Genomic DNA, 288,358 nt, shown 5'->3' with positions numbered 1-288,358 from the left:
ATGCCTAACGCAATATAATTAAAAGTGAAGGACTTACCCTTGTACAGAGACAGATTTTGCTCTGCAAAAATGAATGAAGTCCTACATGCACTGAAAGGCTCTCGTGCCATACTACACATACTAGGTATTTACACTCCTCCTCACAAAACCTGTAAGATACCCAATTTAATTACCCACAATCCAGATCTTATGAGGTGAACAGTCAGAAAAAGAAATCACCACACCAGAGGTGGATGCACCCACAACATGCAGTGTCCCAACCTTCAGGCTACAGTTTTGAAGGTTTGGTCTAGGGTCTGAATGACTTCCCTACAACTCCATCTTGTATTTAGCCATTGTCTACAGCATTTCCAACAAGCCTGGGAGCACATCACCCAAGACCATTGGGTATTGAAGATAATAAAATCGGGTTATTCCACCTGCTTCTTATTCCCATGCCCTATGCCTCTCCTCATTCTTCAGGGACTCTTGTTACAAGCAGCTTCTCACACTGAAAGTAGAGTGTATACTACAGTTAGGAGTTGTGGAACCCATACCAAAGGAATATAGATGTAAGGAATTTTACTCCCATTATTTTTGATCGAGCGTCAAAAAGTCAATAAATTAATTCACTCCAAAATAGTCAAGATGATCACGTTAGCCATAATACCTATGTTGCAATCGGGGGACTGGTTTTTCAGCCATTGATGTGCAAGACTCATATTGCATTGAGGTGCAAGACTCATGTTTCCACATCGCAGTTCATCAGCCTGCAGTTGACTCCACTAATTAACAAACATCATTGCCATTTAGCCTCTCCAAAGCTCCAGTTCTTAAATGTGTTCCCAAGACCCTAGTGATTGTCATAGCACACTTACATAAAAGTGTAATCTTCCCCTACCTCCATGACTGCCTCCTCAAAGGACACACTTATGTAGAGACTGCAACATTCACCTCAATCATCTGTGATCTCTTCCAGGATCTAAAAGTCCAAATAAGGTCCACACCAATACCAACCCAACAACTAGTGTTCTTTGAGTGTGGCTTGGCTCAGTACAAGGCTGAGTGTTACTTCTAAATGCTAAAGTTCTGACTGTAAAACATCTGCTAGACACTATCTCCTTCTGTTCCCAAATGGAAACAAGAACTTGTCTGCCATTATTATTATGCATGGCTACCACCTCATACATGGTACTTGTGCCAACCTATACTTGCACTTTCCTCAAAGCTGGCTGAACTCAGTTCACCAAACACAACATAGACTAGCCAAACCACCTTCCAAGGTCCCAGGGTTTCTCTCAGATGGCAAACCTAATGATAGATATTCCCTTTTCACAACCCCCAACCTCAGTAACAATCACAATAGATGGGCTGGGAAGCCCTCTTAGACCACCACAAAGCACAAGGCAAGTAGTCACCAACTGAAACACACTTCCACATAAATCTACTAGAACTCAGAGCAACAAGAAACACTAACCTTTGCTTCCTCTTCCTAATAAGGAACAAATCCATCTGAGTTGACAGTCAATGTAGTGTACATGTTCTACATAAAAGACAAGAAAGGTGGCCCAATCCCATTCCCTCTGCACCAAAGCCAGGATATTATGGAACTGGTGCATCTGCTACACTATAAACATCTCAGACTCTTACCTTCCTGGATGCCAAAACACCATTGCTGACATCCTCTGCAGAAATGTCTCCCTGGAACACAAATAAGAAATGAATTCCACAACCCTCCAACAAATATTCAAACTCGGGGGGGTCCCTTCCATTGAGTTATTTGCCATGCCCCATAATTTCAAATGTATCCAGTTCTGTTCTAGAGCTGAATTCTGCCCCTTGTCATTAGGGAATGTCTTTCTAATCCCTGTATCAGAGGGGTAGCTGTATTAGTCTGTGTCGTCAAAAACAACTAGAAATCCTGTGGCACCTTACAGACTAACAGATTTTTTGGAGCATAAGCATTTGTGGGGAAAGACCCACTTCATCAGATTCCATTCCATGCATGTCATGTGATGAAGTGGGTCTTTGCCCACGAAAGCTTATGCTCTAAAATATCTGTTAGTCTGTAAAGTGCCACAGGACTTCCCATTGTTTTTTCTAATCTCTAAATCTTTGTAATCTCACTCATGCACACATTCCCATCAGTGCACATCGTCCTACGCAAAATACAGGAAGACAATGTGGTAGTTATTCGGATTGCCCCAGCATGGCACAGACACGTGGTATCCTTACCTGTTATGTCTATTGATCCATCTGCTGCAGACTGTCCCATTAATGCAAGACCTTCTTTCACAGGACAATGGGCTAGTCCTACATCCATAACTAGACATAGTCCACCTGAAAATGTGATTCCCCCATGGTTCCATGAATGCGAGCTAATCTGATCAGAAAAAGTGAAAAATATTTTGCTAAACAGCAGATGCCGCTCTACATGCACTACTTACCTATAGAAATGGAAGCATCTTTCACATGATGTTCAAACAGCTAGCTACACGTACTGTACCATTACCAGTGGTTCTTAGCCGAATCAAACTGAAGAATTCAGGACAATTGCTAAGCTCTATCAAAGTTCACCCTGTGGTGTGTTATACTTTCCATGACAAAATTGAGGGGCTTTCAGTTTTCATACATCTTTTTACAAAGTGCTTCCTGCTTGTTCTTCTAAACCTCTATTCAGAGATACATTTTCCCACCTCTATGAAGGTCCTGAATTTAATGCTCAAGGGCATCATGAGACCTCCGTGCAAAACACTGCCTCTTAGTTCAGCTTTTCCATGAGGTGGCTTTTCTATTAGTTATTACACCTGCTAGATGAGTTAATTAGACCAGCACACTAATGGCTAATCCACTGCTACCATCTGTTTTAAGGACAGTCACATTATAACCCCATCTGAAATTTTCCTGCAAAGTGTCATCAACCTTCCATATCAACCAACCCCTTCATCCACCCACATTCCATCCCAAACCACACACATGCTCACAGGATGTGGCACTGCACCCTAAATGTCAGATGGGCAATAGCCTTCTACCAGAATAGGATGAGCTCTTTCCAAAAATCACCAAAGCTAGTTGTTGTAACAACAGAATGAACTAAAGGGCCAGCAATATCCAAGCAATGACTTTCAAAGTGGATGAAACAAGGGAAATAGAATGCCATATGAGTACCAGATTCTATTCCACCTGCAACTAGGCATTGGCCATAGCATCAGATCATACCTTTATTATACCATTACACAGCAATCCAGGAATGATGCCATATTAGGCCTTGTATCTCCAAAGTCCCCCTTATCCACAATGGGTTCTGCTCTCCATGGACCTGAAGTGGAGCACCTACAGGGCCAGCATTCAAAGAAGAAAAGGTACTGCACAAGATGAGGAGCTAATTGAGGTTCTGCTGCCTCTTCCCTATAACACTGTCTCCACATGTTTAAACCTTACTTCACACATCTGCTCATCACTGAGTCTAGCTCAGAGGTGGGTAAATACCAGCCTGCAGGCCAGAGCTAATCCACCTATGTTAGTCCCCCACCGGCCCCCACCTCTATATTTATCTGCTCCTGTGCAGGTATTGGGCAATTGCAGCTCTTGTGGGCTGCAGATCACCATTTGTGGCCAATGGAAGCAGTGGGAAGTGCTGTCCCAGTCCACGCTACTTCCCCCTACAAACAGCAATCCAGGGCCAACAAGAGCAGGCCACCACTTTTTTACTGCCCACCCCAATCTAGCTCTAGAATGGGTTCTATCTTTAAACACAGGCGAGGGAAGGGTCAGCTAGTAGGTCTTCAGACAGACTCCACAACTTCTGAGAAACATTTCCTCCCATCTTATCTTCACTAAGATTAGGCTTCCCTACCTCCGGCTTATCAAGTAAAGTCCAGTTTAGAGTAACCCTGTAGCAAGGCAGTGGGGCCTGGCGCTGCCCCTGAAGCAGAGAAAGCTTCCCAGGGGCCTTGGTGGCTGGCCCCAGAGCACCTGTGCCTCCACCCCACCCTGAGAGTGACACCTGAGGCAGGAAGTGCCAGATGCAGGGCCTGAGGCTCATTAAAGGGCAGCCTCTGAGCCAAGCAGGGAGCCCTGGAGACCGAACTGCTGCCCGGACCTGACCCAAGGAGCACATCCGTGCCTTCCGCTCACCCACTGCCCAGAGGCCCCTGATCTACCCGGGCTCTCTAACCTGCCCAGGCCTACAGACCTGCCCACAGCCACCTACCATAAGATCCTGGGCCTGCCTCAGCCTACAGACCTGCTGGCAGCCCACTTCTCAGAGGTCCTGGACCCATCTGAGCCTATGGGCCTGCCTCCAGCCACCTACCCCAAAGGGCAAGTTTCCAGACTTGCCTAGAAGACATGGACTTGCCCAATATCTCAGACAACCCTTAGTAGGACCCACACCAATAGAACTGGTAGTAGGAAGTACCTCAGGGGACACCCCACCACAGCCCAGGTGAGTGTTGTGGCTTGGATCCCCACTGACCAGCAGCTGGTAGAAGCTGCAGCTAGGGCCCTGGGCTGGGGCACAGTGAAGTGGGTGGGCCTGCACCCCTCTTCCCATCCCCCAGGAAGGTAGCCATTGCTGCTCCAAACCTGCACTGCCTTGGTGATGTGCCTGCCACTCTACCTTGCTCTAGAGCAAGTCCTTTATATACTGTTTGCTCAGCCCAGCTACAAGGAGCTGAGCCTCCTATTAATCGCCTCCCCTCCCTGCCCGAGGGTCAGGTCATAGAATCATAGGGCTGGAAGGGACCTCAGGAGGTCATCTAGTCCAGCCCCCTGCTTCAAGCAGGATCGACCCCCAACTAAGTCATCCTAGCCAGGACCTTGTCAAGCCGGGACTTAAGAACCTCGAGGGATGGAGAATCCACCACCTCTCTAGGCAATGCATTCCAGTGCTTTAGGGCCTTATATACTGTTGTTTGATCGGTCCTGTTATAGGGATCCAAGCCTTACATTGACTGCTGCCCAGCCCTACTCCAGGGCCAGGGCTTGTACACTGCCTGCTTGCTCGGTCCAGTGACAGGGAGCAAAGTTTTATATTGACTGCTGCCCTGGTCTGACCCATGCAGCACTGAGACTATAACGAGGTGCTGAGAACTTCCCCTAAAACAGACCTCTACTTTCCATGCCCTGATTGATGGGGCTTGTACAGTTCTGCTGCCCTTTACTTGTGCAATACAGATAACATTTCGTTATCCCTGTGCAACTGCTCAAAGGCCGATGTGAACCTGGGACCTCTGGAGCTTAGTGCAGGCACCTCTACAGTTTGAGCTAAAAGGTGGCTGTCTCTCAGCTTTGGTTAGAGAGGACTTTATTCTTTTTCTGTGGTGGGATCTAAATGCCACTACCTGGGACAGCAACCCACACCCCTAGATGTATGGGTTACACCTCCACTTAATGCTAAAGCAAATTATAACCCAAACCCAACCCAAATGGATTATTTTGGCAAAGCAGTTCTGTCTGCTGAGCACATAGGTGGAGTGGGTGTGCCCATGCAAATACTGTCTGCTTCTCCTTCCCCCAGGTTGTCAGCAATCAAAATAGCAAGAAGAGACATTTTTTCCAGTTCAATAAAAAAACTCAATAATTCAAGAGCTGCAATGCATATGAATACGAGATGGTCCTTAATAAATAACATCAAACCATGCTTTTTGTAACCCTTATTTTAAGAACAGCGCGCACACACAATGATGCGTAATACATGTTTACTGTTCATATGTAATACATATCTATCATGCTTACATGTTTACTGCAGGATGTTTACAAATTTTTTACACTATCTCTCAAGGTTTCATTTTCTGTTGCTGGCAAATTTCTCATTGCAAATGAGACATAAATGGAGCCCAAGTGAACTCGATAAAAATGGAAGGATCGGGTCCATTCAGTTTGAAACTCTCTGGTTTCATCTTTGATTTTCCTTTTTTGAAACCATTCTGACCCCACTTTATGCCAATTTTATTTCACATTTAATTTTTTTTCTTAAAAATGTGTGTTGCCTTTCACAGTAGGAGTGCTGCAAGCTTCCTCTTCAAAAATCAAGACTTCATTAGCAACATGATCAAAACACAGATACAGTAGCAAATCCCACAACACACTGCGCATATTAAAGGAGGATTTATCCAATGTTTTGAACTCGCCTCCTTTGCCCTAGATATGAATTGTTATTTTTTGGTTTTTACACTTTCACCGTTTATTGAAAGTAACCAGAAGGGGTGGTGTTTTTTGTTTTGTTTTGTTTTTTTCAATTTGCAATTATAGCATTGGGAGCCACAAAGAAGGCCTTAGAGACCCACATGTGGCTCTAAAGATGTATGTTGCAGACCCCTGCCCCAGGTCACTAACAAAAGTTGGGAGAACATATTCAGACCTGCATGCACCTATATAACAATTCCAGACGTTTTTCCTTGGGGCACTGTAGAGCTTTTCTCCAACTATGAGTCAGTTTCAGAGCTATGTGTTCCCTTTGTAGAAACTGGTGAACTCACAAGACTCCTGAGGGACTGGGTCAGCATTTATGCATGGTTCCAGCTTAGCAAGTACAAACTGTGGTTCCTAGATGTTACAGCTCAGCCATTGAAATGGGGACCAAACTGGATTAAAGACACATTTTGGCTACGTCTACACGTGCCCCAAACTTCGAAATGGCCACGCAAATGGCCATTTCGAAGTTTACTAATGAAGCGCTGAAATGCATATTCAGCGCTTCATTAGCATGCAGGCGGCTGCGGCGCTTCGAAATTGACGCAGCTTTTCGCCGCGCGTCTCGTCCAGACGGGCTCCTTTTCGAAAGGACCCCACCTACTTCCAAGTCCCCTTATTCCCTTTCTCCTTTCGAAAAGGAGCCCCATCTGGACGAGATGCGTGGCAGGAAGCCACGTCAATTTCGAAGCGCCGCGGCCGCCCGCATGCTAATGAAGCGCTGAATATGCATTTCAGCGCTTCGTTAGTAAGCTTCGAAATGGCCATTTGCGTGGCCATTTCAAAGTTTGGGGCACGTGTAGACACGGTCACGTTTGAACTACATTGGCTGGTGACACCATGGTAGGATCCAAAGCAAATGCAATTTAAGGGGACCCACCAGGGACTAACTCTGGCAAACTGGATCCAGTCCACAGGCCAGTGTTTGCCCATCCTTGAGCTAGATTCAGGATGAGCAGGTCTTTGAGTTAAGGTTTATACGTGTGGGAACAGTGTTATACCGAAGAGGCAGCAGAACCTCAATCACTGCACAAGGTGAGCAGCCCTCTTTTCTTTAGTAAGTTGGTTTAACTGAAACCATGTAAATACAGGCTGACCCTCTTTAATCTGGCACCCTCAAAACCTGACTGGTGCTGGAAAAATTTGCCGGACCATGGGAGGTCAATGCAGTCTAGCAGCATTGCCAACACTTCCTTGTCTCTCAGAGAACACCTAAGGGTAAATTAATGCTAAATAACAGCACTAAGAGCCAGGACTGGTGGCTGGAAATAACCTTTATGGGAAAACAGGATATTTGGCCACACCCATACTAAGTGGTCATCCAGCTAACCTAAGCCATGCCAGATTAAAAATGTTGCCAGACGAGAGAGTTCCAGATTACAGAGGTTCAACCTGTACAATTTCTGAAAAGAGTGCTCAGGCCGGTGTATGGAAGCCAGGTCACATCATCAATCAGTGGGTGGAACCTTCCCTTTGCTTCAGATGTGTGGGATTTAATCAAGCATAACAGGGAATTGGCAAATATACTGTCAGTTGAGTAACTTAATTCATTAATTATGGTTAAGTACTAAAAGACTAGCACCCATTTTTCTAGATTTTTATTGTGACTATCACATGTTGTACAATCATTTCTCTTTAGATGTAAAAAGTTTATGAAAGTGAATGAACAAGTAGCAAAACAGGAAAGGCAAAATGGTGAACAATCACAGTCATAATCATCTGTCACCATCCAGTGTGTAAGCTTCAAAATTAAATACTGGTTTCTTGTTCAAAGCCCAAATCAAGCAGAGATTGCTAGTGTGGTTTTCTTTTGAGACAATCATAGTCTCGCTCCATTCTGTTAATGTAAACAAAAGCTGAAAATTGCTTAAGAACAGGTTCAACTACTATTCTGCAAGGATTTTTCAGACCAAGTAAACTGTTAATATAAGGTAGTCTTTAAAAAAATCCATTAAATTGGTGATAAAACTTCTTTCAGCTAAATACGAAGTTTTCACTCTCTTCTGCCCTAACTTTGGTATACTGTAGTCAGGCTGAATTAAAGAGCGAGGATAGAATAGGATGGATGCAGAAGGTCACCAATGAGGAATTATATAGGAAGATAAAACTGAAAGAGAACCTGCTGCAAGAGGTTATAAAATGGAAGCTACAACTATTTGGACATATTTGCAGAATGAATGACGAATGAAAAATCAAGACCCTAGTATTCAGCATAATGAATGGTTTGAATAGGAGAGGCAGACCCCACAGAGAATGGATAGATGATGTAGTAGATTGGTGCAGAGCTAGTCTACAGAAGCTAAGCCACTCTGCACTGGATAGGGAAAGAGGGAAGGAAATAGTGAGAGAAGCATCAGACACCAACAGGCGCTGAGCCCACGGTTATTGATGATGATGATCATCATCATCATGCATGCCTGGATAATGGGGAGAAGACCCAGTTCTCTTCCTGAACCATAGCCATTATTGGAAACAGAAGGCAAAGCCCCACAGAGAAAGAGGGTGGTCTAGCAGTGGTGGCTACTATTAAGCAATTGTTAGGGCCTAGATAAGGGGTTTTGAAGCAGTAATATTTCATGCCTTTTTTTCTCTTGTAGGCCCAAGAGGCCCACCTCACACACTATCCTTTTTCTGCTTCTTGAGTTTCGGTTCAGTATGGTCTTACAGGATTGTTTAAGATTCCATTCTATAATATAGAACATAATAGAACATTACAGAACATTCAAACATAAGGGGAAATAGGACAGCCAGGGCCAGTAAATCCTCCGTTCCTGTACCGTCTAGACCCACTGATCTCCAGCATTGGTCCCCACAGATAGAGCTGAAGAAATAAGTTATCTTGGGCAATGGGTCCCCTGCCAGCCAGGATACATATCAACTGGATTTGTGATTAATCTGTCACTGTGTGGGGGAAGGTGAGTGTGTGGAAAGTAAAGCAACTCCAGAGAATTTCTCTGAAGTCTTGGAAACCAGTTGCAAGCTGATCTTGGCAGCCCCACTCAAGACAACTGACGTAACAGGAAGTGATGGCATTAAGGACTGGCTGACCTGGAGATGAGACCCTTGTCAGGAATCAGGTGAAAAAAAGTTATATTTCAGAGCAATTAGTCTAGAGGATCCAGGCCTGGGTATTTTAAGCAGTGTTATTTAATGCTTGCTTGTATGCTAAAATGAAGGGACTCCATTATCTGAAAAGAGACTGAAGCTACTTACCTCATAATAACAAGTTTATGAAGGGTTATTTGTCCAAATTGACTCTCCTGTATGTGTGTGTGACTGTTTCTCATGTACACAAGCCCAGATTCTTCAGCCACTAATGCTCACTGGGATTGCATCTGTGCCCTGCAGCAGAGCAGAGCAGAGCATGAGCTAGAGCTGGGAGCAATGATGGGTGACACACTGTCCAGAAGGGGGTGCCCTGCTGATGAGTAGCCTAATTCTCTGACTGATCAACAGGAGTAGCTGCAGTACTGAGTCATGCCCCATGACTAGAGCCTTTGGTGGAGACCTTGTCAAAGTACACTATATTCATTGGATCATCTTTATCCACATGCTAGTCGACTCCCTCTAAGAATTCTGGTAGATTGGTGAGGTATGATTTCCCTTTACAAAAGCTAGGCTAACGCTGCACAAACACACCATGTTCATCCATGTGTTACTACAATTTCAACCAGTGTGCAGCTGGACCACTGCCTGCATTATTTTTCACTCTTTACAAGTTCTTTTAGTATCAGTTCACTTGTTTTTCTGGGGGGAGGATGTTATTGCCCTGAGTTTAAAGTATCTTTGTTATGTGTATCTGCCTCTTCTCACACAGCTACAGCAGCAAAGCAAAGTAAAGAAACCCAGGTTTCACAGAAAGGGTAACACAGCCTCCCCCTCTATGGATTATATTCTGCTGTGTTGCAAATGTTTCACCAAAGAGTGGCACATAACTCTCCAATGAAAGCTTGTATCACACTGGTCGTTATAATCATTGTAGAATGGTTGTATGAGTAATAAGATCATGCTCCCCTTTTAAACTATGTTCCAAAACTCCTGTTTGCTATGTCCTCAGGTCCCACAGGAGTTGGCTTTTTAAAGCTCTGTTTTCCCTGAGTTAGTCCTTCTCCCTTGGCAAGAGATCCTTAAGCTACCAAAAGCTAACGTGGTAAATATATTCACAGCATGTGATAAGTGTAGCACTTCTAATTTTAACATTATATTTGTGTTTCAAGTTTCATATTAAAAAAGACCCAAAGGACAGCAGGCTAGAGCCTTGTTAGTAAAATCTCAGAATGACTATGTCTACACTGGGTCCAAACGCAAAATAAGGTATTCTTATGACACCCACAAAATAGCATGTGCCAAAATAGCATGCCCAATATTTTGAAATAGTTTCCTAGATGCGGAATTACTTTTGGGGATACCAAGGTACCCCGTAATAGCTCCACAAGGTAAATATAGCCAGGATGTCTGCACAGCAAATTAAAACTCATAGGTGAAGAATGCAGCCCCTATATCTTTTGTATAATTTCTTGGGATTAGTATGCAGGTACAAAGGGGTAGCATTGGGTATATCTTAGACTCTTTTTTGTTACTATGTATCAATTACTGAATGTGAATATTAAAGATGATGCAAAACAATTGATGTTTTGATGTTTATAAAGTGATTACAAGACTGGCCTATAGTACAGACTGTGCCTCCCTTATCTGGCACTCTGAGAATGTGAGTGGTCCCAGATGAGGGGATTTGTGGGACCAGTGGAGGTCAGGCCTCCTGGCTGTTCTTGGGGGACTGACAGCCTGCTGGCCAGGCTCCCCTCCTGGCCTTTGACAGCTCCCTGCTACCCGGCTGCCTTGGGGCTCTACTCCTGCTGGGTTCCCTGCCCTGGGCTGCTGACTGGGGCTCCCTGAGGGACTCCCAGCCACAGGAATGCCAGGGGGACTCATGCCCCTGCAGGGCTCCCTGGTGGGGTCTGTGCTCTAGCTAGGATTCCCAGCCGGCTCCCTGCTGTGGGGCTGCAAGGTTCTCCCACTCCCGGATTCCCAGCCGGCTCCCTGCTGCTCAGAGGTTGCCAGGTGGGTCCATGCCCCAGTCAAGCTCCCCTGCTGGCTCCTCACCATGGGGATGTGGCGGGGCTTCCCAACCAGGGCCAGGCTGTCTGCAGTGGGGCATCCAGACCAGGTTTCTAACCCCAGGGATGCCCCTGGGGTTCCTCAGAGTGGGCTGCCAGTGGGACTCCCTAACACAAGGAGGGCTTTGTTGCAGCCACGCAGCTGGAGTTCTCTCATCCAGGTACGTTCTGGTCCTGCTGGACCAGAGATGTTGTCAGATGAGAGAGTTTCAACCTGTATGTAGTGCGTTTCATACAAAAATCTGAAGTCCTCTTATAAACATCAATTAAACTTCGCAACACTTCGTGAGGTAGGCAAGTCCAATATTATTTTAATTGATCTACTAATGGGCAAAATAAGGTGATTTTCCCATGGGAAAGTCTCCAATTGACTTTAATTGTATACCTAAGAGTCATAGATGAAAGATGTATTCTCCTTCAGAATGTAGAGGTCAATATAAAAGAACTATGAAAACGAGGCACCAATTAATTGTAGCAATAGAAACAAAGAAGCAAGACTGACTTCAGTCGGAGTTTTGCCTAATTAAAGACCATAGCATCTGACTAACAAGAACATTTTTGACAGCACAGGAACCTTGCACAGGATAAATGAATTTCCTTTAATGCTGAGGGTACACAATAAAATATGAGTGCCTTACTAAATGGTGAGAGGAGATGTTGCCCAGCGTGTATGGTAGACACAGGAAGCCATTCTACTCTTGACTCAGTCGCATATTTGTTGTATGACTTTGGACAAGTCTTTGAAATAGGTCAGTGCCTCAATTTCTCTATGGTTAAAACAGGAATAATTATGCCAACCTTCCTTTATAGCATCCTGAGAATTACAGATGGAAATTCAAGTCCAGAAGCAAAGGATTGTAATATATTGTTCCATAAAAAGATTATAAAGCTTTATTATTATTTAGAAGGTGCTCCTGGTCCTTCAGATAAGCATGCTATGTTGTTATTAATTATTATGGCCAAACTTCTGAAAGAGTGTAACAGAAATATATCAGGAGATAAAGAAGATATATCAATTCATTCTACCACCAGGGACAACAAGTGAGGGTGAAAGGCTAACTACAAAGGAGAGTTTTGTCTGAATGCGTAATGCAGAATCGGGCCCTTCTCATTTCCTTTTAGTGACACAGTATAAGTAGTGGGAAAAAATGTGTATCTCTATTTTTTCCTGGAGCGTTATTCACATTATTTAAAATGTGTGTTCTTTGTCTCCTTTTTATGGACAGGAGGAGGGGTGTTAACGGAGATTCACTGAAAAGCCATTTGGGGTTTTTCAGTATTTTGAATTCCAAGATTCCATTTTTTACTCCAAAGATGAGGTTACAGCATATGTTTTAATTTGTTTTCCAGGACCACAGGCTTTAACCATTCAAATGGGGCCAGACAGTTACCCTGCAACAACTACCAAGAGTCAGACATTACTTTCAGTTTGGTTGTAAACTGCCATAGGAATGTTTGCATTTGTGTCTCCCAGTCTTAAAGGAACATAGCCTGCTCCCCATATAAGCAGAGAAACAGACTAGTCCCCCATTATAACCTACCAAAGCTAACTTGGTACATATATTCACAGCATTTGATAAGTTTAGAACTTCTACTTTTGGATATTATATTTGTTTCAAGTGTGATAGTAAAAGGAAAATACTTGCTTTGTTTAAATGTAATTCTATGAAAATCTTTCTGTTAATATTGAACCTTTCCTGCAGCCACTGAAATAAATAAAACATACCACTGACAACAATAGCAGTAGCATAAGGTTCTTGCTTTTGTAAAAGCAATCTGAGTACGTTGGTACTGCAACCATTAACCATGCAAGAAGATCCACTAACACACAAGTACAGAATCTTTGATGTAACTTGTTTAAATTGAGTTCATTTCAATGTGAGATTAATCTGCAAAGGTGATTTGTATACAATCCTATCCTGTTCAGAAGAGGCTCACATGATGATTGCTTGTGAAATGAGTGTTTTGTCCAGAACCTTTTACCTTTCACATGCTGCAGTACCTTAAGGAAGCACAGTCGTCAGAAAACCATTAAATCAGTGGCTTTCAGTCTTTCCAGTTGACTGTGTACCTTTCAGGAGTTTGATTTGTCTTGCATACTTGCATTTTTGCCTTAAAAATTACTTGCTTACTGAATCAGACATAAAGACAGAGCAGTGTCACTGTGGCATGTTACTGAAAAACTGCTTAGTTTTCATTTTACCACTAATTATAAAATAAATTGCTTGGAATATAAACACTGTGCTTACATTTCAGTGTGTAGTATGTACAGCTGTATTGACACGTCATTGTCTCTATGAAATTTCAGTTTGAATTGACTTTGCTAGTGCTTTTCAGTTAGCCTCATTGTAAAACTAGGCAAATATCCAGATGAGTTGATGTAGCCGTCTGGAATAGTTCTGCATCCCCAGGGCCATCCTTAGACATAAGCAGATACATGGCTGTGTAGAGCACCAAAAAATCTGGGGCACTAAATTTTGGGTGCCCCTGCACAGGACGGATTGTATCCCTGCAAATGACCCTGACCATCATCTGCTGGTTCCTGTCCAATCCAGCCCCTTCCCCAGCTGCTCTCTCAGCCACCAGCAGCAGGACTGCCTTCTCCCTTCTCCCACTCCCCTTCCCTGCTTATGCACTCCTGTTGGCCTGAGCTAAGGGCTCCTCCCTGCCACACTGGGGGGTGGAGAGGAGTCCTCAGTCTCTGCAGCTTCACACAGACCCCAGGGAAGCACCAAGCCCTGGCGGAAGCTGCACATGGAGGGGAGGTATGAGGGAAGCCCTGGCAGAAGCCACGTGGGCGTGTGTGGGTGTAGGTGCAAGGGAAGCCCAGTTACCTGGCAGAAGATGCAAGGGGCTGGGCCTGGGGCTGGGGTGAGGTGGGCAGCCATAGGTAACTTGCATAGACCATGTAAATTGTAAGGATGGCCTTGACATCCAGGCAGGCATTTGTGTACCTCTGGTTTTGAAACACTTTACTCTCTCAGCGTCCTGCCTTCAGAGTCAGAGGGAATAAACACACTTTGGCTCAAATACAGAAGCAGGTATAGTTTCCACTATGGTCTTGTCTTCTCCAAACTCCAATGAAGACCTTATGTGAGGCTCTACAGGCGTCCACCATGTAAAGTCAGGAGAAAGTAAATTGAGAGTAGGGTTTGGAAGACAGCTGCTCTTCTGGCGAAATCTCATGTCAAATGAACGATGCCTGAGCAGCATTATTTAGGAACTGTCCTCCTCTATGCTTTCGAAGCCCTGAAAATAGGGCACCTGCTGTAGGGTGAGCTCCTGTGGCAGCACATCTCAGTAGCAGCTGTGCTCCCATAAGGACAAGGAAAGGGCTGTAGTGGTAGGAAGCCAGTGTAGAACCATAGGCATTTACTGAGGAGGTTCCTGGCTTCTGGAACTCCTGTGATATGTGCAAGTCTTAGGAGTATCTCTGGGTTGTGGGAGGAGTGGAGAGATGGCAAATCCCCAACTGGTAGCTCAGGTGTCCAAACCCTTCCTCCCCAAGGGAGCAATGCCAGGGAAAGCCTACAAGGTTTCCTGTCCCTACATTGTTTATTCACATGTAAAGGAGAACCTAGCTCTATCGTAAAACATTGCTTGTGAGACTCACAGCATCTTACCATTTTTAAACAGGAGAATGTAATCTTCTAAATGTCTTTGCCTCCATGTATGCAATATATTTATTTATTTCCTTTGCCTTTGATAGCGAAAACAAGCGGGTCATTTCCCATTGCTATTGTTGATGGGTTTCCAAAACCTAGAGGGTTTATTTATTTAAAAGAAAAAGAGGTTCAGTTACAGTTTTTAAAGCCATTAAGACAACTGTAGTAATATGAAGGATCCTAGGCTGCATTCACTGATGCAAAAAAAAGAAATAAGCACGGTACAAGCATGTAGTAAAAGGCATTTCAGGCAGCAGCTCAGATTGGGCCAAGAGCCTGCACATGAACCCAGGCCCAGCTGATTAGCAGAGCACCCAGACTTCCACAGTGGACAGCATGGGTTTCTGTTGGTGATGCACATCCACACACACATATAACAAAATTGATTCCAGCTCATGGATGGAAAAAATTACAGGGGCCACTGGTTCTGGTTAGTGGGTAAAGGCTTTTAGCAACTCAGTGATCCCAGGCTGCTGTGGAATACTTAAAATTATTTTCCCCTTTCCACTCTGGGGTGCTTTCAGGTGACCATCTCTAACTGAAGACTACTTATTGCTCTTCCTATGCTCCTCTCAAATGCTTACACAGGCAGCCCTATAAAGTTGGTGGGATTGCCTAAGTGATCAACTGCTCAGCAGTTGACTGGATGGTAACAGAGAGGTAGCTGTGTTAGTCTGTACTCCAACACAACAAAGCAGAAGAAATGTAGCACTTTAAAGACTAACAAAATGGTTTATTTGGTGATGAGCTTTTGTGGGACAGACCCACTTCTTCAGATCAATTACAAGCATCAAAGGAAGGGAATTTGTGTTCTGAAACACAGAGATTTTACCAACAGATTAGAGGGAGAGATTTGTGAGTTAGAGTGCATATTCAAATTCGACATATTAACACATGGTATGAACAGAGACATCAATCACCTCATGCATTACAAGGACTGCTTGCCTTCCTTCCATGCTCAGAATTATCTCATACAGGACAATTAACATCCCCTCACTTCTCACCCCCTTCCTTCAAGCCTGTTTGTCAGTTTTATTGCAATTATTTTTTTTGGGTCCTCTGTACTTATAAACGTCAGTCTGTATTGGAAAGTAAATTGATCTGATGAAGTGATTCTGTCTCACGAAAGCTCATCACCGAATAAATCATTTTGTTCATCTTTAAAGTGTTCAATTTCTGCTGCTTTGTTTAGCTGACTGGAGAGTTTTTCACATTATTGATGCCGCATTTTGCACTTTGGCTATTGTCCAGCTCATCCCACCTGGTCTTCCCATCTGTGCCACAACATCCAAGGGAACTTGTGGGCCATGTCTCAGCCTACTTTCTCTCCTGACCTAAAGAAAAAGCTCCTGCCTTTAAAAAGGACCACTTCAACTGCTAAAACATGTTTAACTACATAGTAGGAAGCTTAAAGGGAAAAACAGGCACTTTCTCCCAAGCCTCTGATCTTACTCAATTTTGGGCTCCACCAAATTACATTGGTTCCTTTTGGATCCTTACTGCCTCACGCCAGTTTCCAGTAAATTCAAGATCTAAAAACTGTCCAAAGCTTTGTTTAAAAAACTGCCTTTTAAGCCATACCAGCACTCCACCCCCAGACATTGTTGCAACATGCTGGACTGCTGCCTTATTCCTGAACTACATCTCTGTTTAACTAATAATCGGGATCCTGGTTGTTTTCAGAAGAGCTGAACAGAGCAGCAACACAACCAGGAAAGAACGAGGTACAGAGACAGAACTGCCTCTAGGTGGCGCACACTATCTATGTGTAGTTGTAGACCTATCTACAATGGGGCATTTTTGCGGTCCTTACTGTTCAAGATCTGCACCCCGAAAGCCATTTTTTCTCTCATTTCTTGACGTGAGCTGCAAAGAGAGAGAACACAAAGCGTAGGACCGAACAGGCCGTCTTTCCCCTGACATTTATATGGAAAAGTTTCTGGTGCAGGAGACAAAGAGATGGCGCCTATACATTAAGCCCAAAGGAAAAAAAAATTAACAAAATAGTTTCGTGTGAAGACCTAACAGGGAAATCTAAGGCGCCGCACTTCGAAAAATATTTGTATCGTACCCACGACGATTTGCTGTTTGCAAGCTAGTTGTATAAACTGGCAGCTCAGACAAAAAGATTTGTTTTCTGTTGCTGAGGGAAGTCGGGTCCTCTGAAAAACTTCCTGATGGGTTGAGGGAGGTGTGGAAATTGTCATTCGTCTGTTACACTCTGACCTAGCAATGAAACACATTCTAAATCTTTCTTTCTTGCTTACCTTTCCTCTGCCGAGGAGATCTGGACATTTTCCTCTTTCTCGGTCGTTAGCAAAGAGGAAATAGGTCCTGGCCTTTGGGGGAACAGTCCGATCGTGCCTGTGTGAACGAGAAACGCCGCTTGCACGAAGTGATTTCCACCTTCCAGCCGAGCGAGCTCTCTGCAAAGCAGACGGAGAGACGCTGCGAGGGCTCCGCGGCGGGCTGTGCGCGGGGCGGGTGGCTCTTGAAAATCGTTTCCCCGCCGGCGGGTGTTTCACGGGGGCTGTTGTAACCGGTGGGATTTAAACCCACGCCGGGTCAGCGGGCTCCTGGCGCGGCACCGCCCGGCGGAGCTAATGGCAGCAAGGAGCAAGGCGGCGATACAGGAAAAAGGGCCTTCTGGAAGCGAGCTCTCCCCAGGGCTTCCCACTCGGCTGCCGCGGGTGTGTGCGGCCGGGAAGCGACCCATTGCTCCCTCCCCGGGCCAGCCGGGCCGGCTTTCTGCGGCTCCCGCACGGGTCGGTCTGGGGGGCCGGCGTGCGGGGCAGGGGCGCTGCGGGCTGCCTGGGCGACCCCCCCACCCCGGAGCCCGCAGCCCCTTGAAGGCTCGGATCCGAGTCCGGGAGCCCTGCGGCCGCCTGGGGAGTTTGGGCCCCGCCGGCACTTGCGCGGCCAGGCCAGAAAGGAGCCTCGGGCGCGCGGAGGAGCCCGCCCCAGCGGCCGCGGGGTGTCCTGGGCGGCGGCGGCTCAGCAGCCGGGAGCGCGGAGCACCGGGCCTGGGCCAGGCAGCTGGGAGCGGGGCTCCCTCCCCAGCCCCGCACGCTCCGTCTGTTTTCCCCGGCTGCGGGGCCCCCAGCCTGGGCGGGCCAAGCTCGGAGGTGGCCCTTGGACGGCGGCTCCCGGGCGTGTGAACCGGAGCCGCCCCGCGCTCCCTCCCACGCGGCCGGAAAGGCCGGGCCCGGCCGCTGCCTGCCCCCAGCACCCGGCGCTCCGCCGCTCCCGCGCATCGCTCCCGCGGGCCCACCGAGCAGCGCCCGCCCGAGGGCTCTGCTCTGCTGCGCTCGCCGCTCGCCGCTCCTCGGGCCGGGGTGAAGAGCGGCCGGGAGCTCCCGGGGAACGCGGCGGGAGCCTGGGAGTTCCATCCACACCGGCTTCCCTCGCGCCCCGCCGTGGCTCGCCCCCTCCGAGGCCCTGGGGGTCCCGCGCCCCGGCCAGGCCGATGGCTTAGGAGTTGTTTGCACGGGGCTAGTGGCGCATCCATCGGTTCCGGCCCCGCCGCAGCCTGACATCAAACGGGGCCGCCGGTGGGAACCCCGCGAGGCTCTGCCCAGCCGGTGCGCCCAGGTGTCCGCTGCACGCCCAGCCCCTCCGGCTGCTCCTTGTCCCCGGCCGCCTCGCCGGCTCCCACCCCCGGCCGGCGCCTGCCTCCGGTTTGGGCTTCCCTGAGCACCGCGCCCGGCGGGATTTATCGATATTTTCCCAGAGCCCAGCGTGTCCCACTGGGGAAGGGACATAGGAAACGCGGGCCACGCGCGGTGCGTGTTTTCAAACCCCTACCAAGCCCACATGCGGGTTGAGGGAACAATTCCCAGTGTTCCTGCTGACACCGGCATGTTCTCTCCAGCTGTGTCGACACTCGCCTTCTTTCGAAAGATGAAGGCGAGTGTAGACAGAGCCTGCGGCCGCTAGCGATTTCGAAGGGCTGTCTTTAATTGCGGCAACAAAAACGGATTTCCCAAGTTCCGTTGGATTGAGCTAATCGCTGCCAAGAAACCATCCAATTTTAACTGGTCAAAATACTGAGACCCGCACTCCGTCCTAGACAATAGCTGAAGAGTCTGTGAATTCAGCAGAGAATTTCCCCACGATAGAGAGCTAAACAACACGGGCAGTTTTCATTCAGACGCTGTTTGCCAGCCCCCAACAGCCTCGGGAATAAATAACGGGCGAGTGTTTTACAAGAATATCAGCCGGTCCCATTTGGCAGCCTGTGGATCTTCCCGTTGAGGGTTTCAACTTTTAATTAAACCACACGAGTCGCTGCCTCGATTTCTCGCTGGACCCCGCCCGGTGGGGTGGGGAGCGCACCCCGCAACTCTGGGGCAAGGACGATTCGGAGTAAGGCCGTTGCTGTTCCCACGGAGCGGAGGCATTTGATTTCGGGTGGTTTCAAGCGTAGTACGGAAGAGGCGCGATCCCATGTCAGGGGAACATCAGGACAGCCCTGAGAATTATCCCGACTTTAGATGTGTCGGGATAGCGGTTAGTCTATATCTGCAAAAACCACACGAAGTCCTGGGGCACCACAGAGACGAACAGGTCTTTTGGGGCATCAGCTTTCGTGGGCGGTTTCAAGCGTAGCACAGGAGAGGCGCGATCCCATGTCAGAAGAATATCAGGACAGCCCTGCGACCTATCCCGACTTTAGATGTATCGGGATAGCTTTAGTCTGCATCTGCAAAATCCACCAGAAGTCCTGGGACGCCTTACAGACGAACCGATCTTGTGGAGCATCAGCTTTCGTGGGCTTTGCCCACGAAAGCTGATGCTCCACAAGATCGGTTCGTCTATAAGGCGCTCCAGGACTTCTGGTGGTTCTTCCCGAGTTTAGAGCGCAAAGTCACCGGGCTGAGCTCGGTCTCTAAACGCCGCGGGGTTATGCAGCCGCGCGTCTTCTCCGAGCGCGGGTGGGTCGCGCCTGGAGGGCGCCCGGGCCAGGGCGGGCTCTGCAGCCCGGCTGCGGTGACGAAGGGGTTAACCCGCCGGCGTGCCCCTCTCCCGGCTGGCTCCGAAGCCTGACAGCTTCCCGCCGCGGCGCGCCAATCACCTCCCAGGCGGCGCGGGGCGCTGCCCAATGGCCGGCCGCGGCGCTGGGGCTGTCACTCATAGGCGCGGGCTGACAGCGGGGCTGGGAGAAAAGGCCGCAGGAAGGCGCCCGGCGGCAGAGCGAGGCAGGGAGCAGCGCGCGGCAGCGGCGGCGGTGGGAGCAGCAGCAGCAGCAGCAGCAGCAGCAGCAGCAGCAAAGGCGCGAGGGGGGCTCCGGAGCTGCCCGCCTGCGGGCGCTTATGGGCGGGCGGCCCGGCCCCGGCCCCGGCCCCGGCGCGCTCGGGCTCCCCGCCGGCGCTCGCTCTGTCCAGGCCGGGGAGCCGGGGGCGGCCATGGAGTCTCCCAGCTGAAGGAGCGGCGCGGTGCGACTGGGACGGCGATCGCTTGTGGGGCTGCTCCCCCGCTCCGGCCCCCGGGCAGATGGCCGCCCGCGGCGGCGGCGCCCTGACGCCCTTCTCCATCCAGGCCATCCTCAACAAGAAGGAGCAGCGCGCCCAGCCGCCCACCCCCGCCTGCTGCTGGCGGCTCTTCGGCCCGCGGGCGGAGGCGGACCAGGCGCTGCTGCGCTCCCCGGGCGGCGCCCGGGCGGCCCGCGGGCGGACCACGCTGGCCCCGGCGGGCTGGGACTCGGACTCGGCGCTCAGCGACGACCACGAGGGCGAGAGGCGCTCGGAGGAGGAGGGCACCGGGATGCAGCAGGAGCCGCCCGGCAGCAGCGCCCGCTCCGGAGACGCCGTGGGCCGGGGGCGGCCGGCGCCGGAGGCTCAGCCCGGGGGTGCGAAGGAAGAGCCCCCGGGCCTTAGTGACAGCGAGCTGTCGGCCGGCGTTTCAGGTACGGCTGCCCGGAGGCCCGGGCCCGCGGAGGGCCCCCAGCGCCGGGGAGGGCGGAGCTCCGCTCCGGCCCCAGAGGTCCCGGGAACAGCGGGGGGCTCCCGGGCTTTGCGATGCGCCCCGGGAGGCACTGGCCAGCCGTACCCCGGTGCTTCCTGCCTCGCCCGGGGCCCTGCTGCAGCCGGAGAATCGGAGCCGAGTTCGGGGCTACAGGCCCCGCTGGAGGTGCTGCCCCTGGGCCGGAGTATCAGCCACAGACCGGCTTGGCTGGACGCGCTGCGAAGGGAGGACGAGTCGGGGCTGGGGCTGAGAAGCAGCCAGGCTTTGCGGGGGGGATGCTCGCAGCCGGGGGCACAACGTTTTCCCGGGTGTCTGACGGAGATGGAAACCCTCCCGGCCTTGCTTGTGCGCTCCCGCTCCCGCTCCCGCTCCCGGTAGCTCGTGAGACGGGGGATACTTTCCAGCCGGCCCTTTCCCCCCGGGGGCTCAGCCTTCCGGGGGGGGGGGGCGGTGACAAGGAGAACAGATGCCCGAGGAGGGAGCCACCCTCCTGGCCTCGGTGCCGGCCAAGGCCACGCGCCGGGTGCGGAGCAAGGCAGGACCACGGGGCAAAGACAAAGTCCGCAGCAGCCCCGGCCGGCCGCTCTCTGCCCTGCTGGGCTCGCGAGCGAGCAGAGCCGCCCCACTGGCCCGCGCGCGCTCCTTCCCCACCGGTGGGCAACGCCGCGTGGGCGGGAAAGCAGCTGGGAGCCCCCTGGAGCAGGCGCTGCGCCCGGCTGGAGCAGATCCTCGGCTGGGGCGGGCTCGGGGTGGCTCACCCCCGAGCCTGGCTGGGGCTGGGGGCGCTCTGTGACCTCCCTTGCCGAGCTCGGCGGGGCTGGAGGGGGGCCGTGTGGCTGGCTCGCCTCGGGCCGAGGAGGCCGCCTGGCGCGCGGGGAGGGGGTGGTTGCGAGCGTCCCCGGCCCCGCAGTCCCCGGGCTGGGCTGGGCGCGGCGCGGCGCAGCCTCCCCCGTCGCCTGTCTCTGACCCCGGGGCCGTCGCTCTCCCCGCAGATCGCAGCCCACCGGAGGAGGAGGACGGAGGCGGCAAGTGCGAGAAGCTGCTGGCCGGGGAGGAGGAGCCGGCGGCCCCCAAGCCGCGGAAGAAGCGGTCTCGGGCGGCCTTTTCCCACGCGCAGGTCTTCGAGCTGGAGCGGCGCTTCAACCACCAGCGCTACCTCTCGGGCCCGGAGCGCGCCGACCTGGCCGCCTCGCTCAAGCTCACCGAGACCCAGGTGAAGATCTGGTTCCAGAACCGCCGCTACAAGACCAAGCGGCGCCAGATGGCCGCGGACCTGCTGGCCTCGGCCCCCGCTGCCAAGAAGGTGGCGGTGAAAGTGCTGGTGCGGGACGATCAGAGACAGTATCACCCGGGGGAGGTGCTGCGGCCGCCCTCGCTGCTCTCCTTGCAGCCTTCCTACTACTACCCCTACTACTGCCTGCCCGGCTGGGCCCTCTCCACCTGCGCCGCGGCCGCGGGGACCCAGTGAAACTGACCAGCCCGAGCCAGCCTGACTCCCGGCCGCGGGGCTGCGCGCACCGGACAGTATTTATTATTATTATTATTATAATTAATTATTTTATTTGATTATTTTTATTATTGTTATTTGGGTAATTTCCCTGCCCTCTCCCCTTTCCAAACTGACTTGGGCAACCCCTCCGCCGCTCCGCCCCAGCCGAGGAGCCGTGTAATTCGGCGCGACTAGTTCATGGTATCCATGGGGTCGCTCTAGTTCGTGTAGACGCGTTTGCCTGTGCTCTGTTATTGCTCCGGAGTGATAGAGACCCGAATCTGGGGCGAGAGAAGGGAGACGGAAGCCCAGAGCAGAAGATCAAGGACTTCCCCTGCCCCCGGACTGAAGGGAAGATGATGAGGTTTTTTTCTCGTTGCTGGAGTCCTGGGTCTTCCAAACGGTGTGTGCCTTGTGTGGTGCTGAATGTCAGGAAGCCTCTTTCAGCTCGCCCGTGTTCTTGTTGCCCATGTTGCTCCTCTCCTCCATGGTCCGTGGCAAAGGACAAATCTATCACGAAAGGGTGAGACTTGTAGCGAAAAGCCAGACCTCTTTTCTCCCTCCGATCTTTCCTTGGCGGGGACTAAGGGGAGGGAGAAGTAACGCCTTCTTAGCACTTTCCGGTTGTATGAAAGTTATTATTTTTATACTCAATGTGAATATTTCTAGTCAGGCTTTTTAAAATTCGACGGAATGAGGAATTTAGTACCGTTCAGTGCCTCCACTCTCCTTTCTTTCAATTCCTCCCGCCAGCCTGCCTTGAAGGGATGGGGGTTTGTGCTGTAACTGTCTTTCTATCCAGGTAATTCGTGGCTTTTCCCTCTTCTAATGGCACTGTGCACTCAACTTAGAGTATTTACTTTACATGAATTGTGAATGTTTGTACTACCCGCTGTACTTTTTTTTAATTTATAAACTTTAGTTTAAGACATAGGTCTGTGCAACTGCGTCCTTCCTAAGGCTTGCCTAGGCTTCGAAAATGGGCCCGGATATTTTGCGATTAGAAATGATCCCCTCTCCTGCATGGGCAGGACGATGTTATGGCCCAGGCTATAATGTTTCATTCCCTTCGTGCAAGACAGTTTCGATCACTAGACTTGTGGAGGAAGCTGCGGCCCACGGGTGTTAGCTATTGACGCGGATTTGGTCAGATATATTCAGAACGAGGATCGGTCTCTGCTCCATCAGAGAAAGAGGTTTGAAAATTTTATACCCGGATTAAATTACACTTGTAACGCACCGCAGGCCGAATACCCCCTGTACTTACAGCCTTAAAACATAGATTCAGAATGAGTTGAGAGCGCGGCTGAATTTTACGCTGCACACACTAAAATGCAATCTGGCCGGAGAATACACGTTGCTCCTCTGTGTCCTTGCTCCGGCGATGGGCTTTCGTGCGCTGGGTCGCTTAGCAGTCCCGGCGGCTCTGGAGGAGTGAGCGGGGGCGGCTTTACTCTTGTAATGTGTTTATAATTATTTTATCTGTTACGGTTGCTACCCCCTTGAGTCCTTCAGGTATTGGTGCTGGCTGGAGGGCGGGGGGTTAATATTGAGCAAACTGGCGCCAGCCCCCCTTGGTACTTTGAACAAAACCGTTAGTCTAAGTCTATGTAGTTTTCCACGGGCGCGCGGCTTCCCCAGTAACCCGAGCCAGCTCTGCGTCGCCCTTAACGAGGCTTGAGGCTGCAGCCCTGGGCGGGGTGAGGAGACAGTCGCCTTTCTAGCGTCCAGCTCTGAACTGAAGTGCGCCAGCCGCGTGGAAATGAAAGAGCCTCCCGGGGCAGCCGCCGTCGTTTGAGCGCAGCCCCGGCCAGTTCCTCTAACACATCTCTAACGACTCCCCCCCGCTGGCACCATCCTTCGGAACCAGACCGGGGCAGATGAGGGTCAGCGCGGGGGCGGATGACTGCGCGCGTTCCAGCGCAGGGCCGCAGCATTCCAGAGCCTCCAGCGCTACTTAAGCGCCTTCACTCGCGCTAATTCCGCACCGGTCGCTAGTGGCTCCGAGAGTAGTTTCGTGCCCCGACCGCCTCTTAAGGGCGGCGACTCTGGGGGCCGGGGGCCGGGTGAGGGGCGCTTATTCCCGAGGGCTCTTCCCGTTTCCCAGCACTTTCTCCTGCCTCGAAGCCCAGCGAGCCCCTGTGCGAGTGCCCCCCCCTTATTATTATACTCCCAAAATAAGTGCGGGCGCGCCCGGCTAGGAGCCGACCCCGCCCGCGGAATAGACCCAGCTCTGCGCCCTGGCACCCACGGGCGAGGCAGCGCCCTCGGGTAGACTCGCCGAGGAAGGCCGCCGGGCGGGGAAGCGAGGCAGGGAGATCCGCCGGCGGCGGCTCCCCTGCTCGGAGGCGCCTTTCTGCGCCTCAGGGAGGGTTTGGCCCTTCCCAGTGTAGGGCAGTCGGCCCGAGCTCTGGCGCGGCGCTCTCCGGGCGCAGGACGCGCTGCCGGACTCAGAACCTCCTGCAGCGGTTGCGGGGAGCCAAGTGGAACCGGCGTGGGGCGGGTGTTTCCCGCCCGGGGGGGATTTCCTCAGGCCGAGCGCCTTTCCTCCGGCGAAACTGACCAGGACTTGTGGGTGGCAAGTCAGAGGCGCCGCGGTCTTCTCGCCACCCGCCTTCGCGCTTGTTTCCGATTTGCTTTTCCCGGCTCCAGCTTTTTACGGACACGGAGGGGCAAGATTTCCTCTGCCCGCAGCCGCGGGGGATTCCTAACGCTGCCAGCCCCTCCGCTGGAGCAAATGGTCAGTGCGCTTTGACTTCCAGTGAGTGCTGGTCATTTACACCAGGAGAGGACCTGGTCCCAGATCTCTCCCGCAGAGCCTGCAAGGGTGTGTCCGGGCTTGGAGGGGGCGGGGTAGTGGATTTGGTTATGAAGGGGAAGGGTTATTTGAAAGCTTTGTTTTGGTCATAATTGAACCCCTTCTTACGGATGATTGTAGTCCATAAGGCGCGTAGGAGACTAAAACGAAAGCGCCGTGTAGATCGTGAATCTCCACAGCCCTCATATCGGACAAGGGTTTATTTTGGGGGGGTTGTTCCTATCCACACGTATGAGAAAGAATCAGACTGGTTGTCCTCGTGTTCAGTACGCATAGGTCACCGTGCTGGTTCCTACGGGTAAAAATCCCGGGGGTGAGCGACATGACATGATGGAGAAGGCCGGGCTTCCTTTCGCGTCCCGCTCGCGAAGAGTAAAACATCACCAGCAACCTCGCTCTCTGCTCTTTGAGGGAACGTGAGGTTTGACAGGCGGTACCTGTGTTTTAAACCGCAACAGAACGAAACTGAGCAGTGTTAAAATACGCTCCGCATCCCCCCCCTTGCCCCGTGCTAAAGTAGTGACTTTACACTTTCCTACATAGGAACAGTTCTCTGCGTTTTATTTGCCCTCGAAGGCCCAACTCCGCTGTAAATCCAGCGCCATTTCACTCCAGTCAGTAGAATTCCGCCGGATGCCCCGGGGTGTGACCGAGAGCGGGATCTCGACGTAAAAAACCAGCCCCTCGGCTCCAGACGTACTTTTCTTGTTGTCGCCAACATTTCAGTGATTAAAACCCGATGCCATTTTTTTCCGAAAGACGGGCTCAGATTTTTATCCCCAAACCACGAAACTTTGCAAATCCGTATAATAATCAGTGTGAAACAATATCCACCCAGCGGTTGGCAGAAGACGGGTTTCCAATATAACGACCAGTCGTAGTCAGGAAAACAAGGGGAGGCGAGAACCCCAAGTATTGCGTAACCTATTGTTTCATTTGTCTTTGCATCGCTCTCTCCAGCTACTAGTTCTGCATTGCCCACGCCCTCATGCCTACAGGGCCGTGTGTCCCTGGCCATAGGGACGCGTGCAGAAGCAATCGCACCGGGGCCCGTCTGCTCCAGGCTAAAATGTGAGCGAGGGAGCAGCTCTAGCGCCAGGAGAAAAAGCTGCTGACAATTAAGTCGCTGCATCCAAAGGGGTCTTCCACTTGGTTATTGCTCTGACCTGGGTACATCCCCCCCCGCTCTCAATGCCCGGCGTATAATGCAGCGTTGAAAGCCCGGGGGACAAGAGCCCGCACCTGCCCTGCGGCCGGGGGGCGCCACGGGAGCTGTGACAAGGACGTTTGGGGAGCAAAGGGGCTGGAAAGGTTAACGCCAGTAGCGCGGCCTCTGCAGGCGCCCGGCTAAATCCGCAGAGGGGGACTCCGTGGGCTGGGAAGGGCTTTCGCAGGCCAGGCGCAACGCAGGGGGCAGCTTTCCCTCTCCGCCCGGCGGGGGCTGCGGGGCGCACACCCGCGGGGGCGCTGGTAACACCCGGGGGCAAGTAACAGGGGGCTTTGCTCTCCCCTCCCGAGCCCGCGCTGGCTGGTGCCCCCCGGGAGGGCATTTCACCGCCCGCTGGCGCGCTCGGGGCAGCCAGCACCTCCCTTTGGAAGCTCGGTTCCCCGGCGGCAGCACAGCAGAGGCGCCTCTCGCCGGCCCTCCCGGCGTCAGGCTGGGGGCTGCGGGGCGGGATCCCCAAACGCCCCAGTGTGCGCAACCGCCGGCCGGGCAGAACCCACGGGGGCGGACGGGCGCGGAGGGGCAGCGGGGCGTCTGCGGGACGTAGGCGTCAGTGTCGGGAGAAAATCCGCCCCTGGCAAAAGCGCCGCTGTTCAGGGCTGTGGGCGTGCGGGCACTGGGGGTCAGTGATGGCCGGGCCTGGGCCTGGGCCTGGGCCTGGGCTGGTCCCGGCAGCGGAGCGAGCGGCAGGGAGTGGGAGTGAGGCGCCGCTCGGCTGAGGCGGAACCGGCGCGGGCCGCTGTCGCGATGACACCGCAATCGCGAGGGGAGGCCCGGGCACAACCGGCTCCATTGCCCGAGGCTGGCGCGTGGGGCACCAGTTTCAAACCACCGCCAGTGGCGGGGGGGATCTGCGCCAACCCGCCCAGCGGCGCGTCCCCCGGGGCCGCGGGAGTCGACCTGCTGGACCCCTGCGGGCAGCGGGCTCCGGACCGAAGAGCTCTCCGCCTGCGGCGGCCGCCAGACGCCCTCCCCCAAACCAGGACTGGCAGCCGCGGGCTCGGGCCGAGCGCTGGGCCGCGGAGGAAGCAGGGGAAGGGGTCGGGTCGCCAGCCCAGCTCGGCCTGGCCCTGGGCAGTACACGGGCAGCCGGGTGGGGGCTTCCACCGCGATCGCCCCCGGGCAGCCGCAGCCGCAGCCGCATCTCCGGCGGGCGCTCGGGCTGCCGGGGTGGGATCCGAGGCGCTGGGGCTGGACGCGGCGCGGCCGCCTGCCGGGGCTCAGCTGGGCTGGGCGAGGAGAGGCGCGATCTGCCGACCGAGCCAGGGGCAGCTCTTGGCAAAGGAAACGGCGCAAGCGCCATCTAGGGCAGGGGGCCGCGGGGCGCGGGAGACGCACCCCCCCCCCCCCCCCCGTGGGCGAGCCGCCGCCTCCCGCCGACCCCGCGTTCGCTCCCGTTGAGCTGCTTCCCTGCGCGTTTCTGGCTTGGCCGGGCCACAGGCCCGCGCAGCGAGCGGTTCAGCTCGTGGAGAGCGACGCGCACCCCGAGCTAACGAATGGGCGGGTGATGCTGCAGCTCCCGGGGCTTCCTGCTCTCCCCCAGCAGCCTTGGGCCTGCGGGAGGCCGGTGAGGCCCCGGCCAGCGGCGCACAGCTGGCCGCAGCGAGGCGGGGGGCGCAGCCGGCACCATGGGGGATCGCTGAGAGAAACGGCCCCAGAGGGTGGTAATTCTGCTCCGAGCTGTCCCAGGCCCCGGGAAAGTCCTTGAGGGCCGAGGGTGGCGGGGGAGATCGAGTGAGTTCCCAGCAGCCCAGCCGGCAGGCCCCACATTTAACCCCGCTCTTGGGGGGAACCGGGCCCAGCGCTGGTTTATTACCTCCCCCCGCCTGCGGTCCCACTGCGGGGGGCCAGGGAATCCCAAGCCCCTTTCCCAGCACCGCCCTGGGCAGCCAGAGCCCGGCCTGGAAACGCTCGAGATCCCTGCACGTTTCCCAGGGGCGGGACTGCGGCGTCCATAGTCCCCGCAGAACCAGGCGAAGCGACGCGTGCACCGCTGCGGGCTGGAGCGGCCAGGGTTGTGGGGTTCATCGCAAGCCGGGCTCGGGAGCCGCGAGGGCCTGTTCTCCTTCGGGCTCCCGCATAACTCCGCTTGTCTTCTGCCGGGAGATCTCCTGTTAAATGCACCCGCGAGCGCGGGGCCTGGGGCGACGTCCTCCCGCTTCGGGAGCAGGAGCTGAGGTCTGGGAGGAGCGGAGAGGTTCCCAGCAGCTTTCTGCCGTCCCCGGGCCTGCTGCCGACCCGGTCGCTCCCGGCAGAGGCGGAGCGCCCTTGTGCGCACAGCCCGCGAGCGGCTGCGATCTACTCCGTGTGGACAGGTCCGTGCCACGCGTCCGCCAGCGCCCCGGGGGTGCCCAAGCAGCCGTCATTGAGGACAACACACAGCCGGGGCGAAGTCTACAGAGCCAGACCAGGAAATGGAAACAGGCTCCCCACGCGGGTGGTGGCTCTGAGACAAGGGGGCTGGGGCTGGCCCAGGCACACCGGGGGCTTGTCCTGGAGGGCGCAATGCGCCGCCACGGGGCGATTCACGAGGCAGGATTAATGACACCAACCCGCGGCACCGCCGCTACTAGCGGGCGCCTCTTCGGACGCGCAGGCTGAGCCAGGCGGTGGCGCGGGGGCTGCAGCAGCCAGCGGGAAGCGGGCTGGCGCGCAGGGCCCTGCCTCCGTCGGGGCGAAAGCCTAGCAGGGGCGCCGGGTGGGCGGCGCAAGGCGAACGCTGGCACCTGCGCGCAGCGCCGCGCGCCCCCAGTTGCGGACGCCAGGGGCACGAGGCCTCGCCGGCGAAAGCCGCCGCGCTGGGCGCTGGGCAGCGCTGTTCTGAGGGCAGCGAGAGGGGCAATAAAGCGCCGGCACTGGGGGGGGGGGCAGGTTTTGTTCAGCTCCGGGCCCGGTATCTTCCCACGCTCCCACGGGACCCAAGTGGCCTCTCAGCTCCGTCCTGCCGGCGGGGTTTGAACATCGCCCCCAGTGGGGTGGGCCCCAAAGAGCAGCGCCCCTCAGGCTCTGGCGGCCGGCAGCCGATTCCATTGGGCAGGGGAGTCTCTCGCTTGCCCGAGCTCGCGCTGACCCTTCCGACCTCCCCAGGCTGGAGCTGCCGGAGCGCGCGGGCGGGCACCGCCCCGGCCGGCGGGCAGAGCTGGGGAGGCCGTGCCCCGGCAGGGCTAAGGCTATGGCTTGTGGCCTCCCGGGGGAGAACCCGCCTTTGAGAACCGAGAGCATAACCCCCAGGAAGGCGGCTGCCTGCCCCTGGCGTTGCGGGAGCAGCGCGGACTTTAAACGGAGCGGCACCGCGGGGGCGCCTCTCGAGGTGGCCCGAGGCAGTGGCTGCACGAGGGACCGCGCGGAATTCACTGCTGCGAAGGGGGCTGGCTCGTGGGGGCCGCTTTCGCAGCACAGCCCCGGGGTTGTGCGCTCAGTCCCTGAGGGGGCCGTTTAGGGATGGGGCAGATAGAGTTAAATACAGCTAGGCGGTGTCTGGCCCTGGCAGAGGGCAGGGACCGGCCTGGCTGGCCTCCCGAGATCCCTTCCCGCTCTCCGGGGTGCGTGTATCCAATGGAAACAGGGGCCTGAGCGGATCGCCCCGTTGCTATTGCGCAAATGTCGAGGGGTGGGATCGCTGCGCGTCTTTTCCTTCTGTGCAGCCGGGATAAAGGCGGGTCCCGTGCGCCGCCACCCGCCAAGCGCTTCTTTAGTACGGGGCGGAAACCGAAAGAGCCGGCCCTGCATAGGAGCTGTTCCACGCTGCGCAGCCCCGAGGGTGGTTTCTCGTCCCTGCCTTGAACTCAGAACAACGAAGTGGACAGAGCGAGACAGGGAACAATTTCCCGGTAACGCGGGAGGACGAGCCCTCGCCCTGGGCCGCCCGTTAGAAACACGCTGACGTTGGTGTGCGTGGCAAGCCCCTATTCATTTGCAATCCCTTCGAGCGGCTCTGCCAGAAGTCCTGGGGCACCTTACAGGCTCGCACGGCTGCCCCGATCCTTAGCTTGGCCATTTGCAGGCAGGGTTCTCTGCCGGGTCGTTCTTCCGAAAAAAAGAGCGATGGCTCCCCTGGTACTAACCGAAGCCTGCGCTCCTGATTTGATTTCGATGTGAACTTGGGCTCGAAAATCCAGAGGAGAGCAGGGATGGCCCAAGCAGTGGAAAATACACCTACCCCTTTAACGCTTCCACCGCCTACTTAAACAGCAGCTTAATTACAGTGCAAGCGAGCGAACTATGTGCGGTATTTCTAGCATTCAAAGGGCGCGGGAGAGAAACAAAACTAAGGCAATCTCACCCGAAGAATGGCAAGGTTCAAATCAACGAGGGGGGTCTGGCGGCCCCGGCCCAGCGCGCTGCGTGCAAAAGAGATTGTCTGAAAGAGGCGATAATGGGAGTCGCTATTTCGGGCATATTTTTCTAATAAGCGGGAGAGCCTGGCGACTGAGTTTCCGACGGTGGTCACTCTTCTTGCTGGGGATCGAGTTTATGGGGAAAGAGAGGCGCGTGGTTGTGTTGTGTGTGTAAAGGAGGTGCATGGCTAGGTCTCTGTGTGTGTGTGTAAAGAGAGGTGCACTGCTGTGCTGTGTGTGTAAAGCGAGTTGCATGGCTCTGTGCGTGTAACGAGGCGCGTGGTTCTGTGTGTGTAAAGAGAGGTGAACAGTTGTGTCGTCTGTGTTTAAAGAGGCGCATGGCTGTGGTGTGTGTGCAAAGGAGGTGCATGGCTCTGTGTGTGTAATGAGAGGCGCGTGCTTCTGTGTGTGTAAAGAGAGGTGCATGGTCGTGTTGTCCGTGTGTGTGAAGAGGCGCGTGGCTGTGGTGTGCGACAAGAGAGCTGCATGGTTGTGTTGTGTCGTGTGTGTGAGACGAGAGTTGCATAGTCTGTTGTGGGTGTATGTAAAGAGAGGTGCTTGACTGTTGTGTGGTGTGCGTGCGTGCAAAGAGAACTGCGTGGCTCTGTGTGTGCGCGCGCAGAAAGCCGGGCGTCTGGCTGTAATGCAGAGCCCGACCGGACTAGCGCCTCCGGTCCGGGGCACGGCGCGGATCTGAAGCTCCGGCGCCGGGGCGCGGAGGGCTGGAGCTGTGCCCCGAAGCAGACCGACTGAGGGGCCCCCTTGCGGCCCGCGGGGTGCCAGGCCTGCGGGGCCGCCTCCCTTCCACGCTGCGCCCACCCCGGGAGCCGCTGGGCCGCGTGCGGGTCCCGCCCCTCCGGGCGACCCACGGCTGAGGAGCGGAGGCCCGGGGGGACAGGCCGCGGGTGGGGGGGGGGACTGGGGCTGCGCGGGCGCAGTGGGTCCGAGAGGGGCCAGGCCTCGGCTGCTCAGAGCCGGGTGGGTGGCGCTGGACGGGGCGCGGGCGCCGCCGCTCAGCCGCCGGAGCTCGCCCGTCAAGGCTAATGGCTTTGTACAAGTTAATGGCCGCGGCCTGACATGCACAATGAGCGCTAATGACGGGGTGTTGCCGCCGGCCCCAGGCGTGTTCCAGTCGCGGGCCGGATCACGTTTCGCGCCTAATGACGGCCAATTACCCCGCGGCGCGGCGCGGCCCGCCGCCCCCGGCACCCTCAGCCCCCGCCACATGTGGCTGAGGCGCGGCGGGTAATGGGGCCGTTTCAGCCGCCCGCCCCCGGGCTCCTCCGCTCCCCGCCGCTGGCTCGGGGCGCGCCCTGCTCCTGGCACTGAAGGGCGCTCCCACGGCTGCTCGGTGTGTGTGTGAGTGTGAGTGTGCGAGCGTCAGCATGTGTCTGTGTGTGTTAGCGCGCGTGCAAGTGTGTGTGTGCGGACCTGTGAGTGTCTGTCTATGAGTGTGTGTCTACGTCTGTGTGTGCGCGCGCGAGTATCGGTGTGAGTGTGTGTGTCGGTATGTGTGTGAGCGTTTGTGTCTGTGTGAGTGTGAGTGCGCGCGCGCGTGAGTATCGGTGTGAGTGTGTCTGTGAGTGTCAGTATGTGTCTGTGAGTGTGTCTGTCTGTGAGTGTGCGCGCGCGCGCGCGTGTGGGTATCGGTGCGTGTGTGTCGGTGCGTGTGCGCGCGCGTGTGTGCGAGTGCGTGTCTATGTGTGTGTGTGTGTGTGAGACACACAGCGATCTGCCCCCATTGCCCATCACACTGTCCCCCTGCCACGCCGCGGCCGCTCCGGCTTCAGCGGAGCCGCCCGGAGATCTTTAGCGGGGCTCCGGCACCCCCGGCGCTGCTTTGTTTCGCTTGGGTCCCGCCCAGCTCACAGCGCTCAGCGGAGCCTGATGGTGCCCCGTGGGCAGCGAAAGGCCACTGGCAGCCGAGCAGTTCTCCTCTGTCATGTCGCGATCACCCTCAAACCTACAGGCGCCCGCAGAGCAGCCCGGCGCGGGACTGTCCGCCTTCCCTCCAGGCTCCCGACGCGGGGCCAGGCCAGGCTCCGTCCGCTGCCTGATGGACGGGGCTCCATTTGCTGCTGCCCCGGCGATAATCTCAGAGAACGCCCAGGCTGGGGAGCAGCTGGGCAGCGAGATTCTGAGCGCGCCATCATGCGCTAGGCAGAGAACGCGCCGAGCCCGTGTGTGGGTCAGCTGGAGGGGAAACCTTCCAAACCGGCGTCAGACCGGTTCTCTGCCCCTGCTTAGCCATCAGGAAGAGAGGATCCAGACTGTCATTTGCTGGGAAAGAGTTCAATAGTCCCAGGCAGGGCGCAGCCCCGGGTTCTGTCACTCACAGCCGGTTCTCTGCCTGGCCCTTAGTTATTAAGCGTGACCCCTGATTGATGTTAGGAATTGTAGTGCAAGTAGGCCTCCAACAGAGCAAAACTCTGGGTGCTGCCTCCCACAGGTAACAGTCAAAGTAAAGGGAACAAAGAAATAAAGCCACCTCCGCTGCCCTTAGACTTGTGAGTTTTGCTGACAAAACTGCTGGAACCTCCACACACAAAATGCATTTTGGCCTCAGTTTGTTGACAAAACTCAGCACTTTCCCCAGCAGCTTTCTGCCTGTCTCTGCCCTGGACAGATTCTGCCAACAAAAAAGCTGTGTGGAGGCTCTGGGGCCTTCTCTGGACAGACAGGGCTTCCAGAACAATGGGCGGCCCTGTTCCATGTGCTTCTGGGTGACTGTTTTGTGGAAAGAGCAGCCAGGCAGGCTGGCCGCTCTGTCGACAGAGCAGAGTGCTCTTCAGATTGGATTTTGTGTGTCTGCACTCTGTCGAGAGAATTTTTGTCCAGAAATCTTTTCCATCAGTGACTTCTGTTGACCGGGTGCTGCAGTGTAACCATAGCCCTAGACTATGTCTACCTGAGAAGCATATGTCTACAGAAATTACTGTCTGAAGAGATGTTCCTACAAAACTTCCATTGACAGATTGCATCTACACATAAGAGCAGATCGATCTTTTGATCTGCTGTCAACAAAAGGGCACCTGAGCTTCTACACAGCTTTTGGTGTGGACAGCTTCTGTCAACAAAACACATTTTGTGTGCAGAGGCTCTGTGAGCTTTGTGTACAAAACTCTCTAGAGTAGGTGTAGCCCTAGATAGGCTTGGTCCCATTCCCAGTGGCTGTGTCTACCCAGCTGGTCTCTCTCAACAGTACTGTCAGCCAGAAGCTCAGCAAAGAGGGCTGCCGGGTGAACCAGAAGCCTTGTCTGCCAACAAAGGGCCCCCTGGATGTCCGCGTGCCTTCTTTGTAAACATAAACTGTTGAGAAAGGAGTTATTCCTCTTCATGGAGGCTGTGTCTACACTACAGTTTGGTCCACAAATCTGGGCTTTTGTCAACAAAACTCAGGGAGCATCTACACACAAAAGGCGTTGTTGACACAGTCCTGACAAAACAAAGCACTTTTCCTGACAGCGTTATCCCTCTCCCCGTTGAGCAATAGCGCTTCTGTCGACGGAATACTGTTGACAGAAGTTCCATGTAGACTCTCTGGGGACTCTTCTGTGGACAGACAGGACTCCTGGTTTACGAGACAGCCCTGTTTGCAGAGCTTCAATCAGCTGTTCTGTCGAGAGAGGGCCAGGCAGTCTGGCTGCTGCCTGGACAGAGCGGATTGCTCTTTCGATCTGCTTTTAGGTGCAGAGGCAATCTGTCCACAGAAGTTTTGCTGGTAGATCTCTTCTGACAGCGACCTCTGTTGTCAGATCTCTGCAGTGTAGACGCAGCCAGAGAGGCAGAATGCTGTCAGCAGAGGTGCTGAGTTTTGTCCACAGACGGTTGAGAAAATGCATTTCAGGTGCTCAAAAACAACAGGAAGTCCTGGGGAACCTTATAGGCTAACAGATGATTTGGAGCATACGCTTTGGTGGGCAAAGACCCACTTCATCAGATGCATGAGTGGGGGTTTCAGAGGAGGGGTTAAAGAGGGAGTCTCAGTCACGGGGAGGGCCAGAGTAGACAAGGTCTGTTCAGTCAGGGAGGATGCGGCCCATTATCAGCAGTTCGTGTGGAGATGTGAACATCAAGAGTCGCGAAACTGCTTTTGTCACCGGTCGACCACTCCCCGCCCCCGTTCAATGACTTTTGTCGACAAAACTGCCTAGTGTAGACGTAGCCCCTAGCTAGGGAAGAAGCACATGCAGGTACCGCTGCACCGCCGGCTTCCTTGGCAATAACGTGGCTGTGCAGACACAGCCGCGGGGGCCAAACTCGCCCTAGTGCCCGGGCGTTTCTACCCCGGCAGCTGCATTGCAGCAGGAGCCCAGCAGGTCCCGCACCCTGCTGGGGACCGGGTGCGTGAGAGGCTCTCACTTCCCTGCACTCGCCTCCGCCCCTTTGAAGCTGGGGGGGGGCAGAGAAGGGGGCGTCGAAGCTGCTGCCTCACATCCGGCCGCTTTCTTTCCTCGCCTCCCCTTTGCCTGTCGCTCCCCGCGGCCTCTCCTCAGCATCTGGTCAAAACCCCCCCGCCCCGAGCCCCCGCCCCACGGCCGCTCCCAGCGCCTCGGATCCGCCCTGGACTGACAGCGGAGCCCCTGCCCCCCGCCCGCAGGCTGCGCAGCGCCGAGCGCCGGCTCGTCTGTTTCCCCGGCCCGTTCACGGTGTTCCGCGTTCTCCTCCCGTCAGCGGGCCCAGCCAGCGATCGCGCCCATTGCAGTGCACCGCGCGGCGGGCAATGGCTCTGGCCGTTCAAACCGCTGGAGCTGCTCGGGGGTGCACTTGTGGGACTTCTTTTGCCCTCATCCCCCTTGCAAACAGCCCCCCCCCCCCGCTTCGGGGTAGCGGGACGGAGAGCCCGGCGGGGAGAGCCCCAGGCTGCCCCGCGCAGGCCGGCGGATTACAAACGCAGCAAAACCCTCGTGGTGTCGAGACTTTCGCAGTTCCCCAGCGAGCGAGCCGCCTCACACTACAGCCAAGCGCCCCAGGGTGCCCGCTACGAGGAGACCGGCAAGAACTGCAAACGGTCTCGGCTCTTGCGAGTTGCTTGAGACGCGATCTCACCTGCAGCCGGAGCCGCTGCCAGACGGGCGCCTGCCCCCACCCGGTAGCGAAGGGCTAGTCCCTGGTGGGAAATCCCGAACAAGGCCCTGTAGCTATTGTGTAGCGGCTTTAAGGGCTAGAGCGACATCTAAAGCCGCATGGAAACGTTGGGTCTCGCTTGAATGCTTGATCCTGCCTTGTCTACACACTCTCCGCTTGGCCCAGCTGCTGTGCAAGGAAATCCCCCATTAACGTCCCAGGGGAGCAGAGGACGAATGACGATTTCCCAGGTGATTATTGTAACGGGGATCTGCAGAGATCAAACGAACCGCCCCTTGTATCAGGCGCCTTCCCGGGGGGGAATTAGGTTCAGAACCATGGCAATGAACATCACCACTTATATACTTAAGGATTAGGGGAACTGCTTGAGTAAAGTTTCTCGATTCCCGCAGCGCTATTTTGATTAGAAAGTTTACTTCCAGTTAAACTTTCACGGCGTGTCGGAGGTGTTACTGCAATTGCCCCGAGAACTAAGCAAAATACTTTCTCAGCCCTGGAGTTGGATATAAATGCGGTGGAAAATCAGCCCGGTACGTGTTAAAAAATTATGGCACTTCAGGCAATTACCGCGAACTGGCTACCAGGAGCTCTGGCTTGCCGGCTGGGAAAGTCTGCTACGCCTTAGCGCCAAGAGATGGCTCAACGTGACCCTCCCCCAGCCAGCTGCCAGCAAGGAAGCGGTTGAGTCGATTCGCTGGGAGAGAAAGCCCAGGGGTAGAACTGGGCCAGTAACTGATCCCTTGGTTTGCTGGCCAGCCAAACTGGGGAAAAAATCAATTTTGGACTGATAAGAAACCAGTCCTTCTTCTCAGTGGGGACAGGGAATATTCTGGGGGGAATAATGTGTCTTTTTCAACCCAGAACAAAAGGTTGCCATTCAGGTACTTATAACAGCTTTTAGTTATGTCATTAAAATAAAACGAAATGGGAAACACCCTTTCTATAACTGGCTGAAGTGCCTCCTTCTTTTGGACATTCAAGTGGGTCTTCTGCGGTTTCTGATCAGTCCAAAACTCTGCTCCTGCTTGGCTGTTCTCTCGTCAGTAAGGGTTACTCAGTCTCTCCTGGAGAAGCTGTTCCACCACAACAGGGATAAGCAAACTTTTAAAGTTGGGCCCCACTTTTCATCTCTGCAATTAGCAGGGCCCCCCAATCTGTTTTATGCAATCCAAGCTGTCAGAAAGTTCAGTTATGTTCATATGAAAAATAAACACACAAACCTTTCAGCATGTGTAAGAAATAAGAGGAAAACGTGCAAGAAAATATGTGCAACCTAAAAACTTCATTTGTCAGTATATAAATGTGAGTAATATATGTTACATAAACAGTAACATATTTCAACATTTTAATGAGATGGATGAACTTGAGACCCAGCAGCTGATGGTACTGTGCCCCACTTACGAAATGTCATGTCCCACAAAGGGGCCCTCTCCTCTTTGCACAACATTATTCAATATTCATGAATGCAGTGATGAGGATCCAGTGTGTCTCCAAACACCAGGCTCTAGAGTCATCCTTCTTTCCTGACCTGATGACTATTTAATTCAGCAAACACTCCAGGTATGCACAAAACTTAATCTGGTTCTGCCCTGGAGATCTGCCTGGGTCTCACATGTCTATTCTTGCCAATAATAGAGCCTTCTCCATAGTGCAGTGTGAGAGGCAATAACCTAGGTGTTTCCTAAAGTACTAAAGTACCTAATGACTTAGGCACAGTAATCCATTGACTTCCAATGTATTGTATGCCCCTAAAGCTCTTTGGCACTTCTGAAAATACCAACCTCACTGCTAACTCCAAATGAAGCTCTCAGTTATTAAGCTAGTAGAATGTGTATAGTCATCAGCCAAGTCTGCCAAATTCTTCTTAGTCAGAAACACCATTTTTTGACCACAGCCAACAGAATGACTTGCAACTGCACCTCCTGAGATTTGTCCTCCTCCAAAGAGGTCCCCTCCCAATATTGGGAAATCATAGTCCTGTTCCATGAAGGTTGTCCTGAGAAAGGACTGCAGCAGAGAGTGCAGTGAGACTCTTTGTCTGGTACCCTGTTTGCTCCAGTTCATGTCCTCTGGCTTGGCCCTTGGTTCTGGCCCCCGATGAAGGACTCTGGCTCAATTCCTGGCTCTAGTGTCCAATTCCTGCCTTCCAGTTTGATCCTTGGCTCTGGATGCTGACTATAGCACTGAGCCTAGCCACTGGGCTTGTTTCCTGCTCTGACCACCACCTTAAATTACATCCAGTCAGCGGACATAGATGCTTTTGGACACAACAGACAATAACCAGTTACAAAGTTATTTACAAAGGGTTAAAACCCCCCACTCTCCGTCACTTGACTCAAGGTCTCTGCTTCTCTGTGGTTGGTGTCTGCTTCAGTAAACCCTTATCCAGTGAACCTTCCATACTCACAACCGCTCATCTACTGATTTTGGTGGGAAAACTGGTCTAATCACCAATTAAAGGTTTGCGGTATGAGCCTTTGGGCTAAAAGGACCCCTCATTCTTGCACTGATTATTATGAGGAGAGTGTGCATGATGTCGGTGGAGAAGTAGTAGGAATGTCTAGGCAGAGAAATGAATCGTTGGAACAAACTACAACAAAACTCTGCACTTGGCATTCTGAAGAACATGGTGACATGTTTTCTAATAACTTATTTATGCTTAATATAACTGTGCTTCATTACTGTAAAGTTTATATAGTGTGTGTACATCGACTGTGTATTTTAGAGAGTTTGTCTGTCTGATGAAGAGCTCTTCCTAGATCATAAGAGCGAGGACCACTCTTTGGTATACAGCTTCCTCTTAGCATATCAAAACAAAGTAAGGGGTTGGTTGTGCCAGGAAAATGGGATGTGCCTGGAATGGGATTGCTTCACATAAAACCAAACAGAAAAGAGACAGGTTTACCAAATCAAATCCTCAAAACTGACATAACTGAGGGAATATAGAAAGAGTCTAGACCCAGATGAGCCAGAAAAATATGATGAACCTGGGATAGAATTGCTTCTTACAGAAAAGAGATAAAACAGAGAGATTTGGAGTAGTGCTCTGTTTCCAACCACTTAAATCAAAGCTTAAGGTTTGAAAACTAGAAGAAAATGTTATTGGAAATGAAATTGATTATAGACCTTCTTTGTTACAACATAGTGAATGATGAGCATTAATAGGGATGAAGAAAATAATGCACTTGATGGAAATCCCATTTAAAAATATACGAAAAATTAAACAAAAAAATTATCAATCCCTTTTTAAAGAAATCCAAAATAAAATTAACTTTGTATAACAATACTGTATTTTTGAAAAATACAATCATTTAAATAAAGCATGTACATTTTCCTTTTACTTTCTACAAAACCAACACCAAAATCCTTAACTGAGTTAAGGACTCAAGTACTGCTGTGTAAATCTGTTAGCTCTGTATATTACAGAGACACATGAAAATACACTGTACTCCTAGGTCTTCAGGCCCATTAAAGGGATAGAAGGATGATCAAGTGAATCCACATGCTCAAAGAAATGACACTAGTTCATTTCCTTTCTTGTACATAACTTCATAAAACACGGAATAAAACTAAAATATGGTGTTAAAGAATTTGTAATTTTTTTTCCTGGAACATTTTTAAGGGGATTTGGCCCTCAGCTATTGTGCTTATTGTTCCCCTATTCAGCTCATGAAAATAGGTGACTTACATATACGAAGAAAATAATAGTAAAGGTTCCTCTTTCAAACAATTATAGAAGACTAGAGGGAGGATCCACCCAAGGAATATTTTGACACTTCCCCTGTTGGTGGGAGGTGACTGTGGGACTTTGGAAAACACTCTTGGTTGGTAGCTTATGAGAAGGTTTTGTACAACCCTTTGTGATATGGTTGTGCTGCCTGGTATGTCTGAATGAAGAAGAACAAATCCAGAGGAACATCCCTCTGCCTGCATCTGACATTGGGGTTTGCTCTTAGACTCTTAAAATAAAACTGACTAAAGCATGCATGCAAATAACAAAGCATTTGCTGAACCACCAAAAGTTCTAGTTGCTACAGTTGCTACTATAAATGGAACTGCCTTGCCAATATCAAAGTGGGAGTGCTAGTTTTGTCTGGCCAAAGCATGTTACCTTAACTGGGCCAAACCAAACAACAGAGGTTAAAATGCCAGCAGCCACCTATGGCCCGTCCACATTTGTGATTCCCTACTTTGCTTGCAGCAGTCACATTGTACCAATGAGATCATGAAGAAGAATAGTCCTGTTTACACTAGACAAGGCCTGAGTATCAAAACACGTTGTCCTTTATGCTTTATGCTCTTCTCTCAAACTGGTGATGAAAAAGAGTGGCGACTCATTGGATCAGCAGAGGTTGAACTCGACACACATAACAAAGGTAGACTCCTGCCCATGCTGTAATAACAACCATTTTCAACACATCTTCGGGTGAGTGAAGGGAGCTGCAGTGTTTGATAATCAATATCAAATACAGCAGTTTCTATATTGTGGAGCCCAAATGTGTTGGGAACTGCAGAATGTCTACAAAACTGTTACTTTATCTGTATAATTTCACTTTATTTCAAATGCAAGGCCTGGTGGAAGGCAGAGGATGGTGAACCAATGTTTATCTTACATTTCCTGTTGGGTTTTGGGGGTGGGTGGGATGGGGCTGTTACAGCCTCAAGGTTACTTAAACATTGTTTTGTTTTTAATTAAAATAAGTATAGACTGTAATTCATTGTATTCTTTTTTAGAGTAGTCTAAGACTTTGTAATTAGAGTAAGTGATGAAAAATTTCTGGTAGGGATTCCAAAACACATGAGATTGTTAGTGAAAACATGAGGAAAGTGTTGCAAATTGTGTTAATTAAAAGAGCCCATGTGTAGTCCCTTTGAGGGCATGTGAATAAATAATATCTAATAGAATTTCTATAGGGGTCTCCATTCATACTGAAAATGAGGAAGTCCTTATAATACATAACTATTAGGAAGCCTTTATGAATGGCATTTCTCACATTTTGTCCTGGAAACCATTAAATAATCTGTTTTTATTCTACAGAGCCAAACATTAAGTTTAATATTTTGTTTTAGAAAAGACCACAAAATCATAGGGATATTAGCCATCTCATAATTTTTAGGGGTGTCTTAAAAACATATATGTTTATTCCTGGCTTGAGACTTTCCTGAAGTTACAATCTTTGATCCTTGTTTTCCAAAAAACATTACCCAAGATGCACATAAAACAGGCATTAAAGGGGTTTCCTACCCTATGTTTCTTCATTAACCATCTACCTTACCACCCACCAATTCTGCACATTTAAGAGAGTCTACATTATTGAGTCCATAAATTAACAAAAACCCAGACAGCTGCCAAAACGAAGAAATAGATGAAACATTGACTTTAATGTTCTCCTATTAGCACATTAAATAAGCAAAAAGGTTGCTCTTAATTACACCTTACTTTATGGGAATATGATAAATTCCTTTTGGTGACCTTACTGCTAAGTCAATGGATTTTTTGTGTTAGTGTTGAATTAATAGAGATAACAAAAGTGCTTGGGTTGAAGGATTATTTTGAGTATCTGAGAAACATTGTAAGTAGGTAGTAATGAACCTTGAGCACAACCCAAATTGCTGTTCCCCATTCTAAACTACGGGTTATTCAACATTTCAAACTGACAGCTTGTAAACGTACATTTTATTAAATGCACAGCAATAAAAATTTGTAGGTTTCTGTCACTTTGAATTTTAGTGGCTCAAAATGAGGCCTGTAGCCTTTTAAATTGTAGTTTGTATAAATGCAGCCCTGAACCATTCACCATTCTTAAGCTGATGCTTTTTAAAGCTTTATTATTTACATTTGCTCACATAATATCCTTGTCAGAACCCAGGTATGCATGTTTCCTGTCACTGATGGGCTGACTGGCTTGTGTTTCCAGTTGCTTTTATATTGTAGACTACACAGAGTTTTTCTGGCAAAGTTCTAGAAAGTGAAAAAATAAAATAAAGCAGTCAGAGATCTCACACAGTCCAACTTCTCTGCTCCAGAGCCAAGTATAGTTCTGTGGCACCTTATTGACTAACAGATATTTTGGAGCATAAGCTTTCATGGACAAAGACCTGCTTCATCAGATGCATGGGATGGGGGGGTGTCTTTGCCCATGAAAGCTTATGCTCCAAAATATCTGTTAGTCTATAAGGTGTCACAGGACTTATTGTTGTTTTTGAGGATGCAGATTAACACGGCTACCTCTCTGATAAGTACAGTTCTGTTGATCTCGGTGGAACTCCTTTGTTGAGGGAAGTGAGCAGGAGTTGGCGCAAAGACCAACTGACTGAGTTTGATATTGATGGTGAAAGCGACAGGCTGAGGGGAAATTTTGGTAGGTGGAAGTGAATACTACAGCATAGTAGGAAATGTTTTGAAAAGTTCTTATGCAAAGAAATGACAGCAGGTCTCTTCTGACCGCTAATGATGCTGTATTGGGCTTGACGGCAGGAAATGGCCCAAAGAGTGCATACATTTATTTGCCAGATGTTTTGCAAAAGAGCTTAGCTGCCACTTTGGTACCTAAGAAGGGACAAGATTTTCAAAACTGCACAGTGTAGAGTACATTCCACCATTGCCAATGGCAGCTGCTGATCATTGAAGATCAATGAAAATCTAGCAGCTTCACTTAGGTATCTGGATGGGGGCAGTCATAGGTGATTGGTGCCTGTGGGAAAGGGGTATTACAGTTAGCAATTACAATTTTGGAGGGGGTATAGTAAGTACAGGCCCAGTATGAGGCCTTAGGCCTGAACCAAAGTAATGGTCAAGACTTTGCTAACAGAAAGCAAAGTGCAGTTGTAAGCTAAAGGAATGCATTGCTCACAGAAGTTGGCAAGAAGAGGGTTGATGCTGCATAAACATATCTACCTAGCATATTGAAGTAGGAACATGGTACCAGAACACCCTACCCTGGAACATTCCACAGATAAGAAAGAACAGGCCGACCCATCCCAATGACAGGGGCGAAGGGGTAATATAATGGACAGAGTTGTTTTGTTCGAACCAACATGTACAAGGTGAGAGGCGGCACCTGACTACGTAGAAGGGTTGTACCTCAGTACGTCAGGAGTGATGTGTAAATTGTTTGTATCTGTGTATAAGAATGTACTCCTGGGGTGTAGTCTGGGTCTGGCCGAGGGGGCAGTGGAAAGTCCTGCCACTGCCTGAGCCAAGTCCATTGACCGTGGGTGCATATTTATAGTATGCCCTGACTTAGACTAAGAAGTCTACAGGGAACTACTATTGTGTCCAATATGGCAATAAAGCTGGCCGACGTGCCTTCGCACCTTACTGGACTCTGTGGTCACAGGGACAGTACACCTCCCTAGTGTTACCATCAACCAGCTATGTGAGCAGTGCTCTTGCAAATCTAGCCTCTAGTTATTAAATTCATATATGACTGTAGCAACTCCCTGTTCTTTTGACCTATCAGCTATTGAAGGGATATAATTTCTCCACCACATCATAAATACAAGGTTCATAAAAATACAAGGAGGGTGATCTTTCAGACATGCGAGTTTTTGTGAAAATGCTGTTAACTGTATAGTGTTTATATGCAAATACACCATTATTTTAACTCACTGAAAAAATCAGTCATTTAGTTGTGGCGTAAAATCTAGGTCATGCTCATGTGTGGACATTAAAAAGCCTCTGGAAGCTTTTTTGCCAGGGCAGTGGTGTTACCCTTGTACTTTGGATCATTTCTAGTTTGGATAACTACCTTTTGGTCTTAAATTCTCCCTTTAGTTCTAATTCAGGGGCGGGCACTAAGCAGCCCATGGTTCCACAGGCTTAGCCCATGGTGGGCCACTGGATGGCTTTGTTTACACATGCATCTGCAGGCATGATAGCTTGCAAGCTCCCATTGGCTGGGTCTAATCCTCCATCCCACTCTGCCAGTGCACAGTGCGAAGGAAAGGCGATCAAAGCAGAAGGGAAGCATTTTGTATCTATTTCCAATTTACCTTGCAGTAGGGCAAATGACCACACAAGGGAATCAGACCCATAGGGTCTATACTCAATGCATTTTTTTCCTCTCACTGACTGATAGGAAATGCTGCATCCAGTGGAGTTGTTTCAGTTTGAGTTTGTCAGGCAAACAGATGGAAGAATGCTCCATCAATGGTACTCGGGAGGTGGGGGGCATTACTGTCCCACCTTTGGGGGCCCCGTGGAACAGATTTAAGGAGCTATAACCTTGGTAGCAGGTATTTTCCATAAGCTATGGGGTTCAACTTCAGCATACAACGCTACATGGATTTGCTACAGGAAAGCAGCTCCTTGGCCAGAGTCATTTATCCAGTGAATCATGACTCAGAATATTTTCTTACCCCATCTATAAGCTATTTAAACAAAAGTGAGGTGCCTGGGGAGCTAATTAGGATGGAACGACTCTTCAGAGTCTTGACTTTAACAACATTCAGCAAACATAGGAATTACTGGACTCTAGTCAGGACTGAACTCAACAGCATGGCAGCATGCACTAAAGCAGAGATAGATTAGTTATATATATTGGGAGAAAGGAGTGCAAGATCTATATGCTGGGGTGAGTGTTCCCACCTGTGAGATGCACTGTCTAGTTCCCCTGCTACTGTCTCTTTAACTATCCTCACATCAGAATCCCCCAGAGCTCAATGGCTAGAGCACTTTCCTGAGAGCAAGTCCTTTTGCCCAATCAGGCAGAGGTGGGAACTGAATCTGGGTCTCCCACATCCTGGAGGAGTATTTTGCTCACAGGCCAAAAAATGCCAAGGTGGGCAGTGGCACCACCTCTTTCATCCAAATTAGTCTGGTAGTCTGCTTCAGAGCACATCTACCAGATCTGGTCCCGTGGGTGAGATACGTGCTACTTTACCTGTCTTTTCCCAACTTGCGCATGACTCCAGGGCTTAAGTCAGAGACAGGTACTAGGATGCCTTGAGCAAGACAGCAGCATGCATATTCAGAGGCAAAAAACTTATGGACGGAGGGAACACTTACAGTGAAAATTTAGGCAGCAAGAGTGCTCAAGAAACTACAGGGTTAGGAGGTAGTTGAGCAGTGGTTTTGTGGATCATAATGGCTCCAAATATTGAGACTTAGGTGTCTAAGCACTTTTGTGAATCTGGGCCTTTGGCTTAGTAAAAGAGGGATGATGGTATTTTAATCTGTTTCACAAGGTGCTAGGCAAGTCAGTTAATGCCTATTTGTACAGTGCCTTAGACACAGAAATGAAGAATTGCTATTGCTGTTGTGACATATAGCAATTTCCTGCCAGATCCCAGGTGCTAAATTAAGATACGTGTCTTTGGATTCCATTGCATTAAATGAATAGGTGATGCAGCTTGGCTGCAGGTTAACCTATATGACTCTTGTGGTCCCTTCTATCACTATAATTCTATGTATTTTTGTGGGTCAGGATTGCATGTAACCTCTCCAGGGTCTGTGTGTGACACATATGTGACCTAGGAATTCGAAGTACTATGTTGAACAATGTGTCTCGCAAGAATGCACTTTTGGAACAAGGAGTCTTTAGTGGTTTTCCTGGGGGATAATTAATGAGAGATGAATGCAAATTTCCCACCTCTGATTATATAAAAACCTAGCTTTTTGAAGCTATGCCTTGTGCAGAGTGGGTCATTGTTTGCTGATCACCTGTTGCATGAGGACAAGATCAAAGGCACAAATTATATAAAGGAAAGACTGAACTGCCCATTGTTTTTCTGTCTGTGAATCTGACAATTATGACCTTGTAACCATGAGAAAAACCCAGATGTCAATTTTGAAGCAATGACACCTACAAGAGTTTGGCTGACCTCTGCGAAGCTTTCTAGCTTGTGCGCAGGTTCTTTTATTTTTAATGTGTTCCCTGTAATGATTTCACCTTAGGAACAAATGTTCTTGCTTACAAAGAGCTGTCTGGTAGCTTACAATCATGGGTGATTACTCTTCATAACTTCTGTAAAAAAATTAGAATATAGATACAGGCCCTTTAAGCAATTTGGCATGATGGACATATTAAAGTGTAGGCAGGCAACTATCCAGTTTGGGGAAAAGAGTCAGGAGGCAGAAAGACGTGGGTTTCTTCCAAAAAGAGGAACGGCTGGGAGACAGAGAACTTAGAAGTTTGCACCCTTGGTGGACCACAGAGGGGAAACAAAGGTGCAGTTGCCCTGAACTGTGACAGCTGCAAAAGGTGATCACAGAAAAAAATGATTAACCTATGACCCATTATCCTTACAGCTGGGCAAATAATATGTAATGAATAATTCATTCAACTGCTTTTGCTTCGTTTTCTTTTTGTGAAATGTTCACAAACAGATCACTGTTTTCTCAGATTGATTTATTATTAGTAGGGGACATTAGGCTTGTTTATCTATCTATACAACTATACAGCAGGTGTCCAGTGTGGGTTCTTTATGGTATTTCAGATCAGAATTGCCATTTCAGTCCTGACTATTGACCTGGTGATATCTAATGAGCAATCTGCTGTCTTTTGCAGGGTTCTTGGAAGGAAGAAAACAACATTTATATCTGTAACAGGTGATTCTTTTCTACTATTTTACTGAACTGTCAATCTGGCCAATTATATTGATTAAGGTATTAAATCTAACATCCAAGAAATCAAACTGCTTCTCAGAAATATGCACAAATGTAAAACTGATTCAGTAGAGACATTAGAGATTGCAATTTATGAAGCTGAAACAGATTTTTTATACATGTGTCTAATGTAGTGAGAGAGAATGGAGAAAAGGGGCTAGAAAAACACAAAACCTTAAGTGGATTTGTGAACTAAGGGAGATTTTCTAAGGAAGCATCATCCATTTTCTCCAGTCTGGGCTTTGATTCCTTTTTCCAAAGGTGAGAAAATCATTGATGAAACAGATGTAGTGAACATTATATCTGGCAGAAGAGGAATAGATATGGTTCCCAATGGAGCTGGTCAACACTGCACTGAATGTTCACTTCTGGCCCCAGAGTCTTCCATGGGCTAGCTTTAAATCAGTATGTATCTGCAGAGTGAATGAGATAACTGGGGAGCTGTTGGGATTCTTGTTGAAATGTACTAGCTCAGCAGAGGAAACTGGGGAAAAGAGCTCAGGACTGAAATAATGAACCATGGCTACACAGAAGCCTTATTTCAAAATAAGCTATTCTGGAATGTTTTATTTTGAAATAATGCTGCTATACGCAAAATGCATTTTGAAATAGCACTTAGCTATTTCAAAATACAATAGACACCCAACTTATGCAGGGGTTGCATTCTCACAACCCCCATATAAGTTAAATTTTGGGCAACTTGGGGGATCCAAGAAACTGGCCAGGGCAGCAGCCCATGTCACTTTCCTGGCTCCAGTGAGTGGAGGGGAGTCAGGAACTTGGTGGCAGCCTGCCTCCTAGCTCCCCTCCACGTGTAGAGCCGGAAAACTGACCAGGGCTGCTGCAGCCCTGGTTAGTGTCACCATTCCTATCAGTGGTGGCAGCTGAGAGCCTGACTCTTGGCTGCCACCATGGACAGATGCCAGGAAACATCAGCACCGCTCTGCTGATCAGAGTCACATTAATCTGAGATGTGCACAACTTGAGTGTGTATATTTTGGGGGGGGCTATCTACAGTGTCTACACTCATAGAGCCTATTTAGAAACAGAGCCATTTGACGCACTAAGGCTTATAGCAAAACAGACTTTCTTCTCTGTCTAAACAGCCCCTATTTCAAAATTGCTATTTTGAAATAGTTGCTATTCCTCCAGCAATGAGGTTTGCCACTTTTGAAATAAGCAAACCACTATTTCAAAATTAATTCAAAATAGCAGTTGCATTGTGTAGATGCTTGCATAGTTATTTAAAAACAGTGGCTGTTATTTAAATAACTTTGCTGTATAGATCTACCCTGAATTATGGACCAGATCATCACTATTTTGCACTTTCTCAAAGACAGGTTGACTTAAATGCATATCTAAATAGATAGCAAAGATTGAAAATGATGCCTAAATTGAGCAAGCCACAATTATTTTGTATAGGTTATTTAGCATGCAGAAGGAGAGATTAAATATTTAGGAGATTAATATTAGCCCTTCATCCCCTGGGCTATCACTTAAAATCCTTAGAAGCCAGTAGTGACGTTTGAAGGCTATTTGGTGGCCTGAGTGAAATAAGTAGGTATTAATTCAACTGCTAGAAGAAAATGTACAAAATCAGTGATCATACTGGCAAACAAAGCTACAGGTCAAAGACTGAATGGCTGTGTCTACAGTACAGTGATCCTTTGAAAGAAGTTCTGGAAAAGATCTGAAAAAACTTCTTTCAAAGGATTGTGTCCACACACAAAAAAGAGGATTGAAAGATTGATTCACACTTTTGATAGAGAGCATCCATACAGCCCCTGTTCCCTCAAAAGAATGGGCCATGGATGGAAAACTCTGGCACCATGAAGACTGCACTCTTGAAAGAAGGACTCATGGAGCATCTACATGTACTTTTTTTCAAAAGAATCTTTCACAGAAAAGTGCTCTTCCTCATCTGAGGGAGGAAGAGGGCCGTTGGAAAAAGGGCCATGTTCTTTCGATTTCAGATTGAAAGAGTGCATTTTGCGTGTAGACTTTCTGCAGGTACTTTCAGAAACTGTATGTTTTTTTCAGAAGAACTTGCTAGTGTAGATGCAGCCAATGAGAATGGAATCTAAAGTACCGTCTCACAGGAAGAACAGGTCACTCCAGGTTATGGCTAAGGAACATTCATGCCATTTGCACTTGACTTTTGTGTGCACATATAGAGGTTTACAGGATTATCAATGAAGCCCCTTCACAAGTCATATAAAATTTAAACAGAATAAAATAAACTAAAATGGAACATGTATCAAAATTAAGACCGGATTTTACAAAAAACAATACACTTGAAAGTAAAAGCTCCTTTTAAGGTCTCTTCTGCAATTCTTCCCTAGTGCTTGCAAAGATGCACAAAGTGAATTTCAGATTATGAGGATTATGTTTGCCTACCAGATGTGAGAAAGCACTCGTCTTCCAAAATACATACACATGCTCTTAATTCCAATGCTTCTCAGTATGCCATATATTTTCCTTTTTTTTCTACATTTTACTTTAGTGCATGGCCTTTTAAATAGCAGGCGCCTTGGGTTCGAGACTGACTTCAATTTGTGTTTTATACAGCATTCCCGATGCACAGCAAATAATATACAGGACAACACGGTGAAAAAATTATAAAAAACATTGCATTTCCAAAGTTGTCCTGAAAGGGATTCACTGATATTAATGTCACACATTGCAATACTTAATCAGGTGGTACAACTAAGTTTTGTAAGGACTTGGAGCTTGGTTCTCCACTCCATTGCACTAAAGTAAAATGTAGAAAAAAAGTGTCAAATCAGCTTTTGATTTTATTCAGACTTGTTACCACTTTAATATCCTAAGGCAAGTTGGGCATTTATGTCACATATTCTCTCCCTAAGCCACCATTTTTAAAAAAAAATTATGGTCTTATTTTAAAGTGCTATAAGAGGAATTGAGCATGTAACTGTCTTTCACATACCTAGTAAACAGAATGGAGCTGTTGAGATTTGAGATGTGTTCCTCCTGGCTGTCAATTCCAACAGTCTTTAGATTTTATTAGTGAACTATTTTGACTAATATTTTATTTTCCTAGCATTTGCACAATATTGATTTTAATGATGATATTTTATCACACAGCTATTAAGCAAAGCAAAAATATATAATCATGGTGCTATTAAATTAATGAAGGTTGTATGAGTTGGGGCTACATGATATTCCTTTCTCTGCTGTTCACTTTCTTAGAGCAAGAGTAAGTCTTCATACCTTAAAAATACTCAAGCTAAAAGGAAACATTCAAAAAAACCCTGAAAGAAAAGGAATGATTTGCAAAGGAATTGTACATCAGATCTATCTGTAGTGGTATTAAGAACTATGTCATTTCTGGGGGTTTTCAGTACAGGCATTGACCCTTTTTTCCTGTTCCTCCACCCCTTACCTACATATCCACCAGCTCCCACTCACTGTCTCCAGCTGTCAGGGCTACCGCCTAAGAACATTCATCACAGGTTTCTCTGAGTTTCTTTTTATTACAATGATCCTCCTTTATTCTCTTTTTTTTACAGTTATTCCCTTCTTCCTTTGCTTCTGTTGTTGCTTCCCACACCCAGCTTCTACCCTTTGTCCTCTCTCACTGCTTTTCTTGTTTCCCCTTTCTGTTCCTCTTGTTTCCCCTTTCTGCCATCCTTATGCATGGTAGAATATCTTCCCTTCCAACTGGTTTATTCCTTAGTAATGTGCCCTCCTCTTGCTGCTCCATTACTTTTACCCGATTCTTGATTTAAGTAAAGCACCTAAATAAAAATAACTAGCTATTAGCAGGGTAGTGGGAGCACTTCAGTGTTCGTTAACTCCCCCATCCTACTATGGAGAAATACACCAGGAAACGGGTTGACATTAACCGGCTGCAAAGTATTTCCACTATTTTCATAGCTGCTTATCTTAAATTAGCTGTTTTGGTTTGCAGAGGACCAAAAGACAGGAGGCGCACTGTGCAGAGAAGATAGTGATACCATGCACCACCAATATCCTAAGGCAACTTGCACATTTGTGTGACATAAGTCTCTCCCTAAGCCATCAAAATCGGGCCCTTCCATATGTTTGACACACTTGTAGTAGTGCACATTATGATTAAGGCTGAGAAGTATTTCTATTCCAGCACATTTTGTGTGTACATCCTTTGAAATTTCTTCTTTGGGGGTTCAAACCTTCTGTTCTCTAAAGGTGAATTTTTTGAGGAAGTTTGAGCTCCACTGTTTTTCAATGATTTATGAGACAGGGAAAGAAACACCTGTGTCATTCAGTGGGTGCGCACAAGTACACTGAACACAAGATAATTGCCTATTCACACTTGCTAGGACTGTAGTCCTGAAGAAGGAAGAAATATTAAGCTTTATTTATTTATTTATTTATTTTTTGTGTGGAAAAACATTTCAAAAGTAATAAAGATTTGGAAATCTATGGTTATGCATAAACAGCCCGTAGGCCCAGACATTCTTCAATAATAGTTCCAGTAAAAGAAAAATACCCATATGTTACATATGTACATTTATTTTTGCAAGTATTTTTTTTTTTTACTTCCTCTGATCACTAATTTAGAACCAGCGCTCAGAAAAATTTTCTCGTTCCAAAAACATTTGCACTCATCTGAGAGTGTTTCTCGCTTCTGGTGATTCATGAAACACTTGCCATACAATATATCCCCTACTTAGTACATTCATTTTTTCAGCGTTATTTAGCGTTAATTATACAGAACTTCAATAAAGTCACAACGCGTAAAAAAAACAATGCTCGTTTCAGCTGTCTTCCTTTTCCATAAGTTATCTGGGTCCTGTTCAGATACTCAGCTCTCAGAAACTGGACAGTTCAAAGTCACACAGCCCAATTAAGTTCAAGTTGATCAGCAAAGGAAAATAGGAGTATCCCATGTTTTACTTCTTTCTGATGTACGATAAATATCTCATAGATTTTTCTCTGCTTATCTTTTTTTACACTGATATAAAAGTGTTGTCTATCCTTTCCCTCCCCGCTCCTAAGAAAATTCTGGATTATTGGAGAAAGAGTAACTGTTTCTACTTTAATAAGCTTATCAACGTGAATAGTCCCCCTGAACTCTATATAGTGTAGCACAGCTTTCTCTCTGTTACTATTCCCCCTGAACTCATTAGGGTTGTGTGTAAAATTGTATACCTAGAGGGTTGGAACTACCAAAGAAGATAAATCTGATTGAAAGAAGAAGTGATTTTAATTCAGATTTTTAAAAAATTCTGTTTTAAAAAGGACTCTGTCAACCCATCATCTTATCAGTTAAAAAAGGGACAAGTTTCATTTCAGTTATGATGCCTACCCTTGTGTTAGACTGCCAATTGTTGTTATATTACAATATATTCCTGATTTTGGAAAAAAAAAAAGGCTCTTTCCTGTTGCTGCATGAAAGATCAAAACAAACAAGGGAAAATAGCTATAGCCCTGAATCTACTGTCAGATTCCTGAAGTCTTTATGATAGCAGGATTGGGGCTTGACTATACAGTAAGAATGGTGAGACTGTACAAAAAAAGTGCTATCCCATGCACAAAATAAAGATACATTTTCACTAATCCTTCAGATACAGTAATTTTAGGTCCAGTCAGAAGTAAAATAAAACATCAGGAAGACCTGTTATTTTTAAGTTGGCTATGTCCCTTTATCATCTAGTTGGGTTTCTGACTCCTCGCTAAAGTTTGTCAAACACTATTAAGGGCTGAGATATGTACAGTCAACACCTCCGAGTCTTTCAAAGGAACTCACTCAATACGACAGGAAATACTAGACTTCACATTTCCAATACTGAACTCCCCTACCCTAAGGCCTTTTTTTTTTTTTAAATCCACCTATGGCGACATGGATGTAACTGTACCAGCGGAAACCTCTTAACAGACATGGCACAATGGTGGAAGCACTGACTTGTCCTGGTGCTGCTCATATAATATGCTGTACTGATAATAAGGGTTAGGAATTCTGCAGTAACATCTATATGGCTACACCAGTGGCTAATAATCCCATTGTTGACAAGAGACAACATTCACCCAGTTAACTAACTGGACAGCTCTATCTCCTCTTGAACAGCCGAATAACAATTTATGTTTATACCATAGGAGAAGAAATCACCACCCAGGTACAAATATTGATATAAGCAAATTTTACATAACATTCACTAACAAGAAAAGCATCAGGTTAGGGAGAGAATAATTAGCTCATTGTTATACTTGAAAATCAGGTAATTTATGACGACTGGTGAATTTTTACTAATATTTTTATTCATATATGATTTTACCAACCACTATTTTCACAAACTCAGTGTCAGAGCAATGCATAATACCACTTTCAATACAATTTTCAAGATAGTGGCTGCTAAAATAAAGCTGAAATCAAAGATGAGAAAGAAGCAAGAACATAAGCATGATAATGTGATGTTAAAGTCAGTTGTGTCGTAAACTGCCAAAGCTGAAAGACTGACATATTGTTACTTCATATGGCATTACAAACGTGAAATATTATGATTTGCTTTGTGATGACCAACAGTGGTATATACGAATTTGGTATTATTCCCATGAAACTGAGATTCCCAGACATCCTGTTCGGTTTACCATTAGTTTATGTCCTCAGCTACGTGCAGGGTATTGGAACCATGAAGTGGCTATTGCAGACTAGGCCAAACTACGAATTAGGCCATGGAAATTTGTAAACAATCCAGATATTATGGGCCAGTAAACCCACTGAATCCTCATTATTGGTAAAAAGATACAAGAAACCTGGTCAGCTCTCAGATCGCAGCCTCAGGCTGCAGCAGCGGCAGCCAGAGGGGTAAAAAAATCGTCCTGGCAGCTCCAGCCACGCTCTTGTTTGGATTCGCTCCCTCGACAGTAGCAGCCGGGGGCCCAGTTCTCGCCGTCCCCCGGCCCAAGGCTGCTCCTTTTCCCCTGCTTCCTGGGACCGGGCAGCGTGGCAGACCACCTCCAGCCAGAGCCAGGGATGCCTGTTCCCGCAAGGGGCTAAGGGAAGCCACCGAAAGCCCTATAGCTACAGCAGCACGATCAGCGCCAACCACGCGGCCCAGCCGAGGCAAGCTCCTCCCCTCACTCGGCAATGACGTAAATGCCACACCCCTGGGCTGCGGAGGGCGCGGATAATTCTATACCCCGCCTCTCACTGTCGCAGCTGCTGAGGGCAAAGAATCTTGTGATGCTCCGCCCGCTAGGCGGGGAATCCTCATTGACTTCGCCCCTTGGGCACGGGTTGGGGAGGAGTCAATTGCAGCGCCCTCTGCCCTGTGACCTTTCACCCCACGGCCCTTAGTTACCGCGCCAGGCGTCGCGAGGGGACTAAACCATTCAAGCCTTCATAGTTCTGGCCCAAGACATTATCGTGCAGGGGGCGGGAGACTGTAGGTTGCAAGGAGAGAGCCCAGCGAGCTGATTCCTTTGCTGATGAGCGGGCGCTGGCTTCCAGCCCCGCTGTCTCGCTCTCCTCCGGTTCAGCCTCGGGGTGGTCTCGCCCGCACCGGGGCTTAGTGACAGCGGCCGCATCACGGGAAGATGGCGGCGGCGGACCCTGTGCCGGTACCGGCTTCGTGACTGAGGCAGCCGCACCGCGCAGGGACCATGTCGGACTCGGAAGAGGACAGTCCGGACCGGCAGCTTAAGCTAGTGTTGTTGGGGGACGGCACCTCCGGCAAGGTCAGTGCCGGGGCTGCACCCCCGGCTTCCTGGGAGGGTCTCTGCCCCCTCCCGTCACGGGGCGCCCTCCGCCCCGCCCGGCCTCTTCCTTCGGCCCCAGCTGGCTCAGCTCTTTCCGACTGGCCGAATGTGCGGATCGCGTAGCTGAAGCAGCCGAGCCGCAGTCCCTTCCCTGGTGTGACACCTGCCTCGCCGCCACGCGTGGCGGGGCACTGAACCGAGGGCCGGGGGTGGTGGTGGTGGTGGGGAGCTGCCTGTCCCTGGGATTTGAGACCCGCAGAGGGGCGGCGGGAGGTGGAACGATCGCGCCACAAGAGGCTTCTCCGGCCGGGTCTCCCTAGGTGTCTGGGGCAAGCCCCGGAAACAGAGAGCGGGAGGGGAGGCTGCTGTGGCCAACCCCATGTGTCATGTGGGGCGCTGGAGCAGAGGCGCCGAGCAGCCCCCAGAGCTTTGCGCCTGAAGGCGAGGGGCACCCAAACTCCGGAACCAGTCTGGTGCGGCAAACTGTACATTTTAGATTTGCTTTATTTAAAGTATAAAAGCCCTTAATAAAGACAAAAGATAATAATGCGTTATCTACGATCCCCTTCGTGTTGTTTATTTTGACAGTGGACACGTTTGGGATCTGCATAGGCATAGGGAAGAGATTTGGGGTTCTGGCAAGGTATAAGGGACAGAATCTGATCTTCAGGGACAAACATAGTACCTGGATGTTGCTGCTGAAATGAGTTATGTATGTTGATATTGAAGTTGTGTTCTGGAGTCTTGAAAACTACTACGCTACCAACACGAATGACTGGCAATTGTAAATCTGCCAGAGGTATTATTTTGGGATATGTGAAGTCACCAGCATGGTGATTTAATTCTGGTTCACATTTTCAAGGTTTCCTTTTTGTGAAGGATAAGGCTGTAATTAACAGCATGATTACAGAATTGTGGTTTACCCGATATCCATGACTAGTCTAGAGCTAAATAAGGCAAAGCACAGGTCACTGTTCACAAGGGCGGACAGTAACACATGATATTTACTAGCAACAAAAAAATCGGTCACGGTATACATATTGTTACACATACTCGGAATGTGTTCATAAGAGATACCTGAAAATCTCAGTCAGGAATGTGAATGTCAGAAGTGCTTCTTTGCCTTTGTTACTGAATTTCTAGAAGGAAATTAAAAGTTTGGACCCAAAAACTGGTTTACTTATGATTCAAGTGAAAAACCAAGACTTATAATTTCCAGATATTGGAAAATCTTCTTCTCACTGATAAGTACAAAAATTCTCTGTTGTGGGGGAAAAAAACGAAGTGGCTAAATACAGATTTTACTTTTCATTTAAATAAATGAGTTTCTTGCTCTATTGATTGTAAAGAAAACCTTCTGTGCCTTAAATATTATGTTTGAATCAATAGACAGATAACACCAACTGACTGTGTAATGAGTGTATTATAAATGCTCAAGATAGCCCTAGTTTTTGCTCACAGCTTTCCCACATCAAACAAAGAAGTCCTTTACTGTTCAACACCTCAGCAATATCTCTTAATTTATTTGGATATGCAAACATTGGTGCATTTTGGTGTTTTTTCTTGATTGTATCCTACATATGATTCCCTGAATTCTCTCCTGTGTCTGAAAATCCTGTGGTTAACATTCAGCTGCTTTTGCCTTGGTGCAAATTAGGTTGATGGGGTCTACTTTCCCCGCAGAGCCCCTAAATGGGCTTCTTGCAACCATGTTGATCCCTAAAAGCCTCTGTTGCAACTTTGGACCTTGCAGGAAAATCTTCTAAAAATAAAGTCTGACATATTGAATAAAGGGAAAAATAGAGTCATAGAACCAGTTCAGGTAAATTTGGAGATTTTTAAGACCAAATCATTTGAGTTCCTTCTCTTGTGTTGTCACTTTTTCCCTCTGGTCCTTAAAATGATGTGTGTATAAGAATGTTTGTTTGTTTTTTTCACCCTCACCCAGCCTCCCTCTTGGGTACAGCAGAACCCCGAGATATGCCCATTCAAGTTGTTTGCGTCTCAGTTTAACACGGCTCGGGGTGGTGGAGAGTTGGTGCCTGGCTCCGGACTGCTTGCCACTACAGCTCCCACAGGAGTGGGTAAGCTGACAAGCCTGGCTCCCAGCTCCCTGCAGCTCACAGGAAACTGACCAGATCTGCTGCACTGGGCAGTTTTCCTCCTCCTGTAAGAAATGGGGAGCTGGAGCCTGGCTCCCAGCTGTGCCCTGCTCACGGGAGCCAGGTTCCCCGAAGTAAAGCAAAATTTGGCTTACACAGAGTTGCTCAGGAATGCAACCTCTGTGTAATTCCGGGGTCCAGTGCATATTTTTCATCTAGCTTCCTTTGCACGCACACTCAGCCTCCATTCGTTTTGCACATTCCTCTCTCTGCAGGAACTATTGTCTTCAGTCAATGGACAGGAATGAGAATAGTGGTGGAACATATCTTCCCTTATTCCCTCCTGAAATCCAGAGGTGCATATTTTCCTTTTCTTTCCCTTGGACAACAATGGCAATGCTAGTTTCCTGACCCTTGAGGAATGATGATTCAGCTAGCTCATAAGAAGACAGCAAACTTGCATGTGTCTTCTAGTGTCATGCTTGGGAGAGAGGGGAAAGATTCAAACTCTGTGGGACCACTGGCGATAGTTTAAAAAAGAAAACTGCTCAGACAGTTCTGTGGCAGGTCCAGTGCAGGACAGAATTTCCATTTTTTCCTCTCCAGTAGTGACCCCCTTCATAAAGCAGAGAGTAGTGCTTTACTCCTATTCACTTGTATAGCTAAGGCTACTATTTTGGCACAGAACATTTTAGAAAATTTCTTAGTAGAGCTGTGTGTGGGAAAATCATGGAAAGGTTATTATGCATTTTTTTCACATAAACATACACAAGTATGGAGGCTGATGCTGAAAGGTGAGAGCTGGAGCGGAAGGTTGGAAAGAGAGCCCAGCTAGTGCTCAGTGCACAACAGTGGCACTTAGATCTGCCAGAGGGTGTCACGAGGTTACTCAAGTTTTGTCGATGGAGGCACAGGGATATATGGGCTAAATCTGAGTGGTAATGTAGTAGGGTGGCAAGGGAAATGGAAAAAAAACATTGAGGATAGCTTGTAGAGTCTAAAACAGGTTTGCTTGATGGGAAGAAGTAGAAGTACTGCTGGAGGAGGGAAGTCAGGGGAACAGAATTACAGAAATGCAGAAACACAAAGCAGAAGAAAAAATATACAATGGAGGAAAGGTTAACATTTTAAAAATACTAAGAAAATAAAAAAACCCAGAAAACAATGCACCACATGAGGAAAAAACAGTGATAAAAGGGTTGTAATGAGTTAGACAAACAGATTAAACCAGTTGCATGAAAGAAATTTGAAAATAGAAAAGGTTTGAGTTAGGCAAAAATACACAGGTGTATAAGAGAAGAGATTTTTATAACAAGGAAGAGAAGGGAAAGAGAGAAGGGAATAAAACTTAGGAATCGGAGTCTTTTTGTCTAAGCTCTCCCCTCTAGAAACTAAACCAAACTTTAAAAAAATTGACATTAATATAGATTGAAAAGTGGTGTCATCTCTGGATGGTGCTTTCTACATCTTGTTGCACACTCTTTGATTTGCATTTTGAAAAATGTAGCAGAAGTGAAGCTAACAAAAACATGCTAGATCTTTTGCTACTTGGGAACGGTGTCTCTGTGGAAGTAGGTCCTCGAGCTATTCATGGGCAAGGAGGACTTGGAAAAATAAAGGCAACGGAAGAAGGCAGAACAGCAGAAATTCACCCTCTACTTCAATACTGGGAGAGTGGAGGAAGAATGTAATCTCTGGGACTACCCTACAAATTAGGAAGCTTCAGGGCTGGAGATGAGGGACAGTGCCCATTCCCTTTCTGCCTTACAGTTGGGTGTAGAATTTTGTATTTATCAGACATGTGCTTTCAGTAGGTTGATGCAAAAAGTGGAGTACCTGAACTGTGTCATGCTCCTAGTAGAAATCCTAAAAGCCTGTTTCCCTACATCATGTCTGAGATGGGCTTCTCAACTATGTACTGCACTTGCGTCTTTCTGGTGTGTTTATTTTCTCCTTTACCTGCCTACCCCTTGCTTTTTTTTAATTGACCCATGGGTAGTGAGAATTTGTTTTCAAATTCTACAACCTCATTGATAATAATTTCAGACTTCATTATTGTTGATCTTTGAGGAAGTAAATATTGGCTTACTCATCACATGATTATTTTTAGCCAATGTAGAATTTCCTTCTCTATAACATATATATCATTTATCACCTCACTACCCACCTAATAATACTTCTGTAGCACCTTTCATTTTAAAATCTTAGGCATTTATAAACATTAATTAAATTTCACTCAGTTATTATCGTGTAAATACTATTGCAGTCTCTATTTTGCAGATGGAGAAATTATCAAAGAGCAATAATCAGGCGTGCCTGTATAGTGAAAATACTGTAAATAGTTTGGCTATAGACATCTGCCATTTTTTTCTTTTAAGGTATAGTTTTTCACTGTTGGGCTGCAGTGGAGTAGGAAGGCCAAAAAGGCCATATTATAAAATGATGTGCTTTGTAAGCTGTGAATAAGCAAAATTTTAGATCACTGTTTTTTTTTTTTTTATAAACTAGACTTTTTTCAATGAAAACTTTTCACTGTTTGAATTACTCCATAATCAGTTAAAAATTAAAGCATTTCTTGACTTACAGTTCCCTGTCATTTCATACAATCTTGTGCTAGTGCAGAATCTGATTTATTATAAATAGTTGACATGATAAACTGGAAGGGGTAGAGTGAGAGGATGCAGATTAATTTTTGGGTGATGAGTTCTCAAAGGGGATGGTAAAGTGGAAACCTATGATGGAAGATCTTATTGCTGGATCCAGAGATAACAGACAAAATTCCGTTGATTTTTTTCAAAGAGCTTTCCGTTTTTAATCCACATAGACACAGCTGAAAAATTTACCTTCTAGGGAGGGAAAGGTGAAGTAGGGCAGCCTTGGGAAGTTCCCATTCATACTCTACAAATGCCCACACAAGGACTGGTAGGAATGCATGACTGACTTTATCTAGATGACATTGCATAAATCATATGACTTGCCACCTAACACTTGACAGATGATAACTTTTTTCAGACAGTCTGATTTTTCTTTGTGATTTGGTCTTTCTGTTAGTGTACATCTGTCATGTTGTTGCAACTTTGTCTGTCCCAGGACAGAGACAAAGTGTTATCTTGTGAGAGCCAAGCTTTTGAGCTGCAGAGCTCTTTTCGGGACAGTTATGGACAATATGCAACACAGTCTTACAGCCAGTTACTGATTGATCTGAAAAACATAAGCAAGCAGTCTACCCTCTCCTCAGTTTTACTTCTTACAGTAACTATCTTTTACTGTAGGGAACTCTTCTTTGCCCACTCTCTCTCCCCACCCCCACACATTGTTAAAAATACTCCTTTGCTTGTTAAGCTCTTTGTGGTTCTTAAATTATGATTTCAGTATATGAATTGCTAATTCAGCACCTCAAGAAATTGCGCTGGAATGGGAGGGACTGGCCTTAAAAATGTGATCAGGCATATGTGTTCAGACCCAGTTTCAGTTCATTCAGCTATTGCTATTCATCAAAGAAGTTATGTATTGCTTCTACTTAGGCAAATGCTTAAATGCTTTACTGATATGAGGCTGAAATAGAGAGAGAGAGTATATATCAACATAACAGGCATTCTGGTTAGCAGTCCTAATAGAGAGAACATGTAATGAGGCCCAGGCCATTTTACAAAATTGTTCAGCAGATAAATAAAATTTTTGGAAGGGCAAGTCTTGTTTAAAAACTGGTACAGAAGATGCTTTTTTTTTTTTTTTTTTTTAAGCTGAAATGGCTTGAATCAGTCATTGGAATAGAAAATAACTTACCTTGACCATGCAAACCATGGTTGCTGCCAACATTGCTACCCAAAACCCTTTTCAAGAACTACTCGAGAGAAAAATTTTAGGATTGAAGGGATTTTTGCATTGTAGATGGACCTGAGTGGGCCTGGAGACAACTTTTCCACGTGTAGAGGACTTGAACTGCTGCTGTCAATGTTCTTATGGATAAATACTTGTTCTGTGAATGAATAGAGAACTCCAGTCTTTGGGGCTGGCACTCCAACACCTTTCATGAGCACGGACATTCATTAAAAAAAAATTAGAAAAGGAGTTAGTCAATGATTTTCTGCTATAAATTCCTTTGCATTCAGCAGAGTGGAGGAAAGCTATTTAAGAGAACTTTGCCGTGCTGTTGATTACTTGTTGCTCTTATTGGTTGGCTGTTAATTGAATGTGTTGTTTATTTTTATTAACACCCCTAGAAATCTTTTGGGAATATCAAGTGTCACAGAGTGACAAAGTTAATATTTACCGTATCCTTAAAACGGAGGAGGTTTGCTTATTTACTGTGGATCTAAATTAGGGTTTGGGAAAATATAAAATCCTATGATACTGTCAGATTATATTTTGTTCTGCATCCCAGGTGCTAGTTGTTATTCACTAATGAAAGGGGAAATTACAAGAGAAAAGTTCCTATTTTGTAATTAAACGTTCAATTTATAGGAAGAGAGGGCCTGTATAGTGCACTTCTATGCTGTGTTTTTACTTGCCTGCATCTGAGGTGGTGATAGATGGTTTGTTTTTAAAAAAAAGTTTGTGAAATGATTTCATGCTAAGTGTTAGATTACAAAATCAGTGTGAAAGTGTTAGCAGAGCTACAGTCAAAATTTTTATTTTGAATAACTACTTCAACATAATTGTCAGATAGCTTTATAGTGGTAGATGGAGTCTCATAATCTGTGATCCTCAATTTTTTCATTAGCAACTTTGGTACAAATGGGATGAATATGCTTATTTAATTATAATTTGCTTGTTGTAATTTATTTTCTTAATTCTTTATAGGCATGAGTCCACGAAAGTAAATTAAAAGGTCGCCATTGATTTAATTGGTATTTGGATCAGGTCTAAAAATATCTTCTAAATTAAAAACACCTATTAATCTCTAAGAGCTCTGGGAATATGAATGATACAATCAAGCAACTATTAAGTCTTGTATTTCTTTCACACATATCTTTCCAAATCAATATTTCCTTATTCATGCTTATGCTTGATTCCATAACTGTGGAGTACTTCGGTGGTGAGAGTATATAAATGACTTCTCATAAAACAGGGTACATACAAGCTGTTGTAGAAGAATAGGAAGTGTATAGTGCTTCCATTTTTTAACATTGGCAGTGTAATGTCTCTGTTTTCAGTAACAGGACTATATGTATTATTGTACTGGATATGGTCTAATACCCATTTTAATAACATATGATATCATTCTTCAAAGATTTGGTAGATTCCTATTTGTTCGCACAGGGTGTCAGTCTCTGCCAATGCAAGGGCATTGTGAAACTGTTACCTGATTTTTTCCCCCACTTATAGAGGCAGAATGAAATTTGGCTAATTTTCTGCAGATGCTGTGTTTGTGTGTTTTCCAATTTTTACAGGTCATGTTAACAAGAGTCTGATAAATCATTGCCAAGCTTTTGATATAGAACACATTGTTTCAGCAACACTACACTCAATTTTCAGGCATTTTTTTCAGCAGTTCTAGGAGTGCATATAACTGGCATTTCTTATTCTTTTGTATCCTTTCTCATTATATCATGTGTTTTTATTTCCTTGGATTAATGGATTACAACTGGTCATGAAGAAACAGAAAATACACACATGGTTACATTGTGCATATTAAAGTTGCTAGAAGCATGCTCTCTCGGGGGTTCATAGTAAAAAGTAAGAGATCTCTGTTATTCCAAAAGGCCACTCTGTGCATCTGTGTACATTCACGACACAACTTTGTCAAATTTAACATTAGGAAAACAATTTCCAAAGTACGGGTTTACATAGTATGTGCAACATTTCATGTGTGTGGTCTCAAAAGGCATGCAGATGGTTGCAAGATCAGGCACTGGGTTGGTCCACAGACAGGCCATTCACCTGCAAATTTTCTGAAGGAAAACGATTCCCTGAAATTATATGGGAACAATGGTGTGGATATGTATGTTCGTATTTGCCCAGTGTTGGTTTGTTAGTTGTGTTGTGTACAAGGAATGGCCTGATGTAAAAGTCAAGACTTAAAAATTGTGAGCCCTATGGGATCATATCACCTTATGTTTGTATGCAGCAGAGCTCAGTGTGCTATTGGCACTCCATTAAAATGTAATACATTTCTGCTTTTTTAGTATCAGAAAATTTTAAAAAAATGTACAGGAAATATGCTGAATATTTTACTCTTTTGTTTTTTGCTTATGTTACTTGCCGTTATCACTTTTATTGTATTTTAAGCTGGATGGAATTCTTGTCTGCCATTATCAATTATTGTTAGCTTTCATTGATTAAAAAGTTGCTTACCTTTGTTTTATAAGATTTGGGACTGGTTAAAACAGTGTTTGCAGCCTTTCAAATACCAACTAATTTGATATGGTTTTATTTTTAGACATCTTTAGCTACACGTTTTGCCCAAGAAGCTTTTGGGAAACAGTACAAACAGACTGTAGGACTGGACTTCTTTTTGAAAAGAATAACATTACCAGGTAAGAGAATAAAGAGTCTTAGACTGAAACTGGTGGCAAAACAAAATTTGCAGAGACAAGGCCTTGAGAATGAAATACATAAAATAAACTAGTGCTTTTCATGCAGATGTTTTAAATAGACCAGATAATTTGGCCTTTGAGATTAGTTACTCTCAGATTTCTTGTTATGCAGACACCAAGTGAAAAAGTGTTTTGTATTTGCCGTTTATTTCTTTAAAGATAGAATGTTATTTTCTAAAACTGATATTGGCCCTTTCTTGTATACCTCTTAAGACTAACCCCTTCAAGTGGATAGTGTAATACACACCATCAATAAAATATAATTATGTATTAACTGAAAATATCTTTGCATTTTGAAATAAATCTAATTTTTTAGATAAAATACACTGAGTTTGTATTTGAGTTGTGGGAGAGAAGTATAATGTACCTATGGAATTGCTGTGCTCTAATACGTGAATGCTGTTTTATGCAAGGCAGCATGAAATTGCTGGCATTTAATAGACCACTAAAATTTAAGGTCCCTTGGCACTCATAAAAATACAGTTTGAGCATTCAAGATGTTTCAGTTCACGACGGCAAAGAAACTATTTAGATGCCAGTTGCACACATTGCATGGAAAATGCAAAGAAATAATAAAATAGAATGGTTAGTGCTTAAAGTTTGTTTCTGAACAATTGGGGGTATAAAAAGAACCATTCATTCATTGTGGCTGTTCAATTTGTCAGCATAAAAGTATTCCATTAAAAGCAATTTACCATGTTGAGCTTAATAAATAAAAGCTGGATAAAGCCCTTTTGAGTATTAAGTTGCAGTTAGGTATGATACAGTTGATGCAAGTTCTGTCTTTGTTTTGGTAACATACAAGTTGCAAATTAGAAATGGAATGTGCCATCTATGAAAACTTGCAGTGTTCTGAATGTTATGTAATTACAACTACATTGCTAATAATTTCCAAATATTGTGATATCTTTCCAATGGATACAGAATGCTACCGTACATAAAAGGATCCTGTCCTTCAAGCTTTGTTTTATTAGTTATTCCACTGTACTCTTGTTTATGACTTGACACAGATTCCAACTGTGTGCTTACTTCTCTGCAGAATTGATGGAATAATTTTTATAGTCTTGCTTGGTCTTCTAAAAATACAAGTATGCAGAATACTTAAAACAGCACTTGTAAATGGAATGTGTACGCAAATCATGAAGTGTGCTTCCTGAAAACTTGTACTTTTGCAAGGCCTTTTCCAGTGTTTAAGCATACCGAAGCTGTTAGTACATTATTGGGTTTTAAATATTCTTTTTGGGTGGAAAACTTTGAGAGCATCAACCTTTTGTCCCCATTCATTGTTGTCTTGTTACATAATTGTTTTGTTTCAAGAGTGTAATATGTTTTCTTATTTCTGTGGTTGTAAAATAGAAATTTTATATCAGGAAAGAGGCATTTCCCCTTTATTTCTCATTTGCTCTAGAGACAGAGAAATACAATATCAGATGTTTTGGATATATTAGATGTTTTGGGGGAAAAATATTTAGAGTTCAGAAAATAACCATGGAATGCACTTCATCAGTAAATGAATTATTTTAATTGATTACAAAAATTAGATGTGCTCATGCAAAATTATTAATATTTTCCTAAAGCTGAATTCATATAACTGGACAAACGTATTCAAATATCAGTAGAAAAACATGCACTAGTTTATTTTCTTTACTAATAGGACAGGTGACAGATAACTGACTTCAGAATAGCCCTAATCAATGTTTTTGCTGTTAAAGGTAAACAGATTTTTCAAAATTAGAAATTATAGTTTTAAAACAAAACCGAAATATGTATTTTTGTATCCTGATTGCATATTTTGAGGTTTATTTTAAAAACAAATAGTAACTTATTGTTAGATACGAATGAAACCCATCACTATACTTTTATTCTTCTTATTTTTTTTAATAATTGATATAATTTTACAATAAGAAGTAGAATATCATTTTAATAGTTGATGACTCAAAATAACAATATAATATACTTTACAAGTATTTTTGACTAGTTTAATTGATTTTTACTGTTGAGCTACGTATTCTCTGTATGAAATTCTTTCCAGGTAATTACTTACTGAATATTGATCCATTTCAGTATATTTCACGTTCCAATATGCTGTACAGACTGGATGCAATTGCTCTGTAGTATTTTACAGCTTAAAATAGCGTATCTGCTAGCCGAGGGCTCTGCTGATAGAGCTACTTAAGAGCCGTGATCAAAATACTTTCAGAAAGGTTGTGGGAACGTACACTCAAGTAAACAGGATTCTCCTGTGAAAAAGATATAAGTTTTCAGAACAAGAAGTGGGCACACTTGTGTTTTTAGCTTCATCTTGACTTTAAGTATGGTTAACTCATTCACCAAGTGCATTTTTACAAAGGTTACTATTGAATCCAGCCAGTGGCTTCATTTCAGAGCAAAAGCAACGTAGGTATCGAAACACTATATTGTCTTGTTTACTCATTTTTTGTGTCCCAATTTATACAAAATGTTTGTAAAAACAAACAAAAAGCCCTTCACTCAAAATTTTGTGTTTATCACCAATGGACTCTGCAATTTCTCTGGAATTCTTCGTTATAATTATTGACTGGTACATTAGTTTTGGTGCTTAGAGAAAGCACACAACAGCTCAGTTCTTAGAGCTGCAGGCATTTTTCTTCATGAATAACTAACATTTTTATTATTGCCAGTCATGTTTAGATACACTTCCTTTTTATAGTGGTCAGTAGATATAATACCTTTTAAATCTTATGCCAAAAGTAAAAATTATCATTGTCACCATATCTGATGCTTGAATTTTAAATAGTCATATTGTTCAGATTTTTTTCTACTGGCATAGCCATCCAAAAAAAGTTGACCACAAAATACATACTATCGCATGGAACATTCTGGCACAAAACACATGAAACAGTAAAGGGTTTATACAAAATTATCACTCCAGACTATCGGTTTGAATTTCAGTAACTGCTCTCGTTTAATTTAAACCACTTTAACATGAATGAAACAATCAGTCTGTATTGAGACAAACTACATTTTATTTTTTATTTCCTATAATATTGATAGGAAGGGAAAAATTAATATTTTTAAGACTATAAGAGACCTAGATGATCTAGTCTGACCTACTTTGTAACACAGGCCAGTTACTCCTATACTGAGCCCAATAATTTGTTTGTCTCTAACATTGTATAATAATCAGTTTGGAAAGATTTCAACATGCACAAATATGATTGTAAAATCTTTGTTTTTAAAGGTTATATTATTTCTAATTTTTTTTTTCCACGTATGTAGCATGAACAAAATGATGAATTGGCAGAAGAACGAATACAACCTTGTTAGGTTATAGAACACTGCAGAATGACTTTCCAGTGTGTTTAGCTTGGTCACCTCCTGAAGAAGCGTAGTTGCTTCCTAGTGCTGGTTTACTAGTTTGTTCATGCCGCATATGTATTACGGAAGACTTATTCCTGTGTTATTTGTGGTCACTATAGATTTATGTTCTAAGCTTTAAAGGCATCAGTTAATAGTTGGTCAATGCTATATAAAACACATATATTTATTATACAGATGAAATGGTATGTGTTAGTGCTGACCATAAATGCACTGTTTTCCATAAATATTTTTTATTTTTAAAAATGAGATTTTGTATATTTAAAACAGATTGATAACTAAAACTTATTTTAGTGTTATGTACAGATTGACTGTTTTAGCATGTGTGTAAAATATTCATATATTTCTGAGATATATGTAGCAATTTAAAAAAAATTGGCCATGAAGTGTGAACACTTAACCAAAGTAAAACAAGGTGTGTTATAAAAATGTAATAGTTACACTTTGTAGCCCAAGCACAGTAGCTCCAGGTATCTGTTTGTAATTTGCTATCAACTGTCACAAAGCACTAGGATAAAACAGATTTTCACCCATAAATGGGGTATTAATTTGTGTAACTTATTTAATGCTGATGGAAGCTTTTCATGTAAATGGCTCTGTTCCTTTGCAGGTGAATAGATAACATTTTGATCGAGAACATAAAGTTTGTAATGCAAGAATAAAAACCCAATTTAAGGATAAAACTCATATTTAGTTCTCCTCTACAATACATATACTTCTATTGTGAGTTAAGAAATGTTATGCTTACATTTTGTAACTAATGTGGAATTTGCCACATTATTGCATTTTTGTCTAGAAATAAAAAAATTCTACATTTTATACTTTTTCATCAGTAAAATTATTAATATATGTAGTGTAATTTGGTGAAAACTTTTGTTGAACTTCACTGTACTAGAGTCTGATGCTTCCTGACAACCGATTTTGTTCTGTAGAAATTATCATATTATCATAAAAGATGACAGTCAAGTTATATGTGCATTCATTTGTTATAGTTCAGTATAAATACATGTGTATGTATCTTGTGTAAGAATTTGGACAGTTTGCTCATAGAATGTATTCATTTTCATTCCATCTAAAAAAGGGCTCTGTGGACCATTGGGTTCTAGAGGTGTAATGGACGTGAACAATAATGTGAATGACTGATTAATTTGGCGGGTATGCATGGGCTGTAGATGATTTTTTTTAATCTCTCAGCATATCATTAATTTTGTTTGTGTGTGTGCGTTTGTGTTTGTGTTTTAAGGGGTATGTGTGTGAGATAAAACAATCAAGAACTACAATCTACTGTATAATGTCTTCTAAACTGAATTTAAAGCTACTTTGATTAATGTACAAAACGAGTTCATTTGTTGGTTTAAAAAATAACTTGAGGCTTAGAATATGTTAGCCAAATGAAGCTTATGGCTGACTGCCTTTTGGGAGACAACAGGAAATACTTTGTACTCTGAAAATAGAGTTGTGTTAGCATTGTCATTATAATCACCTAACTATGGAGTAGAATTGGGAAGAGCTCTATCAGAATACAGTGTCTCTCTGTATGCCTATGGCTACACTAGCAAGTTTGGCGACAAAACTGGTGGAATGTCCACACACACAATGCGTTTGGTCGACAGTTTGTCAACAAAACTCAGCACTTTCGCCAACAGTGTTATGCCTCATGGCTGAGAGGCAGAATGCTGCTGCTGACAGTTTCTGTCGACAAAAATGTGGGTGCTCTCAGGTGCCTTCTCTGGACACACAGAGCATCCAGAACAATAGACAACTCTGTCTACTGGGCTTCTTAGTGCCTGTTTTGTCAAGAGAGCAGTTGGGCAGTCCAGCCGCTCTGTTGACAGAGCGAAGTGCTCTCCCAGTTGGCATTTGTGTATGGCTGCACTCTGCCGACAGAAGTTTTGTCAGAAAACCTTTTCTGACAGTGACTTCTGTTGACAGATCTCTGTAGTGTCACCATCGCCTGGATGCATTGAAGTTCTAAATGTTTAAGGCAGTTGAACAAGTGCATTGGAGATCAAATATGTGGTTAAATTGATATTGCTAGAAAATAAAGGACAGTGAAACTAGTGCAATATATAGATTGCTTCATTGAAATGCATTAATAAACTTTGACTTAGGAAAACTATCTTACTCCATTCTACTTCTTTTCTTTTGAAACACACAGTGAGATGTGATTCATATCTAACTATGTTTTTACCAGATATTAAGGAGCATAAATTAATAGCAGTTAACTTTTTTCCCATTTGATTTGTAACAGAGAGGTAGCCATGTTAGTCTGTACTCCAACAAAACAAAGCAGCAGAAATGTAGCACTTTAAAGACTAACTAAATAATGTATTCGATGATGAGCTTTCATGGGAAAGACCCACTTCTTCAGATCACAAAAGCTTATCACCGTCTACATCATTTTGTTAAGTCTTTAAAGTGCTACATTTCTGCTGCTTTGTTCCATTTGATTTGTTCATCTCCGTATTTTGTTGTGAGGATATTTAGGTGTACAAGAAACTATTTTTGTAAAAGGTATTTAAATCAGTTAATACGGTTCCAGTATATTATTAATGTTACATTTTGAATTTAGTTGCATCTAACACCATCAAATCATTGTCTTCAAAGAACTCAGCTTCTGTGTGTTTTTTCAGGAAATTTGAATGTTACTCTTCAAGTGTGGGATATAGGAGGGCAAACAATCGGAGGCAAGATGTTGGATAAATATATCTATGGAGCTCAGGTACAGTAAAAAACCAAATTACCAACTTTACTTTCATAATTGTACTCTTTCAGGAAAATTTTAGGTCAGAAAATTAAACACCTGCTTAATTTAAAACTTATTATAGCATTATGTGCAAGTTTTATTTTTTGATATAGTGATGTTTAGCTGGCTTAAAAAAAGATCAGGAAAGGTGCTAGTTTGTAGATCCCTAACAACTCTGAAAAAACAGATGTGTGTTTCCATGCATTGTGGCTTGGGTTGAGGAAAGCAATCACTGTAAACAGTAAGGGCTGTTTGGATATCCGCATGGTATCGTGGATATACTGGCAGCTTTGAGAGCAGATGCCCCCTGGGGGGAAAAGGTAGAAGGAGGAAATTAAGAGCAATCCTACATCATTAAGCTCATGTAAGCGAGTGGGGTTATAAGAGGGCAAACAAAAGGAGGCAACCACATTGCTAAATATTTTTGGGAGAACTTGAATACAATGGAAATTATTTTTTCTCCAAAAGCTGATGAAGTGGTTTCAAGTGAATTCTAGAACTAAACAAAATATTGCAATGATATGTAGATGTAGGGGATATAGTTTTGGAATGATGTGCATATCATTTTATTTTTGGCTTAGTAGTATTAAACTAACTACCACATTATTTAATTTGTCAAATTTAATGGAAACAATAGACAATGTATTTTTTTTAACTTTGATTTGCTGCTTTCTACTTGTCACAGTAAAGGGAAGAATATAACTCTATAACATGAACAAGAGCAGAAGTGTGGCATCACACTAACAAACATAAAGCAAGGACTCTCAGATTTGCTAATTGGTAGGGTTAAAAGAAACCATGACCTTGGTGACTTAAAATTTAGTCAATTTCTAAAAAAAAATGTAGGTAGTTTTACGTATTACATGTGACACTGAGTCATCCTGGTAATGTCTGTGGTATTACAACCACATTACCTTATTTTAAAAAAAAGGCCGGGGGAGGGGGAAAATTAGTTTTTTTTGGGCCTGTGAAGGACCTACCAACTAACAGGTGAAACTGACAATAATGAAATAGGGAAACTAAAAATAAGCAATTTGAAAGGGTGAAATAAGACTAATACTTTTATTTCTTTCACTGATAATTTTTAGGAGTTTCTTTTAACAATAATATGTCCAAAAACTCACACTGAATTGTGATTTTTTTAAAGCTGATTGTGTCCCTCTAGATCATATTCACTGGTAATTTTAGCAGCTTTGAGTGATCTGGTAACATTTCAATTAAAATAATTGAGAACATCAAAATCTATTTTTATTTGATAAACCAACTATGGCTATGTCTGCATTAGAGGGTTTTGTCGCAGTCCCCCATCCACTCCCTGGTCACGCTCTACTGTACATAGGTTTTTATTGCAATCTTTATTGTCAACACATTTATCTTTGTTTCAGTAAACCAGTTATTTGAACACCATCCCCACATCCGTGTTTATTGAGCAGAAGTTGGGGAGGGGTGAGCGGTTGAATGGGTGGATGTTGTGGGGATGAGATAGGCTGTGGACCTGCGGCACTTGCTGGGGGTGTGCTTTGGAGGGTCATTGGGGGCTGTGGGACACGCTTTCCTTCAGGGTCTCACAGGTACGCACCCTGTCCTGATGAGCTTGGTGGATCGGAGCTGTGCCCGGCTGCTCATACCTCTGACTGGCGTCTGCCCCCTACTTTCCCCTCCACAACATGTGGCCAGAAGTTGGGGGATACTGTGTTTCCCCCATGTCCAGGTGGGTGAACAGGCACCGAAAGCATTCCTTTCAGTTGGCTGAAGGCGCACTAGGACTGCATCCAAGGCTGAATGAGTCAGTCATTGAAGATTTCCTGGCTTGGGTCCAGCTGGCTGGTGCATGGCTCCATAAGCCAGGGGGTAGACTGTGTCCCCCACGATGCACAGTGGCATGTGCACATCCCTGAATGCCAGCTCCTGGCAGGGGATGAATGTGCATGCCTCCATCCTCTGGCCCAGGCCAGCATTGCAGAACGCCCAAGCGTTGTGTGCCCAGCCTGACTATCCAACATAAACATCTATGAAGTGTCCACGGTGGTTGACCAGTGCCTTCAGCACCATCAAAAAAAAAATCTCTTTTGGCATATGTACTTGGCTGCACTGTGGTCCAGAGCATGGATTAGGATGTGGGTTCTGTCGATAACCCTGAAGCAGTTCGGGAACCCCAGGGTGGTGATTCTGACCATGACTGTGGCCATGTCTGCCAGACGGACAACCTTCCACAGCAGGATGGTGTTGATGGCCATTATGATCTCCAAAAGGAGGGGATTGAGCACACGTCAGGGACTCAGGGAGGGAATCTCTGGGCCCTGGCACAGGGCCCTGCCCCCTCCCATCTCTTTCCCTGAGCTCTCCAGGAGCCCCCTCTGTGAGTCTGCCACTTCCGCCCCTCCCCCCTCCCCGCAGCAGGGCTGTGTGAGGGTGGGAAGGCATGGTTCTCTGGGTATGGGGTTTCCCACCCCAACCCTGCTTTCTGAGGGTCCCCCTTGGGTGGAACACTTCTTTCCCTCCCCATGCAGGGACTGCAGCCTGAGAGTGCTTTACCTTTATGAGGAGGGCCCCAGCAGCGGACTTCCCCATGCCAAACTGGTTTCCTATGGAGTGGTAGCTGTTGGAGGTGGCAAGCATCCAGAGGGCAACTCTGACCTACTTCTCTACAGGGATAGCGGGCCTCAGCTGGGTGTCCTGTCTCCAGAGGGCGGGGGCAAACCAAGCACAGAGCTCCAGGAAGGTGTCCTTCCACATTTGTAAGTTCTGGAGCCTCTTTTGGTCATCTGACTGCCCCATGACCAGCTGGTCCCACCAGTTGGAAATAAGTGCTTATTTTGAACTTCCCAGTAACCCTCACATGACAAGGATCACCGTGAACAAAATACCATGCTCGAAATAGCCCTGCTTGGCCACGCAGTTACAAACCTGTCCTGACATAGCAACAATAGTGTAGCGCTAGCATTAGTGTCTTGAAATAAGACACTGCTCCATTCTCCTTCTGCTAGAGGCAGATTAAGAAAAATATATGCCTAAGAATGCAAATAGGTATCTTATAGGACAGCAGATCAGATGCCTAATTCCCATTGAAAATAAATTAGATTTCATCTCCTAAATGCTGAAATTATTTTTGAGTATGTGATTTAGGAGCCTAAATTACAATGTTGTTTCCAACATATGGCCCTTAGTCCTTTTAGTCTTTCCTGAATAGTCACCCCCCGTGCATATCCAATCACTCTTACGTGTGAGTTCACATCCCGTATCAGATTTGCAAAGGTATTTCAGAATGTAAAGGCTCTGAGTGCCTTGTTAGCTGTGAAATGAATGTATGATCTAAGCAACCATATACAATGTAAATATCTATCCAGAATATTACTTTGAGATTTTATAACACATACAAAAGGCAATAATTTCAAATCTTAATGCAGGGGATGCTTTGTGTCATGTGTAATTGTTGAATACTGATAGTTTCTTGATGCTTTGCCTGCAAAGAAGATGGTTTGCCCTGGATCCAAGTAACTTAACTATCCAGGGCTCTGATTCTGCTACTTCTTGCACATGAATGGACTGCTGTTCCTGTGCAAGTGAAATGGGCTACACATGGATGCATAGGTATACCAACAGGCATCATTTTGCTCTTTTGGGGCGTATAATAGAGTCTACAGTATACTATAGAGTATAGTACAAGTCATTGTGAACAATATATTCTGTACCTACATCATCTTAGCCTGTGATCTGGTCAGATGACATAATCAGAGAGTTGGGTGTGGTTAGCATTTAAAGGAGGGACATAGAAAAAAACTCCAGGTGCTGCAAAAAATTGCTTTTGTGCCTTACTTCTTTCTGTGTGAAAATAGAATCAGTTCTTCAGGATGAAGTTCTGGGTTATGTTACTGTTAGAGGTGCTGTCCTGTGGCTGAGGCACAGAACAGAGCTCCTGGCTTCCTGTGCCATGTGTTGCAATGGGAGTGGTATTAACCTTGGAATTTCAGGCTTTGTTTACACCTGCAACATTAAAGTGCTGCTGTGGCTGTTCTTCAAGGTGTTCCTGTGGTTGCGGTGCCAGTGCTGCAACAGTGCTCTTTTAGCACTTTAGGAAAACCACCTCCATGAAAGGTATTAGCTCTCAGTGCTGGCAGCTTTTCTACATTGGTAAGTCATTGCAATGAAACTTGCTGCACTCAGGGTAGGAGGTGGAAGGGAAAGGGAATGATTTTTCACACCATTGAGTGAGAAAGTTTCAGTGCAGTAAATTACCAGTGTAGACAAGCCCTCAGTCTACATAATTTCCCACATACTTGCAGCTGAATGAGTTTGTAATTTACTCCTCCTCTTAAAACTGTTTTTGTGGTATTGCTTGCCTAGAATGGTGTGGTGGCTTCATTCTACCCTAGGAGTGGCTCAGTTTCAGTGGTGGCAGAAATGATTCTAGGAGACAATAAAGAGCTTTTTGGGACCTTTCTGAATGAAAGGTGTTAAATATTTAAATAGCCAGGTTGAGGCAACCTTTAAAAGCTAACTTAAATTTTTGTTGTACTGATTGTCAGCATAAGGAATCTTTATATATCTGTATTATCAATAGGAAAATTTATTAAGAGGCTTGCGTAAGAAAATGCGAGTAGATTAAAAGCTATTGACTTCTATTGATTGGCTGCTTTTTGTACATTTGTGAGCTATGTACCTTATGCCTAGCCTTTAGTAGTGATGTGTCCACATCACAGAATTGCCACTTTTGGCAACCTTTTCTTCAGTTTTTCTTGAGAAGCTGATGATAATAGGCATAGAGAGTGAGCTATCGTCTTACCTGTAAGCATTGATACTCTGTACGGCTGCATCTACATGGTAGTGATCTTTCAGAAGATTTTCTTTCGAAAGAGTGCATCTATACACAAAAAAGCAGATGGAAAGATCAGTCCACTCTTTCAATAGAAGGTGTCCACACAGCCCCCACTCTTTCAAAAGAACAGACCAGGGATCAAAAAATCTGGTGCCATGAAAAGTGGTCTTTTGGGAAATAAAGAGCCCATGGAGCATCTACACACTTCCGTCCCCCCCGCCCAAAGAAGCTTTCGAAAGGAGGTTCTCTTCCAGATCTGGGAGTGGAAGAGGGCTTCCGGGAAAAGAGCTGCGTTCTTTCAGTTTCAGATCGAAAGAGCGTATTTTGTATGCGGATGCTCCATGTGTTCTTTCGAAAAAGGGCCTGATTTTCTGAAAGAACTTGCTAATGTGGACGTGGCCTATGCTTGTCAGAAGTTGCCACTTATTGATTTATGCCTATTCTGTAGCTAGGCGACTGCAGTGTATATTACTTTAAATCTTTTTTTTCATGAACATTAAATTTAATGCAGTAATTTCAAATTAAAATTTACTCAGCTCTTGAATAATCAGATAAATCATTTGGATAGGGGTGTAACATTAAACATTAAGAATAAAAGCATTAAAACTAAAAATACTACATTAGCATGTTCTTTAATCTTTTTAATGTATTACTGTTATAAACATTGATACTAAAATGTTCTTTTCTAGTGACATATTGTGCATTATTCTATTATAATATTGTGATTAAATATTCAGAAATGTACACCGCCCATTTAGGCTATGAATATGTTTTAGACCCAATCCCATCTCTGCTACTTCCCTCCTGCATATTTTCAGATTGTATTTTTTAAAAGGATGGGTAGAATAGGAGTGAGGAGATCAGTAACTTGGCGGATGGAGTTAAGGAGCAGGAGATGGACGAGTTACAAGGGAATTGTGGGTGCAGTACATTAGAGTCAATGAGCTAGGTAAAGGAGGAAAGGGTGTTGTATGGGGAAGAGGGTATAAGGGAGGTCATGTTAGTTCTTGTCAATCTCCTTGAAGGAGCTGCTGAAGCTAGAGTCAGAGGAATCAAGCAGGGCTTTTGAAGCGATTAAACTCATTTAGCAAGGAAGATGGTGGTACATAAGGAGAAACCAGAGGATTTGTAGTGGAAGAATACTGCATGGTCTTTGTGATTTTTCAGTAGAGGCACATAGAATGATGAGAACAGGAGTAGAAGAAGCAGATTCTGGATGGGAACCTGGGCTTTGAGATACTGAGTTAGATAGAATAGTGGGAGAGAAGGGAAAACGAGTCAATAATTGAGAAGAGAATGAAAGTGGGAGCTGACCACGGAATCCACGGAGGAAAAAGATAAAAAGGGATACGGTAACGATTGCAGGGTAATAGTCTCAGGCTATGTCTAGACTGCAGGCTTCTGTCTACAAAACCTTTGTTTTGCTTCTTCTGCATCCAGGCTACAGATCTGTCGGCAGAGGTCTGCTGGTTGGGAGTGTTCTGTCGACATCCCCATACACCTTGTGTCATGAGGAAGAAGGGATGTCTTGGTAGTTATTATTGGGCATGTATGGATGGCCCAAATGTCAGAAAATCCTCTTCCAAAAGAACTGTCAGCAAAAGATAAACAAATGCATTGTGCAATTTGCATATCTTTGTTGACAATTCTTGCCAAGCTAGAGGTAGCCTCAGAGGGGTAGCCATGTTAATTTGTAGCATCACAAAACAAAGCAAGCAGTCATGTAGCAGACATGTCAGTAGACTTTTGCTATAAAGTAATGGAATTCATGGGAAACCCGATTAATATCTGTCCTCTGAATATTTCTCACTCAAGGCATGACCTAAAGTCTGTTGAGGTTAATGAACGTGACCTATGCTGAGCTTTTGGTCAACCTTAAAAGTATGTTAAGAGCCTGCCAATGCTATTCTCTTGTCTCCTACAACAGAGAAATAAGGGAGCCAGCTATTTTTTTCCCCCTTCCACGGGGGGGAGACAAGCTGAAGCAGGCATGCAATAAGAAATATGTAAATCAAATTTAAAAAAAAATCAAATGTGGAAACCTGTGGTGAAAATAGCAGCTGTTTTACAACTTAGTTTTTACAATATTAACTTGTATTTTGAAAAGCTTTTCAGTTTTTTTATAACTAAATGTCCATATTAGACAGTGGTATTCTATTATGAGTAGTACACTCCTTGCTGTTTTTCTTTGCTGTTTCCATTGTGTTTCTCTAGCTGTGATACAATTAATATATGAGTAATAAAGTCTGTGTACTGCTATGTGTCTATCTTAAAAAATATTTAACTGAGTTGTTTGAATCCTAATTCTTCTGTTTGGATAATAATAGTAATAATAATAATAAATAATAATAAAATCGTTGTTATTATTATAGCTAGTAATATCTAGTTTCTGAAGAATCTTGAAGCATAAATTTAATATGAATTTAATAGTAACGTATTGCAATTTGCTTTGCGACCGGGTGCTTTGCGACCGGGTGCTGGCAAACAGGGTGCGTGCTAACAGGAGGGAGTTTGGAGAGGCTCTCCTGGAGGAGGAGAAGGAAGGAGCAAACTAAAGCACCTTGGGGTAAGTGGCTGCTTATATTTGGAGGTTTTGGGCTTGTGTGTGTGTTTGGAGTTTGGAGTTTGTTTGTTTGGAGTGCTGAGCTGAGTGTGTGTTTGTTTGTTTGAAAGGCCGTGTGCTCAGGCAGGCAGGCAGGCAGGCAGTTGGAAGCTGATTAGGTTTGAATTGAAACACCGTGTGCTGATTGGCTGAGCTGTAGGCAGAGGGAGGAGCTATCAGGGAGGCTGAGCACTTAAACCCTGCTAGTAAGCGACCAGGGAGCTTTGCGACCGGGTGCTGGCAAACAGGGTGCGTGCTAACAGGAGGGAGTTTGGAGAGGCTCTCCTGGAGGAGGAGAAGGAAGGAGCAAACTAAAGCACCTTGGGGTAAGTGGCTGCTTATATTTGGAGGTTTTGGGCTTGTGTGTGTGTTTGGAGTTTGGAGTTTGTTTGTTTGGAGTGCTGAGCTGAGTGTGTGTTTGTTTGTTTGAAAGGCCGTGTGCTCAGGCAGGCAGGCAGGCAGGCAGTTGGAAGCTGATTAGGTTTGAATTGAAACACCGTGTGCTGATTGGCTGAGCTGTAGGCAGAGGGAGGAGCTATCAGGGAGGCTGAGCACTTAAACCCTGCTAGTAAGCGACCAGGGAGCTTTGCGACCGGGTGCTGGCAAACAGGGTGCGTGCTAACAGGAGGGAGTTTGGAGAGGCTCTCCTGGAGGAGGAGAAGGAAGGAGCAAACTAAAGCACCTTGGGGTAAGTGGCTGCTTATATTTGGAGGTTTTGGGCTTGTGTGTGTGTTTGGAGTTTGGAGTTTGTTTGTTTGGAGTGCTGAGCTGAGTGTGTGTTTGTTTGTTTGAAAGGCCGTGTGCTCAGGCAGGCAGGCAGTTGGAAGCTGATTAGGTTTGAATTGAAACACCGTGTGCTGATTGGCTGAGCTGTAGGCAGAGGGAGGAGCTATCAGGGAGGCTGAGCACTTAAACCCTGCTAGTAAGCGACCAGGGAGCTTTGCGACCGGGTGCTGGCAAACAGGGTGCGTGCTAACAGGAGGGAGTTTGGAGAGGGGAGTTGAGAGGGGGAGCTTGGAGGGAGCCAGTGACTTACTTCTGTTGCCCTTAAACTAAATCCTTTATAACAACCTCTATCTGAAACATTTAATTAACCCTCGTATATAACTAGAGTAGGAAATGGAGGCAGAAGCCCAGCAGCAGAGTGGGGGCTATCCTGTTTATTGTGTCGAGTGCAGTATGTATGACTACCTACCCTGTGGGCGGGTGGCGTATGTGTGCGCTCGATGCAAGGAGCTCCTGGCCCTCAGAGACCGAGTGCGTGCTTTGGAGGCCAGGGTGGCTGAACTGGAGGAGCTAAGGAAGGCAGAGGTGTTTGTGGATGAGACTTTCCGGGACATAGTAGGGCTGTCCCACCTCCAATCTGACAGTCCTGAGGCTGTTACGGAGGATGAAAGGCTCAGGGAAGGAGAGCAGTCAAGGGGAGCAGAGGGAAACCATCCTGTAGTTGGGACCCTCCTTCCAGAGGGTGATGTTGTATCCTCTCGTGCCGAGGATACTTCTCCGGGGGAGGGAGCGCCAGCTGTTAGGAAGAAGCAGGTTTTAGTAGTGGGGGATTCCATCATTAGAAATATAGATAGTTGGGTTTGTGATGACCGGGAGAACTGTATGGTGACTTGCCTGCCTGGTGCGAAGGTTGCGGATCTCTCGAGGCATCTAGACAGACTTATGGGCAGTGCTGGGGAGGAGCCGGTCGTCGTGGTACATGTTGGTACCAATGACATAGGGAAGGGTAGAAGAGATGTTCTGGAGGCCAAATTTAGGTTACTAGGAAGGAGACTGAAATCCAGAACATCTTTGGTGGCATTCTCTGAAATGCTTCCAGTTCCACGCGCAGGGCCAGATAGACAGGCAGAACTTCAGAGTCTCAATGCGTGGATGAGACGATGGTGTAGGGAAGAGGGGTTTAGATTTATTAGGAACTGGGGACACTTTTGGGGTAGGGGGAGCCTATACAGGAAGGATGGGCTCCACCTAAATCAAGGTGGATCCAGACTGCTGGCATTAAACATTAAAAAGGACATAGAGCAGTTTTTAAACTAAGAGGTGGGGGAAAGCCGATTGGTGCGGGGGAGCACCTGGATCGGACGGAGACTTCTCTTACACGAGGCTCCATAGACAGGCATTCCCTAGAAGTTAGTCAGATAGGGAACGTGGGAAATAATATATGGGCAAGATCAGATGTGAAACAATCGTGCATAAAAAAATCCACCACGTCTGTGAAAGGCGGACATATAAATAGTGGTAGTTTTCTAACATGCTTTTACACTAATGCTAGGAGTCTGTCTAATAAGATGGGTGAACTGGAGTACCTCATATCAAAGGAGGAAGTTGACATAATAGGCATCTCAGAAACATGGTGGAATGAGGACAATCAGTGGGACACTATCATACCGGGATATAAATTATATCGGAAAGACAGAACAGGTCGTGCGGGTGGCGGAGTGGTACTATATGTGAAGGATAATATAGAATCAAATGAAGTAAAAATCCTAAAGGAATCAAAATGTTCCATAGAATCATTATGGATAACAATTCATTCCTCTAATATGAATATGGCATTAGGAATATATTACCGACCACCTAACCAGGACAGTGATAGTGATGCTGAAATGATGAGGGAGATTAGAGAGGCTATCAAAATAAAAAACACAGTAATAATAGGAGATTTCAATTATCCCCATATTGATTGGGTGCATGTCACCTCAGGACGGGATTCAGAGATTAAATTTCTTGATGCCTTAAATGACTGCTTCTTGGAGCAGCTAGTACAGGAACCCACAAGGGGAGAGTCGATTCTCGATCTAGTCTTGACTGGAACGCAGGATCTGGTCCAAGAGGTAACTGTTACTGGACCGCTTGGAAATAGTGACCACAATATAATAACTTTTAATATTCCTGTGTTGGGAAGAACACCGCAGCGGTCAAACACTCTGGCATTTAATTTCAAAAAGGGGAATTACACTAAAATGAGGAAGCTAGTTAAACAGAAACTAAAAGGTAGAGTAATTAAACTAAAATCCCTGGAAGCTGCATGGAAACTGTTTAAAGACACCATACTAGAGGCCCAACTTAAATGTATACCCCAAATAAAAAAACACAGTAAGAGACCTAACAAAGAACCACCATGGCTAAACAGCCATGTTAAAAAGGCAGTGAGAGAGAAAAGGGCAGCTTTTAAAAAGTGGAAGTCAAATCCTAGTGAGGAAAATAGAAAGGAACATAAACACTCCCAAATTAACTGTCATAATGTAGTAAGAAAAGCCAAAAAAGAGTTTGAGGAACAGCTAGCCAAAAATTCAAAAAACAATAGTAAAATGTTTTTTAAATACATTAGAAGCAGGAAGCCTGCTAAAAAAGCAGTGGGGCCCTTGGATGATAAAGATATAAAAGGAGCGATCAAGGAAGACAGTGCCATTGCGGAGCGATTAAATGATTTCTTTGCTTCAGTCTTCACGGCTGAAGATGTTACAGAGGTTCCTAAATCTGAGCCAGCCTTTTTAGGCGACAAATCTGAGGAACTCACTCAGATTGAAGTGACATTAGAGGAGGTTTTGGAATTAATTGATAAGCTGAATAGTAACAAGTCTCCAGGACCAGATGGCATTCACCCAAGGGTTCTGAAAGAACTCAAATGTGAAATTGCGGAGTTATTAACAGTGGTTTGTAACCTATCCTTTAAATCCACTTTGGTACCAAATGACTGGAAGACGGCCAATATAACACCAATATTTAAAAAAGGCTCTAGAGGAGATCCTGGCAATTATAGACCGATAAGTTTAACATCAGTACCAGGCAAATTAGTAGAAACACTAGTAAAGAGTAAAATTGCAAGGCACATAGAAGAGCACGAATTGTTGGGCAAAAGTCAGCATGGTTTCTGCAGAGGGAAGTCGTGTCTGTCTAATCTATTAGAATTCTTTGAAGGGGTTAATAAACATGCGGACAAGGGGCACCCAGTGGACATAATATACCTAGATTTCCAGAAAGCCTTTGACACGGTCCCACACCAAAGGCTTTTATGTAAATTAGGTGGTCATGGGATAGGAGGAAAGGTCCTTTCATGGATCGGGAATTGGTTAAAAGACAGAAAACAAAGGGTGGGAATAAATGGTAAATTTTCACAATGGAGGGGGGTAACTAGTGGTGTTCCCCAGGGCTCAGTCCTGGGACCGATCCTGTTCAACTTGTTCATCAATGATCTGGAAAATGAGGTAAGCAGTGAGGTGGCAAAGTTTGCAGATGACACCAAGTTGTTCAGGACAGTCAAAACCAAAAGGGATTGTGAAGAACTACAAAAAGATCTCAGCAAACTGAGTGATTGGGCAGCAAAATGGCAAATGAAATTTAATGTGGGTAAGTGTAAGGTAATGCATATTGGAAAAAATAACCCAAATTACACGTACTACATGATGGGGTCAAATTTAGCTACGACAGATCAGGAAAGGGATCTTGGAGTTATAGTGGATAGTTCTCTGAAGACATCCACGCAGTGTGCAGCGGCAGTTAGTAAGGCAAATAGGATGTTAGGAATTATTAAAAAAGGGATCGATAATAAGACAAAAGATATCATACTTCCCCTATATAAAACTATGGTACGCCCACATCTCGAGTACTGCGTGCAGATGTGGTCTCCTCACCTCAAAAAAGATATATTGGCATTAGAAAAGGTTCAGAAAAGGGCGACTAAGATGATTAGGGGCTTGGAAAGGGTCCCATATGGGGAGAGGCTAGAGAGACTGGGACTTTTCAGTTTGGAAAAGAGGCGATTGAGGGGCGATATGATAGAGGTATATAAACTCATGAATGGTGTGGAGAAAGTGAATATAGAAAAATTATTTACCTTTTCCCATAATACAAGAACTAGGGGACACCAAATGAAATTGATGGGTAGTGGGTTCAAAACTAATAAAAGGAAATTTTTCTTCACACAGCGCACAGTCAACCTGTGGAACTCCTTGCCCGAGGCGGCTGTGAAGGCCAGGACTCTATTAGGGTTTAAAAAAGAGCTTGATAAATTTTTGCAGGTCAGGTCCATAAATGGCTATTAGCCAGGGATAAAGTATGGTGCCCTAGCCTTCATAACAAGGGCAGGAGATGGATGGCAGGAGATAAATCACTTGTCTTCTGTTCTCCTTCTCTGGGGCGCCTGGCATTGGCCACCGTCGGCAGATGGGATGCTGGGCTTGATGGACCTTTGGTCTGACCCAGTATGGCCATTCTTATGTTCTTATGTTAATTTATCATCAGCATATAATAGTTCTTTTTTCCTCAGGGTGTGCTTTTGGTGTATGACGTCACCAATTACCAGAGCTTTGAAAATTTAGAAGATTGGTATAATATGGTAAAGAAAGCAAATGAAGAATCAGAAATTCAGCCACTAGTGGCCTTGGTGGGCAATAAAAGTAAGTTATTAATGCAGCAATACTAGTTAACTGAAGTACTTTGTTTAATATAGAGAAATGCCATAAGACCCATCTTTAGTTACAGTGGCACAAAATGTGTTTCATGTGTTTAGGTCTTCCTAAATTCTTTATCATAAAAGTGATTAGTTTTTTTGCTAGGTGGAAAGTGGTTAATAAAATGATGTACAGGTTCAACCTCTTTAGTCTGGCATAGTCTCATCCAGAAACATCCGTAATCTGGCATGATTTTAGTTAGCTGCGTGACCACATATCATGGGTATGATCAAGTTTCCTGTTGTCTCATAAAGCTTGTTTGCAGTCACCAGTCCTGGATCTCAGTGTTCAGTGCTGTTGTTTAGGTGTAGTTTACCCCTGAATGTCTTCTAAGAGCCCAATAAGCAGCAGAAGTGTTGTTAGTGCTGCTAGACAATATTGACCTCCTGTGGTCCAGCAAATTCTCTAGTTCGGCTCTGGTCAGGTCCTGAGGGTGCCTAATTAGAGAGTTTCAGCCTGTACTTCCATAATTTAAAAAGTATGGAATTGCTTTATGTATAAAATGAAATTTTTTTTCCTGAAGCATTTTTATTTTATTGCATATGGCCTATAATTTAGAGGTGGATTTTTCTCCATAATTCTGTTGGTATTTTCCTTTTGCTATAAACCTGTGTTCTGATGATCAACAAGACCTTTATATTTTTCTTTCTTCTAATTATATAAACACTTTTAAAGAAATCATTTCCCATTCATAAAAACACCAGCTGGATCTTTATTTCCCACTGTTTTTAACTAGTCCATCAGAAATGCCCTAATTAGCAAATCACTGGGTTTGATCCCACACCTCTTAATCTTTTTTTTACCATTAACTTCAAGAGGAGCAAGATATGCCATTTTTTAAAAAAAGCTGTGCAATAGAAAAGTTATAATAATCTTTAGTAATGAACATATATTTGTTTAAGTAACACAAAGGATAAAATAGATTTTTTGTGACTGTCTTGAATAATCATGTTCTTGTCAAAACCAAATTTGATACATTTAATCCAGAAAGGCAATTTTTTGAAACTGTTACAAGCAATTGTAAGTAAAGTTGAGATGATACTGTACTTTCCTTCCTAAAGGTTAGTGCTGTAACTATTTCTGGTGTTCATTATGAAAGACTACTTTTGTTTTTTTGGTAAGAACACAGAGAAACACTTACTACAATATATAAATGACACTCCTGAAAGTATAACATAGAGTTTGTTATGTTGTAGCACACCACAGCCAATAATACAGATTCTGTTGCAAACCAAATGAAAAATATTTTTCACTGATTTATATTCTACCTAGACATTGGACTTCCTACCTGGAGTTATGCAAAGTTTGTAAAGTATTTATGAGAGGATACCCATAAGTGACGTTGTTTTGCTGGAACGACACCATCATAGACAGAAAATCAGACACTGATTTGCCATTTCAGTTAGAGGAGAGAGCTGTATAACTTAAGTCAAATTCTGTTCCCAGTTATGTAGTTGAAACCTCTTTAAACTAGTGGATTTCACTGAGCACAGCTGAAAGTAGAATTTGATTTTATGTGTCTGCATGAATTTTTGAATAGCAGACTGACATTGACCAAGAAAATGGCCTGTACAGTGAGGTCTCAGAGTACGTGAACCCACAGTATGTGACCCCGCTCTAACGTGGCTGACTCCAATTCCTACAGCAAACCTTGGAAATGCACGATTTCCAGTTGCACTTAACTCATTCCCCGCCAGCCCTGGCTCAGCCCTGTCCCCCCCACTCCCATCTCTGCTCACCTCATGCGCATAGCTCCTGCTCACCCGCCATCCCCGTGACCGGCTCTGGCTCACCACACCTCATACACAGCTCCAGTTCATCTTCCCCCCTGCACTCCAGTTCAAACCCCCCACAGCCTGGCTCACCACCCCCACACACAGCTCCAGCTCATCTCCAAGGCTTGCCCCCCCGCAGCCCTAACCCACCATAAGCTTAGCCCCCACCCCGCTGCCTCCCACAGCCCCAACCCACCACCAGGCTTAACCCTCCCCAGCTGCCCCCTCACCCCAGGACTTAGCTTTCTGCTGCTTCCCCAGCTGCAGAACGTGTGTCCCGCTGGGGAGAAAGCTGGACCCCCACTTATGCAAAATCTGGCTTACGTGAAGGTGTGTGGAATGGAACCCTTGTGTAACTCAGGGATCCACTGTAGTTCATAAATATATCAGCTAGACTAGTGGGGCATCTTTTTTGTGTTTTGGAGAGCCTCTAATACATAGCCATTCTTTGGCCAGCTGGTTAGGCAGGTAAAGCAAAATGTAACTTTCTTATGATCCTAAAGAATGTATAGCGCTGTTCGAGAAATCTCTAGATGTATGATATTGCTACAGAGCAAGGGAGAAGGGAATGCTGCATAGATTAGTAATTCTTTTGTATCCAAGCACCTTACTGGTATTGAAGCATGTCAAGAATGAAGAATTTAGAAATTCATTATCTTTCCAAATTTTACAACTGGAATTGGAAACCAAAGAAGGATTCTATCTCAATTATATCTTGAGCACTTTATGGCACTCAATCTCCTGTTGTGACTCAAGCAGGCAGATAACAAGATCATTGCTCACAGAAGTATAATTTTGATGCCTGTGTGTCACAGGGTTGAAGTTAACACCATAGACAACAGTGAAATGCTTCTGAATAAAAGTATTCCATTCAGAATGGCTTAGCTTCTGCAGTCAGTAGATGATGATAGGTCATAGATCCTAACATACTGTCATATTTGGACTATACAAGGTCATAGATTTAAAGGTTCAAAGGGAGCATTACTATGATCGAGTCAGGCCTCCTACGTAGAATCATAGAAAACAAGAACTGGAAGGGACTGGTCATTGAGTCCAGTCCCCTGCCCTCATGGCAGGACCAAGCACCATCCAGACCATCTGTGGTAGATGTCTATCTAACCTGCTCTTAACTGTCTCCAGCAATGGAGATTCCACAACCACTCTAGGCAATACCAAGGGCAAATATCTTACCCCAAAATTTCTATCTCAAGGCCATAATTTGCGTTTGAGCTACACCATATCTTTTAGCTAAAAGATCATGAGTGATGGATACACTACCATATTCCTTGGTAAGTTGCTGCAGGGACTAATTACACTCATCAGATGAAAATTGCAAAAAATACTGAGCGTCAAAGAATTCCCTTTCAGGTCAGTACTTTTGAAAATTAGGTCACTATCTAGGTGACTAAATATTGACTTAGGAGTTCAACTTTAACCATATTTTAAACTCTTGACATATATTTAAAGGTGTCCCTTTTAGGTATCTTAACGTTACTGTACTTTAAACTTCCATTTACCACTATACCACATATTGATACCACTTTTGAAGGAACAGGAACTTTTCTTGATGTCTGTTAAAATTTTCACAAGTACATTAACTGAAATGGGGAAATAATTCTAATTTAGATAATAATTTAAAAAATGGGGAAAGGTTCATATCTTATGTCTACATTTTCCTCCTTCACTCTGAACACTATGTAGTAGTCCCATGGGATATGCAACCCTTGCATATCCTGAACTTCGGGTAAGTCGGGGCGGGACTTGGGCAGTGGATTGAGACTGAGGGGTTAAGTCTGGGTTGGGTTAGGGCTGAAGGGTGTGTGTGTGTGTGGGAATTGGAGCTGGGTCCGTGGAGGTTGGAGCAGGGTCTGTGGGGATGCCGCACTGGGAACTGGAGAGAGAGCCCACGCCCACTGTGCTGTGCCGTGGGTTGGAGCCTGAGCCTGGTGTGCTACGCTGGGGGCTGGAGCCTGAGGCCCATGTGGGGCTGTAGTGCACCAGGGGCTGGGAGCCCTGTGCGCAGGTTTGGGCTGAGCTGGGGCCATAGGGGGTGGGGGGGGCTGATCCTGGGGGTGGGGCACAAGGGGAATTTAGCCCCCCCTACCTGTCTGCAGCAGTGAGCAGCGGGTGGGGGGGGGGCAGCAGGGGCTAAAACCTTTCTCCCTACCTTCCCAGAGTGGGGCTGTTGTCAGCTTGGCAGTAGTGGCGCTCTGGGAAGGGAGGTTTAGCCTGCTTGGGTGCCCGTAGCAGCAGGCAGCTAGGCGAGCTAAAAGTCTTTCCCCTACCCTTCCCAGAGCAGTGCCTAGCATGCTGCATGAAGCTAGGCAGGCTGACAGCCATGCATCTTCAAATTGTGTGAAACTCACATTAAAGCAACCTGAAGACACGGAAAGTGCAGATTTCCTGTACACACTTGCAATAAGGGGGTTGAAAGTAACTTTTCCACATAAATGCAGTTTTCAAATGGTGCAGGTTACCATCAAGTAGTGAAATATATTAATGTAGTTAGTAACTATGCTATCAAAACAAGAGATCAGTCAAGTAGCACTTTAAAGACTATCAACATAATTTATTAGGTGAGCTTTTGTGGGACAGATCCACTTCTTCAGACCATAGCCATACCAGAACAGACTCAATATTTAAGGCATAGAAAACCAAAAATAGTAATCAAGGTTGACAAATCAGAAAAAAAATTATCAAGGTGAGCAAATCAGAGAGTAGACAGGCAGAAGCGGGGTGGTGGTGGAGTCAAGAATTAGATTAAGCCAAGTATGCAAATGAGCCCCTATAATGACCCAGAAACTTCCCATCCCGGTTCAAACCACGTGTTAATGTGTCAAATTTGAATATAAAAGAGAGTTCAACAGGCTCTCTTTCAAGAGTATTGTGAAAATTCCTCTTTAGCAAGACACAAACTTTTAAGTCATTAACAGAATGGCCCACTCCATTAAAATGCTGTCGGACCGCTTTGTGGATCAGGAGTGTTTTTATGTTGGTTTTGTGCCCATTAACTCTTTGTCTAAGAGAGTTTGAAGTCTGTCCAATATACAAAGCATCTGGGCATTGTTGCCACATGATGGCATAGATGATGTTAGTTGAGGAATGTGAGAATGTGCCTATGATTCCGTGACTAACCTGGTTAGGTCCAGTAATGGTATCTCCATAATAGATATGTGGACAAAGCTGGCAGCGGGCTTTATTGCAAGAACAGGTTCCAGGACTTGTGTTCCTGCGGTACAGACTGTAGTTGTGGGTGAGACTCCTCATAAGGTTGGGAGGTTGTCTGTAGGAGAGAACAGGCCTGTCATCTAGGGCCTTCTGGAGTGTGTCATCTTGATTAAGGATAGGTTGTAGGTCTTTAATAATGCATTGCAGTGGTTTGAGTTGGGGGCTGTAAGTAATGATCAGTGGTGTTCTGTTCTTGGCTTTTTTGGGTCTATCTTGGAGTAGCTGGTCTCTGGTATCTGGAACAGACATAAAAACGTTCCTGATCTACAAACCAGACAGCCGACATTTTAATGGAGTGGGCCATTCTGTTAATGACTTAAGAGTTTGAGTCTTACTAAAGAGGGATTTTCATAACACTCTTGAAAGAGAGGCTGTTGAACTCTCTTATATTCAAATTTGACACATTAACGTGGTTTGAACGGGGATGGGAATTTTCTGGGTCATTATAGGGGCTCGTTTGCATACTTGGCTTAATCTAGTTCTTGACTCCCCCTGCCCCGGGCTTCTGCCCCTGCTTGCATCTGACGAAGCGGGTCTTTGGCCATGAAAGCTTATGCTCCAAAATATCTGTCCGTCTATAAGGTGCCACAGGACTTCTTGTTGTGTTTAGAGAGAGAAGGTTCGGAAATGAAAGTCAGGAAGATAGTGATACAAACACACACGTAAAGTGTAAGGTAATAGAATATGTAAAAAGCTTGTGAATGTCCTGCAGTGAACATGTATCACATTAGAAATAATTGTGTGCATGTTGTTCTTAAAATAGTATGGTTTGAAGTTATTTAACCATCTCATAATCACATGCATTGCGGCTCTTGAATCATTCTGTTTTTTACCAGATTTGAAAAAATAGCTCTTCTTGTTTTTTGGTTGTTGACCCCTCGTCTTGGCTGGTATGATCCCTCTCTATAAGGTGTGTTCATCTCTTGTTTTCCTGTGTGGGTTCATTAGGGACTCTAGCGATTGATTGGTTTCACACACATAATCACTATTGGGGGTTTTAGTGTACTATGTTTGCTCATGAACGCTCACAGGAAAATTAATAAAAAGACAAAACCACCTTTAAAATATGTGCTATTTGTGCTAAACAGTCTGTTCTATTTTGTATTTAACTGTCACACTTGAGTGCTTTTCCCAGACCTGAAGAAGAGCTGTGTGCGGCTCAAATGCTTGTTTCTAACAGAAATTGGTCCAATAAAAGATATTACCCCACTTTTGTGCTCATATTTTCTCTATAATCTCCTGGAAAAGGGACGGCTACAACTAATATCTTTTGGAATGGTCAGGAAAGTTAGATTAAACTTCTGTATCAATTGACTTTCATTCCCAGCTTCTTCTGACATGTTTTGTTAGTGCTAAGTTATCCTTACTTCCAGTTGCCTCTTTATTACTCGTCTCCGATACTTTTCACTCTGTTCTTTACATGTCCAATTGTAGTTTTGGAGCTTGTTCTGACTAATCATAGAATCATAGAACAATAGAGCTGGAAGAGACCTAAAAAAGCCATCACGTCCAGCCCCTTGCCCTAAGAAGGACCAAACCCATCAGATCAGCCCAAGTTCATGCTATCATCTCTATTTATCAAGCTTGTGAGGCTCTTCACTGAGGTAACACGTCAGAAACTAACCAGTGATGATTGCTAAATCCATGAAAGTTCAGAGTTTCCATTGGATGTGTAACATCACTGGGATCGTAGTTTTCCATGATTAAAATCTGCTTTATTCCATGGTTAAAATGAAATGCTAAATTTTAGTTTCCATAGCCATTATATATAATGAAATATTGAACACAATGATTTATTGGTACAGTGGAACCCTGTCTATCTGCGCTAAAATTGTAATGGAATGAGGGTCATGCTGGATAATGAAAAATGTGGATTGTTTGAAGAGTTTCAGTCCCATGCTGTGTAGCAGGGCTCCTAATGTCTTGTGTTCTGGAATGGTATCTGTAGCTGGCGGTCCAAGTCCCTCTACGCATCAAACCCAGTTTGGCCAATACAAAGAACCAGATAATGGAAACTCAGATAAACAGGTTTCTACAGTATCTGTTTGCCCCCTCTACCAACCAAATTCTGCATTTTTCTGTCAAATAGATATCTTGGTTTCCTGATGGTTGTTCATCTCATGATAACACAAGTACATACTGGCAGACTAGGTGAGATATGGTAGCCTGCCTATACGTGTAAGGATTTCTGTAAATTGGTATAGGTTTGAATGTTCTGTTGCTGCAATAAGTGTTACAAATAAGGTAATATAACTTTAACTCATTTTAAATGCTTTTTCTTATTTAAAGACCAAATTTTCAAGTGTGGAAGTTTGAATTTTGCCAGCAAAACCTGCATTTTTATGCAAAAACCAGGTGAATTAATAACACAGAATCTGGATCTAACAAAGCACTTTTGGCAACTAGCCGGTGGGATTACTCCTGTTCATAAAATTAGGGATCTATTTTATGTTTCTTTCGTCTGGCCTTTTATGACTTCTTTGGTCAGTGTGCATACAGTGTCCATACTCCTTAGTGACAAATGTAGTTAGTTGCCGTCTTCTGTCTACTTCTAATTGTGTCCTATAGAGTGGTGCATTTTATCATCTGCTTTTTAGCTAGCTTTTGGACATTATTATAGTAATGTTTGTTTCTCTACTTGCAGTAGTGAAATTATGTGAAGATTGCCATTAGACAGTTTCCTCAGTGGTAATTCTATACGTTTAACTGTACTCTTGTTAATTAGAGACTTTGTTTGTGACTCCTGGTGGTGATGAATCTAGCATTTGATCATTTGGATAGGAAAGCCTTAATTTGGCCTGCCCTGTACTTCTTAACCTCTTAGGACCTGTATGTACCTGCATTGTTGCATTTCTGTAATAACACATTTGATGTTTTGGGCATGTTGATAAAGTTACAGTACACATCTTTCTCTTAATTATTTAGTTGCTCTGCATGGTAGAAAATGGGAAGAAACCCAGTGTTCCAGCCACTGAATACTGATAGGTGAATGCTCACTGAGGATTTACTTTAAGGAACTGCATGTATATGGCATTCACACACACATGGAGAAACACATCTCATAGAACTGGAAGAGACCCTGGGAGGTCATTGAGTCCAGTCCCCTGCTCTCTTGGCAGGGCCAAACACCATCCCTCTTGTTTTTATTTATTTATTAAAATCTACTTGCCCCAGATCCCTAAATGGCCCCCTCAAGGACTGATCTCGCAACCCTGGGTTTAGCAGGCCAATGCTTAAACCACTGGAGTAGTTCTGTGTGTGTGTGTGTGTGTGTATGTGTGTGTGTGTATGTAAGTAATGCCCACCCAGTTGTTTGTCATATACACATAGAGTTTATTAGTAAGGCATATCTGACTTACTAATATTTGTAGCATTGCCTCGGAAGCATTGCCTCAATAGTAACATAATTGAAATAATAAAAATATTAAAGTAGCTACTTTAACACAGAAAACTACCAAAAACAGCTTATATAATGCTATTGTTTTTACATCAGTAGTCTGCTAGTCAGAGATTATAGGTAGACATTCAAAACCCAACCACTGAGATGTTAGTGTAAACCCTCTTCCCCCGCAGAAGTTTGTTTTGCCTCTAGGTGGGGATGCAGAATTGTGGTATCCATATCACTGAATAGCATATTAATGTTTTCCTCAGATTTAAAATAACTGCTTTTCCTGTTTGTCACAATTGTGTGTGATGACTTTCACAGTTTCATGTATCTTCCATGGATCAGGTTGCAGAAGTATCTAAATTTCTCTTTTCAGTATTGTGCAAGATTGTTAGTTAACAATCACATGAACTGTTTGTTCTTTTCCACCTATCTGGAATATCTCTACTTTATAATCTAAGATCAAAATTAGACAGAAGAGATTTCTTTAAAAAACTGCTTTAGTCCCTTGATATGATATGCTCCCAGTATAAATAGTTCTTTGAAGCCTTTCAAACGTGTTCAAAAGCAAACCTGCTAGGTAAGTGGGGTAGCCTGACCTTGAGTCCCACTCAAAAGTTTAAACCATCCAGAAGTAGGAGAAACTGAAGTAACCAAAAATTTAAGAGTCAGTCCCTCCCTTCCTTGTCCCTCTTCCTCAGCTCACGTGGACATTTTGAGAGAATTATACTATTTGTTAATTTAGTACTGGCTTTCTTAGGAGTTCTAGAGTGAGTTGAGATTCCTTAAGTTCTCCATATTTTTTCCTCTTCTTGCTCCTGGATTATTTATCTCTTCTCTGGGCATCAGTGAAGAAGGAATTTGCCCTGCAGATTAGATTGTTAGGAGCAGGAGACACAAAAAAAGAAAAAAAAAACCCTAAAAATCCCAAACAAAGCAAAACAAAAATCTCTGTATGTATTGTTTAGGAGATCCATCCTTTTACGAGAAAGCAGTACTATTCTGTTTTGGATATGTGGTATCTTTTCTCTTAGTCTTCTGTTATGGTGAATTTTTTTCCTTACTTCCCTCTTCCCCCTTTGGATCCTTACATTCCATCTCAGTAGTCTAGTGAGGCTCAGTTTGAGGGCATGTCTGTGCTGCAAACTTAAGCTGACCTCTGGTAGGCTGACTTATAGTCACCCCAGTAATTATTGTGGTTATTCATGTCCACACTATTCTTCTAGCAGTGGTGTGCATCCTCACGAGGAGCATTTCCACTGACATAAGATGGGCAGTGTGGGGACCTGAGGACAACCTGGGCTCTCAGCTCTATGCAGTTGCCTGGTTGGAGCTTGTCTGCCTCTTGTAATCCTACACATCAGCTGCCTAGGCTCCCAGTGGGGAGTGCTGTTCCTGGAGCCTTGCTGCAGCCAGGCACCCAGCAGGGAGTAAGGATCTGCACATCTTGGTGCAGCCAGGTGCCTGGGGGAAGTTGGGCTCCCAGGATGAGCTGGGAGTCTCAAGGTATCTGGGCTCCCAGTGGACAGCTGGGTGTGGGGAGCCTGGGTGGCTGTTTAAATGGGAGTGGAGAACCTGGACTCTGGGTAGCAACCAGGTTTGAAGTGGGGAGCTGAGGGCCATTTGGGCTGTAGCCGTAGCTTGCCACCTATCCCTGGCTGACAGCCCAAGCTGTGAGTGGTTTTCTTGTGACTTTTACAGCTTCAGCATGGAGCCATGAAATAGATAAGAATACAGCCAACAGCTGATAAATGTAATCCACAGTGTCAGCATGAAGTCTGCATCCCTCTAGCTACATCCATATGAGCCCCAGGCCTCTTGTCAGTGAACTAGGGCACTTACATCAGTGTGAGCAAGGCTGTAGTATGTACGCTGGTGTAATTAAGCTGATTTAAGCATCTCAAGTAAAGACTGTAAAGGTCCACCCAAATCTTTCTCCTGCACTTGTAGCCCAGCATTAATTAATGCTCAATCTCATCCACACTTCTAAAGTTTGTTTATTCAGTAAGCAATAAAATAAAATTTCACATTTATTTTCTGACAGCAAAATTAAGAATTGAATTGTCAAACCTGCAAGGACTATGATAATAGAGTTTCTAAAGCTGGAATCTAAATAGCAGAAGTAAAGAAATTGCTTAGTTTTGTCATTGACTTTAGCAAAGTTTTATTGTAGTAAATGTTAATCTAGATACTAGGGAATGGTGAGATAAGTTCTGGTTGTCAGCAGAAACTAGAAACAAAAAACTGTGTATGTTGACTCTACACTTTTACAGTAGTACTATATTCTGCAACTATATTAAGTATTATCACAAACTAACTAAGAAGTACGTTTTATGCATTAGGATCTTTGCTTTTTTAACTTTTGTGTGTTCACTTTCTAACAATTCATTAAATCACTGCAGGCCAGCTGCAGCCAAGCTCCCAGCAGGGTGTGGGCATTAGCTTGAGTTAAAGTAGTTCTATTATATGTTATTTCACTGGTGTTTTGTTTTTAATATCCTGACTAGTTCTCTTATGTATTCTGTATCTAATCTATAAACAGACTCCTCAAGTGTCAAACCAACATTCTCTTTGGGTATATGTAAACAAAAATTAACCCAGGTTGCATGGGAGCTACTCTCTTTTTGATTTATAGTTGCCTAGATGGTCTCAGGGCAGTGGTTATCTGTAAATTATATTGGGGGTAGGAATTATCAGGCACTAGTGTATAGTGGATGGATGAATGATTTCTACTCTTAGAGATATTAACCAGATCCTCTCCCCAATAAAGACTAATAACAGATTTTTAAACAGTCTTCATGACAGATGGAGGCATAGAAGAGAGTGCATCAACACTAATTAAGAATGTTGACTCTATGTTCCCCTTAGTCATGATTAATTGATCTTGGAGTGCTATCTCTGAGCAGGAAATGATGTGTTGTTATATTGTGAAGTTTAAAGGTTAGATTTTAGTGTACCCTTTAACATGCATTCACACAGAGCATAATCTTATTACCTATCTTATCTGACCACAAAAAAGGAAACATTTTCCAGTCCACATATGAATGTTTAGCTTTATGGGTTTCTGTATTAGTGCTTTCCTGCTCTGCTTTGAGTCTGGTAATTGCCACAGTTTCTCTTTGGTCCCCAGCTAATTAAACTTCAAAATATGGGTATTCTCTCAATAATCTTCCTTTTCTGGGACTTTGGCTTGTTTAATATGAAGTTCAAGAGAACATAAATTTTCTGCCAACCTTTTGAGCTGGCTCCTGCTCCCTGCAGGATTGCTGCTCTCCAGATCTTCTTCTTGAGAACTAGGGAGGATCTCTGTGTGGAGTGGTTCATACACTCCCCCTGCTCCTTTGAATTTCGCCCAGGTAAACTCAGCCTGGTCTTATACCCCATAGCAGGCCTGTTCTAGACCAGGTCTGCACTGACAAAGTTTTGTCAGAATAACTCTGTGGGTCTGGGATGCCAACAGTCCCACCTCCTCCAGCCGGCTAGACCTAAGCCAGCAAACCCCTCCAGTGCAGAGTGCTTCTGTTGGTGTAACTAATGTTTTTGGGGAGGTGGAATAATTATACTGGTAGGAAAAATTCCTTGCCACAGAGACTTTAACAATCTCAACCCCACCATCAACTTCTGCCTCGACTATTCCACGCGAGAGATACATTTCCTGGACACTGCAGTACTAATCAAGGATGGTCTGATCAGTACCACAGTCTACCAGAAACCCACTGATCACTATACTTACCTACACGCTTCTAGCTTCCACCCTGCACATACAACTAGATACACTGTTACAGTCAAGCCCCTAGGTACAATCGCATTTGCTCTGATCCAACTGACAGAGACCAAAAACTACAAGATCTCCACCAAATATTCATAAACTTGAATTACGCACCAGGAGAAATAAAAAAACAAATCAACAGGGCCAGATGAATACCCAGAGACCAGCTACTCCAAGGTAGGCCCAAAAAAGCCAAGAACAGAATACCACTGGTCATTGCCTACAGCCCCCAACTCAAACCACTGCAACGAATTATTAAAGACCTACAACCTATCCTTAATCAGGATGCCACACTCCAGAAGGCCCTAAGTGAGAAGCCTGTTCTCTCTTACAGACAGCCTCCCAACCTTTTAAGGATTCTCACCAACAACCACAGTCTATACCACAGGAATAGCAATTCTGGAACTTTTCCTTGCAAGAAGGCCCGTTGCCAACTTTGTCCACATATCTATTTTGGAGATACCATCACCGGACCTAACAGACTAACGTGGCTATCTCTCAGATACCTATACCATTAAATGTATCAGCAAAGCGTGAATGATGTAGACAAGCCACCATTCATATGCTTCCGTCATACGACCCCTGGACTGAGAGAGAAACTAGTCAAAAGTGAGGCTGAACCCATGACTACGTTCAAGTGCCAGCTTTTTACCCTATAATACAAGCTGTCTAACAAGTTGTTTGGGCAGATCTAGAACACTTTAAATTGTTTTGAAACACATCCCCACACAAAAGACAGATTAATAGGATAGTTACGTTCCCTGCATGTTTTGTTTTGGAGATGAGTTTGACCTTTACCATCTAAGTGAACTTTCAAGATAATAAAAGAAAAAAAAAGTTTGATGAAAGTAACTATTTATGCAAGGTAATAAATTATTTGGGGCTCAATTCATGAATACATTTTTCATTATGTTAAGGACACAGGCAAATTAACATTTTTTAAACATGAACTTCTTTAGATATGTTACCAAAAATGCATCAGAAGGAATACCTTAGTGGCACGCTCCTGACCCTGAGTTCCACTTGGTGCAGCAAGGGAATCTAGAAGGTGTGGCACTTCTGGCTGACTGCACTGCCAAAGCTGTCATGGGGACTACAACATTTAAATTGCCATTGCTGGCAGGACAACTTTGGGGGTGTTATCGTCAATATATAGCGGCAATAGTTACCCTGACGTGAATCACACCTTTTGGAGTTACTGGATCAAGCGCAGTCTGAACTACAAGTTCATCCCTTCATTACTTAGTCAGGCATACAGTTAGTTGTAGTAAGACAGAAGAATGTGAGGATATTGATGTTTGATCCTGTAATGTACATGTTGAGATACCGATAACACCATCAGCGGTGAAGTGGCAATATGACAGGAAGGGCTGTCTTAATGATACAGCAAAGAACCTGGATGTAAGTACCAAAAGGGTGTAATAGAGTCCTGGATTTAGTACGTGCATGTGTATCTGGCTGGACAAACTTGTCAGGTATATTTGACCTCAGTGGGTAGAGGGGTTCTTTGCGTGACCCCGATGCAGAGTTGCTCTTGAAATTAGATGGGGAGACAGTATCTGCTAGGCCATCTAATTGTTGAACATTGATTTCACTTTCCTTTAGTCCCTTCCAAAGGGACCAAAGATTTATTCCAGGACAGCTTGCTCTGATGGAGGTACGAAGGCAGATCCCAGAGTTTGGCAGCTCTTTGCCTATGGAGGCCCCATGATTTGCCCACAGTCATAACAAGGAACAGAGGAACATAGATATGCATCCTGTCACTATTTATAACAAAAGAGGCTGCCTCAGATCACTGGCCTCTTTATGGGCATTGCCTGGGAAGTCCAAAGCCATTTCTGTTAGGAGCAGGTGGGATGGCTCAGTAGTCGGTGTCCTGTTTGGCTGCATCGGGACTGACGTATTTAAGTTAGTTGGACTCTGGAGCTATAGGTGTAATTCCATTCAGGGCCATGGACTTGTACGCACACCAGGCTGAATCTGATTTATGGAATATAATGTTGTGTAGACTACAAGTGGAAATGAGTGGTCTTCTAAACCTCTACCTATGTTGCTGTCAGACAGCTGGGACACTGGACAATTTTAGGATGATTGACGCCTATTCTTAAGATGAGACCAAAACAAGACTATGGCTACGTCTACACGTGCAGCCAACATCGAAATAGTCTATTTCGATGAATAACGTCTACACGTCCTCCAGGGCCGGCAACGTCGATGTTCAACTTCGACGTTGCTCAGCCCAACATCGAAATAGGCGCAGCGAGGGAACGTCTACACGTCAAAGTAGCACACATCGAAATAGGGATGCCAGGCACAGCTGCAGACAGGGTCACAGGGCGGACTCAACAGCCAGCCGCTCCCTTAAAGGGCCCCTCCCAGACACAGTTGCACTAAACAACACAAGATACACAGAGCTGACAACTGGTTGCAGACCCTGTGCCTGCAGCATAGATCCCCAGCTGCCGCAGAAGCAGCCAGAAGCCCTGGGCTAAGGGCTGCTGCCCACGGTGACCATAGAGCCCCGCAGGGGCTGGAGAGAGAGCATCTCTCAACCCCCCAGCTGATGGCCGCCATGGAGGACCCAGCAATTTCGACGTTGCGGGACGCGGATCGTCTACACGGTCCCTACTTCGACGTTGAACGTCGAAGTAGGGCGCTATTCCTATCTCCTCATGAGGTTAGCGACTTCGACGTCTCGCCGCCTAACGTCGAAGTTAACTTCAAAATAGCGCCCGACGCGTGTAGACGCGACGGGCGCTATTTCGAAGTTGGTGCCGCTACTTCGAAGTAGCGTGCACGTGTAGACGCAGCCAAGAGAACTCACTGCTGAGATTCATTAACAGATTAAAATGAGGAAGCTTGCATACTGCCTGTCTTTTCTAACTCCAGCTAGCATACCACTTTTCCCTTTCATGAGAATTTTAAAAATAAAAATGTAGGTACTAAAAAGAATGGAGTTAAATGATCCCCACTGGCAGTTACTACTATGTTACACTTTCTTTTGCTTATGAGGACAGAAACAACAAACCTGATTTATTTTTTTCTCCATTTAAAATCCTTTGGTCAAAGTTTTTGTGCTGTTTTAGTTGTGCATATATGTCATACCTTCAAAGAACAACAGAAATTAGATAGCCAGGTTAGAAATCTAACAGACTACTGTTATTGTAACTGGACTCTCAGCTAGCTCTTCAGTGAGTGCTACAAAAACACTAATAAATAAAAAGTTACCTTACAATAACTGTTATGCTTAAACTTAGAGAACATTCTATTAAAATAGCAAGTAGGAATAAATTTATTTAAATACAAAGATGACAACAGTACAGGTATCTTGTTTTTGTAATAATACACAAATAAAATGCTGAGTGATCACGTGCTATTTCTACAGATTCTTTCTGTAGTTTATTTAGCAATGTGGACATATGTCTAAGAAAAAAAAAAGATGCTGCATAAGCCATAGTTCAGTCTGAATGTGCTTCTGTTTTTGGTTTAGGTAGAAATGTTTTTTCTGGCTGCGTCCTTCATACTTAGGTCTTCTTACAACAAATGGAAAGCCCTTAATTGTACCTCAGGGAATAGTTAATGTACAGTGGACATATGGTGGACAAAAGCTGAGTCTAGTAACTGAAATAAAATTATAAACAGAAAATGTGTGACTGTCTACAGTCTGACAGGTATGGAAGGTATTGTGCTACATGTTAGATTATTTAAATTAAATTGCAATTATTTCCATGAGTAGGTTAGTTTAACTGCACTTTAAAATTCATCAACATGACTTCTAGAAATTAATTTTATATCTTTTCTATTTGATTAAAAGCTAAATGCCAAGCATTTTTGAAAGGCACAGAGCATATACATTGAACTTTTCTACATTTTGTCTGCTCTACCATGTGACAAAAATAGTGTGATTTCATTAATGGAGATTATACTTCTTGCATTTATGAAAAAAGTTATAACATTTGATTGGGGACAGCTAATCAGCATTAACCCCGAACAGCTCTTGGTCTTTATAGATTAAAGCATTATATGTGGTTGAACTGCTTCAGCAAAAGGTTAAGTATTAATGGAAAATGTTCACAGCTCTTTTACTCAAAGAAAACATGTTACTTGTAAGTTTTCTTTTGATTTTACTTTTACAGTTACATTGAATGTCTTCATTCATTTAGCCATCCATAAAGCAAATATTGTTGCACATGCAGTGGATAATAAGTCTTTTTAGGACTACTTGTGTGGTATGTCACAGATCATTAACTGCAAGTAACCACCTGACTTGAGGGAAGTCTGGAAGCATCATTACAGTGAAATAAGCTTTTATTTCTATATCACTGCAGCACATTGATTTGTAGGAATGTCTCCATTAGCTACTGTGGAAATATATTCTTATATATTATCAGTGAAGAAAGATAATCATAGAGGATAACCAGTGTTTAAGTGTGAAAAAGACATTAATATCAGACTTTTGGACAAAGTAAGAAAAAAGTGCTATTTTTTAATTCAAGAAGTAGGTATCATTAAATGTAATTGTTTTTTGTAATTGTATCTTAAACAGTGGTTAAAATCAAGACTTGTAATAAACTGTGGAAGGAATGGTACAATGTTTATGCACATACTGTAAGTTAATCTGATTTGTGTAAACTAAATGACTGTTTACTATGTGGTGGGCACATGGGGCGGGGTGAAGGGATAATTACCTTCCTACTCAGCAAAGAAAATTTAAACATTCTCCACTTGGCATGCTATTGAAAAAAATTAAGAATTTTATTTGAGCTATTCTTTAAATTTTGAAACAATTCAATGTAGTTGTTAGAAGTTTGGGATTCTGAAGCATCAGTTTGGCTTCTAAAATATTTTAAGAATACTTCTGATCATTGGAGATTTTGTGACAGTAAATGTTAAGGTAGCGCTTTTGTGTGTTACCTTGCTGTATTTAACCACCGTTTTACAAAGTAAAATATAATTAACTGTCAGATCCTTGGGGAGCACAAGACAGCAGAAGGGCAACAAATCTAAAAGAAAATTGGAATTTATTTCTGTCAGCTGGAAAACATGAACTAAGATGTGCAGATACAGGAAGGGGGAGAAAAGGTGGAGGGGTGATTAAAAAATTAAAAGGGTTGGTAATATGAGGCTATCCAAGGGAAACTATCTTGTGTGTGAGTTTTGTTTTTGTTTTTAAGTTCAGAATTATGCGAGACTGGTTACAGTTTAAAGAGGGAGTTGCCATCTCAAACGCTGTATCACATAGTATATATGTCACCACTGAGGTATAGTGTGATTTATTATAAACACTTTTATTCACCTCAGTGTGATATTTGTCCCCAACTACACTACAAATTTTTAAATAGACATGATTTCAGGGAAAAATCAACCTTTATTCAGGGTATATTTTGAACTGTTCAAAATTTTGCTTGATACAGTCAAATGAATTGTAAAGGGGCAAATGACTGCTAAAATTTTAACATTTTCAGTGTGGATGCATACCTGATTCATTTTGTGCTCTCTGTTGCTAAGAGACCAATTGTGTACGCAACTAGTAAATGTAATTTTTTTCATTTCTTTTAAAATTAAAAGTGACAGGTAATTCTTTACAAAAATATATGAACATTGGGACAATAAACTAACAATTAGGATTTTCATGGAGTCCCATTAAGGCTTGAACAGATCCAATTGCAGATAAGGGCCCTTAAATTGCATGTAGACTGAAGCTCTCAATTCAGGAGGTTGCACCATCTTACCTTTATTCCTTATGCGTATCTCTTGCAATCCAGTCTTTGATCCCTCTCATTTCAATGTACAGAGCAGATGCTATATTGCAGGAAAGTGGGGAGGTTTTGGTGGTGTTGATTATTGGTACAGTTCCATGCTCTACTTCATCATGTGGTACACCAAGATGAAACATCACTCTCAGTAGAGCATGCATAACTTCAGAATATGATCATGTGTGCTCTTCTAAACTTTGCTTGATTCCTCCTTGGTGGATGTTGATTAGTAACAGAGAGAAAGCTGTGCCAGTCTATATACTATCAAAACAAAAAAGCAGTAAAGTAGCACTTTAAAGACTAACAAAATAATTTATTAGATGAGCTTTCATGGGACAGACCCACTTCTTCAGACCGTAGCCATACCAGAACAGACTCAATATTTAAGGCATAGAAAATCAAAAATAGTAATCAAGGTTGACAAATCAGAAAAAGAAATTATCAAGGTGAGCACACAGGAGGCAGCCAGACAACTCTCTAACACCACATTTTACAGACCTCTCTCCTCTGATCCCACTTTGGAATTCCAAAAGAAATTACAACTACTACATGAGGAACTCTCTGCTGCTACTCGGGACCTTATTCACTCAGACACACCATCTGAGCCCCATCATGGATTTTTCTATTTACTTCCCAAAATCCACAATCCTGGGAACCCCGGACAACCTATTATTTCGGGTATTGGCACCCTTACCACTGGACTATCTAGTTATGTGGACTCTCTCCTCAAACCCTATGCCACCAAGACTCCCAGTTGTCTCCTAGATACCACTGACTTCCTGAGGAAATTACAAAATATCGGAAAAGTTCCTGACAACACCATCCTTGCCACCACTGATGTAGAGGCTCTGTATACTAATAGTCCACATGAAGACAAGATTACAAGCAATTAGGAATACCATCCCTGATGTCACCACAGCCAGTCTGGTGTCTGACATCTGTAACTTTGTTCTCACCCACGATTATTTCTGATTTGGGGACAATTTATACCTCCAGATTAGTGGAACTGCTGTGGGCACCCTCATGGCCCCACAATATGCTAATACATTTATGGCTGACCTGGAACAAAGGTACTTGAGCTCTCGTTCCCTATTACCCCTCCTCTACTTAAGATACATTGATGACATCTTTATGATTTGGATCCATGGTATAGAGTCTCTAGAAAAATTCCACAGAGACTTTAACAATCTGCACCCCCCACCATCAATTTATTCTTTGATTACTCCACACGAGAGAGACATTTCCTGGACACCACACTCTACCAGAAACCCACTGATCTCTATACTTACCTACCCGCTTCTAACTTCCATCCTGCACACATAACTAGATCCATTGTTTACAGTCAAGCTGTTAGGTACAATCGCATTTGCTCTGATCCTACTGATAAGAGACTGAAAACTACAAGATCTTTACCAAATATTCATAAACCTGAATTACCTGCCAGGAGAAATGAAAAAAGACAAATCAACAGGGCCGGACTAATACCCAGAGACCAGCTACTCCAAGATAGGCCCAAAAAATCCAAGAACAGAACACCACTGATCGTTACTTACAGCCCCCAACTCAAACCACTGCAGTGCATTATTAAAGACCTGCAACCTATCCTTAATCAGGATGCAACACTCCAGAAGGCCCTAAGTGCGAAGCTTGTTCTCTCCTACAGACAACCTCCCAACCTGATGAGGATTCTCACCAACAGCCACATTCTGTACCACAGGAACACCAGTGCTGGAACTTTTCCTTGCAACAAAGCCCGCTGCCAGCTCTGTCCACAGATATCTGTTCTGAGGATACCATCACTGGGCCTAACCAGGTTAGTCACAGAATCATGGGCATGTTCTCATGTTCCTCAGCTAACATCATATATGCCATCGTGTGCCAACAATGCCCAGATGCTTTGTATATTGGACAGACTTCAAACTCTCTTAGACAGAGTTAATGGGCACAAAACAAACATAAAAACACTCCTGATCCACAAACCGGTCAGCTGACTTTTTAATGGAGTGGGTCATTCTGTTAATGACTTAAGGGTTTGCATCTTACTGAAGAAGAATTTTCACGCTACTTTGGAAAGAGGCTGCTGAACTCTCTTTTATATTCAAATTCAACACATTAACATGTGGTTTGAACTGTGATGGGAATTTTCTGGGTCATTTTCTAGATTAGCTTAATCTAATTCTTGACTCCCCCCCCCGCCCCTCTACTCTCTGATTTGCTCACCTTGATAATTTTTTTTTCTGATTTGTGAACCTTGATTACTGTTTTTGGTTCTCTATGCCTTAAATATTGAGTCTGTTTTGGTATGGCTATGGTCTGAAGAAGTGGGTCTGTCCCACGAAAGCTCATCACCTAATAAATTATTTTGTTAGTCTTTAAAGTGCTACTTTACTGCTTTTTTTTTTTTTTTTTTATTTTGGTGGATGCTGTATGTTCCCCTGGGCTTAATGATCTTGAAACCCTTTGGATGGGATTTACATGCACTAGTTAGTTCTCCAAGGGGTGTTGGGTGGGATTTTCCAGGCTGCGGCTCAGACGCTAAGGTCTTGTGTATGTTTACCAGAAGATCAATGTGCTGGTGGTTGATCTTCCAGAGTTCGATTTTTGCAAGTCTGGTGAAGACATGGCAAAATCGACCTCTTAGGGCTCAGCCATCAACCCATGAGCTCCCCTCTATCAGAAATAGTAAGGGATATTGAAGTGAGACTATAAAGGCTTAGTCTTCACTAGGGAAGTAAGTTGCTTCTTCTACGTTGATTCTAGTTATGCAAATGCTGTACCTACAATTGCTATTCAGACATAGGCTATGTCTATACTAGGGAAATATGTCTAACAGAGAACTACCTTTTCCTTTTGACTTGTTACTTCACGTCAGATTGATGTTGGGCGGCGGATGGGGGGTGGAAAGGGAGATAAGTGGTGGTATTTTTCCATGCATTATTCATCTGTGAAACAAATAAAAGAATATACTACTCTAGTTTTTGCTGATCTCTGTAATATCACTGAGATGACAGTGTCTCTTCTCTCTGTGCTATTATTTCAGGATTATACGTAGTCTTGTATTGTTTCTTTATATTTTTGAGGACATTTTTCCAATCATAAGGGCTGGAAACTATTTTTCTTTTAAATGGGGGAGCTGGTATTTTGTATCTTATGATATATTTTCATAGAAATATCACTTCACCAAACTTCCACAAGCTAGGCCAGTTTGATTTCTGGTGTGTAATGAAATAGAGGTCCTGACTCTAATTTGACATAATCTATTAAAACAGAAAAGAGGAACTCTACACATAGTGAAAATCCTGTTTCTTGAAGTATTAAAATATATTTTCTCTACTGAAATGTCATTATATATTTATAAAGTTAGTATATTTTCATTCATTGGAAATATTACTTTAACTATTTTTCTCTTTACTGCTTAATGAGTTCATTTTGTCATATGCATGATAAATCTCCCATGGAATGTAAGTGATACATAAACTTTGTGGTGGCTGTCTCCAGAAGAGAGAATTTCACCCTTGTTGCACAGTATTCCATCCATGAGCAGTAACTAGCTTGCCTCATCAATTGTTCAGGGACTCTGTGTGATACAGTAATATCTTGTTTGCTGTACTGCTTGACCTTGTTTGGTGCATACTTCTTGAGCCCCCAAACTGAAAGATTTTTATCTTTGGTTACAGAGGTTTTAATTTCCAATAAAACCAGACACTTAAATTGAATTACTTCACATTTACACTGATGTGACTGTGAGCAGAATTTGGTCCAGAATGATCCTTTTGATTCTTTCCTGATACTTCACATAGCCCTAGCTCATTTGCTTGGTATCATTCAGTCTGTGCGCTGAATGAGGCATGGCTAATAATGTTACGTGATGATATCAGTAAAGAATCTTTTTAAATATGTGTGTACACAAGGGGGCAGAATTATTGTTAACATGGCTGCTTCCTGAGTTGGGTGCTTAACTCTTCAATCAAAGCATTCCCTGATTATTTTTATTATATTGGTGCTTCCCAGTGCTAATCAAGATTGCTGCCCCAGGTGCTAGGTTCTCTATAAATATGCAGTAATAGTTGTTCTCAGTTTGAAAGAGCTTTACAATCTGAAGAGACTAGACATCCCAAAAATCAGACAGTCACAGTGAGATGAATGATTTTATGGAAGGTGTGCTTGTGGAAAAATAGGATGTGATCATTTAAGTAAAGATTATATCATAATACATACACAAAAGGAAGCTGAATTAAGATTTCATGTTCAGACTTAATTTTGGCAATCTTAATGGTCACATTTCTTAACTTCTGAATCTGTTTGAGTTTGCAACCTTAACTTTCTTCAGTATACAAGTTTCCTGTAGGTCAGATTGGCAGGGACCTTGTTGTTTTTCTTTTTCCTTTCATCCTCTATGACGTGGAGTGTGAATTGTCTGCTAGGGTTGGCTGTGGATAAGCCCACCTAATGGTTGCAGGGCCCTTGGGCATCGGTGGCACCTCCCCGTTCTCTGCCTAAGGTACACAACAGGTTTAGTCTCTTGAGAACTGAAATGTTTTAGTCTACCTCTGGGGTCTCAAACTCAGTTTACCTTAGGGCCAGTGCCAGTCCTCAGATTCTCTGGCAGCATTCCAGGGGGTTTCTCTGCATGCTCACCATCATGAGTCCCCCAGCCCTTCCTGTCACTCCTGTATGTTTTAACCTCCACCTGAGGAATCTCTGTTACCACCACCGGCAGTGCAGCAGGGCTAGAGTGGCTTCAAGTTTCTGTGCTACTGCTGGCACATCCCTGTGGCAGGTGTGTGCAGAGCCATCTTATCCATAGAACAGCTCAGGGCATCTTCCCAGGGCCCCATGCTTTAGATGGCTCTGTGATGGCTCCCCTAGGAACCTTCCTCTGGATCAGACAGTCCCCATACTCAGATTAATTCGCTTTTGGGACCTTGGGCAGTGCGGAGCCAGCAGCAGGTTCAGGGTCCTCCACATTCAGTGATGGATGGTGCAGGGAAGCAGAGTCTTACATCAGTCTCTGCACAGCTCCACTGCCAGCCACTCCACTGATGCTCCCACGGCTGCTGTGAGCATGCGGGGTAGGGGTGAATTTATTTTGAAATAGCATGTGTGTAGATGACAGCAAAGTTATTCGAAATAATGCCTGGTGTTTAACACTCTGGTATTTAATTTCAAAAAGAGGAATTACACAAAAAAGGGGAGGTTAGTTAAACAGAAATTAAAAGGTAGAGTAACTAGAATAAAATCCCTGCAAGCTGCATGCAAACTTTTCAAAGACACAATATTAGAGGCCTAACTTAAATGTATACCCCAAATTAAAAAAACACAGTAAGAGACCTAAAAAAGAGCCACCATGACTTAACAACCATGTAAAAGAGGCAGTGAGAGATAAAAAGGCATATTTTAAAAAGTGGAAGTCAAATCCTAGTGATAAAAATAGAGAGGAACATAAACACTGCCAGATTAAATGTAAAAATGTAACAAGAAAATCCAAAAAAGATTTTGAGGAACAATTAGCCATAAATTCAAAAAACAATAGTAAAATGTTTTTTTAAGTACTATAGAAGCAGGAAGCCTGCCAAAAAAGCAGTGGGACCCCTGGACGATAGAGACATAAAAGGAGCAATCAAGGAAGATAATGCCATTGCGGAAAAACTAAATGATTTCTTTGCTTTGGTCTTCACAGCTGAGGATGTTAGAGAGATTCCCAAATCTGAGCCATCCTTTATAGGTGACAAATCTAAGGAACTGTCCCAGATTGAAGTGTCATTAGAAGAGGTTTTGGAACTAATTGATAAGCTAAATAGTCACAAGTCTCCGGGACCAGATGGTATTCACCCAAGGGTTCTGAAAGAACTCAAATGTGAAATTGTGGAACTATTAACGGTGGTTTGTAACCTATCCTTTAAATCAGCTTTGGTACCCAATGATTGGAAGACAGCTAATATAACACCAATATTTAAAAAGGGCTCAAAAGGAGACCCTAGCAATTACAGACTGGTAAGTCTAACGTCAGTACCGGGCAAATTAGTAGAAACAATAGTAAAGAATAAAGTTGTTAGACACGTAGAGGAACATGATTTGTTGAGCAGAAGTCAACATGGTGTCTGTAAAAGGAAGTTGTGTCTTACTAATCTATTAGAGTTCTCTGAAGGGGTTAACTAGCATGTGGACAGGGGGGATCCAGTAGACATTGTAGACTTAGATTTCCAGAAAGCCTTTTACATGGTCCCTCACCAAAGGGTCTTGTGTAAATTAGGTGATCATGGGACAGGACGAAAGATCCTTTCATGGATTGGGAACTGGTTAAAAGACAGGAAACAAAGGGTAGGAATAAATGGTAAATTTTCACAATGGAAAGGGGGTGACTAGTGGCGTTCCCCAAGGGTCAGTCCTGGGACCAACCTTGTTCAACTTATTCATCAGTGATCTAGAGAAAGGGGTAAGCAGTGAGGTGGCAAAGTTTGCAGATGACACCAAACTGTTCAGGATAGCCAAAACCAAACAGACTGTGAAGAACTTCAAAAAGATCTCATCAAACTGAGTGATTGGGCAGCAAAATGGCAAATGAAATTTAATGTGGGTAAGCGTAAGGTAATGCACATTGGGAAAAATAACCCCAATTATACATACAATATGATGGGGGCAAATTTAGCTGCAACAGATCAGGAAAAGGATCTTGGAATTATAGCGGATAGTTCTCTGAAAACATCCACACAGTGTGCAGCGGCAGTCAGTAAAGCAAATAGGATGTTAGGAATAATTAAAAAAGGGATAGAAAATAAGATGAAGAATATCTTAGTTCCCCTATATAAAACTATGGTACGCCCACATCTTGAATACTGCGTGCAGATGTGGTCTCCTCCACCTCAAAAAAGATATATTGGCATTAGAAAAGGTTCAGAAAATGGCAACTAAAATGATTAAGGGTTTGGAATGGGTCCCATATGAGCAGAGGCTTGAGAGACTGGGACTTTTCAGTCTAGAAGAGAGGAGAGTGAGAGGCGATATGATAGAGGTATATAAAATCATGAATGGTGTGAAGAAAGTGAATACAGAAAAGTTATTTACTTGTTCCCATAATATAAGAAGTAGAGGGCACCAAATGAGATTAATGGGTAGCAGGTTCAAAACTAATAAAAGAAAGTTTTTCTTTACACAGTGCGCAGTCAACCTGTGGAACTCCTTGCCAGAGGATGCTGTGAAGGCTAGGACTCTAACAGAGTTTAAAAAAGAGCTCGATAAATGTTTGGAGTTTAGCTCCATAGATGGCTATTAGCAAGGGGTAAGGTGTGGCACCTAGCCTTTTGTCGAAGGCGGGAGATGGATGTCAGGAGACAAATCGCTTGATCATTGCCTTTGGTTCACCTTCTCTGGGGCACCTGGCATTGGCTACTGTCAGCAGACAGGATACTGGGCTAGATGGACCTTTGGTCTGACCCAGTATGGCTGTTCTTATGTTATGTTCTTAACTACCTGTTATCTTGAAATAACTTAGCTGTGTGGCTGTAGCCTTCCAGTCCTACATTTCTATGATTCTGTGATTCTTCCATTTCAAATACTACCATAGATGGGAGGTGTTACTCAAACTCTAAAGCATGGCTGGTTATAAAATGTCTCTCCCCTAGCCCCCCAGAATTGACTTTTTGATAACAATGGAAAGCAAATATTTTGGTCATTAGCGGAAGTACCTAGGATTTAAATATGCTGCCACAATGACTCATGAGAATTGTTGTTCAAGTGCCTTGGACAACCAGTCTTCTCCATAGCTTGGACTCTGGATCAGGTTACATCTTCCAAGATGCACCACAGTCTCCCTTCTTATCCCGGAAGATGGTGCATCTTGAGAATTGCTGTCGGTGGTCCGTTATGGAAGATGGAGTCTGGGGAGGGAAACCCAATTTGTAGTGGAGAATGGGGATGTGAGGCACTGTGACAGTATCTCCAAAGCAAACGTTGGTTTTTGACCAACATTTTTTCAGGCATTTTGTTATATGAAAAATTCTAAGGTTCTGAGAAAGCAGCTTCTCTTCCTCCTTCCAAATTGTTATACACTGGGACTCAGCATTGTGAACACCAGAGTTACAAACTGGCCAGTCAATTACACACCTCATTTGGAATTGGAAGTACTCAATCAGGCAGCATCAGAGATAAAAACAAAACAAAATACCTCCTTCCCCAAGTGAAGTATAGCCGGTGTTAAATGTAAACTACTAAAAAAAGGAAAGTTTTTAAAAAAAAATTTGACAAAGTAAGGAAACTGTTTCTGTGCTTGTTTAATTTACTTTAAGTTGGTCAAAAGCAGTATTTTTCTTCAGTGTAATAAAATTTCAGAGCTTTATTAAGTCAATGCCCAGCTGTAAACTTTTGAAAGAACAATCATAATGTTTTGTTCAGAATTGTGAACAGCTTCTATTCCCGAGGTATCTTTAACTCTGAGGTTCAACTATAGCTGGAGTTTATTTTCAGAAAAAGCTTTAACAGAAAGAATCTGATTTATACAGCTCTATAGTTTGTGTGACAGAAGTTGTAACCACTGGCAATATCTTTGGGGGCCACATTATCTTTTTTATATTTAAAGCTTGAAAACCTCAAAAATTATACTGAAATGTACCAGGTAGAATATTCATAGCCCTTTTTACCAATACAGGAAATGTGCACTTGTATGTGACAATATTAAATCATCTATTGGACAGAATCATCATCAAAACAAGTAGGTAATGTCCCTGGGAGAGATGTTTAATTTAGATCCTTTGTTCCATTTAAAACGTAGTACTATAATTGTGGACATCAGAATCAAAGTACCCTGTAGTTGCTGATAATGAGCTGAGAGCAGGAGTAGGAAGAAGAAATTGGCATATCCATAGCTGTTGTATAACTCTATGTTGCTACCGAAGGTAGTCTCTCAAGTTGTTAAGTATTGTCAATAATTTTATCATATTATCATTTAGTAAATGTTAATGGTTCTGGCAAGAGATTTCTAGAAGACTTGCTTCTGGAGGTTCAGGATGATGTTCATTTACTATATCATTGCAAACATGCAGCTCCATGCTGTCTAAGAGTATGTGGATTTTACTGGAACTTGTTCATTTCATTGCTAACTTTATGAGTTGTAACTTTTCTAAAGAAAAGGGAAAAATTTGAAATAACTCTTTGAAATAATAACCCTCTTATGCAAGCTATAATTTGAACTCCACCACATTCACCATTTTGAATAATGGTTCCTGATGGAGATCCATCGCAGTGAACTGTGAGGAGAAAATTGTAGTTTTATTTTTAAAGGAAATTAAATGTAGTAAAGGAATAGTCTTGGTAAAGAGAACTTTGCATTGCCAGATAGTACCCTTATTACCAAATTATTTATTTTTTATGCTGTCTTTCTGGTAAAAATCAATAAACTACAGCTTAACAGGAGACTTCCAGTTTGAGAGTGGGGTCAGGCAAAACTGTTTTTCAGAGGACTGAATATTTATTGGGGTAATTGCATATTTCAAGTGGTTGATCACTAGGGCAATAATGTAGGTTTCTGAGCACAGCCAGTACTTTTTCCAGCTGCTTTATAGTGATATCTTGAAGCTTAAAATGTAATCTATATGGGTAAGCCATAAAAGCCATTCTATATTAAAGCAGACTCTGACAGTAAATCAGTTGAACAGCTGGCAACACTGCTAACTCATAAACTTATTTATTAAAAAAAAGCCTGAAGAGCAGAATTATATTAAAAAGAGAGGAATATGTTATACCAGACCAGTGGATATATCTTAAAACCTGGAAAGTGCTGTAGATTAAGGGCCCAATTTATGAACATCTGTTCTGCCATGCGATTCTCAGATTCTTTACCAAAAAAAGTGTGAAATGTGCCCCCCCCACATTAATCTTGCTTTTGTGCAGTTCATAAAATTCCTATTCAGACCTATACAACTGGGCCTCTTTGCTTTACACACTTGCTAGAGTAATTACTCTACTATTCACTAAGGAGTAAGTACTACAGCAACTTCATAATTCCATGGCATACAGCTATTCTCACTTGTTCCAATAAGTTATGTTGATATAACAAAGCAGTAAATGAACACTGAATTGTCCTTCATGTGTTTAAATGTAATGTAATTAAGTAATAATGGTCATGGGAGAGTAACAGATAAATGTCTTTACCTCATCCCACAGTCCCTTAAAATAGAAAATATTTCGAAATGAATTACTTTTTTAAAATCATGACATACACTGCTGTGGACTACAACTCTTAACTCATCTTATATTTCATTCCTGTTGCTAAATTCTGACATCATGCTTACTTAGGTTAATTTTTTAAGCTTTACAGTTTAACAGTGTTCCTACTAAACTTTCTAAAACTATAGGTGCTCAGGTTGCATTCTGGTTTCAGCACAAACCTTGTCTTTTGTTGCATCAGTGGAATGGAGCCTTTGAAAATGGCTCAGACCCTGTAACTTCAGAGGCCTACTTGTAATCTGATACAGAAGCTCTTTTAGGCAGCCATAGGTTAAGTGCCTGCTTAATATTTCACTGTATCCAGGGGATGAGTAAGAAGTTCTATTTTCCTATGAATGTTGCGTGATACCTGTGAGGTACTGAGCATGCCTGGGACCTCTCTCATTCTGGAAAGACAGACTCTGTGATTCATAGGGTGAAATCCTGGCTTCTTTGCAGTCATATTTTGCCATTGACTTTAGAGGAGACAATTTGACCTGCAGATTTTTTGTAAAAATTACTGAGGAAGTTGAACAAGTTTACAAATCCATGCTATGTAAATATCAGAGACAATACAATAATATTACAACAATGAGCTTTTATTTTGCAAACCAGTATACAGTAATATATTAAATCTCTCTGTCTGGCAGGCTGTTACCAGGTTACAGAAGCGATGTCTTCACGTTACCCGTGACATAATTTTCAGTGATTTATACACACATTTAATAAACCTGACATCTCAATCAAATTTGCCAGAACAATTAGACTAGGTATGCTTTTTCTTTGTTTTTGTTTTTTCAGATAAACGTAGTTTGAATAAATGGTAAGTACATATTTAAAGATCTCATTGTCCTCTTTTTCTAGATATGTCATCAGTGCATTAATTTTTCCACAACAACAACCTCTTGTAGTTTTTGAACCCTTCTTCTAGAATTTCACGTGCTGATCTTAAGGCCAAAAGACATGACTCTGATCACATAATATGAGCTGTGCAATTCAGGTCCTAGCTCTTCATGCTGTAATTTCTACTTAAAGGCCAGTAGTTTAGGTTGAACTAAAGCAAATATTTTTGAAAGACCATCCTGTCCTGACCAAAGATTTCAAGTGATGGAGCATTCATCACATCCCTTACTCTCATTGTTATTCACTGTTTATTTTGTGTTTAGCATTTAGGACACCAGGTTAGAGACCAGGAAGCTGTTGTGCTACTCATGGTGTGAACACACAACAAAAAGACAAGTCCCTGTCCTAAGGACCTTAAAATCTAACTTGATAAATTATTCCCGTGGGTTGTGAATCTTACTGTAAGAAATGTCTGTTATTTCCAGTGTGATTTTTTTTTTTATCTTGTTTCAGCTTCTAGCCCGGGGTGGTTCACCACTGTTACCTCCTAGCAGGCTACCAGCACTTTATTTACCTGTGTGTCTGCAGGTACAGACACTTGCAGCTGCCGTAGGTTGCAGATTGCCCTTCCCAGCTGATGGGAGCTATGGGAAGCAGCATAGATTAAGACAGAGTGCTTCTTGCACCTCCCTTTGGCCATGAATGGTGAACCATGGCCAGTGAGAGCTACAAGTGGCTGTACCTGTGGATGTGCAGTTAAGTAAATCACCAGCGACCTGTCAGAGGCTAACCCTGGTGAAACACTACCAGCCCGTGGGCAGCTAATTGCTCACTCCTCTTCTAGCCATGGGGTCTTGTTATGGCTCTGCTAGATTAAAGAGCATTGTGTTATTAGATATCAGATGCAGTGAGACCTGAAAGGATAGGTCCTGGCTGACAGTCTTCAGAGGGAAGATACTTTCTCTCCCTGCCCCTCTACCAACCTACAGGAGAGAAAATTGCAGAAAGAGAGAGACAGAACCCCCCACCCCTACACTTTAAAAAACAAAACAAAAGCAACCTATGATATTGTGATTCTATCTCTGCATTTTTTTTTTTTGATCCCATGTGTCTTTTGGCAACTATATGTGACTTCCTGTGCCACTGTGCCTTCTTTGGGGTACAAGAAGAAGAGAAGGTAGGCATTTCTGGATTCCTCTTGGGGATATCTTGTATGAATGAATACCTACTCCCCCCAGTTCCTCCTCACCTGCCAGCCTCTTTTAAATATCATGTATAGCGATCATTCTTCCTGTACGGTCCCATTTGCATTTTCTCCATTGTTTTCTAGATAACTTAGGCAGCTGTTTAAACTAGTTTTCATGGTGGTGAGGAACTTACATTGCACTTGTGTGTATATATATGGGTTAGTAACCTTTCCTTTTCCTTCCAACTTGAATGTTATCTCTAGAGCTGTGGTTCCTAACCTGAGGTCTCCTGACCACTGGAGGTCCACGACGGTATTGCAGGGGATCCATGGGGGAAAGAAAAGATAAATAAAAATGATCATAGAAAATAAATTTTAAATAAATTGCAAAGTTACAATCAATTATTATTTCAAATTAAATATCTTCCAATAATGTTGTTAATTCCTGTCCGACAATTTATGTTGTGGTTTCTTTCTTCATTTAATGAAGTGTACATAGTGGCTAGACTTGGCTTTGGGAATCTGAACAGTGGGTGTGACTGGGGATCTGCGAATGGTTTGAGGGGTGATTGGGGATCTGCACTAGTGAAAAGGCTGGGAACCATTGCTGTAAAAATAACCTCTGTGTGACACTACATAGATAGGCCACTTCTACATAGCCCTCTCTGGAAGGGGCATCGTAATGAGCAAAGGGGAATAAGGGGGCTTTCAGAACAGGGGGTTGCTTCCAGAACGGCACTGTCTACATGGCTCTGTAGCTTCTAGAAGGGGCTCTTCCGGAAGCAAAATCTCGTGGGACTATGGAAATGAGATGTGAGATATTTAAATCCACACCTCATTTGAATATTCTCCTTTGCTCATTACTTTGTCCTTTACAGAATGGAGGGGGCTATGTACAAGGAGCCTAACTGTTTGCACATGGAAACAAAGAATAATTTATATGAAACAATGTTATTACATAGTCACTCTCTAAAATTATCTGGTGGAATTTCACCTCCTATAGTGTCCAATATTATACTTCTTTCACACAGAAGTTGGCACAGTGTGAATCATTCAAAGTATCATTTTCATTGTCGGTGAAGTACTGTGCAAATAGTTCTCAGAACACAATAATTTATTCTCAGAAGTAGGTTAGTCAATTTGCTTTTTCAGTGTGACTTTTTCTGTGGTTAACTTGTTTTGTGTGGTCTGGTATACTGAGGTGCCAAGATGTAACTTGTATCACTTTTTGAGTAACTGTTTACCTTTTGCCCTAAGTTTTCCTTGCAAACAAAACCATGAATCACAGAAATAACTACCCTTCTAGAAGATCAAGTGCAGTTAACTGGTTGGAGGTCTATACTGGAAAATGTCAGTCTTATTATAGCAATAATATTTTGGCTGGCTTATTATTTTATGATAAAGTTTGTTTGAGCAGTGAACATCACATCACATAAACTGTTGTATTCCACCCCAGAGGGGATTGGTATTTTCATATTTAAGGATGTTTGTGAGGATCCAGGCTCATGGATGCACTGGTTGTGGCCTCTGGGATTCCTGGTCACGGTTAGACAAGTAATTTTTTTCCCCTCCTCATTCTGGACTCTGTCCTACTTCTGAGCCCGATTTGTCCCTTCCTTTATACACATGTGTATGTAATTATTCTATCCCCAAGAACTTTCTCCTGCCTCCTTACAGTAGCCACTGACATCGTCCATCAGGGGAGCCCTCTTCTCTTACTACTTTTATTCTTCTCCTCTTCCACCCAGCCATGTTAGGTGTAGCATAAGGGGTGTACTTTTAGTGCTCTTGGCTTTGCTTTACCTTCTCGGATCTACAGGGAACACTGTGTTACCAGGCCAATGTGGACTCCAGATTTTGTTATTTTCCTTAATCTCCTAGTTTTGTTTTGAGAAGTGTGGGTTACTCTACATCCACATATTTTATTTTATTTTTTGAGCAGTAGAAATCTTATGAGGATTTTCAGAAGTTTCTTTGGCTCAATTAACTTGATGGATGAGCCATTATGGTCTTCAGGTTTAAATAATATATGCACTAGGAAGGATTTCCTTTAGAGCTTTTAGTCAGCTGGGTAAATAATCCTTATGAATTTAATGTAGGACTCCCTTCATAATCCTATCAAATTCAACCTAATAAATGCTTTTTATGTTTTTCTTTTTGAACGTTTTAGTAGCAGAGACTCTTTCAGTTACCTGATGATATGTAGTACTACCATGCCATGCTTTTATACTCAAGTTGTACGTATAGTAATAGGTGCAGAAATTTGAATTCCAATTCCTCCTCCTTAGATTTTTTTCTCCTATCTTTAGCTCTGTGTCTTATAATACATAAGTATTTAGGGCCAGATTAAAAAAGTATTTAGTCACCTAAAGATGCAGATAGGAACCTAGAGAGATTTTTTTCAGAAGCACCTAGTCAACAGAGCTTGGCACGGCTACAAAATTTGTATATTTTCATGATCTGAAGTCTGTAAACATGGTCTGTGGATATCGGCCAATTTGGAGGACTCTAAGACAAAAAAAAATTGGACTAATTTTGTAGAATACAAAATTTGGATCCTGATGCATCCTTGGTGTGCAAGAATGATCCATGGATTTTCACAGATTTGCAGGGATTCACTAATAAGGTCAGATGCCTAACTGCCATGGAGTTAATAGCACCTAAGCAGGTAAAATACTTTTGAAATCCCACTGACATCTATCCCCATCTTTAAGCATCTAAGGCCATGTCTACACTAGCCAAAAACTTCAAAATTGCCATGCAAATAGCCACCTCGAAGTTTACTAATGAAGTGCTGAAATACATATTCAGCGCCTCATTAACATGTGGGCAGCTGCGGCACTTCGAAATTGATGCGGCTCATCCAGACGGGGCTCCTTTTCGAAAGGACCCTGGCTTCTTCGAAGTCCCCTTATTCCTATGAGCAGATGGGAATAAGGGGACTTCGAAGTAGCCAGGGTCCTTTCGAAAAGAAGTCCCATCTGGACGAGCCGTGCGGCAGTGAGCCGCGTCAATTTCGAAGTGCTGTGGCTGCCCGCATGCTAATGAGACGCTGAATATGTATTTCAGCGCTTCATTAGTAAACTTCGAAATGGCCATTGGCTAGTGTAGACATAGCCTAAGTGTCTTTGAAATCTGGTCATTGATGTTTGTTTTTACATTGAGAATTGTTTAGAATAATATTGGGACCTCTAAAACAGCAATTAATTCTGGTATGATGTGACTGGAGAGCACTATAGCAGTAGATCAGGTTACCACATATATTAAGATTTGGCCAAATGATGCTGAGGAATTTCACCTCCTTTTAAGAATACATCTGAGATAAGTCAATCAGGGTTAACTTTCCATTAATTAAAATGAAATAGAAATTCATGGTGCATGCTTAGTTTTGTGGAGCTGTTTGGAGTATTTACTCTACCTCACTTCTTGTTCTGGACTTTGTTTCCCTGGCATAAGCACAGCTGTATCACCAGTTGCCATGGCCCTGTTAACTTCCCTTTTAAATTAAAAAACTAAATCAGATGCAGTTTAAAGCTTCTAGTTTAGTTTTGGGAAAACAGAAGTTCAAATGTAGCCCAGGAGTCAGTGAACAGCTGTTAAAAGCCACACGCAAAATAATACTTGTAAAAGGGGGAGAAAGTTTTAAAAGTGAAACTGCCAGTTGGGCTGCATGTTTCAATAGCTCTTCACTTTCGGTCTCTGCTTTTAAGTGTTGTTTTCTATTTAAAAAAGCTGTATTTTGTTGAAACGGTGGCACAAACCATCAGACTGGAAGTAGTAGGCACCTTGCCATTTCTCTTTAACTTTTTATGAAACTTTTCTGAGTCTAGGGAAATTGCTTGTTAGAGAGATACAAGAGGTTGAGAGGATGAAGTTCCACCAGTGCCTTCTGATGGTTGGGTATAAACCCATACCCATATGATCCTAAAGTGATCCTGATTTTTGCCCTTGAGGAAGGTACTACTCCCCAGATCACATAGGAAGCCATAGAGGAGAAAATGCATTCCTTGTACCACATTTCTTTTCTTGCTTTACTCACATGTGCATCATTGGAACATCTAGCACCCCTTATTTTCCAACATATGAAGTAAGTTTCTAAGTAAAGGTCTGTCTACGTTACAAATTTAGGTCAGCTTTTAGTAACCTGTTTTATGAAGTCAAAGGTGCATGTCCTCACTAAGCATATTGTGGTCAACAGAATGTGTCTCCATTATCTCAGCTAATATTAACTCCAACAGCAGTGCACTGTGGGTAATCATCCTACAGTTCCTGCCACCGATTGAAAGTGTGGGTTAGGCTCCCAGTGTCCAATGGGACAAAAACATTATTGCAGGTGGTTCTGGGTAGATGTCAGTTTTCCATGATGCACTTATCTTTTCCCTTCCCACTTGTTTGTTGTTGCTTTCAAGCAATTGTTTTGTGGCCTTTTTCCCTTGGTTATCCAAGCAGACACCATAGTGTGGCAGGCATGGACCCCACTTGCTGTGACAAGCATTGCAATCATGTCACGTGTGAGTCTTCATTTTGTTCAGAGCCTAGCCAGGAGCCTACTATACAAGGACGAATGAGAGGAGGCCATGCACAATGACCTGATGGAACATGTTGAATGGAGCAATTGGCATATGCTGGCAGCAGTTAAGCATGCTGACACAGTGGAATACCAATTCTAGATTCAGGGAAACAATCAAAGGCTGGTGGGACTGCAGGTATGGGATGATGACCAGTGGCTGCAAAACTTTTGCATACATAAGGCCACTTCCATGGAACTTTGCAAAATGCTTTCCCCCAACCCTGAAGCACAGAATGAGACCTGCTCTGAAAATTTAGAGGCAAGTGGCAATAGCCCTGTCAAAGGTTGCAATGCCAGACTGCAACCGGTCAGTTGGGAATCAATTCAGAGTGCTAAATCTACAGTGAGGGCTGCTGTGATCCAAGTAGCCAAGGCAATAAATAGCCTTTGGTAGGAAGAATAGTAGCTCTGGGGATGTGCAGAACATTGTGGATGGCTTTGCCATGATGGGGTTCCCTAACTGTGTGAAAGTGATAAGTGAAACACACATCCCTATTGTGGCACTGGACTACCTTGCCAAAGAGCACATAAACTGATTTTCCCCAGCTTACTGTGAATTATATCAATCTTCTCTGAATCACAGATCATCATAGGGAGTGGATGTTGTATGAATGTTGTCAGAACTCTGAACCTTGTAGAATCAGAGAATACTAGAACTGGAAGGAATTTTGAGAGGTCATCACTTCAGTCCTGTGTGCTCATGGCAGGACCAAGAACCGTGTAGATCATCCCTGACAAGTAAATGTGAAATTTACCAATTTTCAAATCCTCTGTCCAGGAAATTGGCCATAATGGATCATGACTAGGAGTCTCTATATCCCCAGCCTGCTGCACCTGAGACCATTTCTCCAGTTTGTCTGGATGGTTTTGATACTTTGCTATGCTTTGTGCTGCAATGATGCCAAATCACTTACTGGTGGCTTGATGTGATAAGTTGTCCTACTGTTGAGGAGAGAATAAGGCACCCCTCCTAAGAAAATATCAGAGAAGGATTAAAGAGTACCTTTCACAACTTAGTTGAGATGTACACTGAGAACTTCTGCTCCATCTCCAGAGCTGTGTCTACACGTGCACGCTACTTCGAAGTAGCGGCACTAACATTGAAATAGCGCCCGTCGCGGCTACACGCGTCGGGCACTATTTCGAAGTTAACTTCGACGTTGGGCGGTGAGACGTCGAAGTCGCTAACCTCATGAGGGGATTGGAATAGTGCCCTACTTCGACGTTCAACGTCGAAGTAGGGACCGTGTAGACGATCCGCGTCCCGCAACGTCGAAATTGTGGGGTCCTCCATGGCAGCCATCAGCTGCAGGGTTGAGAGACGCTGTCTCTCCAGCCCATGCGGGGCTCTATGGTCACCGTGTGCAGCAGCCCTTAGCCCAGGGCTTCTGGCTGCTGCTGCTGCAGCTGGGGATCCATGCTGCATGCACAGGGTCTGCAACTCGTTGTCGGCTCTGTGTATCTTGTGCTGTTTAGTGCAAGTGTGTCTGGGAGGGGCCCTTTAAGGGAGCGGCTTGCTGTTGAGTCCGCCCTGTGACCCTGTCTGCAGCTGTGCCTGGCACCCTTATTTCGATGTGTGCTACTGTGGCGTGTAGACATTCCCTCGCAGCGCCTATTTCGATGTGGTGCTGCGCAACGTCGATGTTGAACATCGACGTTGCCAGCCCTGGAGGACGTGTAGACGTTATTCCGATGTCGCCACATCGAAATAGGCTACTTCAATGTAGGCTTCACGTGTAGACGTAGCCCAGATGTGTTAAACTTTTTTCGGGAGGTTTAGCTGTGTAGGCGAACTTGCTGTCACTGTATCCCCTATTTCTCTGGGCAGTCCAAGATTAAACCCAATTACATTGAATCACAATAGTGTGATTACAAAAGTAAACTAGCCAGAAGTGCCCTCCCCACCATTAGGGTCTGGCAACAGTAGGTATGGGGAGGGAATTGGCTCCAATGTTAGAAAATGTCCATGGCTGTCTGTGAGATCAGATTGTCTGCTTGCCTACTGAACATTCTCCTCTTCTTTCTCATTCACAGTGTTATCATTGTTGCCAGAGGCTGCCTGAAGAGTAGGTATCCACGGTCAGCTTTGGGACAGTAGTTGTGTTCTCCTTGCTAGATTTTCATGCAGCTGCTTATGTTTGAGGCTCTGACCAAGATTAACCTCCTTTGTCTTCTGCTATGCTTGCCTGAGCTCCCTTATTTTCACACAGCACTTCTCGATGTCCGTGCTGTATCCTTTTCCCATCACGCCCTGTGTGAATTTTGGCATAGATATCAGGGTTTTGTCTGCTGTTCTGGTGTTCTGCCTCCAGGGATTCTTCTCCCCACACAGCAGTCAGATACAGTATTCTTAAATACTCCATGATGGAGCTTGCTTGTGACCCTGGCTTCTTCTTCGAGTGGTCCCCGTGGGTGCTCCACAGTAGGTGTTGGGCTCGCCCCTGCGCCGCAGCTCGGAAATTCTTCAGCAGTCTCCGTCGGGTCGCGCACACACTGATGCACGTCGGCTCTTCGCGCGCTTACGGTCACGTGCGCGATCCGGTCCCTGCCAGTTCCTTCTCAACCGCTAACAGCTGCAGACGGAATCCTCTCCGGCTCCAACGCTTGAGACAGATAAATCTTATTTTTTTCTCGTGTTAATAGTTTTAACGGTTCATAGTTAGCAGTTCTATAGTTATTATAGTTAGTTACTCTGTTAAAAGTTGTTAAAAGCTAAAGACTATCTTAAAAACTGCAGCGGCCGCCTCCGGGCAGGCCCGTTGCTTTTGTTTGTCAGCCTTCAAAGGCCAACGGTTATTAACATCACCTAATGGACTGTTAAGTGTGCTATTAGCACCTAAGGACTCAGAGTTAAGTTTTAACAATGCCATCTCCCGGCTTTAAGAAGTGTGAATCTTGCCGGGAGGCCATGCCTGCTTCGGATGGCCATAGCAGATGCAAACGGTGCCTCGGGGAGATGCACGTTCCCCAGAAGTGCTCCCATTGTTCCAAGTTGACTAATAGAGCTAGAAAAGATAGAGAAATGTGGCTGAAGATGCTGCTAGTTGACAAAGCACTTCAGCCTGCCCCATTGGAGACAACGCATGTGGAGGGCTCTTCAGGATCGCACAAGAGGAAGGCTGCCTCTTTGACCTCCTCTGTGCAGAAGAAAAGAAGAGCCTCGCCTACTCGATCCCTGCCCCTTACTGCTGGGAGTGGGACGAGTGTAACAAAGGGCCCGCGCACGCTGGCTTCCTCCACTGGTAAAGCTGCGGTGCATGCAACCACTCAAGTCCCTGCAGCTACCAGGGAGACGGCACCGAGAGCCGTGCGGGCACTAGTCAGTCCGGCACCGGCTACTGCGGCACCGATTGAGACTTCCCCAGAGGCACCAGAGACGACGGCACCGAAGACAATGGCACCGGCAACAATGGCACCGGCAACAACGGCACCGGGAGCAGTGGAAATCAGCGTGACACCTGCTCCGGTACCAAGCTCACCGATAAGACCACCCGAGAGGGTAAAGGCTAAAATGAAGACCAGGCACCGCAGCCCCTCTCCTGAGGTAATTGCGCTGCCTCTGTCACCACGATCACCACCGGAGATTCGATGGGCAGCAACACCTTCAGCCTGCCACAGACGTCCTTCTCCTTTTCTTCGGAGTCAATCCCAGGGGTCTGCATGCTTCTCTCCATCATCTAGCAGAGATCCCTACGAGTCTTCCCACAGAGGCTCTCCTCGTACGTTGGTATCATCTCGGAGGTCTCGACATTCCAGGCACCACCCTTACATCCTTGGGTCATGGTCCAGGCCTCCATCGCCGGGCCCCTGTCCCTGTTGCTACGACCGCCATCATTATGCAAGGCGTCAGCATAGGAGGTTGACTTCTTACTATGGATCCCCGTCGACCCCCCCTCAACGCCACAGTGTTCTGCTTCCACCTGAGGGAACACCATGAGTTCCCCAATCAGAGGCTGGGTCTAAAGACATTGAATCCCACCTCGAAATTCCACAAAGGCAATCACACCAATACAGCCAGGATCCAGAGGAATTGGAGGAGAGATACCATAGTGATGCCTCCTCATCCTCGCCAGATGAGGCCGTGGTCCCTGGAGACATTTCTCCCCCAGATGACCTGAAACAGTTCCAGGAGCTGTTCAAACGAGTAGCTCAATCCCAAGATATTGAAGTGGCGGAGGTGCAAGAGAAACACCACAGACTCCTTAAAAACCTCAGGCCTCCATCTTCTTCTAAAATAGCTATTCCTCTGGACGATGCAATCATGGAGGCAGCCACTAATATATGGCAGACTCCAGCGTCCGCTCCTCCTACCAACAAAAGAGCGGACAAAAAGTACTTCGTCCCTGCGAAAGGTGTGGAATTCCTATTTAGTCATCCACAGCCAAACTCGCTGGTGGTTGAATCGTCCCAACACAGGTCCAAATCGTCCCAGTACAAATCTGGGGGATTGGACAAGGACATAAAGAAGCTGGATCTTCTGGGTAGAAAAGCCTACTCCTCCTCCACTCTGTTGCTCCGCATGGCCAACTATGCCGCTCATTTGTCGAACCACAATTTCGACAACTATTCCAAGCTTACTGCCCTCATGGACTTCCTTCCGGAGGATAAAAGGCCAATTCTTAAGGCAATTGTGCAAAAGGGCTACGCGGCTTCTCGAGCGGGCGTGCAGATTGTATTGGATGTGGCGGACACAGCGGCCCACGCCGTGGCCACTGCAGTGGTAATGCGGAGAGAGTCATGGCTTCACACATCCGGCATTCCAAAGGAGTTACAGGTCAAAATTGCAGACCTCCCCTTCGACAAAATAAAATTGTTTGCTGAATCGACCGACTCAGTCCTACACTCGAGCAAAGATTCCAGAGTGACACTTTGGACTTTGGGGATATATACCCCACCGTTCAGAAGGAAGAAATTTTATCCTCAGCAACGCCATTATGGTTACCAACAGCAACGTACCCAATTTCAATGGCGGTATGATCTGGGACGTCATCAACAAACACATTATAAGGGCCCTGGGCGCCGGCCTCAGCAGGGCAACGCCTCCGCAGGGCAAAGTGCAAGACAGCAAGTTTGATGGGTATGTCGAGGGCCGCGAAGCCAAGACCGTATCTCAGTGCCAATCTCAGTACATGTTCCATCACCGACTCAAGCCATTTTACCCACAATGGAAAAGCATCACGTCGGACAAGTGGGTATTGGAGATTGTAAACACGAGATACACGATCCCCTTCCAGTCTTTACCTCCACCAAATCCTCCCACCGCACCCCTTCTCAGAGACCCCTCTCACCTACCGGAATTAAGGTGGGAGGTGGACCACCTCCTATTCATAGGGGCGGTGGAGAGAGTACCGGAACAATTTCAAGGCAAAGGGTTCTACTCCAGGTATTTCCTGATGGAAAAGAAGACAGGAGGGTGGAGACCCATTTTGGATCTACATGCACTGAACCAGTATCTACGCAAACAGCGCTTCAAAATGACTACGATGGCTTCAATAATCACGGCACTAGACCATGGCGATTGGTTTGCAGCCCTCGACTTACAGGATGTGTATTTTCATATCGCAATTCATCCAGCCCACGGGCGCTTCCTCCGGTTCCTTGTGGGCACAGATCATTTCTAGTACAGAGTCCTCCCATTCGGCCTCTCTTCAGCACCCAGAGTCTTCACCAAGACCTTAGCGGTGGTGTCAGCATACCTGCACAGACAGGGAGTTTTCATTTTCCCGTACCTGAATGATTGCCTGCTAAAGGGAACTTCCTGGGCAGAGGTATTTTGGATGATACACATCACCACAAACACATTTACCTCATTGGGCCTCATCATCAATTTCTCAAAGTCAAAGACCAACCCCACGCAAAATATAGATTTTATAGGGGCTCGGGTAGACTCAGTCACGTCAAGGGTATATTTACCCGAGGCTCGTTTTCGTGCCATCGAATCTCTCGTACAACTACTAACGTACAGCCCCACTGTTCCAGTTCTCATGTGCTTACAACTGTTGGGGCATATGGCAACCATCACGTCTGTGGTGCAAAACGCCAGGCTGCACATGCGAGGATTGCAGCATTGGTTGGCAACCGTATACTAACCCTCAATCCACACCGTCCACAAGAGGGTGTCACTTACAACAGAGGCACGAAGGTTACTAACATGGTGGGGCAACGAAGGGTCCTGTGGCACCTTATAGACTAACAGGTCTATAATAAGGTGCCACAGGACCCTTCGTTGCTCTACTGATCCAGACTAACACGGCTACCCCTCTGATACTTGATAACATGGTGGGGAAACCCCAAGAATCTCCTAACAGGGGTGCCCTTCCGCCAACCGCAAATTACTGTGTTCATTACAACAGATGCCTCCCATATGGGATGGGGGACTCACATGGACAACAAAACCACTCAAGGATTATGGTCCCCCGCGGAGAAGACACTGCACATAAACATACTAGAGCTCAGGGCAGTGTTCAATGCGTGCAGGCATTTTCACAATTATCTGCGCGGAAAAATAGTCGGCGTGAATACCGACACCACCACCACCATGTTTTATATAAACCGACAGGGGGGAGCCAGGTCTCGTACGCTTTGTGTGGAGGCGGTCCGACTCTGGAACTGGTGCATCGCCAACAATATAATCATAAAGGCTTCATACCTACCGGAGGTCCACAATGTCAAGGCGGACCAACTCAGCAGACACTTTGTGCCCACTCACGAGTGGCAGATCCGTCCAGAACTACTTCACCAAGTGTTCCGCAGATGGGGTTTTCCCCAAATCGACTTGTTCGCCACCCGAGAAAAAAAGTAATGTCCCCAATACTGCTCCAGAGCGGGCATGGGACAGGGGTCTTTGGGGGACGCCTTCATGATCCCATGGAAGGGCCCTCTACTTTATGAGTTCCCTCCCACGACACTTATACACAAGGTCTTGGAGAAGGCCCGAAGGGAGAAAGCACGCATGATACTCATAGTGCCAACCTGGGACCAACAACAGTGGTTCCCATTGCTCTTGCGCATGGCTCAACATCGGCCATTTCCCCTACCAACAGTACCGGACATTCTCACTCAGGCTCGGGGGTCAATACTGCACCCGCACCCGAAGAGACTTCGGCTACAAGCATGGTTAATCCATGGCTAAGCGCCTTAGAGACTACATGCTCAGAGGGAGTACAACAAGTCCTTGAATGTAGTCGGAGAACTTCCACCAGAAGGACTTATCAGCACAAATGGTTGCGTTTTTCCGAATGGTGTTCCTCCAGGCAACTAATACCCCAGGACGCCACCATACCTACGATTCTGGATTATTTGCTACATCTCAAACAAAAGGGACTTTCGCTATCCTCTATAAAGGTGCATCTGGTGGCTATATCAGCGTTTCGGCATGAAGAGGATGGATCAACCACATTTGTCCATCCTGTTGTCTCGCATTTCCTAAAGGGGTTGGTGAATCTGTACCCCCCTCGGAAACCAATACCGCCGTCATGGAGTTTAGACCTAGTTCTACACACCCTCTCGGGACCGCCCTTTGAACCATTGGCTATGGTCCCCCTTCGACTACTTACTATTAAAATGACTTTCCTCCTGGCAATCACGTCAGCTCGCAGAGTGAGTGAGCTCACGGTCATAATGTCCACACCACCCTGCACGATCTTCTCAAAAGAAGCGGTGGTCTTACGATTACACCCAGCCTTCGTTGCGAAGGTCTCTTCAGATTTTCATATCAACGAACCAATAGTGCTGCCCTCGTTCTACGCTAAGCCTCACAACTCAAATAAAGAGGCACGGTTGCACTTACTTGACGTAAGAAGGGCACTGGCCTTCTACATCGATAGAACTAAACCTTTCAGGAAAACGGACAGACTCCTGGTGTCCATTGCATCCAGGTCAAAAGGAGAAGCGCTATCTTCACAGAGGATTTCAAATCACATTGTGTCTTGCATAAGACTGTGTTACGAGTTTCGCAAGACTCCTCTGCCACTTCCGCCAAGAGCCCACTCTACTAGGGTGATGGCGGCGTCAACAGCCTTCTTCAAAGGGATCGCGCTGAGAGATATCTGCAGAGCGGCAACGTGGTCTTCCTATGACACCTTCGCCAAGCACTATGCCATGCACAGGATGCTTGATGAGGATACATGCCTGTCGACAGCTTTCCTTTCACGGGCAAGCTGCGCATAAATCGGGTACCCACCTCCATTTTCGGGGGAGGGGGGCTACTGCTGGGTAGTCACCTACTGTGGAGCACCCATGGGGACCACTCGAAGAAGAAAGAGAAGTTACTGACCTGTGTAGTAACGATGGTTCTTCTAGATGTGTTCGCGTGGGTGCTCCACTACCCACCCATTCCTCCCCACTTCGGAGCTCTGTTTGTGTGTTTTCCAGGGGCGTCCGGAGCGGTTGATCAGGAACTGGCGGGGACCGGATCACGCATGTGACTGTAAGTGCGCGAAGAGCCGACGCGCATCGGCGCATGCGCGACCCGACGGAGACTGCTGAAGAATTTCCGAGCTGCGGTGCCGGGGCAAGCCCGACACCTACTGTGGAGCACCCACGGGGACACATCTTGAAGAACCATCGTTACTACACATGTGAGTAACTTCTCTTTTCAAGGTCAGATGTGCCACTGGACTCACCATGCTGGCCAAATGGGAAATGAAATTCAAAAGTTTCCAGGGCTTTCCCTGTGTACTTTCAAGTGCATCAAGTTGAAAGTGCTGGCCAGAGCAGCTACACTTGGGCATGGTGGGATGCTTCCTGTAGTCTGAGAACATAGAATTAAACAGTGCTGTATCTGCTGTACCCCAGACTAGACCCCAGAAGGTTGAATTTAGTGCTGCTACTCTCATCAAGGTGGAGTACCAAAGTTGACTTTAAAAACCTGTAAGGTCAGTGGAAGGGGTTTGGTGGTCTAGACTCATTAACTACAAAATTGACATAATGTTGCTATCTTTGACCTAACCTGATCGTGTAGATCAGGCCAAACTTTTTCTGTAATTCTAACAGGAAGGTAGCTGTGTTCATCTGTATAATAGATATTATATCACTAAACCTAACCACATCAATTAGATCATCAGGGGCTCATTCTCAAGTACCTCGAGCAATATTATGTAAGCCATTATGTGCCAGCAATGCTCCTGTACAATGTGTATTGGGCAAACACTCTGCCAAAGAGTTAATGGACACAGAGCATAAGAACATAAGAGCATCAGAATGGCCATACTGCATCAGACCAAAGGTCCATCCAGCCCAGTAGCCTGTCTGTTGATAGTGGCCAGTGCCAGGTGCCCCAGAGGGGGTGGACTGAAGACAACGATCAAGTGATTTGTCTCCTGCCATCCATCTCCAGCCTCTGACAGAGGTCAGAGACACCATTCCTACCCTTGGCTAAGAGCCTTTTATGGACCTAACCTCCATGAATTTATCTAGCTCTTTCTTAAATTCTGTTATAGTCCTAGACTTCACAGTCTCCTCTGGCAAGGAGTTCCACAGGTTAACTGTGCGCTGAGTGAAGAAATTTCTTTTTTTAGTTTTAAACCTGCTACCCATTAATTTCATTTGGTGTCCTCCTAGTTCTTGTATTATAGGCACAAGTAAATAACTTCTCCTTATTCACCCTCTCCACACCTGTCATAATTTTATATACCTCTATCGTGTCCCCCCTCAGCTTCCTCTTTTCTAAACTGAAAAGTCCCAATCTTTTTAGCCTCTCCTCATACGGGACCTGTTCCAAGCCCCTAATCATTCTAGTTGCCCTTTTCTGAAAGCTTTCCAGGGCCAGGATATCTTTTTTTTTGGTGAGGAGACCACATCTGTACACAGTATTCAAGATGTGGGTCTACCATGGATTTTATGGGGGCAGTAAGATGCTCCTTGTCTTATTTTCTATCCCTTTTTTAATAATACCTACCATCCTATTTGCCTTTTTGACTGCCTCTACACTGTGTGGATGTTTTCAAGGAACTATCCACAATAACTCCAAGATCTCTTTCCTGATTAGTTATAGCTAAATTAGCCCCCATCATATTGTAAGTATAATTGGGGTTATTTTTTTCCAATGTGCATTACCTTACACTTATCCACATTAAATTTTATTTGCCATTTTGTTGCCCAGTCACTCAGTTTGATGAGATCTTTTTGAAGTTCTTCACAGTCTGCCTTTGTCTTGACTATCTTGAACAGTTTAGTGTCATCTGCAAACTGTGCCACCTCACTGCTCACCCTCTTTTCCAGATTATTTATGAATAAATTGAACAGGATTGGTCCTAGAACTGACCCTTGGGGGACACCACTAGTTACCCCTCTCCATTTGGAAAATTTACCATTTATGACTACCCTCTGTTTCCTGTCTTTTTAACCAGTTCTCAATCCATGAAAGGACCTTCCCTCTTATCTCATGACAACTTAATTTACATAAGAGCCTTTGATGAGGTACTTTGTCAAAGGCTTTCTGGAAATCTAAGTATACTATATCCACTGGATCTCCCCTGTCTGCATGTTTGTTAACCCCTTCAAAGAACTCAAATAACAGATTAGTAAGACATGATTTCCCTCTGCAGAAACCATGTTGACTTTTGCCCATCAAATTATGTTCTTCTACGTGCCTGACAATTTTATTCTTTACTAATATTTCAACTAGTTTGCCTGGAACTGATGTTAAACTTACCAGCCTGTAATTGCCAGGGTCACCTCTAGAGCCCTTTTTAAGTATTGGTGTCACATTAGCTGTCTTCCAGTAATTAGGTATGGAAGCTGATCCAAAGGACAAGTTACGAACTAGTGTTAATAGCTCTGTAATTTCCCATTTGAGTTCTTTCAGAATCCTTGGAAGAATGCCATCTGGTCCTGGTGATTTGTTAACATTAAGTTTATCTATTTGTTCCAAAACCTCCTCTAATGACACTTCAGTCCGGGACAGTTCCTCAGTTTCATTTCCCACAAAAAACAGTGCAGGTTTGGGAATCTCCCCAACATGTTCAGCCATGAAGACTAAAGCAAAGAAATCATTTAGTCTCTCTGCAATGTCTTTGTTGTCCTTGATTGCTCCTTTTATATTTGTATCATTTAGGGGACCCACTGGTTTTTTAGCAGGCTTCCTTCTTCTAATGTATTTAAAAATATTTTATTACTTTTTGAGCTTTTGGCTAGCTGTTCCTCCATCTTTTTTGGCTTTCCTTATTACAGTTTTATGCTTAATTTGGTAGTGTTTATGTTCCTTTCTATTTACCTCATTAGGATTTGCTTTCCACCTTTTGAAATATGCTTTTTTATCTCTCACTGCTTGTTTTCCATGGGTGTTAACTCATGGTGGCTCTTTTTTCCGTCTCTTAGTATGTTTTTTAGTTTGGGGTATACATTTAAGTTGGGCCTCTATTATAGTGTCTTTGAGAAGCTTCCATGCAGCTTGCAGGATTTTTGTTCTAGTCACTCTGGCTTTTAATTTCTGTTTAACTAACCTCCTCATTTTTGCATAATTGCCCCTGTTGATATTAAATGCCAGAGTGTTGGACTGCTGAAGTGTTCTTCCCACCACAGGAATATTAAATGTTATTACATTGTGATCACTATTCCCAAGCGGTCCTGTAATAGTGACCTCGTGGACCAGATCCTGCGCTCCACTCAGTACTAAATTGAGAATTGCCCCTCCCCTTGTGGGTTCCTGTACCAGCTGCTACAAGAAGCAGTCATTAACGGCATTGAGAAATCTTATTTCTGCATCTCGTCCTGATGTGACATGTACCCAGTCAATATGGGGATAATTGAAATCCCCCATTACTATTGCGTGTTTTATTTTGGTAGCCTCTCTAATCTCCCTTCGCATTTCAACATCACTATCACTGTCCTGATCAGGCGGTCGACAATATATCCCTACTGCTATATTCTTAGTAGAGCTTGGAATCACTATCCATAGTGATTCTAGGGAACATTTTGATTAATTTAAAATTCTTATTTCATTTGATTCTACGTTATCTTTCACATACAGTGCCACTCCGCCACGCACATGGCCCATTCTATCCTTCCAATATATTTTATGTCCTGGTATGATTGCGTCCCGTACATTGTCTTCATTCCACCAGGTTTCCATGATGCCTATTATGTCAATTTCCTCCTTTAATACAAGGTACTCTAATTCACCCATCTCATTAGTCAGACTTCTAGCATTTGTGAAGAAGCATTTTAAAGATTTGCTTCTGCTTATTTGTCTTCCCATCCCATAGGTATTAGATTCTTTTATATGTGATTGTTTGTCTGATCTAGCCAATTGTTTGATATCTCCCCTCTCTTTCTTACTGAAGCCTAGAGCATCTCTGTTGATGGATTCTCCTCTAAGAGGAGTTTCTGTCCGATCCATGTGCTCCTCTGCAGCAATTGGTTTTCCCCCATCTCTAAGTTTAAAAGCAGACATTAGAAATCTCAGTGCACATAAGCCTGTTCGTGAGTCTTTCAGTGGAGTGGGCCATTCTGTTAAAGACGTGAAAATATGCGTCCTACAACAGAGACTTTAAAAGTAGATTACACGAGGAGATTTGTGAACTGGGCTTCGTACTCAAATTCGACACGTTAACACTTGGTATGAGCAAAGACAGAAATTATCTCACTCATTACAAGGACTGCTTCCCTTTCTTAGATGTTTGTAATTGTCTCAGGCAAGACACTTAACATTCCCTACTCGTCACCCCCTTCCTTCAGTCCTATGTTTTTGATCTGTTGGTTTTTATTGCAGTTTTTTTGGACCTCTGTGCTATATAGCTGGGTCTGGACTGGAAATTCTACAGATCTGAAGAAGTGGGTCTAGTTGGACCAGTTTCTTTTGGTGTGAAAAACAGCAGCTTTTGAACCACGCAGAGCTCTTCTTCAGGCCTGGGAAAGGAACTTCAGAACCTCACAGCTACATGCAAGATGGAACAGACTGTTTAGCACAAGTAAAACAGCAGTTATGTAGCACTTTAAAGACTAACAAAATGATTTATTAGGTGATGAAATTTCATGGGAGAGATAGATGTCAGTCTGTACTGGAAATGCTATTGATCTGAAGAAGTGGGTCTGTCCCACGAAAGCTCATCACCTAAAAAAATCATTTTGTTAGTCTTTAAAGTGCTGCATGACTGCTGTTTTGTTCTGTAATTCTGGTAAACCAGCTTTGGCCAATATTCCTGAATGGGTCTAGAGAGAGAATTTATGAGATACTGAATACTCCATAGTGAGGGGAGCACTTTGGAATGCTCCTTGTTCTGCCCAGATCCTACCCATCTCTGTCCTGACAATGGGCTCAGGTGTGGTCCAATTTGCATGCTGCCCTGAAGAGTAAGAGGCTGTATAGAGAGTTCTTCCTTGTAAAAGGTACATGTAGTTTGGTTACTCAACTATGAGAGAGGGAAGCCTCTGTGCCCCTTTGTACCTCTTCTCCGAACATACGTGGGGTGGGAAAGAGTGGGGAAATGCATGGAGCCTCTGCCATATCTCCCTAGTATTCTTTGCAGAGTATCTATGCTGGTGCACTGGGGAATATATACTAAGCCAGTTACAAATATGTTATTAAAATTATACCTCCTCATTCCCTATTGCCCCCGAACAGGGGTTGACAACCAAAAGAGCAAGAAGAGAATTTTTTTTTTCAAATTTGGTTTAAAAAAACAAACAAACTCGGTAATTCAAGAGCCACAATGCGTGTGAATATGAGCTGGCCCTTAACAAATAGTCAAAACATAATTTTTGCAACCGTGATTTTAAGAACAGTGCCATACCTATCCCACAATTCACTGCACATATTAAAGGTGGAGTTATCCAATGTTTCAAGATCACATATCATTTGCTATTTAGATATGAGTTGTTCATTGTTGGGTTTTTAGATGTTCACTGAAATATCAAAAAGAATCGGGCGGGTATTTTTTATTTTGCAATTATAGCATCGAGAGCCACAAAGAAGTCCTTAAAGAGCTGCATGTGGCTCCAGAGTCACAGGTTGCAGACTCATTTCCCAGAGCAAGTGGGGAACTGGGAGGCACATTGTGTTTTTCGATTTGCTCCTGGCAACTCTAAAGTTTACAGCTTCATTTTCTTGAATTGATACAAGCCTTTGAGCTAAATGGGTTTTCTTCTAATCCTTTATAGACAGTAGTATGGTACAGATTGCCTTTCTTGTGATGGCATTAAAAGCATCTGCTGAGTTTTCTTCACTTGTGTCTAAATGTTTATCAAATCTGTATCCAGTGCCTCTCTTTGCTCCGGCATCATTGTTGTACATCCAGTCTAATGTGGAATAATGTATTAGGAAATTTCAGTGTATTTCTAATTTGCAGAACAACCTTCTCTGTTGTCCTGCAACCAAGATGTGTAAGGTGTACTGTTCACATGTAATAATGTTTGTATAGTGCTCTCTTCACAGGTCTATTTAAATACCTTTAAATGAAGTCCAGCCATCTTCATGAATCAGAAAGGCAGAATAAAAAGTTTCTCAACCACTTTGAGTAAATCAGCCTCATTCCTACTCCCCTCCCAGTCCATGAGAAACCAGCTAACAAGCTCTACATTGCACTCTTATCTCTGAGGGGAAGAAGAGACAATAGTAATAAACACAACTGTAGATAAGTAATTTTTGTTGTAATCCCTTCTAATTGCATTTTGACTTTTTTTTTAACTCACATGTCCAGTCTGGGATTAGAATTTTGTGTATTAATTTATATAATTAAAGTCTAGAATTGAAAAAGTGTAGGTACTGATTAGCATTAATTTGTATACATTGCACTTGCTGTATATATGTAAGTATAGCTTTGAGAACCTAAATAGTAGTTGAAAAGAAGTAAAATACGGCTGAGGTAGTTTTACTATTGAACTTTAGCCTTTTGCCTTTCCTGACTTTGCCAAGTAAGCTCATTCATAAATGCATAATTTTTTTTTCCAGAAGTCAGATCTAGTCTGAATATCTAGTCTGACAACTTGCTTAGCAGAGGCCAGGGATCTTGCCCAGATGTTTCTTCAAGTCTACAATTTGTTTGAAAATTAGCTTCTCTCTTTTAAGATGTTCCTAGGGCTAATTATCATTAAGATTACCGCCCTCTCTTTTAAGATGTTCCTAGGGCTAATTGTCATCAATATCCTCCCTACCTTCCCCACATTTCTAGTCCATGAAGGTGTAGCTTCATTTTTAGCACTGGATCTCATTATGCTCTTTTCTGCTATATTAAAGGTTGGCCTGCCATCAGAAATCTCTTCTCCAGACGTATAGTTGTAAAATCATCACTTAACTTTTATCTTGGATAAACTAAATAGATTGAAAATTAAATGTGTTGAATTACTGCTGTGTTTAGCATTTAACTTATTGCTTATATTTATAATATACAAAACAATAAATGAAAGAGGTGCAAGAGACTTTCATCCATTATGGCATTTAATTTAAAATTTCCCGATAGCTTTCAAGTGCACCTATTACAGAGAGGGACTAGAGGAAGAGCATGTTTCTCTGTTGTTGTTAGGCTGGAGAAATCTTTATGCTGTGTTGAATTAACAAACACACCAGGAAGGAGCAACAGAAGGGAAAAGTGGTCCAGATTCTCACCTGATATAAATTGGCATGACCTCAGTGAAGTCCGTAGAACTATGCTGATTTATACCAGCTGAGGATCTGGCTCAAAAATATTAATTTGTATCATGGAGACCTTGGATAAAATTTTTAAAAGCAATTTAAGTGACGTAGACTTCTAACTTATTACCTAGATTGTATGAAAATGGCTTATTTTAAAACAAATCAACACAATTTTAGTAAGTATGATTTAAGATCCTAATGAAGACAGAATAAGTTTTATTTTAACTTATGTTGTTGGTTGAGATGAACCTTTAAGATGTGATTTTTTTCAAAAGCTGGCCTGGTATTGACCTAACTCTGCTCCTATTGAAGTCAATGGAAATTTTAGTACAGGTTGATCCTCTCTAGTCTGGCAGTCTCTGTTCCCGCAACATCCATTGTCTGGCATGATTTTAGTTAGCCAGATGTCCAGTTATCATGGATGTGGCCAAGTTCCCTGTCATTAAGTTTGTTTACAGCTACCATTCTTGGCTCTGAGTGCTTTGTGCGGTTACTTCGCTGTAATTTACCCCCTAAATGTCTCTTAAGAGCCCAGTAAGCAAGGGAACCGTTGATTAATGCTGCTAGACAATACTATCTCTGTGGTTTGGCAAATTGTCTGGTTTGGCACCAGTTAGCTCCAAAAAGTACCAGACTAGAGAGGTTCAACCTGTGTTAATTAATTGGGTATAGATTTAGGTCAATGCTCAGCACTTCTGAAAATTTCACCTGCAGAATCCTCCTACAGACTGTCCCTGCAGCAGCTTTCAGACATACTAAGCTAGATTTGATCATAGTGCATGCATTGCAGGGCCACAGAGGAGACATTAGGTTTTCATTAAAATTTTATTATAGGTCTCCTGAGGATATTTAGAAAGGGCTTGTCAGTTCCTTGTAACTTTGATTTTTTTTTTTTGCTCACCCCTCTTTTCAAGCATAGCAAAGGAATTGTTTCTCTTCATTTAAGATAATTTAACTGCAAAGTTTAGAATGTGTTTATTCAGCTACTTTGAGTTATGGCTGACAGAATATGCTGGAAAAATACACTTTCAGTATTTACATTCTCCCGTATGACAAAAATGGCTGAAGAGATTTTTCTCAAACATAAAATCATGTGGTTAATGAGATCAAGCATGTATGAAGAAGAAAATTGTTTTAATAGAAGTCTGAACTTAGCCATATCTTAAATAGTTTTACATATTCAAAATTTTACAAACTAACCCTCACAGCAGCAAAATATAGAGGCTTGGTACATAGTGGAATTCATTAGTGAAACCAATGAAAAATATTATCCATCCATGCTGGAAGAAAGACAGGAGGCCCTAAATGACTTAATGAAGCAGCATCTTTATTCACTTACAATATCTGCGATTACCCAGCAACAAATTATACAGTGCAGAGCGGAGCGGTGTTAGTTGCTATCCGATCTAAATGTAGGAGCCTCAAATCCTTTTTCTCAGCTCTCTTAAAGGAAGGTCAGTTAAAGGAAGAGGCTGGCACCCTGCTGATGAAACATAGGAGGTGTTGTTCTTTAAGGATGTTTACTTTGAAATCCTTTTCCAGTCATTTGTCTCTGATAACTATATCCCTTTCATACTGTGTCTGCACTGGACACCCACAACAGGTTTTACATTTAAGTTATGGCATTATACTCTTATCACTCCTTTCTGCCCCACCAGGTCCCAAACCAACTTTGGGGGAGACCAAGAAAAAAAAATCCACCCCAATGTGGTCAGCCCAACTAGAGTAATGCCTATAGTGTGTCAAATGGGAAATTGTCCTTTTGCCATGATTTCCACTTTGAACTGTGAACATTTATATAGATTAAAATAGAAAAATACATAAAATGTCTATTATCTATCAAAGTTATAAAAGGAAAAATAAATTCAATTCTACCAACTATATATATGTATATCTGTATAACACTAGTATTTGATTACATTCGTCCATATTTCATATATCACTTGCCTCCTAAGGTTTGGAGACAGTCCTAGTGTAATCCTCAAAAAGCCAGCTGGTCAAGAATTTTTTTTTAGACTATTGATAAATTTGTCAATATCATAAAAATATTTCAGTTCAGATAAACTTTATTCAGGCATTCTAATGTTGGCAATGTGAAGATTTTTATTAAATATAAACATGATTCATTTTATAAACTTGTTTGTTTTCAGCAGATCAGCTGCTTCTAGTCTGCAGCATATTTATTGAATTTCCAATTTAAAAAAGCATCCTGAAGGAGAATTGGTCTAATTAAAATATTTAGAATAAACAAACTGCATATCATTTGAAGGCAAGAAAAACTCAACATACACATAGTTATACAGAGGTAGCCATATTAGTCTTTATCTTTACAAAACAGAAAAGCATTCATGCAGCACTTTAAAGACTAACAAAATAACTTATTAGGTGATGAGCTTTGGTGGGGCAGAGCCACTTCTTCACATACACATACTAGTCCAAATTCAGCTTTCTCTACAGTCAGTCAAAATTTGTTGTAACTTTTAGTGAGAAGTCCTGGTTTTATATGTTGTTGAAACCATATCATTTTGAAACAATTTGATTTGGCAATAATTCATTACAGAAACTTTGAAATAGCAGAAAAAAGAGGCTTTTAAGCAGGATTTGATACACGTGGAATAATTAAGCAACAGTAGTTCAGGCACTGAGTAATTATACTCAGATACATTTCAGTCTTGCATCTAAACTGAAAACCTGTACAAGAGGGATTGATGTTTTCAATTGCCTCATATTGGAGGTTTGTTATAATAAGAACAATACTACTCTTATTTTGGAGCATTTGTAGCTTTTCATACCCTAGATAATGATTCTGTGTTCATTTATAGTTTTGTGGTTTTCTCTTGCTATGTCACTTTGGAAAAGATATGTCAGCTCTTTCCACCTCAGTTTCTGCATCTATAGTATGTGGCTATTGATGCTTACACTTCTTTGTAGATTGCTTTGATACCTAATGATAAGAAATGTGACATGAATTTTTTATACATAGGAGTTCACATGAGCAGTTCATATCAGAAAATCTGTGGAATGTGTTATTTTGGGATTTTCCCAATACTTTCTTTTAATGTGGACACAAGTTGGTATGTAGGGTTAAAATTTCTCTGTCACATCCAATCTTATTTTACATTTATGCACAGGGCCTACTAGACATGGGGTACAAATGTTTGTGTTTCACTATGGCTTTGTCTACACTAGACAAAAACTTTGAAATGGCCATTTCGAAGTTTACTAATGGAGCGCCTTTAGCATGAGGGCGGCCGCGGCACTTCGAAATTGACGCAGCTTGCTGCTGCGTGGCTCGTCCAGACGGGTCTCCTTTTCGAAAGGACCCCAGCTACTTCGAAGTCCCGTTATTCCTATGAGCAGATGGGAATTTGCATGGCAATTTCGAAGTTTTTGGCTAGTGTAGACACGGCCTATGGCAGCAGCTCCAGCACTTTCAAAGGAGACGATTTTCACTGTTCTGTGATGCGCATGTATTTGGAGGCCAGTATCTAGACATTAATCCTGAAATATTATCATTACTAACTTCTTCTTCATGTTAATTTAATGGTGATATCATTTCAAGAATCTGAATTTGTGATTTGAAAGCCTGAGTCTGCCATTGAAATTAGTACTTTGTGTTGTTGTAAAGACTGTTTCTTTTGAGTGTCCAGTAGAAACCTGAGTTCCTGTGAAGTTATGAAATTCTAATCATCTTCCTATAGATAATATGCAGACAAATAATTACTTCTAGATGAACTAAAATTTAATGAATTTTACTATGGAAAACTCGTTGGTAGGACATGCTGCTTGCTAGCATTTAACTTTTAACGAGTGTACCTATTCCTTGGGCAAGTCAATTAAATTATGTATTTTTAGATAGATCCAAATAGGGAAAAATGCAGAGCGGGATATGGAAAGAGAAGCTGATCTAGTGTGGCTTGTAGATATATTAGACTAGCACCATCTTCTGATTGTTTAGTGCATTACATCTTTCATGACTGACTACAGCAGAAAGAACTCTACTATAGGAAAATGCTCAGTTTGACTTCAGTAACCTTAGTATCTTAATGCATTTTTTTTTTATTTTGAGCCACACTGATTATCAAATAGCTAAATGTTGAATATACATTAGCTTTTGCATTGGTTTTATTGTAATAACTTGTAAATTTTGTGTTTCATTATACAGTTTAATTTGTGCCACATAGAGTAGTTTCTAATGTCAGTTCTTACAAAGAAGCTTTGCTTTTTGCACCAAATGATGCCTTTAATTGTTTATCGGTATGTCATTAGTAGATTAACCAAACAAAAATAATTTAAACTCATCCATTGTATCTGTACAAGTTGAAATGTTTTTTTCACTGTAGATTAGAGGATTCTGATTTTTCTGTTTTTTGAGGGGTGGGGACAGACTGCTCCGTTTCAAGGTAAATGGGGATACAATAGGGAGCAAGCCTAACAGAGTTGTGGAAACAGCTGCTAATCATCTTCACTCTAGAGGAAAATATTTTATCTTAAATTATATGTATTAGAATAGAGCATTTTTTGACTAAGTAGGTTAATTTAAATTAAATTGGAAAGAATGAAGTGTAGTCATCATGGTTTTAAAACCTTTCAGGTTTAATCCCAACATTTCTGTAAATAAAATCCTTCTCCCTCTACCACAAAGAATAAGAAAATGTGGGCATTGAGTGATGTAGTAACTTAAGTGGTTTGCAGATCGAAACAAATGCTCTTCTGCTTGTTCATTTACTTAAAAAATTGTTTTTGTGTACTAGGTTTTATCGCAATAATTTGTAAATTCTGTATATTTTCCAAGGTATCAAAAATTTGACACATGTTGGCACACCCACTTGTAGATACTATCGTCCAGAGATTAACACAGTGGCTTGTTGCTTTTTATTGTAATCTGCTTCTCCTGTTTGCCTGAAGCCAGTTTTAAAACCAGGAAGCACTGCATTTTTCAATATTGTCTTTTTGTTAATGGTGTACAAGAGCCAATATATTTACTGAAGCCTTAATGAGAAAAGGATATTGGCCTTTTTAATTAAACCAGACCTCTTTTGACAGCAGCATTTTTGAAGAGATTCCTCAGTGGGCTCATAATTCACAGCTGGTTATACCACCAACTTTTGATGATTAATGTTTCTCAGTCCTGCTGGAAAGGTAGAACAAGTGGGGTCCCACAGGGGTCTGTATTGGGACAGGTTCTGTTCAGTATCTTTATCAACGATTTAGATGTTGGTATAGAAAGTAGACTTATTTAGTTTGCAGATGATACCAAGCTAGGAGGGGTTGCAACTGCTTTGGAGGATAGGGTGAAAATTCAAAATGATCTGGACAAATTGGAGAAATGGTATGAAGTAAACAGGGTGAAGTTTCATAAAGACAAATGCAAAGTGCTCCACTTAGGAAGGAACATTCAGTTTCACACATACAGAACGTGAAGCGACTATCTAGGAAGGAGTACAGCAGAAAGGGACCTAGGGGTTATAGTGGACCACAAGTTAAATATGAGTTAACAGTGTGATGCTGTCGCAAAAAAGCAAACATGATTCTGGGAGGCATTAACAGCTGTATTGTGAACAAGACATAAGAAGTCATTCTTCCGCTCTACTCTGTGCTGGTTAGGCCTCAGTTGGAGTATTGTGTGCAGTTCTGGGTGCTGCATTTCAAGAAAGATGTGGAGAAATTTGAAAGGGTCCAGAAAAGAGCAACAAGAATGATCAAAGGTCTAGAGAACATGACCTATGAAGAAAGGCTGAAAGAATTGGGCTTGTTTAGTTTGGAAAAAAGAAGATTAAGGGGAGACACGATAGCGGTTTTCCAGTATCTAAAAGCATTTCATAAGTAGGAGGGAGAAAACTTGTTCTTCTTGGCCTCTGAGGATGGAACAAGAAGCAGTGGGCTTAAACTGCAGTAAGGGAGGTTTAGGTTGGACATTAGGAGAAAGTTCCTAACTGTCAGGGTGGTCAAACACTGGAATAAATTGCCTTGGGAGGTTGTGGAATCTCCATCTCTGGAGATATTTAAGAACAGGTTAGATAAATGTCTCTCAGGGATGGTCTAGACAGTAATTGGTCCTGCCATGAGGGCAGGGGGCTGGACTCGATGTCCTCTCAAGGTCCCTTCCAGTCCTAGCATTCAATGATTCTATGAGCTACAAAAACCTATTGAGCTGATAAAATCTGGAAAGACATCTGGCTGTGATGCAGTCCTGTAAAAGATTTACATAGCTGGTGGTGGCTAGTTCATATGCCATCTCACCGGTTTATTTGTCACCATTTGGGAGAAAGAGCAAGTCCCACAGGATTTCAGAGGTACCGTGATTGTACACATTTACAAGAGAAAAAGTGACTGTGCATGCTATGATGATCACTGCGGCTTCTCCCTGCTGTCTATAGCTGGTAAGTGTGTTTTCAGTGACATCATTCCTGAAATTCAGCATGGATTTTGTGTTGGTAGAGGTACTACTGACATGATATTCACAGCCAGGCAGCTCCAAGAAAAGTGTAGAGAGAATCATCAAGATCTCTACATCATTTTCATGGACTTGACCAAGGGATTTGACATGGTCAACACAAATGGACTTTGGAAGGCCCTTGGGTGAATTAGGTACTTAGATAAACATGCTTCGGCTGTCCTGAAAAATTTCAGTGTAGTTTTGTCCTTTCATGATAGTATATTGAGTCACCTCTTTAAGAGTGGAGAGACATTGTTACCTTTTGAAGTATGAAATGCTACCAAGCAGGGATATGTCTTTGTCCCCTCCTGTTTGTCATCTAGTTTTTGATGATGCTGTTAATTTCAGGGTTTGTGAGCTGGGAATTCCTATTCAGTTTTGAACAGACAGTATCATTTTCATCATCTGAAAAGTTCAAGTTTGTACCAAAGTATTCACGACAATTATCTGTGACCTGTGTGGTAATGAGAGTGCATTGCTCATTGAATCAAGGATGCATGGGAGGTTTTTGATTGTTTTGCTTCCTCTGCTTACCATTTTGGACTCATTGTGAGCCTGAAGAAGACAGAGGTTATGTCTCAGTCTCTTTGGAAAGAGCCCAGTGCTCCAGTGATCTCTTTTGCTGATACTGTACTCATAGCTGTTAATAAGTTTTGCTCCCTTGGAAGCATAGTGTCCTCCAGCATAAATAATGATGCTGATGCTGTAACTGTTCAACTAGCCAAAGCCAGTGCTGACTTGGGAAAATTGATCAAACACTTATAGAATGACCATAGTGTTAAACTTCATATGAAGATAACAGTTTATCAGGTAGTTGTCCTGACTTGTCATGCTGTATGGCTTAGAGCGATGGACCATATATCACCACAAAGTTTTGAAACTCGATTGGTTCGATATGTGCTGCCTCAGGAAGATTGCCATATGAACTGGTGGGACAGAATTCAAATCACTGAGATACTTGTGCTGTGCGTGTCATGGACATGGAAGAAATGCTCATGAATTTTGCTGGACTGGTCATGTTATGAGGATGGATGAAACACAGATACTGAAGATGGTCTTTTATAGCTAACTTATTCACAGAAAGTGCTTTGGTGGTGGTCAGTGTAAGCATTATAAAGATATCTTGAAGGCCAGTGTGAAGTAATATGTCATATCCCCTGATGCCCTGGAAATCATAGCTCGGGACAGATTGTTATAGCTGCAGACTATTGCACAGGATTGCTAATGCTTTGAGAATCAACTTATCCAGACATTACAAGAAAAGTGTAGAATCCAAAAAGAATGCACAACTCCTGCAGATGAAAGATTTTTTTGACATCTTTAATTGGATTTACCAATCAAGGATTGGCTTATTCACTCATCATTGGTGTCATAGAAGAGGAGATCCATTGATTGACAGGCATCTAACATACTAAAACACTGGAGAAGTGATAAGGGTTTAATCAGGCTACAACTTTATCACAGAGTCATAGAAAATTAGGATTGGAAGAGACCTCAGGAGGTCATCTAGCCCAACCCCCTGTTCAAAGCAACACTAAATCCCACTAAGGCTACGTCTACACGTGAACGCTACATCAAAATAGCCTATTTCGATGTAGCGACATCGAAATAGCCTATTTCGATGAATAACGTCTACACGTCCTCCAGGGCTGGTGCCGTCGACGTTCAACGTCGACGTTGGGCAGCACCACATCGAAGTAGGCGCTGCGAGGGAACATCTACACGCCAAAGTAGCACACATCGAAATAAGGGTGCCATGAACAGCTGCAGACAGGGTCACAGGGCGGACTAGTGCTTCCGGGGCAACAGCTAGCCGCTCCCTTAAAGGGCCCCTCCCAGACACACGCAGCCTGCACAGCATGCAGTCTGCAGAGCCATAGGCACGCACACCTCAGGCGACGCAGTCATGGACCCCCAGCAGCAGCAGCAGCAGCAGCAGCCAGAGGTCCACCCAGCCGCCCCTGTAGGAGCAGTGCTTGCCCTGCTCAATGCCATGCAGGAGGCAGCTGATCACATCCTAGCCACAGAGGAGGAGCTGCCTGCAGGGGAGGAGGAAGCAACCCCCAACCCTGCAGCCCCCCGCCCCCCCCGCCTCACACGCCGCTGGCTGTGGAGCTACCCCACGAGCACCGACTGGTGGGAGCGGCTGGTGCTTGGCGAGTGGGACGACGACCGCTGGCTCAGGAACTTTCGCATGAGCTGGCAGACATTTCTGGAGCTATGCCAGTGGCTCACCCCCGCACTGAGGCACCAGGACACCTTCATGCAGCGTGCCCTCAGCGTGGAGAAACGGGTTGGCATCGCTGTCTGGAAGCTGGCCACTCCAGACAGCTACCGATCCGTGGGCCAGCAGTTTGGCGTGGGCAAGGCCACCCTCGGGGCTGTCCTCATGGAGGTAAGAGGACCCACGGGGGGAGGGGGAAGCAGCCCTGGCAGGGGAGGGGAGGGGAGGGGGACCCTGGCAGGGGAGGACAACACACACCCTGCACAACCCTCACTGGTGCTCTCCCATGTGCTTCCCCTGCAGGTCGTCCGCGCCATCGACGCCCTGCTCCTCCACAGGCTTGTGAGGCTTGGGGACCCGGATGCTGCCATCACGGGCTTTGCCACCCTGGGCTTCCCCAATTGCTTCGGGGCTCTGGATGGGACCCACATCCCCATCCGTGCCCCGGAGCACAGTGGAGGACGCTACCTAAACCGGACGGGCTACCACTCAGTAGTCCTCCAGGCCTTGGTGGACAGCCGGGGCCGCTTCCTGGACATATATGTGGGCTGGCCTGGCAGCACCCATGATGCCCGGGTATTCCGGAACTTGGGCCTGTGCCGCCGGCTGGAGGCGGGGACCTACATCCCCCAGCGGGAGATCCCTGTGGGGGACACCACCATGCCCCTCTGCGTCATCGCAGGCGCAGCATACCCCCTCCGGCCCTGGCTCATGCACCCTTACACAGGCCATCTGTCAGCCAGCCAGGAGCGCTTCAACATGTGCCTGAACCACACGCGCCAGGTGGTGGAGCGCACATTTGGCCGCCTCAAGGGGCGCTGGAGGTGTCTACTCACCCGCCTTGATGCGGGCCCCACCAACATCCCCCAGATTGTGGGCATGTGCAGTGCCCTCCACAACCTCTTCAAGAGCAAGGGGGAGGCCTTCTTTCAGGGCTGGGCTGTGGAGGCCGGCAGGGCCGATGTGCAACCACCTGCTGCCCCCAGTCGCCAGGTGGACCCCAAAGGGACCCAGGTCCGGGAGGCCCTGCGGGCCTAGTTCGATGAGGCCACGGGGTGAATGCTGGCAGGCCCCCCACTGCACTCCCCCCGTCCTCCACAACACTCCCTGCCCCTACGCCCACACCACAGAGCACCCAAGAGCACACCCCCCCGACTTTTCTTGTAAATAAAAACAGACATGTTTTTTGTGAAACCAGAATATATATGTTGAATTCTTATTATATTATTATATCATAACTATGTACAGCCAAAATAAATATCATATATATACGTATTATAACAGAACAGGGGTCTAATACAAACTATTTACAAAAGATAGGTGAAGGGGATATATACAAAGGGGGAGGGAGGACCACGTCCTGGGCCCCACACCCCCTTATGTCCAGCGCTGGGGGTGGGCGGCCGCGAGCCGCGCCTTGGCCGCAGCCCACGCTGGGGCTGGCTGGGGGCCGGGCGGACCGGCAGATAAGGCTGGCGGGTGTCATCTGGCCCCAGGTCCCCCTCGGCGGAAGGGCCCTCGGTGGCAGACAGCAGTGCGATGGCAGGTGGAGCAGCGTGTGGAGCGGCGGGTGGAGCAGGCAGGGCGGGCAGAGCGGCGGCCGGTGCGGCATGGGGGGCCAGGTAGTCTGCTGTGTGCTCAAAAGTGCACATAAAGGCCCCCCATGCCTCCTGGCGCCAGGCCAGCACCCGCTCTTGGAGTTGGAGGCGCCGCTCCTCCACCCGCAGGTGCTGCTTGGAGACCTTCAGCTGCCGACAAAGGATGGCCAGCAGCTGGGGGTCCATCGCTGTCCTCGGATGGTGCTGGCTCTGCCGTCGTCCCCGCCCTGGGGCCGGTCGGTGCTCCGCCAAGGGGCTGGCCTGGAGTGATGGCCCTGGTGGGGTCTCTGGGACCACTGACACCTCGCCGGCGCTCTCCAGTCCTTCCGATGGTGCAGCTGCGGAACACGGGGGGGAAGAAGAGTGGAGATAGCCGTTAGTGTGGGCCCCGAGCCGTGGTCCTTGTCCCCCTACCCCTCTGCTGCTGGTTCCCCATCCCTGTCCCCGGGAGATGCTGCTGCTGCTGCTGGGTGTCCCACCCCCTCCCCCCGGGGTACCCTAGGTTCCGCTCCCCCCATCCCCAGGGATGGGGCATGGCACTGTCGTGCTGGGGGGGCAGGGGCTGATGCACTCTTCTGAGGGACATGCCACTGCTGTCCTTGAGGCTATGGTCATCTGGGCATGTGGAGGTCCCTGGTCATGTCTGTTGTCCCCCCCCACCAACCCCGGGGGTGTGCACCGGGGGGGGTACATACCTGATGGTCCACTCCCACGGCTGGGGGACACCCGGTGGGCGGACGCCGTGCTGGAGCTCCGGGACGGGATGTGGATCCGGAGCCCTGCGTCGCTGGAGGAGGACTCCCCCTTCTCCTTCTCCGGTGCCCCAGGGGTGGGCTCCTGGGGGGGGCCCCTGGGGTGCGTGGCTTACCTCTGGGGCGGACTCTGCCTCCGGGGCCTGCTGGGGCTTGTCAGCCGAGGTATCAAGAGTGGCCGGAGGGGAGGAGGTGTGCCGGGGGCCCAGGATGTCCCTGAGCTCCCTGTAAAAGGGGCAAGTGATGGGGGGCAGCCCCAGATCAGACGGCCGCATCCCGAGCCCGGGCGTAACCCTGCCGCAGCTCCTTCACCTTACTCCTGACGTGGTCAGGAGTGCGTGCAGGTTGACCCCGGGCGGCCAGGCCCTCAGCCAGCCGAGTGAATGCATCTGCATTCCACCTCTTGCTCCCCGTTACCTGGAGCACCTCCTCCTCACTCCAGAGCCCCAGCAGGTCCCTAAGCTCGGCCTCCATCCAGGAGGGGCCCTGCTGCCGCTTCCCAGCCTGGCTGCCTGTCTGGGAGCCCTGGCTCCCCTTGGGGGCGGTGCACTGGGGGCGCTTAGGGGGCTGGAGGGTGGCCATCGCAGCGGTGGGGGGTTGTTGTGGCTGCAGAGGAGCGTGCAGGCTGGCCGTGTGGCTGGGCTGCCGCCTGCACACTCTCTGAGCTTCCTGCACAGGTAGGCAGGGGGCGGGGACCTTTAAGGGGCCGCTGCACGCGGCGACCATCAAGCTCAGGGTCTGGAGAGAGCATCTCTCAACCCCTCAGCTGATGGTCGCCATGGCGGACCCCGCTATTTCGATGTTGCGGGACGCGCAACGGCTACATGTTCCCTACTTCGACGTTGAACGTCGAAGTAGAGCGCTATTCCCATCTCCTGATGGGGATAGCGACTTCGACGTCTCGCCGCCTTACGTCGATGTCAACTTCGAAATAGCCCCCGCCATGTGTAGCTGTGACGGGCGCTATTTCGAAGTTGGCGTGGCTACTTCAAAGTAGCTGGCACGTGTAGATGCGGCTTAAGTTTGTCAAGCCTGCTCTTAAAAATATCTAGATACAACCATCACCACCTAAGTAATCCATGCCAATGCTTCACCACCCTTTTAGTGAAATGTTTTTTCCTAATGTCTAAACTAGACCACTCCCTCTGTAACTTGAGACCATTGGTCTTTGTTCTGTCATTTGCCACCCCTAAGAATAGCTTAGCAGCTCCATCCTCTTTGGAACCTCTCTATATCTTCTGCAGAATGAATAAGATGAGTTCCCTCATCATCTTCTCTTAAATCTTGTGCCCCAATCCCCTAATCCATTTTATTTTGCCCTCTACTGGCCTTTCTCCAGTATGACCTCATCCTTTCTGTGATAGGAACCCAAAACTGGATACAGTACTCCAGATGTGGTCTTACCAGTGCCGAACAGAGGGAAGTAATCACTTCCCTTGATATGCTGGCAGTGTTGCTACTCACGTCCAAGACTACCTGGCAGATAACATTTTATAGTGCAGGTACCTCCCGGTTTGTTCTGTAATTACCTATGGGGCTTCCACCTGTTCCCCCTCTTTTTCCGTCCAACCCCTTCTAGCATATTTGTTGCCAGGACCTTACCATACCCACGGGGGCTTTTACTAGGTCCCTCTCTTTTTCTGTCCAGGTGCCTCCAGTAAATCCATTGCTGATAGCTTACCATCCAACCTCCCTCGTAGGAAGGGTAAGCTGGGCTGCTGCTAAAACCTGCTGTTAAAACCACAGAAGTCCAAACCCCACACAAGTCTGTTCCTTTAATCAGCACCTCCTTTTTACGTCCTTTACCAGGCTATTTATCTGTTTACTGAATGCCTGTCATGTGCAGTACCTGCACCGGACATCTGTCCCACACTTAACCAAATAATATGCTAATATATTTATGGCTTTCCTGGAACAACGATTCCTCAGCTCTTGTCCTCTATTACCCCTCCTTTACTAACAGTACATCGATAACATCTTTATGATTTGGACCCATGGCATAGAGACTCTATAAGAATTCTAGAGACTTTAACAGTCTGCACCCCACCATGAACTTATGCCTCAACTACTCCATGTGAGAGATATGTTTCCTGGACACTACAGTACAAATCAAGGATGACCTGATTAGTACCACAGTCTACCAGAAACCCACTGATCGCTATACTTACCTACACGCTTCCAGCTTCCATCCTGCACACACAACTAGATCCATTGTTTACCGTCAAGCCCTTAGGTACAATCGCATTTGCTCTGATCCTACTGACAGAGACCAAAAATGACAAGATCTCTGCCAAATATTCATAAACCTGAATTACCCACCAGGAGAAATAAAAAAAACAAATCGACAGGGCCAGACACAAACCCAGAGACCAGCTACTCCAAGGTAGGCCCAAAAAAGCCAAGAACAGAACACCACTGGTCATTACCTACAGTCCCCAACTCAAACCACTGCAATGCATTATTAAAGACCTACAACCTATCCTTAATCAGGATGCCACACTCTAGAAGGCCCTAGGTGACAGGCCTGTTCTCTCCTACAGACAACCTCCCAACCTGATGAGGATTCTCACCAACAACCACAGACTATACCACAGGAATACCAATCCTGGGACTTTTCCTTGCAACAAGGTCCATTGCCAACTTTGTCCACATATCTATTCTGGAGATGCCATCACTGGACCTAACCAGATTATTCACAGAATCATGGGCACATTCTCATGTTCCTCAACTAACATCACATATGCCATCACGTGTCAACAATGCCTAGATGCTTTGTATATTGGACAGACTTCAAACTCTCTTAGACAAATGGGCATAAAACAGACATAAAAACACTCCTGATTCACAAACCTGACAGCCAGCACTGTAATGGAGTGGGCCATTCTGTTAATGACCTGAAAGTCTGTGTTTTACTGAAAAGGAACTTTCACAGCCATTTGGAAAGAGAGGCAGCTGAACTCTCTTTTATATTCAACTTCAACACATTAACATGTGGTTTGAACTGGGAGAGCAATTTTCTAGCTCATTATAGGGGCTCTTTTACATACTTTGCTTTTTCTAATTCTTGACCCCCTCCCCCCACCCCTCTGCTCTCTGATTTGCTCACCTTGATGATAATTTTTCTAATTTGTCAACCTTGATTACTATTTTTGGTTCTCTGTGCCTTTAAATATTGAGTCTGTTCTGGTATGGCTATGGTCTGAAGTGGGTCTGTCCCACGAAAGCTCATTACCTAATAAATTATTTTGTTTGTCTTTAAAGTGCTACTGGACTGCTTTTTTGTTTTAACCAAATAAATGTTGTCTTTTATGTTCACCATAAAAGGTCTTTCCTGACACCTGTTGTGGTGAATGTGAAAAAAATCCACTCTACCAAAGCAAATATGATAAGGGAAGAATTTCTTCCCAGCCCACCTAAAAAGGATCGAGCTTCATCTGACAATCGCACCTTCAGAAGAGGGAGAGTGGGTACTGCTTTGCCTACTGTCTGAAAAAAGCAATTTCCCAAGCCAGGGCTTGCACCTATAAAGACTTCACCCTGATGTTCCCCAGGGTGAATAGTCTGTGCTGCAAAGCTGACCACTACCCACTTTCAGTGATGATTGGTGAAAGAGATCTGTCAGTTGGGGTATGGGCTACCGGCCATGTGCTCCGACTCTGTCCATTCCCTTTGCTTTGCCCCACCCACCGCTTCCTTCAGACGCATGGTAGTACTTCTGGTGAGGTCCTGCACCTCCCCCAGAGTGGCACAGCCAAAGGACAGCATGACTGGGAAGCTCACATTCCTCTGGGGCTGCAGCACTTTGGAGAAGGGGCAGAACTGCTCTGGTACTCACTGGAAGTGGTGCAGCACTGATGGGGAGGGCAGGGAAAGGGGCATGTGACAGGTGCTGCGGTGCCCATAAACCCCATGTGCACCCACTACACATTGCCTCTGCCAGTCTCTCACACACATTGCTCCTGCCCACCTTTTTGCAGCAATTTCTGACCTTGCCCCACTCCTGTCACAAAGCACCAAACACATGCTTGCAATCAAATTAATGTATTTCATCTGTCTTCAACTAATAACAATCTGTCATGCTATCTATCTGAGCAAGGGCATAAACAGTTTATTTTGTGTTTGGAATAACTTCCTGGAGGTAGTTAATGTGACATGTAGTTTGTCTGAAATGAGTATAACCAGATCAACACTCTAGATGTTTTCTCGATAACCTAAAAAATTACTGAGAAAATCTGTACTGGAACTGTATTTATATTTCACTTTCAGCTTCCTTAAGTCAGACTCATGGTATATGTTTAATCAGGCCGTCCTTGAAAGCATGTCCTTTTCTTGGCATCTGATATAGTTTTAGGGTGAGAAAAGGATTACTGCTATTAATAGAAATTTAAGTATAAAAGGTTGCAATTCCTATTCTGACACTAAGGTACCATTGTTTACCTTGTAAAGGAGAGTGCTTTATACTGATGCTAATTTACAAATGTCAAGTCTAAGCTAGTGTTTGGAAGAGCAGTATGCCTTTCTGTAAGTGATATGCAGTGAATAATAGCAATGAGAAGTAATTGAAATAATGCAAGTAGATGATTGATTAATGCATATTAATCCTGCATGTTATGTTTTCCCTTTTGTCTAAATACCTTAAGTTTTGTTTTTAAATGAAAAATTGTCGAAAATGACAATGTACTCAGCCTGAAAATCTTATAAAGCACAAATTCTATCTGGCACATTTAAATATTCTTTGAGGGCTGATTGATAGTTTCTGGATTTAGTTGGGGAGCAACATGCACAGAACTGTAGACTCAGGCAGAAGCAAGCTGTAAATTTTGCATTTCTTGGAAATACAAGGCCAGGAACCAGATAGTACTAGTAGTATAGAAAGGACTGTATGTGGCCAGGACTATGGGCCCTGACGGTCAACAGCCTGGTGGGACATGGCTAGAGAGCATACCAGGTTGATCTGTTAAACAGATCAGTATATCCTGTTGATCAGCATACATCTCCTAGTGCTTCTGTATCATCATGCCTTAAGACAGGGGCAGGCAAGATCCAGCCTTCAGGTAGGATCCAATCCATCAAGCCTTTTAATCTGGCCTGTGGCCCACCCCTGTGGCACAGAGCAGTGCTAGTTAAAGCAGCGGGCTGCTCCCTATGGCCCTGTGCACTGAGGTGGAGGGCTTCCCAAAGGTTTCCAGCCAATAGGAGCTGAGAAATTTTACTTGGGGAGAACGTGTGGTGTGAAGCCTCCTCCCAAAGTGGAGAGAGCCACATGGAACAGCTCCCCACTTTGAGCAGTCTGGGCTACTGGCAGGCAGGGAGTCTGCCTGAGAGTGCCGCTGGCCAGGAGCTGCTCAGGTAAGAGCCTCCTATCCAGAGCCTACTTCTGGTACCCCACCCTGTCCTGCACCACCACTCCCTCTGAGACCCTGCATCCACTCCTACATCCCTCCTGGACCTTGCATCCCAATAACCTACCCAGGTCACAACCCCTCTTTCATGCAACCTTCATCCCACACCCCTTCCATAGAAAACTGCAGCTCTTGACTACTTTCCAAAATATTGGAGTGGCTGCTTATCAAAAATTATTGCCCACACTCGCCTTAAGGCATGATATGTTAAAACACTTCAGCTGTGTTGGCACCCTTCCTCCTTCTCCCTAGTGCATCAGTGCCTAAGCACAACAAAACTTGAACCTTAAGTATCAGAAGTGAAGTTTAAATGACTGTAGTGTTTGAACTATATTGTTTCCCTACAATGTTTTTCCAAACATACCAGTATGAAGACAATTCACTTCATCAGTTTATTGTATAATTGAGTTAAGACTCTAAAGTTAAAGATTTCTAGTGGAAAAGGCCATCTGACACTATAGTAAGCAAATAAAATGAAAAGGAGAAATTGTTATATACTGCCCATTTATATGATGACCCAGGAGTATTTTTAGAAGAGAAAATATGTATATAATATTAAGCACACGTAAATGAAATTAATAAATTATTAGTGCATTTTACTTGTCATGTCTGTGTGGGCTAATTTTGATAGCTCATTATTTATACTTTGTGTAATTTTATAACTTGTATGAACAGCTGCAAATACTTTGCAGAAAGATTATATTGCATTTTCCACAGCATACTTATAAAAGAATATACTTATAAGCAGTGCTATAGATTAACCTACCCTTAATTACATTTAAATATGAAATAGCCCTTTTTAATTACAAAATGGATAGTTGTAAATGCATGTGTATATTTATATATAGTGCATAGTATTACACCAAATTGTCGCATTTATTAGTGAACGTTTAAGCATAAACAAAAGAACTATTAATAATGGATGCCTTTTAGAACACAGTTTGCAAAGTGTACATTTTAAAATTAGAGGTACCCGATTTAGATTGGGGAAGCCCCAAGATAATTTCACAATGTGTTAATGTATGCCATTTAAAAAATTGGATAACTTAGCAATTAGTGGTAGCTGCAGTAACTTAACATAAGCATAGCTCATGTTTTCTATATTGTAGTGGTGCCATACTGGTTAGATGAATAGGCTGAAGAACCACGAGAAACCATCAAATATACCAGACACTGGTCTTGACTAATATGCATAGTGGCTGCTTCTCGCCACTGCTCCCACTATAAGCATCTTGGCTCTTTCCTGAGCTGCCATTCAATTGCCTTGTGAGGTATATGCCTCTGTTCCCTTCCCTGTTGTGCAGCATTCATGCGGAATTGTAATGTGACCTTTAATTAGTCCATCAAACTCTCTCATATCATCTGGACTTCACAGTTGTGTTGGTACAGCATGATGGTAGCCACAAAGTGACTTGAGATTACTATTGTGTAATCTTCCCTTTCCCTCTATGGACCTTTCCCTTCTGTGTAGGTGTTTTGGACTCTATTTCTGCATAATTTCTTCTCTCTCTGTGGCACAGGGTCATTTGAACGTATGTATAATTATTTGCTTTTGTAATTTTGTTGAGTTGTTAATGTTAGTCTCAGAATTTATTATTTATCGGCCATGAAATGACTATTTTAAAAATATATTTACCATAACATCCAGCATTTTGTTGATTACCCAATAAAACATCTTTTGGCACTTACTGGACTGTCACGGTAGTTACCAGCTTTATTACAGCTCTATGTAGTAAGTTACATTAAACATGTTTTATTACCAAGTCTTACTTTGAGACAATAAAAATGTGCCTAATGGGAGTTGGTGTCAGGTTTTTATTTGTTTAAATCAACTTCTGCTAAGCTAGTAAAATTAGTACCCAATTTATATTATTGAAATCAATGGGCTAGAGCTAATTAAACAATTCTGATTATTAAATTTGTGCATGTTTCCAGTGGATTTGAATGTAAATGATCACATAGTCCGTACTTTTAAAAGACATTTGAGAAGTAGTCCAGTACAAGTTTTTTTAATTTGTATATTTGAATTGCCATCTAAATGGTGAAAATGAAACAAGTTTGGGATCACTTCTGAGAGCTGAATTACTTCTGAGCCAATATATTCACCATGCCAAGGGAGCATAGGAAATTCATAACTAGCCAGTTATCTGCTTTGTCCCTGTTGCTGTTAATTCAAAGAAAGATGCATTCTCAGGAGACAGATTTCTGGGCCAAATTCTGCAGCCTACTCAAAGAGTATATCAGATCTCTCTAGATAGGTACAATCGGTTATAAAATAGCATTAATATACATGCCCTATTCTGGTCAAGACCAGACCCGTGTGTAACCTATTTATGTAGTTTGTTCCTGTCAACTATAACTTGAAAAGATATTTAAACAAAACACATTTCCTTGCTTTATTTTCTTAAGTTCATATGTCATCTGCTTTAATCAGAACCAAAGTTTTGCATTCATCAAAATGCAGGTTTAGCGGCATTTATTTTAGCAGGCTTTTAGTTGAAACTTTCAACTGGATCTCTTACGCATTCCTTGTGTGAGAATAACATGGCTCTTGCACAGCAAAATATCATCTTGGTATATAAAAATTCAGAAGTATTGCTTGAATTCCATCTTCTTCTTCTTCTTATAAACTTTAAGAAATTGTCTGTTTTAAAGTACTTTTTGTTCATATGTCACTTCCTGACGTAGCACAGGGTGGGGAACCTCTTTTCTATCAGAGCCATTGACCCACATTAAATTCAGTTTTGAGGCAGGGGAGGGAGTCTGTCAGAAAAGCACTCACTCAACTAAGCTGTAGTCAGGGATGGATTAATTCTTCTGGAGGTCCAGATGATTAAATTTTTGTGGAGTCCTTAGTCTCCAGGATGAGGCCAAAATAAGGGATCAGAGTGCAGGAGGGGCTGTGGGTTGAGGCTGAAGGGCAGGTATGAGAGGAGGTAAGGGTGCCAACTAAGGGAGGTGGCTGGGGATAAGGCATTTGGGGTCCAGAAAGGGGCTCTGGGCTGGGTCTAAGGTGTATGGAGTGAGGGAGAGGGCTCAGAATAGGAATTTGGGTTGGGTGTGTGGGGCCTAGGAAGGAGATAGGTTGCTGGCCTGGGCTCAGCACTGGGGTTCAGGGTTGGAGTGTGGGGTCTAGGGGGGAGCTGACTTAAGGTGCAGGAGTGAGTTCAGGCCAGGGGGTTTGAGAGTGGGGTTTGGCAGGGAGTTAGGGTGGAGGAGGGGCAGAAGGTTGGGGATGAGACATTTACCTGGAGTATCTTCCCTTTGGTAGTAGGGGAAATAGATGGCTCAGTGCAGTCCATTCTGTCCTATGCCTGCTTACTTGCAGGCACTGTCTCCTGCAGCTTCCATTACCTGGGATTCCTGGCCGAAAGGAGCAGTGGGGGTAGAGCCTGCAGGTAAAGGCAGTGCAGAAGCAGATCTTCTCATGATGCTCTTGGTGCCGTGCCTTCGCCATGTGCGGTGGGAGGGTCACAGCAGTGTGTGGAGATAGTGTTCAAGGGCTTCAGTGGCTGCAGCTGAGATCCCGAGGCTTTGGGGTCCCCACAAAACAATTTGGAATTTGGGAGCCCAGAGATCTTTTGGTGGGCCCTCCCCTTAGTCTGGGGTCTTGGTCTGTAGCCTCTAATGCCCCTTTTAAATCCAGCCCTGCCACTAGTGGGAATGGGCTCAGAATGCTGGCACTCGTGCTCCAGAACTGCTTGGGGCTTCTGACCTATGGCATGGAAACTTGTCATGGGCTGGATCAAATTAAGCAGGGGACCCAATGTGGCTTGTAGGCCAGAGATACCCCACCCTTGGTGTAGGTGCAAAAAAACATTGCTATTCCCCAGGAAAGGAAATATTTCACAGCAGACACTCAAAGGTAATATTTTCCATATGGCTGGGGCTCTTTCTTCCATCATGAGGAGTAGTAATATAGGAAAAGAGTTCTGAAGACAAAAAAAAAAAATGCTGGATTGTAAAGGACCCTGATAAGTCGTCAAGTCCAGCCTACTACGCTGAGGCAGAACCAAGTAACACTAGATCATTCCTGACCAGGGTTTGTCCAATCTGTTCTGAAAAGCTTCCAATGGCAGAGATTTCACAGCTTCCTTTGGAAGCCTGTTGCAGAACTTAATACCCTTTATAGTAAGAGAGATTTTGCTAATTTCTAACTTAAATCACCTCTGTTGCAGATAAAGTTCATTACTACTTTTTCTGTTTTAGGAGGTTGGGAGAACAATTGGCCTTAACATATTTTAAGACGGTATTCAGCTTTCCCCTCATTCTTCTTTTCTCTGGGTGAAATGTGCCCAGTTTTTTAGTTTCCTCATAGGTCAGATTTTCTAAACCTTTGATCATTTTTTCTCTCACCTGTATTTTCTCCAGTTTGCCACCATCTTTCTTAAAGTATAGCCCTCAGGAATGGACATAGTACTTCAGTTAAGGTCTTACCTTTGCAAAATACAAAGCAAGACTTTTACTTCTCATGTCTTAGATACTACATTCCTATTAATGCACTCCAGAATTATTAGTCGCTTTCAAAAGTGCATCTCACGTTGACTTATTCAGCTAATGATCCACTATAACTCTTCTGTCTCTTCAGTGGTATTACCACCTACCTATTTTTTCCACTTCTGGTGGTTGTGCATTTGATTTTTTTTCTTTTCCTTCTGTAGAATAGCATTTGGCACCTGCCATTGTAGCATTTCATCCTGCTGATTTCACACCAGTTCTCCAATTTGTCTAGATTGTTTTGAATTCCAAACCTGTCTTCCAAAGTACTTTCATCCCCTCCTAGGTTGGTGTCATCTGTAGATTTTGTAAACATATATTCCCCAGTATGTTATCCAAGTCATTAATAAGCATATTGACTAGTACCAGCACATATTTTAACACTTTTATCTAGGCTACATTTCCCTAATTTGCTTAGGAGAACGTCATAAGGGACTGTGCCAGAAACCTTACTAAAATAAAGTTACAACGTGTCTTCTGTTTCCCACTCCTTCATCCATTCAGCTACACTGTGCCTGTGCCTGACTAGAAAATTGTCTGTCATGAGAGAACAGGTTATTTCTACTTATGCTATCATTGACTATCCTAATACATTCTTAAATAACTTGGTTGTGAAATCAAATCACTTGTAGAGGGATTGATTTTCTTTTTGTTTTGTTAGTGTACCAATCTTACTTTATCAGTACATTTCAAACTGGAGGGCATAAAGTGAAATAGTTATGGGCAAGCCGATATGAACAGTGTAGAATGCATCACAGAATTAAACTGTCTTACGTCCATTACCACAAACTCTTCTCTGATTTCAGGGTTCCATTTCTTGCCCTCTATTCACCATGAGGACATGGCCATCAACTAATCTTGTCTCTTATCGCTGAATGTATTGCAGTTAGGGGTGATCATTTTCCTGCTCAAATAATTTGATATCAGTGACTTTTGATACACTTTTTCAAAGTTTTGACTCCCTGGATTAAATATATGGATTAGCTGACCTTCCACAGGTATGGATGATAGTGTCATGGCACCCACCAAGTTAATACAATAAAAAAAGAAAAAAAAATCCAGTACGAGAGAGAGAATCAAATTGATAGGGATAATCTGCATTTAATTGGAATTCTGGTGGGCTCAAAAATATTTGAACCTGTGGCCTTTTTAAAATCTTGGATACCCCCAAATAGGCCTAAATGGCAATGGTAATATTGTCATTGATAGAGCATGCAGTGAGCCCTTTTGATGTTGCTTCTTCCAAGACAAAGAACAAAGACAGCTAGTAGCTAGAAAGATGAGGGAGAGTAAAATTGGCAGTACTACAGTTTGGGTTTTCCGTAAATCATGGCTGTCATAACAGCCAAGTATAGAAGATTTAAGTATGTTTGCAGAAAACAATGTACCAACGATACTAAATTCACTATTTGGTACACTTCTGCTTTGAAAATATTGGGACTCTCCATTGCACCTTTATTTCAGTATCTACATGTGAGACACACCAGTATCTGCTGGAGGAGTATTCAAAGGAAAATTACTAATAATAGTTCTAGTTACTGCCTTTTGTTTTTGTTTTCAACATGTTAAACTAAATTAGTTGTTCTTTGAGTGATTGCTCATTCAGTAAAAGAATGATCCATAAGAGCAGGTCCGTAGCAACCAGTCGGCAGTGTAAAAGACAGTTACCTATTCTGTAACAGCTTTTTGCCCTATCCAGTAGCTTCTGGCAACTGGGCATGCACCAGCACAAACCCGACTTGGAATAGACATGAGCAACACATCTCAAATAACTCCAGTTACAGAACAGGTAACTGTCTTTTACGCTGCCTACTGGTTACTAGGGACCTCCTGTTATGGATCTGTAAGCGCTGCTTTCCCTTTGTTCTCTGTTACAGACATACAAGTAGCTCCTTTCCTCCTTTTCCATTTTCTTCCTCTTTCTCATTTATTTAATCTAAAGTGCAGTTTATATTGCTCTACGTATGATACTATTCTTTTACTGAAGTAAAGCTTTCTGCAGATAGTGTTTTGCATCCTTATCGTAAGAGCTGCATTGTCTTTTTACATAGTTGCCATATGGATTTTAAGGTGGAGGAGTGGCGCTGGACTACTTGTGTGCTTAAAGTTAGGTCTGTGTTTAAGAACCATGCTGGAGCAGGGCCTTTGACCTCTTACCGTACCTTGCATTCACTGCTAAAACTAATTCAAAACCATTATAGAAGTACCTTGCTGAACTGAGGCCTAAGTGAAGGAGCTTCTTTCTGGTGGATACCATGGCAGTTGCAATCAGTGGAACTGCTTGAATGGATACCTGGTTTAAAAAAGCGAAGGTGCTGCTGCAGGGCAATTTTTGTGATGGGCCTGCCACAGATTTAGGAATTGCATCCTTTTGTCAACAGATCATGACTTTGTCAAAGCATGCTATGGTGCATCTCTATTCTCTAACGTTTTCTTTTCTGGGAGAGAGAAGTTGTGGGACTTCTAATAGGGCCAAATGGTATCAGCCATTCTTTTAATCTTCTGTATTAAAAATTTTATCTTGTGTGTTCATTATTTATACAGGTGTATAGAGTTTGGTTAAGCACTTTTAATAATACATTTAAAAACACAATAAAATATAATTGGAGCGGGGTAGAGTCCTCTCTCAAAATCTGGCCCAGGAAGGTTGAATTTTTTTTTTTAAAATCCTTCCACCCTGCTTCCCTCCAAAATAGTTCTCCAGCAGGTGTGGTGGTAGAGTTGCCTCCCACACAACTTTATTAAATCTAAAACGAGAAGACTAAAAATAATGAAAGTATGCTATGTTTTCAACTGAAAAATTTCTTGGCACAAATTATCTCTCTTATAATAGGTATTCTTTTGAAGAGGGAAAGAAAAGGGCAGTCGGTATATTAGTTGTGTCGGGTTTTTTTTTAAATTGGTTATTGATCTTTTTTTTTTGTTGAGTATTCTAGCTTCAATATTATGATAAACCACTACTTATAAACATTACTATTTGTAGCTTAGAATTTTAGTTCTGCACAAATTAATGCCTATGGTAGATTTTAGGCCTGTTCTTGTAAACAAGGCCTCAGTGACAGGTTAGGGAAAGCAACATGTAGCAAAAAGCCCCATGTTAACCAATGTAAGCGGTATAAATGGGGTATAGGAATCTCCTGTTAGATCAAAAATCTTGCAGAAAAAACCTCCAGAGCCTACAAATTAAATACCTCCAATATCATTTTTAAATAAAGCTTTTTATTAGTATGAGAACATTTTTTTCAGTTGATAGTCAAATGACACTATTATGTAGACTTACTAGATTTGCAAATTTGCAAGTTTTTACAAGTCAGTTGGGTCCCTTCCTCAGGAAATCAGTTTAAGGTTTTTTTTCCTGTATTGACTCAAAGAGCCTAGTTGTCCTTAAATCCTTGTGAATATATTTTCCTTATAATTTGACGGCATTGAGTCAACACCCTTATAGGGACTGTAATGCAATAAAAAGAGAAACTGTTCAATATAGCTTCCAGTTACCCTAGGATCAGATTTTGAGAAATTGGAATGTACATATAATAAAAACCTGTACAAGACTTGAGTTCCATGTTGTGTTTTAAGAACTCAGTGGTTTTCAATGCAACACATTGTTTAAAAGCATTGCTGTACTTCCAATCGGTATGTACTGGTAAACATGAAAATAATGCACACCATTCTTAAAATTTGCATTTTATGTCATTTAATACCTCTTTCTGAAGTGAATCTTTGTGGAATTGAAAACTCAACTTACAAATAAATGAATGTTAATATTTTGTAATAGATTTTAATGTAATGGATATTTTTGCTGCGCCACTTTATACTGAAATTCTTTATAAATCAATTACATTTTTATCTTGGAAGCTAATTGTGTAGAAGCAGACATGTATCTGTAAGCTTGCCGTTTTTATTTTGTAACAGTATTTGAATTAAGTTAGAACTTTCATAGTGTATCACATTTGCATGCAGAACATTTGGGGTTTAATTTTTATCCTCGTACTCATGTACATGGCTCCCAATAGTGACAGTAGGAGCTCCTCTTATGCATCTAAACATAGAATCTGACTCCTGTGTTTAAATTAGTTTATTGCATTTCACAGTTCAGTTTTTATTTTAATTTATTTTTCCATGTACACTTAGAAATTTCAAGTAGCAGGTTTTTTTTTCTCTACAATCTTTAGTTTTTATAATTATTTGCTAATTTGTATGAAGGCAAGATTCATCTGTTGTAAGCATTTTCAAGGAATAACTGCTGACAGAAGTATCTACATAAATGGCCTACATTACACTAATTTCTCTTTTGAACCTTTTTATAGTTGATTTGGAGCACATGCGAACAGTGAAAGCTGACAAACATCAACGATTTTGCCAGGAAAATGGTTTCAGTAGCCATTTTGTGTCAGCCAAGACAGGCGATTCTGTAAGTAAGACAAATAAAATAGTTATATTTTGAAACTGTGATTTTTGGATTGTGATTTGGTAATTTCACTGCACACCAATTATCAAAGTGCACAGAACTGCAGTCGCTGCAGGTGCACTTGCTAACCGAGTGGAGTGGATCATTACTACATTGTTATAAGCAGTGCTATTTTGTAAAAAATGAGGAGCCGGTATGGCTCCTCACCGCTGCTCCCTCCCTTACTTGGGTTCCCACATCTGGAGCTGCTGGAGAGGTGGTAGGGGCTCCAGTTCATGGCCCCTGCTGCTGCAGGGCAAGTGGGGGCTCTGGCTCTTGTCCCCATGACGCCTTGTGTCCCCCTTGCTGCTGTTGGGCCGACAGTGACTCTGGCTGCCCTGTGGCTGGGAAAGGCTGGGACGCTAAGCCCTGTCAGCTACCCCAGCTGCAGAAACCCTGGTGAGGAGGTGCTGGTACACAGTTTTGGCACATACTACCAGAAAAAAAAGCCCTGGTTATAATTATGCTTTGTTAATTACAGCGGTGTCTTACCTGCTTTGATACTCCACATATTCTATATGTGTAGAATGGTTTGAGATCTGTCTATTTTGCACAGTCTTTCTCTTTTTCTGCATAGCATGACAGCTGATAGGAATAAGGGGATTTTGAAGTCTGTGGGGTCCTTTCGAAAAGGACCCCCATGCGGCCGAGCCGCGTGCGAGTGAAACGCGGTACTTTTGAAGTGTCATGGCCAGCAACGTGCTAATGAGGCGCTGAACATTCATTTCAGCGCCTCATTAGTATTCTTTGATTTGGCTATTAGCATGGCCATTTCGAAATTTTGGCCAAGTGTGGCCACATCCTGTTAGATTTAGCTGCTTTTTTTAAGTGTGACCTTTTGTGTATTGGAGCAACAAAACTCATACTTTCTGTAGTAGGCACATTCTCTAATGTTCTTTTTTTCAAATAGGCGGTGTTTCATTTTCAAACTGATTTGATACATTGTCAGTGATAAGCAGATTAACAGATCTCATTGTTTTGTAATTAATCATAGAATCATAGAAGAGTAGGACTGGAAGGGACCTCAAGAGGCCATCGAGTCCAGCCCCCTGCCCTCATGGCAGGACCAAGCACTTTCTAGACCATCCCTGAAAGCCATCTATCTAACCTCTTCTTAAATATTTCCAGTGATGGAGATTCTACCACCTCCCTTGGCAATTCGTTCCAGTGTTTGATCACCCTGACAGTTAGGAACTTTTTCCTAATGTCCAACGTGAACCTCCCCTGCTGCAATTTAAGTCCATTGCCTCTTGTTCTATCCTCAGAGGCAAGGAAGAACAAGTTCCCCCCCTCTGCCTTATGACACCCTTTTAGATACCTGAAAACTGCTATCATGTCCCCCCTCAATCTTCTCTTTTCCAAACTAAACAAGTCCAACTCTTTCAGCCTTTCTTCATAGGTCATGTTCTCTAGACCTTTGATCATTCTCGTTGCTCTCCTCTGGACCCTCTCCAATTTCTCTACATCCTTCCTGAACTGTGGTGCCCAGAACTGGACACAATACTCCAGCTGAGGCCTAACCAGCGCAGAGTAAAGCGGGAGAATGACTTCTCGTGTCTTGTTCACAACACACCTGTTAATGCATCCTAGAATCATGTTTGCTTTTTTTGTAACAGCATCACACTGTTGACTCATATTTAGCTTGTGGTCCACTATAACCCCTAGATCCCTTTCTGCTGTACTCCTTCCTAGGCAGTCCTTTCCCATTCTGTATGTGTGACACTGATTGTTCCTTCCTAAGTGGAGCACTTTGCATTTGCCCTTATTAAACTTCATCCTGTTTACCTCAGCCCATTTCTCCAGTTTATCCAGATCCTTTTGAATTATGACCCTATCCTCCAAAGAAGTTGCAACCCCTCCCAGCTTGGTATCATCTGCAAACTTAATAAGTGTACTTTCTATGTCAATATCTAAATCGTTAATGAAGATATTGAACAGAACCGGTCCTAAAACAGACCCCTGCAGAACCCCACTAGTTATACTTTTCCAGTAGGATTGAAAACCGTTAATAACTACTCGCTGGGTATGGTTATCCAGCCAGTTGTTCACCCACCTTGTAGTAGCCCCATCTAAGTTATATTTTCGTAGTTTGTTGATAAGTATATTATGTGAGACCGTGTCAAATGCTTTGTTTCATGTAAGAGTATGTGAGAAAGTTTTTTTTAGTTTTTTGTTTCACTAATCCCCTAATTATGGGAATGTTTCTTAGGTTTCCATTGTTTTTTTAATTTATTGGCCAAAAACATAAGGATACTTGAACCTAAAAGAATACACTACAGGTTGTACTTCTGAAAACAGTCATTCTCTGGTCTGGCAACTCAAGGGTGCTGAACCAAGGACATGCAATCTATACAATGAAGTATCTAATTCTCTTGTGAGCAGCTACTTACAGCATTACAGCTTCTACTCCATTTTTAAATCTTCTGGATGAGTGTCTTGAGTCAAAATTCAGTACTACCTATGGACTAGCTGAAATATTTTCACTAATTCTTTTACTACCGCCCCACTGTAAAATCAGATGATTTTCCGAATTTCCCAGAATCCAATCCTTCTGGGAACTGTGCAGGAAGCTGGTAGTAGATATCTGTAGAGAATTGCAAATAAAATGGTTTACATTAGGGATCTCTGGTAGCAGGGCAAAAATGCAAGGATTTTTCAAATGAGTCAGCGTGGATGTGATTCATTTTAATTAACTGGTTGTAGCCAACCTATTTAAGGACAAAAGATGAAATTCTGTAGCATAAGCACAGGCCAAGTGTCTGTCTAGGGAAAGTTTCACTTTATAAAGAGGTTTAATGTAATGTGTACATCTTGCTTTGTTGTCCAAGTCTGACTCAGTGCCAGGATGCCACATATTTTAAATGCAGCATGTTGTTAATGAGGTAATGCTATTTCTTTAAAGCCTTTATGGATTTAGGACACTATTCTTCAAACATTTAAACATGTACCTAACTTTAAGTGCAGAAATAAACACCTGCAAGATATGAGCCCCAGTGATGTATCTGCTACACCTTATGTTCTGAGGTTTCTGCTGCACAATGCATTGGTAAAATATTTTTCAAGTGAACATTAGTGAATACCCTTATTCATATTTTGCAACACTAACCATCATATTTGAGAGGGGTTTTGTGTAAGCACTTGTTTAAAGTTAAGTCTCTGGAGACAAAGTAGAAATGTTGTTTAACCATTAAGCATGCTGTTCATTCCCTTATATCATTGCTGAATTATTTTAAACAGCATTGAATTTACAAGATGAAGTTATTTTCAGATCTGTTTTGCATAGATCATATTTTTACATATCTCATTGTTTACAGTTCAAGAAAGCTGCATGTATTTAAAAGAAACTTGAGGATGTCTGTTTTTAATCATTTAAGATCTAATTTTTTTTATGTAGGTCTTCCTATGTTTTCAGAGAATTGCTGCTGACATCCTTGGCATTAAATTAAACAAAGCAGAACTGGAACAATCACAGGTGATTGTCCTGCATACATTGCTATTGCTAAGTATTTTCTGGGTGTTGAAAAAAAATCTGAATACAAATGAATAATAATCTTTCCTTCAAGGTAAGCTGCATCCCATTCATGCTTGAGTCAGCTGTTTGCTTCTGTTACAGCCTTTCATATCTGTTTGTTTGTTCTTTACATGCCTACTTTAAAAACATTCTAAACTTGCAATGTTTGTGTCGTACTATGTTGTCGTACCATTAACATCTACAGCATGGTCAGTGCTTCACATGGTACAAAACATACAGTTGAGGTCCACAAAATCACAAGTCAGAATATATCGAGAATTCCAAAAGCAGGAACAAACTTGTAGGGTGTATTTAGCTAGAGGTATAGGTACACAGTTATAGATAGAGAAATCTTATCAAATGTACATCGGCTTTCATTAAACACCAGGTATGATTTTATTGCACTTATATCCTCCTTTGTAGTTCTTTACACTTTTTAACATAAAATTAATTTGACAATTGTAGGTTAAAAAGAAAATAGAGCATATAAATCTTTATGATTGGAAATGTTACATAATTGTAAACAATACCTTGTTGAAGTGGAGAAGTATCTTGGATGTGGTTCACATGGTTGGGGGAAAAGTCCTCTGTATATTTTGGTGGGTTAAGGCCACATTCTCATACCAGCACAAGGAGGTCAGGGGGGCACAAATCTCTCCTTGTTGCTTCTGTGCTGACTGCCCATCACAAGGAGGGAAGAGCAGGCTCTCCAAAGTAACTACTCCCCGCACTACACAGGTGGGTGGATGGGGAGAGGTTGGTGTTTTGACTTCAGACCCTCTACTGCCAGTGCATTAGGTTATGTAGTTGCGCTCACACACTAGGGAGAGTTGCCACCTGTTCAGCTTTTCTCTGTCTCATTCCTTTTTCGAGGTAATGCAGCAAGAGTGCCTAGTCTAAATTGTTAGCTGTCCTGTTTTACAGGCTTAGGGTCATCCCAGGGGCTCTGGCCTTTTGTACCTGACTTTTTTCAACCCTATCCCCAGGGACGTGTGCTGAGCAAGGTACTGTTATAGTGTTACTGACTTCAGTAAATCAGTATAGTTCCATTAACATGACATTATATCCAGTGAGAATCAAGCTCATCATGTTTAAAAGGGTTGTGAAGAAATTGCTGCTTTATTCCTTTATCAAGAGTTTGGGATATGCATTTTTAATTAGCTTCCTAAACATACAAATCTCAAAATATCTTCCTCCAAAGGTATTTCAGTGTTTAAAATTTGTCGTTACATTCAGTTTCTTTGTGTGTTAGGTATATCAGTGCTTTGTTTTGTGGCTAGTTCTATTATTAATTACTGCTACGTTGGACACCAAAGAAGAATCTCGGTGGCAACAAGCCAGTCAAGAACTAACACTGGTTGTGCTTTATGTCAGACAATTTGATCTTAGTTACATTCTCTAAGGCAGGGGTCAGCACCCCAGCACAGGTGCAAAGGGTGGCATGTACGCTGATTTTCATTGGCTCGTGAGGTGGAAGTTCATCCCTGCCCCCTTCCCTATGCAGCCAGAAGCTTGCTCAAAGCCTGTGGATTATTAAAAGACCAGCTAATGCTACCAACCACCACCTAAACGGTAAAGCTCTGTATATTTATTTATTTATTTACTAATGAAGCTGTTGTAAGTAGGACTGTTAGTGACTTTACAAAGTATCAGTGGCACTTGGACCATACCTAGAGGTCAAAAGGTCAAATTTCAGTGACCTGCCTCAGCAAGGTTGCTGACCCCGTTTCCAAGGGGAGGGATGTTGGGGATTATCTTTTATTTCCATAGAGACAGAAGGAGAGAGCGTACTTCCAAACAACCATCTCCTAAGGAAGCCCGTATTAGGGATATGACTATGGTGACTTCTGTATGTGCATATTGTTCAGCTGCTGCAGGCCACTTTGGATTATGGCTGTGTTTAAACAGTACAGTGTAATTTTTGAGTCATTCGGGCTGTGTCTATACTAACTCCCAATTTAGAAGGGAGCATGGTAAGTAGGGTGTCAGGAGATTACTAATAAAGTGCTGCGGTGCATATGCAGCACTTCAGTAAGCTAATTCTGCCCTGCAGCAACTTTGAAGTGTTAAAATTTTGAGGCGTAAAGGGACTTTGGAGTACCAGCGGGTTAGCCACAGCTACACCCAAGCCGGCACTTCAAAGTTTACTGCTTTGAAGTTGCCACCGGGGAGAATTAGCTAAATAAAGTGCTTCATGTGCACCACAGCTCTTCATTAGTAATCTCCCAACACCTTACTTACCATGCTCCGTTCAAAGTTGGGAGCTAGTATAGACACAGCCTCAGTGTTTCTTCAGATGCAAAATAGCACCAATTGAGGAAAAGATAATTTTACTTCTATTTTTTGTCCCCAGAATAGGAAAAGCAGTTAGTTCATATTCATGAATCAAAACTGATTAGGGGTAAAAACCTTTAAACAGTTGTTGGTCCTCTCATTAAAATTAATCCTCTTTGTTTCCAAACTCCATTTAAAAAAAACAGTTTCCCTTTCAGCTTGACTGTGCACAACATCCAAACTAAAAAGATTTTACACACAGTTTCATAAACCCTGGAAAATAAGGATTACAATACAGAATCTAACTTTTATTGTATCATGATGCTATAAGGTTATAATAAATATATTTTAAGTTACTCATCATACCTAATGGAACCTCTTCTAGCAGTTCAAGGGACTGCATTGCTGGCCATTATAGGGTTAATAGTTATTGGGAAAAAAATCAGTCAAATATATTTATTAAACACTCACCCTTTTATGGAGAGCCTGCTCTTTATTTTTTTGTGTATTTTAGTAAACTATTTTCTAGTCTTATTATAAGAAATTAGCTCTTTTCCTAAGGCAACATTTGCAATGTGTGTTGAAATATATACCTAGATTTTTTTTTTAGCAGTAGAAGGGCAAGATATATTGTGCAGTGGACACTTAACAAGCAAAGCAGAATGGCTATGAAAAACTTGTTTGTATGCTCTGCAAAAATACAAAAGATCAGAACAATATGCTTTTGTCTTTATATATAAGAGAGGAAGGCACCTGTTATTTGTTTGTTATGCTTACATAATACTGTAATGCATTACATCTGAAATCAGTTATTCTTTAACTCTACAAAACTGAAACACCATTCGTACCTCAGACCTGCACACTGTTGTGCCAAAAGCAGTAACGTATTCATGCTTTTTTGATAATCTGAGTGTGAATTCACTTTTCATAGAACTATGGAATAGATTTCAAAACATTGCACATTAAAAAGAGGATATGGGAAATGGACCAACAATTATGTAAAATCTTGTATATTTCTAGAATAAACCTATCAGACATCTTTAGGAACTCTGGTCTTTTCAGAAAGCTTCAGGATGGAACTTTCATTCCAGGCCAGAAAATTATCATTGGAGATGTGGAGATGCTCCTCCTTGCTACCATCTCCCATGAAGCCATATGCGTCATCATGTATGAAGCCTAGATTGCAGTAAGGAGCAGTTCAGCTACAGCAGGGATTCTCAACCTATGGGTTGGGACCCAAATATAGGTCACAATTAGGTTTGTTAGGAGTCGCCAGCAGCATGTGGCTCTTAAAGGAGCCATTTACAGCTCTTTAATGCTGCCACATCCTGCAGCACTATCAGTAGAGAAGCAGTTGCACGTGACAAAGACAGCTTCTCCACCTTTGATATTTGTAGCCATCCCAGGCAAGCCACTTAATAGACTCTTGCAGTAAGTAATTTTTGCCCCCTGTACACCCATCCCTCCTTTTGCCCCCCCCCCCCATTCTATGTAGCTGATTTGTCAATTTTCACTTTTTTGTTTGTATCATCCACCCCACCCCCGAGTGTGACTGCCCCAGCCCATCCAGCCTCTGAGTGTGGGGTTTAAACTGGGGGGGGAGGAGTGATTTGGGGGATGAGGGATCTTTCCTTCATCACAATTCACATCAACTATAATAATAAAATAATAATTAACTATAATAAATGTAGTGTTATTATATTATTATTAATGTGTTTTCCCTTTTCCTGTGAAGTAACTACAATGAATATATAAACATGAGGGGGCACAATTTTGTATTCTTGCCTCAGGCGCAAACTTAGCTTATTATGGCAGTACTCCCCCACCCGCTGCCCATTTTTGAATTGCCTTGGATCACCAAGTCTTCCTGAATTGTCAAAATGGGTCCCTGTCTGGAAAAGTTTGGGCACTGCTGAACTGCAGGCTGAGCATGTTGAGAATGGTGGTGGAATATGCCTTTGTTCAACATTACCATCATTTTATGGCAGCCCGTGCGAGTAAAGGGGAAGACTTCATGTCAGGATGGAGGGTCAAGGCAGATTGCCTGGCCACTGAGCTGCTTTATTTTCATGTGAAGCTGCTGGGGCATTGCTGCTGTATCCCTTTTCCACCATGGCCTGCACAATCTTGGCATAGATACAAATATTTCTTTTGCTGCATCATATTTCTGCCACCACAGATTCATTCCTCCCCCAACTCCCACAGCAGTTAGGTCCAGGATCTCCTGTACTCTCCATTCTGAAGCTGATCTGTGACATAGAACACTCATATTCAGGTGTACTGAGTTGTGCTGCCTGCTCCATTTGCCATGCTGGTCCAACAGGTAATGCAATTCAGACTTTCCTGGGCCTTTTCCTATGCACTGGAGGGCAGCAGAGTTTAAAGTGCTGGCCAGAGCAGTCATAAGTCATATTGGGACATTTTGGGACACCTCTAGGAGGCCAAGAACATGGATTTTCACAGCACTGCTTCTGCACTACACCCACAGTTGAGCATGCAAAGTCAAATTTAGCTTTATGCAGTAATGCCAACAGTTACTTCGGGCCTGGAGGCAAGGTGGGAGTGGGGCCTGGCTCCCTGCCTTCAGAAGGGGCAGAGCTAAGGGCAGGTGGGGCAGGGCTTAGAACAGTCAGCCCTGGCCCCCATCACCATATGTTGAGTAGTGACAGTGCTTCATGGTGTTTCAAAGGGTTCTGGAACTCTGCCCATTGCCACTCCTGTGGTGATGGGACCTCTAGTCCTCTTTGAAATGCCAGGCCTGGGGGCAGTTACCCCCATACCCCCCCCCCCGCCCATCGGCAGACCTGATGTTACTCCTCATGAAAAGCAGTATAGAAATTGACCTTAACAGCCCTTAAAGTTGGTGATATGAACTTTGGGGAGAAATGTAAGTGCTAAGGCCTCCTGCTGGTATCTTGAAATCTGTAGGTCTAGCAAACAGCATAATTTGGCCACTACATAATTTGAAGTGAGGATGGGACGAGCCTCAACCTTGTGTCCACAAAATTACTGGAAGGAAATTTCTTAGGAGGAAAACTGTAGATTTCCTAGTCCCTGTACTGAAAAACTGTCATGGCACAGTGCATGGCTTCATATTTTCTGGCAGCATGGAACTGGGCTTTTGCCAGACAGGAAGGATCATCTTGATGTTATGGCACTGTAGTAAGAATCAGGATCTGTAGTTTCTCTTTGTGGTCTATCACAGATTTCCTGTGGTGACCCTGGGCAAGTCCCTTATTCTCCTTTCTTTCTTATCTTCTTCTGTAAAATGAGTATGAAACGTCCATATTTCACAAGAAGCTTGTGAGAATACATTAAAGTTTCTGAAGCACTCAAATTCAAGTAGCACCTGTTGAGGTTAGGTTCCCCTTGTGGCTACAGAGATGCTGCCATTATTTGCAATTTTAAAGGTTGGAACTGGCTTTTGTTTATAAAAAATGTGCTTGTTTAAATACTGGATCAATGCCTTTGGAATTAGTCCAGTCAGTGGAATACCTTCTCAAATGCATTGCTAAAAAGCAAGAGTGTAACTGCTGCTTTGCTATCTAACTCTCACAGAAATGGAGGATTCTTTTTTAAACATAAGATTCAGTCTTAGGCTATGTCTACACTACCAGGAAAAATTTGGATTTAAGGCAGTTAGCTCGATATTACCAGATGATTGTCTTCACTGTAAATACCATTAGTTTGATTTAGGGAGCACTTATATCAATATCATAATATTGTCAGAACCTGCTGGGTGTAGCATCAAGATCGAACTAAAAAGCTTGAATAAAGGCCAGTGTGAAAGTGCTACTTCTTAAAATCAAATTTATTAGCCTCCAGAGGTGTCCCAGAGGTAACCCACAGTGCTCCGCTCTGGCCGCTGCTATCCATGTACTCAGGAATTAGGTAATAGGAAGACTGTGAATTTCAAATCGGGACCAGGAAGCCTGTGGATATGGGGTCATGTTTGTATGAGCGGCTGATAAGAAACATCCTTTTTTCTTTGCTATTAGCACTCTGAGCGCATCTACCCATTACAAATAGTCCCAGCACAGAGTTCATGGTTCTGTCTCTACACTTGGTGTTTTTTTCTGCACTACCTCATGCCAGCCACTGCCCTGCTGCACCACATGGCGGCAAGGCTGTTGTGGGGGTCATGCTTGCACAAGAAGTCAAGAAACTTCTTCTCGGCAGTTTATATCTGTATGTGCACTCCCCTCCCTCCACAGCGGGGTCTTTCCCATGCTAAGCCACATCACTTGGGTAGCCTCCAACCCAGTAAAAGGATGTGCCTGCTGTTCAGTGCTGACTATGCTGCCAGGCAGCACCATGTCCTGGCTTGCACGTGGCTAGGGCTCCAAGGGCAGGAAAGATTTCTGGGGGCTTGCAGCCACTGGGTGGAAGTCTCCCCAAGTGGCTAAGAATTTTGGGGCGTTGCTGCTGCTGGGCAGAAGTTTTCTCCCGGTGGCTGCAAATTGCAGGGGCTTGCAGCCGCACAGGGGGGACTACTTCAGCTGGCCCCCCACTGAAAACCCTCCCTGCTTGCTGCCCCAACAAGGAAGTGGGGGGGCTAGCTGCCACTGGGGGAGGGGGAAGTCTCCCGCAGCGCCTAAGATTTCTGGGGGCTTGTAGCTGCCTGGGAGACTACTTCAACTGGCTCCCCACCAAAAAGATTTTTGGGGCCTTTCTGCTGCTGGGGGGAAGTCTCCCCCAGCAGCCACAAATTACAGGGGCTTGCAGCTGCCCATGGGGACTACTTCATCCAGCTCCTAACAGAACCCCCCCACGCTCCCTGCTCCAACAAGGAGCCAGGAGGTTAGCTAACATTTTCAGGGTGTTGCTGCTGCCGGGGGGAAGTGTATCCCAGTGGTTAAGATTTTTGGAGCTTTTCTACCCCAGTGACTATGAATTGTGGGGGTTTGCAGCTGCTCGGGGGGACTGGTTCAGGTGGCCTTCGAGCCATGGACTCTGCACCCCAAAGCTGAAAAAGATTTTCAGGGACTGTGTCAACTGGCCATTCAACCTCCCAAACACCAAACTGCCCCACAATGGCAATGAAATTTGGCAAGCCCCATTCCCTGTGTTGACAATTTCTGTGTAGAGAAGAGGGAAGACAAATCTTTTTTTCCTAGCCTTTTCTATCCCCTCTCTTCTAACTTTGGACCCCTTCACACGGGGAAGAGTGGGTGAAAGGCCAGCTGACAATACATACTGTGCACAGAAGCTAATAGTGGATTGGAAATCCAAAAACCCTTTCCTCAGCAACTTTTTTTTCCAAATCTTTACTATTCTACTCCTTCTTCATGCTTTTCATTGTCCCTGTATTATTTTCAGGGATCAGATGTAATTCAGGGAAGGGAGGACAGTCAGTTGGGAAGACACACACCTGCTGATTTTTTATAAAATCCTTGATAATTCATTTAACAGCTGCAGTTTTAAAAAGCAATTCACTTGTGGAAGAAAGATATTCGTGTTAATTTGGAGATCTTTGTTGATGCCCTACTTTTCCTACCTTCTTCCTGGAAAAATGGATGTTTGCTAACCACGGGAGAATGAGGGCAATTGAAAATGTGGGACAATGATGTCAAATACCAGCAAAAATACCCAGAATGCCACAGGGATGAGGGAACTGTGGGATAGTGTACTGCTGTAACAGCCAACGTTTGCCGATTGTGTGTGGCAGAAATAAGTCAACTTTTTGAGGCACACGTGGGGAGGCAAGGATAGTGAGATTTGAATTTATAAAATCCAGTGTTACAAAATTGATATTAACAAATTCAAATTTATCTCGTAGTTTAGACATAGCCTCAGTTGTAACTGTATGTATATTGAGCTCAACATTAAACTCAGATAATCACCAAAAGTGAAGAATATGTGTGTCTTAGGAACACACACCAAAAACAGAATCATGAGACCTGAAAAGTTGTCTGATTGCTTAACACTCTTTCACCTGGCAAAAATAACATTGTTGACTTACATGATTTTATGCACGGGAATCTCAGCTTTCATTTTAAAAAGTTTCTTACTGGTACAATCATGGTGAGAAGCCTACATATGTGACTCATCCACTAGGTAAATTCTTCATGGTGGTAACTCAATAACGAGTAAGACGTCTTCATGTCACCCTCCTATTTATGAGTCTGTTGATGGCTGATCAGCCCAATTCTGCATCTGCAGATCTTATCACAGAAGAGGCAGCTGTTAGTAGCTGTTGGAGGGGCACGGGGCAGTTTTTGACACTCTTTTCTTCTTCTACGCCTCTAAAATAAGTGTAAAAAAGATTGTGTCTAACCAGTATCATGATTTTGCAGGCCTTGACGCACACATTCTGAAGGTTTGGGTTAGCCAAATAAAATATTTGTTCCATGATGGAGGGTGATCTTGGGCCCATTAAAGGAAATATTATTTTTTGTTGAATTTGCTTGGGTACAAGTGCAGCCTTTTAGAGCATGCTACCTCCTAATCAAACCCAAGTCCACCAAAAGACAGATAAAACAAATTAGCCGTCTACACAAGACTGGAAGTTGAGCACCTTTTCAAGCTGAAAGAGTTCCAGAGCAAAGAATTTACACATTGCATCTTATTTTCAGCCTTCGGATTCCTTGCTCTTTTAAAACACAAGGGACTGTTAAAATGTAAGGAAATGGCTCCTTTACTAATTAAATGTTTTTTCTTTCAATACTTTTTACTTCTAGTCATGATATAGAAACTGCAACTGTATGAGGTTCAACTTTTTTGGTAGGGAATTGGCAAGAATTAACATTTTTCTAAGTGATATATGTTTTTTTTTTCTTTAACTAAATGCCAGTTTAACACGGTAGTGCTAGTGTGTCAGCCTGTTATAATAGTGTTTGTATTAAGCAAGATCTGGAATTCTGCATACCTGTACCAAATAAACTTACGGATCTGATTTTTTGCAAGAAACTGGAGCCTTGGCTAATACTTCCAGTCTAATATAGAGATCTCCAAATTTGTGTGTGTGAGGGGGTTGTGGGGTCAGAAAGTTAGTGGGGGAAAAATGTTGTATGCTGTTTCTTTGCTTCTTACTTAACTGAAATTCTTTAGAAAATCCAAGTCATTTATGTTAATCATTCCCCTGCCACAAAGTGACTTAAACATAGGTCACTAACCTAGCTATGTTTACATGATGGGATTTAAAATGACATTTGGGTGGGACAATTAATTGCTTACCAATTGCAAGGATTCCTTTTGTTCAGTCTAGCATAGAGCTTAGTATGAAGAAATTGGGTCCTGTGAGGTCAGATAACACTTTAAAGCTGAATCCTTGCATGGGATTTGGTACCCCTTTTCTTGATAACATCAGGCCAGAAGTCTAGTAAATCATGACTCTTGTCCACCAGATAAGATATGAAGTTGATCAATTAAAACTTAAGCAGAGTACTTCAGCAGCTAATAAATCTAGATCCTCTACTGTTTAGTTGAATTAGTATGTCTTGTTTTGTGTGTATGCTTTATTTACAGAGGTTATCTGCAACAGTGTTTATATATTCAGGTCCATATTAAATGATGTTTCCTTTAAAAATATAAAATCATTTCCCCCTCCATTTGTGCTTCACTTGTAACACACACAAATTTTGATTATGTAAGAACTGACATACTTTTATAAAGGGTAAAAGTGGTTCGGGCAGAGAATTGGTTGTTGTTACTAAAGACAAATATTTGGCAAAGAATGTTGAAGGGATTCTTCTAGTATGCCCAAGTGAAATCTGCATCTGGAGTCATTGGAGTTCATCCATAAAATGCAGATAAGCACATCCTCTACTTTTCCTTTCACAAATTGTCTGTCGCAGTCACTTCACTGAAAAATTGCTTCAACAAAACTTGCAAGTGATTTAAGAACTGTTGACTGGTAAAACATGTCCTAACTGAAAGCATTTGGATGTGAGGTTTTGTGTTAATCATTTTTGGAAATATTTTTAATTGTACTATGGTTTTGTGGTAGAAATTATACATAAATACCTTTAATACAGCTGTCACAACTGTGGCTAGAAATAGTTATGTAGCATTTACATTGATTAGAGGCAAAGAAAGTGTCAGTCCTCTTTCCTCCACCCATCCTCCCTTTTTTCAGTCCACTTTCATGTACGAGTTGTGCAACATTTTTATTGGTTGCTTAAACTGATTATTCTATATTGGTTGTGGAAGAAGGCATGACTGGTGATGAATTTCAGGAGCTCCTCCTCTCTAGCTATGAAACTTTGTGCTAGGCATAACTCTGTCTCTTAGTCAGCTCTGGACCTAGAAAGAACCATGTTTTTGTTTTGGTTAATTGGTTTAGCTTTTGTTCTATCATTTGTATCATTCATTCTTTCTTTTCAGCTATTGATCTGTCTCTCCATTTTCTTCTTTTTGTTTTTCATTCTCCTCCTTGCTATTGTCCATTATATTGACATGTGGTTGACAGCATGTTGTCAGGGCAGAACTAGTGAAGTATCCCGAAGAAGATAACCAACACTACAGCACTGCCAACTGTCCGAGTAAAGTCTGTTCAGTGCAGTAGTTCAGGTATCATGGTAAAAATAAATTTTTTTTAATTACTTGGCTTTTCCATGAAGTAGTAAGTGCGACTGTGAATACCACTGTGAAATATTCTGTGCTGTATATTTACTAAAATATATATGTTGTGTATCTCTTAACAGCATTTGCCCAGATTAAATCAAATTTCTAATTCTGATTTGTTCCTAGTAGCTTTGCAGTAATATCGAGTATTAATATTTTTAGTGACAGTTTTCAACACAGGTAGTCAAATTGGCATTCAATGACTTAAAATGAACACCAAAGAACTTCCATCAGATGTTTATTAATTTCTTAGTGAATAGATTCATCAATACAGAGCCATCCCATCCATAGGACCAGGTGGAGAGGTTGCCCTACACCCTATGCTTTTGGGACCCCAGCTGCCCCAGCCATCCCGTGGATGGGAGGGGAAGGACTACCTGGGACAGGGCCCAAGTGGTGGGGACAAGCAGCAGCTGCAGAGGGTCACCTCCCCTTGGCCTTTGCCTCTTCCTTCCATCCCCACACTCAGGACGTGGAGCAAGTGGCAGCTTGCTTTGCTTCACCACTGCCTCCTGGCTCACTGAGCCACTATTCTCCATGGGTGCTTTTGTGGCCTCCACCCCTAGCTCCCTGTGGGGAAGCAGGGCTCAGCGGGCTGGGAGGGCTTGGTGGAGCACTGCATGGTGTGGTAGAGGGGGAGGGAGATGGAGGCTGAGGGGAGGGGACCCCCTGTGGCTACTGCTGCTGCCTGCTGCCCACACCTTGCCCTAGGTAATCCTTCACCCAGGTGGTTGGGGAGGTGGTCAGGGTTGAGGTGGAGCAGGGAAGGGTGCAGTGACATGGGAAAGGGGTGCCCAGGGGCCCCCACACCTGGGAGGCTGGGGAAGGGGTTGTCCTGCTCCCCTCCCCACCCTTGGGATGGCCCTGACAGATAAGTAGAATACATTATTTCAGAGCTATCAAGGTGTTAATATTTGTTTTGCTTGTAAAGTTTTCTGCCTATTACGAATTTGCTAAAATGTCAATTGGTTAAACTTAAAAATTTTTGTTTTGGTTTTCAAATTCCTATGAGGGCAATAAGAGTGAAAAAGTTTCATTTCATGTGAACAATAGCTAACAAATCAATTCCAGTTAAACAATATACTATTTTTCAAATACACAAACCCATTATTCTTTTTAAGAGACGTTGTTATCCACCATCAGTACTTAAAACAAAAAAGAGTTTCTCATGAAAGAAAATACCTTTTAATTATTGTAAGAGGAGTTATGTTAATACATGTATTGGCCTTACAAAGGGGTCATGCAAACTCAGCAACCAAGACACTCTTGTATCAAGAAATCAATATGTGGAATGAGAATGAGCACCGAGACAAGTTTTTCTGCATAATTTCCAGGAGAAGAGGACTACAGTATATGCCTGCTCAGACTGATTTTTTTTATTAGCACAAACGTATTTCATAGTAACACGTTTGTATTCTAGAGTTCATTAAAGTAATTGCCATGTTAAATGTTTTTAGTAGCACTTTGAACAATGTCTGCTTCTGATACCTTGATAATCACTTTGTTTTCTTTTATTACAGAGGGTGGTGAAGGCTGATATTGTAAACTACAGTCAAGAGCCTGTGGCAAGAACTGTTAACCCTCCTAGAAGCTCAATGTGTGCAATTCAGTGAACATATTTTTCTTTGTATTGATACTGTTGGCAGCCTTTCTTCCCTTGCACAGGCCTAGAAGTTGCCAGGAACTTTGTTTGAACAGTGACCATCGCTGTAGTGCAGTTAGAGGTTTCGAAAACTTGCTATGCCATTGTGTGTTGAAAAGCAGCAGGCATTTTGGTTGATTGGCCGAGAGTCAAACATTGGACCACACACTTTGAAAAATTAAGATATATATTCTTATGAATTATACTTTTCCTAAGGCAGTGTAATTGTGTATTCGTATACCCTCCTATCTTTTTAATTGATATTGCAGTAAAATTTTATTCAAATTTCTGTATTCAAAATAGTTTTAAAGGTATTACTGCTGTAAGGTATTTTACCAAAGCATTTTGTCTTTTTTTTTATATGATTTAAACTGACACTCAACAAAATGTATCTTGGAGAAGTTATTATGAGATTAACATTTGAACCAGTTTGATATATTTTATGTAGGAATAATTTGGAAGATATTCCATTGTTATATGGTACAAAAATGTATAAATTGTACCTAATGAGAAAGTCCTTGAAATAAACCTAAAATGAAAACATACTTTCCTTTTTTTTTTTCCTTTTTTTTTCTTTTTTTTTCCCCCAAGAACCCAAATTGTCCCCATCACTGCTTGAAGGATGCCAGTAATAAATATTAGTGTACGAAATCCACATCCTTTCTTGTGTTAGATACAATGCCTATATGTATTCAGAATTTGGAAGAACCTCAGTCAGCAGTTTGGACCGTTTATTATGATCAGTGTATTCAGAACACATTAGAAACCGTTGATGAATTGATTAGGATCAGTCATTTTTAGTTAGTTCATCGCTCCCAGGGATGTTATGCTCCTTGGCTGGATCAACTGGACTGGGTTTGGCCTGTCACTTTTTCTTTCCCTATAACACAATCTCAACATCGGAGGGATAGCCGTGTTAGTCTGGATCTGTAACAGCAGCATCTGATGAAGTGAGTCTGTGCTCATGAAAGCTCATGCTCAAAACTTTTCTGTTAGTCTATAAGGTGCCACAGGACCCTTCGTTGCTGTTACAATCTCAACAGTGATTCTTGCCAATACAGTTCAGAGTTAAAGGCACAAATAAAAAGTTAAGTCACTCAGACTGTGTTTACACTGCAAGATAAATGTGTATTCATTAATATTGATTTTGTAATTCTGGAATTTATAAGTTTGAGTTTGACCATCTTCAGCTCTCCATGTGCTCCTCACAGAGTCAACTTATTGCTGCCACACTCAATTGGCAAACATCGACTGTTGCAGTAGTGCATTGTGTGAACCTATCCCACAGTTCCCTCATCCCCATAGCACGCTGGGTATGCTCTCTGGTCATCTAGTTCATCTTCCCACATTGCATTTTCTCATTCCACTCCCGTGGTAACCAAATGTCCATTCTTCCCATTGGAAGGAAGAAAAAGTAGGTCATCCACAGAGATGTTAAAAAAAGTTTACAGAAATGTCCTTCTTCTGTAGCTGAATTCTCAATTGGCCATCCACTGAGTGTCCCACCTCCCATGAATGCATCCAATCCCTGAAAATAATACATGAACCCTGAAAAGCTTGTAGAAGAAGAAGCTAGGAAAGTTTTTGAAAAAAGAGTTGTTGAAGTGGGAGTGAATGTCCTCCCTCTCATGATTGTATGTGATCCCTAAAAATAATAAAGGGACCCTGACTGTATCCTCAAAGTTAGAAGAAACAGGATAAAAATATCTGGGAAAAAAGATTTTTGACTTTCCTCTTCACTACACAGACATTGCAAACAGAGGTGATGGCAGTGAAATATCACACACTGAACTGAACTAACAACAGAAACAGGAATCTCAACTAGCCCTCCCCCCATGTTTCTGAGGGGTTCCAGGCATGAAGACACATAGGAAATAGCAAACAGATTTTATAACAGACACATCAAACCAGAAAGTGTCTGCAATGGACATCAAGCTTCTGAAAATACTTTTGGTGGGGGGAGGGGGTGTTGTGATCTGTGGCTGCAGAACCAGTTGGAATGTTGAAGTAGCTGAAGTAATCCCTCCGACTATCTTAGCCACCCCACTGGGGGAGACTTCCCTGCCCCCAGTGGCTGCAAGCACCACTAGTCTTTTGCTAGGGGCATGGGGGTTTCAGTAGGAAGCCAGTTGAAGTGGTCCCCCTGAATATCTTAGCTGCCGGGAGAGCCTTCCCCCCAGTGACTGCAAGCCCTGAATAACTTAGTCACCGGGGAGACTTCCTCCTGGTGGCTGCAAGTCCCTGAAATACTTTCCTACCCTTGCAGCGCTAAACATACACAAGGTAGGACGTGGTGCTGCCTGGCAGCATGGTCAGCACCTCATGGCAGGCACATCCTCATATTGGGTTGGGGGTAGCCATGTGATGTGGCTGAGCATGGGAAAGACCCCAACTGTGTGGCACCTCTGTGTGTATGGTGGGGTTCACACACAAATGTAAACCACTGAGAAGAAATTTCTTGGCTTCTTATGCAATCTTGACCCCCACAAGAGCCTTGTTGCCACATGGTGCAGTGGGGCAGCAGCTGGCGCCAGACAGCACAGGGAAGAAATAAGTGCAGAGACAGAACCATGAACTCCCTTCAGGGGATATCTCATAGAGTCATAGAATGCTAGGACTGGAAGGGACCTTGAGAGGTCATCGAGTCCAGCCCCCTGCCCTCATGGCAGGACCAAGTACTGTCTAGACCATCCCTGATAGACATTTATCTAACCTGTTCTTAACCTGTTCTTAAATATCTCCAGAGATGGAGATTCCACAACCTCCCTTGGCAATTTATTCCAGTGTTTGACCACCCTGACAGTTAGGAACTTTTTCCTAGTGTCCAACCTAAACCTCCCTTGCTGCGGTTTAAGCTCATTGCTGCTTGTTCTATCCTCAGAGGCCAAGAAGAACAAGTTTTCTCCCTCCTACTTATGAAACTCTTAGATACCTGAAAACCGCTATCATGTCCCCCCTTAATCTTCTTTTTTCCAAACTAAACAAGCCCAATTCTTTCAGTCTTCCTTCATAGATCATGTTCTCTAGACTTTTAATCATTCTTGTTGCTCTTTTCTGGACCCTTTCCAATTTCTCCACATCTTTCTTGAAATGTGATGCCCAGAACTGGGCACAATACTCCAACTGAGGCCTAACCAGCGCAGAGTAGAGCAGAAGAATGACTTCTCGTGTCTTGTTCACAACACACCTGTTAATGCATCCCAGAATCGTGTTTGCTTTTTTTGCAACAGCATCACACTGTTGACTCATATTTAACTTGTGGTCCATTATAACCCCTTGATCCCTTTCTGCCATACTCCTTCCTAGATAGTCGCTTCACATTTTGTATGTGTGAAACTGATTGTTCCTTCCTAAGTGGAGCACTTTTTATTTGTCTTTATTAAACTTCATCCTGTTTACTTCAGACCATTTCTCCAATTTGTCTAGATCATTTTGAATTTTCACCCTATCCTCCAAAGCAGTTGCAACCCCTCCTAGCTTGGTATCATCTGCAAACTTAATAAGCATACTGCCTATGCCAATATCTAAGTCATTGATGAAGATACTGAACAGAACCGGTGCCAAGAGAGACCCCTGCTGAACTCCACTTCTTATACCTTTCCAGCAGGATTGAGAATGATTAATAACTACTCTCCGAGTATGGTTATCCAGCCAGTTTTGCACCCACCTTATAGTCACCCCATCTAAGTTGTGTTTGCCTAGTTTATTGATAAGAATATCGTGTGAGACCATATCAAATGCCTCACTAAAGTCTAGGTATACCACATCCACTGCTCCTCCCTTATCCACAAGGTTTGTTATCCTATCAAAGAAAGCTATCAGATTGGCTTGACATGATTTGTTCTTTACAAATCCATGCTGGCTGTTCCCTATCAGCTTACCACCTTCCAAGTGTTTGCAGATGATTTCTTTAATTACTTGTTCCATTATCTTTCCTGGTACAGAAGTTAAATGGACTGGTCTGTAGTTTCCTATGTTGTTCTTATTCCCTTTTTATAGATGGGCACTATATTTGCCTCTTTCCAATTTTCTAGACTCTCTCCTGTTTCCCATGATTTTCCAAAGATGATAGCTAATGGCTCAGATATCTCCTCCATCAGCTCCTTGAGTATTCTAGGATGCATTTCAGGAGGCCCTGGTGACTTGCAGACATCTAACTTTCCTAAGTGATTTTTAACTTTGTCTTTTTTTATCTTCTAAACCTACACCTTTCCCACTACCATTCACTATGTTAGGCATTCCTTCTTCAGACTTCTCAGTCAATACTGAAACAAAGAAGTCATTAAGCATCTCTGCCATTTCCAAGTTTCCCGTTACTGTTTCTCCCTCCTCACTGAGCAATGGGCATTCCCTATCCTTGGTCTTCCTCTTGCTTTTAATATCTAGAAAGTCTTTTTGTTTCCCTTTATGCCTGTAGCTAATTTGAGCTCATTTTGTGCCTTTGCCTTTCTAGTCTTGCCCCTGCATTCCTGTGTTGTTTGCCTATATTCATCCTTTCTTATTTGTCCTAGTTTCCATTTTTATAGGATTCCTTTTTTATTTTGAGATCATGAAAGATCTTCCGGTTAGGCTAAGGTGGTCTTTTGCCATATTTTCTATCTTTCCTATGCAGCGGAATAGCTTGCTTTTGGGCCCTTAATAATGTCCCTTTTTAAAACTGGCAACTCTCCTCCTTTGTTTTTCCCGTCAGTCTTGCTTCCCGTGGGACCCCACCTACCAGCTCTCTGAGTTTACCAAAATCCACCTTCCTGAAATCTGTTGTCTCTGTTTTGCTGTTCTCCCTTCTACCCTTCCTTAAAGTTGTAAACTCTATGATTTCATGGTCACTTTCACCCAAGCTGCCTTCCACTTTCAGAGTCTCAATCAGTTCCTCCCTATTTGTTAAAATCAAATCTAGGACAGCTTCCCCTGGTAGGTTTTTCAACCTTCTGAAATAAAAAGTTGTTTCCAATGCAGTCCAAGAACTTACTGGATAGTCTGTGTGTCACTGTGTTAGTTTCCCAACATATATCTGGATAGCTGAAGTCCCTCATCACTACCAAATCCTGGGCCCTGTATGATTTGTTAGTTGTTTAAAAAAAGCCTCATCCACCTCTTCCACCTGCGTAGGTGGCCTGTTGTAGACTCCTAGCGGGATATCACCCTTGTTTTTTACTTCTTTTAGCTTTATCCAGAAGCTCTCAACACATCCGTTTCCTATGTCCATCTCCACCTCCGTCCAAGTGTGTACATTTTTAATATATAAGGCAACACCTCCTCCCTTTTTCCCATCTATACTTCCTGAGCAAGCTGTACCCTTCCATCCCAACATTCCAATAGCGTATTATCCCGCTAAGTTTCTGTGATGCCAACAATGTCATAGTTATATTTATTTATTAGCACTTCCAGATCTTCCTGCTTATTACCCATACTTCTTGCATTTGTATATTGGCATCTAAGATATTGATTTGACCTTGCCTCCCAGTTTTGCCTGAACCTTCCCTTTTCTCTGCCATTATAGCTCATGCTCCCTCCCATTTCCAACCCATCTCCCAGGTCTCCATCTTCTCTACTTACCCGTGGGCTTTGCTCTCCTCTCACCGTCGAACCTAGTTTAAAGCCCTCCTCATTAGGTTAGCCAGTCTGTGTCCAAATAGAGTCTTCCCTCTCCTCGAACAGTGAACGCCATCTCTGCTTAGCAGTCCTTCATGGAATAGCATCCCATGATTGAGGAAGCTAAAGCCATCCTGGCGATACCATTTATTCAGCCAGGCATTCACCTCCAGGATGCACCTGTCTTTGCCTGGGCCCCTACCTTTGACAAGAAGGATTGAAGAGAATACCACCTGTGCCCCAAACTCTTTCAACCATACTCCCAGAGCCCTGTAGTCACTCTTGATCTGCTCAGTGTCACACCTTGCAGTATCGTTAGTGCCCACATGGATGAGTAGTGTGAGGTAGTAGTCAGAGGGCCAGATAATCCTCGACAACACCTCCGTAACATCTCAGATATGGGCCCCCAGGCAGCATACGTCCTGAGATGAAATGTCAGGGGGACAGATGGGTGCCTCTGTTCCCCTCAGAAGAGAATCGCCAACCACCACCACTCTACGTTTCCTCCGCACAGTGGTGGCAGCTGACCTCCCGGCCTTGGGGGTACGAGGCTTCTCCTCTGCTGCATGGGGTGATTCCTTGTCTCCTGTACCAAGAACAGCATAATGGTTTCCTCGTACCATGGTGGGAGAGTTAGAAGCAGGGATGGAGCACTGCCTGCTTCCAGAAGTAACCAGCTGCTAGTGTCCACCCTGAGCCATGTCCTCTTCCACTAGTGGTGTGTCAGCAGTCCAGTGTAAATGGGTAGGTGCACTCACAGTGCTAATAGCAAAGAAAGCAAGACATTTCACAGGCTCTCGTACAAACATAAGCCCACAGCCACAGGCTTGCTGCTCCCGCTTTGAAATTCAGTGTTCCTGTTATCTAATTCCAGCTCACCTGAGAGCACCAGCTAGAGTAGAGCACTGAGGAGCACTGTGGGTTACATGTTGGACACTTCTGGAGGCTAATAAATTTGATTTTAAGACGTGGCACTTCCACACTGGCCTTTAATCAAACTTTTGAATTTGAGCTTGATGCTACACCCATCAGGTGATCTCGATGTTGGTGCTCCCTAAATCGAGCTAATGGTATTTACATTGACTATAGTCACTTGGTAATATTCAGCTAACTGCCTTAAATTCGAATTTATCTCACAGTGTAGATGCAGCCTCAGTCTTATCCTGTCTGTGAACAAATTTCTTCTCTGCTCCAACGAATATTGCTTATTTCTGGAGAGTCTCTTTCAGACACAGTGTACTCGGGCAGATCTGAATCGAAAGCCCAAGAAGGTTTAAGACAGCAGTACATCAAGTCTTTTTGAGCCTTCTGAAAGTGGGGAGAGCCAATAGAGCTGGGCAAGGATGATACAGAGGTAGGACGATAATTGGAGAAAAATGGGAGTGGACAAGCCCAGTGCCTTGCAACCATGGTGTAAGAGAGAAGATTCCCAAAGGAAGCTAAGAATAGCATGAATGTGTGGTGTTTTCGTTCTCTGTCGTGGTTTCACGGCTCGCTGCATAATTGAAGTTGATCAATATGCAGTGTGTATGGTAGTTTTAACTGGATGGTAGGAAGCTAAAAAGGACAGTGGTTTTTTTTTTTATTTCTGAGTGCTCACAAGTGTGCTAGGTACTCCATGGAAACAAGCTGAGGCTAGTCCCTGCCTGAAACAGCACACAATTGAACAGACAGATTTGCAGCCTGAGCACACTCTGTTTAGGGTCAGATTGAACAGAGATTGTTTGTTTGTTTTCTGGGCTGGAGAGGGGCAGGTTGGACAGCTGACTCCTGTTTCCCCCAACAAATGTACATTTGAGGTCATACCATCATACTCTGCTGTAGGTGTTGAAAGGGGCTTTTGTTGAATTGTTCCTTTTACAAAAGTATTGTTTGTTTTAAATCACAGTCTGTTTAGTTATTAGCCTGGTTACTGATGGATTTCCATATTGCTTGCTATTCAGTAGCCCTGGACAAGTTATTGACATTTAATTTGTTGAAATTCATTTTGTGCTATCTCCTATCTGTGAAGTGTGATTAATATTTCAAAGTGGCTTCTTCATATTCCCCATGCTGGGATGCTCGTCTCTACCTGGTGTCAGAGCTTTCCAGAAAGTTCGGAAACCCTGCAATGGACAATGAGTGTGCTACGACTCTCTTCACTTGCAGTAATAAACATTTAGTAGCCAAATGTATTAAAAGCGATGTGCAGCTGAAATTGTCTCAGTCCCTTGCACTAAGTTTGAGTCCTTGGAACTCCCAGGAAGATATGTGGGTGGGGCAAACACACTCAAAGGACTACAATTTCTGGTGGTAAGTAATTTTTTTTGTGTACTTACCAATCTAATTGGATGCTGAGTGAGTTCCTGTTCTACTGAACCAGGACTTACTGCTCTTACAAGAGCCGATCCAATGACGACTGAAATCCGTTTAGGCACTTGTTGACTTAATTGAGAGCTGGAATTGTCATGAAAAGGTGATTATTTTTCTATACACTTAATATTTTCATGGCGGTGACTGGAAAAATGACATCCAAATTGGGCCTTTCTTGTCTGATTAGAGGCACAATAGTGAACTTCTGGCTCCATTGAATTCACCTGTGGAGTTCAGCCCTTCCAGTTGCTCGTGTAAATACAAGGAAATATCTAGGCATCTTATGGCATTTAATTGGCAAACATATATAAATGTTAATTCTTTCTGCTTCCTCCAAACATTACAAAACACACTTTGCTTACATTTTAGTATTGTTGCTCCCTTCTGTAATAATTGGATTAAAAAAAGAACACTTCTGAGGCCCCTGTGGGTGAGGGAACTCTCCTGATTTGTTCCTCTTTTCCCTTCCTTGCTCTCTTTTCTGTCTCTCACTCCCTGACACCAAACAATTAAAACAGCAAAGCAAACCTTTACCTACCCTTTTCACAAGTGAAATGGGCATTGCCAGTTGTGCTCAAGTGGCTTCTTAGTATATGTGTAATGTGCCTCAGGTGCAGAATTCATCACCAAATTTCCTTCACTGGTTGGCTCACTAGCTTCCTGACCCAGGGAAGTAGAAGTTAGTTATTTAATTAAAAATCAAAATGCTTTAGCTTTTATGTTGAGAAAAAACTGGAACACTGATGCTATGGTAAATTATTATAATGGAGAAGCATTTTTGCTGATGGATACAGCCAGTCTCCAACAGTGCTCATGTTCTGCATATTTCTGTGAGTCTTAGTACTCCTTTCTGCCTCCCCACTGCTTTTTTTTGTACTTTGTTTCTGAAGTTTTCCTCCTCCACTTGTAACTTTTAGTCTATCTTCTCTATAAAATGCTTTAGACTTGTGCCCACTCATGCATTTTAGGGTCCATGTATATTATTTACTCAACCTGTGCATCTATGTTTTCCATGCCTGCTTTCCTTTCTTTGTGTTGCTCCCCTTAACCTCCTTTTTCTTTATTTATTTCTTTATTGTGCTTTGCTCTCACTTTCCATTACCTCCACCTAGCCTAGCAACACCATCTAGCTCCATTACCTGTCTACTTTTTTTTTTTAATCCTTACAAATGAGCTTTGGTCTTTTTACTCAGCCCCTGGGGCCCCACCCAGAGCCTACAGATTCCAGCTGCCATGCTAAGTCCTTAGCTGTGGTAACCTCTTTTGAAGTACTACAGCAGGTGGTGTTAAGGATTCTGGGATGCATTTGGTATCTTTATAGCTTTGGTTCACAAGCCTGAGCAGAGAGGTCGAAGATAATTCTTCAAGATTAAAGGACACCCAGTGGGGAATGCTGTTCTATATAGACGTCAAAGGATAGCTTGAGTCTGAGGGAATATATCAAAATAAATTGTTTAGCAGAAGTGCGTAGTAGGAGAAGCAGCTGATGATTGATTACATCATAGGTGTCTGCATGCAATGTATGTCGTTTACTGCCCTTCAGCATCATATGACATGCATACAGATCAGTGTAAGTGATGAAGCCCTTGGCCTTCTGTTTAAACCAAGGCCCCAATTCAGAAAAAATTACAAAAGCACTTGTAGTCCACTGACATCAGTGGTTGGTCAGCGTGGGCTTTCCTGAACAGTGGCACGTTCCTAATTGGGGCCTGACAAAGGGGAAAAAAATATGCTCTCTGCTGGTGCAGGGATCTGTCTCTTCAGGACTGGCTCAAGATAGAGTCCTTTCTTGTAACTAGTCATTTTGATAATAGCTCTGTAGCTTAAAGTCAATAAAGATTTCTGCTCATTGTTCTATTTAAATCAGCCTCATGATGTCATATAAATCAATCAACTTTACATATCTTCTATATTTAATAAGCCAGAGTTTCTTTTAAAACTACTGGAGTAATTTAAGTTTTGCAGCTTCTTTTATTTTGTAATGTTAAAATTTTATTGGGACCAATTCTGCCTTTTTCACAAACATACTGTTAATATCTTGAGTCTCCTGACCACCGGGACTTTAAGTGCTTGCCCTTGTTCATTCCATTTTAGGAGTGCATGTGCTGTGTGCGCATATACAATTTCTTTTTCTGGTATTCATCTAGTTCCCACAGGTGCCATATGCTCGTACACCAACATAAGGAGTCCAGCTGAACCTGTGGCAAACTTTAAATGGTCTTGGTTTATTACTTTTCCCTTTGTTTTTGTTATCACAAGTCTTTATTGCTTGTTTAGACTGTTGCCAGTTTGTTATAATTAGCTGGCATTTTTACCACATTCATGACGTTTTTGTCCATTTCTGGTGCTGGACCATGCCATGGTTGCTGAGTTTCAAGCTTTGTGCTTCTTGAGTCAAATATGTGCTTGTGAATGACTTGCGCTCCAGTTGTCTGAAGTTCCAGAGGGCAACTCATTGCAGGAACCACTGACAGATGTACTGGAGCTTCAAGCACTGTACTAAAGAGGATCTGGAAGGTAAGTTGAAATTCCTCCTAATGGAATTGGCTCTGCAACCCTCACTAGAGCACTGTCTCAATGGCTACTTCAAAACACTGAAGTTCTGCATAGATTGCCTGGCCTCCATCATCCCCTCTCTAAATTTGAGAGATTGGTATGCTGCCCTCTGCGTGAGAGACGCTTTTTTCCACATCTTGATTTTCAAAGGTAACAGGAGGTTCTTCAGCTTCATTGTAAACCAGACTCCGTTCACAGTTTTTCCATTCAGCCTGTTGGCAGTCCCCAGGATTTATGTGAAATGCATGACAATGGTGGCAGCCTTCCTCAGAAGAAGATACGTACAAGTCTATCTATACCTGGGTGGTTGGCTGGTCAAAGGCCAGTCTCAGGCCATAGTGGAGACCTGTATACGTATCACACAGTTGACCATTCAGGTGCTGGACGAGTTTATAAATGAGCAGAGTAGAGGATAGAGTTTATTGCATCAGTGTTTGATTCTCCACAGGCTAGGACTTTCCTTCCAGAAGCCTGTTTCCAGACAATTGGGGAAATCAATCATGCAAGTCAAGACCCATTCTCCTGGGATAGCACATTTCTCCCTCTGTCGTGACCACGTGTGCTTACATACTGCAGTGTGTGAGGTTATGCCTTAGACCACTTTAAGCTTGGCTGGCCGGCCATAGTGTACTCACTGAGTCATCATCCTCTGGACTTGATGTTTGCTGTACCAGCCTTGGTCCATGCCTTCCTTGAATTGAGGAGGGACTCTGTTGGTGTGTTCAGCCCTCCCTTTCACCAGATCCAAGCCCTTGTGATCCTTAGTTTTGGATGTGTCAAACCCAGGAGGGAGGGCTCACCTAAGGCACCTCTAGGATACAGGGCCTGTGGTTCCTGGAAGAACGCTCTTTCCATAGAAACATTAGGAAACAGAGGAATCTGCCTGGCCTTTCGTGTGTTAGTTCACATCATGAACAAGACCCAGGGAATGTCTCATTTCCTGTACTCTAAAATATATTTAACCTTTGATGCTGGATTTATGGTTTGATCCAATCTGTTAAGGTACTGTGTATTTTGTTTTCTACTGGCTTCAGTCTGGTAAGATGAAGGAAAATTATGAGGAACTTCACTGGCGCATGAAATTCTGTCTCAACAGATGCAACATACAGCACTGAAAAGACTAATTTGAGCTATTCAGACACATTGCTTAATTCTAAGCTAGCTGTAACCTCAAATGCTGGAAAAAAAGCTAAACATGTTCCACTGCGAAGAGCCACTTTTATTGACCATTGTCAGAGACATAGGGAAGAGGATGGACTACTGCTTTGATCCAGTTTGACAAATTATGCATGCATTTAGAAAACACAAACTCCTTTATTTAGTTTCTCTGTCCTTCCAGAATAAATTCTGTGTTGGGTTTGGAAAGAAGACAAATGAGAGATTTGTGCTAGGCACCTTATATCAGTAATGCAAGAAAGCCAACCAATCAAAACTATCAAGATAATTGTACATCATTGTTTGTTTTGGCATCAACATAAAATAAAGTTGCTGTTTTTTAAGATAATGACCTTTTTCTATTAACCAATAGGACTTTTCAGTTAGAATATATTTAAAATGCTTACTTTCTTTGTCTTATATTTTTATAAGCATGATATTGTAGATCAGTGATTCTCAGCCAGGGGTATGTGTACCCCTGAGGGTACACAGAGCTCTTTCAGAAGATACATTAACTCAGTGTTTCTCAACCTTTTTTTAATTTATTAAAAATTTGTACTTATGTCCATCTAATTTTTTTACTTATGTTTTTTTGCACAGTCATAAATACAATGGTAAGTTTATTGCCTATAGGCAATTTCTTCCAACCAACCAGTTAAAATTAAGTTGTTTCAACACATATGTTTCAATGGTGGAATAAAATGTTGTGTGTCTAAAAATGTAGGTACAGGAAATATTTACAGGTTTTTTTTAAAAATGGGGTACTTTATAAAAAAGGTTGAGAAACACTGTTGTAGATGATAGGCTTGTGTTGGGACAGGCTTGTGTACTAAAGTAGTAACATAAATCAGTAGTAGCATCATTTCCCAACACGAGAGAGATTATTTTCTAGTGCTATTCTTGCATTCTTACTGATCTTCATCCAGCAACCCATATGTAGCTTTCAAAAAACAGCTGTGGTGCTGTCTGTATTGTGTGAAACACAACAAATGATCAGACGGTTAATGTGACAAAACATTGGAATCGTGCTAAAAAGGGCAAATCTAAAGTTTTTCTGTGTGTGTAAGAGAGAGATCACATAACTTAGGGGATGAAAACACCAGTCCAGCTATTTACCACTGGAAAGCAAGGCTTGTAGTCTGGCTTCAGGTACTATGAATATAATATGATTAGAATTTAGTGTAGTTCAGCTTTGTTTGTAAAGTACATGGGATGTACATAAAACCCTTTTTGTAACCTCTTTCCCATGTACCTTTGGTATCCCAATTTAACTTGCAAATTTGGAAGTTTGATCTTCCCCAGATAGAAGATAGTGAAGCTCCTGAGTTCCCCTGGCTGCTTTCTATTTTCAGTTTCCCATAGAGAGCAGAATGTTCAGCCAATTTCAAGGTTTTTTCCCTTCCATCCCACTCCATCTTCGTTCATTTTGGCACTGATGGGATTTTTAAACTGGAAGGTTTCCAGCTAGCTAATTGGCCTCCTGCCTTGTTTTGTGTAGGGGTGATGTCAAGTGCTGAAATAACCAATTGATTGAAAGCAATCTTGTTTCAGGGGACTGCCAGAACCAAAGCTAAGAAGGTACCAATTCAGGTTTGTTTTGTATTTAACCACTACACAAAGTTCCCTATCCTGGTGCACAAACCTCTGAGAAGAATATAGAGTTGAGGTGTTTGCTCAGATACCACATTTAGAGCACTGAATTCTGGAGGAAATAGCTAGGAATCCAGAATATTATTTTTAATTTTACTTTTAAGACTCCCCCTGCCTCACCAAAGACAGATTACTATTTTCATAAACATATCAATTCCAAATATTTTAAGTTCCCATTTTAGTAGATTCTTAGTAATTGTACATTTATTAGATTTCTTTTTTTAAAAGCCACATCTTGCTCTCAAACCTATATCTTAATACAGAGATCTTTATCTTCAGGTTGTTACCAGTCTTGGCCCATCTGATGTTTTTTCTTTCCTATTTTTTTCTTGTGATTCCAATCAATAATAAACACTACCAGTGTGTGTAAAAACTGACTGGAGCTGCGTGGCTGTTCCCCACTCTGGCATCCTGAGTGCAGAAGGTTAGGACCTGCAAGAGACTTTAAAATACCTTGCCACTAAAGCCTTGTGTTTAAACAAGGCCACAGACTCCCTGGTGGTGGGTTGGTATCACCACGCAAATGCAAAACCCCATGAGAACCAAGGAAGGTACATTTGGGAATTCTTTCCTTTGAAGTACTCTCAAACTCTGTTAACCTCTCTTTACAGAGCTTGAAAGGGAGCTTTAATTTTGTAAAACGAACAAGAAGTCCCATGGCACCTTACAGATTAACAGATAGTTTGGAACATAAGCTTTCGTGGGCAAAGACCCGCTTCGTCAGATGCATCTGACGAAGCGGGTCTTTGCCCACAAAAGCTTACGCTCAAAAATATCTATTAGTCTACAAGGTGCCACAGGACTTCTTGTTTTTGAAGATACAGACTAACTCAGCTACCTCTCTGATACTTTAATCTCCTAGTAGTTTGGCAGTGTCGTCTTAGGCACCCGTACACAGAACAGCCTGCCTTCTAGGACACCGGGTTCAGCTCATGGTCTTAAAACTGTGATTTTTATTTAAAAAAGCAAAAACACATTGGGTGAAACGTTGCTTGGTTGCAAGGTGTTAACAAAGCAACTGAAAAGGGTGTAAGGTGGTAGCTACATGTGTTCAGCACAGAGAAATCCAACAAATCTCAAATCAAAAAATAACCTGATTGCATCTAACTAAATATTCCCAGTTTCTATGCACATATCTGTTTCAATATTTAGTTCTTCTCTAGGCTTGGATGTCATTGGATTCTCCATGCCTGGGTTTCTGTCTCATTTCATCACCTCCCAGGCACTGTTCTGGCCACACAACAGGAACAGGAAGGGGCCCTGCTTCCATTTCAAATGCCCATACTGTTTCCATTGGCTTTGCTGGCCTCTTGCCACTTCACTTCCTGCTTCCCTAGTATTCCTGGAGACTCTCTAGGACTATCTGTCCATGGCTTTCATTCTTATAGGCAATGAAATTAGGGTTACATTTAAAGAGTTAATAACTGAGAAAAGACTTTAGGTAACTGACTAGAATGTCCAGAAAATGGTGTTCCCATTTCCTTCACCACAACAGCTCATCTCTGCTCCAAAACATTGATAGTGCATACTGCTCCAGCCAGATCCTTCTGTTTGCAAAGAACATTGTTGAGGTTCATGTCTGAGATGATAGTTTACAGAATCATGGCCTGCCAATGTAATCCTCTGATGACCTCTAACAAACGTCCAAGAGTAAAATAAATAGAAACAATAAAGGACATTTTAAAGACTCACTATTAGTTCTGGGAAGCAAACATTGGCTTGGAAAGGTGTGAATACTTTAGTTCATCTCTGTTCAGTAAAGAATTTACACTCCAAATCATGAACATGTTTGTTTTAAATTCCACTGAAATCAATAAAACCTGTAAATGTTAAGCATGTGCTTTGCTGAACCAGAAATCTTAGCTTGATTGAAATTAACATCTACACTACATAGATCTGTTGACAGAAGTTGCTGTTGGAAGATGTTTTCCAACTGAACTTCTGTCAAGAGATTACAGTCCCACACGAAAACAGATCATCCTGTTGATCCACTCTGTCAACAGAGAGCAGCCAGACTGCTTGGCTGCTCTGTCGACAGAACGGCTGACTGGAAGCACAGCAGGCAGGGCTACACAGTGACCTGGAAGCCCTGTCTGTTGACAGAGGGCCCCTTGGAGTGTCCACATGGCTTTTTTGTTGACAGATTCTATTGACAAAGACATTCTACCTCATGGAGGAGAGGCAAAAGGCCATCAAGAAAAGTGCCACATTCTGTTGACAGAACACATTTTTAGTGTGGGCACAGTGCTGGTTTTGTTGACAAAAACCTGTAGTGTAGACGTAGCCTGAGAGCTTTGACCTTGACTTCAGTGAGTCTAGGTTTTCACCTACAGATTTAAGCCCAGATCCTCAAAGGTATTTAAGCACTTGAAACCCTGTTGCTATCAACTGGAGTTAGGAGCCTAAAAATAGCTTCTTATGATATTGGACAACTTAAAATCTCACCTAGAGTAAAAAAGTCAGAAGACGGATTGATGAGTGAGGAGCACTTTTCCCTTCCTACTTTAATCTAATCTGGAGTAACATAGAAATTGATAATGGTGAAGTACACTTCAGCTTCATTTGCATGGTCAAAGGTTTCCTTGTGGTTGGATGGGGTCACTCTTTTTAGAACAAATGTTCAGAGGCTTAATGAAGCAGAAGCACAGAGAAATGTGAGTTCCTAGCTGGTGTATTACAAATTGGTTAAGAAGTGAATACCAGACTGATAGGTTTTTCTCTATCAAAATCTCATTTGTATTGTCTGGATCAGAGCCCTGACATGGGGGATAAACAAGAACTGGTTCATCTTGCTGGGACTGGGGGAGGTATTTGGTCAGCATTGAGGAAAGAATGAAGTGTGATTTTTGGATGTATTCCAGTGTTTGTCAAAGAATGGTGAGGCAATGTTTAACTGCTTAATGGAAACTGTAGAGAAATGTTGACATCCCACTCAATCCAATAGCTTTTTTATCTCCCCACTGTCTTGGAAAGAGAGCAAAGCATAAAACAAAGTTTGGCACAGATGGGCTGCCTGTGCATTTAGCAGCAATTTGCATGTAATTGGTAACAATTGCACAGACAACTCATTTATAACTGTGAGTGAGCCTGCAACCTAGCATAAACTAGAGAAAAGCTAAGCACATCCCCTAAGAATCACTCACTGATCTAAGGAAGGAAAATGGAAGCCTTCTGGCTTGACCTTTTTCCTAGCTTTGCCACCCACAAATTATTAAACGCAAAACAGGTCGTATCTGGCAGTTAAGACCTCCTCAAACTGAAAGTCAACAATTTGTGTAGCATTTACCATTTTTAATCACTTTTAAAGGACACTAAGATATTGCTCACATTGTTTTTTTTTAGGATGGGCGTTTCTAATAATTCTCCCATTTTAAAACACTTTCGTCTCTACCCCTGCCCTAGGAAAGTGAAACCTAGATTTGTTTCCATACAGTTATCAAAATAGAGAAGAGTCAAGAGTACATGAACAAGGCCCATGTCAGGATTTGAGATTATACCCAGGGCTGACACTGAAGTGCAGCAGGGGATATTCCTGTAACGGACCTGATTCTGAACTCACACAGTTGTAACTGGAGAAACTCAGTGGACTGTGGTGCAATTACTTTGATTTATACAACTGTAACAGAGCAGATTCTGTCTGATTCTCATTTGAAAGAGACATGACACCCAGTTTCTTTTGGCCAAGCAGTGGTGCTGGAACAGTTTCTTGTGGAAGGTGCTGAGAGCCACTGAATGGGGTTGTAACCCCTGCATACAATGGAAACCACTTCAAGTCAGGGGGTGCTACATCATCCACTGCACCCCTAGTTTCAGCACCTGTGTCTCCTGGTATAAAATTACCACAGCTGCTCATGAAGACAGCAGGTCAGAGTCACTGCACTATCCAGGGTCCTTGAAGGCTTATGCCTGTGTGCAGCCAGCCCCCAACAGCCCTGGTATAAGGTACAGAAATGTGATGAGCCCAGATAATATTGCATTCTGGCAGTTCTCATCTGGCAACTATTCCATGGGGGACCTTTACCAACATCAGAGCTTAGAGCAGCCCACAGATGGCTGTAAAGTTCATCAGGATTGTGGCTAAGTTTTAACACCACCAAGAGAATTGGAGTCAGAACCAGTTCTTCCACTGGGTGAGCAGAGGAGCTGGGCCTGCATTCCTATCTGTCAGTCAGTCTGTTAATGGCCAACAGGAAGGGAATGGCTGCCATACGTTTACACTGCAGCGAGAAACCTGCGCCTGCAGCTGGTCTGTTCCAGCTGCTTTGGGCTGAGGGACTGTTTAATTGTGGTATAGGTGTTTGCGCTCATACTGCACCCATACAGTGGGACTTTCCCACCCTTTGGGGTCCTTGATCCCAGGCTCTGACCCGAGTCCATACATTTATGCCACAGTTAAAAAGCCTTTTAGCATCAGCCCTGTAAGCCAGAGTCAGAGACAGGCGTGTCTGTTTAAAATGTAGAGATACACTCAGCCACCCGCATGCCTTGCTTTCTGGAGTTGCATCATATTTACTGGGCACTAACACAATCTTACCTTCATCTATATAGTTTATAGTGCAAATTTAACTTGATCAAACCTGTGTAAACATAAATAATGCCAGTGTGGTCAGTGGAACAGCACTGCTTTTCCACCAGATACTTAAACTGATATGCCCAGTTCATACCAGTTGTTCTCAGAGAGCTGTTCGTGTTCTTCAGAAAGTGAATTCAATTTATTTGTCAGAATACAGAAATCTAGGCATCAACAGGAAAAATCACTGATAGAATAAACTGGTTCATGCAATCCTCTTGCCCGTCCCCAAAATCAGAATTGTTCCTTTAAATGAACAGCTCATTTTACTCTTAAGTCCACAAGACAAGAACAAAGTGATTTTTGTGTGATGAGTTTAAAGAGCTGTTGGAAAATCATCTGGGAACATTCCTGACAGAAATTGTAGAGGTAATAAGCACGACTTTAATGCAACTCAAAATAATAAATCTCATGCAGTCTGCTTTTGTTGCTAACTCTGACATGAACCAGAAAGGCAGTATTGTATATTACATTTAACATAATGCAGCAATTTGCAAAGAGGAATGCTTAGTTCTATCAAAACATAGAATATTGTGGGACCTCTGGAACCCCAACCCCCCAAAAATTTCTCTCCTTAGCACCATCACCCAAAGTAAAAGGCAACAATTTCAAGTGAAAATACAGGTTTTGTCTAACTAAGCAGATAGGTTTGTAAATCATAAGTAAACCATAAGCTTTGTTCAGGGCTGGTGCTTCTATGCCCCAGAACCCCCAGACAGCCAGATTATGTTTGAATGAAAAGGAGGCTCCCATGGCTCAGCTATTGGGGAATGGGCCATCGATGAGGTGGTCCAAGTCCCTTTGCACATGATGGAGAGGGGAGTAGCTGCCCAAGGTAGACACCATCCCATGCAACATAGGTAATATTTCCTGTCAAAATGTGCATTATTTGGTGAACATTTAACTTGCAGTGCAGAAGTACAGCTTTAGTAAAGTACAGTTCATGCTTTCAAATTGTGCAAATAGTGGTTTCATTTATAAAGAGCTTGAATAGCAAGGGTGATGCCAAGTTGTGCAAGTCTCAAACTAGAATTTTAATTCTAGAAAGGGAGCTTGTGGCACCAACCTATGCCAATTTATTTTCGAAGGCTGGTCTTAATAGCTAATCTGACTAGAATACACAGTTTGGATCTGCTGGAGCAGGGGTCAGCAACCTTCCTGAGGTGAAGTGCTGAAATTTAACCTCTGTGTAAGGTCTGAGTGCTGGTAATACCTTTTAAAGTCACTAATAGTCCTATTTACAACGGCTTAGCTGCGTCTACACTTGCACGCTACTTCGAAGTAGCGGCACCAACTTCGAAATAGCGCCCGTCGCGTCTACACGCGTCGGGCGCTATTTCGAAGTTAACTTCGACGTTAGGCGGCGAGACGTCGAAGTCGCTAACCTCATGAGGAGATAGGAATAGCGCCCTACTTCGACGAACGTTGAAGTAGGGACCGTGTAGACGATCCGCGTCCCGCAACGTCGAAATTGCTGGGTCCTCCATGGCGGCCATCAGCTGGGGGGTTGAGAGATGCTCTCTCTCCAGCCCCTGCGGGGCTCTATGGTCACCGTGGGCAGCAGCCCTTAGCCCAGGGCTTCTGGCTGCTTCTGCGGCAGCTGGGGATCTATGCTGCAGGCACAGGGTCTGCAACCAGTTCTCAGCTCTGTGTATCTTGTGTTGTTTAGTGCAACTGTGTCTGGGAGGGGCCCTTTAAGGGAGCGGCTTGCTGTTGAGTCTGCCCTGTGACCCTGTCTGCAGCTGTGCCTGGCATCCCTATTTCGATGTGTGCTACTTTGACGTGTAGACGTTCCCTCGCTGCGCCTATTTTGATGTTGGGCTGAGCAACGTCGAAGTTGAACATCGACGTTGCCGGCCCTGGCGGACGTGTAGACGTTATTCATTGAAATAGACTATTTCGATGTCGCAACATCGAAATAAGCTATTTCGATGTTGGCTGCACGTGTAGACGTAGCCCTTCATTAGTAAATTAAGATGCAGAGCTTTACTGTTTAGTTGGTGGTTGGAAGCAGTAGATGGTCTTCCACATGTGGAATGGCTTTGAGCAAGCGTCCAACTGCATGGAGGAGGAGGGGCAGAGCTGAGCTCCCGCCTTGCGTGCCAATGAAAATCTGCTTGCGTGGCGCTCTTGGTACCTGTGCCAGGGGTTGCTGACCCCTGTGCTAGAGCGTGGCACTGTACCAGAAACCAATATAAGATGCATCCCAGTATTTAACACTGCTAGGCTACATCTACACTAGCACACTACATTGAAGTAGCCTATTTCGAAGTAAGAACATCGAAATAGGCTACTTCGATGCATATTGTCTACATGTCCTCCAGGGCTGGTGCCATTGATGTTCAATGTCGAAGTAGCGATGGCGAACATTGAAAGGAGCCACCCCGGAAGGAAATGAGGAGCGTCCACACCCACAAGTGCTCCCTGTTGATAAGCCCCAAATATAGAGTGGTCTGACTTTGCAGTGTGCTGGTAAAGTACAAAGTATGTGTACACTGAAAAATAGATTTTCTCACTCTCTTTTTTGAAAAAATGAATGAAGCTACCAACTCTTTTTATCATCTAAAATCAGGGTTTAATGCCATAATTTTTAGGATTATGTAGAATTATACCAAACAGACTGGGATTTCAAATTCAAAGAGTTAAGCCTTTTTGAGCAAGCACAATAGTATCTATAGACACAGAGTAAAAGTCTGAGTTTCAGGAGACGGAAAATGTTTTTTTTGAAGACACAGGCTCGGGGTAGAGGTCAGGGGGGTTCAGCTAATTGCTCTGCCACTGACTTCCTGTATTGCTTTAGACAAGTCACTTGTCTTGTCTGTGTCTCAGGACCCCGTTTGCATGGAGGATTGTAATACTTCCATACCTCACTGAGACAGTGTCAGAATAAGTCCATTCATATTTCTGTAGCGCTCATACTGTGGTAGTAGGAAGTATAGAAATACCTATCTAGATACACTTTAATTTTTCCAAGACACAGGAAGATACAAATAAAGTTACTTAGGACCATTTTTTAAAAAGTTTTTCTGCTTCCAGGTAACCCATGGGTTCATAAATCAGTTTTATCCTGTAGTTATCTGAGATCAGTCACCTGTCACGCCACTAAGAGTGGTAAATTCCTGATCCCTGGAGGTTGGATGGTTACATCACATAATCACTATGAAAATTATTTAAAAAATATTGCCCTAGTCTGCAAAAATGGAATCCAAAGGCTAACATAGGCAATGACTGAGTGACTTTGCAAAGCAAATACTTTTGAGAATTTGGATGAATTTTTTCACAGGTTCTCAAAGGTATTTGAGGGCCAAACTTCCATTGAAATTGTTGTGAGCCATGTGCCTAAATACCTTTGATTATCTAGGCCTTGGTGCTGGGTTATAGCTAAAGAAACACTGTTAGTCCTGTATCAGAGGGGCATCTGTGTTACTCGGTATCTGCAAAAACAATGAGAGGTCCTGTGGCATCTTACAGACTAACAGATTTATTGGAGCATAAGCTTTCATGGGCAATGACCCACTTCATCCGATGAATGAGATGAAGTAGGTCTTTTCCCATGAAAGCTTGCGCTCCAATAAATCTGTTAGTGTATAAGGTGCCACAGGATTTATTGTTTGTTTTAGTTCTGTGCTTTTCTTATCTTACTACATAAAATTAGGTGTGATTATTTTGGCCCAAATGAAGGGGTTTTCTTCATCTTCAGACTGGAATAATTTCAGCTTTGAAGCACTGTCTTAGGTACCACATTGCAGCTATCATTTTGGCAAATACAGGATGCGACTCGTTCTCTTGCCACTTAGTTTAGCAGCCCTGTTCCTCAGTCAGCCACAGGAGCTGTGGGCAAGTAGCACTCTGGCTTTTTCTTACTCTTAATCACAAAGGCTTGAATACAACTTTCTGCTTGGGTCCAAAGGCTCTCCCAACTGAAGGGTAAATCCTAAGGCTGGAACTTTCCCAGGACAACTTTATTTCTGGGAGTTACAAAAAACTATTTCACACCATGTCACGTCAGTCTTTCCCTGTGTAGTACCCAGAGGCATGGAGACCTCATCTGGGGTGAGTGAAGTCTCTGCTCTACAGCCTCAGCTGAGAACCCTCTGGCCTTTAGCTCATGTGGTAGAGTGCAGGGCTTTAGACCCTATGTTTACAGGTTCTATCCCTCAGGCTAGTGACCAGCGTCTGTTGGCATTACACCTCTATCCCCTCTTTTGCAAATATCCTAAGTGCCAACAGCTCTAATATTTCAATGCTATTGAATGTATGTATCTCAGTATTCAACGTCAAGCCAGGCATACTTGCTGGTAGTGGGTCCAAGGTCTGCACAGCAGATAGGATGCCTCTGGTATCCATCATAATGCACTCAATATCTTCAGTTGTTGGTACATACTCTAGTTTTTTTGGCTCCCTATAGCCTGTATTGAGACTTATGACTTAAGTGTGATAGTAATGCCGATATATTCTGGCATGTATTTTTATCATTTTACAGGTAGCTCAAAAAGCATGCTAGACACAAAGGAGAGCAAAATCCTGATCCAAATTGCTGACGTCTTAGTGGTAGATATGACCACAATGGAGAGCTGCAAGAGGTAGGGAAATGGGAGGATGGATAAACCAAGGTTACAAAAATAAGGTTACACAGTTATTATGTTTGCTGCCCTGTATATTCACTTTCTTTCTTAACTAATCAAATTGCCTTGTAGGACAAAGTGTCTCCTTTCTATCTTCCCATACGTGTGTTCCACCCCACCCATTCCTCCTCCATCTCGAACATTCAGCCTCAGCTTTATCCTAACTCCAGGTGGTCATCCCTGGAAAGACATCCTGTGACTACCCCATGCCTTTCCCCAAATACCGGTACTGATCCCTTTCCTTTCACATCACTGTTAATGTCAGCAGCCCTCAGGGCTATGCAGGACATTCCTGCATCTCCTCAGGCAAAAGCCGCCAGCACGAAGAGAGTTGGCAATATGTCCTGGGCAACAGCTGGCTTTTCTCTTGTGTTGCATCTGATGATGATTGTGCTTTGCAGACAGGAAGTGCAGTTTAATGCCAACACACTTCTGCTGAGCTGAATTAGAGCTTTTCACATACACTTCCTCTCACCAACCACGAATGCTCTTATCTGATCTAAAAATTGCATCTGCTACACATGGATGCAAATTAATTGAAGCCAATGAAGTTGTACCTACATATACCGGCTGGCCCAGTGTCTAGAAATTAGATCCCTGCTCAGTGCTTGTTAAGAGACATTGGGCTGTTTTTGTGCTTTATACTAAAAATAAGACACATTTATGGTCTATTGAGTCATTAGTCAGGGTTAGCTCAAGCACATGTGGGTCCTTCCTTGTGAGCAGATGGTGTAGGGTAATTTTCAGAGATTGGGGGCAGGGGGAATGATGATTCCCCATTACATGGAGGGAGAATATAACTTGTAATGTCACTTACTAACTCAGGATAGATACACCCCATTAAAGGGTGTCTGGTCAAGCACAGTCAGTGGGAACTTTACGCTCCAGTTGCTAGTCTCTCTGACTGCCTAAACCACAAAATGGGAGAGTGCGACCTAGCGGTCGGACTCCTCTCAAGGCAGTATGCGCTAGTAGTCAGAGTAGATTGGGACACACCCCAGAGCCCCAGGCCCTCAGGCAGCATGGAGCAGCAAGCAGTCTCACCAGTCTGGCATTCTGACTCAAGTGAATGGTAGGCAACTGCAAGCCTCTAAGCCAGGGGTCGACAACCTGCAGCCCCGGAGCCACATGCAGCTCTTTAAGGAGTCATTTGCAGCTCTAGATGCTGCTGCTGCTGCTGATTCCTCTGTGGCTCGCTACTGTCCCCTCCAACAAGGGCCACTCCCCTGGGCCAAACCTGGCCGCAGAGCTTGCCTCAGGCAGGCTACCCACTCTGTTGACAGACTGCCAACCTTGGGACATGAGAGAAGTCTTGGGGGGTACATGCACCCAAGCCACACATGGCTTTGGGCAATAAAATGCTCAGAGCCATGAGCCAGGGAGAGCTGTGTGCATACATCGCACCCCAGCGCTTGAAGGGAGAAGTGCGTGGCGGCAGCAGCTGTGGTGCGTCACCAGCATTGGATAACAGTGGAGGAAGGGAGAAGAGGGGAATTTGGTCAAAGTAGGGGAGTGGGGCTGGGGTGCCTGGCTCTGGAGGAGGGGTGTGGAAATTGGGTTAAAGCAGGAAGCTGGGGGTACTTGATTAAAAAAAATGGTTGAGAAACACTGGTGTGGAGGGTTGACGTGAACGTTGTTTGCTCCTGCTTAACAGCCTTTCCCCAGGCGCAGCGTTTTCCTTCTCTTTGCTCACCAGCCCAGGGGTGAAAGTAACTTCAGCTTTTGTAACTGGTACAAATCATTGTGTGTGTGCTGTTCTTAAAATAGGGGTTATGAAAAGTACAGTTTGACATTATTTATTAAGGATGGTCTCGCATTCATATACATTGCGGCTCTTGAAGTATTGATTTTGTAAATGAATCTAAAAAAATGGCTCTTCTCGCTATTTTGTAGCAGCAACGAAGGGTCCTGTGGCACCTTATAGACTAACAGAAAAGTTTAGAGCATGAGCTTTCGTGAGTTAACTCACTTCTTCAGATGCTGTGCATCTGAAGAAGTGCATCTGAAGAAGTGAGTTAACTCACGAAAGCTCATGCTCTAAACTTTTCTGTTAGTCTATAAGGTGCCACAGGACCCTTCGTTGCTGCTACAGATCCAGACTAACACGGCTACCCCTCTGATACTCGCTATTTTGGTTGCAGACCCCTGAACTAGGGGGTGCAGTAGCACCCCCAGCACCGATTACAGGAGATCTGTGCTTTCCCTAGAGGGTGTGGGGCCCAGGACAACCCCCTCTCCACACCAGGCCCTGCCCCATGCTACCTCTTCCCCCAAGCCCTGCCCTGCCACACCCCCACTCCACCTTTTCCCTGCCATGCTTCACCCACTCTCACCTCCATTACATTCCTTCTCCCATGACTCTTCCCCTGAGTGATGTGATTACTGGGAGTGGGGTGGGGGAGCCTGGCACGGGCAGCAGGGGTCACCCCCACACACACTCACTGCAGTGGCAGGAAATCAAGCTACCTGGCTCCAACCCCCTGTGCTCCCCCACGCCCACCTCCCAGCCACATTGCTCTAGGGCCTGGAGTGGTCTGGGGCCAGGTTGCTCTGGTTCCCACCACCACGGTGAAGCAGAGTGACCAGTTTGGGAGATGGCAGAGTGGAGCAGGCTGGGTCTGGGTTGCTCTGCTTCATGAAGCTCTTGCTGCCACTGGCGAGTACAGGGATGAGCCCATCCCTTGCTGGCAGCACCAGCCTGCCCTAAGCATGGGGCTCAGAGTGGCTAGCCCAAACCATCTAATGGTTCTGCTTGTATTACAATAATTTAGAACCTCCAAAACCACTGCAAGATACAGTGGCAAAAAATGTGGAGCTGATAAGGCCTTCAAAACACTCTCAAATTGTTAATAAAAGCACGGATTTGAAGGACTAAGGGCTTCTCCATGTAACTGTACAGCACTTAATCTGCTATTTAACTTAATAGGGTTGGGAGATAGAATTCATAAAAACCTGGACTCCTGCCCTTGGTTACTAATTGGTTGCCGTTTACATTAGCAAAGCCATTGACCTTTCTATTTGTAACATGTAAAAGAGTCTTATATATGAAGACACTTGAAAATATTTTGGACATTACTTTTTAATCCAGACCAGCTGAATAAATGTTGTGAAAAGGCACTTGGATTTGATGTACTTAAATGAAGTAAACCCAGGCCTGCTATTTTGTTGCCAGTGCACTCTGAAAGGAAATGGTCACTTATTGTTTTTTGGATAATGTGGTTTGTTGTGACATTTTACTTCTTGAAGTGAGTGGGGTTTTCTGCCTTGCCAGGTGCTGGGAGCATCCCAAGGGAAAGAGTGCCCTCAGCTGCTGCTGGAAATGGGAACTGAGGTTGTTCATAGTACCTTGGAGGATCAGGTCTGCTATGAGTACAGCTGGCTGTTCTTTTAGCAAAGGAAGAACATTCATGGGGGAAAATAAATAATACTTTGGTTTGTGAAGCCTGCACTTTTCCCCAAGTGTGCTTCACAGGTTGAGTGGTTTTCTACATCACCTGAGCTTCAGAAAGCTGACTTTAAAATATTGAAGTGCAGTACTTGTGTGTAGCCTTAATGCCTTTTGATATTTGACAAGACCATGAATCCTATTCAACAAAAATACTTAGGTCTCAATATCACACACACGCTTAACTTTACTACTGTGAGTAGGTTCACTAAAATCAGTCTTAAACCCAATAAACTTTACTCATTGAAGTAATCTCAGTGGTTGTATCTACACAACCTGTGGCTGGAGCATAGACAGCACTGTCGCATTGCAGTTGGGTTTGGCAGTTGGACTCTGAAGCCCTCCCCTTGCTCTGCCCACCTGCTTTAGAGTCAAGCCAGAACATCAATACAGCTTTTTTTAGTGCAGTAGCAGGAGTGTGAGCCTGTCCACTGGGTCTGAGTGGTTCCCTGCTGTAGGTTATGTAGACGTACCCATGAAGACAACGTACCAAATAGTTTTAAAAGAAATTTAACCCTGATGTGCAAACTATGGTCATCTGTGTGATTCAAAGTATAAAGAACACAGGCATTGGGTTTTTTTTATTGAGGGCTGTATACTTCAAATGAATTTAAAACAGGATCATTGTCCAAGGTCACCCAAAATAGCTGAATATACAATAGTGGTTAGACTTGGACAGTACCAGACTGATTCTCTATTAATACCACTTGATCAGCATGGAATCTCAATTTTGTATGTAGGCAACAAACCGTTATACAATCTCAGAGTATCTGTATATTTGATACATAACTTTGTAATGATGCAAGTAAAGCCATTTCCTGCCCCCAATGCAGGAACAAAGTTGCAGCTTCTCTATAGAGGTTTCTGGCAGTAGAGTTCAAAATGCTTTACAAAAGAGTTAACTATCTTTTTTTTTCCATTTTGCAAAAAGGAAACTGAGGCAGAGTCCAAGGTCATGCAGCAGGGCCAGTGACTGAGTGGGGAATAGAACTCAGGTCCCATGAGTCCCACTCTAGCTTTTGGTATCACCAATAGCTGCTACTTGTATTATATAATTTTAATGTCATGAAAAATTATTTTCCAAATGCAGATTACAACAGCAATAATGGTACCATAGAAAACTTTTTAGATAAAATACATGGAATCCACCTCTTTTGCAACAAGTAACTTCCTTTAGAATTGTCTAAATATTACTAATTGTCCATACTGCTGGATTGATCTTTCATAGATTTTGTCCCCCACCCCCAAATGTTTTGTCCTTTATATTTTGCACTGTGAAGCAGGTGTCACTCTAAGGTAGCCATTTTGCAACTGATTGTTGTTTGCTACAGCTTCTTGTGTTCCTGCCAGTAAGTATTTCAAAACCGTGATAAGTATTCTTCCAGTTTCTTGTTCCTTAGAGGATAGCGTTTTTTTTTACATATTATAGGAATTGTTGATAGTACTTCCTGTTCTTAAAGCTTGCCTGACACTTTCTATTATCAGACCTTGTTTTCAGTTCATTATAACTTGTTAAAGTTTAACAATTTGGGATACAATTTTCCATGGTAGATAGCTACCTCAGGCTGATTTTCTTGTGGACATTTTATCAAAAAATTGTCAGCCAGTTCCAAGAATGAGTATAGGTAAAATATATTTTTGCCCTTTTCATGGCTGAGAGCTAATGGGTTTGTGTGTGAGACTGAGATCATACAGAGAATTGGAAGCAATAACTCCATTGACATGTTACGGACACATTTTTACTTCTCTTGTTGTCAGAAAAGTAAAATGGCGTGAGTAGGCATTGCACAGTGCCTGGTGTCTTCTTCAGTCGCTAGACACTGTGGGAACACAGAATGGGGCAAAACATTGTCAGCGACTTAGTTGCATCAAAGCCCTCCTGGTGCTTGTGGCTTACCTGTGTGTGCCATTGGAAACTGCCAGTGCTTACTCTGCACTGCAGCATCATGGATCCCAGACTTCTCTCCTATTCTGTGTTTAGTGTGCTGAGGACAACATGCATTGCAAAAGAGCTGCTGTTGCAGTTAGAGTCAGAGGGGGACAACAGTGTGAGGGACATGGACAACAAGATAAAATAAAATAAAAATAGCAGTGACTGTGTAGTGTGTTTGGCCGTCATAGAGCACCTGTGCCATGTAAACCATCATTTTTGGCCTGGGCAATTCAGCACTGAGTGGTGGGGTCGCATTGCAATGCACGTGTGGGAAGAAGAATGGGAGCTACAGAACTTTGTGATAGCATAAAGTGAACTTCTGGGATCTGCATGCTGAGTTGGCGCAAGGACAACACAATAGGGTCTGCTTTTTCATTAGAGAAGCATGTGGCGATGGCATTATGGAAGCTGGCAACCCTTGATTGCTACCGTTCAGTTATAAATCAATTCAGAGCGGGGAAGTCTGGTGTTGGAGCAGTGCTTTTGCAAGTGTGCAGGGCAATAAATTAGATGTTGCTGCTAGGACTGTGACTCTGGGAAATGTGGATGATGTAGTAGCTGGCTTTGCAGAAATGGCCTTTCCAAACTATGGATGGGCAATTAGTGGCACACGTAATTCAACTGTAGTGCCAGTCCACCTTGTCACAGAATGCATTAACCAGCAGGGGTACGTCTCAATGGTGCTTCAGGAGCATCATGGGTATTTCACAGACATAAATTCAGGATGGTCTGGAAAGGTGCATGTTGCACACCTCTTCAGGAACAGTGGCCTGTGCAGGAAGCTGTAGGTAGGACTTTCTTTCCAGACCATAGTATCACAGTGGGGGATGTGGGGATGCCCATAGTGATCCTGCTTAAACTCCTTACAGCCCTGGCTCGTGAAGCCTTATACAGGGAACGTGGACCCCAGGCTAAGCTGATGCCACATGGGTACAGAATGTGCCTTTGGCAGATTGAAGGGGAGATGGAGATGTCTCTGTGGGCAGCTGGACCTTATGAAGGATTATTTCCCTGTGGTTTGGCTGTCCGCTGTTACTTACAGAATTTATGGGAGAGCAAGGGGAAAGTGTTTGCTCATGGGTGGAGCACCGAAGCATGACACCTGGGTGCACAGTTTGAAAAGTCAGACACTTGTGCTGTCAGTGGAGCCCGTAAGGTGGCCATCAACATCACAGAGGCTCTGAGGAACCACTTGGAAAATTGCGGGGTTGACATTTGTCTATTTTGAGGTTGCTTCCCCGCCTCATCCCACTTCACCCTCAGATCAAGCTTTTCTCATCACAGGGATTTTACAGGCTTCCTCTGGGCTCAGAGTGATTGGTATGCATGTTGCAAAGCAAAATAAAGTCACTGAACATCAGGTTTTCCTTTATTCATCAGTGCAAATCGTGGTCACAGAGTAGCAAAGGAGAATGCTTGCTGCTAAGGGAGAGTGAGGGTTTGGGGAAACATCACACTTGTGTAAATGTCCAGCTGTGTTGGAGCGTGGCCTATGATGGTAAAAGAAACACATTTCCAGGCACTGAAAAGGATTGTGTGGACATAGAGGGACAATTGCTGGACAGAGAAAGCTGCCAGGGAGGGCTCTGTAAGGACAAAGAGGGAGGGTTGCTGGGCACATAGTTCTCATGAAGTTTTCTGATTCTGTTTGCTCTGCATCTTCATTAGCTACTGCAGCATGTCTGACTGGTCTTCCATCAGCTTCAGCATGCTCTCAGTGGTTTCTTTTCCGTTTTTCATCTCTTTGGCCTGCCACACCTCTCTTCTGCCCATGTGGAGTGATGCATGTTGCAAAACATGCCTCACTAGGGCCTCTCTTGTCTTTCTGTGTTTTTTTATTTTTTATTTCCTGAGGTTAAGGAGACTGTCAGCAGTAGAACTTGGCTGCCTTCTCAAGGTTGTGCCTGCAAAAAGTAACCATTAACAATAGAGCAACTCTAGCAGCCCTAATCCAGGGTCGAAATATTTGACTGAAGTGCATTCCTCTGAATAGAAGCTGCCAGTGTTAATATTCCTGTGTAGGCAGGCACAGACCTCTCAAGACATTCTGAACATGGTGAGTTTCAAGTGCGTGGGGAGACAATGAAATTACTTTCCTGCCTTGTTCAACAGATGTGCATGGAAAGTTTTCTAAAAAGCTCCCACTTGTCCATAGGCTGCCATAACTTTGGGGAGCAGGCCTCCCAACAGGGACAGGCCAAAGGGGGCAGTTGCCTTGGGGCCTGGCATTTCAAGGCTGTTGACCGGCCTTTTGCCCCACCCCCTCCATCCTTGGACCTGCTCCTTCAAGGGCCTGGAGTCAGGATCCCCTCTCACCTTGCCTCAGGGCCTGTGGCAGCTGTTGGCCCTGCTGTCTGGGGGACATCTGCCTACTGGAGGTTAACAGGTGCACTCATGCTCTGCTTCTGCATGCAAGCTGGGGGCAGCCAGCCCCTTATACTCAGATGCTCTCAGATACCATTGTGATGAGCACCATAGAAAAACTCACAAGGAAATAAATAAATATTTTCTAACAATATTTTTTATATATCAGGGTTAGAAGGGCGTTTCAGATACAATGTGGCCAATTAACCCAGCTTAGGTCTTACCTTGAAAACTCAGTACCTAGTAAATAAATTTGTTTATGTTTTAGGTGCTACAGGATGGCTTGCTTTTTGTGAAGCTACAGACTAACATGCCTATTCCTCTGAGGCTTCAAACATACCAGCCTGCCTTTAACAGTGCTTTTCGGTCATGTTGAGCTACCTTGATTGAGTTAACACATTTGAAACATATCCTTTGGCCTGCTAAGATATATCTCATGTACTCAGCATGCCCTGTTCATGCACAGATTTTTTTTCTGGATGCATCCATTTCCTCTAACTTAAACCAGTAATTTGTGCATATTCATTTTAACCTGTAGTGTCTCACAAGTTGGTTGCCATGAGTGTCTGCTATTTGTTATGCAGGCTATGTGATGTTCTTTTTATTTCCAAACTGGAAGATTTAAACACATGTAATCCCATTCTCTGCTTGCAAATTATCTGTGAACATTTGGAATAGTTCAACTCTGCTATGTGATGTAAGAAGAGTTTTTCCTATGGTTATGTAGAACACTTTGTCTGTGAGTATTCGTACAAACATTTCACATTGCTCTCCACCAGCCTTGCAAATGAAATTTTGCTAACACAAACAGTGGGACAATAATGCCTTGATTCCGCAAACGCTAACATGTGCTCATTTTAAACTGGTGAATAATCCTCTGGACTTCATGTGAGCAATGGTATGCTCATGTACAAGCGCCTGTAGGATCAAGGCCTAAAGAAACAAATGGTGGTGAATACCAGTCAAATGAATCAGCAGACGAAATAATTGGCAAAAGAATCTTTGAAATAAATTTTGCTATAGTTGCCCAGCATTATTTAATAAAAGGACTGGAAAAATTAACCACTCTTATTATCTGACAAGCATGTGAAACTGCCCACAGTCAGCAACATTTAAGCTTAGAATTTGTTAGTCATAGCAGCATCCTTAAAGGGGAAAAATTAGAATACTGTCATGAAAAGCCAAAAATAACTGCAGAAAAAAATCCTTAATACTCCACATCACCTCTCCCAGGCCACTTTGCCCTTTTCCACCTGGTATTAATCTGATTTTTATTTTATATAATCTTTGGTGCACCACTGGCTTTATGACCTTGTAGTGCAAGTTCTGCTTTCTCCATTGGCAGCCCCTTTGAAGCAGGCAGAAGACTCAGAAGGGAATATAAAGTAATTTTTTTTCTTTTTCTTTTTAAATTGCAGCCAAGTTTAAATGTCTTTTAAATATTGGTTCCAATAACCTACTGAAGTCTTAATATGCCTAGGGACAGCTCTGTTCCCTTCTTAGCCTCATGTCAGCTTTATGGGGGATGCTGCTGACTCAGAGAGAGAGGGAAACATACAAATTAATAAAAGAAATATTGAAATTGCTCCCACCCAGTTCAACGCTGAGCAGATTGGATTGCATTGTAGAGAACTGGCTCTTGCTGAAGGCAAAAGCAAAACTCCTGTCAGCTTGTATGGGAAAAGAACTGTGCCCAGAAAGGAAGAAAGATGGCACACCCAGTGACTGAGTTTTTCTATAGGGCAGGCTTGCTTCCCGGTTGGTTTCTTTTGCCAGTGGGAGTTTAGGAAGGAGTATGGGATGCTGTCACTCAGATGAAGCTCGTCCCAAATTAAAACCATATTGCTACATCAGAGCAGTAGAAAGCAATAAATCAGCAAAGGGTTTTATTTGCATAGATTCTAATGCCAGGAGGGATGACTGTGTGACTGATCACCTTGTCTGACTTCCAGCATAACCCAGGCCATGTAACCCTGCGTGAATCCCTGCTTGTTTAAAAGATAAACACAGTGCCATTTTATGAGAACAATTAAACACTCAACATTTTGTTATATTACTTCTATAATGAGACACTTTAACCTTGTACCTAATAAAAGACTTGATGCCCAAATCCATCCTGGACGCAGAGACGGCAGTGCACATGCAGTTCCCTGGTTTGGAGTCTGGCTCTCCGCTGCTCCAGCACACATTAGAACAGCCAGAAGGCCTTGTAAAACATACGTACAGGCTGTGGTTTCCAAAGGCCCACCGGACTTACGTAACACTCCAGCTATACCAGGTTCCTACGCTAACATGTCCCTGTGCTTGCGTCTGCAGGCACAGAAGCTGGCTGCCTCTGCCGTGTGCCCACTGGAGTCCCTCCCTCTGCGGCAGGGGAGACCTGGTAGCTCTCTTTTGAGCCTAGACTAAAGTAGTACAACAGATTTCACCCTTTGTCATCTGGAGCAACACTGGAAAATAAACGTCATGACACAGGATAAAGGGTGGGACATATTTTTAAAAAAACTGGAATTTACAAAATGGTGCTGTCCATACTAGCCCTCGCCTTTCGAACGGGGGGGTGCGAATGCGACGGTTCGGCAGATACTAATGAGGTGCTGCCCTAAAAAACGGCGACCACAGCAATTCAAAAGTGCCACTTCTGAATTACATGCTGCCCCTTTCGAAAGGACCCCCCAGACGTCGAAAGCCCCTCATTCCGAAAAGCAAATACTGATTACTGATAGTCAGGTGGTAAATGCTGGGCTAATGAACTACTGGCTCAGTACCTGGGAGGATATATAGTGGACAGGAACAGGCAGCAGGGAACTCCACACAGAGAGGGCTGTGGGTAACGGCCGTGTACATGGAAGACTTACATTGGAGAACACCCAGGTTGGTCAGGAGTGTGAAATAGCCACACCCCTGAGAGACATTGCTGTGCCAATCTAACTCCTGGGGCAGGTAGTGCAACGTCACTGGAAGAATTCTGTCAACCTAGCTACTCCTCCTTGTGCAAGCAGATTAACTACAGCAATGGGAGAATGCCTAGGGTCACTGTTGTGAGTATCTGTGCTGAAGTTAGAGTGACCACATTGCCCTACGGCCACTGGTCTCCCATGTCATGGCTCCTTGGTGATGGAGGTTGCTGCCCCATAGTGAGGCACTGGGGATGGGGGCTCCACAGCCTCCCACTGGGGGGAGCAAAGGATGGGGACTTGGCAACCTCATGGTGGAGGTGGAGGGAACTGAGAATAGGGGCTTCACAGTTTTCTTGTGTGGGGCCAAGGAACAGGGCACCTCCCCATGGAGTAGCTTCCCTGCAGCAGGAGCTGCCTCACCGAGGCACAGGGTGCCAGGGAGTGAGGCAGCCACGCCATGGAGGGGCTCCCTGGCAGCAAGAGCTGCCTCCCGTTGGTGTGGGGTGCCAGGAAATGAGGCAGATGTCCCACGGCAGAGCTTGTTGGCTGCAGGGACTGACACCACGGGGTGCCAGGGAATGGGGCAGCTGCCCCATAGAGGAGCTCTCCTGCAACACGAGCTGCTGCTCCAAGGTGCAGGGCACCAGGTAACAGGGTAGTCTCCCCACAGAGAAGCTCCTGGGCAGTGGGGGTGCTGCCCCCTGGCACAGCATGCTAGGGAACTGGGCAGCTGCCCTGCAGCGGGGCTCCCTAACAGCAGAGGCCACCTTTCTGAGACACTTGGTGTCAAGGAGCAGAGCCCCACAAAATATGGGACAAGTTGCCCATTTTCTGTGGGACAGCTTGAATAAGGGACTATCCTTGGAAAAATGGGATGGATGGTCACCTTAGGTGAAGTACTATAGTGATTCAGCTGTGGTGGCTTAAGTGCGGACATACCCTGCTGTATACAGGTGTCATGTCCTGTTTTCCATGGGAACTAAATGTGCACATACAGAGAAAGAGAAACAACCTGTGTGAGTGTGTGTGTGTTGCTAAGGGATCAGGAAAACAGGCTTGACAGTGTTGCTCACTGGGTAGCCGAATGGGTAGCACCCTGTGGTGCCATCCTTTCTTTGTCATCTTTAATGTTCTGTGTACAGTAGGTAGCTTTATGAGATGCAGGTACTATTACAAACATAGGATTTGTAATTCCTTTGCCTGGCTTAACCATCTTAACTTGTCAGGGTAAAATAAAACACGTCATTGTTGATTTATGGTCAAATGTTCACACTGAGTTTGATCCATCTGCTAGATTGTACAAAGTTGTGAGAAAGATTAATTGGCATAAGTAAGATACATCTTGTCAAGGTCTTTCCCAGTCAAACAGATAATTACACCGATTAAAATTGCCAGAGAAAAGGAATACTAACCAGATGTGCAATTAAATAAATTGTACTCTTTTAGCAACTAAAAGCTGTAGTGGAAGTACTTCTTAAGAAAGGGCTGAATTTATTATGATAAGCAGGGGATGTGGTGGCAGTTACACGGCGTGTGACATTTTACAGAAATCAACTGATGCAATGTAATAATTATCTGAGAAGTCTTATATGTTCACTAAGTTTCTTGCAGTTACTCTAGAAACAACAAGGCTTCACCAGAAGCATACCAGATTGCTGCCATATTGGTTCTTGCAGGTGCGATGGATCAAGCTGCATTGTCTCAGCACTGACCTTATGCCCATGTCTGAAGCTGTGATTATTACACCCAATGATATCGTGTTAGCTACCAGAGTCAGATTTATTGACTGATTCAGTATTTATCTATTAAGATTATAAAAAGGAACAAGATTAGGCCCAGTGCAGTTTAAGTGAAACATCTTTGAATAGCATTTATAAATTCTATGGCTGATAGCAGACTATGAAACTCTGGAATTGCTCTACTGCACATCTAGGTTCATTTAACAAGAACCTTTCAGTAGGCTGGTGTAGGGTAACCCAGTCCCCAAATAGCTCTCATTCTGCTCTCTAAAGGAATGTCTACACAGCAAAGTTGTTTTGAAATAACAGCTATTATTCTGAAATAACTATGCTAGAATTTACACAATGTAACTGTAGCCAGACAAAGTCTCCCCCTTACAAGCCAGCTTGCTTGCTGCCCCCCCCCGACTGAGAAGCACACAGGGCACGGAAACGGCTGCTGACAGCACAGTCTTTGATGCCCTCATTGAGGCCCAGATGTGCTAGCTCATCGTGACCCTGAGAAGCAGAAAGTACAGATAGAAGGCTAACAGGCCAAACTGTCAACAAGAGAGGGGGGGGACCCTCAGGAAATCACCCCAGCTGGCACTGATGAATTTGATGACTACACAGCCATCCCAGAATGGGAAATCTCCGTCCACACAAAAAGAATGTCCTGTACTCCTAAATTGCTTATCTCCAGTCTTACAAGTGCAAACTAAGTAAGAAATGCCCTTGTAACAAACTGGCATCACAAAGACAGACCAGTATGATCTGGCACCTTAGATAAGAAAGAGAATACGTAACCCAAAAGGGGTATAAAAGGTGGGTCCAGCAGAACTCTAACTTTGAGTGCATTCCACCAGCTACCTGCTGGTTGGGTCAGGTGATTGCCTCCCGAGATCCACAACTGGGGACGCCCAACCTCGTATTCGTCTTTCCGCGGAACTGAGTGACCAATCCGGCTTGGCTACGCTGGTATCAAGAGATGCAGAGAGGGTAAGATACACCCATGCTAGGTCTCCATTTTTTTGTGCACAGCTAAAGAATTAGAGCTCTGTAACTAGACATCGTTGTATCAAGATATCATTGTGTTAGATGGTAACAGATATCTTTGTATTGGATTGTAACGTAACTTGTTAACACCTGTACTTTGCTAGCATATAAGAAGTAGACAATAGCCTTTTGTAACCACACGCTTATAACTGTAGCTTAATAAACTTGTAACTAGTTAAGATCCAAGCCTGACCCTGTTATCCTTTTGTCACTACAACACAGCCGGCACAACAAAAGAACCGTAACCATTTGGTTACTACAGCCTGGCCGTAGGAGTGCTAGTAGCTCCCTGCTCTAACAGTAAAAAAACTGGGTTGCTTAGGACCCAGGGGAGTACCTCACCGCACATTACCCGGCCACCGGCTAACAGTAACCTCCATTTCAAAAGAGTAGTTGGCTTATTTCAAAATTAGTAAACCTTATTCTACAAGGACTAGTGCCTTTTTTGAAGTAGCTATTTTGAAATGGCTATGTCAAAATAGGTGCTGTTAAGATAGGCTGTGGCTACACTACCCCTCCCTTTCAGAAGTGACCTGTAAATTATGGCTGTTTGAAAATGCATACGAGGCGCTGATATGAATATTCAGTGCCTTATTTGCATAAGGGCTTCCACCCCAGCCCATCAAAAGTGCTGATTTTGAACTAAAAATAGCTGTGTAGCTGGGGTTCCCTTGAAAGGTTGGAAGAAGGCTGCTTTTGAAATTGGGGAACCCTTTCAAAGGAACCCCAGCTAGATGGCTATTTTTAGTTTGAAATCAGCAAGGAGTGAGTCATGAAGTCAGTAAGAGCCACATCCACATGGGAATTCTACAACCTGAGTTCACCCTTTAGCAGCCCTTGATGTTCTCAGAACCACCATTCGACTGCCACCTGTCCTGGTAAGTACCTACATTTCTGCCAATAGGCAGCTTTGCAAATGCTTCAATGCTAACATCACCCACAACTCAAGACCTGCTTCACTGAAGCAGGAGTCAAACACTAGACATTTTCCTGCCCATCTCACCAGTGGGGCGCGATGCTCCAGCCATGCTGTGAGCATCCTAAGTCTTAATATTTGTCACAACAGCTCTTCAGGGATAAGCAGACTGAGGGTTGGTCTACACTAGATCTTACAGTCAACTGCAGATATGCAATGCTAGCCATGGCAATTGTGTCGCTAGAATCGACATAACGGCAGTTGACTGTGAGGTCTGCCCTCACTGAGGTAGCTTGATGGGAGCATTTCTCCTGTTGACCTCCCTTACTCCTTGCAAGAGCAGGAGTATGGGGGGGGGTCAACTGTGGATCCCAGAGAGATCGATTTCAGGCATCGTTACCAGACACGCAAAATCAAACTCTGGAAGATCAACTCTGAATGGATCAATTTTCTGGTAATTGTAGATGTCCCCTCTGAATGTGTGTGCCCTGTTCTGGTTGTTCAGGCATTCACCTGTGATATGAGAAACCCACGTTCAGGTTTTTGTTCTGTCTGATTAGGGATAGGCTTGGCCATAGGTGGCCCAAAGCCAAGATGGGTGTCCCACTGACAGACTACTTGCAGCTCCCTACTTATGTGTCTGGCTTCTGAGGATCCCTGCCTTAGGTACTTTCCTATCCTCCTATAATGCCTGCTGAGGCTGGGTGCCTAAGTTGGAGCTGAGGGTCCAATCAGGTGGCAGTGTGGCTAGGGCTTAGATGCTGCAATCCCTAATACCTTTGTTGATCTGCCCCTGGGAATCTGCTCCTTTATCAATTAAATCAGTCTGAGTTTTGCTTTTGATGTCGATGTGAGAAGATGACCTTACAACTGTTGGTGATAGCAAGACTCAGTGACAGAAGTCAGTAGTTCCACCAGTAGTAAAATACAAACTGACATGTATGACACCTATTAATAAATCACACCTCTTACATTCCCTGCAGGAGAGGGAGGGGCTAAAAACCTATGTTTTAGAATTAGAGCAGTTAATTTCAACTGTGATACCCAACAGACTTCACCATGAACATAAACTTTATATTTATGCATGTCACAGGATGGCTGGCCCTTTAAGAGGAGTTGGTTCCAGTCTGACCTGAGATGTAGCTGATCCACCACATGCGAGACTGATCAGATGGAGATGAGGAGATTACAAAAGACAGCCAGTGACTCAGTTGGGAGGAGAGAGCTGCAGGGAAATTAAGCAACAGAAAGCAGGTGACTCAGGTGGCTGAGTGGGAATGTAGGGGCTAGCTAGGTTCCTGAAGAAGACTGTGGGGGGGAAAGATGACGGATATGCTGAATTTGTGTTGTTTGAAGGAAATGAAGCTGAAGACCTGCGGAAAAAGGGCCTCACCAAGACTCTGGGGGTGGTGTGTAGCTTTCCTTGGCTGGAGAGACAGCCCAGCAGCCAACTACAGTGTACTAAGCAGATGTAAATCTGGTCTTACAGCGAGCATCTATTTTCAACTTTAACGTAACTGAACTAAAATCTCAGTCTGTGGGGTGCCAGAAAGGCTATACTACACAAGTGTTGCATGAGAGTTGGAGAGGTAATTGCACAGGCTTTGGTTGCGTAAGCATTTGCAGATGTCCTTAACATTACTAGCGTGAGTAGTTCCATTGATTTCTGTAGTAAAGTTCCATTGATTTCGGGTAGTAAAGTTTAGTGTTTCCAGGATTGTCCACCCACTGTGCTCTTATAGTTTAGATAAAATACAGGAAATTAAAATAAATCTACTCTTTCATAATCCTTCTCTCTTCAGAGTCTGTGCTTATAGCAAACAATAAATGCTCCAAACACTTGTTTAAATATTTACATATAAAATCCCTGATTCACGACCAGCACAATTCACTTCAGCCCCAATCTTTCTGTGTCCATTGCCCGTCTTTAAAAAGGGACTGACAATTTCTTACCTCACAGATGTGTGGTGAGGATAAATTCATAAATATTTGGGAGATACTATGGTCCAGATTCTTAAAAATATTTACCTACGTCAGCACTTCTCAACCTGCAGCTTGTGGCCCAGTTTTGGGCTAAAGTTGCCTGGCCTCTATGGGCTCCAGGTTTTGGGGCTCCTGCTGCACCCCAGGGTTGGCTCTGTGAGTTCAAGGATCTAGAGCAGCCAATCAGATCCTGTGCAGCTCAGGTTGGGTACCCAGGATTCCTGGCCAATTCCTGGCTGCTGCCCCATCCTCCTTGGTGCCTCTTGCTAACGCATAGCCAGGAGTATGGGGCTGCTGCTTGGCTCTGTTGTGTCCCAGGTCTATCCCTGCAAGCTCTGGGATCTGGGGCTTCCTCCTAGCCTGAAAGGGTCGGGGTCCAGAGCTGCCGCTTTGCCAGTCTGGAGGTCCGAGACTACCCTTTGGCTCCACAAGCTCCAGAGCAGCCAATAGGCCCTGATCAATTGGGGTCTGAGAGCGGCTGGGAGGCCTCGTGTAGTCAGAGATTCTGGGCTGGAGGGGTAGCTGGATCGCTCAGGGGTGTTTGGGTCCAGGACTTCTGCCTGGCCCTGCAAGGTCAGGGGGCTGGGGCAGACAGATGGCCCCATGCCCAGGGGGAGGGGGCCAGGCAGCGGCTGCCCTGCAGCTCAGGTTACACATTGAGGGTGACACATGCACCCCCAACAATAAATACACTGAGCACTAATGAAAGAGATAAAAAGAAGTGCTATAGCAACAACTTCATGGTATACCTCCGTTTGGATATGTGCACAGCTTGATGGCTGAGTCAAAAGGGATTTTTTTTTTTTATTCATTCTTACTGTGCTATGTCTTATGATCATCTCGTAGGGGAATGGTAAAGGAGAGGTTTGTGTTCTGTATATGTATGTGTGTGTATTTGACTGACTAATTGTAGATAATTGATCCTAAAGACCACAGCCCCCAAATCCTTTGTTAATCCAATTGTTAGATCCTCTGTTTTCCCCTGCTCTTGAAATTGTTTGTGCCATAACTGAGCATTGGGACTCTGTATTGTGCTGATGTGTCTTCCAAGGATTGTTGCACAAAGCTATTCCTATAGCTATTTTTTCTGAGTGATCTACTATTGTTGAGCTTGGTTCTCCATCCTAGTTCTAGTTCGACACTTATGTAACACCATCTTTTACAGTCTAATTACTAGTTGTATTTTCTTTTGTCGCACTGGACAAAATTCATCCCTGCTGGAACCCAACCCAACCCATTTGTGACCCAAAATGCATAGTAATAGATATATTTCAATATGTCAGAAACTGTAGTAAAGTTGCTTGGAAACATTTGGATTCAGTATAAAGAATAACAATTTAATGTTAAATAGCTCCTGTGTGATGACTTGCTCTAATACTATTTTAGGATAGACAGTCATAAGAACTGAATTCTATTGGTTTGGGTAGTATAATTGGAGAAATACTCAGTTCCCAATAAAATAGTGAATGCAACCAGATTGTTTCAATGTCTGACAATAAGCTTAAAACAAACTAGGTGTTTTTAGTCCTGTCTACAATAATGGAAGTTAAATGTCAACAGATTGATGAGGCAGAAATTGGCATTCTTCAGTGAAACTGAGATGACTCTTTTTTGCCTCCGTTCTTCTTAGTTCCCTTTTATTAATCTGACAGCTCAACAAAGGTGACCAGCTTCTTTTGCTTTTAGAAAAGTCCAGGTGATCTCTGTCAAACAGCTGACTGTCTTCTGCCATTAACAACCAGCAATCACTGTGGTATGTATTGTTGTATCTTTTTGCAGGTGTGCCAAGAGTACCTTAGAGCTGCTACATGGACAAAGTTTGTTTTATTTGAGTAGGGCTAGTTTGGGCTTGAAGTTATTATGTATTTTTAGCTTTTCCTTGCCGAGATAGCTCACACAGCTGTTTTGATGATATAGTACAAAGATGAAAACCTAGACATGATAGCAAGAACCAGATCAGAATTTTTGCTACATCTTTAATGAGTTCGGCAGCTTGGGCTGCAGTAGATCTTTTTGTTTAAAAAAAAAGATGCTATTATTTCTAAATGGTATCCAATATTACGGGTGCGCTAGGGAAAAGTATTGTGTACACTTATTTTTGGTGAGTTTAAAATGAATGTGCTGATGTACCTTATATAGGATCAATAGCATGTAATTTGAATTTTCTTCATCCCTTAAACATCCACTAAGACTATTCCTGGTAGTCTTTGGCCAGACATTTACACTCAGTTACTTCAAAGCCATGACATACTAAGAACAGGGGGGATGAACCTGCTAGTTTTTGTGGGGTTTTTTTGTGGGTTCAGAGCTGGAGGTCACTACAGTAACGGCGTAGCTTTCCACTTCAGAAGTACTGGAAGAGAAGTTTTTCCTGACCATTGTGACTCAGTGCAACTGTGAAACCATAATCGTTCCTACACAGCTGTTTGCTCCATAAGTTCCAAATGTTATAGATTTCTAAAACTTGCTGGTAATATCAAAGGATGACTAAAAATGGAATTGTCTCAGAGGGGTAACCGTGTTAGTCTGGAGCTTTGCAAATTACAAGCAGTCCTCTAGCACCTTAAAGACTAACATATTTATTGGGACATGAGCTTTTGTGGGTAAGACCCACTTCCTCAGGTGACTAGTGTAGACACTTAGAATCTAGGGTTTATGAAGCAGGAAGGGTGGAGGGAGAAAAGGAAGGAGGGAAAAGAAAATAAAGGAAGTGTTACCTGTCACTAGTAGGACCAGCCAAGGAAGCAAATTGAGTTAAGTAGGATGTGTCCCACTCCTGAGAAGATCAAAGATGGAGAAATTGCCCATGTAATGAATACAATAGTTGATATCTCTGTTAAGGCCTAGTTTAAATGTGTCAGATTTGTAGGGTGACTATATCTCCCTGTCTCAAATATGGGACAGGGAGATATGGGGGGAGGGGCAGTTCGTCCAAGCCCCGGGGAGCAGGGAAGGAGGTGGCAGCTGCCTGGCCTCCCCGAGCCCTGGACTGCAGCAGCCCCCAGCGCTTCCATGAATCCCCAGGAAGCCACAGGGACAGGGCAGCTGCAGCGCTTCCCTCCGGCTTCTCCGAGCCTCAGTGGTAGGGACAGGGCAGCTGCGATGCTTCCCCCACCTTCCCCGAGCCCTGACAAAGCAGCAGGGATGGAGCAGCCATGGAGCTTCCCTCACTTTCCCTAAGCCTCACGGGGAGGATGGGGCAGCTGTGGCTGCCAGTGGAAAATAAGGGACAATTGGTACTTTTCTAGAATAAGTAGGGATGCCTTTTTGGCGTCCCAATTATGGGACCGTCCCACCAAAAACGGGATGGATGGTCATCTTACAAATCTGCAAATGAATTCCAATTCAGATGTGTCTCTTTGTAAACTCGTGGTAAAATTCCATTGTAGAAGAATGGCTACTTTCAGATCCATGAGTGAATGTCCAGGGAGGTTAAAGTATACACCAGTCACCTGAGGAAGTGGGTCTTACCCAAGAACGTTCACAATCTAATAAATTTGTTAGTCTTTAAAGACTGCTTGGTATAAAAAGGGAATAGTTAACAATCATTAGTGATCTTCTCTGAGAGACAGAGGTTTGTGTGAGTGCAAACAATGAATTATGCTCTTAATCCTACACATGATCCGCGCAGAATGATATGTCATAAAAATATGTTGGTAGGTCACTGAGGGGAAACAGTAACAATCTGCTTTGTCCCAGCCCAGAATTTAGCAGACAGGCTGCAATGGATGCTTCCAAAGGCACGTGATATTATTGGCATTCTTATTTAAGTGCTCAATTCTCTACGGCGGTGTCTACACTTGACCCCTTCTTTGAAGGGGGCGTGGTAATCAGGGTGAAGGGAGATTACTAAGGAAGTGCTGCGATGCATATGCTGCACTTCATTAGGCAAATTCTACCCCGTGGCAGTATAAAACCACACAAGCATCTAGCCATTTTAAGGAGCTTTTCACATGTCAGTCAGGTGTTTGCAGTAGCATGGGAGAAGCCACAGCCGGGAATAAGCAGAGGAGACGTGGTGATTCCTGATTGTTGAGTAGAGGAAAAAAGAGGAGTGTTGAGGTCTGGGTAGGAGATGCTATGCACTGCCTTCCAGGTGCAGAGAAGTTTGTTGATAAAGCTGTGCAATTTTGGGGGATGGGAAAGGAACGTTGGTATCTGTATATGTACCGGAGAGAGAAGTGGAATGGGAGAGTTGTGCATGTTTTTAAAAGCCGACTAAACGCTGTGTATCACATGGTAATGGCACTTTAAAACCTGTTCCCAGTCTGAGGTAAGTATGCAGGAGACCCTCTCAATTCACGGAACCACTTTTCACACTTGGGCAGTGTAGGAGTCCGGAGCTAGGGCGGTGCCTGTGGCTCCGGAGGGGACTGGAGCCGCACCAGCGGTCCTGAGAAGCCCAGCCCTCGACTCAGGGCAGCGCAACAACAAAAAGGGTTACACCACAGGCCCAGCCCAGCCCTCAGTCCAGGGTGGGGCAGCAGTTCACAGTTTATACAAGCCCGGCCCTCAGTTTGGGGGGGGTCAGCAGCACAAGGGTTTGAGCACAGGCCCAGCATGGGCTGGCCCTGTCAAGGAGCGGGTAGGGAGTCGCAGGCCCTCCCACTCCACTGCGACCTGGCCCGGGGCCTTGTGGGTCGCTCACACACGACCACAGAGGTGGGGATCCAAGCCGCAACACACTGCCATGGGTTCAGGAGCGTTGTTCCCCAGGCCACTTCCTACCTCTACCTCCACCAGGGGAAGGTCCCAGTCCATCTGGTCAGGGGGTCCCACGGGGTCGGCCCCCTCCAGATTGTCCACCTTTGGGGGCTCCGGCCAGTCGGTCATGTCCACGTCATTGGGGTAGTCTGGCAGCAGTAGCACGGTAGGCCTGAGGCAATCCTGGGCCTGGGGACTGCAGGGGTCCACCGGAGCTCCGGGGCAGGCTACTCCTGGGGCCTCGTGGTCCCTCACCCTCGCCGGTCTGGCAGCGTCTGTGGTTTCCTCCAAGGCGGGGGGTCTCCACCGGCGTGAGGGTCCTGGCAGGTCTGGGAAGTCCGGGTAGGTCCCTTGGGGCATCTGGATCCGTGGCTGGCCTGGCAGGTCTAGGCCGCTGGGGGCTTGCTTCTCCGGACCGGCCGGCCGGTAGTGGGCTCTCTGCCCCTGGCGCCGGAGAGCTCGCGGAGGCGCTCCCTCCTTGCCCGGAGGCCCAGGCTTTAATGGGTCCCGAGCCCCACCCTTGGCCCTTCTGGCTCTAGGCCCCGCCCTCTGAGGGGCGGGCCACTGGTGTTCTGGTTCTGGGCCTGCCCACCAGGGCCTCTACGCATCCTCCTCTGCCTCGGAGTCAGCAGGAGGCCATAGCGGCTCACTACAGGCGTATTTGCAGATCTTTCCCATCCCCGAGCCTCACCCTTTCCTGCCACCGCCCTCCCCAGTTTCACCCCATCTCCTGGCCTTGAGGGAGGACATACATGGCCTTGGTAATTACTAGGGTGGCCTGTAGCGGGGTGGTAGCCAGGAGCTTTTACAATGACACACTTAATCCCAGACAGTTAGACACTGTCCACTCCCAGGGGGACTGACAGATTTGTTGGCCCCATGGGCAAGAAGGTGGAGCCCTGGGCAGAGTGCTCCACTTTAAAGGGCCTGGGGCTACAATCACTGCTGCTGCCACTGGGAGCTCTGAGTTCTTTTGAATTGATGGGTCCTGGAGCACTTGCCCTCTTTGCCCCCCTTGTTGGCAGGCCTGTTCACTCCTATGCCTTGCCCTGCCCTGAGCCAGCAATACATCGCATAGGGAAAAAAGAGCGCACATAGAGTTCATAATCAATTTAATAGCTTTATTAAAGCGAATGTAAAGTGTGTCTGTATGTTTGGGTATAGTGCTTAGGTTATTCACAAATACATAGTTATTTTACAAGTCATAAGATACATATAGTACATAATCAAGAATTACCCAAATTCAGGTGAAGAAATGTAACAATACAGTGAAGATATTAGCATCCAATCTTTCAGCTACCCTACTTGTGACAAGTTATACACAGATTTGGTTGCAGAAAGCAGACTTATCAGTGAGTTAAGACTGATCCTCAGTGTTTGAGAATTTATGGGGGGTTGTCTATTAGAAATTACAGTTCTTTGGGAAAGTAGTTAGTTACTTTCCTCATCATGCTTCAAAGGCAGCAAAGAACATTCAAAAGAACACACACACACACATATTCCCACTTGTCACAGGGCTTGATCGCATTTTATCCAAAGATGCAGAGTAAAACTTTGGTAGTAGAGTTCATATGTACTTCTTAAACAATCTTAATAAAAGTCGACATTGTCCTTTCAGAGGCACTTGGAGGATCTCAGCTCTGGTATTATGCATTCCCTACTTGTACAGAAATGCCACTGACATCAACAGGCGATTTACCCATGTTAGGGGAACAAACTGTATCAGAGTCAAAACCCGTCACGCATGTGTAAGAGAATTTTGCCTATGGCATCTGGTATTATCATGGTAGGCTTAAGATAAAAGTTGTTTGTGTTTTGGGAGTGCAGCTGTGGGCATACCTGACCTAAGGCCCAAGTACTAGCAGGGACTTCCAATATCGTTGGTATAAAGTTTCAAACACACAAACTCTGCGCTTCTAACATTTCTTTAGTGCAGCCACAATTGAAACAACCTCTGACTGCGTGTGAATTTTCTCTTGGTGGTAGGGAACAGGTATGAATTCAGATGCAAAAGCTAAAGGGTGTTCCTCCTCTCTTTACATTTCTTGGATAATTGACCCCAGTACTATATGGGGAAGCACTATAAGCATACCTTCTTAAAATTCTCCTTGGCTGTGATGCCCACAGAAAACTTGACAGCAGTTAAGCTTAAGCAGCTGCTGTGCAGAGACCACTGTCAATCATACTGACCAATATTGTCTCACTCTTTACTTGCTCTCCCCCATCTATCTGTCTGCATCCATCTGTTGTCTCCTGTTTTACGCTTTGATTTTGGGACAGAGAATCATACTTTTGTTTTGTATTTGTACGGAAACTAGTACAATGGGTCCTAGTCCTTGACTGGAGTTTGTGAGCAATACACCAATGCAAAGATCAGTGAAGCTGATGACACTTTCCACCCATTGCTGTTTATGGTTTTCTTTATGCACACATACATGCACTTTAGCTTTGTTCACCCCCTTACTGACATCAGTGGGACTACTCTCATTCTTAAAATTAAATACCTTAAGCTAAATAAGAGTCCACAGTGCAACTGTTACAAACAAAACACAATCATTCTGGGATGTATCAGCAAGAGTGCTGCATGCAAGTTATGAGAAGTAATTATATTGCTTTAGTCTGCACGGATTATGTCTCAACTGGAGTATTGTATCCAATTCTGGGTGCTACATGTCAGGAAAGATGTGAACAAACTCAAGAAAGTCAGTTCCTAAAAGTGTGTTACATGGAGGGGGGAGAAAAATTGTTCTCCTTGGCCTCTGCTTCTTGTCTTATCCTCAATGGGCTTGAACGGCAGCAAGGGAGGTTTAGGCTGGACATTAGGAAAAAACTTCCTGTCAAGTGGTTAAACTCTGGAATAAATTGCCTAGGGAGGTTGTGGAATCTTCATCACTGGAGTTATTTAAGAGCGGGTTAGACAGACACCTATCAGGGATGGTGTAGTGACTCTAGATGGGGCTTGATCCTGCTTTGAGGGATGGCGATTAGACTCGATGATTTCTCAAGGTCTTCTCCAGGTCTAGTGTTCTATGATTCTATGGAAGTCTAGAGGAGAACAACAAAAGTGATTAAAGGTTAAGAAAACATGACTTATAAGGGAAGACTGAAAAATGTTTAGTTTGGAGAAGAGAAGACTGCAAGGGGCATGATAACCATTTTCAAGTACGTGAAAAGTTACAAGGAGGAGATGCAATGGGCTTAAATTGCAGCAAGGGTGATTTAGGCTGGACTTTAGAAAAAACTTACATAAGGAGATTGCAGAATCTCCATCACAGGAGATTTTTAAGAGCAGGTTAGTTAAACAAGTGCCATGGATTGTTTAGATAATACTTCGTCCTACCATGAGTGCAAGGGACTGAATTAGATGAACTTTCAAGGTCCTGTTCAGTCCGAGGATTCTACTTATAAATATTTGTAGGACCAGGGCCTAAATTTGTAGAAGTGGCTCTCACACTATTATGCTTGTGGCTTTTTTTCTTGTGTAATACCTCCATTAATGAAGCCTTGCCACCATGGTAGCCCATTGTGTATGGTTCTCACCTAATTTCTCTGGATGAATAGTCTTTTTGGTCTCCTCAGCCTCCCCTGGATCCTTTTCTCCATCCTAGAGCTTCCTTTTCTCATTTTTATCCTGCCATCTGCATTCATTTCCAGCTCCTTTAAGTGCACATTGTCTGCGGAACCTCTGAATATGTGCCCTACAAATCTAATTGATCAGTTCATAAGATCTGCAGTACTAGCTGAGCTCCAGAAATCACCCATTTACTTTCATTGGTTACACATCTATCCCTGATATTTTCAGAATTCTCTTGCATTATAATTCAAAGAGTTGTAGGTTCTTTTTTATTGATTGTTTGTTTGAATGTTTTACAGTCACGGCTTAACACAGACCAAATATATTTTTAAAAACGAGAATTTAGCTTTCAGATTTCTGTCACTTTTCAGCACCTGTTCTTCCTGCATGTCTCTTACAATCTTGCTATTTTGGTGCTGACTTCAGTGTTTGATCCTCTGTCTTCTGAAACAATATTTTCTAAGTAGCAGTACATTCTCTTTTGCTGTTTGGCTGTGGTGTTCGCTGGAATCTTACATGTTTTTCCAGGATCCTAACGTCCACCCTTGTTTTTGTGTTATCTAGAGATGAGTGGAACATACCTTTTCGCCATACTTATACATAATCTCTACTAATTTATCAAGCCACTTTCTAAAACAGCCAGCACCACTCCGCCATCTTCATAGAGAATGTTATTCACTCATTTTCTGTTCTTCTTAATAACTTCTTTTCATGAATGAAATTAATTGAACAATTTTTCTAAATGTTAAATTCAGTGAAACTATGCAACATTGTCTCACTTCTTTTTTCTGTTTTGAACTTTCATGTTCATCTCCCACTATTGACTCCAATATAACTGTTTTACTACACAGAGATCATAATTATCAGTCCTGACACGTCTTAATATATTGAGCAATTTGTAATGCTAGATTCTGTCAAATGCTTTTTGGAAGTCACTGAAACCAAATATACTCATTTCCTTATTTTAATTGATCTTTCTAATATGAGCTTACAATTTATAACAGTGTTCTTTGTGCTTTTGCCATATTTGAAGCTGTATTATTCACTTATTTCATTATTATTGCCAATTTGTGTCAATACACTGCCATCATCAGTGACCGTAAAGATAAGTGGGTACCACCTAAAGATATCTTTCCCTATTCAGAGCCCATGCTGATTAGAATCTTGGGCACAGAGCATATCCCAATCTATCAATCAGTGAATCTGGACAAATTTAATTGACTTATAACAGAGCAGAACCCAGCTGCCTCTATATTACCTTGTTGATAAATCTTTCTTTGTGTTCCATCTTGAACAACATGCAAAAATACGTTAGAGGTAGGTGTACTAGGCTGATTGCTAGTTTTTTGCAATCTATGCTATTGTTCTTTTAGTGGGATTTGGGTGTGCAGCTAGGGTGTAAAATCGGGCAATACACCTGTCTCAAGTGATATTTATTACGGCTGATGGGGTTTTCAAGACATCATTCCTAATTTTTTTACACAGTTCAACCATTGCAACATACTGCTTTTCCATGCAGAAATCTTTTTTTTACTGCAGCCATAATTTCTTCATCTGTCATTGGAGGGCTTACTTGATTGATCTCTAATTCAGGTTTTTCAGGACTCTCACAGCCATATAATTCTTTGATATCTTGTCCCCAACACTTGTTGTTAAGGGTCCATCAAATATAGTCATTTTGATTCTATGCCCTGGGTGCCCCTATACCTCTAATCACCAAAGGATGAAGGGGATGAATCACTTGATATATGCCCTGTTCTCTTTATTCCCTCGAAACATCTGGCATTGGCCATTGTTGGAAGACCAGATACTGGGCTACATAAACCATTGGTGTGACCCAATATAGTGATACTGATATTCTTATCTTGATCATGTTTCTTCTGCAATGAATGACTCTTGTGATACATTTCAATTTGGTCTCTTTATCCAACTGTTCCATTTGTCTGAATTTCTCATTCAGACTTTGCTAATGTGAATTTTTAAATCATTATTAGGCATTTTTTCTAAATGATGTGCTCCAAGAATGATTTTCGGGAAATTCTATGACTTGTGCTACACAGGGGGACAGACTAGATGATCACAAATGGTCCTTCTGGCCTTAGAATCTATGAATGAACAACCCAGATGTGCTTCACAGCTGCTTTTAACTACATAACTGTGTAGTTTAAAAACATAACCTAGTTCCCCTGTCTGTGTAAAAAGTTTAACACCTTCTTCCAAGCATTTCAGTTAGGGAAGATAACTTGTTTTGCTTGATTTCAAAACCGCTCAGATATTGTGGGTTTCAAAGTTCAACTCAGGCTTTAACATTATTAGGTTCACGTTTCATTTGGAGACTGTGGTAAAGGGGCAGAGAAGAAAGATCCAATGAAAATATAAAGAGAACAAGGGAGCATGCAATTTTTTCCCTCTGGAAGAAAAAAAAGTAAAGATTGTGGGGAATGAAGGAGCACGGCTGAAAGTGAGTGAAATTCATATGAAAAAAGATACTGTCTAATATACTAGCCAGTCACTTATGTATGGGAAGTGGAATTCTTCTACACTTACTATATAGTTTGGGTTTCCTGTTAGCTAGAAACATAAGAAGATGAACACCTTTGGGAGAGTAAAAAGTTTAAATTACAGTCAGAGAAATGTTTGAGTTTTTAAGTTTTTTATTAGCTCCAAGAACCCCATGTATCCCAAAACATCATCTAAGACATTTCATACCTTCCAGTCAGGTTTTCTCATCTTACATAAATCCTTTCATCTGGAACAAACAACCTTTAATTATCCTAAGCCCATGGTGTTCAATATGCTGTTCATCCACCACATGTGGTGAACTGGACATCACAGCGTGGGGAAACAGTTCGTTAGAGATACATATCTGGAGTGCCCTCTGCACACGCACCCCACCACTTGGTGGGATAAGTGCATGGTGGCAGCCACAGAAACAGCTCCTCCTGTGGCTTGCTCAGGGCTGTGGCACAGCTCCAGTGAGGCACCAGAGGTTTGCGTGTGGGGAGGGGGGCGCCTGGATGAGAGTAGGGGTGGAGGGGGAGGGTGCCTGGCTGAGGGGAGGAGGGTGCCTGGCTCCGGGGGGTGGTATTTGGCTGGAAGAGGGTGGGGCTGTGGTAATTGTTAAATTTCTTTTGGACACCAGTGTCCTAAGCAGTATCTCCACTGAAGTACCATTCAACACACTTCTGATCTGATTCAATCACTCCATTTATTCCAGGTGTATTCAGTAGCGTGTATCCCATCAATATTCAAATGTTTGTGTTTTCAAAGTATCTTTGGCCATAGTTTGTAGCCCATCACTAGTATGGTATAGTTCAGCTAAATCCAGGAGGCAGGCTGAGAATAGCAGTGAAGACTGAAGACAGCAGAACTCTCCTTTCTCAATTTCTACTTTAATATGAACTCTGCCCAGATTCATTGCAAAAAGGGAACATGGAAGTTTCTGAAACAAGGGTTGGAGAACACATGTGCATGCACTCATTCCTTCTCTCCCAACAAGTCCATCCTCTGGGTTTACAAGTCATGTCTTCTGAGTCTGTTTTGTAAACTGTAAGCTTTCTGAGGTTGGGCAGTCATTCATTAGAATCAATATGTGTTGCCAATACAACACTGCCACCATAAGTGAGGGAAGATGAGGAGAAGTGAGTCCTACCTGTAGATTATGATTTCCATATTCAGAGCTGATGCTGATTAGAATATTGGACACAAGGTGTATATCAGTCAACCTTGTCAGCACCCACTCAGTGAATATGGCAAGATTTCACAGTCTTCTAATAGACAGTGCCATATTTCCCTGTGTTGAATATGGGACACCTGATACAATTACTCATAATTACGTGAGTTCAATGACAATCAATTAGAATTGTGCAGCACAAATGTTCAAGTTAATGTCAAGGTGACTGTTAAACGTAAATACTATGTAGCTAGATTCTTTTTATTTACCTTCTTGTTAAAACAACAAGAGCTTCTCTCACATTGGCTCATTACACTTCTCTCACAGGGGCTACATCTATGCTACAGTGATCTTTTGGAAGTTCTTCCTGAAGAGCTCTTCCGAAGAAACATCTTTCAAAAGAGCACATCCACACACAAAAAACTGGATCAGAAGTTTCACCCACTCTTTCGACAGAGAGCATCCACACAACGTCCGCTCTTCTGAAAGAACAGGCCAGGAATCCAAAAATCCACTGCCATGAGGACCACTCTTTCGAAAGAAGGCCTGTGGAGCATCTACACACACTTTTTTTCAAAAGAAGCTTTTGAAAGAACATGCTCTTCCTGATCTCAGAATGGAAGAGGGCTTCCAGAAGAAGAGCCACATTCTTTTGATTTCGGATCAAAAGAGTGCAGTTTGTGTGTAGATGCTTTGCATGCTCTTTTGAAAAAGGGCTGAATTTTTTGAAAGAACTTGGTGTGTAGATGCAGCTATGGAAGTTGCGAGGGGAGCGGGGAACCAACCAACCTGGCCCTCCCTGGCTGATGCTTTCCACCCTCCTTGGTTGACTGGGCTTCCAGGACAGACCCACCTCTCCTGGTGTCTGGAGCTGCATCCTCCCAAGGCAACACATGGAGGGTGGGGGCACGAAGGGTCACTGGGTAGGGATGCACTCCATGGGGGGGGGGAAGTGGAAGAGCAGTGGGGCTGGTGGGAATGAAAGGTCATAACAATGAGAAGCAGCAAGAAGGGGAGCACACAAAGGGCTGATGGGTGGGCAGCAGAGGCAATAAGTAACTGGCTGATATCTGGTACCTGCTCACACTCATCAGCCACTGCTGCTCACAGCACTCAGTCACCGGGAGCCAGAATGCAGCAGGGGCTGTGCTGATTGATTAGCAGGGGAATTGATGAGCCCCGTGCACTGCAGCTTTGTCCTGCCATCACCTTTGTGTACCCACCCAGCCCCATTGGCCACTGGACCACCTGCTCCCCACTGGTGAGCAAGCAGCTGGGAAGCAGGGGTCTGGCTGGCAGTAGGACCAACAAGCACTGATGGGAGGAGATGTAAAATATGGAACAACTTGCCCGATTTTAAGAAAAAGTCATGACATCTATACGAGAACTTAAATATGAGACTGTTACATTAAAAACAAGACACCTGGTCATCTTAGTAACAGAACAGAACCCATCTTTCTAGATATTAATCCTGAATCTGGGAGCCAACAGGAAGCAGTGAGTGCTCCTCTTAGCTGCCAGAGTGATTAATTTTCTATTTCCTCTAAACTGCAGCTATTGAGATCACAGCTGACTTTTGTCCAGGCTACTTTATCAGACTGGGGCTTACTCTAATGTCCAGACCTTGCAATGGGTTTCATGAACCAACACTTGAGAGCTATGTTACAGCCATTAGCCATACTAGCACTTTCAACTGAAAATGCAACATGCTGTGGGCAAAATTCCTGATCCCCTCTTCCCTCAAATAGTTATAAAATAACCCCCAGTGCAGACAAGCCCAGTGTCTTTGGCAGTTTCTACAGAGGGCAGCTGGCAAGACGGTATAAATAGCTTTTATTTATTGACTGGAAGTCAGTGTTGCTGAGGTTAGCTTGAACAACTGCCTGGAACTGGCACTGACTCAACCTTGAAACCTAACAGTGCTCTACTTGGAAGTGACCAGTAGGTGTCAAAATAATCTCCCATTTGAACATTAGAGTATGTTAGTGATGGGAACCTTGTGATCTTTTGTCTCATGCATAACCTAGTAGGAGTCTTGTGTCAGAGAATACCTTGTTTCCCTCTCACAAGAACAAAACCCACACTAATGTAGCCTGTCAAGTTTGGCCTTGGCAGCAAGAGATCATATTAAAGTTATTGTCCCACTTTGGATGTTGATTTTCATGTTATATGTTATGAAAGCAGTAGCGACTGAAAGTGAGCCCAGATGCAGAGACTCAGCTGAGAACCTGTACTTACACTTTAAAAAATTGTCATTAGTTAAAATAATTCTGCTGTCGATCCAGTTTTTTCTTTTATCTGCTTTCCTAGATTTTAGTTCAACACTTTGTGTTGTGTGGATCACTCTTACTGCATTCTTTGTCCCTCCCCCTTCCTCCTTGCTCTACACACACTTAACCTAGCCCAGGTCTCCTGCACTTACTGCAGTGGGCTTTGGATCAGGCCACTGGACTGGAAATTCTGTAGATCTGAAGAAGCAGGTCTGTCCTGTGAAAGCTCATCACCTAATAAATCATTTTGTTCATCTTTAAAGTACTGCAAAACAGCTGTTTTCTTTTCTTAGACAGTTCAGTTTGAAATCAGAAAAACAAAGATTGCATTTTAGCTGCATTTTCACAGCTTAATAAGTCACAAGTTAACATTGTTTAATATCATTCTGCGTTTACAGCCTGGACTGCAGTGCACAACTTTCGATAAGTAATGCTGAGATCCCCATGTAACTGCTGTGGATACGCCTTCATACTGGGCAAAAACAAGATTATTTGGACCTATACATCTAGCTTTTATATTCCACTCTTGTCATTTCAGTTGGGCTTTTAGATGTTCATGGTTTATTGAAAATAATCAGGAGGTTTTAATTTTTTTATTTTTACTTCACAGTAATAGCATCGGGAGCCACAAAGAAGTCCTTAAAGAGCTGCGGTTGCAGACCCCTGCACTAGTGCAAGGTTGGTAGGGCAGAAGAAAATATGAATAAAGAATAGACCTATTAGTCTAGTCATGGAGGTTTGCTCTGTTTGACACTTTCCTTGACATTTTGCATGCGATTTTATAGACTAAGGATCTGAATTTTGTAAAGTGCTAAGGACTATGGATTAAAGCTGATTTTGGGCTTGATAAGTTACAGTATGTGCTTCTCCCTTTGGCTTCAGTAGGAGTTGGCAGCTCAGGCTTTTCCAAATCAGCCCCAAAAGCCATCATTATGGTGTTGACTGAGTTACCCTGGGAGCCATGGAGGAGGAGGGTGCCATGCTTTCCCTTTTACTACTTGCTGTTTTGTTAAGGGGAGATACCCTTCATGCCCTGTCTGATGTAGTGAGCTGAAAAAAGAAGCAAGTTGCCAGCTTACAGTCATGAGTAAAGTGGTGGTTTTGTTTCCATTGCAGACATATGTGGTTTCTCTCATTCTCCTGTTCTTAGTCTGTAAAGAGAGATTGCCGAATCCTTGACTTACTTAGACTTAGGTCCGCCTGTGCATCTGGGCACATTGGGCAACAAGTGCTCGCCAGCGATTTCGGTCAGCTGCAAATAATTCTGCCTCCTCCCATGATATACCAATGTTTAATAAGTCTTCCTTAAATGTGGTGTGCCAGGTCTTGAGTGGCCTGCCTCTCTTCCTTCTTCCCTCTGCCGGTATCCATCTCATTGCAGTCTTTGGTGCAGTTGATCTGGCAGACGCAAAATGTGTCCAGCAAACCGCAGTCTGCGCTCTGTCACAATATCCTGTGGTGCCCATGACCCACGTCTTTGTAGTATCTCCTCATTGGTATCGCGATCACAGTAGGTGACGCCCAGGATCTTTCGTAAGCAATGCTGGTGGAATACATTGACCTTGTGTGCTACTCTTGATGTTATTTTCCATGTTTCTCTAGCATAAATGGCGACTGGAATGACGATGGTGTTATACAGTCGAACTTTTGTTGCAGTGTCGATTGTTGGTGCAGACCAAATTGGGTGCAGTCTTTGGAACACTGATGATGCCTTACTGATTCTGCAGTTAGCATCTGCCTCGACACCTCCGTCGTTAGACAGAGTGCTGCCAAGATAGGAGAACTGCTGTACTTCTTCTATGGGTTGGCGTCCGACCACTAGTGGTGTGTTTAAGTGTTCCCAACCCGCATCAACTTTGTTTTGCCAAATCCTTGGGAGCACATTGATCATTCTGTAGCTCTCTGGATCCAGAAGAGGCAGTGGGGTGTCATCTTGGATTACGAGTGTGTTGGCAAGTTCTGTAGTATTTTGCTATTCACAGCATCACATGACTGCAGCATTAGCACTGCCCTTTGGGTGAATGGATAAATTGCCAAGTTCTAGTTGGCAATTTAAGTTACTTAAACTCTTTGGTTTCTGTGTTTCTGGGTGACTGGTGCATTGGTGGCCCTTAAGTTGGTGGCCTTTCTCAAAGACAAATTTGTCTTTACTGATTATAAAACAAAATAAAGCAAATGTGTATGGAGAAGGCTTTGGAAAGTGAGGCTAAGTGTCTGAGAGGCAAAAGGGAGGTGTTACAAGAAGTTATAAAGTCTGTCTCTAGCCCTATACACATCTCCATGCTGAAGTTTGTCTTAAACTAAAGCTCTTTAGTCAATTGGGTCTTTAGACAGAGTAATACTCTGATTTGGTGATATTTTGTTACCTGAGCTTTTAAAGCCAAACATAAGCTATTATAATGGGTGTGGTGGGGGCCCTTCTTTCCTCTTGCTCTGTCCTCCAGGTGCCTTCTTTTTCCTTGCTAAGTTTGCGATAGGATTCTTTTCTTAAAAAGGAGACAGGCTGCCAACCATGATCGTGCTCCACTAGTTCCTTGTGTTAAACATTTAAAAATGCAAAAGATTTTACATGTATTGAGAAGCTTTCACCCAGGAGCATCACCAAGCGCTTTGCATATTTCACCAGCAGCCACCTTGCACATCCAAGCACAGGAAGCCCATTATCCAAGTACAGTGATCAATGGAGAAAAACAAAGTAACTGTTCGTTCTGCACATAGCAATCCTAGACACCGATTCAGGAAAGGAAGTGAGGCAAAAGAACATAATGATCAAAGCTCAGAATCTGACCAGAACATGGGTTAATGTGGAATGGGATTTTGAAAGGCTGCTAATAGTCAAGACTTTCTTTCATGGCTTACATGAAGGATAGACCCTCCAGCAAGCACCATGTCTTAAAATGCCATCTGGAGAATTTGTTCAATACTATTTCAGCAGAATTTTCATCTCAAACAGAGATGTGCCAAAGACTTCTAGCCCACTAGGAACGTTATTAATGCTACTGATTTTACACGGAAGATGCTCAGATACTGGGAGCTAGGAACATGACACAGAAGTATACAACCCTCAAAGAGAGAGTGCTGCCTAAAGCCAGAAGAGTGCCAGCTAATTATACAAAAATGTCACTGCCTGTGTTGTTTCTTTTTTTGCTTTCTGTCCATGTATTGACCCAGTTTAATGCTGTTTAGCTTAGCTATTCCATTCATCCCAATAGGAATGCCTGCAGTAGCAGTACTTCCCCTTGTGTTTTCCCTCTTTTGAGGAGAACAAGAGCCAGGATCAGTACAGAGGGCATAGTCCTTCTAAAGGAGGAGAACACCATGGTTAGGTTTTGTTCCCTCTGGTGAAAAAGATATAGTAGCCTCAAGTTGAGGTCCACGCAAGTCCCTCCATGATACTCCTATGGCATAAAAGTCTGGAAGGTAGCATACTTCTCTGCTATACGAATAGCTTGGTGGGTGTTTTCTGCTGGAGTGGAATTGGTGGAGACAGCTCGTCCTCCTCTTCACAACCCCTGCTGAAAGAGAACATGCCAGAGATGAATCTTTGGTGGGAAGGGGCACCATTCTCCTTTTGAGAGAGCTTCTTTAGAAAGAAGAAAAGCAGTGTAGATGCAGCTCTTTCAAAAGTAATCTCATTTTCGAAAGAACTCTTCTTCCAATTTTTATTTAGGAAGAAAGGTTCTTTCAAAGATGGAGATTACTTTAAAAAGAGCCGTGTCTACCCTGCTTTCCTTCTTTGTGAAAGTGGCTCTTTCAAAAGAAGAATATGCAAATGAGGCATAAGATATGTAAATATGTGCCTCATTTGCATTTTAAATTTCCTTCATTTGCATGCCTCTTTCAAAGGAGGAATGCTAGTGTAGACATAGCCATAGTAGTGTTGATAAGACGCAGCTCTAGTACAGCTTAAGCTTGGTGTGGACACTGGACTGTGTAGATCTCCATACATTGTTCATACTTCTGAGGACACTTCTGGTCTTGCTTAGTCTGCTCTGGATGTCATTCTTGGTGCCTCCATCATGGCGGATGATGCTGCCTAAGTACGTAAAGCTGTCTGCGCTGGGTAAGTCTGCATCATTTATCTTGATTGGTGCTGGTGAATCTATGTTGAACCAAATTATGTTTATGATTTTATAAATGATTAAATTCTGGACCTCTTCAACTCACTTCATTAATGGCAAGCCTACATACCTCCAAAATCATCCTGGTTTGCTTTATTTTGCAAGTGGCCGAAGCTCATAGGCAGAGTCGAGGCCCTATTATGCTAAGTGCCATACATGTAGCCTAGATGATATCCCCTGCGTTGAGTAATTTACTACTTAAAAGACAAGACCGGAAAGTAAATAGGGGCCAACAACAGCAACAATAAAAAAAATTGTCAAAATTAATACTGTTAATAGTAAATAGCTCAGATCTCATCCCTGTTCCCAAATCAACATTCTTTTTCATAGTCATTAATACAAATTCAACATTTTAAAGTCCATGATCAGCTAGGAAGACTGCTATCTACTGGGTTTAAATTGACACTATCCAAATGCTTTCATTAAACAATTTTAGTTTAATAAAACTAATCCCTAGGTGTACAATATTTGTCTTGTGTTATAAATGGTTATTTGCCACTTGTTTGTCAGTTTGTCATTTGAGTTAGTCATTGGCATCTCCTAATTAGTCTTTTAGCTTTGCTAGTGGTGTTTGTTTTACTTGTGTTTTAATCATGACCCCCGTCAAGTGGTGATGAATAAGAAGCAGATAACAATGACAAATGAATCTGAGTATCACGTCAACTAGGGGCTTATCCCTCTCCCAGTAAAGTTGGTGAAGACTCCTGTTGACCTCAGTGGGAGCTGGAGTTACTCCTAACAGAGCAGGAGAACAAACACAATGTGTTTGGATATAACTTGCTGTGGAGACCTTATGAGGAACCAGTCTGTAGAATAAAACCCTTTTATGCAAGAACATAAATAAGCTCGCACAGGTCTCTGGGGGCTTCCAGCCACTACTAATTTACACCTGAAGAAATCAATACCTAACTCCATCAAATTCTCTGTAGAAAACGCCTACACCACTATCAACTTTCTGAACACAAGAATTAATTTAAATAATGGGACCCAACTGACAACTATAATACAAGAAACCAACCACTCACCACACACACGTTCACAGATCCAGCAAACACCCCAGACACATGAAGAAAGCTGTGTTTGTTGCAGGCAGGCATTCATATACCACAGAATGTGCTCTGAAGAGAGTCTGGGGAACACACTTAAAACTGCGTTCAGCAAACAAGGATATTCCACTGGAGTAGCTGATCACCTCAGGGAAAGGGCCACCCAAATACTCCAGGAAGAACTGCTTTAATATTGAACTCTCCCCTCACAGTCCTCACCACCCCACAATAGAATCCATATTAGGGTATCATTAAACAACTACAACCCATATTTGATGGGGATCACATTGTGATGGAAAGCTTCCCCAAACCACTTCATCTGGCCTTCCAACCTCCCCGCAACCCCTAGCAAATCTCACCATGCTCATCATCAGAAACAAACTCTTCACAAACCAGGACACACTAATGCAAAGCATCACCAGAGTCTGCCAGAACAGGTGCAAAACCTGCAGCCATATCTCCAAGGCTATGATGAACAATACCCCTTTCAAGATTTGTGCTTATTGCAACATGTGGTTCACCTTATCCCGTACATCAAATGCCTCAGTAGCCACTATGTAGGTGAGACCAGACAATAACTATGCCCTTAAATGACTTCAAACAGAAAAAAATATTGTAGCAACTCCTAGATTCCCTGATTTGGGACCACCATGTATAAACAAGTAGTAAAATGAGTATACACAAGTAGTAAAATGATGATCCTTGCCAAGATGGTCAGAGACGCAACACCAAGGTCTGGATTTCCCTAAGTCTCTGACTCCCAGAGGCTAGTGCTGAATAGGGCGTGGATCACTCAGTAATGACCTCCTGCCATTTTCAAGTGGTGAGGTTGCAAAAATGGATGTGAAGTGATGGAAACTTGAAGAGAGTTTCGTTTTGTGGTCATGGAGAAAAAGACAGATGTTAATTCAAAGATGTAGAAAAAGATCAACAAGGCATGCCTGGGTTTGTGAGTTTAGAAAGAGGGAGGCACTGAAGGTCATATCCAGATGACTGATCTGAAAAGAGTGCCAGTCAGCGTTCTCTGTAAACTGTGTGCTCGTGCGGCTGCTCAGGAGAGATTCTAATGCCATCAAGCTCTTTAGCAGAGCACTCTCAACTACTGGTTTCTAGTGGTGGTGCACATTCATACATGCCTTATGTGCATTAAAATTATTCTGCATGTGTATGAAAAAGATTAGAGGGAATATTGATGTAGTTGTCCAGAAGAACAGAGAAAGAGGAGAGGGGGTTGGGGTATGGTGGAGGGTTTTGGATATGTTAGGTTTACATTGAGAGTTGGACATCCACAATTAGATGCTGTTTTAGACAGAAGGAAATAGATACAGAATGGAAGATAGATTTTTGAGTCAGTAGAGTGGTAGGAGAATCAGGAAAGGTTGAAGGCCAAAGGAGGGTAGGATTTCAGGAGGACCATGGTTGATGATGCCAGAGTTAGAAAATAGTACGAGCATCATGGAGATGGAATTAAGATCTTTTGGTCTGGATAGAAAAAGATCGTTTAAGACTTCAATGAAATAGTTTCAGGGAAGAATAGGTATCAAGTTTGAAGCTAAGGAGAGGTGGTTGTATGTGGCATGTGAAGCTGGAGTGAGAGATTGTGGGAGGAGGTTGATGTGGGAGATGAGAACTTGCTTCTTCCTGAGATGGGGAGGAATCTGACAAGACTTAGAGGCAAGAGGAACGGAGAGAGGGGAGTCTGAGGGAATCAAGGGTAGCAAGAGGGGATGGGGTCATTGTGTGACATGGAGGATTACCGGTGGAGAACAGGCAAGAAATCACTGTTTTGGCAGGGGAAGGAGGAATAAAGGTAATATGAATCACCTTTGCTTTATGATAATCCAGTCCTTTAATTTACATTCATTTCTCTAATGGGTTTCCTTTATGACATATTTGATGGCTGCCTGACTTCCCAGCATCACAGCCAGAAGTATGAATGGTCTGTAGGCCATTCTCTGGTACAGACACACAACAGACGCTGTTTCAGTGCTGTGTCATCCAGGACTAACGCTAAAGGAAAGTTCTGCTTTTTATTTTCAGGGACTCAAGCCTTCAAGCCTTTGGAGGGGGTGCCAAAAGCCATTAATCAGGAATGCTTTACAACTCAGCAATACAAAACTTGTTAGGATGCAGATCATCCGCAAGCCGGGGCTTGGGGAGGAAATATGTGAAGCACTGGTTGACCTCATCATGATTAATGATTTTTAACACAGTGAACTCTGTCTTCGATGGGAATTTTTACAAGGACTTGCCTGTTTTTGTTCTTGTTTTTTCTTTTTTTGTTTTGTCATTATTTGGAAAATCTATTTTGATAGCACAGTTAATATCAGTTCATCTACAATGAAGAACTATTTGTGTTCAGACATGATTGCTGCCAGCAGAAGCTACTGCTCCTCAGTGAAAAAGCTCTTCATCACCAGAAGCTGCCTCTAACAACTGCAGCCTTAGCACTGTATGTGCCAATCACGTCTTCCTCTAAAGGATTGTTTACTGCACTTGTTTACTTACTACTGTTAAGGATTAGGGCAAAGAATATGCCCTAACTTCCAAAACTTCCAATTCATAGATTGTTAAGGTCATCAGGGACCTGATATGATAATCTTGTCTGACCTCCTATGTAACAGATCACTTAGTTTCATCCAGCAATTCCTGCATCATGCCTGTAACTTTTGATTGAGCAGAAACATATGTACCCAAAATCCATCCTCACTGGGCTGGGTTTCATTTTCCTTACCTGCAGAAGTTTAAATTCAACTTGAGTAAACAGCATTTAATTTGCATGATGTAAACACAGAATGGGGTCAAATTCATCCAACTCAATTAAATGAAATTCAGAGTAATTAATTTGCCCCACTTCTTAGTTAGCACTTCTATTATAATAGTAATGCTTTGCACTGCTGTATAACCTTCCATTAATACATTTCACAGTTCTTTTTTAAAACCGTGATAAATCAAGCCTCCATGTCCATAAGCCCTGATGTATGTTACCAATGGAGAAACTGAGGCACAGGTAAGTGACCGGTGCATTTTCTACTACAAAATCATGGCAGTGTTAGGAGTACTGATCTAGTCAGCTGACTCCTAGTTCTTTGCTTTAACCACTTGGCCACTCTCTTAAATGTCAGCCAGGATCTAGAAAGGAATGATAACAGCCAGAAATATGTATATGCTCCCAGGTGGCAAGGGCTAGAAGAAGAATAGAAAAAACAGAAATCACATTAGACCTACAGCAGAATGTTTTCCCTAGCAGCAAGATGAAGCATATGAAAGCTCCTGAGCTTTAGCACGTGCCTTCTGCCATTCTCTCAGTAGGATTGCCCTGCATTGCATGCGTGAGTGCAACCTTCAGGCTACCATCTAAAGAAAACATGGAAAATGTACAGGAGCACAGGGGAAATGGTGAGAAACTTAAACTTCTGCAGTGTGGGAGCTAATGGAGGTGCTGAAATGAAAGGTCACAGTCAGGATGAGATCACTGCCGAGTGGGATGTTTCTTGACAGGGTGAGATGAGAGGAAGGGAGAGAATAGAATGCAGAGGGGTTGGACTGAGTCTCCTTTCAGAACCTTTAACAGCTTGAAAAGCCAGGTCCTCGATCTGCTGCAGTTTTGCAGTGTGGCTCAAGTCCTGTGGTGTGGCACTGGGAGTCTCTACCTTCCCAGTTGTCATGGGGGAATCCCCCTTCAAAAGTGGCCATTGAGGTGGTTTGTGGGTTCACCTGCGTTAAAATCTTATATGGGGGCAAGGGGGATCAGGATTTTGTCATGTGTGGCTTGTTCCCCAAAATAATTCACAAAGACAGGGGAATGGTGGGAAAGCTGGGTAGCAGCATCTGTGAGCTTGGAGTGCTTCTTCCCCTCTCTTCTTGTGTTGACTCAGGGGCTACCTTGAGGCTGGAGAGACCTGGCTTCAGTTCAATAGAGCCCCCTTTCAGAACCACTAAGTTTGAGAAGCAAGGTCCTTGGGTGAGTATTTTAGAAATAAATTTCTCCCCTTCCCTTCTATCAGTGAAATCTAACAGTAGTCACCATCTAAGGAGATTTCATTCTGCCTACATTTTAAAATTATTACATGCTTTTTTTTTTTACTTAAACCATAATTCAATAATCAAGGTCAACCTATTTTAACTTGCCATAAGCTCACAAATTTGGCATAGCTAGAGAGGTGTTTTGAATATTGTGTGCATGAGTGTGTTTCTCAGCTCGACGTGCTGGCGTCTGTATTAATTATTTCTGAGAGAAAAATACTTAAGTAAGCCAAAATGCCTACTGTGTGTGTGCTGTTTGTTTTTGTTATATACATGGAGCACTTTGGGAGATGAATGGCAAGTGAGAATGTGTTCTGTTTTAGTTTACTTGAAGCTAATAGCTTGTGCGTGTTTGCTACTTTTCTGTAAAACTCTAGCCAAAAACACATGGACTCTGCCTTCTGGGTGTAAGATGTGCTTGGGAGCTGGGCAGTGACTGGAAGGGAGAATGAGAGGGGTATATTTTTTAAATCACAAATGTCCCTTCTCCCTGCTGCCCCTCCATATGCTTCCAGCAAAACATATCATACAGATGGCATTTTAGCCGCTAGTGTTCAAACCCTTGTAAAACAAAGCAAACCCAACCCACTGAACAGGGAAACGTACTTACTGAGGATAGTGCAAATATTTATGTGCAAAGGGCACAGTAGCATAGGGGAATGGGCTGGAACATATAACGTTGAGATTAAAAGGACCTCAAGTACTTGTAGGGGGGTGGGATAGCTCAGTGTTTTGAGCGTTGGCCTGCTACACTCTCAGTTTTGAGCTCAGTCCTTGAGGAGGCCATTTAGGGATTGGGGCAAATAGATGTCAGGGATGGTGCTTGGTCCTGCTGAGTGGGCAGGGAACTGGACGAGATGACCTCCTGAGGCCCCCTCCATAGAAGATGTGTATCCCCAATTATATATCTATATCTATACCTATATACTACAGTGATCCCTGGCACAAATTCTTTTTTTTTTTGATGCTTTGGCCTCTACATTGAAGCTAATGAGACAGCAACACATCCCCACTGATTGGTGCCAGGCCAGGCCAATATTTTTGGATTATCTGAATTGGAACCAATTTGGAGCTTCCCCAAAGGTTGGATGCTGGTGAGAGTTTGCAGTAGTGCTAGGATCGTGGCACATTACTCCTTCCAAGGTGTTCTGCTACTGACTGCAATGAGAGCAGGACTGAGTCCAAGTTCAGCAGCTCTGATCCTGCAGGATCCTGGACTCTTCCTGCATTTCCCTTCCCTCTCCTAGCTAAACAGGTTCAATGTAAATTTAAAATGAAGCTATGTCCCATTCCATCTTCCTCCTGACACAGGAAGCAAAGGAGTTAAAAATCAGGAGCCTGTGTCACTTCAATTATTTAAGTGCATAAAAATGATGCGTGCCATGGAAAAACCTACCTAGGTAGATGTAGCTCAGCTTGTGAGAACAGATACAATTGCAGCCTTGTGTTGGGTGCCCCCTCCATCTGGAATGAGATTGGGTTCTGGTTTATATGAAGGCTTTGCACTGATTTTATCTGTTAACCTGGGGACTCTGTGATGTCATAAAGCCAAAATGTGTAGTTCTGAATTTTGGACATATAAGCCTTCTCCATTTTTGTTATGGGCTAATTAAAAATAGTCATGGGATTTTAATAAGTTCTGTATGATTTTTCTGTTGTTATTAAAACAATTGGACACACAAGTTGAAGTTAGATTTCTAAGCCCAAACTAAAATAGTAAAATTGGGTGCTTTATGGATTAAGAACTTGAGGATTATTATGTTGTTCACCTAAGTGCAAGTCATGCACTTAGCAAAGAATAAATATGGATGTCTTTCCCATGTAAACCACCTAGTAAGTGCTACAGGAATGTGTACCTGTCAGAAGCATAACTGCTGTACAGAAAGCAGAACAGGAATGTGAATTAAATGTCCTCGCAAAGGACATCATTTTCCTCTTTGGTTCGCTCATAGGCCATATATGGGCATCTTCTACCAAACAAGCCTGCAATAAAAACTCTGCATTAGAAGGTCACCTTTAAAGCAACCAAAAGATAATGCTTGTATAATTTAGGTGAGAGCTCTTATTTATTACCCTGAAATGATAGTTCATTTTAAAGTACTCCATATGTGCAGATAGGAGTAAGGATTCTTAAGTTGTTAACATTTGATCTCCTGTTATAATTAATCAGATCCAGAATGTAACCTAAATATATGTTTATATAGCATTGCCTCAGGGCTTTACTGGGTCTTGCTTTGAAACTTTCTGTACTGAATGGGACTAAATATAGAGACATTGCTTTTTTTTTTCTTTTGACGAAACACATTTCCACCGGATGTTCCTTTTATTTTAAGAACTTATTTCAGTATAGTTAAAACTAATTCTAAAACCCTGTAAGTATTTTACCAGTTCAATAATTCCCTTTACCTCCCAAGCTTCTAGGGAGAGGGTCTTAACATGAGCTGTTCATGGGATGCTAGGAAGATGAGGACTTAAGGAGGATGAAATTGTTGCAACTCAGACTACCCCTAAATTCATAATTAAGACCACCCAGTTGGCTAACTGTCCTTTCTCTCACTTCCTACTGACTGCCCATTCATGTCAGCAGCATCTCCCCCCCAGTTAATTTAGGCTTCTTGTCCCAACCATTAGTGTCATATTAGCTGGGTCTTCCCTATCTCAGGGTTCCAGTTCCTCCTTGGGCCCAAGAACTCCCAGAAGATGAGCCTCCTCTGGTGGATCTGGGCCACTGCTTTCCTCTCTCACTCCCCTACCTTACAAGGAGTAGAGGCATGCCTGGGAGTGTTGGGGGAGCTGGCCAAGGGTGGATGGAACATTTCCAATAAAAGAGGAGCAAGGAGAGGAGGGAGGTAGTGGGCCAAGACATTATTCACAGGATGGAGTTAGAGAAGTGAAAAAAAATGGGCATTAATTCAGGCCAGGCTCTGCTTTTTCCTCATCCCTTCCCTCCTATATAACTGGTGCTGGCTGAGCTACTACTTATGCCTTCTTCCCTGCCCTGTCTGAAAACTACTGAGAGCTCCTCTCCTGCCAGGCTTCTCCCTGCTGTGTGAAGGGGAGAGGAAGGAAGGAGTGGGAGGCCCACAGTTGGAAATGGAAGACTTCCTGTTCCTGCCCACCGGTTGCTGGGCCCACTGTGGCAGATCTGATAATATTCTGCAGTATCCTGGAGAAGCCTTTTTTTAAGTATTTGACGAGTTCATTGGATTGAAAATGCAAATACATATGGTGGAGGGGAACCACAGCCCACCATAAACCAAGATGAGTGTGAGGTGATCAGGGAATTCAATCAAGTTGTAAGAGCTCCAGAGAGGCACCATCACCTGGAGAGGCTTGCATATACTCGTTCAAACTGGATTATCCGTGGACCAACAGGTAAGGAAAACATTTTTGGCTAAATAGTCTTGCTGCTTTCTGATCCAGCAAACAGACAGGACCTCTGCTTAAGGGAGGCCCACTCCTTAGGGAAAGGTTGGCAGGACTTGGGCCCCATAAGATTCAGGGTGTGTGTTCAGAGCTGAAGCTATGGTGAATTTGTTGACTAGTACTCCCTGTTACATAAGCACTTGGACAGCTGCCCAGGATAGATTCAGGTGTTGCTCAGCTCATGAGCAGAGCACTCACAGTGCTCAGAGCCGTTTGGTATTTGAAGCACTAACCAGAATCCTTGCTGCAGTTGGAGGTGGTTTCTGGTAACATTAGTATGTGCGTAGGTTCTATTTTGTGTTTCTCTGTCATGTTTTTATGTGGAGAAAAAGGTGCCTGCTTAGAAAGAATTGTGTGGTAACTCATAACTGTGGGAATGACACGTGTATTTTCTCTGAGGAAAGAAGTGAAGCAGGCTTGTGGGGGCCAGTTGCATTTTGTTGGGGATAGCACAAGATAGGAAGGGAATTGTTCAGTCTGGGAATACCCTTGTTAGGAGGGAGATACAAGGGTGTCCTCACCCAGGAATGGTGATGACTGGGAAGCCTGGAGCCTAGAGTGGGTGTCCTTGCTAGAGGGAGAACACAGATGTAGCTGCCCTGAACTGTGTCAGCCAGTCCTAAAGAATATGACCACAACATGTGCAACAAGATAGGGAGGTGGAACTGGCTGCAATGGTTGAGCAGGACTTAAAAATCAGGTCTAATGGGAATTCACACCGCTGTTCTAAAAGCAGAGTGGAACTCTTCTTCCTTTCCGTTTCAGGGATGCAACTCTCCCCTACATCAACCCTTTTTCCATGCCTGGTGTGGTACCTTCTTGTTTCACTCTCCTTTAACCACTGTGCAGGAGGTCTCATGTAGTGCAGTCCACCTCAGAGCTCTGCTAGAAGTGACTGGAACTGTGGTTGATTGAACTTAATGTCTGGTAATTTGTGTCACAGTTTAAAGAAGAAATTCATTCTATTTGATTAGAAGACATTATGTAAAGTCAGATATTCCAAGTTTCTTCTTAATATTGTATAGACGTCTTCATGACTATTTATTTTGTATCTCCTTTCTTCAAAGTGTTTATTTAGGGTAAGTCAAAGCAAAAATTGTTCTGTCTGTCTCAGCTTGCCAAGAGGAATTCATACAGTGGGAACAAATTCCACCGAAGTTCTCATATTGAATAAATAGAGTTCTGACTATCAAGTTGACTTATAATAGGTCTTTAATGAGTATTGTCGTGAAAAAGTAGTTTACATACTCCCTACCAAAAGAGGCATAGAACTGCTGGTGTCAGTAACATATCAAAATGTGTGTGCACTGTGTGGCAGGGGAAGAGTGGAAAGATATGAAGAACTGAGGTGCGTGGCATGGAATAGGTGAGTACAGGCTCAAACTCCTCGTCTGGCAGCATCCCTCATCTGGCACTCTCTCGTCTGGCAGCATCCCTCATCTGGCAGGACACTTGATGTTGCTGGACCAGAGAGCAGCTGTGGGTTCCCAGCTGGGGAACCCTTGAAGCTGGGAGCTGGCTGGGGCATGGAGCCCTAGCAGCAGCCCTGCAGCCATGGGAAACCCAGCCAGGGTAATCCCAGCAGCCCTGCTTCTGGGAGCTGGGTGCGGCACAGAGCCCTGCTGCAGCCCCAGCCAGGGGGAACCCCAGCCACAGTAAAGGGGACCCTGGATGCCTGTGAATGGGAGCCAGCTGGGGCTCTGAGCCTGTATTGGAGAAGGTCTTATCTGTGTATTTAATGAAGCAGAAACATGGAGGGAGCAAACATGTAACCATAGACTGGTAAAGTTGTGTAGAAAACTAACAGCTGAGTATCATCTTCTAGTCCAGTGAGGAGTCGTGTCACTGCTTGCTCTGCAACCTTGTATTCCATACAATATTTTGCTGTTACAGCTCCCACTGTAGGCACCCACAAAGCAGCATCCCAGCATGAAGGTCACACCGTGAGCGTGTGTGTTAGCCACAGTCCTGGTCCAGCAACTCTGACACTAGCAGCTGGCAGCAACACTCCAGTCACACTCTGGCTTCTGCTAGCCTCGGTTATTACTTGCAGAGTGTCCCCAACACACTCCCAATCCTGAATCTTCCCCAGAAGATCCCCTGTTTACGCAGCCTAGCTGTTCAGGACAGTCCAAATACTGTAAGTCTGTTGCCTCAAGCATCAATATAGAAACATTTGCTACTTTAATTGGAATTACACAAAGAGTTCAGTTTAAGAACATCACTGGATTAGTGATTATTAAAGAATAAAACAAAACATTTGGAGTACAAGGATAAGGCATTAAAGTCAGAAATGTTTGTCAGCATCTGCTTCTTCCCAGTGGGGAAGTTGTGTTGGGTAGATAGGAAATGACAAGGGGCTGTGATGTGTTTTATCTGTGATCCTCCAAAGGAGAATAAAATATACACAGGCACATTGATTTTAAACTTCATGTAGAGCAGCTCACTGGTGCAACATTTGTTCACAGAAAATCAATGGGAATGAAACCCGTAGCTGATAAATTAGTAAAATACTAATAATATTAAAACAATAATAATAAACTAATGCAAACTACTGGGAAAAATTAACTGGTTAAATAATACTAATAGCTAATTACTTTAAATTGGAGAATGCACTGTGTTATATTTTAAATTACCCATTTGGACATGCAACGAAAACAAAAGAACAGTGCACACACCCACTGCTATTTAAAATAAAATAAACAACTGGCCAAAACTAAATATACCCTTTCCCCTATCTAACTGAGCCTGTATTTCCATCCCAGTCAACCCACTTAAATACACGAAAAGTCAAAGTGATTTAAAGCTGTTTTTCTGGGGAGAGTCACTCTTCTGGTAGGCCACATCTATACTAGCAAGATCTTTTGGAAATTCCAGCCCTTTTTTGAAAGAACACACGGAGCATCCACACACAAAATGCACAGAATACGGCTCTTCTGCCAGAAGCCTTCTACCACTCCCGCATCAGGAAGAGCACCTCCTTTTGAAAGCTTCTTTTGAAAAAAAAAAAGCATGTGTAGACACTCCACGGGCCCTGCTTTCAAAAGAACAGTTCTCATGGCACCAGATTTTTTGATCCCTGGTTCGTTCTTTTGAAAGAGCAGGGGTTGTGTGGATGCTCTCTACCGAAAGAGCGGATCGATCTTTTTATCTGCTTTTTTGTGTGTGGATGCACCCCTTTGAAAGAAGTATTTTCAGAAGAGAGCTTTTTCACCGTAGTGTAGGTGTAGCCTTAGTGCTTTGTACCCATATGAGCCACAGTCTTTACTGAAGTAACACTTTGGATCATAACTAAATCAACTGCCAATTAATACAACCCCCCAAAAGCACGAAATAAATAAAGCACTGCCAGGAAAGCCCAAAACTAGCATTGGACTGGCAGCAAAAATTAAAATTTGAATTTTGAATACAAGTACTGTAAAACCTGTCTTAATGACCACACTCTGAAAAGAGAACATTTGTCATGAGCAACTACTTGTGGAGGCCAAGAAATCTCCCCACCCCCAGGTAATTTAGCTGTTACAGAACTGTGAAGAGTCCTGTGAACCTGTCCTCTGCCATCAGTGCCCATATTTTCTTACTCCCTTCAGAGGTGGGCTGCCAGCCAGCAGTTTCCACTTTCTGCACTGCCTTCAGAGCTGGGCAGCTGGAGAGCAGTGGCTGCTGGTCAGGTGCCCAGCTCTGAAGGCAATGCCACTGCCTGCAGCCACACAGCAGTAAGGTGGAAATATACCTTTGAAGATAGACAAGCTCTTACAAGTGCCAAACCCACCTCAAAGATGTCCCGGCAGGATATGGGGAACACCTCCAACAATCTTCATGGAAACTCAGTCTACCCAATTGCTTCAAAGAGATACACCAAGGCTCTCTCTGCTGTATGAGTGCTTCCTATTGGTGTTCCCAATTGCCTATCAAGTTTCTGGTGTCTGATTGCTGCATAAGGGAATATCCTGCCCATTTTTGCCCTCACCTTTATTTTCCAGCCTCCTATTTCACTTGACACTGCTTCCCCCCTTCTGGGGTATTTAAATTTGAATCCCATGATTGACCCATGCAAAGAATAACTGCATTTGGAGGTGAGACTGGGATCTTCCCCCCTTCTTTGCTAGGCTGTGCCATGTGGGTCAGAGTCCTGGATTCCTTGCCCTATCCTCAGGTACTCCTCAGCCACTGTGAGTGGCATTCAGGTAAGTTGTGTGTACCAGACTATAATTGCTGCTGCAGGCAGGACTAATGCATACTTTGGGGGTTGGGCGTTAGGGGGGCTATAGCCTCTGAAAGCTCCTCTACTGTCAAAGAATGGACACTTGACCAGTGATTGCCAGTAGATTTTGCTGACACTTGGCTAGAAGCGTTAGGCTGTCCTTTGAGAAACAGGTCTAGCCTCTCCCAAGATTTGTTTGGTAAATATAATTTTTGCCTCTCTTTGTAAAGTTATGTATAATATTGCTCACACATTTCACCATGATATTGATGAGTGTTAAGTTTTCACAACACATTTTGTACAAGGATTATTACAATGGTGTGAGCACTTAAGAGAGAATTGTCTGATGCAAGGAGGTAGTATAATGATGCAAAGTGATCGTGCACTTACCGTTCAGCTATTCACAAGACTTATGCTATAATCTTGTAGTGAAGCCATTGTGAATAAAATACTCCTGAATGTTTCGAGGCCTCTCTCATACCAGTAGACATGATTGGTTTGCATTTCTGTAGGTGGAGTTAGCGTGTGATGCATTCAATATAATTTTTGCATGGCCCAAGATAAAGCCAGATGTGTTTTCGTTACCTCCCCTGTTTGTATGACTTCTGGTGTAACACTTGGCAGAGAACAAATGCAGCAGACAGCTCTTATCACCTTACAGCAGGGAGAAGAACTGCTGACCTTGAAAAGGTGCAGACAAAACTAAGCAAAATGACTCATGGTTTGGAAGGCAGTTATGTTATGGAGAGAGATCGGTCCAATTTAGCCTAGAAAGCTCAGGGAAAAAAATAGGGACAATGGTATGTATCACATATTGTAATTAATAACTGACAGAAGAAAGTCCTTAGAGGCCTTGGGCCAAACCAAAAGATGAGTGAGGAGGGATAGCTATTATTATTGTTTGTTTGTTTATTACTTTGTTTCTGACAGGCTAACCCATCAGTAAACAAATGATAAGGTATTTGAGTACTAAGGTGGTGTCCTTTATACACAAATGCCATTCAGAAAGGTTTGTAGTAGGAAAAGAGACCAACAAAAATGTTTAAAACTGTAAGTTAAAGCAACCCATGGAACATAACTTGTAGCTTCATATGCCCTTTTCTGGCCTGCTGCTTAGTCTGCTTTGGTCTCCCTTATATCCCCATTTATTATTGAGTAACTTACAGTGCCTTGTCCACCATTCTGAATTTGGCCCTTTGTCTCTTGTTAAGGTAGGCCTAACTGGAATTTCTCAACAAGAAAACAGTTGGAAAGATATATCCGAATACCACTGCTTAGCTAAGAAAAGGCCTGGTAATAAGTGTGGATAATACCCTTAGGCCCAGTGCAAAAAAGAGCTCCTTGAAAGAGCCAGAGCAGGTGGGAGTGCTCTGTAGGACTGTTCTTCTCATCCCTTGCAGGAGGAAGAGGCACTTTATCCTTTACTGGCTCTAATTTATCTCCCATCAAAGACACTCCATCTAAATTGAACATGGTGTGAATTTATATCATGCCCATGATGTTACTATCTGGATTATGTTGGTAGGCTTAGGATAGAGACATGTCTAGCTTTCTGCAGTCCTTGCTGCCTCCGAAAGAAAGGTCCCCCTTTGAGGGCTATCAGCCACCACACTGAGAAGGAGTAGGAGAGAAATAAAAGTCCTTTCCAGTAGCAGGAAACCACCCAAAAGTAAGGTGAGTGCAGTGAATGTTTTATTGACCGTCCCATGTAGGTAATTAGCTTTCAGTGCTGTGAGATGAGCCACCTGCAGAACTCTTGGGCAGAAGGATTCACAAACATGAATAGTTCATGAAAACTGGACAAAAATGAGTTAGAATAATATTTACATTCAGTAGCCTAAAGTACATCTACTTGTTAGTGGTGTGGGGTCAAACTGGCTCAAAAACCTTTTAAGAGAGAGTGACCTACCAACGGAAGGGCAAATAACTCTGATAGCGTTCCACAGCCACCAAATGAGCTATTTTTAAAAGCAAGTAAGATGTCCCTTCCTTCTTGTTACCTGTGTGAGTACCGAAGAGATGTGCTTCTGATTATCAGGCTAAAAGGATATTTCAGTTCAAACCTCTACAGTGCATCAATAGCTTTGAAATGTGTTCTCTCTTTTTATGTATATGATACACACATATATGCACACACCTCTAATTTTCAGAAGGTCTGAGCATGTGCAGCACAAATTGAAATCTAGGGTAGCTGTTGGGTGATTAGCATCTTCAAAAACTCAGGGTCTGAGTATACACATTAGAGAGTCCTTGCCCTGAAGGATTTACAACCTAGATCTAATATTTAAGCTTCCACAAGGTGCTTCATGATGGAGACATGTATCAGCGTGCCCATTTTATGTATGGAAAACTGAGGCAAAGAGTGCTTGATGTTCAGCTGGTGAAAATCAGTGTAACTCTATTGGGCGTTATACTGATGCCCATAAGTAGGGCCCTACCAAATTCACAGCCATGAAGAATGCATCATGGACCACAAAATCTGGCTTCCCCCGTTAAATTTGTTTTTTTATGTGTACTTTTTATTCTGTGCTAAACAGATTTCCTGGGGGAGACGTGTGTCTTGTATAGGGGATCCTGACCAAAAAGGGAGTTATGCAGTTGGAGGGGGCATGGTTACAAGGTCATTTTAGAGGGATCATGGTATCACCACTCTTACTTCTGTGCCTCCTTCAAAGCTGGGTGGCCAGAGAGTGGCAGATGTTGGCAAGGCACCGGTTCTGAAGGCAATTCCCCACCAGCAATAGCAGCACAGAAGTAATGGTGGCAATACCGTATCATGTGATCTATACTTCTGTGCTGCTGGGCAGCTGCTGACAGAGAGCCCTGCTCTGCAGGCAGCTGCTCAGAAGTAAGGGTGGCAATACCATACAATGCCACCCTTACTTCTGTGCCGCTGGTGGCGGTTCTGTCCTCAGAGCCGCTCCTCAGCTTCCTAGCTCTGAAGGTAGTGCCACAACAGTAGCTCAGAAGCAAGGATAGTAGTGATGCAACCTCCCCTACAATAACCTTGCAACCCCCTGCACAGCTCCTTTTCAAGTCAGCCCCCTAACAATTACAACACTGTGAAATTTCAGATTTAAATGGCTGAAATCATGACACTTATTTTTAAAATTCGGTGATCATGAAATTGACCAAAATGGACTGTGAATTTGTGGGGCCCTACCCATCAGCATAGAGACCTAATTGCTAACTGTGACCACTGATTTCAATGGATCTATGCTGATTTACTCTGTCTGGATATATAGCTTAGGTTCACATAGGAATTGTGTGACATAGCCAACAATGTACTGAAAGCTTCTAGTTTCTGCTCTAGTGGCAGAATGTGTGAGTGTGTGCCTGTTTGTGTACGAGTGTATAAAAGCACTTTTGGAAAAGAAGGATGGTCTTCTGGTACGTACCATAGGCTGGAACTCAGGAAAACAGGACTCAGTTCCTGACTGTACGAGACTCCTTACATGAACTTCAGTACGTGGCACTGTGTCTGAGTTCCCATCTGTAAAATGGGGACAATAATATTTCCTTTCTTCCACTGTTAATGTGCTTGCCTGTTCAAACTGAGCTTTTGGAGTGGGTGGAGGAGCTCTCTTATTGTGTGTGTGTGTGTGTGTGTATACAGCACTTTAACAGGCTCTGATCTCTGTTGGAGACTCTAGCTGCTACTTTAGTACAAATAAGTACAATAAAAGCTTTATTATCTGGCACCCCAAGGGAACCAGGGATGCTGAATAAAAAAATATGCCACTTATTTGAGCTGGGGCCAGCAGCCAGCACTGCTCTGTGCCCCGCTCCTTCCAGCCTGGCCAATGGGTAGCCAGCCCTGCTTTAACCCCCCACCCCCGCCAGGCAGTGGGCAGCTGGCCCTGTGACAGCCAGTCCTGGCTGGGACACTGGCTTATGGCTGGTGGGCCCAGCTGGTCATTCCGTTTAACCAAATGTGCCAGTTGTCTGAATGCTGGATAACTGGGCTGTTACTGTAATAATGTGTGTTTCTATAAATAGGGTTGATTATCGTATGGCATAGGGTATGTAGTTTATCAGCAGGGTTTTTGAGGGGATTGTGTTAGCTCAGTAAACTATTCAAGCCATCCTCAATCAGGGCCAACCAACACTTTTATAACCTTGTGTATGTCTCACATTACAGAAATAATGTTTTAAGTTTTTTAAGCTGTAATTTGGACTACCAGAAGTTCTTCCACCTAGCCTCACAGAATTCTCCTTCATCCCCCAAGTCTGTTCCAAATATAGCAGTAAAAGATCAAAACAAAAAAGCAGTCCAGTAGCACTTTAAAGACTAACAAAATAATTTATTAGGTGATGAGCTTTCATGAGACAGACCCACTTCTTCAGACCATAGTCATACCAGAACAGACTCACTATTTAAGACACAGAGAACCAAAAACAGTAATCAAGGTGGGCAAATCAGAAAAAAAATTATCAAGGTGAGCAAATCAGAGAGTAGAAGGGCGGGGTGGGGAGCCAAGAATTAGATTAAGCCAAGTATGCAAACAAGCCCCTATAGTGTCCCAGAAAATTCCAGTCTCAGTTCAAACCACATGTTAATGTGTCGAGTTCAGCAGCCTCTCTTTGAAGAGTGTTGTGAAAATTCCTCTTCAGTAACATGCAAACTCTTAAGTCATTAACAGAATGTCCCACTCCATTAAAATGCCAGCTAACAGGTTTGTGGATCAGGAGTGTTTTTTATGTCTGTTTTGTGCCCATTAACTCTTTGTCTAAGAGAGTTTGAAGTCTCTCCAATGTACAAAGCATCTGGGCACATGATGGCATATATGATGTTAGTTGAGGAACATGACAATGTGCCCATGATTCTGTGAATAACCTGGTTAGGTCCAGTGATGGTATCTCCAGAATAGATATGTGGACAAAGCTGGCAGCAGGCTTTGTTGCAAGAAAAAGTCCTGGGACTTGTGTTCCTGTGGTACAGACTGTGGCTGTTGGTGAGAATCTGTAATGTAATGTAATGGTAATGTACAGAGGCCTGTGGGGGAACACTTCAATCTCCCTGGACGCTCAGGCTGTGTCTACATGAGCCCTACACTGCGAAATGGCCACGCAAATGGCCATTTTGAAGTTTACTAATGAAGCGCTGAAATGCATATTCAGCGCTTCATTAGCATGCGGGCGGCCGCGGCACTTCGAAATTGATGCGCCTCACCGCTGCGCATCTCGTCCCGATGGGGCTCCTTTTCGAAAGGACCCCGCCTACTTTGAAGTCCCCTTATTCCCATCAGCTCATGGAAATAAGGGGACTTCAAAGTAGGCAGGGTCCTTTCAAAAAGGAGCCCCATCGGGACGAGACGCGCGGCAGCGAGGCGCGTCAATTTCGAAGTGCTGCGGCCGCCCGCACGCTAATGAAGCGCTGAATATGCATTTCAGCGCTTCATTAGTAAACTTCAAAATGGCCATTTGCGTGGCCATTTTGAAGTTTGGGGCTCGTGTAGACGTAGCCTCAGTGGCAGATTTAAGGGTGACAGTCCTGAAACAAAGACATTTCAAAAATCAAATGGAGAGAGAAATATCTGAGCTGCAATTTATTTTCAAATTTGACTCCGTTAACCAAGGATTAAACAGACTGGGGGTGGCTTGCAGCTTACAAAGGCAGCTTCTCCGCCCTGCATGTTAAGATCTCCCCATTGGACTCTGACAATGGCTCATATCTCCCTGTCTGATCTGATTTGTTTATTCCTCTTTCGATACCTACTATTGACAATGGGCCATTTCCACCTTGCTGAATAGACCCTGTCAGCTCTGGCCCTCCCTTTTTCTGGGATCCCATTCTTTAAATACCCCTCTGAAACCACCCCCCCCACCACTCATGCATCTGATAAAGTGTGTCTTTGCCCACGAAAGCTTATGCTCCAAAATATGTTAGTCTATAAGGTGCCACAGGACTTCTTGTTGTTCTCGAAGCTACAGACTAACATGACTACCTCTCTGATACTTGTTACCATAGAAGTGAATCTCCACTCTAATGCAATGGGTTTATCTGGTTGAGTTAGCTTTGCAGAAGTGGCCCACTGTTCCAAAACCTACTGTAATAAATAAAGAAGATGTCCCTGTAGGGTCACAAACAACTGGATTGTCAAAAAGCTAAATGACTGAGAATTCTGGATCAGATAAGCACGACCATTGCACCCACATATATGATACGCTGGTGGAACGAGTCAACATAATGACCGTAAATCATGTCTGTTGGGATAAATGAAGTTTCTGAAAACTCTAACACTTTGGCTTTTGGTTTAGTTTCTCTCTTTTTCTCTCTTTCTGTCCTTCATGCATGCATGTGCGTGCACGCACACACACACACGCACAACCTCCCAAAACAAACAAAAAAAAACCAAAGCGGGGAAAAAAGAAGCTTTCATTTCAAAATGCTTCATGGAAAGTACCATTTTCTGATGAACTCTTTCATTCTGCAGATGATTCACCCTGGCTTCTAACAGCCTGTCCCTAGAGTCTTCCAGAGGTATAACTGGTTCATTCACAACTACTTTCCTAGCTGTAAGTGCTGGGTGAAAAATTTTAAAATTAAGGCTTGCTCCATTGACAGCCATTTGAAGAGAACTTATCCTGAAAAAATTCTCTCTTCAAAACAGACTCCTAAAATTGCTTTCTGCTTAGTTGCAGAGCGGAGGAACTTAATGAATAAAAGCCAACACAATTTTGCGAAGCACAGACTGTGCCAAGTGAAGTTGATAGCTTTTTTGAACATCATAACAATCAGGCATGTGAGGGAGGGATGCCTATAAAAGGAATATGGTTGGTACCTAACTTCTGAGAAAGGTCTTTGACACAGTATCGCAAAGGAAGCTCAAAGGCAAGTCAGAGAAGTGTTGCTTGGATGATAATAGAAGGTGGACAAAACTAGCTGACTGTAGTAAACGGTGCTCATCAGAGTGGGAAATATTCTTGTAGAGGCTACTATGGTGCATAATGTAAATATTACAGCAATCAAAAAATGATGATTCAAAGTGAGGAGTCAGAGCAAATACGGAATGTGATTCGGCTAACCCTTGGCAGCTGTGAGTTGAGGTTTAATGCAAAGTAGAGTGAAATATCACAATGGTGGAATAATATCCAACATCAGTAAAATAAACAAGGTGTTGTGAGGGTTAACATCTCTCCTGATTCCACTGTGTGATGGTTAAACGCTTTCCTTTTGCTCTGTGTCTCCAGTTAAGGTTGTGAACAATTCCTTTTTCTGTGATGTTTAATTAAGGGTTCCAGGTGTTACACTGGTACCTGCTGACTTGTGTAAGTTGTACCGCTCACATTTTTCAGAAGGAAGCCTTGTGACTGGAGTGCTGCACAGGAGGCCTGGGTCCTGTTTCCACTGACTCGGTTAAGTCTCTTAATTTCTGCAGGGATCAATTTTCCCATGTATGAAAAGACCATATTTACCTATCTACAAAATGTGCTTTGAGATAATTGGGAGATGGGCATTGTCCAAGCTGTTCTTTGTAGTATTCAAATCGATATGTCTGCATCACGCTTCAGGCTGCAGTCCAGAACAGTAAGGGGTTGTGTCACCACCAGCTCTGCCCCTGGATGCCTTGAAATGCTTTGCTGTTGTGCATCCCAGGTTGGGCCTCCTACACACAGCCTACCCACATGCAGATCACACCCTGAGTGTCTGTCAATAGCTATAGCCCTAGTTCAGCAGCTCTGACTCCAGCAGCCTGTCAGAAACATTTCAGTCACACACTGGCTTTCACCAGCCTTGGTTACTACTTGCAGAGTGACCCTCAGTACTAAATTTCCCCCAAATGCATGTTCTGCACTGTCCAGCCCTCCCCTGGGCAGTTCCAATAGTGAAGATCAATACAGGGTCAATATGCGACAGCTTGTTACCTTAACTGGAGGCCCTGTGGCACCTTATAGACTAACAGATATTTTGGAGGATAAGCTTTTGTGGGCAAAGTCCTGCTTCATCAGCTGCATCCAACATAAAAAAAATACATGTCTGACGAAGCGGGTCTTTGTCTACGAAAGCTTATGCTCCAAAATATCTCTTAGTCTATAAGGTGCCACAGGACTTCTCATTGTTTTTGTGGATACAGGCTAATATGGCTACCCCTCTGATACTTTAATTGAGGATACCATGTAGTTCAGTTTAAATACAACACTGGATTAGTTTGGATTAGGGCTGTTCAATGATTATAAAATTACTTGTGTGATTAAAAAATTGGGATTAATTGCAGTTTTAATTGCACTGTTAAAAATACAATACCATTTATTATTGTTTTTGAATGGTTTTTACATTTTCAGCTACACTGATTTCAGCTACAACATAATACAAAGTACACAGTACTCACTTTATATTATTTTGATTTAAAATATTTGCAGTGTAAAAAGAAACAAAAGCAATACTATTTTTCAGTTTACCTCATACAGGTCCTGTAGTGCAACTCTCAATCATGAGAGGTAACTTCCAAAAGCAGAATTATTGTTTACCTCACTGAACTCAAAAATAAAACAATGTAAAACTTTACAACCTATAAATCCACTCAGTTTTTGTTCAGCCAAGTGTTAAGGCAAACAAGTTTATTTACATTTATGTAGTGCTTTTTTGTAAGAAAACAAGGAGCTGGTACTCAGCTGGCTTCTGGCCCCCCACCTCTTCCCCTGCTGGGGCTCCTGCAGCCGGTGGCCAGCAGGGGTTTGCACCCCAATGAGCTCCCAGCCATGGGGCTGGCGGGGTTTCCCCACCAGCCAGCTGGGGTCCTGTGGCTAGGGCTGCCAAGGTGCTGATACTCACTATTGGCAAGTACTGACACAAAGGAAGCACTGTATTTATTGAAGATAATGCTGCCTGGTTCTTACTTTCAGCTGACTTTGTAAATAAGACCAAATAGTCCCAGCATGGGTACTCCTGCATGTTGTCCAAGAAGTCTTCTACTTGGATGAAACTAGTGGCGAAACTGATAGAGCAACTACATCCAGCCAGAGACGACACTTCTGTGCAGCCAGATGTTAAAGTTTCAGGTGGAAAAAAATATCTTGGTGACATTAGACAACTTTTAGTGTGGGAGAGGTTTCACATTTTGTCACGAGGGAGCCCTCAGTTCCTCACCTGATGTTATATTAATGGAGCAGGTTATGAAAAATGTGGTGGTGTTGCCAAGGGCTTGATTTATGGCTTGATTTGCAGTGCTGAGTCCTCACAAATCCCACTGAAAGCCATGGGAAATGCAGACTCTCAGAATCTTTGAAAATCAGGCCATTATGCATGTTTTCCCCTTCCTTTGTGTACTGGATGTAACTATGATGTTATGGATTTGCAGATTCACTGTTGATTTGCCACTGTTCATACTAAAATTCCATTGGTTGTCTGTGCAGATTTGACTGTCCAGATCTTGATTTATCTTTTTTTACATTGTTTCAACATTCTCCTAAACACATGCTATTTGTGCACTCTTTTTTGTCATGTAGTACAGTGATCATGCAGCCCCTGCAAAATCCTACAGGTTGAAAGCCACCACTGTTCAGTAAAGATAAAAATAAAACATTTATAGCACCTTTTATCAGGGAGATTTTCAAATCACTTTACAACTATGTATCTATTAGAGCATTGGTTACCCACCATTGAAATGCAACCAAGTCTGGGTTAAAACACGGCTGTCATTTAAGGGCATACAGCAAAACTATACCACAAGTCAGGATAGGAACCAAAACTTACAAATAAAAGCTGCAGAAAAATTTTAAGTATGAAACTTACACAGTAGTTACCAAATTTGGTAATGAAATATCTTTTTATCTCAATTCCTGTATGACTTCAGAGCCAGGCAAACTCTGCTGAAAAATCTCATATCCCCCTGCCCTTAGTTACTTGGTCAAGATAATCATGTCCTTTGTCCGTCTCTGAATACTGGACTTCATTTTGTCGTCAGATTTTTGCTACTGAAGTAACGGGCACTCCACACGGTACTATTAGGTGCAGTCTTGCCTGCACCTTATAGGAGGGAAAGCTGTCTACTTCCTCATCACATGGTGCTTCCATACAGGGCTTAAATTCAACTGGAGCTGTTCAGAGTGAAGCCCCAGTAAATATTTTCAAACCCTCTGACGTTTTCTTAGCAGGTTGAGTGAGGGTGCTAGGAAATACTCAGAGAATTTAAGCCCTGCTTCTATGTATGTTTCCAAAAGAGAGAGGCATTTGTTGGCATCAACTAACCCTGCAAACTCTTCTCAAATTTGCTGTTTGCTATCATCCCCATAGGCCTTATTCTGTATTACTCAGTAGCCCAAATGCATTTGTTTGCATTTGTTCAGTTTAAGTCTCACGTTGCTGTATTTTTGAACCCAAATTCTAATCTCTTAATTCTTTTGCATTTTTGGGACCTCCCTTTCAATGGAAGATCAGTCATGCTGTCTCCTGGGTTGATTTTTCTTTAGTTATACTTTTGTACACAATCATTCATCTAATAGGTGAATGTAACAGGGCAACTGTTCCACTCCTGCAGGGAAGGGGTTAAACACAGCCCTGGGAGATTGCTGAGGCTTGGAGCCAGCAACTGAGGCAGTTAGCTGCCAGTTAAGCCCAGCTGGGGCTGTATACATAGGGGATCCAGGAGAAGAGAAAGGAAGACTCTTGCTCCAGCTGTGGAAAAGGAGGGACTTAGTTGCCAGGAATGCTGCAGAAGCTTCCTAACACAAAGCAGGGCAGGGGGAAAGGCAGACAGAGCTGGGGGAGCTCAGGCCGGGCAAGCTCCTAAGCTGCAGGGCCTGAGACAAGGCCTGAGGGTACTACAGCTGCAGGGAGGCAGCCAGGGCAGCAGAAGGCAGCAGATCCAACCCCCTGCCGATAAGTGGCCATGTCAGACTACAGCTTAACCCTGAGGTAAGGGGTCACTGAGGTAAGGTGGATATTGGGGTTTGGGCTCCCTGGGACAGGAGGACGCTAACGAAAGGGGGTACTGCAGCAGGGCAGTGTCCTGAGGGAAGGGCACTGTGGTCTGGGAGGGACCCAGGTAAAAGGTGGTGGAAAACAAACAGCGAGGTAACAGCAGACAAGACACCAGCCAGAAAAGGGCACTCCAGCAACTGGGGCTGCTGGCAGGGTTCTGAGCCCTAGCTGGCTCCCAGCTGGAGCTGCCAGGCCCCTGCAGCTGGTGCTGCCTTCAGGGCTCAAGCCCCAGCCAGCTTGCTGGCAGTGGCTGCTCTCTGGTCCAGCAACATCCACTGTGCTGCCAGACAAGGGATGCTGCTGGAGAGAGCGCGCCGGATGAAGGAGTTTGGACATGTACTCTTCTTCCGCGTTCCCTGAAACCAGACCTCAGTATCTCGGTCTCTTGTAACAAGCTTTTCTGATAACCTCACTGTATCAATCATTTCCATCCAATCTGTAAGACACTGATAGAAAAAGGATAAGAAACCCAGTTCTTGTCAAATTAAAGCTTGGATTCTTGGGGCGGGGTGGGGGGGACATGGAGGAGAAGAGAAGCAAAGGCTGCAGAAAGCCATAGAAGTGTGAATTGATGCATTCCTGGTCACAGTTTTCCTGTGTCCACAGTTATAACAAGATAGATTCACTGATAATGGTCAAACAGTGATTCCCATCCAAAAGAATATAGGCTCTTGCTTCTGATGCTGTGGAAAGATACTATTTATTTCCAGCTTCCGCTGTTTTAAGCAATAGCAATGTTTTTCACTGAAAGTCTAATGACACCATTAGAAGAACTACTATGTGTTTGGAGAAATGAATGAACCTCTAAAGCTCTGGAAGTTTGGAAATGTTCAGTTGCCTCAAAATTCTTGGATTCTTCTCAAATTTTTCTCTTAGCATCTACCACCCAGCTATCATCCTCTTAGAGATTAGCAAAAAAACATATTTTCAGGACAAATGGATTGCCTGATGGAGAGAAGTATGTTAGCAACAGTTTTGATTTGCATTTAAAAGTAGAATATTTCTTCCATTGGAGTCAGAAGTCAGCCCTGCAAGTATGTTCTTTCCAACTTGCTTACAAAAGTCTTTTTCTTCCTGCAGGCAGGCAGCCACACCACCACGGGGTGTGATCTTGTCAGTTCTCATAAGCTAATAACACCAATACATTCCCAAGTTGTAGGATGTAGATTTCCCTGCATCAGTTTGGTTCATCTCGTATATGCAGCATACACTTAAAAAAAAGCACGGAAAAGAATTGTGACAAGTTTTCAATGTATTAAACCTTGTCATATGGAACATACACAATGTCACAAAACCTACCCTTCTTGACTTAGTAATTTCAAGAGTATCGACTACCCTATAAATCAGAAAAGTTGATAGTACCTTACTCTGTGAGTAGCATCCCTGTTGAGTCAGCCTAACCAAAGGAAGCAGATGCCAATGTAGGTTAAAGGCTCATAGTGAATGATACAGGAGTTTGGTTTCTTCTGTAAGATGAGAAGTTTATATATTTACACTTTACACGTGGAAAAATCAATAAAGTACACATGACAACTAAATTCAAAGACGATAAAATTAAATGATGACACTCTGATGTTCCAACAAATTTCAAAAGGGCATTACAAACATAGGTAACTTATACCATGCATTAATGTCACTTCTCCCACAATTCAAATCCAGTCACTGGTGTAATGCAATATGGCAATCATTCAACAGCGCCCAACATCCTATAGCAATATCAGCTATAGGGAAGAAAACTATCATAACTCAAAAGACTACACGGGAAACATGGAGGTGGAATAACAATTTGCATTTATGCAGTTCTGTAGACTTGACTGAATCTACTTTGATTAAAGGCATTTTTAAATCATTAGTAATCACCAGCAGTCATAAGCTTGCTTCAGTCTCATTTAAAGATGGCACCTGGAGCATTGCAGTGCCCCCATCAACAAGCTGGGGCACTGAATCATTAATACTGACTGAAATGGGAAAGAGATCATTTTATTTCGTCACCAACACTGCTCCCTGAAGCAGATGTGTTTTCCCATACAGATCTCACCCTTTAAAACTGGTATACCCCCATATTGATGTGACGATCATTCTGTTCAAAAGAGTACTGTTTTTGAGCTTGAAAATTGCCTAGAGCAAATGATTCATATAGTGCAATGCTTATTTTTTGTTGTGCTGTAGCAGCAGATCTTTTTTTTTATATAAAAGCAAAGCATTATGAATGCAAAAGAGTTTTCTTGCTAACACTGTTGAGAGGATGGAAGTTCTGGTGGGAATTCTTCCAAGTGAAACTTTGGCCTTACTCAATTGGACTGGCACAGTCTCCTTACTTACAGCACCTTTTTTTTTTTTAAACCACAGACTTCTTGGTGTCACTGTTTTGTGCAAATACTTCCCACACTGCAGTTGGCTGATCTGGTAATCGCTTAGGCTAGGGCTACGCTACAGCGGTCTTTTGAAAAAAATTCTTTCAGAAGATCTCTTCTAAAAAAAACTTCTTAAAAAACACACTAAAAAGTGGATCGAAAAATTGATCTGACCTTTTGATAGAGAACGACCGCACCTCAGCTGCCCTTTCAAAAGAATGGGCCAGGAAATGCCACAGATTAAAAATCTGGCACCATAGAGGACCACTCTTTTGAAAAATGGGGCCCGGTGGCCTCTACGCACGTTTTTTTCTGAAAAAATCTTTTGGAAAATGGTGCTTTTTCCTGATCTAGGAGAGGAAGAGGGTGGCCAGAAAAAGCGCTGCATTCTTTCAATTTAATATCAAAAGAATGCATTTTGCGTATAGGTGCTCTGCAGAATTTTTTGAAAGAGCCCCGGCTTTTTTGAAAAAAACTTACTGGTGTAGCCATAGTCTTAGAGATTGAGTGTAAATTACACAAGCAGAAGTACTCACGCAAATAGGATGCTGTAGGATGCTGCAGTTCAGCAAGATTTGCTGAGAGTGAATCTAACTGACTTAGATTTAAAAACAAATATATCCCTTTTTGGTTATACATTTTAAGATCAGGAGAAACCAGAGATCATGTAGCCTGATTTACTGCATAGCATAGGCTAATACAGGAGATTAGACAAAATGATCTAATTGTCCCTTCTGCTGCTGTTTTGTTATTGCCTTTTCTTTTCCTCTACCTACCTGTCTTTCTGTCATTACATGTGGAGCCCATCTGGGCAGGGTCTGTCCCTTCTTATGCATCAGGAAACTTCCTGGCACTCTTTGAGGAAATAATAAACAGAAGCCATTATTTGTTTTGTTTAATCATGTACTTGAGAGGCATTACTGCTTCAGATAGGGAAAGATCTGTGATAATACTTTCACTGTACTGAATTCAGCAGGGCTTTAACAATATATATATATATAATTTTTAAATGGGAGTAGTGACACTCCTTTATGCACAATCAAATAGGGATGTGCTAATATTTATGCTGTGGGGTTGGAAGGGGAGGAAGAGGGTTTAGGAGTTTTTTTTTTCTTTTTTTGTAAGTTAATGTGGGGACCTTTGATTTCTCAAATTGGTGTCTGCAACAATAACTGTCAGTTAGTAGGATCACTTATTGTAAAAAATGTAAATCTGCTTTGTTGAAGTATACAGCATAATGGGAATCTGATTTTGACTGACATCTTGAAGTGCTGTCATAATAGAAACATAATGTCACCATCCTAAAATTAGTGGCTTATAGACAACTGTAGAGAGCCCTTTAGAATGGAAATCCTTATGCAACCTTAACTATAGGCTTTGCTGCGTGCTCCAGCTCCAGCTTGTGTTGCACAGGACTTAGTTCTACTCAGCATCTGAATTCTGCTTTGTGCAGGGGCAGGAGCTGGTTGAGGCTCCTTGATCCTGGTTGTCAGTCTTTACTAGCCCCAGCAAGTGAAGGTTTCTTCAGCTCACGAAACTGAGCAGTGGCGGTTCAGGATTGCAGAGTGGAATTCCACCACATTTCCTTGACATGCTCCCTCTGCTGAAGGCAGGGGAAAAGCTCTACTTCTATGGATAATTCCCTTCCACCAAGTACCATTTAGAACAGCAATTCCCAACCTTTTTGAGATGGTGACCCATTTTGACAGTTCAGTAAGACTTTGTGACCCAAGACAATTCAAAATGGGGGGGGGGGCAAGGGAGGGTTTTCCCCTGGGAAAAATATTTTTATAAATCTTGACAAGTATCAGGCAGGTAGTCATGTTAGTCTGTAGCTTCGAGAACAAGAAGTCTTGTGGCACCTTATAAACTAACAGATATTTTGGAGCATAAGCTTTCATGGGCAAAAACATGCATCATCAGATGCATGAGTAGGGGGGAGGTTCAGAGGGGTATTTCATAGAATCATAGAATACTAGGACTGGAAGGGACCTCGAGAGGCCATCGAGTCCAGCCCCCTGCCCCAATGGCAGGACCAAGTACTGTCTAAACCATCCCTGATAGACATCTGTCTAACCTGTTGTTAAATATCTCCAGCAATGGAGATTCCACAACCTCCCTTGGCAATTTATTCCACTGTTTGACCACCCTGACATTTCCACCTTGCTGAATAGACCTTGTCAGCTTTGACCCTCCCTTTTTCTGGGACCCCATTCTTTAAATGCCTTTCTGAAACCACCCCCAACCCACTCATGCATCTGATGAAGCGGGTCTTTGCCCACGAAAGCTTATGCTTCAAAATATCTGTTAGCCTATAAGGTGCCACAAGACTTCTTCTTGTTTATAAATATTGATTTCCTCCCCAGGCTTAAACCCCTCACAGGCCCATAATACCTCCCACCTACCTCACATCAGCACCACTGCTGCCCTCCACTGTGCCTTTGCCAGGCCATCACAGTCACTGCCTTCTCCAGATGGCTCCCTCCTACCCTTCTAGTCCTTTCCCCCAACTGCAGTGCAGGCAGTTCTCTGCCCTGCTGTGTTGAAATGGAACTCAATTTAATTGGTTTAATGGCCGGATCCCTTCTGCCAGCTATTAAACCAATTAAATTGAATTCCATTTCAGTGCAGCAGGGCAGGGACTGGGAGCTGGAAGAGTGAGCAGCAACAGCAGCAAGAGCTGCAAATGGCTCCTTAAAGGGCCACATGTGGGACAGAGTTGCCCAGCTGGCAACACTTAGAAAATCTAATGGGGACCCATGTTTGGTTCCTGACCATAGGCTAGGAATCCCTGATTTAGAATCTCAGACTCCTAGGGCTGGAAGGGACCTTAGGAGATCATCTAATCCAGCCCCCTGCCTAAAGCAGGATCAACCCTAACTAAATTATCCCATCCAGGACTTGTCAAGCCGGGACTTAAAAACCTCTAGGGATGGAGATTCTACCACCTCTCTCGGTAACGCATTCCAGTGCTTCCCCACCCGCCAGGTGAAACAGTTTTTCCTAATATCCAATCTCCTCCTCCCCCTCTGTAACATTAGACCATTGCTCCTTGGTCTGCCACCAGTCACTATTGAGAACAGCCTCACTCCATCCTCTTTAGAACCCCCCTTCAGGAAGCTGAAGGCTGCTATCAAATCACCCCTCACTTTTCTCTTCTGCAAACTAAATAAGCCCATATCTCTCAGCCCAGGTTATGTACTCCAGCCCCCTAATCATTTTCGTTGCCCTTTGCTGGACCTGCTCTAATGCATCCACATCCTTTCTATACTGAGGGGCCCAGAACTGGATGCAGTACTGCAGAGTGGCCTTACTGGTGCTGAATAGAGGGGAATAATAAAGTCTCTAGGTCTGCTGGAAATGCTCCTCCTCATGCACCCCAATATGCCATTAGCCTTCTTGGCTACAAGGACACACTGTTGACTCGCATCCAGCCTCTCATCCACTGTAATCTCCAGATCCTTGTCTTTTGTACTGCTACTTAACTAGTCATTCCCTAGCCTGTAACAATGCTTAGGCTTCTTCCCTCCCAAGTGCAGGACTCTGCACTTGTCCTTGTTGAACCTCATCAGATTACTTTTGGCCCAATCTTCCAATTTATCTAGGTCAGTCTGGATCCTGTCCTTACCCTCCAGCATATCTACTTGTCTCCCTAGCTTAGCATCATCTACAAATTTGCTGTGGTGCAATCCATCCTCTCCTCTAGGTCATTAATAAAGATGTTGAACAATACCAGCCCTAGAACTGATCCTTGGGGCACTGCACTTGAAACTGATCACCAACCAGACATTGAGCTATTGATCTTTACCCATTGGGCCCAACCATCTAGCCAGCATTCTATCCACCTGACAGTCCATTTATCCAATCCATACTTCCTTAACTTATGGGCAAGAATATTGTGGGAAACTGTATCAAAAGCTTTGCTAAAGTCAAGGTACACCACATCCACCAACTTCCCCACGTCCACAGAGCCGGTTACCTCATCATAGAAGCTAATCAGATTGGTCAGGCCTGACTTGCCCTTGGTGAATCCATGTTGACTACTCCACTCTGTCCTCTTCCAACTGCTTGAAAATGGATTCCTTGAGGATCCCCTCCATGATTTGAATCCTCATAAAACTGAGTGACTGGGTAACAAAATGGCAGATGAAATTTAATATCAATAAATGCAAAGTTAAGCACTTTGGAAATCATAAGCCCGACTATACATATAAAACAATGGAATCTAAATTAGCTGTTACCACTCAAGTAAGAGATCTTGGTGTCATTGTGGATATTTCTCTGAAAACATTCACTGAATATGCAGCAACAGTCAAAAAGTGAATAGAATGGAGGGGCTGAAACAATTTGTAGAGTGGGGGTGCTGACAGCCATTGAACCAAACTGAAAACCATCTATATACTGGAAATCACTTCAAGCCAGGAGAGTACTGTAGCATTCCCCTTACCCCTAGTTCCAGCACCCATGAACAGAATATTAGGGTTCATCAAGAAAGGTTAGATAATAAGATGTCAGATACCACATTGCCTCTATATAAATTCATGGTACACCCACATCTATAATACTGTGTGCAGATGTGGTTGCTCCATCTCAAAAAAAGATATATTGGAATTGGAAAAGGTACAGAAAAGGGAAACACAAATGATCAGGGTTATGGAACAGCTGCCCTGTGATGAGAGGTTAGAAAGACTGGGACTTCTCATCTGGGAAAAGAGATTACTAAGGGGCAATATGAGACAAGTCTCTAAAATTGTGATTGGTGTGGAGAAAGTTAATAAGGAAGTGCTATTTACTCCTCATAATCAAATTAAATTAATTTGCAGCTTGTTCAAAGCAAACAAAAAGAGGTATTTCTTCAAACAGTACCCAGTCAACCTGTGGGACTCCTTTCTAGAGGATATTGTGACGCCCAAGACAATAAGAACTAGAAAAGGTCACAAAGAACAGATCCTTCAATGGCAATTAGCTGGGATGGGCAGGGATGGTGTCTCTATTCTCTTTTTGCCATAAACTGGGAATTGGCAACAGAGGGTGGATCACTTGATCATTATCTGTTGTATTCATTCCCTCTGGGACACCTGGAATTGGTCACTGTTGGAAAACAGGATACAGGGCTACACGGGTCTACGGTCTTATTTCTCATCTTGAATCTGGCTTTCTTGCTTTACTTGTGCAGAGCAAAGAGGCTTGCTCATAATGAACCACCATTCCCCTTGTCTCAGGTCCTTTAATAATGTTAATCTTCTCCTGTAGACTTAAATCTTTTACACTGAATTTACCTCTGAAATAACCCCTGCTGTAAAGTCCCATATTATATCACACTCTTCTCCTCTATCACCTGTCTTTCTCCGGAACGTTCTATTTTTTCTTCAGTTTTCTACACTTGCATTTTCTCTCTGGCCTCATCTTGTTACTTGTCTTTGTATTTCCTCCCTAAGCTGTCATTATTTGTGTTACAAGAGCACTTAAAAATTGAGCCATGAATGAAAACCCTAAACTGTGAGGTGTTGTACATGCACATTGAAGAAAAAGTTGGTTCTTCCTACAAAGAATTTCCAGCACAGGTTGAACCTCTCTAATTTGGAACTTTCTCATCCAGCAACAGCCGTAATCTGGCATGATTTTAGTTAGCCAGATGGCCGCTGCATGGGTGTGGCCAAGTTTCCCATGGTCCCATAAAGATTGTTTGCAGCCACCAGTCCCAGCTCTCACTGCTCTGTGCTGTTATTTGGCTGTAATTTACCCCCTATTTGTCTTCTAAGAGCCCAATGAGCAGTGGAAGTATTGGTAATGTTGTTAGACAATATTGACCTCCCATGATCTGACAAATTCTTTTGTCTGGCACCGCTCAGGTCCCAAAGGTGCTCCCAAGGCTGCTGGACTAGAGAGGTTCAACTAATACAAACATTCACTCTCCCCTGTTCATTTTCTCCCTCTTCCTCACATCTATTCATTCATTCCCTCTTGGTATGAGAAAATAATTTGCAGCAAATAATGTACTGAGTGAATATCAGAGAGGTAGCCATGTCAGTCTGTATCTTCAAAAACAAAAAGAAATCCTGTGGCACCTTATAGACCAACATATATTTTGGAGCATAAGCTTTCATGGGCAAACACCCGCTTCATCAGCTACATGAGTGTGGGGGTGGGATGGGGTTCAGAGGAGGATTTAAAAAGAGTATCTCAGTGAAGGGGAGGGCCAGAGCTGACATGGTCTATTCAGTCAGGGTAGAGATGGCCCATCATTGGCAGTTAATGTGGAGTTGTGACCATCAAGAGAGGAGAAAACAAATCAGTTCATCAGAGGGGACGTGGCCCATTGTCAGATGCTAATGTGATGCCTCCCTCGCTATTTCCTTCCATCTGACAAAACAAAAAGGCAGTCCAGTAGCACTTTAAAGACTAACAAAATAATTTATGAGGTGGTGAGCTTTCGTGGGACAGACCCACTTCTTCAGACTGTAGCCATACCAGAATAGACTCAATATTTGAGGCACAGAGACCCAGAAATTGTTATCAAGGTAGACAAATCAGAAGAAGTGTAATCAAGGTGGGCAAATCAGAAGAGTAGAGGGGCAGTACGTGGAGGGAAGTCAAGAGTCAGATAAAGCAAAGTATGTAAGAGAGTCCTTATAATGGGCCAGGTTCAAACCAGGACAGCAATTGCCTGGTGTGGCTTACTTTCCGTAGACTAGCTCCGCACAAATCTATTATATCATCTACCCATTCCCTGTGGTGTCTGCCTCTCTTATTCGAACTGTCCGTTATGCCAGATACCAGTGTCTTGATTTTTTGTTCATTGTTCATTCAGATATGCCCGAATAACTGTAACTTCAGTTGTATAACCTCTTGCAGTAGGTTCTCTTTCAGCTGTATTTTCCTATATAATTCCTCACTGGTGACCTTCTCCATCTAGCCTATTCTCAGGGTCTTTTTATAACAATGTCTCTTCAATGCCAATACCCTTTACTTTGAATCCTTCATTATCACCCATGTCTCACATCCTTACAACATGCTGCTGAATGCACACATTTTCAAGATGCTCAGCTTCATTCCTAAGCTAATTGCTTTGATTTTCCAGATCTTATCCATCGTCTTCAACTCGCTCATGCTTTCACTATTCTAATCACTATTTCCTTCTTACAGTCTAGATCATATGTTATGATACTTTCCAGATATGTGAACATCTCTACTTTCTCTAGTTTAATTCTATCTACACTGATCTTCCTTCCTATTTCCTTATCTCCAAATACCATTGTTTTTGTTTTATCAATGTTCATAATCAGTCCATACTGCTTCCCTTCCTTGTTTAACACCTGCACTGTTGTCACTAGCTTCTCTTCATCTTCAGTGATAAATATATCATCTGCAAACCTCAAGTTGAAGCCTCTGGGGGTTCCATGCCAGTCCCAGGCCTCGATGAAGGAGCAGAGTTGGTCAGATGAGTGTCAATGCGCTCATCATGAAGTAACAATACGAATGAAATCTGGAAAGTTTCATGACCAGGAATATTTAAAACACCATGAAGATTTTCAGCCACAAAGCATCTGCTGTATTGACATTCAGAATCATGATCTCTTGCACAGTCTTGGACAATGTTTTCACAGATCATGCAAAAGAACATGTCACTTAAAAATGCACAGAGCTCATCCTAGGTCTGAAATCAAGAGTCAGAATAAACCAAAAGTCCCAGTTCTTTGATAGAGTAGAATTCCCTTATTCTCCTGTTGGTTCTTATTTGAACCAGTTTAGCAAATAACTGATATCTATCTCTGCCATGATGCACTAGGGCTACAGCTACACTGGAAGCATACATCTACAGAAGTTACTGAGGGAGAAGATCATGTCTATCCATTAAAGTGGCTCAATCTTTTGATCCACTCTGTCAACAAAAGGCCCCATGGAGTGTCTTCAAAGCTTTTTTTATCGACAGTTTGTCAACAAAATGCTTTTTGTATGTAGATGCTCCATGAGTTTTGTCAACAAAACCCCAGTATTGTCGACAAAACTCTCTGATGTTGACATACCCAAGATGCATCTTTGAAAAACACAAAGGACACTACAAACTTTCCCCCACTAGGCGACCAGCATAACCCTAAATATGGACAGCTTTATGCTGGTTCATTGTTTCCCCATGCTAGTCTCTGCCATTGGATCTGGAACCTGTGGTAGAAAACTACCTTGATAGTCATCAGTGGGAGTCACGAGAGAATGGTGATGGAAACGCCATCTATCCTTCCTTGGATGGACAGGGCAACTTGCCACAGAGTGCAGCAGACCTTGCAAATTGTACCTTCATGCACCAGGATCTCCCTGCACTTGTAGGTATGAAACTGGCTTGAGACTCTCTTTTTTGTATCTTTTTAGCAATGCAGTGGACATCAGCTATGAAAATAATATCCTCTTTGTTCTCATCAGTAATCAGAATGCACAGCATAAAGAGAATAGAAGCAGAAGAAAGCTTTTGAATAATTTTGCTATATAGACTTCAAAGTGATTTTAGATTTGCATGTTTTTCTGGCAAAACACCATAAAAAAAGGATACATAGGACCCTTGCCGAAATGGTACAGTGGCAACCACTGCAAAACAAAGCACTCCCCTGAGAGATAAAATCAGTCGTTTCCTACTGAGTGCTGGGCCCAGCTGTGGGAGGAGAAGGAATAAAAGGTGATATGAGTTAGATTTATGCTGAGGTATGAGGTGAGTGCAGATTTTTTGCTTAGAAGTTTCTGGAAGGTCATGGTGTTTTACCAACTGAGATTTATACATTTGAAAATGAACCTCCAAATGGGAACTTTTCCAAAGTCTAATAAAGCAGGGCTATGCTCACACTGACCTTGGCAAGTCCACAGGTAAGTTCCACAACTTCTACCACCTTATAAACACTAAGATGGGTTATATAGAAACAACTATAGAGGCTCTATTTAGAGACTTACGATAGCAAGTAGGCAGAAAAACTTCAAAACCACCAATTTAATTTATTGAAGGTCTCAACAGGAATATATAGGAAAGAATTCTGTCTTGCACTGCAAATATTCCCCCAGCAGCCTTGTCCACCAGCCAAAAGTGCCCAGAAGTTAAGAAAAAAAATGCTAAAGCTTCAGTAATACCACCAAATAAACCCAAAGGACGAATATGTCGTGGAGGATATATTTTTTGCTCATGAACGGGGGAGGGGAACGTTCTGCTAGTGGGATGTTTCACACTGTAAAAATACTTGCCCACCTATGTAGTTACATGTCCTTGCAACAATACAACAGAACACCAACAGTGATTAAAATATATTTCTAGGTGGTCACCAAGTTTAAAGCCAGAAAAGACCGTTAGATCTCCTAGTCTGACTTCTCATGTACCACAGGCCACCAATAACACTCAGCTTCCACACATGTAATCAAACAACGGAAATGAGACTTAAGTAAATGAAACTCACAGGAGACTAGATTGTTTTGTGCCACAGGCCAAGAACAGGAGGGGTGATGGTGCACTAGTTCTTGAGGCTCTTTGTTATGGCATGAAAATGATTTAATGAGCTATATCCAGATAACCATGACAAGTGACCTAGTCCCACACACCAACGAGGAAGGCAACCCTCAGGGTACTGCTGTCAGTTGGTCTGGAGCCTGCCACCATCACTGCCTATTTGACCATGGGGACATTTCCTTCCTGACTCCACATATGGTGACCAGTGAGACCATAGGAATGTGAATAAGAACCTGAGAGAAAGAATGCGGTGTGCCACCTCAGATCCCTGCCACCCCGGTCCATTGATGGGGAGCAGGGAAGAGGGGCAACTACCACAGAGCCCAGCAATTCAAAAGGCTCTCATTTGTTGCTGTTGCTGCAGTGGCAATGGCAGCAGCTGAAGCCCTAGGTCCTTTAAATCACAGCCAGAGTTGCAGGGGATGCATTCTGTGTGACTCTATGGACTGGTTGTGCAAGGGGATGTGACACTGTACAAGAAGGGCGCTGTGGGTCTGCTGAAGTTGGCTTTATTTGGTATCTGTGTAGGAGGTATTCACCAGGGGCCAGTTCCATCTATTTCTTAGCTCCATTGGTGTCTTGGAGCAACATAAAAGGGCCGGAGCAGCTGACAGAATATGCCCTATAATTCCAGAAAATGATAGGGAAGGGGAGGCCTTAACAACCTATAATTACAAGGAGCTAAAAGACAGTTTGAAATGATTTGCAATAATTCTGTTTATCAGCTATGGGCATGGCTTGGAAATATTGCAGATGTGCACTATCATCATGTACTCTGCTGTGTTGCATTTTGAGGAATTCTGTTTAACAATATTTTGAGATTGACAACAAGCCTGGGATTGATTGCTAAACTGAAATACCTGAGCTGACTTTAATCTAACTAGCTTTGGTTCCGTGAATCACACAAGCGACGGCTAAATGATCCCTCCCTTTCAGAAGGGGTGCGCAAATGAGCGAGATCAGAAATACAAATGAGGTATGGATTTAAATATCTTGCATCTCATTTGCATATTCCCATGTGATCTGACTTCTGGAAGAGCCATTTCCAGAAGCCAAAGCAGCCATGTGGGTGGGGTTCCTTTGAGAGAAAACCTCCCTTCTAAAAGCACCTTTCTTCCCGAAACAAAATAGGAAGAAGGGTGCTTTTGAAGGAACCCCATCCACAAGGCTACTTTGGCTTCTGGAAACCAGATCATGTGGGAATGTGCAAATGAGGCACAAGACATTTAAAACCACATCTCATTTGTGTTTCTGATCTCACTTGTTAGCATGCCCCTTCTGAAGGGGAGGGGCCACATAGACATTGCTACTGGGAATGATAGCATGGCAAATACTTACCCCATGCATTTTAAACAGCCCACACTGAAGTTCACACTACCACAGCCTCACACTTCAGGACTTGAGCTAGAGTAACCACCCACAGGGGGACTCAAGCCTGGCATCTCCGGAGCTTAGTGGAGAAGCCTCTATAGTTCGAGCTAAGAGCCAGCTGGCTCTCAGCTTAGCCTGCATCGGGGACTCATTCTTTCTCTGTGTAAGTGGTCTAGGTGCCACTACACAGGACAGCAACACACACCCTGTAGGTCTGTGGGTTACGCTAGTGAGATAACTAACTCAGATATGTCATTTTGAGCTGATTCACACCCTATAGCTGCTGTGTAGATATATTAAAGTAGATATACACTAAACAGTCTACAGTTGACAATGGGAGGATGGTGCTTTGACTTTTACTGTATCTTATGCTGTGATGGGTTGAGTTTTTGTGCTTTCTAAGGCTTGTGATTATTCTGACACTGTAGCAATATCACTCAGAAAATTACTTACTGAGTACGCTGATAAGTGTCTGCTTCTAAAATAACTTGCTAATAATGTAGCTAATCAATTTTGCCTGTGTGTGCTCTGTAAATAACAGATCTACGGCAGCTTGTTGGAAAGAAGTGTCTTTTTCACAATAGCATATTTTTTCTGTGGAAGTCACCTTGCAGGAAAGAAATCTCCTGTTGTGCCAATTTACACAGTATACAAATAGCTAAGCATTCTGTTTACACCATGACTGTCTGTACTGCTTTGTCAGCTCTGCTGATGGAGAAGGGGTGGGGGATGGGTTATAGATAAGCTTAAGGTGCTGAATATAATTAGGACTTTAAATAATGTTTGTAATGAGCTTAACTTTGTCACACTTTTTAAAAATTTTGCAGATTACTTTTTGTTGGTAGTTAGCTAAGTCAAGATTTTATTTACTAGTTTTTGTTCAGAAGTATATCCATTTCATAGATTTGACATTTTGGTTCACATTTCAGGGTGAGGGTTTAATTTCCAAAATGGGAGACTGATACGAGATGTGGACTATTGCCAATGCTATTCATAAAACAGACTTCCTTTGAACAAACTTTTAGGCTAATCCCACATCTGCAACTAGTGATTTGTGAAGCATGCACACTGTGGGCTGGAGGATGCATTGAACTGTTAGCTAGCTTTTTTAAATGCAGCATCCAGTGCAGAAACAGAAGGGCATTGCATTTTGATCAGTTCATGGTATGTATTTAAAATTATTTGAGTATTTGGATCAGGAGATTTCTGAATTGGCGGGATATAGCCCTTTTTTCATGCATTCTCAAGTGCTACATCCTGGAGCATATAAAAGATGCAGAGACCTACCAAACCTGGAAAACAGATCACAGTGGACTGGTGTAATGAGCCTCATAAAAATGCTAGCTCTGTGTTTTTGCCACATATAAAATTGACTAAAATGCAAATATAGTTGTGAGCCACTATTATTTACAACAAATTATTATCATCATTTAAAATAAAATAAAATCCCTAATCAGTACAGCCTGGAAATTCAAACTGACAGAGAAATCTAAAAGCCTGAGGTGATCGGTCAGGAAATTACATAAGAAGAACATAAGAATGGCTACACAGAGTTAGACCAGTGGTCCATCTAGTTCAGTACTCTGTTTTCTGGCAGGGCCAATGCCAGGTGCTCCAGAGTGGATGACTCGAACATTTTTTTGCCGTTTCCTGTACCTTTCCCATTTCATGCAGTATTCAGTGTGTGAACATGCCATGGATTTACATAGTGACATTATGATATGTCCTCTTATTTATTCTTTCTCTTATGGATTTTTTTTGTTTTGTTGTTGTTGCTGTTTTTTTTTTAAGACTGCCACTGTAATTTGAACAGATGTTTTCAGAGAACTGTCCACAGGGACTCCAAGCTCTTTTTCTTGAGTGGTATCAGCTCATTTAGAGTCCCTCATTTGGTATGTACAGCAGGTTTTATCTTTTGCAATGTATGTTACTTTCCATTTATCGTTACATGTAATCTACCATTTTGTTGCCCAGTCACCCAGCTTTGTGAGCCCCTTGGTCCTTGTTTGCAGTCTGTTTTCGACTTCACTAGTTTAAGTAATTTTATATCATCTGCAAACATCGCCACCTCACTGTTTCTTCTTTTTTCAGATTGTTTAGGAATATACTGAATAGCACTGGTGCCAATGCACATGCCCAGGGGACGCTGCTATATTCCTCTTTTAGGATTACCCCTTACAGAAGCTGTGTTAACTGTTGCCCAGCAAATCATGTTCATCTATGTGTCTGATAATTCTGTTCGCCAAATTTGCTTGGTACTGAAGTCAGGCTTACAAGCCTGTAATTGCCAGTTTCATTTCTAATCTTGTCACTGTCTTCCTATGGACTGTGATATTAAAAGGGGGGTCAAAATATTCCACATTGTTTTGGCTCTTTCCCCTAAAAACATGAATCCGGATTAGAACAATTAAGGATTTTATATGCATAATGTGTCTCATTCATTAGTTTTTGTCTTATTTTCAACAGTGTGGGCCCTCTAGCATATCATTGTATCTGAAACACCACAATAGTGCCATGGCTCTTATTCTTTATGGCTGTGTCTACACTGCCCCTCCCTTTCGGAAGGGGCATGCAAATGCAAACGATCAAACAATGCTAATGAGGTGCTGATGAATATTCAGCACCTAATTTGCATAATGATGGCCACTCGTGGTGTTGAAAGTTCTGCTTTTGCAATGTCAACTAGCAAAGTAGATGGGATTCCTTCTAAATTTGAGAAGGGTGCTTTCGAAATTGGTGTTTTCTTTCAAAGGAACTCCATCTACATGACTAGTTTGCAATTCAAAAGCAGCGCTTTCTACACTGTGCGTGGCCCTCATTATCAAATGAGGCACTAAATAGTCATGTCAACACCTCATTTGCATTTTCAACCTGCTTCATTTACATGCCCCTTCTGAAACTGAGGGGCATGTGTAGACATAGCCTTTGTGTATGGCAGTGTTGTTTCAAAGTGAGCTATTCCAAAATATCTCTTTTGGAATATCTTATTTCAAAATAACACTGCTGTGCAGGCATAGGCTACGGACTTGATCCTGCCAGTGGCTGAGAATTGCTGGGAGGTACTAAAAGGCCTTTGTTTTTTTCTTGATTCCTTTTCCTTTCTTGATTCCTAAGTCTAAATGTATTCATGTTGGCTTTGAACTAAGCATGTGTCATTGCTCCAATCAGAATAAAGAGTCACATATGGCAGAAGGCCACTGATTTGGGTCATCTATAATTACAAATAACCATATAATCAGGTTCAAGTTTTGCCTTCTGGGCCCTTTAAAAGCAGAAGATTTCATCACTATGTTCCAGGATGCTGTCCTCACCAGTCCCTGCAGCGCAGCCCTAAATCTGCCGAGATGTGTAAGTAGATTTCTTGGCTATCTGTTACCATGAAGAAAACCACTCACAGGTGCAGAGCTGAGGGTAAAACCAGTGATAAAGGCAGGGCTGGTGCTCCTTGTACTGAAGCAATTCAGCTGACTGAACTTGGAAATTTCGCAGTCTCTGGTGGTTGAGTTTGTAACTTTGTGGAATCACAGTCCTTTGGCTGTTGCTTATATTTTCTACAGCACACCCATCTGCTTGATCAACTGTTCAACCTCCAAGCTTATAAATTCCAGCAAGAGTTAATGAAGTTCTTAAACGCTCAAACTTTTACACTGAATAAAGCCAGAAATTCCCAGTCAGACATCAGAAAGAGACTAACCAACAGTTGTCATTAAACTCTTGGCTGCATCTACACTAACAAGTTTTTTTTGGGAAAGCCAGGCCTTTTTTGAAAAATACCATATAGCATCTGCACACAAAATGTGCTCTTTCGATCTGAAATTGAAAGAATGTGGCCCTTTTTCCAGTGTCCCTTTTCCTCTCCCAGTTGAGAAAGAACGCCTTTTTCTGAAAGATTCTTTTTCTAAAAAAAAGCACGTGTGGATGTTTTATGGGCCTTTCTTTTGATAGTGCAGTTGTCATGGTGCTGGATTTTTTTATCCCTGCTCTGTTCTTTCGAAAGAGCTGGGGCTGCGTGGACATTCTCTATCAAAAGAACGGATCGATCTTTTGATCTGCTCTTTTGCGTGTAGACTCAATCTTTCAAAAGAAGTTTTTTCCAGAAAATGTCTCCTAGAAGAACTTCTTTCAAAGGATCACTGTAGTGTAGATGCAGCCCTTGTGAATAAAACACATTTAAATTTTTAGGCTCATGCTATTTGAGGTTTCATAATATATTATTTTTCCAAGAATAAAAAAAAAATTCACATTCTCACATCTCCAAACTGCCATGTGTAATTAACCTAGATATTTTACCTAGACCTCTGCCTAAAGGTCAGAAATGAGAAACTTCATGTGGAAACCAGTTATTTTATGAAGAAATAATTGGGACAGGTCAAAATTGCATATATAGTAGCAAGCTTAGATTCCTAGCTATGAAGCCACTAATCTAGCTTTCATTCTCCTTCCTCCCACCTCACGTCTGGCATGCAGCTTCTTAGCATGCTGATCAATTCATTAATCAACATTTCCCTTAATATCCATAGCTCCACTTTAAAGGTGAAATTCTCAGACTGAAGATGAAAATCCTTCAACATGTAAAATGACCAAGCTGTAATAGGATCTTCTTGTAGGGTGCAAATTTGTTACTCTGGGTCAGTTAGCAGGAATGGGTCATTCACCAGCTGTGGTACTGCACAGGTTGTATTTTTTGCAACATTTGGTGGAACGTTTCAGGACTGAGGAATTATCTGAACCAGATGTGAAAAGCTCTCTCCCTGACACAAGCGTGCAGTTCCGCATAAGTGATTGACCATGTGATCAGTCAGGGATGTTGACCTGTTGCATACAAGAGGAGTGAGAGTTAGGGTTAATTGCTGTCGGCATGTTAACTGAAGAGCACTATAAAGATTCCTATAATTTTGTTTTACGTTAGCCAGATTGCAGCTTGGTGGGATTTTTAGAATCACTCAAGACAGAGAGTGAAGATAGGAACCCAGAGATCTGAATCCACCTCTGGGGGAACTGATGAAATAGTCAGTGAGGAAGTCATTGGCTTTCGGTAGCCTCACACTCACAAGTTACGCTTGTGCAAAGTGTTAGGAAAAATATATTCAGTCGGAGTGGCGAGTGGGCAGACTCAATTTATTGCAGAACAATTGAGTGCAACAAATTAAGGAGTGCTCATAAAAACACCTGGCCTGGCCAGCAGCCCCTCTCATATGCTAACTGTGTTTCAGCTTGATTACCTCTGCTGCTCACAGCTGCATAGTATGACACGGGGAGAGGCAGCCAGTGAGGTAGCAGGTCCCTAGAGATTTAGGGCTTTATATGTCATAATCAACACCTGAAATCCCCCTGGAAGTCAATAGGGAGTCAGTGCACTTCATGGAGCACTGGGACTATAATATATTAGCTGTGAGATGCACTGCTTGAACAATCAAGCTGGTTCAATGTCTGGATGGATTTAAACAGCAATCCTAGCTCTGTGTTTGGACAGTGCCTAGCAGGAAGGGGCTCTGATCTCAGCTGGGAGCTATAATGCAGATGATTTGATGACAGAGTTGAGTGTCCCACAGAGATCTGATCTGGAGGATATCTGTAGGCATGGTTGATAGTGGCAAGGTCTATGGCCGAAAGAAAGAGATCACAGCCTTGACAAAGGATATCTTGCTCCACTGATATCCCTTCAATGCTGCTGCTAAGATTGCTTCCCTAGGTTATGGCTTTACCTATGTCACCTCTCCCCTTGCATCCCTCTATTGGCTGCTCTTTATCATGTAAAGTGTAAACTACCCATTTGCTTTTAGGTCCATTCACCACCTACTCCCTACCACTGTCACCTCTCCTTCAATCCGAGCAAACAAACTCCTGCTTCAGATTGGTCTGTGTCAGCCTTTGTTGCCAATGTGTTCATTTTTCAAACAAGCCCCTTTTTGCCTTCTCCCAGGCTGCCCCTCATATTTGAGAGGAGCTCTGCTGAACATCCACAAAGCTAACTTGTTCTCCTTCAAAATCCTCCTGAACACTCTAGTTGACTTGACAGGGGTTAGCCTGCTGCTGTGCTGCAACACATGACCATTGTCTGTGATGCTGACCGATGTCTCATTGTTCCCTTGTAGCCCGTGGATGTCTATATCCAGCTGTTGGTGTTAGTTCTACAGTTATCTTCTAAGCTCTCTCACCGGGTCTAAGGGGCCTTCTGTTGACATAACTCAGGGAGCTCCTACACACTTAAAGCATTTTGTTGACAGAGTCTCGACAGAACTCTGCATTTTCTTCAACAGTATTATCCCTCAACAATTTGAGGCATAATAATCTCTGGGCAGAGTATGTCGACAAAAGTGCAGTGTAGACACTTCTGTTGACAGAGATGGCTTCTGGTTGCTGGGCTGTAACAGAGAGAAAGCCGTGCTGGTCTATATACTATCAAAACAAAAAAGCAGTCCAGTAGCACTTTAAAGACTAACAAAATAAACTTTCTGGCACCAGAGGGCTGTGCAGTCTGGCAGTTCACTGTCAACAGAGCAAGTTGTGTGTAGATGCAATCTGTTGACAGATGTTCTGTTGAGATTACCCTGTCGACAGTGACTTCTGTCGACAGATGCTTCTAGTGTAGATGTAGTCTCAGAGGCAGGGACCATCTTGAGGCAGGGACCATCTTTTTGTTCTGTGTTTCTGCTACACCTGGCACAATGGGGTCCTAGTTCATTACAAGTCCCTTATGGCTAAGATGATTTAAATAATAATAATAATTGCCCCGTGTCAACCAGACACTGAATAAGGCAATCAAAGCTTTGACTGGGTTAAATGATACAGACGTATGTAGCAGTGCGTCACTGCATCAGGAAAACACTGCAAAACATATCTCCTTGCTAATTCCGTGGACCCACGTAAACACTGGACAGGAGCACCTCTCATGAGTGTTCCCTTGATGGGAAACAGTGTTCGCCCACTACTAGGCTTCAGGAGCACTTTGGAAGTGAATCATGGTCAGTCTTAGTATGGTCTGCACACTTGCTATCAATACCTGGTGGTCAATATTCCCGAAGCCAGCATGGAACCTTGATTTTTATTTTCTACAGCCAAGAGAAGATCTACCAGGGAAAGCAGAGCAGAATCCATGTCATTCTCAGACTGTAAAAGGGTCTAGAGGGCTCAAGGAAACTAGATTCTGTGAAAGTTGCCGTATAGCAGCCTTTTCAATTATCTCCGCTGATGAGGGAAGACTGGATACAAGGTGGCAGTTGGTCAGATTGTCAGCATTCAGCGATGGATAATTTCTTGTGTAGCATCCACACATGCACTTATTTTAAGGGAAGCTAACACTGAGATCTCCCTCAGCCAGGCACTGAAAATCTCTACTGGCGATAGAGTTTGTCCCCATTTGCCTTCACCAGTTCAGCAGGTTGTCCAGAGACGCATACGCAACAACTTCCACAACCCAAACAATGACAAAGATTAATATGCATACAAAATAAAAATGGCATTTACCCTCTCACGAAAACTCCTTTCCCTCAAAAAGCAGACAGCTGTTTCTGAATCTGCATGGTGTCAAGTGAGAAGAAACATCTTAGATGAGCTTTATGTCTTCCATCATCTCTCTTAAAGGGGAAGAAAAGCTTTTAAGTTCTTGCCATTGAGACTTGCCTGCACAAAACATATTTAGTTCTGAGTTTTCAGACACTGACTGCACTGTCACATTAAATGGACATTAAGGGAAGAGCATTTGTTGGCTAAACAACAATTTTTCATGATTTATCATCTCCATCACTCCTGGTTATGACCTTCCTCCTACCCCGGTGACCTTTCTCAGTATGAAGCTTATTTTTTTCCCATTTCATAATACACCTGCAGTCCCTGAGAATTCTGTAACAAAGTGCTCAGTGTTCAGCTGATTATTCCAATGAATATGGGAAGGTAACGCTGCCCTCCATCAGTAGACAAAATAAAGCAAACCAAGGTGGAGACTGTCTTATGGGAGTCATCATCCAATATTTGCTAATTTTAATTCATGACCTTGGTAACAGCCCAGTCCTGTCCTTATACATACTGCTACTGCAGCAGAATGATCACATTATGCACTGTCCCACACTGAGGGACGGCACAGGACAGGGCAATATAGGTGTTTTCCCAAGAATAAAGGATTAGCCCGAGGGAAGGAAGCAGTGATAGCCTGTCTGTTTGCTAGGTGTTTATTAGAATAACTTTAATTCTGTACCCAGACCTCTGTGTTTCATTTCTCTAGATCCATCCCTGACACAGGCAGTCCAGGTTAGGGATGGCATAGGAGACCTCACTAAGCAATCCCTTTCGCCCTCTCCCTTGTTCCTGTCCTATCTCTAGTGAAGTTGTAAACCACTGGCTGGTTACTTTCCTTCTACCAGATCAAAGCTAACTTTATTTTGTTTATTTCTCCTCCTCACCACTGTTCATTCTTGCTTGACTCATTGTTTCTGCCTCTCTTTGTTAAGAACTACCAATTTGTGACTGCCAAGAGCATGGACAAAGGCAGTTTCTATTCATAGTCCCTCCACATTCCCCACCTTGGTATAACTAGGTTTTGTAAGTATCTTTACAGAATTTTCTCAATTATTGGGATAGGCCTAAATCCAAACTCCGATCCAAGCCCCCCAGACAGCACTGAAGCCTAGATTCAAACTCTGTAATTGGTGCCTAATGGTCTGAATTAAATCTGCTGATCAGAACACTACTGAGATTTGGGAAATCAGAGACTTGTAGTCAAACTTCCACCATCGTGATGCAAAGCTGCTCATTTAAATTTAGGTATGTGAACTGTCCAATTCATATCAATGGGCTACTTGCCAGTATAAAGTTAAGCAGGTATTTAAGCCTTTGTGGCTCAGTCCCACCTCTAATTTAGAGGGAATGTTTATTGGGCAATAACACAATCGGGTTGGAGGGGCTGATTTCTATAAATATAATAATTAGTAATTATCTGACGAAGTGAGTCTGTCCCACAAAAGCTCATCACCCAATAAATTATTTCGTTAGTCTTTAAAGTGCTACATGGTTGCTGTTTTGTTTTAATACCAGCATGATTTAATAAAATCTGAAGTCAAAGAACTAATAAGGATTGTCATTTATTAGATTAAAATTGGGAAATATTATCCCTATTTGCTATCTCTTTGATTAATCTAGTTGCAGAAAATTACCATAGGATGCAATTAGCATAGGAAAGTGCTTGTGTTTGAAAGCAATGTTGGTGACAATTTTTATGTAGCTATTAATAATCCCAGGTAGAAAATTCAACATAGCTGAAATGTACAGGCAGTTTATAGTACAACAGAATCACAAGTGCAGTAACATTTTCCATGTGTTCCCTTCAGGATACAATTTTGTTTCTATTATCTTTTACTTTAAGTTCTCAAGAACTAATAGAATTCTTCCGGGTTTAGGTTGCAAACACAGCAAGGAAATGTTTAAAGGGAATGTTTAAATAGAAATAAAACACAAAATTGTTCTTTTAATTCACAAGAACTGTAACTCATGAACATTTGCAGTTCTGAGTTCTGTAAAGCCACTGAACATTGACTGGCACTAAATCATCGGAGGCAACCTCTTTGATGGATTTCTGGGCCTCTTATTTGTGGTCGTGTGGGACGGCTATATTCTCCTACTGTGGAGCTTACTTTCTGCCTCAACAGGTTTATTTTTCATTCTCTTCTTGTTGTTTAGGTCAGTGCAATAATGGTGTTCACAGCACGGTCAGAGAGAAACACTGGTTTCCTTTCTTGTCTCATCCTTATTTCAAAATTAGGAGTTGTCTTTGTGTGGAATAGTGTTGAAATCCTACTAAGTGGACCACTTTATATTGTAAGTTCTTTCATTAGAATATAATATGTCCCCCTATAATTAGAGAGAAATATATTAAAAATGGGTTGGCCTTTAATCTTTGGTGTTCGAGAATTTATTTGTTTTTGGTTGGAGGTGGGCAATGGAGGAAGTTATTTGATCTTGCTTTGCTGTCTTATGTCTGGCAGTCAGTTCTGCAGATGGACTGGAGCAAGATTATGTTCCTTCATCTCCCAAACAATCCTTTTGTTTGTTTGCCATGGCTTTTGTGCAGCTTTCAAGCCTAAATCTCTGAGTGGGTTTAGGTAAATTTCTGCTCTCTTTGAAGTTAACCAGTACAGGTAACCAGCTTAAAGAAACTATGCTGTGAAAACATGCCAATTATTATTGTGTAACAACTAATCCACAAAACCAGTGTTTAACAACATAAAATATCTGTGCACCCCTTTGGGACTTTGGCCTTATCAGCGTACCCCCTCTCTCAGTGCTGTCCCAGTGCTTATTTCCTCATTTTTAGTAATTTATTTTCTGCCATGTACCCCCTGAAATCCTTTCAAGTACCACCACTGGTACACGTACCACACTTTGGAAAACATTGCACAAAACAATCAATGATCTTGCAGATGCAAATACCTGTTGAACAGATAATGCAACAATTTGTGGAAAAGTAAAGCTAGACAAAAATATTAAAAAAATGAAATAAGAATTTAAAAAGCTCAGCTCCTTCTCAGCTGTGCAGCAAACCTCAGGAAAAATGGTTTGAGGGATTTTTATATATATGAAACTGCAAAAATTGTGAAAAGACTATTTCTCCTTTCTACCCAAGGTAGTTATATGTCTCTCCTCACTGCAGTATGTTAATGCCTCATAGTCTTTAATTTAATGCTCACAACATCCCTATGAGATATAGTTGTGTTGTCCCGATGGTACAAGTGGCGAATTGAGTCACAGAGGAATTAAGTGCTTATCCAAGGTCACACAGGAAGTCTACAGTGGAGCAGGAAATTGAACCCAAACATCTCTGCCCCACCTCTCCCAAGTTAGCGCTCCAGTTATTGGGCCAACAGATTAACAGTCTTTGTATAAACTTATCCATATGCAAATTCTAGTTCAAATTTAATTTGTTGTCAGTGAATTTAATGGAACCTGAGTTGATTTAGCCTAAGGTAAATCCAGAGTAACCGTACATTTACAAGAGGCATCACAGACAGCAGAATCCAGCCCATTACCTTTCCTTTGCATGAGTTGTGCTGCAGGTTTCAGAATTCCGAGTAAACACTCATGCATAACTAATTTTACAAGCTGCTTTGTGGATTCTCCTTTCCTTCTGCTCATGGAGCAGAGAGACTATGCAGAGCATGCCAAATATTTTAATGTTGGTCTTTGAAAAAGTTCCTTTTTATTTGCCTACCACATTTTTCTTTATCTACAAATTCTTTGGGTGAAAACTGACAATTGCATTAAAAGCTTTTATTTATTTTACTCTGACAGATTGTCACCTTAAAAACGATGGAAGTTCTACAATTCCTAGATTTCTTGCTGGGGAAGCAGATGAAAGGTGACACCTAGGATTAGAAATCCCAGCTGAAGTATCACCATTTCATTGTTTACTTAGATTAAGTTAAAAACATTTGTCATTAGAAACACAAGAGCTAATTTCCTACCAGAACACCCAAACCTTTGACATTTTTCCTTCAAAAATCCTTAAATGTTTGGTAGAGTATCAAAGCTTTCTTCTTACCATCATCAGTGAAGGTCAATGGTTTCTGACAGATGCATATTAGACCTGACTTAATTATGACTGAGTGCCACAATGTTTTCAACATCTGGCACCCAGTCACTAAAAAGCGCCTATATTTTTAATTTTATTTTTAAAAAGACTAGCAGATGAAAATGACAATTACAATGGGAGAAATCTGGCATGGCAGCATAAAAAGATTTTCTCACCCCCCTGGAATATTTCCAGTAATTGCTATAATTTTGAAGCAAGTCGAACTTTTTAAAATTCCCACACGTGGCCTTGACAAGGTCAGTGAGGCCTCAGTAACTTTTATGTTTCCTGTATGATCCCTGCAGGTTACAGAGGGTGGTGGGGATGGGGGTAGCTCGTGAAGGCCAGACGGGAAAATAAATGCTTCTCTATTGCCCTGAGAAGCAGGTGTGCCTGATATAAACACTCTCTAGAAAGCCCCTAGGCAAGAATCTACCTGCTACATAATCAGACTGTCAGCTGTCTCAAGTCATTTACACTATTTTTAAGTAAATATTGATGGATGATCTTTAACATGGATACTTAGTTGCTGTATGTATCATATTGGCTTTGCTTGGAAATAGCACTATAGTAACTTCCTATTATTACATTATGGTGGCCTGATGGTTTTATAAGGACGCTTGTCACCTTGTCACCTAGCACATAAAATCAGTAGCAATGGTAAAGTGCCAAATTAACTTTGTAGAGTTTCTGGCACTTTCCCCTTTTTGGAATAAAAGCTTTGGCTGTGGTGATAGTTTTATTGGGGTTGGTTTTTTTTTTTAAAGATTTTATCAATTTCCCTTTCCTCATAAGGGGTTATGGCTTGAAAAAGTCATTGCTGGTGAATGCCATTCTTGCGGTGGAAGGACTTCTCAGGTTATCTTAAAAGGAAAATGTGGGAATGAAAACTTTAACACTTGGGATTGTACAGTAAACCCTCGATTTAAGACCCCGATTTAACACACTGTGGAAATAATGGACACTGTCCACCAGCCCCCACCCCCAATAAATGCTGGTGACTCTGCAGAACCACCTGAGCTAGAGTTACTGCTGGAGTCACCAGGGCTGGAGGAGCCACCGGCATGGCTGGGGCCACCAGAAGCAGAGGAACCACGCGGGGGGCGCTGTGGTGAGGTACAGGAGCTTTCTTCCTCCACTCCCCTGTGCACGATGCGTGTCAGTGCCCAGCCGCTGCTGCCTGCAAGGGGGCTTTGCAGCAGCTGCTCTCCTGGAGGGTGCTGCCGGCTGGCAGGATGGGATCAGCAGCCAAGCTCTGCCTTCATGTGGGCGGGTCAGAGCTGGGGGCTGGAGGAGCTGCAGTGCAGAGCATGCCAAGAGCCACATGAGCCAGGCTGCAGCTCACCTCCCAGTAATTGGGAGAGGGAGATGGAGGTGTGAGGGGAAGAATGGGGCAGGAGTGGAGGAGGAAAGAATAGGGGCAGAGGATAGGAGTGAGTGGTGGGCTGAGAAGGACAGTGCATCAGCATGCGGTATAACCATGTGGATTTAATGGGCTTTTGGCATTAAATCCATTTGGATTTAATGGACTTTTGGCCTTTTCCCTCCGTTAGTCTGTTAAACTGAAGGTTTACTGTAATTTATTTTCTGCCACATACCCCTTGAAATCCTCGGGAAACAATCCTCTAGAAAAGGAAATGAAAAAAGAAAAATGTATTCAGTGGTATTGTGATTTTTTTGCCACATTTTAAGTCATTATTCATTCATCTCCATAGTTCTTCACGTTAGTTTATGAGCATTTTCACTGGTGTAATAAGCATAATGGATGGTTCGAATAGGAGAGGCAGACCCCACAGAGAATGGACAGATGATGTAGTAGATTGGTGTGGAGCTAGTCTACAGAAACTAAGCCACTCTGCACTGGATAGGGAAAGATGGAAGGAAATAGTGAGAGAGGCATCAGACACCAACGGGTGCTGAGCCCACGGTTATTGATGTTGATGATGACATGAGGGTGGGTACAAACTGGATTTTTTTCTGCTTGCCCTAGTTACAAGGTCAATACTTTGTCATATAATAATAAAAAAAATCAGAAGTTCATGTAGCTCTTTTTGCAATTACTCGTATAAGGTGAAATCCTGGCCACAGTATAGTGAAAGGCAAAAATCTCATAGAATACAATGGGACCAGGATTTCTCCCAGGAAATGTATGATGCTGATGATTTTATTATTTTTCCCTCATTCATATTTTCTATTTTTTTCACTTCTGTACATTTTTGTTTCTACTGACAATTTTGAACTACTGATGTTCAGTCTGATGAGAGTGGCTTTGTTTTGGTTTTGTTCCTACGCGTGTCCTGTGAGCAGAAATATAAGTGAAAGAATGCATTATCCTACAGGTGGCAGGGCTATGTGTGTCAGGCCTCTGGTCTCAGGATCAAGGTCATAATGGAGGTTGTAGATTAATTGTGTAACAACGTGTCAGAAAATATTCCACAAATAAACAGAACATGGCTAACCTTACACTTTGAATTTAGAGAAAGTCTAAATTAGATCCTTAAAACAACACAATTATTGCTAAGTTCTAGCCTGAAGCTAAACTCGCATTCTACACTGAATGAAGGAGCTCCCAACTGGCAGGAACTTAAAAGGTAACCTACTATGTTACAGTAACAGAAATATAACAGACTGCTTATTGGGACATGTTTGAAAGGTGAATGTATAAATGTTTTCTGATGTCACTGATACGTGTTTCTACAAATAACACTAGAGACAAGTGAAACCTGTTTTATGGGTCACAAGAAATCAACTGAATGAAACCCAAGTTTCAATGTGCACTGGTCTACATATGCAAAGGAATCCCAGCAGGATCTTGAAAAATAAGCATATGTTTCCCCAATGACATCATATCCATGTTATCTGTATTGTACCAGTCATTCCCCCTTCCCCACCCCCCCAAAACTAAAAGACAAAGAGCACCAGAGAAAAGTTAGAACCTGACACTTTAGGTTAGGTCTGTTCCTACCATTGGGCTTAAAATGTGTGGCTGTGACAACAAGAGACAATGGCCACTTTCAATGGGAGATAAAAGGTGTACATTAGGGCAGAATTTAGCCTTAACACCCTCACCCTCTCAGAGACTATGAGGAAGAGATTGATATATTTGCTCGTTAGAGTGAGCAAGCAGGGAAAACAGGGATTTATTCTTTTAGTTCTCAACTGAAACTTTAGTTTTGTTTTTCATGTAACTTGAGTAGTTGGAACAGCAAGGAGTCTACTAGCACCTTAAAGACTGTGGCTGTGTCTACACTACAATCATGCCAACAAAGAAAGCTTGATGGAACCTCTCTTGACAGAGTGCTGCTACACACAGCTTGCTTTGTTGACAGAGAACTACCAGACTGCACTGCCGTCTGGTGACAGAAAGCAGAATGACAAGGGCTACGTCTACACGTGCAGCCAACATCGAAATAGTCTATTTCGATGAATAACGTCTACACGTCCTCCAGGGCCGGCAACGTCGATGTTCAACTTCGACGTTGCTCAGCCCAACATCGAAATAGGCGCAGCGAGGGAACGTCTACACGTCAAAGTAGCACACATCGAAATAGGGATGCCAGGCACAGCTGCAGACAGGGTCACAGGGCGGACTCAACAGCAAGCCGCTCCCTTAAAGGGCCCCTCCCAGACACAGTTGCACTAAACAACACAAGATACACAGAGCCGACAACTGGTTGCAGACCCTGTGCCTGCAGCATAGATCCCCAGCTGCCGCAGAAGCAGCCAGAAGCCCTGGGCTAAGGGCTGCTGCCCACGGTGACCATAGAGCCCCGCAGGGGCTGGAGAGAGAGCATCTCTCAACCCCCCAGCTGATGGCCGCCATGGAGGACCCAGCAATTTCGACGTTGCGGGACGTGGATCGTCTACACGGTCCCTACTTCGACGTTGAACGTCGAAGTAGGGCGCTATTCCTATCTCCTCATGAGGTTAGCGACTTCGACGTCTCGCCGCCTAACGTCGAAGTTAACTTCGAAATAGCGCCCGACGCGTGTAGACGCTACGGGCGCTATTTCGAAGTTGGTGCCGCTACTTCGAAGTAGCGTGCACGTGTAGACGCAGCTAAGAAGTCCTGTGGCATCTTATAGAAGCTCACCACCTAATAAAGTATTTTGTTAGGCTGTTTCTACACATGCCGCTTTTGAGCCGCGTCTACACGAGCCGACTACTTCGAAGTAGCCGTGCCAACTTCGAAATAGCGCCCGCCCCGTCTACATGTGGCGAGCGCTATTTCGAAGTTGAAATCGACGTAAGGCGGCGAGACATCAAAGTCGCTATCCCCATCAGGAGATGGGAATAGCGCCCTACTTCAACTTTGAACGTCAAAGTAGGGCACGTGTAGACAATCCGCATCCCACAACATCGAAATAGCGGGGTCCGCCATGGCGGCCATCAGCTGAGGGGTTGAGAGACGCTCTCTCCAGCCCCTGAGCTCTATGGTTGCCGCATGCAGCAGCCCCTTAAAGCTCCCCGCCCCCTGCGTTCCTGTGCCGGAAGCTGAGAGCGCGTGCAGGCAGCAGTGTTGCCACGCGGTCAGTCTGTACGTACCTCAGCAGCCCCAACCCACCACCCTGCACTGATGGTTGCTGGTCAGCCCCCCAAGTGCCCCCAGGGCACCCCCACAAGGGGAGCCAGGGCTCCCAGGCTGGCAGCCAGCCAGGGAAGAAGCAGCGGGGCCCCTCCTGGACGGAGGCCGAGATCCGGGACCTGCTGGGGCTCTGGGGCAAGGAGGAGGTGCTCCAGGTAATGGGGAGCAAGAGGCGGAATGCGGATGCATTCGCTCGGCTGGCCGAGGGCCTGGCTGCCCAGGGTCACCCTGCCCGCACTCCTGACCACGTCAGGAGTAAGGTTAAGGAGCTGCGGCAGGGTTAAGGTTAAGGAGCTGCGGCAGGGTTACACCTGGGCCCGGGATGCGGCCAGCCAATCTGGGGCCGCCCCTGCCACTTGCCCCTTTTACAGGGAGCTCAGGGCCATCCTGGGCCCCCGGTACACCTCCTCCCCCCATCCACTCTTGACATCTCGGCCGACGAGCCCCAGCAGGCCCCGGAGATGGAGTCCGCCCCGGAGGCAAGCCCTGCACCCCAGGGGCCCCCCCCAGGAGCCCACCCCTGGGATGCCGGAGGAGGAGGAGGGGGACTCCTCCAGCGATGGGGGGCTCCGGATCACCCTCCCGTCCTGGAGCTCCAGCAAGGCGTCCGCCCAGAGGGTGTCCCCCGACCGTGGGAGCGGACCGTCAGGTATGTACCCCCCTGGTGCACACCCCCGGGGTTAAGGGGCAGGGACAAGAGACATGACCAGGGCCCTCCACATGCCCAGATGACCATGACCCCAAGGACAGCAGTGGCATGTCCCTCAGAAGAGTGCATCAGCCCCTGCCCCCCAGCAGGACAGCACCATGCCCCATCCCTGGGGATGAGGGGAGTGGAACCTTGGGTCCCCCGGGGGTGGGGGTGGGACACCCATCATCATCAGCATCAGCATCTCCCGGGGACGGGGATGGGCAACCAGCAGCAGAGGAGTGGGGGGACAAGGGCCACGGGTCAGGGCCCACACTAATGACTGTCTCCACTCTTCTTCCCCCCTGTGTTCTGCAGCTGCACCATCGGAGGGTCCGGAGAGCGCCGGCAAGGTGTCAGTGGTCCCGGAGAGCCCACCGGTGCCATCCCAGCAGGCCAGCCCCTCCGCGGAGCACCAACCAGACCCAGGACGGGGCCGATGGTGGAGCCACCAGAGGACGGCCACAGACCCCCAGCTGCTAGCAACCCTCCGGCATCAGCTGGAGGTGTCGGAGCAGCGCCTGCAGGTGGAGGAGTGGCGGCTGGAGCTCCAAGAATGAGCGCTGGCCTGGCACCAGGAGGCCTGGGGGGCCTTCATGCGGACCTTGTACCGCGTAGCGGAACACCTTGCCCCCCATGCCGCTCTGCCCACCGCTCCGACTGCCACTCCAACTGCCGTCCCTCCACCGTCCACCACCCTGGGCCTGCCGCCGAGGGGAATCTGGGGCCTGCGAACACCAGCCGGCCACATTTGCCGGTTCGCCCGGACCCCACCCAGCCTCAACCAGGGCTCCGGCCAAGGCGAGGGTCGCACCCTCCAACCCCAGGCGCCGGACGTTAGGGGTGCGGGGCCGAGGACATGGCCCCCCCCTCCTTTGTACATATCCCCCATTTGTATATAGTTTGTGTTGGACCCCTTTTCTTTTCTGCTACCTGCCCCCCATGTAAATAGTTCCCCCCTTTTATTTATTTATATATGTGTATATATATATATATATTTTATTAATAAGAGATTCCACTGTTTGGTTTCAAACAACATGTCCATTTATTTGCAAGAAAAGTGTGTGTGGGGGTGCTCTTGGGTCCTCTGTGGTGTGGGCGTGGGGGCAGGGAGTGTTTTGGAGGATGGGGGCGTGCAGTGGGTGGCCTGCCAGTGTTCACCCCGCAGCCTGGTCAAAATGGGCCCTTAGGGCCTCCTGGATCCGGATCCCCTCGGGGTCGACCTGGCGACTGGGGGCAGCGGGTGGCTGCACGTCGGCCCTGCCAGCCTCCACAGCCCAGCCCTGGAAGAAGGCCTCTCCCTTGCTCTCCACTAGGTTGTGGAGTGCGCTGCACGCACCCACAACCTGGGGGACGTTGGTGAGGCCTGCATCCAGGGGGGTGAGGAGACACCTCCAGTACCCTTTGAGGCGGCTGAAAGTGCACTTGACCACCTGGCGTGCATGGTTCAACCGTGTGTTGAAGTGTTCCTGGCTGGCTGACAGATGGTCCGTGTAAGGGTGCATGAGCCAGGGCCGGAGGAGGTATGCCGCGTCTGCGATGACGCAGAGGGGCATGGTGGTGTCCCCCAGAGGGATCTTCTGCTGGGGGATGTAGGTCCCTGCCTCCAGCCGGCGGCACAGGCCCGAATTTCTGAATACCCAGGCGTCGTGGGTGCTGCCAGGCCAGCCAACATAAATGTCCAGGAAGCGGCCCTGTCTGTCCACCAAGGCCTGAAGGACCACCGAATGGTATCGCTTCCTGTTCAGGAAGCGTCCTCTGCTGTGCTTCAGGGCACGGATGGGGATATGGGTCCCATCCAGAGCCCCAAAGCAATTTAGGAAGCCCAGGCTGGCAAACCCCGTGATGGCAGCATCCGGGTCCCCAAGCCGCACGAGCCTGTGGAGGAGCAGGGCATTGATTGGGCGGATGACCTGCAGGGGAAGGACATGAGAGAGCACCAGTGAGGGGTGTGCAGTGTGTGTCTGCCCCGCCCCCCAGGCTCCCCACCACCCGGGTCCTCTTACCTCCATGAGGACAGCCCTGACGGTGGCCTTGCCCATGCCAAACTGCTGCCCTACGGATCGGTAGCTGTGTGGAGTGGCCAGCTTCCAGACAGCGATGCTGACCCGTTTCTTGACCGTGAGGGCATGTCACATGGAGGTGTCCTGGTGCTGTAAGGCAGGGGTGAGCCAGTGGCAGAGCTCCAGGAATGTCTGCCGGCTCATGCAGAAATTCTGGAGCCAGCGGTTGTTGTCCCACTTGCTGAGCACCAGCTGCTCCCACCGGTCCGTGCTCGTGGGGTAGCTCCACAGCCGGCGGCGGGGGGGGGGCGGGGGTGGGCGGGTCGGAGGGCAGCAAGGTCTGGGGCTGCTTCCTCATCCCCTGGGGGCAGCTCCTCTTCCACGAATAAAAGGTGATCAGCTGCCTCCTGCATAGCACTGAGCAGGGCAAGCACTGCTCCTGCAGGGGCGGGTGTGTGGACCTCTGGCTGCTGCTGCTGCTGGGGGTCCATACTGCTTTGACGGGGTGTGCGTGCCTGTGGCTCTGCAGACCCCGTGCTGTGCAGGCTGTGTGTGTCTGGGAGGGGCCCTTTAAGGGAGCGGCTTGCTGTTGCCCCGGAACTGCTAGTCCGCCCTGTGACCCTGTCTGCAGCTGTTCCTGGCACCCTTATTTCGATTTGGGCTGCTTTTGTGTGTAGACGCTCCCCTGCAGCGCCTACTTCGATGTAGTGCTGCCCAACGTTGATGTTGAATGTCGACGGCACCAGCCCTGGAGGACGTGTAGATGCTATTCATCGAAATAGCTTATTTCGATTTCGCTATATCGAAATAAGTTATTTTGATGTAGCATACCCGTGTAGACGTACGTTTGGAGAAGTCACATAAGGTCACATGATACGGAGTCTGTAAGATGCTCTTCTGGACTCCAAAATGGCATGTAGAAGTGCGGCCCCGTGGGGTCTTCTGGAAGGAAATCCTCCTTCCAGGGAACCCTTCTTCCCAAAACGGAACATTTTTGGGAAGAAGGGGCCTCCGGAAGGAGGACTTCCTTCTGGAAGACCCCCCCACCCCTGGGGGGCTACACTTCTACAAGCCATTTTGGAGTCCAGCCAAATCACGGAACCTTATGCTAATGTGGCACGGGGAATTTACATCCGCACCTCATTAGCATATTTCAGGCCATTTATTAGCATGCCACTTTTGGAGAAAGGGGCATGTGTAGAAACAGCATTAGTCTTTAAAGTGCTGCTGGACTGCTTTTTTGTTTTGATCATACATAGACTAACATGGCTATCTCTCTGTTACTTTTCAGATATTTTGGAGCGTAAGCTTCGTGGGCAAAGACCCACTTCATCAGATGCATGAGTCGGTGTGTGGGGTTTCAGAGGAGTATTTAAAGTGGGGGGTCCCAGTAAAAGGGACGGCCAGAGCTGACAAGGTCTATTTAGTCAGGAAAGTGGAATGGTAGTTCTGCAAACAGGGCTGCCCAGCAACCGGAAGCCCTCTCTGTCGACAGATGTGTCTACACTGCTCTCCTGTCAACGGTAATTTATCAACAGAGTGTTGTGCCTCAAAGTTTTGAGGGATAACTCTGTTGAGGCAAAAGCAGAGTTCTATCGAGACTCTGTTGACAGAAGGTGCGGGGGTGGTCTTCTAGAAGAAAGTCCTCCTTCCGAAGGCTCCTTTTTCCTAAAAATTTGCAGGAAGAAGGGGCCTGCGGAAGGAGGACTTCCTTCTGGAAGGAGGACTTCCTTCCAGAAGACCCCCTGGGGGCCGCACTTCTACATGCTGTTTTGGAGTCCAGAAGAGCATCTTCTGGACTCCAAATCATGTGACCTTATGCTAATGAGGTGCAGGGAATTTACATCAGCACCTCATTAGCATATTTAAGGTCATTTATTAGCATGCTACTTTCGGAGAAAGTGGCATGTATAGAAACACCCCGAGAGGGGAGTGTTAGATCAGAGCTAATTCAATCAGAGTGAATGTCAATAAGAAGGTGAAAATATACAGTGCCTTTTTCCTTTAAAAAGAAAAAGGAGCCAGTAACCAGCTGGTCCCCACCTCCACCCTGCAGCCAATCCCATGGCTGGGGCTGCCGAAACTCAATAC

General features: G+C 43.9%; 2 protein-coding genes across 4 annotated transcripts; both read left to right on the top strand.

Moving 5' to 3' along the window:
- Positions 1–20,167: 20,167 nt before the first annotated feature.
- NKX3-2 (NK3 homeobox 2) lies at positions 20,168–23,322 on the top strand. The gene is made up of 2 exons (XM_074991736.1): positions 20,168–20,861; positions 21,913–23,322. Exons 1-2 carry the CDS (start codon positions 20,450–20,452, stop codon positions 22,386–22,388), a joined length of 888 nt encoding a protein of 295 aa, XP_074847837.1. The 5' UTR covers positions 20,168–20,449; the 3' UTR covers positions 22,389–23,322.
- A 30,429-nt stretch (positions 23,323–53,751) lies between these two features.
- On the top strand, positions 53,752–173,965 carry RAB28 (RAB28, member RAS oncogene family). Of its 3 annotated transcripts, none has more exons than XM_074991734.1 (8): positions 53,752–54,166; positions 62,672–62,768; positions 68,819–68,907; positions 81,625–81,754; positions 157,311–157,414; positions 160,845–160,922; positions 171,646–171,754; positions 173,321–173,965. In XM_074991734.1, exons 1-7 carry the CDS (start codon positions 54,092–54,094, stop codon positions 171,739–171,741), a joined length of 669 nt encoding a protein of 222 aa, XP_074847835.1. In that variant the 5' UTR covers positions 53,752–54,091; the 3' UTR covers positions 171,742–171,754; positions 173,321–173,965. The 3 variants fall into 3 exon arrangements, with proteins under 3 accessions (XP_074847835.1, XP_074847834.1, XP_074847836.1); XM_074991733.1 differs by having other exon boundaries at positions 53,753–54,166; positions 171,646–171,746; XM_074991735.1 differs by lacking the exon at positions 171,646–171,754 and having other exon boundaries at positions 53,757–54,166.
- Positions 173,966–288,358: the final 114,393 nt, after the last annotated feature.

The sequence above is a fragment of the Carettochelys insculpta genome, chromosome 4, assembly GCF_033958435.1.
Source record: "Carettochelys insculpta isolate YL-2023 chromosome 4, ASM3395843v1, whole genome shotgun sequence".
In the NCBI taxonomy this organism is placed as follows: domain Eukaryota; kingdom Metazoa; phylum Chordata; order Testudines; family Carettochelyidae; genus Carettochelys; species Carettochelys insculpta.
The sequence above is the reverse complement of the archived record's forward strand: the minus strand, read 5'-3'. Positions and strand labels throughout refer to the sequence as shown.

Excerpts from the sequence above, each read along its gene's own strand:
- RAB28 (XM_074991734.1), top strand. The coding sequence starts at position 54,092 with ATGTCGGACTCGGAAGAGGACAGTCCGGACCGGCAGCTTAAGCTAGTG. Across the intron at positions 62,769-68,818 it reads GAAAAGAATAACATTACCAG|GAAATTTGAATGTTACTCTT; the intron begins GTAAGAGAATAA and ends GTGTTTTTTCAG. Across the intron at positions 160,923-171,645 it reads CAGAACTGGAACAATCACAG|CATGTTGTCAGGGCAGAACT; the intron begins GTGATTGTCCTG and ends TGTGGTTGACAG.
- NKX3-2 (XM_074991736.1), top strand. The coding sequence starts at position 20,450 with ATGGCCGCCCGCGGCGGCGGCGCCCTGACGCCCTTCTCCATCCAGGCC. Across the intron at positions 20,862-21,912 it reads GCTGTCGGCCGGCGTTTCAG|ATCGCAGCCCACCGGAGGAG; the intron begins GTACGGCTGCCC and ends CTCTCCCCGCAG.